The sequence below is a fragment of the Colletotrichum chrysophilum genome (genome assembly GCF_026319265.1).
Source record: "Colletotrichum chrysophilum strain AFK26 chromosome Unknown scaffold_51, whole genome shotgun sequence".
Classification (NCBI taxonomy): Eukaryota; Fungi; Ascomycota; class Sordariomycetes; order Glomerellales; family Glomerellaceae; genus Colletotrichum; species Colletotrichum chrysophilum.
Genome location: NW_026517338.1, coordinates 1 through 271,911, shown reverse-complemented (window position 1 = coordinate 271,911; position 271,911 = coordinate 1). Strand labels below are relative to the sequence as shown.

The 271,911-nt window shown below is 53.9% G+C and overlaps 67 protein-coding genes and 1 non-coding gene across 68 annotated transcripts in view; 36 read left to right on the top strand and 32 right to left on the bottom strand.

Moving 5' to 3' along the window:
- The window catches only part of COL26b_006773 (uncharacterized protein), a gene marked incomplete at both ends in the record, with an annotated part of 1,873 nt that extends 1,341 nt beyond the window's left edge, over positions 1 to 532 (bottom strand). Inside the window, one exon of the mRNA XM_053179584.1 lies at positions 1 to 532. This exon is cut by the window's left edge and continues 20 nt beyond it. Within this exon, the coding sequence (XP_053036529.1) occupies positions 1 to 532 (532 nt within the window).
- A 1,736-nt stretch (positions 533 to 2,268) lies between these two features.
- COL26b_006772 (uncharacterized protein) lies at positions 2,269 to 3,335 on the top strand (the record flags this gene model as incomplete). Its single annotated transcript, XM_053179583.1, has 3 exons — positions 2,269 to 2,364; positions 2,430 to 2,908; positions 2,966 to 3,335. The coding sequence occupies 3 exons, from the start codon at positions 2,269 to 2,271 to the stop codon at positions 3,333 to 3,335; spliced, it is 945 nt and encodes a 314-aa protein (XP_053036528.1).
- A 947-nt stretch (positions 3,336 to 4,282) lies between these two features.
- Positions 4,283 to 5,245, bottom strand: COL26b_006771 (uncharacterized protein; the record flags this gene model as incomplete). The annotated part of the gene is made up of 2 exons (XM_053179582.1): positions 4,283 to 4,889; positions 4,941 to 5,245. The coding sequence occupies 2 exons, from the start codon at positions 5,243 to 5,245 to the stop codon at positions 4,283 to 4,285; spliced, it is 912 nt and encodes a 303-aa protein (XP_053036527.1).
- An 8,307-nt stretch (positions 5,246 to 13,552) lies between these two features.
- COL26b_006770 (uncharacterized protein) lies at positions 13,553 to 14,527 on the top strand (the record flags this gene model as incomplete). Its single annotated transcript, XM_053179581.1, has 1 exon — positions 13,553 to 14,527. One exon carries the CDS (start codon positions 13,553 to 13,555, stop codon positions 14,525 to 14,527), a length of 975 nt encoding a protein of 324 aa, XP_053036526.1.
- An 873-nt stretch (positions 14,528 to 15,400) lies between these two features.
- On the top strand, positions 15,401 to 15,781 carry COL26b_006769 (uncharacterized protein; the record flags this gene model as incomplete). The annotated part of the gene is made up of 1 exon (XM_053179580.1): positions 15,401 to 15,781. The coding sequence occupies one exon, from the start codon at positions 15,401 to 15,403 to the stop codon at positions 15,779 to 15,781; it is 381 nt and encodes a 126-aa protein (XP_053036525.1).
- Positions 15,782 to 16,041: 260 nt separating this feature from the next.
- Positions 16,042 to 20,236, bottom strand: COL26b_006768 (uncharacterized protein; the record flags this gene model as incomplete). The annotated part of the gene is made up of 5 exons (XM_053179579.1): positions 16,042 to 16,923; positions 16,977 to 17,479; positions 17,530 to 17,845; positions 17,898 to 20,026; positions 20,185 to 20,236. 5 exons carry the CDS (start codon positions 20,234 to 20,236, stop codon positions 16,042 to 16,044), a joined length of 3,882 nt encoding a protein of 1,293 aa, XP_053036524.1.
- Positions 20,237 to 20,712: 476 nt separating this feature from the next.
- On the top strand, positions 20,713 to 22,577 carry COL26b_006767 (uncharacterized protein; the record flags this gene model as incomplete). Its single annotated transcript, XM_053179578.1, has 8 exons — positions 20,713 to 20,847; positions 20,902 to 20,936; positions 21,013 to 21,192; positions 21,249 to 21,398; positions 21,449 to 21,769; positions 21,826 to 22,103; positions 22,165 to 22,208; positions 22,260 to 22,577. 8 exons carry the CDS (start codon positions 20,713 to 20,715, stop codon positions 22,575 to 22,577), a joined length of 1,461 nt encoding a protein of 486 aa, XP_053036523.1.
- A 397-nt stretch (positions 22,578 to 22,974) lies between these two features.
- On the top strand, positions 22,975 to 25,236 carry COL26b_006766 (uncharacterized protein; the record flags this gene model as incomplete). Its single annotated transcript, XM_053179577.1, has 5 exons — positions 22,975 to 22,987; positions 23,138 to 23,168; positions 23,195 to 23,876; positions 23,930 to 24,451; positions 24,508 to 25,236. 5 exons carry the CDS (start codon positions 22,975 to 22,977, stop codon positions 25,234 to 25,236), a joined length of 1,977 nt encoding a protein of 658 aa, XP_053036522.1.
- An 84-nt stretch (positions 25,237 to 25,320) lies between these two features.
- Positions 25,321 to 25,939, bottom strand: COL26b_006765 (uncharacterized protein; the record flags this gene model as incomplete). Its single annotated transcript, XM_053179576.1, has 2 exons — positions 25,321 to 25,782; positions 25,841 to 25,939. 2 exons carry the CDS (start codon positions 25,937 to 25,939, stop codon positions 25,321 to 25,323), a joined length of 561 nt encoding a protein of 186 aa, XP_053036521.1.
- Positions 25,940 to 26,832: 893 nt separating this feature from the next.
- Positions 26,833 to 27,475, top strand: COL26b_006764 (uncharacterized protein; the record flags this gene model as incomplete). Its single annotated transcript, XM_053179575.1, has 2 exons — positions 26,833 to 27,386; positions 27,469 to 27,475. 2 exons carry the CDS (start codon positions 26,833 to 26,835, stop codon positions 27,473 to 27,475), a joined length of 561 nt encoding a protein of 186 aa, XP_053036520.1.
- A 7,078-nt stretch (positions 27,476 to 34,553) lies between these two features.
- COL26b_006763 (uncharacterized protein) lies at positions 34,554 to 36,057 on the top strand (the record flags this gene model as incomplete). The annotated part of the gene is made up of 3 exons (XM_053179574.1): positions 34,554 to 34,738; positions 34,799 to 34,946; positions 35,002 to 36,057. The coding sequence occupies 3 exons, from the start codon at positions 34,554 to 34,556 to the stop codon at positions 36,055 to 36,057; spliced, it is 1,389 nt and encodes a 462-aa protein (XP_053036519.1).
- A 311-nt stretch (positions 36,058 to 36,368) lies between these two features.
- Positions 36,369 to 39,746, bottom strand: COL26b_006762 (uncharacterized protein; the record flags this gene model as incomplete). The annotated part of the gene is made up of 7 exons (XM_053179573.1): positions 36,369 to 38,105; positions 38,164 to 38,257; positions 38,309 to 38,593; positions 38,655 to 38,758; positions 38,826 to 38,908; positions 38,970 to 39,104; positions 39,170 to 39,746. The coding sequence occupies 7 exons, from the start codon at positions 39,744 to 39,746 to the stop codon at positions 36,369 to 36,371; spliced, it is 3,015 nt and encodes a 1,004-aa protein (XP_053036518.1).
- Positions 39,747 to 43,663: 3,917 nt separating this feature from the next.
- Positions 43,664 to 44,450, top strand: COL26b_006761 (uncharacterized protein; the record flags this gene model as incomplete). Its single annotated transcript, XM_053179572.1, has 3 exons — positions 43,664 to 43,712; positions 43,884 to 43,949; positions 44,152 to 44,450. The coding sequence occupies 3 exons, from the start codon at positions 43,664 to 43,666 to the stop codon at positions 44,448 to 44,450; spliced, it is 414 nt and encodes a 137-aa protein (XP_053036517.1).
- Positions 44,451 to 45,359: 909 nt separating this feature from the next.
- Positions 45,360 to 45,451, bottom strand: COL26b_006760. Its single transcript has one exon. It is a non-coding gene; the product is annotated as a tRNA-His (tRNA).
- A 3,845-nt stretch (positions 45,452 to 49,296) lies between these two features.
- On the bottom strand, positions 49,297 to 51,577 carry SDA1 (Severe Depolymerization of Actin; the record flags this gene model as incomplete). Its single annotated transcript, XM_053179571.1, has 2 exons — positions 49,297 to 51,484; positions 51,531 to 51,577. The coding sequence occupies 2 exons, from the start codon at positions 51,575 to 51,577 to the stop codon at positions 49,297 to 49,299; spliced, it is 2,235 nt and encodes a 744-aa protein (XP_053036516.1).
- A 506-nt stretch (positions 51,578 to 52,083) lies between these two features.
- COL26b_006758 (uncharacterized protein) lies at positions 52,084 to 52,515 on the bottom strand (the record flags this gene model as incomplete). Its single annotated transcript, XM_053179570.1, is given in 2 exon segments — positions 52,084 to 52,436; positions 52,452 to 52,515. The coding sequence occupies 2 exon segments, from the start codon at positions 52,513 to 52,515 to the stop codon at positions 52,084 to 52,086; spliced, it is 417 nt and encodes a 138-aa protein (XP_053036515.1).
- Positions 52,516 to 53,721: 1,206 nt separating this feature from the next.
- COL26b_006757 (uncharacterized protein) lies at positions 53,722 to 54,214 on the top strand (the record flags this gene model as incomplete). The annotated part of the gene is made up of 2 exons (XM_053179569.1): positions 53,722 to 54,051; positions 54,146 to 54,214. The coding sequence occupies 2 exons, from the start codon at positions 53,722 to 53,724 to the stop codon at positions 54,212 to 54,214; spliced, it is 399 nt and encodes a 132-aa protein (XP_053036514.1).
- Positions 54,215 to 54,730: 516 nt separating this feature from the next.
- Positions 54,731 to 55,788, bottom strand: COL26b_006756 (uncharacterized protein; the record flags this gene model as incomplete). The annotated part of the gene is made up of 2 exons (XM_053179568.1): positions 54,731 to 54,744; positions 54,861 to 55,788. 2 exons carry the CDS (start codon positions 55,786 to 55,788, stop codon positions 54,731 to 54,733), a joined length of 942 nt encoding a protein of 313 aa, XP_053036513.1.
- Positions 55,789 to 57,064: 1,276 nt separating this feature from the next.
- COL26b_006755 (uncharacterized protein) lies at positions 57,065 to 57,597 on the bottom strand (the record flags this gene model as incomplete). The annotated part of the gene is made up of 3 exons (XM_053179567.1): positions 57,065 to 57,072; positions 57,129 to 57,352; positions 57,413 to 57,597. 3 exons carry the CDS (start codon positions 57,595 to 57,597, stop codon positions 57,065 to 57,067), a joined length of 417 nt encoding a protein of 138 aa, XP_053036512.1.
- Positions 57,598 to 63,364: 5,767 nt separating this feature from the next.
- On the bottom strand, positions 63,365 to 64,297 carry COL26b_006754 (uncharacterized protein; the record flags this gene model as incomplete). Its single annotated transcript, XM_053179566.1, has 1 exon — positions 63,365 to 64,297. The coding sequence occupies one exon, from the start codon at positions 64,295 to 64,297 to the stop codon at positions 63,365 to 63,367; it is 933 nt and encodes a 310-aa protein (XP_053036511.1).
- Positions 64,298 to 71,745: 7,448 nt separating this feature from the next.
- On the top strand, positions 71,746 to 73,889 carry COL26b_006753 (uncharacterized protein; the record flags this gene model as incomplete). The annotated part of the gene is made up of 4 exons (XM_053179565.1): positions 71,746 to 71,757; positions 71,924 to 72,811; positions 72,863 to 72,973; positions 73,020 to 73,889. The coding sequence occupies 4 exons, from the start codon at positions 71,746 to 71,748 to the stop codon at positions 73,887 to 73,889; spliced, it is 1,881 nt and encodes a 626-aa protein (XP_053036510.1).
- Positions 73,890 to 77,471: 3,582 nt separating this feature from the next.
- On the top strand, positions 77,472 to 80,637 carry COL26b_006752 (uncharacterized protein; the record flags this gene model as incomplete). Its single annotated transcript, XM_053179564.1, has 2 exons — positions 77,472 to 77,572; positions 77,724 to 80,637. The coding sequence occupies 2 exons, from the start codon at positions 77,472 to 77,474 to the stop codon at positions 80,635 to 80,637; spliced, it is 3,015 nt and encodes a 1,004-aa protein (XP_053036509.1).
- A 5,854-nt stretch (positions 80,638 to 86,491) lies between these two features.
- On the top strand, positions 86,492 to 87,746 carry MIR1 (mitochondrial phosphate carrier protein; the record flags this gene model as incomplete). Its single annotated transcript, XM_053179563.1, has 3 exons — positions 86,492 to 86,640; positions 86,838 to 87,257; positions 87,356 to 87,746. The coding sequence occupies 3 exons, from the start codon at positions 86,492 to 86,494 to the stop codon at positions 87,744 to 87,746; spliced, it is 960 nt and encodes a 319-aa protein (XP_053036508.1).
- Positions 87,747 to 89,435: 1,689 nt separating this feature from the next.
- On the top strand, positions 89,436 to 93,068 carry COL26b_006750 (uncharacterized protein; the record flags this gene model as incomplete). The annotated part of the gene is made up of 1 exon (XM_053179562.1): positions 89,436 to 93,068. The coding sequence occupies one exon, from the start codon at positions 89,436 to 89,438 to the stop codon at positions 93,066 to 93,068; it is 3,633 nt and encodes a 1,210-aa protein (XP_053036507.1).
- A 6,903-nt stretch (positions 93,069 to 99,971) lies between these two features.
- COL26b_006749 (uncharacterized protein) lies at positions 99,972 to 100,553 on the top strand (the record flags this gene model as incomplete). Its single annotated transcript, XM_053179561.1, has 2 exons — positions 99,972 to 100,041; positions 100,117 to 100,553. 2 exons carry the CDS (start codon positions 99,972 to 99,974, stop codon positions 100,551 to 100,553), a joined length of 507 nt encoding a protein of 168 aa, XP_053036506.1.
- Positions 100,554 to 102,585: 2,032 nt separating this feature from the next.
- On the bottom strand, positions 102,586 to 103,146 carry COL26b_006748 (uncharacterized protein; the record flags this gene model as incomplete). The annotated part of the gene is made up of 1 exon (XM_053179560.1): positions 102,586 to 103,146. The coding sequence occupies one exon, from the start codon at positions 103,144 to 103,146 to the stop codon at positions 102,586 to 102,588; it is 561 nt and encodes a 186-aa protein (XP_053036505.1).
- An 8,958-nt stretch (positions 103,147 to 112,104) lies between these two features.
- Positions 112,105 to 116,460, top strand: COL26b_006747 (uncharacterized protein; the record flags this gene model as incomplete). Its single annotated transcript, XM_053179559.1, has 2 exons — positions 112,105 to 114,389; positions 114,441 to 116,460. 2 exons carry the CDS (start codon positions 112,105 to 112,107, stop codon positions 116,458 to 116,460), a joined length of 4,305 nt encoding a protein of 1,434 aa, XP_053036504.1.
- Positions 116,461 to 119,778: 3,318 nt separating this feature from the next.
- COL26b_006746 (uncharacterized protein) lies at positions 119,779 to 121,107 on the top strand (the record flags this gene model as incomplete). Its single annotated transcript, XM_053179558.1, has 1 exon — positions 119,779 to 121,107. The coding sequence occupies one exon, from the start codon at positions 119,779 to 119,781 to the stop codon at positions 121,105 to 121,107; it is 1,329 nt and encodes a 442-aa protein (XP_053036503.1).
- A 283-nt stretch (positions 121,108 to 121,390) lies between these two features.
- COL26b_006745 (uncharacterized protein) lies at positions 121,391 to 122,614 on the bottom strand (the record flags this gene model as incomplete). The annotated part of the gene is made up of 1 exon (XM_053179557.1): positions 121,391 to 122,614. The coding sequence occupies one exon, from the start codon at positions 122,612 to 122,614 to the stop codon at positions 121,391 to 121,393; it is 1,224 nt and encodes a 407-aa protein (XP_053036502.1).
- Positions 122,615 to 124,783: 2,169 nt separating this feature from the next.
- Positions 124,784 to 125,966, top strand: COL26b_006744 (uncharacterized protein; the record flags this gene model as incomplete). The annotated part of the gene is made up of 4 exons (XM_053179556.1): positions 124,784 to 125,015; positions 125,070 to 125,484; positions 125,653 to 125,800; positions 125,937 to 125,966. The coding sequence occupies 4 exons, from the start codon at positions 124,784 to 124,786 to the stop codon at positions 125,964 to 125,966; spliced, it is 825 nt and encodes a 274-aa protein (XP_053036501.1).
- A 602-nt stretch (positions 125,967 to 126,568) lies between these two features.
- COL26b_006743 (uncharacterized protein) lies at positions 126,569 to 131,106 on the top strand (the record flags this gene model as incomplete). Its single annotated transcript, XM_053179555.1, has 7 exons — positions 126,569 to 127,217; positions 127,264 to 127,424; positions 127,960 to 128,211; positions 128,267 to 128,386; positions 128,444 to 129,325; positions 129,372 to 129,707; positions 129,757 to 131,106. The coding sequence occupies 7 exons, from the start codon at positions 126,569 to 126,571 to the stop codon at positions 131,104 to 131,106; spliced, it is 3,750 nt and encodes a 1,249-aa protein (XP_053036500.1).
- Positions 131,107 to 132,391: 1,285 nt separating this feature from the next.
- Positions 132,392 to 136,315, bottom strand: COL26b_006742 (uncharacterized protein; the record flags this gene model as incomplete). Its single annotated transcript, XM_053179554.1, has 2 exons — positions 132,392 to 135,959; positions 136,140 to 136,315. 2 exons carry the CDS (start codon positions 136,313 to 136,315, stop codon positions 132,392 to 132,394), a joined length of 3,744 nt encoding a protein of 1,247 aa, XP_053036499.1.
- Positions 136,316 to 149,501: 13,186 nt separating this feature from the next.
- Positions 149,502 to 150,846, bottom strand: COL26b_006741 (uncharacterized protein; the record flags this gene model as incomplete). The annotated part of the gene is made up of 3 exons (XM_053179553.1): positions 149,502 to 149,723; positions 149,797 to 149,892; positions 150,001 to 150,846. 3 exons carry the CDS (start codon positions 150,844 to 150,846, stop codon positions 149,502 to 149,504), a joined length of 1,164 nt encoding a protein of 387 aa, XP_053036498.1.
- A 438-nt stretch (positions 150,847 to 151,284) lies between these two features.
- ARO2 (bifunctional chorismate synthase/riboflavin reductase [NAD(P)H] aro2) lies at positions 151,285 to 152,577 on the top strand (the record flags this gene model as incomplete). The annotated part of the gene is made up of 2 exons (XM_053179552.1): positions 151,285 to 151,319; positions 151,386 to 152,577. The coding sequence occupies 2 exons, from the start codon at positions 151,285 to 151,287 to the stop codon at positions 152,575 to 152,577; spliced, it is 1,227 nt and encodes a 408-aa protein (XP_053036497.1).
- A 114-nt stretch (positions 152,578 to 152,691) lies between these two features.
- On the bottom strand, positions 152,692 to 154,139 carry COL26b_006739 (uncharacterized protein; the record flags this gene model as incomplete). The annotated part of the gene is made up of 3 exons (XM_053179551.1): positions 152,692 to 152,939; positions 152,986 to 153,898; positions 153,951 to 154,139. The coding sequence occupies 3 exons, from the start codon at positions 154,137 to 154,139 to the stop codon at positions 152,692 to 152,694; spliced, it is 1,350 nt and encodes a 449-aa protein (XP_053036496.1).
- Positions 154,140 to 155,271: 1,132 nt separating this feature from the next.
- On the bottom strand, positions 155,272 to 156,868 carry COL26b_006738 (uncharacterized protein; the record flags this gene model as incomplete). The annotated part of the gene is made up of 3 exons (XM_053179550.1): positions 155,272 to 156,022; positions 156,076 to 156,719; positions 156,788 to 156,868. 3 exons carry the CDS (start codon positions 156,866 to 156,868, stop codon positions 155,272 to 155,274), a joined length of 1,476 nt encoding a protein of 491 aa, XP_053036495.1.
- Positions 156,869 to 162,251: 5,383 nt separating this feature from the next.
- Positions 162,252 to 170,515, bottom strand: COL26b_006737 (Type I Iterative PKS; the record flags this gene model as incomplete). Its single annotated transcript, XM_053179549.1, has 3 exons — positions 162,252 to 169,652; positions 169,757 to 170,055; positions 170,197 to 170,515. 3 exons carry the CDS (start codon positions 170,513 to 170,515, stop codon positions 162,252 to 162,254), a joined length of 8,019 nt encoding a protein of 2,672 aa, XP_053036494.1.
- An 811-nt stretch (positions 170,516 to 171,326) lies between these two features.
- COL26b_006736 (uncharacterized protein) lies at positions 171,327 to 172,958 on the top strand (the record flags this gene model as incomplete). Its single annotated transcript, XM_053179548.1, has 1 exon — positions 171,327 to 172,958. One exon carries the CDS (start codon positions 171,327 to 171,329, stop codon positions 172,956 to 172,958), a length of 1,632 nt encoding a protein of 543 aa, XP_053036493.1.
- Positions 172,959 to 174,275: 1,317 nt separating this feature from the next.
- COL26b_006735 (uncharacterized protein) lies at positions 174,276 to 175,064 on the top strand (the record flags this gene model as incomplete). Its single annotated transcript, XM_053179547.1, has 3 exons — positions 174,276 to 174,367; positions 174,472 to 174,736; positions 174,813 to 175,064. The coding sequence occupies 3 exons, from the start codon at positions 174,276 to 174,278 to the stop codon at positions 175,062 to 175,064; spliced, it is 609 nt and encodes a 202-aa protein (XP_053036492.1).
- Positions 175,065 to 175,193: 129 nt separating this feature from the next.
- Positions 175,194 to 176,744, bottom strand: COL26b_006734 (uncharacterized protein; the record flags this gene model as incomplete). The annotated part of the gene is made up of 1 exon (XM_053179546.1): positions 175,194 to 176,744. The coding sequence occupies one exon, from the start codon at positions 176,742 to 176,744 to the stop codon at positions 175,194 to 175,196; it is 1,551 nt and encodes a 516-aa protein (XP_053036491.1).
- Positions 176,745 to 184,912: 8,168 nt separating this feature from the next.
- COL26b_006733 (uncharacterized protein) lies at positions 184,913 to 185,305 on the top strand (the record flags this gene model as incomplete). Its single annotated transcript, XM_053179545.1, has 3 exons — positions 184,913 to 184,981; positions 185,034 to 185,195; positions 185,252 to 185,305. 3 exons carry the CDS (start codon positions 184,913 to 184,915, stop codon positions 185,303 to 185,305), a joined length of 285 nt encoding a protein of 94 aa, XP_053036490.1.
- A 928-nt stretch (positions 185,306 to 186,233) lies between these two features.
- On the top strand, positions 186,234 to 186,996 carry COL26b_006732 (uncharacterized protein; the record flags this gene model as incomplete). Its single annotated transcript, XM_053179544.1, has 2 exons — positions 186,234 to 186,561; positions 186,665 to 186,996. The coding sequence occupies 2 exons, from the start codon at positions 186,234 to 186,236 to the stop codon at positions 186,994 to 186,996; spliced, it is 660 nt and encodes a 219-aa protein (XP_053036489.1).
- A 1,354-nt stretch (positions 186,997 to 188,350) lies between these two features.
- On the top strand, positions 188,351 to 189,576 carry COL26b_006731 (uncharacterized protein; the record flags this gene model as incomplete). Its single annotated transcript, XM_053179543.1, has 4 exons — positions 188,351 to 188,481; positions 188,566 to 189,100; positions 189,151 to 189,363; positions 189,418 to 189,576. 4 exons carry the CDS (start codon positions 188,351 to 188,353, stop codon positions 189,574 to 189,576), a joined length of 1,038 nt encoding a protein of 345 aa, XP_053036488.1.
- Positions 189,577 to 191,433: 1,857 nt separating this feature from the next.
- COL26b_006730 (uncharacterized protein) lies at positions 191,434 to 192,285 on the bottom strand (the record flags this gene model as incomplete). Its single annotated transcript, XM_053179542.1, has 1 exon — positions 191,434 to 192,285. One exon carries the CDS (start codon positions 192,283 to 192,285, stop codon positions 191,434 to 191,436), a length of 852 nt encoding a protein of 283 aa, XP_053036487.1.
- A 537-nt stretch (positions 192,286 to 192,822) lies between these two features.
- On the bottom strand, positions 192,823 to 194,291 carry ALG2 (Alpha-1,3-mannosyltransferase-like protein; the record flags this gene model as incomplete). The annotated part of the gene is made up of 2 exons (XM_053179541.1): positions 192,823 to 194,045; positions 194,114 to 194,291. The coding sequence occupies 2 exons, from the start codon at positions 194,289 to 194,291 to the stop codon at positions 192,823 to 192,825; spliced, it is 1,401 nt and encodes a 466-aa protein (XP_053036486.1).
- A 748-nt stretch (positions 194,292 to 195,039) lies between these two features.
- COL26b_006728 (uncharacterized protein) lies at positions 195,040 to 195,867 on the top strand (the record flags this gene model as incomplete). Its single annotated transcript, XM_053179540.1, has 1 exon — positions 195,040 to 195,867. The coding sequence occupies one exon, from the start codon at positions 195,040 to 195,042 to the stop codon at positions 195,865 to 195,867; it is 828 nt and encodes a 275-aa protein (XP_053036485.1).
- A 210-nt stretch (positions 195,868 to 196,077) lies between these two features.
- Positions 196,078 to 199,302, bottom strand: COL26b_006727 (uncharacterized protein; the record flags this gene model as incomplete). The annotated part of the gene is made up of 1 exon (XM_053179539.1): positions 196,078 to 199,302. One exon carries the CDS (start codon positions 199,300 to 199,302, stop codon positions 196,078 to 196,080), a length of 3,225 nt encoding a protein of 1,074 aa, XP_053036484.1.
- Positions 199,303 to 202,106: 2,804 nt separating this feature from the next.
- On the bottom strand, positions 202,107 to 207,764 carry COL26b_006726 (uncharacterized protein; the record flags this gene model as incomplete). The annotated part of the gene is made up of 2 exons (XM_053179538.1): positions 202,107 to 207,401; positions 207,615 to 207,764. The coding sequence occupies 2 exons, from the start codon at positions 207,762 to 207,764 to the stop codon at positions 202,107 to 202,109; spliced, it is 5,445 nt and encodes a 1,814-aa protein (XP_053036483.1).
- A 958-nt stretch (positions 207,765 to 208,722) lies between these two features.
- On the top strand, positions 208,723 to 211,812 carry COL26b_006725 (uncharacterized protein; the record flags this gene model as incomplete). Its single annotated transcript, XM_053179537.1, has 2 exons — positions 208,723 to 209,154; positions 209,245 to 211,812. The coding sequence occupies 2 exons, from the start codon at positions 208,723 to 208,725 to the stop codon at positions 211,810 to 211,812; spliced, it is 3,000 nt and encodes a 999-aa protein (XP_053036482.1).
- A 2,387-nt stretch (positions 211,813 to 214,199) lies between these two features.
- Positions 214,200 to 215,142, bottom strand: COL26b_006724 (uncharacterized protein; the record flags this gene model as incomplete). Its single annotated transcript, XM_053179536.1, has 3 exons — positions 214,200 to 214,424; positions 214,497 to 214,906; positions 215,013 to 215,142. The coding sequence occupies 3 exons, from the start codon at positions 215,140 to 215,142 to the stop codon at positions 214,200 to 214,202; spliced, it is 765 nt and encodes a 254-aa protein (XP_053036481.1).
- A 1,452-nt stretch (positions 215,143 to 216,594) lies between these two features.
- Positions 216,595 to 217,911, bottom strand: COL26b_006723 (uncharacterized protein; the record flags this gene model as incomplete). Its single annotated transcript, XM_053179535.1, has 1 exon — positions 216,595 to 217,911. The coding sequence occupies one exon, from the start codon at positions 217,909 to 217,911 to the stop codon at positions 216,595 to 216,597; it is 1,317 nt and encodes a 438-aa protein (XP_053036480.1).
- Positions 217,912 to 219,008: 1,097 nt separating this feature from the next.
- COL26b_006722 (uncharacterized protein) lies at positions 219,009 to 220,664 on the bottom strand (the record flags this gene model as incomplete). Its single annotated transcript, XM_053179534.1, has 6 exons — positions 219,009 to 219,163; positions 219,230 to 219,451; positions 219,507 to 219,616; positions 219,671 to 219,814; positions 219,875 to 220,155; positions 220,209 to 220,664. 6 exons carry the CDS (start codon positions 220,662 to 220,664, stop codon positions 219,009 to 219,011), a joined length of 1,368 nt encoding a protein of 455 aa, XP_053036479.1.
- A 1,146-nt stretch (positions 220,665 to 221,810) lies between these two features.
- COL26b_006721 (uncharacterized protein) lies at positions 221,811 to 223,763 on the top strand (the record flags this gene model as incomplete). Its single annotated transcript, XM_053179533.1, has 4 exons — positions 221,811 to 222,032; positions 222,101 to 223,277; positions 223,352 to 223,612; positions 223,669 to 223,763. 4 exons carry the CDS (start codon positions 221,811 to 221,813, stop codon positions 223,761 to 223,763), a joined length of 1,755 nt encoding a protein of 584 aa, XP_053036478.1.
- Positions 223,764 to 225,841: 2,078 nt separating this feature from the next.
- COL26b_006720 (uncharacterized protein) lies at positions 225,842 to 226,162 on the top strand (the record flags this gene model as incomplete). Its single annotated transcript, XM_053179532.1, has 2 exons — positions 225,842 to 225,983; positions 226,035 to 226,162. The coding sequence occupies 2 exons, from the start codon at positions 225,842 to 225,844 to the stop codon at positions 226,160 to 226,162; spliced, it is 270 nt and encodes an 89-aa protein (XP_053036477.1).
- A 3,571-nt stretch (positions 226,163 to 229,733) lies between these two features.
- On the top strand, positions 229,734 to 230,300 carry COL26b_006719 (uncharacterized protein; the record flags this gene model as incomplete). The annotated part of the gene is made up of 3 exons (XM_053179531.1): positions 229,734 to 229,756; positions 229,811 to 229,878; positions 229,933 to 230,300. The coding sequence occupies 3 exons, from the start codon at positions 229,734 to 229,736 to the stop codon at positions 230,298 to 230,300; spliced, it is 459 nt and encodes a 152-aa protein (XP_053036476.1).
- Positions 230,301 to 230,452: 152 nt separating this feature from the next.
- COL26b_006718 (uncharacterized protein) lies at positions 230,453 to 231,217 on the bottom strand (the record flags this gene model as incomplete). Its single annotated transcript, XM_053179530.1, has 1 exon — positions 230,453 to 231,217. The coding sequence occupies one exon, from the start codon at positions 231,215 to 231,217 to the stop codon at positions 230,453 to 230,455; it is 765 nt and encodes a 254-aa protein (XP_053036475.1).
- A 1,841-nt stretch (positions 231,218 to 233,058) lies between these two features.
- On the top strand, positions 233,059 to 234,242 carry COL26b_006717 (uncharacterized protein; the record flags this gene model as incomplete). Its single annotated transcript, XM_053179529.1, has 4 exons — positions 233,059 to 233,202; positions 233,265 to 233,526; positions 233,580 to 233,771; positions 233,824 to 234,242. 4 exons carry the CDS (start codon positions 233,059 to 233,061, stop codon positions 234,240 to 234,242), a joined length of 1,017 nt encoding a protein of 338 aa, XP_053036474.1.
- Positions 234,243 to 236,485: 2,243 nt separating this feature from the next.
- On the top strand, positions 236,486 to 237,520 carry COL26b_006716 (uncharacterized protein; the record flags this gene model as incomplete). Its single annotated transcript, XM_053179528.1, has 1 exon — positions 236,486 to 237,520. The coding sequence occupies one exon, from the start codon at positions 236,486 to 236,488 to the stop codon at positions 237,518 to 237,520; it is 1,035 nt and encodes a 344-aa protein (XP_053036473.1).
- A 1,195-nt stretch (positions 237,521 to 238,715) lies between these two features.
- COL26b_006715 (uncharacterized protein) lies at positions 238,716 to 239,706 on the top strand (the record flags this gene model as incomplete). Its single annotated transcript, XM_053179527.1, has 3 exons — positions 238,716 to 238,794; positions 238,864 to 238,964; positions 239,032 to 239,706. The coding sequence occupies 3 exons, from the start codon at positions 238,716 to 238,718 to the stop codon at positions 239,704 to 239,706; spliced, it is 855 nt and encodes a 284-aa protein (XP_053036472.1).
- Positions 239,707 to 241,849: 2,143 nt separating this feature from the next.
- COL26b_006714 (uncharacterized protein) lies at positions 241,850 to 243,152 on the top strand (the record flags this gene model as incomplete). Its single annotated transcript, XM_053179526.1, has 3 exons — positions 241,850 to 241,976; positions 242,040 to 243,055; positions 243,132 to 243,152. The coding sequence occupies 3 exons, from the start codon at positions 241,850 to 241,852 to the stop codon at positions 243,150 to 243,152; spliced, it is 1,164 nt and encodes a 387-aa protein (XP_053036471.1).
- Positions 243,153 to 245,024: 1,872 nt separating this feature from the next.
- COL26b_006713 (uncharacterized protein) lies at positions 245,025 to 246,297 on the top strand (the record flags this gene model as incomplete). The annotated part of the gene is made up of 4 exons (XM_053179525.1): positions 245,025 to 245,132; positions 245,190 to 245,597; positions 245,732 to 245,852; positions 245,903 to 246,297. 4 exons carry the CDS (start codon positions 245,025 to 245,027, stop codon positions 246,295 to 246,297), a joined length of 1,032 nt encoding a protein of 343 aa, XP_053036470.1.
- A 1,183-nt stretch (positions 246,298 to 247,480) lies between these two features.
- Positions 247,481 to 248,928, bottom strand: COL26b_006712 (uncharacterized protein; the record flags this gene model as incomplete). Its single annotated transcript, XM_053179524.1, has 2 exons — positions 247,481 to 248,477; positions 248,534 to 248,928. The coding sequence occupies 2 exons, from the start codon at positions 248,926 to 248,928 to the stop codon at positions 247,481 to 247,483; spliced, it is 1,392 nt and encodes a 463-aa protein (XP_053036469.1).
- Positions 248,929 to 253,132: 4,204 nt separating this feature from the next.
- Positions 253,133 to 255,822, bottom strand: COL26b_006711 (uncharacterized protein; the record flags this gene model as incomplete). Its single annotated transcript, XM_053179523.1, has 4 exons — positions 253,133 to 253,720; positions 253,773 to 254,010; positions 254,753 to 255,271; positions 255,344 to 255,822. The coding sequence occupies 4 exons, from the start codon at positions 255,820 to 255,822 to the stop codon at positions 253,133 to 253,135; spliced, it is 1,824 nt and encodes a 607-aa protein (XP_053036468.1).
- A 1,138-nt stretch (positions 255,823 to 256,960) lies between these two features.
- Positions 256,961 to 257,791, top strand: COL26b_006710 (uncharacterized protein; the record flags this gene model as incomplete). The annotated part of the gene is made up of 2 exons (XM_053179522.1): positions 256,961 to 257,250; positions 257,305 to 257,791. The coding sequence occupies 2 exons, from the start codon at positions 256,961 to 256,963 to the stop codon at positions 257,789 to 257,791; spliced, it is 777 nt and encodes a 258-aa protein (XP_053036467.1).
- Positions 257,792 to 258,392: 601 nt separating this feature from the next.
- On the top strand, positions 258,393 to 259,320 carry COL26b_006709 (uncharacterized protein; the record flags this gene model as incomplete). The annotated part of the gene is made up of 2 exons (XM_053179521.1): positions 258,393 to 258,641; positions 258,700 to 259,320. 2 exons carry the CDS (start codon positions 258,393 to 258,395, stop codon positions 259,318 to 259,320), a joined length of 870 nt encoding a protein of 289 aa, XP_053036466.1.
- A 659-nt stretch (positions 259,321 to 259,979) lies between these two features.
- On the bottom strand, positions 259,980 to 261,272 carry COL26b_006708 (uncharacterized protein; the record flags this gene model as incomplete). Its single annotated transcript, XM_053179520.1, has 1 exon — positions 259,980 to 261,272. The coding sequence occupies one exon, from the start codon at positions 261,270 to 261,272 to the stop codon at positions 259,980 to 259,982; it is 1,293 nt and encodes a 430-aa protein (XP_053036465.1).
- Positions 261,273 to 262,855: 1,583 nt separating this feature from the next.
- COL26b_006707 (uncharacterized protein) lies at positions 262,856 to 264,555 on the bottom strand (the record flags this gene model as incomplete). Its single annotated transcript, XM_053179519.1, has 7 exons — positions 262,856 to 263,163; positions 263,405 to 263,445; positions 263,532 to 263,583; positions 263,651 to 263,912; positions 263,970 to 264,092; positions 264,141 to 264,192; positions 264,251 to 264,555. 7 exons carry the CDS (start codon positions 264,553 to 264,555, stop codon positions 262,856 to 262,858), a joined length of 1,143 nt encoding a protein of 380 aa, XP_053036464.1.
- A 2,181-nt stretch (positions 264,556 to 266,736) lies between these two features.
- On the bottom strand, positions 266,737 to 268,515 carry COL26b_006706 (uncharacterized protein; the record flags this gene model as incomplete). Its single annotated transcript, XM_053179518.1, has 5 exons — positions 266,737 to 267,698; positions 267,818 to 268,078; positions 268,130 to 268,181; positions 268,234 to 268,286; positions 268,341 to 268,515. 5 exons carry the CDS (start codon positions 268,513 to 268,515, stop codon positions 266,737 to 266,739), a joined length of 1,503 nt encoding a protein of 500 aa, XP_053036463.1.
- Between the last annotated feature and the right edge of the window lie 3,396 nt (positions 268,516 to 271,911).

Here is a 271,911-nt window from a genome sequence, read left to right as displayed (position 1 = left end):
TCGTCCGAACATGGAACACCGCGCCGGCAGCCTTTGCCAGACGAATGACTAGAGCATCTTCATCGGCCACGTTGTCGGCCCATGCGACATAGCCAGAGTGGACTCTACGGCCTTTCAGGCTCATGTGCTCCTTGGCGGATATCGGTACACCGTGCAAAGGCCCAACGAGGTTCCCGGTTTTCTTGAAGTGCGCATCCAGCTCCTCGGCAGCAGCCAGTGCATCTTCAACCATGAACTCGGTAGCAAAGTTCACAAGTTGATGCGCAATGTGACCTCTTTTCAAGAAAGCCGTGACAGTCTCGACCGCAGTGAGCTTGCCTTCGGCCATCTGACTCGTCAGCTCGGCCGCGGTGCTCGCCGTGATCTGCAGCTCGCGCGGCGTCAACTGTCCGCAAGACTCAACAAAGTTAGATACATTGAGCTGGCTGGCGAGTGGTAGCCGGTCTGGAGGAAGAAGCCATTCGGGTTTCAGTGACTTCTGCAGGATTTGCCGGCAAGCCTCGGCCTTCATCTCCCATTGTGCTGGAGACATTGTGTCGTGACTGATTAGGAGGGTTTGGCCGCGACGGGTGAAAACAGTATGAATGGACTGCGTGCTTCAATTATCCTAGTGGTCTTTGCGCGACAGATATAATTGAACTGAGCTGCTAGAGCTCCCCCAGCAACAATGAGTCCGGATACGACCCCGCTGGCGAACACTATCAGTGCCGCGTTCCTGTTCCGTGATTATCAAATGACATGCTTCCGTCATCCAATCAATCACTGATGATATGCCGAGATGACGAAAAACTTCAACACTGATGCAAGGATTGCATGGTGATCACATGGGATGTACGACAAACAAGAAGCATTCTCAACACCCCGCGTCGGCTGTATTTTCCCCCTCCCCAGGTGATCATGGTTTATGGCAAGAAACCCCCGACCCATCGCAATTATCAGTGATTGGATACAGGCGATCCATTATCAATGATTAGCCTGCAGCTGCACTCGCAATTATGCGTGATTGGTCAATCATACCTCCAAGCTCCCCATTTTAGATTATGCCCGAAGGTTAATGTTGCATTTCAGTATCCACCAACTGCCAAACCCCTGAGCACATACCATCATGGCAGAGACCCTTATCCAGACGCCTGGGACTCATGTCAAGACTGGCTGAGCCCCGTTCTCTCCATGTCACCGAGACGCTATCGTTCGCAATTGGAAAACATTGGCCAGATGGCGTTCGTCAACTTATCATGATCAGATGCATCCTTCTTGTATCTCGCCATCTGACTATCTCGTGGACAGAGGCTGATTGACGTCCGCTGCTAAGTTTCAACCCGTTCATCTGCACTGGTTGATAAAGCGTCTGTGCCTCAACATCGTGCATGACAACTCAGCTGCAAACCAGCGAGTCCTTTCCATCGTCTTTCCTCTCTGAGTATACGAACTGTCTCGTCCGATCATTCGACCTTCCTTTCTTTCGGATTCGAACACTGTCACTGAGCCAGGCCTACTGTCGGCAATATTGTAGCCGTCATGGGTTCCCCCAATGAGCCGTCGGCGCCGCCGTCGGGCTTTGTTCCCGGCACCGTTCATCTCGTTGATCTCGAGGGAACAATGGCATCTCGTCATGCCGCTGTGGGTGCTCAGGATGTTGTGTTGATTCCGACGCCTTCGAACGATCCCGATGACCCTCTCAACTGGTCGCCTCGAAGGAAGACGCTGCTTCTGAGCTGCCTCTGTGTGTAAGTGCTCGGTCCGGTATTAACTTTAGACCCCCGCTGATGCATGGTGTTCCAACCGGTAGATATTGCCTTTCCATCGGCATCGCGTCGGCGGCTATCTATTCGATCCTTGTGCCCATCTCCGCCGCAACCAACCTAACCCTGGGCGATCTCAATGCCGGCACTGGATACATGTTCCTGACATTAGGATGGGGTTGTTTGGTCTGGCAACCACTGGCTCAAAAATACGGCAAGCGACCAGTCTATCTGCTAAGCTTGCTAGCAACCTTGGTAAGCCATCCCATCTCCAAAGCTGATGAATTGGGAAGCTAAAGTCTTGCCACCGCAGTTGATCATGGTGTGGGCTCCTTATGCAACGACAGGTAGCCAATGGACAGCCAACAAAGTTCTTGAAGGCTTTTTTGGAGCACCAATAGAGTCCCTTTGCGAGATATCGATCGCGGATGTGGTATGTTACTAGAAGTTCCAACTGCCTCTTTCGGGGATCCAACTTAGTACTAACAAGTACGTGTAGTGGTTTACACACGAGAGAGGTACTTACATGGGCTTTTACGCGCTCTTTCTTTTCGGCAGCAACTTCCTCGCCCCTGTCATTGCCGGGTTCATCAATGATGGTCAAGGATGGGAATGGGTCTTGGTACGTCGTCGAATCACATCTTGGTGCTGTGTTTGGTTGTTCGATGTTAACATCTAAATGCCTAGCACTGGTGCGCTATCTTCTGTGGTATTGGCTTTCTTATTTGCTTCTTCTTTATGGAAGAGACCAATTATCAGCGCGTGACGGTGCTGAATGCCGAGATCTTTGCTGGTGACGGAACGGAGTCGTCAGCTGAAAAGGGAGCCAAGACTCAATCCGATACCGACAATGTTGCCCCAATCCAGCCAGATGCCGATGAAACTTCAAAGACACCGTCTCCAAAGACATTCATGGACAAGATCAAGATGTTCCGCAAGCAGGATATGAATCTCCAGTTGTCACTTAAGACGATGGCAATTCGCCCATTCCTCTTCTTTTCTTTTCCGGTCATCGTGTTCTCTGGATTTTTGTACGGAGCTATCCTCTGTTACTTCAACGTCCTCAACGGCACTGCGTCTCTCATCTTGTCCAGCCCACCCTACAACTTCCGAGCCAGCATTGTGGGTCTTTCGTATATCTCCTGCCTGATAGGAGTTGCAATTGGGTAAGTCTGATAAGGTCGCCTTGGGCTCGCAGACAGAATCGCTGACTCGAATTGCAGAACGTTGTATTCAGGTCATCTTGGCGATGCATTCATCCTTTGGAAAGCCCGACATAACAAGGGTGTCATGGAGCCTGAGTTCCGCCTCTGGCTCTTCTGCGCACTGATGGTGGTCATCCCCGGCTCCCTGCTCCTGTGGGGAGTTGGTGCGGCCCACAAGGTGCACTGGTTCGGCTTGGTGTTTGCAATGGGGGCCTTGAGCGGAGGTGTAACCGCCGGGAGTCAACTTGCCATCACATACTGCATCGATAGCTACAAGGAACTCGGTGCCGATGCAATCGTTACAGTTATTCTTATCAGGAACACCATGAGCTTCGCGGTGTCGTACGGGTACGTAACTAATAACCTCGGTATCGCCTTGGCGACCTGAATTCGTCATCTACATGGCATGCGCTAATCATCAGGTAGTATCACGCCATGGGTCACGAATATGGGTTGGCAGAATGCATTTCTGGTTGCAGCGTTTGCTGCACTAGCTCAGATTTCACTTTTCTTCTTGATGATCAAGAAGGGTCGGGGGTTCCGCCAGAAGAGCGTTGCCAGTTATTGGAGATATCGAGAGCACGAATGAAACTTGTCGTCACCAAGACATGTGCCATGGGCCACTAGTGCCAGGCCAAGGATGATATAGAGTTTTGCTTTTAGTAGTGCGGTAGCATCTAATGTGGATAATTGGAAAGTCGGCGAGACATTACGCTAGTTCTGCCCCTGAATGGGAAGCCCAAAGGGCATGAATTGATACTCCTTGATTAACTAGTCTCACAACGTGAGCTTCCATTGCGGCTTTTATTGGCAGACAAAGGGTTTCCAACGAAGAGTACGCAGAAGTCACGATGTGGGCCAGAAATGCTTTGCAAGTGACAAAGGATGTATAGTCCCATTATGCTGTGGTATCGAGGACCAGAAACAGTGAGGTTTAGACAAATCAACGCTCCAAGACAAATCATTATACACTCTATATGCAAGGAAATCAAGAATGGATACGATAAACAGGCAGTGAGTGTGACAAGAGAATCCTTCCAGAGAAAGCAATACCCTTCCCCACGAGCATTGATGGCAGCATCTTCTAAGTGCAGTCTCCATGTCCTACACAGTCAGACCTGTACACTAGTCCCTCTCATTGACAGACATCTCCCACGCTCTAGCACCTTTCCTCGATCGGGTTCGTCCAAGGCGGAATCTCTCGGTTCGTGAAGTGCAGTCCTAAGAAAGGCCTCGTAGTCAGTCTCCTGACCGTTTTCGTCTCGTGTAAAAAATGCGCTTTTTTCGCTCGAAAATTCCACAAAACCAGATACAGGAGCCAACGAACACCGGGGCTCAGACCAAGCCAAGCTTCGCCCGGGCGACGTTTTCCCTGTTCCAGTCCCGGGACAAAGGAACGTCGTCTCTCACAGATTCGTTGTTGTTGCTGCTGCCGCCTTCGGCATCGAGCGGAGACAGCTCCATCTGGACGGCCTTGGGCATATCGGCGGACATACCGAGCCAACCACCGGCGATCATGGCAATAGTAGTGCACAGCTCGGTGCCAAAGAGAAGGATGAGCTTGGTGGCGAAAGAACCCATGACGGGGTCGAGGCTGGAAACTCGGTTGAAGGCGTAGGTGGTCGTGTAAGTCAGGTGAACCACGTGGAAGGGCATGCCAACAACGGCGGCACGAAGCATGAGCATTGCAGGGCGGCAGTTCGGGGAGTTGGCCGCACGAATGCGCTTGAAGGTGGGCCACATCCAAACGCAGACTCCGATCAGAACACCGAGTTCAAGACAGTTGCCGATCTTGTTCAGCATCGCGTTCATGACTCCCTTCTTTGGGTCCGGTGATCCTCCGTAGGTCGCGATGGCGATACCGCCAGTGTTCACAAGATGGGTAACGCCCAAGATGATCTTCTCAGTCCAGCGCTTCGGAGGGGCAGGTAGAATGATGTTGCTAATTTTCTTGTCAATTCAAACTCTCCCATTAATCTTAAAATCATCTTACGCCTCATAGACAATGCCAATCAGTGTCAGCGTCAAGCAAGCAATGCTGGCGGCGTTGGTCATGATGTTGACCTGGTTCGGTAGCAAAGGCTCGTGTCGTTTCACGATTTGCCAGATGTCGGCGATGAATCTCGCAGCAAAATGCGACAGGAAGATCGGCCAGCAGACCATGCCCTTCTTGCCGTGCTTCCAAGTGATCCATACTGCTGGCGGAAACATAATGGCGTAAAGGGCCAGTTCTGCGATGGCCAGGTTGACGACATTACTCGACACCGGGGGGAAGTTTGCGGTCGAATGGTCAGACATTTTGATATTTGTTGGATCGTTCGGCTTCGAATAAGTCGGACTGTGGTAGCTGTCGCTGTCGAGAATATCGAATTGGTCCGGGGTATGCAAACAGATAAAGCACTCTGGGGTATCCTGCTTGATAAGGTTGAGGACGCTAAAGCTTGCCAAGAGCTGACGAGATGGTGATGAGGTCGAACAGAATTCTGACCAGCGGTAGCTAATGACTATTAAAGAAATAGCAAGACTTCAGATCGAGTCATTCTCCATGACGACGTTTGAGTCTAAAACAAGTTCAGACTGTACAACAACAGAAGATCACTGACGCGATAACAAAATCTTCGTGTCTGGAATACTACACAGCCTGGAAATGGGACTCTGGACAATCTGGTGCTCCCCACCCGCGAGAGCGAGAGCGAGACCGACTCGCGCGCGACCCCATGGTAATTCAACGTCCTTGCGTCGCTATGTGCGATGCACGGGTAGCGCCGAGTGGAGCATCCGGGCTTTGACACGGCAGAAGATCCAATCAACACCCGCCGGTAGGTCCCATCCGGGCCGTCGTGCCAGGGCTGCCCCGGCTCGACTACTTAGGATCTGCCATCCGGTGAGAGATTGTGATCGCAACGAGGCGTTTCACGCAGCTTTTGGTGAAGCCAGCCACATCTGTCAGTTCCTGCAAGGACGGTTCGGTAGTTAATCGCACTAGAAAAGTCCACCCTGTCCAGTCTGCCTTGCCCGTGCCTTGCGATGATCTGCCCTACGGTGGGCTAGCGGAGAATTTTATCTGGAGCCAAGCCACCCATCTCAATCAACGTGAACCGGTCTATCTACTTGATCCCACGCAGTCCGGCATTGTGTGGGGGAACCTTCACGATTCCAGATCGACGCTAGGATTGCAAATACCGACGTGGACGAATCAAGAAGCCCATTGAGGGGGGCAGTAGTTGGCAAAGTTCGAATCCAAACAGCCTGGCCGCTCGGTTTCGATAAATCGACGAATCCGGTATCGTTATTTGGCTCTCCTGAGATGTCGACAATGCTTCGCCTTCCTTCAGATGAGGCGCAACTGAAGGGTGACAGGAAACTCTGCAATAGCGCGCCCCAGTCTTCATGTAAGCCTTCGTATGTGAAAGTGGTGTTGGCCATACACCTACTTTATTGATATTAATTCCAGTAAGCACCGGCATCGATCGTGCCGAACACATGGATTCGTCAACCACTTACCACTCATCCAATAATGGGATTGAGTTTGCGGTTTTTTGCCAGGCGCAAACACGCACACTGGATGACTCTGCCGCGATCCGAACAACCACTCACTCAGAGGATCTCGTCAACGCCGAAGCCTTATGTGGCTCTTGCGTCTGCCACCTGCCGCAATCAGGGTTCCGGCTTCGCTTTCGCCGTTACTTCAAGTTTTTCTGAAGTTCGAAGCAGCACAGGCCAGTCGTCCCGTCTTTTGTGGCTGGCCTAGAACTACGCGGCTGGACGTTGGGCACGCCCGCAGCGAAGCGCGCCGTTACCTTTCACTTCGCTTTCGCTGTTGTGGGGAGAGCCAGGGTATCTCCGGCACGTCAGCGCTTCGGCCACTTGGGTTCGGTGATTTCACGTTGTATCCGTCGATGGTAAGTTTCTGATTTTCAGCTGCAGGTTTGACAAATAACCTTTTCTGTTATTCCCTGCCAATGTGACCGTTTATCCCATCTTTTTCAGACTACGTATGCAACATCGACGGTGCTGGGCATCGACGCATCAGTCATCACAGCGACTGCGAAATCAACGTCGGCAAGTTGTAACGCATAACGGAGGTCCTGAAGAGGAATGTCGTCGTGGAAGAACCCTGATTCCTTCCGCCTTGGCGTTGATTTTGTGTCTTCGCCAAGTCCTGGGGTTACTGTCGCTACCTGTGTTGCAGGTCCTACTGTTTCGTGCATTATCATACAAGTGTACCTGCCAATCCAGGCATGGCTTTCCTTAACTCCGCAGCGAGAAATTCCGACAACATCTCCGGCAGGACTAAGTGTTACCTCTGGGCCATGCCAGCCACTCGTCAAACCGGTGATCTTCCTTGAAGTGGCTGTTTATATCTGCCAAGAGTTGACTTGACCATCCGCGGAAGAACCAATAGTCCTTGTCCAAAACTGCGATGAACACATTCAAGTAAGCTAGCAACACCAATGCATGTGGCTCGGTCCGCCGGAGATCATCAATGACTGACTCCGGGATGGAGTATGTCCATAGGAGGCAGGCGCTGACTTCAACCTGCAAGCCCACGTTGGCCAAACCGATGCAACTCCTCTCAAGAGACGATATCATTGCGTCGTAGTCCGCGCGGTTCGGAATCGGGTGTTGCTGAGAGCGGTAAAGAGACCGGAGGTGTGCCAGGGCATCAAACGTGTCTCGTGGTAAACGGGTTCCTTCGAGGCTTGGACGGGTATTGCTGCAACACAAGGTGAGCACAACATCAACATGTGATCCCGACAAACAGCTTCTTGCAGTGCCCAAAGTTGCTTACGCTTCAAGTGCCCCAATCATGGGTATGCCGTGTGTCATTGCAGCCAGATCGCTTTCCCTAATCCTTACCGCCCAACCCTCGAGGATGGCGCGCACGCCTCTCATGATTGACAGGAGGTTGACCACATCCGATATCGACGTATTCGCATTTGAACTGTTTCCTGGACACGTGGCTGGCGTGCAGGCCCGAGTATTGACTACAGCTGAGAAGCAAAACATGGCTTTCCAGTTGTCTTCGGTGACATTTGATAACAGGCTGCGAAACGTCTCTTGTCCTTTGTCGTAGTGGTATGCACTCCGGGCAAGGTACACGTGTCGTTCACCTGCGGGCAACAGGGAAGCTTTGTGGAGAGCTGCTATAGCGAGAAGGCCATGCATCACAAAGCCATGTCGACGTCCCTCTCTCGGAAACACTTCACGCCATACGTGCCTGACGGTGTCTCGATAGCCCATGGTATCGCATGTTAGGACACAGTAATGGTGCATCAAGTCGATGTCGGTAGTCCAAGAGTCGTCGGAGATAGTCGAGGAGACTAGAGAGGCTAATCTTGGATATTTCGGAACAAGATCAAGAAAGTCGGTACTGCCATCGCTAGGAAGGCATCTCTTCCTTCCACTTCCTGGAGATTCGGGTCGCTGATTTGACGCGGGTCTCTGGGGAAGGCTGGGAGCTTCCGATGTTGGTGTGTCCAATCCCGTTGGCTCGAAGGGCCTAAGATACAGAAGTTAGGTACTTGAACGTACTCCGGCGAGGGCAACGTGGGGCTTCACCTTAAACAGGCATGACAAGTCGAAAGATTGTCCTGGGTCGTTGAGCTTCCATCACTGACAAAGCTGCAAACAATTCTGTATCTTGTGCAATTGAAACATGCCGGATGACGCTCGTCGCACTTTATGAAGACCGTGTTAGCGGGTATCCATCTTGCCAGGGGCCACAATCCATTGCTAGAACCTCGCATTCGATAGGAGGAGGTAATCAGGAACGCGCATTCTTAACGCTGAAAGCCTCCACTATCTGTGCGCTTCGGCGGGTTCCAGCAGCACAGAGGGACTTGCCGCAGTGTCCTACCTTGACTTTGCGCTGCTTGCATTGGCGACAGCCGAACCGAGACTTTGTATGTGTCCGCCGAGTTGACATGATGGAGTGTAGGTGACGAGGCATGAGATGGGAAAACGAATGGGGGGTGCGCTTGAAGTAATACGAATGATCTCGGGTTCTCGTGCGTGGATCATCCCGAATCCGAATACTCGTATCGACTGCGCCCGAGTCAAATCACCGGAGCCAAGACCGCGTAGTGGACAATGCGAACCCGAGATATTTCGTGCAGACCAGGCCTATGAAAATCCACAGTCGGTGAACCGAAACTTTGTGCTGTCTGATCCAATAGGCTTCATCGACGGTACTCTTCTCTGACAAGCCAAGCATTTCTTAATGAACTACGACAGTCTCATCACAAAAGAAGTAATCAAAGTTGTAGGCAACCTGTAGTCTTAATATTTAATCCATAGGTCGAGATAAATCCTGAACACTTGTGCTGCCAACATTTGCTGTCCTAGGTATGTCACCAATCTTTCTCGAAGTCATCCTTCAGTATCTGCGCATTTGCTCCAACTCCCGCAGCGGAACCAGCACCCATAGCGACAGACACCTGCTTCACCTGTGTGGCACAGTCGCCAGCCGCAAACACGCCGCTTCTACTTGTCTCTTGCATGTAGCCCGAAATCGAGATATCTCCCGTTTGCGTAGTTTCCAAACCAAGTTGCTCTGCAAAATTACCGTTGGGGACCGTCTCGGGTTTGTGGAAAAGAAAGCCAAACGACGACGTTGTTTCATCCTCAAATTCAACAACTATTGAAGCATCGCTATTGTAGCCCAAGGTCTGAATTCTCCGAATCTTCCGGTCGTCCACTTTGAGGCCATGGATTTCGCCGGCTTCTTGCACATCGCTGAGGGTCAGGGATCCCGTACCATTGGTCAACAGGCATATGTTTGTCGAAAATTGCCGTGCAAGTTGACCGCATGAGATTGCGTTGGATAGCTTGATACTGCTGGTTGAAGTGAGAAGAACAGCTGCGTTGACGGCACCGAACTTCTCAAATCCTGAACGATGCATGCAGTTGAATCTGTCCATCTGTAAGTAATAAGAACGAGCTGTAGCCTTTGGGAGCACTCACATTCCCTTCCCCCAACATTCTTTGTATCCCGCGATATCTGGCAGCACATCACGAGTGCCCGTCGCCAAAATCACCTTTCTACTTTTCCAATACCGTCCGTTCTCATCTTCTACCTCGAAGACGGGGCCAGTCTCACGAATGGCCCTGGCTCCTGTCTTGGCAAACATGATTGTCTTGTACTTTCGTTGCAGCTCCGCCTTCAGTCCATTCCGGATCAAAGATGGATTATCTTGTTCATGAGCTCCGCCGATACGGGAGACGCTGTGCGCCCTCCAGTCTCCAGAGTCAAACACGACGGCGCTTCGAAGAACCCTTCCGAGATAGTGCCGCAGATAGACCCGCGGGACCGGCTCCAATAATGCAGACATCGAGAACGTTTCTGAGAACGTGTGGCGCCATCGTGGAGTCTGAGGCCATGGCTGCAGTGATAGGAAAGCCGAGTTTTAGAATATGCCGGTATGGTCGGGGAGAATGAGAAAAGGTCGGCGATGGTCAGGTAGATATTTGCAAGCGCTTTACTGGTTTGTACTGGGGTTGTCTCACGTCAGACGATCGATGAACCACGTTGTGAAGTAGATTAGGGGAGGATTGGACGTTCAGAACTTGTGGCGCTCTTCCTCAATATACTAGTCGGAGACTTATCTCAGTCTTGGCTGGTCACGTAGAGGGGCAACTACAAAACGTTCCGAACCGTTGGCTTATTGGACAATATGCTAACTACAAACAGAACACGACAAATCCTACCGATAACCGCTCTGGCTTTATTCGCTGCTAGGGATGACGTTGGATTTGAATGCGAACACGCTAATCATATTACTCCATCTAAGGTCCCGAAATGGTATGTGTTAGCCGTAGCTCCCATCATTTTCAGCAACCAAATGAGAATCCTCATAATCAAGTTCCTTCTGCTAGCGATTGAAGATATGGTGATGCCACGTGCTTCCTGTATTGAACATGGATAGATACGTGGAGACAAGATAGATATTAACATTCCAAAAGCTCATGACTGCATCATGGGATCGATATGTGCACTGTCCTGAAGCTTCAAAATGCCAATGAGCCTCCTCACTTCGTCTATGATGCGAATGCATGGTGGACGATCAGCACCGCTCGCGTATTGAGCATAATCTTGGCTTCGAGGATTGCTGTGCCAGCCCCTCTGGCGCTCTTCCAAGACCTCCAGTAAACCCATGAAAGAGCTCTTGCTTGCTCCATCCAAACCATAAATCTCCGTCTTGACAGCTTTGTTAGCTAAAATCATCCATTCTAGCGGATGCATCTGTATGCTGAACCCCGGTGCGCCAGATGGCGCATCTGGCGGTGAAACGACTCCGTCCGACCCCAAGCCCTGGAATTCAATGGCTTTAGTCTGGTTGAGGCGAGTGGCTGTTGTTGCCTCGGATTCGATGGCCTCAAGCACAGAGCCGTACTGTCTTGCTATAGACATCATGAGGCCGCCTAAGAGTGACATATTCTGTGTGGCGGAGAGAAATCTCGTCGGACAAATCGGACAATGGATGATGTCTCTTGCCTTTACCATCATCCCTCTCAAGAAATGGAGACCTGAAGGGAACGTCATCTCCTCGTTCGCCTGCATCTGATCTAGCATAAGGTACAAGCTCGCGAGACAGGCGCACGAAGACTGATTGGAAGGAGCCGCAGTCGACCCAAGCGGAGTATTGTCGGGACTTGGAGCTGTTGTAATCAAGACTCCACCATCTTCAGATAAGGCGTCCAGTCCAGCTTCCGCCTGTTCTTCACAAAGGGTAGTGGTGCTTGAGATCGAATTGTTAGTCGCCCAGTTGTTTTGATCGGGAATTGAGTCCCCTGTATATGCGGACGAAGTTGGAGCCGATGTCGCTGTGGTGGACGTATGATCGGAACTGGGCCCGATTGCCGAGAGTTGCGTCCAACTAGACGGCTCCGATGTACCCGCCTGCCGGTCATCCATCGGGGTGGGCACGCCGCATGCGCAGATCTTCCGCCGCGGAGGCCGGCCAATTGGTTTTTGGATGGAATAAAAACACTCTGCTCCAAATCTTGCACATCTGCCGCACTTCGGTCCTTTCCCATCACACCTCACTTTCTTCTCTCCTATCGGGTCGAGGATCAGTTCATGTTTAGCGCCGTTTTTAACGAGGCGAGATCCACTTACTGCACCGGTCGCAAGATGCACGCTTGGTCGCGGGAACTTGTTCAACTGGTGTCGACTTCATTATGAATTCGCTTGAGTATGTTCAACGGCGTTCATTCTGTAGCCCGGAATGAAATTCAAAGGAGGAAGGATAGCTACAACCTCGAATTTGGCAACCAGATGACAGTCGCGGAGACTTAAGTGTGGTTTCATTCGACACTGGCTGCTGTGGAGTGAGTTTGAGCAAGTTGTGACCAATGATAGCGACGGAAAGTGTCCGAGGTCATCTGGCGCAGGGATGACTCGCGTTCAAGGTTTGGCATCTGAGAGCTTCGAGCACTGACGGCAGCTTACAGGAAAGGAGGCTGAAATGGCAATATCGCCATGCCATGCAAGCAAAGTATGTAAGGCTGTGGTTAGGACTCAGAGTGCTTATCACATCAAGTTCATGTTATTTCAATCAAGAGTTGCTGAAACTGACCCGCCAAAATTCTAGCAACGAGTTGACGTTGAATAGAACTTCCTAGTGCATTTGCGTTGGCTCAGGACGTGAAAGATCTCGTGAATGCTGACACGGATCCCTTTCATTTTTAACGGAGCTACTCGTTTGAGACTTTGACCACAGAAGAAGCACCATATTTACTACCTACTGTTGCTTTTCTGTATTTGCTATCATCAGTACCTTGTCTGCCGGCTTTAGGACTGAGTACCACTCAGAGTGGTCGGGCAACTCAACTTCAAATGCCTCGGCTGCTCCGCTGTGACAACCCAAATGAATTACCCAGTTGAAAAATCTTCTCAGTCGTATTATTTGCAGAGGTCGCCGCTTGTAGATACATTTTTCTATTCGAAAATGCATTTACCGTCAGGCATCTTTACCAGGGCTTTCAGCGATGACATGGATGGTTCCACCGGGCAACGTTAGCGACGAGTCTGCCAGGTCGTTTAACGACACTTGCACTTTTTTTCGATGATTGCATCCACTTTCAGAACCCCAAGAACGAAATCGTTTGGCGACAAGGAAAAAAAGCAGCGCGTCCCCATATGTGATGAGATCAATAGTCTCGTACGATGTCTCATGTGCCCACACTGTTGGGGGTTTGAAGCCTGCCTGGGCACACCGAATTGTCTTAGCCACCCCATGGACGGGGCTGAGAATGGTGAAAGCTGACTGGAATCGTCATCTGAAAAGAAAGGGTGTGTCTCGCTAACCCTTGGGGTCTCAATTGTAGAGCAAGGTTGCATCCCTATCACCATCTTCAGCTGGACCCCACCCACCAATAGGGCCCCAACACTACATCACAGCCTCCTTAGTCCGACTTGGCCGCCCACTTGCTGCAAAATGCAAGTGTTGTCTAAGCTAGGAGATATCTCGCGATCGCTAGACAGCCTTGAAGATTTTAGACCAAAGATTTGATATAAAAAGCATGCTTGACATCCGCAATTTTCCAGCTTTGAGAAGCGCATACGCAACAACAACATTGTTCCTTCCTCAACACATCAACATGTCTCTTTCAACTCTTCACTATGACCCCGAATTTGCAGCAGTTCTCTCGGGTGTAAACATTCCTCCTCCCCCCGCAACCTTCAAGGACGTATTTGAATTACGGGAATGGGGAGACAGTCTGCTAGAGGGCCTCGGCTTCGGAATGCCCATTCCAGAAAACGTTCTTCAAACCATTATCCCCTTTGAGAGCCACGACGGGACGGTTCTCAACATCACACACTTTTCCAACTCCAACAAGCCCAAAAATTCCACGCAACAACCTGCAGTATTCTACGTCCATGGCGGAGGCATGGTGGCAGGGAGCGTCGAGCTGTATGCTCCCAACATTGCCAATGCTGTTGACTCTTACGGGCTGGACTTTTTCGCTGTGGACTATCGTCTCGCGCCAGAGCAGCCAGGTCCCAAGCTTACCGAGGACGTCTACTATGGCCTCAAATACCTCTCTGACCACGCCAAGGAGTACCACGTTGACAACAAGCGCATCGCTATCATGGGTGACTCCGCAGGCGGCGGACTTGCGGCTGGTGCCGCCCTACTAGCCCGAGACCGCGCCCTAAGCCCTCCCATCGCGAAGCAGGTCCTGATCTACCCCATGCTAGACGACAGAACACGGCTACCTGAGAACTCTGCTTATACCCAATTCCTACTGTGGACTGAAAACGCCAACCAGCTAGGTTGGAGCTCCGTTTTGGGCGAAGGAGTAGCCGGGAACCCGAAAGCCAATGCCTCGATTTATGCCGCGCCGGGGAGAGCCAAAAACCTGAGAGGTCTACCACCTACCTACATTGACGTAGGACAACTGGATCTCTTCATGTTTGAAGACATTGCCTATGCCAACAAGCTAGCTGAAGCAGAGGTTGAGGTTGAGCTCCATATTCTGCCTGGACTGCCCCACGCATTCGAGTTTGCATCCAATGCTACTTTGGTGAAGCAAGCACTTCAGTCCCGCAAAAGAGCTTTGATGCAGGTGTAGGCTCGGTGTCAAATTGACTGACCCCCAGGAACATCACATAAGAGCAAAGATCATGTTACTTAAGGACCGATGCCGGCGAACTCACAGGGATAGCAAAGTCTCACTCGTCTTCATTCAATTGTAGGAATGATTAGTACTATTATAAACAACCGAGATATCTGTCTAGCCACATTCTCTTTTCATGATAAAAGACCAGATAATGCATATAATTATCACGACGCTCTTCCGTCTCGAATTTGTGTTCTGCCATACGTGCGTTGAAAAACCGAGCCATTTATTCTCAAAGAAGCCCCATGTGGTAAGTAAGAAAATGGCCGCGGACAATGCTCCATTCGCACCGCGCCCAGACTGTGTAGGCCGGGTTTTGGTTTCTCACCTAGCGCGGGTGTACACTCAATTACCTACATAGGTTTAAGTCATCCATAGTTAATTCCAACGTAGATCACTGTTCTGCGGAGTTTTCGTATCGCTCTCTGCGGAGTTGATCGTGTTCGCGACTGGCGGAGTTGGGTGCGGAGTAGCGGGGTATCGTCGCTGTGCTACCCACTAGAGGCCAATCAGTACCAGTTGAGGCCGTCTGGTGTCAGCTTACTTCGGGCTTTGATGTTTCAGGCAACGGAAGGAAGAGGCTTGATGGATCAAAGTGAAGGCGCTGGAACATACAGGAATACTCCCTAGATCTGTGTTATGGGAACCGAATACGGCGTTGGACTATAAATACACTTACAGCAACCTGTAAGTTCGGCAATAAATCCCATCATTCACTTGGATCCCAACGTTCATCACAACTCAAATCATTCAAAAAGCAAGTCTTCGAAATAATATTCAAGATCCTCAATCTTCTATTACATCCTCGCTTAAAGTCCTATCAACATGGTTTTCACCAGCATGGTTCTCGCTTGCCGGAAAGACGGTATCTCGCACGACGAGTTTGAGAGACGATACGAGCAACACTTAGTTCTGGTGGAGGAATTGTGTGGCAACGCGATGCCCCTGAAGCACACCAGATACTACCCCCAACACGGCGGAGCAGATGACAAGCCCATTGTCCTTTTCGGAAACAACAAGGAGATGAAATACGACGTCATCGTGACAATCGAGTTCGAAGACGAGGCTGCGTGGCAGAAATTTGGCGCCATACTGTCCGAGCCGGAGGCTGCCGCAAAGATCGCGGCTGATGAGGATGGGTTCTGGGATAGAAACCAGATGCACGTGTTCAACGTGGGAGGCGTCAAGGTTTGGGAGAGGAAATGATTGCCCGGCTAGTTCTGCTGCGACGCTCACGTTCGCGGGAGTCATGTCAAGGAAGATTTTACCGCCCCTGAAGTTGCAAACTTGCGCCTTGTGTATCTTGGAAGGACTTCTGTCATCACCGTTTTGCACGCCAGTCAATCAACCCCTGGTTGTAGGGATTCATAATTGAGAAAGCTTCATCTCACTGACTTGCGGCTGTCTATATGTGTGATTATTGTGTCTGACTCTTTGTATGATTGATTTATCGTTGAGCTACGTCTTCAGTTAGATGCCGCGGCGGACTCTCTGTTGGCCACACTGCCGCTCGCCCGTGAAATGTGGGAAAACCCATTGACCCCATTGGTCTTCATACCTTCCACCTTTCCCTCATCTTCAGGGATGAACTCTTCCACCACTTCCTCACTGGGTCCATAACCTCCACCGCCTGGTGTCTGCACGATAATGCGATCACCAGGGTTCATCATCACCGTCGCCTTTCCACCCAAGCTGATTGTTCTCACGGTGTTGTCGGTATCATCCTTCCGAATCCAAAGGTTGACTCCCCGTTGACCCTCCTCGCCACCAGCCATACCATATGGCGCGATGACACGTCGCTCTGACAGAATGCTTACTTGCATTGGCCTGCGGAACTCGATATCACGAACACAGCCATCGCCACCTCGTCTTCGGCCGAGACCACCACTTCCCTTGCGGATAGAGAACTCATGCAACAACACGGGGTAACGCTTTTCCAGTACCTCTGGGTCGGTAATGCGCGTGTTCGTGACGTTCGTGTGTACTCCTGATTGGCCTTCCCAGTGGGGACCTGCACCAGCACCGCCAGCAATCGTCTCGTAGTATCCGAAGCCCTTGGTGACTTGCCCATCCTTATTCGTGCCGCCGTAGCCAAATGTCAAGTTATTGCAGGTACCTTGGCTGGCAGCTGCAGCACGGAATGCTTTGAAGATGAGGTCGACGATGCGTTGAGAGGTTTCGACGTTGGATCCAACGGTTGCAGCCTTGAGACTAGGTGACAAGAGGGTGTTTGGTGGACAGTAGATCTCGATGGGTGCCAAACATCCTTGGTTCAGGGGGATATCTGAAGAGATCATACAGCGCATACAGTAGATGATGCCAGAGTACATGACAGCTGAGGGTGTGTTCTGCGAAATCAGGTCAGCCTTTGCCGCCATAAATCCTTACAGAGCAGACTCACCAGGTTGTTCAACGCCTCCGGTCCGGTTCCCGTGAAGTCGAATTTGGCGGATCCGTCCTCTCCATTGATGGTCACCAGCAGAGCCAGCGCCGTTCCATCATCCAGGTAGTCAATAGCTTTCAGGGGATGTCCGCGGAACCGGCGGCTGAAGGTCTTCAGCAAGGCCCGGACGCTCTCCTCGGCATTCTTCTGAATCGCTTCCATGTAGAATTCAACCACCGGCCACGAGTATTGTCGGACGAGATCTTGGATTAGGTAGATACCCCGATTGTTAGCAGCAACTGAGGCCTTCAGGTCGGCGATGTTGTCTCGCAATGTCCTCGTTCCACTGCAGCCAGGATACTGCGCAGGCTTTACGTAGAGCTCCTCTACCAAGCCCTCCTCATTGAAGACTCCTCTATCGACCATCTTGAAAGACTCAATAGCAGCACCTTCTTGCCAAAGCTCTGTGGAGTTGGGTGGCATTGAACCGGCAAGGATGCCTCCAATGTCAGCGTGGTGACCTATCAAGAGTTAGCAATTGGCTTATACGAACGAAGCCCATAGATCAAACCTCTGTTTGCCACAAAGAACATAATTCTCGTCGGGTTGTCATTGTCGTCAAAGACTGGCGTGATGACAGTAAGATCTGGCAGATGAGTTCCTCCGGCACAGGGGTGGTTAGAGAGAATGACATCTCCGGGCTTCAGGCCATCTTTGCCGTATTTCTCCGCCTGATACCTGATCGCCGTGCTCATTGAGCCAAGATGACCGGGAATGTGGGGTGCGTTAGCAACAAGTCCGCCGGATGCTGAAAAGATTGCACAAGAGTAGTCCAGTCGCTCCTTGATGTTTGTGGAGATTGAGGTCTTTTGAAGAGTTCGCCCCATCTGCATTGTGTTAGAATTGGCCTTGCAATTACTGTCAGTGGCGGTGACGTACCTGCTCTGCGATTGACATAAGACGGTGACCAAAAACAGACAACTTGATCGGGTCGACCTCATCTGTTGACGTTGTTTTCTCTTCTCGGCTGACCAGGTCAATGACCAGATGTGAGTCCAGCACGACGGCATGGCTGTCTTGATCCAAGATAATCGTCTGAGTCGCGTCAAAAATCACTGCAGGGCCCTGGACTTTGCTCAACTTAGCCAAGTTGTCAATGTGGAAAACAGGCGCATTCGTCCAGCCCAACTTCTCGAAGTATATCCTCTGAGTCTTCGCATTGGTTGCATCGGCGTGAGGGAACTGTTCTGAGCCTGCCATCTGTTCAAAAGGGTTCGATAACGGAAGCTCCATAGCCTTTCCGACACTACGGACTCGGACGTCGTCAACCAGGGTATCCCTCTCCTGGCTGAAACCAAACTCCCTATGATGACGGGTGACAAAGGCTGCGGCGAAATCTCCATCCTCTGGTTCGGGGATCATAAGGGCTGTATCGCTGCCCCGGTACCTCATGTTGAGGAACTTCTCGTGAGACACTCGATGAGCCGGAATTCCCTGAAGCTCAAGGTCCTTCGTTCCTTGCGAAGAGACGGACGCAAAACGCTGAGTCAATCGCTCCTGAGCTTCCGGTCCATACGTCACGGCTTCCGGCTCTTGGCGCTCAGCGACAATATCAGCAAGTGCCATACCAAACGCTGACAGAATACTGGAAAGTCGGTGGATCAGCACGCGATGAATGCCGAGATCTCGGGCAATGGCAACGGCGTGCTGGCCTCCTGCGCCACCGAAGCAAGCAAGATTGTGCGCCGACGCCTCGAAGCCTCTGCTTTCGCTCAAAGTACGGATTGGTCTCGCCATTGTGGCGTTGGCAACCTGAATGAAGCCCATCGCAACTTCCTCCGGCGTGAGCTTGTCGCTGCCATGCTTGTCCCGGTTGACCTGGTCCGTGAGCGCGAGGAACTTCTCTCGGACGGTGTCGACATGAAGTTTGCGGGGGAAGTACTCGGGCAGAATTCTACCAAGGAAGCAGTTGGCGTCCGAGATCGTCAATGGGCCCCCGTTTCCGTAACACGCTGGGCCCGGATATGCGCCGGCAGAGTCAGGGCCGACTTTGAAGAGACCACCGTTCCACTCTAAGATAGACCCACCACCGGCAGCAACAGTGTTGACATCCAGCTGGGGACATTGGATAGGGACTTCGGCAACGGTGCTTTCAAAGACGTGCTCAAGCGTTCCTCCATAACGGGAGACGTCAGTGCTGGTTCCTCCCATGTCAAACCCAAGAACCGGGGTTCCCTCCTTTGCATCATAGCAAGTCTTCGCATATCCAATGACACCGCCAGCGGGGCCGGAAAGAATGGCGCGAAGACCGGTGAAGTCACTGAACTTGACCAGACCGCCATGCGATTGAGAAAGCAAAAGCTTGTTTCCGTCCTCATTCATCAGCTCGCCCTTGAAGCCCTTTCGGAAGCTGTCCAGATAGTTCTCCGTGATGGGTGATAAGTAGGCGTCGGCGGTGGCGGATTGAGCACGAGGAACGATGTTGATCATGGCCTGAAGTTGAGAAGACAATGAGACCTTGAAGCCCATCTCTCTAGCGATTTCGCCAATCTGTAGTTCATGGTCTGGAAAGTTGTAAGAGTGCATCAGCGCGATGGCCAAACTGCGATAGCCCTCATCCCAGACGGCTTGCAAGTCTTTCTTGACGGCGTCTGCGTCCGGCTTCTTGATGCACCTTAGCACCTCACCATTGACGCCGGTGAAGAGACTTGTGTCTGAGGCTGTGTCGATCACGGGGGAGTCCGGATCTTCTGAAGAGCCTTCGACGGTGATTCTCTCATCGACTTCCACGACCTTCTCATAAAGGCGATCCAGTTTCTTCACAGCTAAATCGAACAATCGTGGTCGGGCCTGGTTTCCGATAATGAGAAGGTCTCCGAATCCTTTCGTAATCAGCAAGGCAACTCTCTCGCCCTTGCGCTCGAGTAATGCGTTCGTGGCGACAGTTGTTCCCATGCGTATGCTCTCAACCGGTGCCAAGTCTAGTTGGGTTCCCTTGGGGATTGACGATCCTGTGGCAGTTTCCAAGATGCGCCTGATGCCCTCGGTAGGAGCATCGTCATATTCATCTGGACATACAGACAGAAGCTTGAAGACGAGGTCTTCTTTATGACCAGGAATTCTTGCCCAGCTAAAACGAGTTGCGTGTTAGTTGATCGCGCCTCCCAAGCTACAGAGGTGATGTTGGCTGCTTGCTAGGGATGAACTCACAAATCGCAAAACGTACCGCCTCTGTCTATCGCAATACGAACTCCCTCTTGGGAGATTGCTGATGGCATCTTCAAAGTTGTTCAATAGTGTTGAGCTTGATAGCATCTGCTCAAAACAGCATCCTGCACTCAATTCTCCATGCCTTGTCCTATATTCGATATAAGTCAACTTCAACTCGGCTTCAGCATCATTGTGCCGAGACTCGATCGGCAATGCTTGCCGGCTTATCGAAGCTAAGTCGGTTTGTCAAATGAAGTGCCGATCGAATCTGATAACAGCTGATAAGGATCGGATGAGCTACCCCGGCGACCCTGCGCCAAGTGAGCCTTATCATCTGCGCCACCCTAGCGTGTAGGGCGATAAACAGGCATCAACAGATATGAGGATTGCCGTGGCGCGCCCGCCAACTAGGGGGGATAATAGTTCTCCAGACCTGCTGTTGAGTTGTGCATAGAGATATATCTACAGTAAATGCCGACTTCGGCTTCTTGACGATGCGACGCCAGTTTCCATCTTTGGTCGGCTGCAGGACTGGATTACCACAATGAGTGCAGACAAGCAACTCGACATCAAGACCGGCAGCAGCCAGGATGGCCAGGGTAACGATGTTAGCGAGGGCCATGAGGTTTCTGCCTATATCGACCCGGTCAAGGAGGCTAAGATGATGCGAAAATTCGACGTAAGGAGATTCGTGTCTCGTTACGTGTGTCCATGCTGACCTATTTACCTGTAGATCTGGGCGATCGGTGGCCTCGGAATCCTGTACATGTTGGCCAACCTTGACAGGCTAGTCGGCCATTAACTACTACATCTGGATTCGCAATAGCTAACAGATTGACAACAGGAGCAACATTGGAAACGCGCAGATCGCCGGCCTCCCAGCAGACCTTGGTTTGACTGGCAACCAATATGGCACTGCTGTCACCCTTCTCTACGCTACATATGTGCCATTCGAGGGGCCCGTTGCTATTCTACTCAAGATCATTGGCCCCAAACACTTGCTCACCTTCTGTTGTCTCGCTTGGTAGGTTGCATCCACATGCATTCTAGAAACACGCGAATAACAAGAGCGATCTTCAGGGGTATCGTTTGCTTAGGCACCGGCTTCGTCCATAACTGGCAAGGACTCTACGCTTGTCGTATGCTTATTGGCTTCTTTGAAGCTGGCCTCATTCCTTGCATCAATGTTTACATTGGGATGGTGTACAAGAAGTCTGAAAGGGGCAAGAGGTTGGTTGCACCGAACTTGCTGATGTTCATTTGGCTCATCATCGCTCTAGATCGTCTATCATCTTTGCCTTCAGTGCAATTGCCAGCGCCTTCGGTGGCATTTTCGCATATGCGTTGACTCAAATCCGAACCGGAACATACTTCTCGACATGGAGAGCCCTCTTCATCGTCGAAGGATGCATGACGATTGTCATCGCTCCGCTCTTCTGGCTGTTCTTCCCTGCCACATCAAAGGACGCCTGGTTCCTGACGCCCGAGGAGAAGGAAATGATGAAACTTCGCTACGACTTGGAGCCATCTTTTGGTATTGATGAAGAGTTCAGTTGGAAGGCTGTCATTGATGGCTTGATCGATCCCAAGTTCCATCTCCAGTACGTCTACGATGTAACTTGAAGCTTCTCGTTCACAAAGCTAACAAGTTCAATAGCTGGATCTTCCAGTTCGCTGTCGACATCTCCCTATACGGTTTCACAACATTCCTCCCAGCCATTGTCAATGGCTTGGGTTACACTTCGGTTACCGCGAACCTGATGACTGTTCCCATCTACGTCTGGGGCCTTATCACTTTCCTCTTCACAGCCTACATGTCCGACAAGACTGGAAATCGCGGATACTGGATCGGTGGTCCTCTTGTCTGCCTCATCATCGGATACGCGTTGCTAATTTCCGTTGATAACTTGGGTGTCAGATATTTTGCCTGCTTCGGTGTGTTCCTCCGTGCCAAAAACTTCTCAATGCATCGAACCTTGCTAATTTAAATGAACAGTTGCTGTGATGGGAATTTACCCTACAACAGGAATGAGTCTGATGGTGAGTGGAAATCCTGCGTTGACCATCAACAGATGCTAATCAGTTCAACAGTGGCTCAGCGACAACGCCGCACAACACTTCAAGAGAGCCACCATGGTTGGTGGTGCCCTGACCCTTGGCAACACTGCTGGAGTTGCAGTGGGTCAAATCTTCGTCAGCTCGGACAAGCCCCGATATATCCGGGGATTGTCTATCGCTATGGGTCTCGCGGCAGTCGCATTGGCGTGTGTTGCCGCTCTCATGATAGGAATGCATATTGTAAACAAGAGGCGCGCAGAGAGAATCAGGAAGGCGGAGGAAGAGGGGTCTCCTCTGCCGAGCATCCCCGAGAAGGGAGACTTCGATGTGTACTACAAGTACACTCTGTAATCATAAGCTGTTGTCTGTCGAGCCTCATTTTCGTTTAAACACTTTCAAATAATTAGCAATGACTTTAATGCGAAAGTTTTCAAAAGAAACTCCAACAGAGTATTGCTTTCAAGCTGTCATCTTCAGGAAAGAAACAAAGCCCGAAGATTGGGTTGCATGGACTAACGATAAACAGCCCATGGCGCGCGTTAGCGATGATAGGGGTAGATACAGGGGAGATAGGCCCGGCACTTTCTTCCAATAGCAGCTGTCGTTCCTTATCATGGTTCGTTCCCCCGCAACAACTGGGGTAAGGATGCGGATCTAAATACCAGATCCACTCCAACAGTAGTCTCCACGCCGGATTCTCTCCATTTCGCTGTTCAATGTTGTCGAAAAGCTATGGTAGGTCGGAGTCATGGCATCGCCTAGTGAGTCCTCGGGATTGCGTGCTTCGAAGCGGCTGAAACGCAGCGTCGTAGCTTGCCAACGATGCCACGCTCAGAAGATCAAGTGTACCGGAGGCACTCCGTGCAGGGCCTGTGACAGGTCCAATGATATCGCTGCTTGTCTTTATCCAGTCCGCGAGAGAAAGATCTCAGTCTTGGAAAGGTAAGCTTTGCCAAGACATTTTGAAGATTTAAGCTCATTATTTGCAGCTACATAAAACAACTTCAAGACGAGAATGAGGAGCTTAAGCGGAAGACATCTCTCCCATCTCAGGCTAGTCCGTCAGCAAGCCAGGTGTCGGACCAGATCGTGGTCAACACAGAAGCTCACGAAGAAAAGGAGGAGGAGGAAGAAGAGATCTCCACCGCTGAAGTGGTCCATCCCGTCATTGAACAGCGGATATGTGATCCTGCAGCGCCACGGCCAGTTTATGTCGGCGCTGCCGCGTTTACTGCCTTCGCCAACATCTTATGGCACGATGGCCCTACACCACCACGGAACGTCAAAGTGTTCAAACATCCAACCCTTCAACGCGCCATCAAGACCGACTACAAACTCCCGAACTACACATACGCCAACCTTCTTGTCCAAGTTGTCTTGAGATTTATCGGAAGTGATTACCACTTGCTGAAGAAGAAGTCTTTCTCTCAGAGAGTGGATCGGCTCTACGGCCCCGCAACGGAGCAAACTCCGGACACCATGTTCCTCTGTCGGCTGTTCGCAGTCTTTGCCCTCGGTGAGCTGTATCTCAAAAAGTCGACAAGTCAGCGAGAAGTGCCAGGTGCGAAATTCTTCTTGCAATCAGTGTCGCTATTTGAGGAGTTGTACGAGGAACCCAACATAGAGTACATCGAGACTCTGCTCCTGATGGTGAGTCGCTGATTGAAATGGCCCTGATTCCAAGTGATCTAACATGGGCGCAGTGCTTTTACTCGCATGCCTTGAACAGACAGAACACGGCATACACATATGCGGGCATTGCGTTACGACTGAGTGTCACTATGGGTCTTCACAGGAACATCACGTATGACCCAAAAACGCCCCCAGTTGAGATCGAAAATCGGCGGCGCGTCTGGTGGACCGTATACACCTTCGATCGTCTATGCAGTGCAAAGCTGGGCCATCCGGTGATGATCAAAGATGAAGATATCGATGCCCCATTTCCCTCATCCGACGGCCTTTCTGCCGAGGAGCAGGAGGAGTTCGTGGACGCGGGTCAACTCATCGCCAACATCAGATTGGCCCGCATCACTGGTCTACTTCTAGATCACACTTACAAAATTCACTCGCCCCACGAAAAGACCTTCGTCAGCAACGTCCACAGAATTCTCACGAGTCTGAAGGAATGGGATGCGACACTGCCTCCTGAATTGGCTCTCGACCACAGCAGAACCCCCTCGTACAGCACAAGGGCAGTCGCTTCTTTGCGACTTCACTTCAACCAGGTATGTTACGATTGAAGTCGAGAATAATACTAAATACTGACGACTTTACTTTTTAGTGCGTGGTATTGACAACGAGGCCTATCCTCCTCTTTCTTTTCAAATACTACATGCGCCAATCTCAAACTCCGTCATCGCCATCATCAGAGTCTACGAAGGTGCTGCCGCCAATGACAATTGCCTTGGGAGAGGCCTGTATATATGCTGCTAGAGCATCCAATCGACTCCTGAAGCAGCTCTGGGTGGATGGGGCCATCGCAACCTTCGGATACTTCGATGCTCACTTCATCTTCTCATCCACTATCATACTCATTCTCTCAAACATTCTGAACCCAAACGATGGCGACCGTAACTCCGTCGACTTAGCGTGCACGCTGCTGCAGTCCATGGCCGACGACGGTAATCTCCCAGCCGCCGAACTTCGCGACCGACTAGCAACACTCAAGGAGGACCTCGAGAGCAAGTATGCCACTAGCAGCTGCCAGGTTACAGGTCCAAAACAAGGGTACATGACAGCTGCTGGTACCTTCGCCGCGCACGTTGCCCCGACCTCGAGTCGGCGAAAGGGCGACCCCAATAGATCGCAGACTGGCCAGACACCCTCGACAACAACAAGCCCCGCAGCTGAGGTCTCCTCGGTCGGTAGAGCTCCCTTCGATGATCCCTTTATTCAAGACTTCCTGGGCCAGCCATACTCAGAGTGGAGTCCGAGTGCTTTTGACATTACGAATGATGAAATTGGCGTTTCTTCTTTGGCTTGGGATATCAGAACGACGAATGACATCTAATACGTACGCGGTCTTTGGAGTTGAGGAGCTCTCATGATGTTTCAACTCAGGAAACTACGTTCCATCTCTATATTTATATCGTATTCAGACTTTATTTACCGCAGTCACCTTGGTCTTGTCGCCGAAGAACCACTCTTCAAGGTTCGTGAGCGTGATTTTGTCAAAGTTGTTCCAACTCGTTCCGGAGCAAACACCAATGTGGGGCAAGAGTGTCGTGTCGTAGTTCTCCTTTAGCTTTGGGTTCAACGTGGGCTCGGCCGCATGAACATCAAGACCCAAGCCAACCACGCGCCCTGATTTCATCGCATCCAGTAATGCGTCCTCGTCAATAAGGCCGCCACGTGCAATGTTCACGATACGAACCCCTTCTGACTTCATGATGCCGAATCGACTTGTAGACAGCATGTGCTTTGTTTCCGGTGTTAGTGGACATGCTAGGCAGATGCAGTCTGAGACTCTCAAGAGTGACTCAAGAGATTCATGGTAGACAGCCTCGGCACCAATTCTTTGGAGATCTTCCCGTGGTTTACGATTGTGATAGTGAATCTAGCGAGGCGTTAGCCATTGGTCTTCACGGCAATGCTTCCTATTAACTTGTGTTTACCTTCATGTCCAATGCTAATGCGGCTTTACGGGCAATGGCAATACCAATGTCACCCATGCCGACGATGCCCAGAATCTTGCCCGCAGGATCTACTGCCATAGTGCCTATGCGCCGACTCTCAAGCCATCGATCATTCCGCGCAAGATGTTCTGCGAGAGTGAAGTACCGGAATGAGTTCAGGATAAGGTGCAGAGCCGTGTTAGCCACAGCCTCTGTACATGTATCCGGGCAATTGGCGTAGGTGATCCCCCTTGCCGTGAGGGCAGGGATATCGGCGGCATCATAGCCATGGCCGCTGCAGCAGATGAGCTTGAGCGATGAAGGATATTTTGCGATAGCGGGTCCTCTGAAGAGTTGATGGGTTGCGAATTGCCCAGCTTTTAACCATCCTACCCGGACAATCGCATCGATGGCTGAGTAAGGTCCACCCGGGGCCAGCCGAGAGCAGAATTCTTCCTCGTCTTGACAGTCGTACTTGATGATGTTAAAGCTTGAGCGTATGCAGCTCCACTGTTCTGTTTCGGCACCTCGGACGCTCGATTCGACGAGTAGAATGTTAGGCTTGCTTGCCTTTTGGGATGTTATGCTCCCCATAGTTGCAGGGTTTGTGAGATGGTAAGGTGTGCTGTGCTCGTACCTCCCAAGCAACTCGGATTAGCTCCCGGCCTTATGTCACGAGCCGGAATGTCAGCGCTGGGGGGAATTACCATATGCCTATCGCTGTTAGTGGTGCTGCAATCTGGTCAGGTGCCGATAGCTAGGATGGCGGCTTTGGACACTCGGCACACACGCCGAGATCGGCAATCGGTATCGCTGCCGGTGCGGGGACTGCTGCTGGGCCCATTTCCGGGCCGCGAACGGCAACCAGCGCCGGTAGGATGAAGCAACAAAAGCATCATCACGTTTAAGACAGCTTATTGACGTCTAAGGAGCTGCGAAAGTCTGCAATTTGCTGTCCAATTTCATCAACACGGGCAACTCTCATATCCAAGATGACGAGCTCAAAGGAGCTTCCTCCGGTCGTGGAGTTACTGTCACAACTTATATCAGTCGAAAGCACCAGCGATGAAGAGCTTGAAGTTGGCATATTTCTGGAAGACTACATGAAAGGGCTCGGGTATACGGTCGAGAGAATTGCCATTGAACCGGGCTCAACACGACACAATGTCTACGCATATTTGGGCGCCGAACGGGAGGCGCGCATCCTGCTAACCTGCCACATGGACACCGTGCCGCCCCACATTCCGCTATCGATCGACTTAGACGCGGGAATAGTGAGAGGCCGTGGAGCTTGTGATGACAAGGGCCCTCTGGCCGCTCAAGTCATGGCAATCGAGGAGCTTCGAAAGGAAGGCAAGATCAAAGATGGAGACATCAGTTTTCTTTTCGTCGTGGGCGAAGAGAAGGGAGGCCCGGGGATGATCGCTGCCAACGACATGGGCTTAACCTGGGAGGCTGGCATCTTCGGAGAGCCTACTGAGGGAAAGTTAGGGAAAGGTCACAAGGGCCATGTTGTGTTCGAGTTGACGGCGACTGGAAAGGCTTGGTAAGTTAGGTTTCGTGGGAGTTTCAACGACTGGACGCGAGCTCTAACACGCTACGCAGTCACTCAGGCTACCCCCATCTAGGGAGTAACGCCATATCGTTGTTGATCAAAGCAATGAGCAAATTGGAAACGACGGATTGGCCCTTTTCAGATCTACTAGGTCCCTCGACCTTCAATATGGGCAAGGTTGAAGGAGGAGCCGGGTACAACGTCGTGGCTGCGGAGGCAAAGGCCTTGTGTGCGGTTCGTGTAGCTGCCGATCTACCCCAGATCAAGAAACAGATTGCGAGTGTTGTGCAAGAGTTTCCGGGAGTTGAAGTTGACTTCAAATTTGAATACCCCGAAACTCTATTAGACTTCGACATTGAAGGGTTCGAGTCCGCCCCAGTCAGTTACGGAACAGATGTTCCAAGACTCAAAGGGTCGCATAAGAAGGTGCTGTATGGACCGGGTACAATTTTGGTTGCTCATGGGAATGACGAACATGTCATCATCGACGAATTGTTGGAAAGCGTCGATGGATACAAAAAGCTTACACTACATTTTTTGCAATGACCAAACTATTTCCAATACCATCTTCTATCCAGGAAAGGCAATGGCTAGCCATCATAGCAAGCGTACCAGTTGACCCAGGTGACTGGTAATGCTTCCTATTTGTTAAGACCGAAGAGGGGTGTCTGCAATTCTTGTACTTGGGTGATTTTCAGTAGCATTTGAACAATATTTTGCCGTGGAAACATCACAGCTTCTTGTGACTGCCTGCGGTGACTGATTCAGATATCGTTCTCCAACTCAACTCCCAATGCCTTGCTGACTGATGCCTGCAACGAAGTAGGCATGGACTTTCTTACATCCCTAAATAGCGTTACTCTATCGTCCTCTGGAATCGCGTGGAAAAAGTCGTTGACAGCGACGACCATGTCTTGAGCGTTGGCCTCCATGACAGTATTCCACCCGCCAGCGTATCCGAGCCTCTTGATCAAACTGACCAGATTCCTCCCCGTTCAACTGCGGTGACTTAACCTCCTATAGTAGTCCTCATCATACTTCAAGCGAGTGAGGAGTACGACCAACGGCGAGCATGCAATGGTACTATGGTCGTCAATTGCCAGTTTTGCACCTTTCTCAATGAGTAATTCAATTAGGCGAAAGTCATCTTGAACGTCTTCAGAGCTAGTTGAGCTGATCAAAAAGACCAACGCCAGGGTTCCGACGGGGCATTGCGATAGAAACTCGACACCCTTGTCGCCAGGATGCAGCCATTGCGACGGGGCATCGGGGATACTCTTCGCGACGAGCTGGACCAACTGCGGGACATTCTCCCTCGGCAAAGGGCTGTCAATCTCAAATTTTTTGATATCAAAGAATTTCCTCAGATGTATCCCTTGATTCAGTTTGACGCCATTGGTGACGCATATAATGATGAAGGACGCCTGCATTTCAGCAAGAAAATGACGTTCCCATCCAGCTCCCACGAGGGAGGCTGCTTTCTCCGTGAGGTAAACGAATTCGTCTAGGATCACGAATGGAGTTTTCGTGATGGATGTGATCGAATATCTCATGTAATTTATCAAGTTTGCGTTGCCCGTTCTCGCGTAACTTCTCAAGGTGTAAACACTTTCTTCGTGCCTTGGCTCGAAGGCAAATGCTGCGAGTGAAAGCTTCAGGCTCGATTCATAGCGCACATGCCCGTCGTCGTCAACAGTTTCGATCCACATTATGTCTTTTACTTCTTTCATGGTGGCAGAGCAGCAGTCAGCGTCAAAAGCGAGGGCGAAGTCGAGGGCGTTGTAGTGTGACACGACGGCATCGTTGTCCACACGGAGTTGCCATGGCTTGGTCGCATCAGCCCCGTGAGACAGCAATTACACGACCATGGACTTGTTCTTCGCCGCAATGGCATGGTGTAGCGGTGTCGCGAGATTGTCATCTAGTCTGTCGATGTCCACACCCCATTCTCTCGTCAGGTATTTGACTAGAGACCTGTTGCCGAATGCCGCTGCAACGTGAATTGGGTGTATGTCCTGGACGAAGGCTTTCCGGGCTGGATCATGAAACCAGGCGAAAGGTTTATGCTGGTCACCATGTTCGGTTGCTTCGCTATCTTGTAACTCTGTGAACTCCTTTGGGTACGAGGCGGACCCAACCGGTACCATCAGATTGCGATTGGCCCCAGCTATGAGTAGAAGCTTGGCAACTGAAGTATGTCCACCGTAAATTGCGTGGTGTAGAGGTGTCCAAGCAGGGTGATCGGACATTGGGTGGCGATGGTCTGCGACCGGCCTGGGTACTGGTACACGACTCCCCACAGGCCTGCAGTCGCAGATAAGTCTGCCAGCGGCGTTGATATCTACCCCCTGCGCAACAAGCCATTTAACAACATGGCAATGGCCCTTATGCGCTGCCAGATGAAGAGGTGTGGCCCAGCAAGCCTGGGGTGGGAGATGTTCCCGGAGTGCGGACGCCCATCTGTGTTCCACTTCTTCTGTTGGGTCTGCGAGATAGAAATCCTGGAGTCTTGCACCATACTTGGCTGCGACCTGCAGAGTTTCCAGATTGCCCTAGGCAGCGGCGAAAATAGTGATCTCAGAGGCCCAATGTTTGACAGCAGCACGGTAAAGCTCGGCTTGGAAGATGCTATGAAGGTAGCGATTGACCCGTGCAAGGGCTGCCGTCCTGGTCTTTGATCTGCTGCGAAAGTGTCGGGCTATCTCGAGCCATAGCTCCGGAACAAGTAGGGAAGCTTCCACCATGACTGTTCTGGCGATGACGCGTTGCCGTCGTGGTGAAAGGGGTCGGTGTGAACTGAGTTGCCGTGAGTGCACATGGGCTAGGGTTATTGTCAGCAAGTTCTGCACGAATCTCATATGACGGTCGTACAGTTGGAAATCTACCCTCGAAGAAGTAGAATATTGGCGGATCTAGGTGAATGTGGCCACCGTACGCAAGGGTGGTCAATTGGAACCTGGCCCAAGATGTTGATCGTTCACGTCGTCAGTAGAGAATGTGAACTTATTAGGGGCAGGCACGGATAAATGGCGGATCAGTGGGGCCTCTTGCGTGATCCAATTGGATTGCTCTTTTGGTGGCTTGGGACCTAAGCAGTGCTAGCGGCCCTTCAACAAGGACGTGTGTTTCTTGTACAACAAGCCTGTGGATTCTTGTAGTTCAATTTGAAGTCGAGGCGACTGCAAGCTCTACCCTATATCAGTGACGATAGCATGAAACATAATTGTATATTGCTTTTTGAACCGTCGGGTCGAAGCCTTCGTCGTACCCATGCAGCAGTTTACCGCCTGCTGGGATCCCTTTTCGGACTGTTTAGCGTTGATGGTAGCGAAGGCTTAGACACATGCAGAGTTGAGATCACGACCACGGATGGAATTAAAGGCTTTGGTAATCCAGTTTGTCACTTAGATTATATTCATGGATCAAGACATATCAAGAGTAAAGTAGTTGGAACTATCGATTGATGGCAAACGTCTCACTTCTTTACTCGGAGCCCGAGTTTACCGCATGCCGCCAGCATTGACCGGGTTCCCCGCAATTTTTAGCACCGAATGTCGCCTATGAGCTCCCTAAAATCAGTGCATTGAAAAGAAAAGATATGCCACTCTACTTTCACGTTTCCAATCACAAGCGTCAAGTAGCTCGTCTTGAGAGCACCCACCATGGCCAGTATGTCATCATTAAACTCTGGGCTTGTGTCCGAAGTCACCACTCCCGGTTCCAGATCTCGAAGAGGGTAAGACATCTCATCCAACTGCTTGAGCAGCACCGAGGCTCCGCCCTGCAAAGTGCCTTGGCACATCACAAAGGTGGATACGGCTGCGGTTCCCCTTTCCCGCCTATCTTTCTGACCCCTAGTTGATGGGATAAAGCTCTCGAGAACTGATGTGCTCCAGGTGTTGGACGTGTAAGAGGCGCCGTAAAAAATGCGACGAGATCAAGCCGAGCTGCAACCGATGCGCACATGCAAACATTGCATGCGAAGGTTATGAGACTCGATTGACCTGGGGCTCATCGAGCGGAACGACTTCCAAAGCCGGCATCATCCTCAAGCCAGTTCGCCCGCAGAGCTTGAGTAGAAGGGTCGCACAACAGCGAAAACAGTGGGTAGAAAGCGTGCAGACTATATCTGACAGTGGTAGTTCGGACACTACATCACACGAGGATCGTCAAAGCTCTTCTATGACAGCCTCAGACAAGTCGAGAAGTCCGTCTGACAAGGGTTTGCTTCCAGCAGTTGATGGCACGATAACAGAATTGCTGGTCGATCAATGTATGCTAGTGCCATTTAATGGAACTTTCTACGGGCGGCTGACTTCGATAGTCTGCGAAAGCGGATATCTGACTTTGACCGGAAGGTCTGGCGACGGAGGACTCATGAAGTCAGACATTCTACCCATGAGAAAGACTTCGACCTCGCTCTGCAATACCTTCGCAGCATATCAGGCGAGCCTGACCAACGAATACAGGCATCTGATGCCGGTTTATCTACAGCTTGGTATATCGGGTTACATCAATGACCTTCAATCCCCAGACAACCTTCATCGAGACGAAATTCTTGCCACGGGAGTCCTCTTATGTAGTGTTAGCGTAAGTTTCGATGAATTATCCTCTACTTGTGATAGAGTCTAACGATTGCATGGTCAGATAAATGGGCTATACAAGTGGACTACCTTACTCAAAGGACTTCATACCGTGTTACAGCAGCGAAAGCTTTTAGAGACAACCACTCAATCGCCCCTCGTCGGTCATCTGATCGAAGTCATCGCACTTCTTGATGTTCCACATTTTACGTTAAACCGGAGCACGGAGTCGCTAAAGATATGGCCCGCATACTTTGCTCAGCGTCATTTGACGGGAGTCCAAGAAACCTCTGGCCTGCCGTACTCTCTTCTAGACCTCATCTGCAATATGGACTCTCCCGACGCTGAACAGAGACTTCGCAACTGGCCTGGAGAGCTGTGCCGTGAACTTGTCCAAATTCACTTGTGGGAAGCCTTCCGCACTGCGGCAATACTCCATTGTAGCGCCTTACGGCCTGCGACAGAGAATGAGGAGAATAGTGCAGCGGCGGGGTTTGGCGACGAGCTTCTTGAGATGAAGGCATTGGCTGCCTGCCAAGCTGTCATCGACTCGAAGGGTGACTCGTTCCCTGGTGTGCCACACCTAGCTGCTGCACTTATGTACCCCCTCTTCATAGTGTGCCTGTCCACTAAGCAGGACACTGTTGCTCGGTCTCTTTCGCGAGATCTCTTCTCGGACATGGTCAGGAGATGGGGAGATCACGAAATTAGCCTTGCTTGGGACATTGTCGTCGAGGTTTGGCAGAGGTCTACAATGCAACCAGGGGTTTGTCGGCTGAAGTTGGCGGAAGACTTTGTCGCAGAGCTGGACATTGAGATGTATTTGTACTGAAGGTTTTCTGTTGTTTCTCAGAACTTCACGGTCTACGATATGTTACAGTCGTTGGATACATGTACTCAGCGCAGGATTTGTTAACAGGTTACGCCAGCTTCAAACTTTCAATACGTAGCATGGCACAAGATCAGTTCCAATCGCTGTCGATTATCCGAGTCTAAGGTAACGGTCTCGACCACAAACTCTGTGTCAAGTGATTTCTAAAGGATGCAGGCGATTTTCGTCCTCTACCATAGGTATGCGAACGTTCGGATCATGTTTGAACAACGTTCGACTATCACGTCAGGAGCTATCCGCGCCACACCTTAGGTATTATCTCGAAAATCTGACAGCTTCGGGTAGGAATGCTGCTTGAGCCTCAATGGTCTCAGCAACCAGCCAAATCATCGCCGTGCATGGCGTTTTTGCCCGATTTGCTGTGTTGTACTTTGCGGGCCCAATCGAATCCTGGTCATGAATGCAGCAATCTTACTTGAATCGCTCTCTCTGGGCAAGAAGACTTCCTCCTTCGGTAAGCTTACCATCCCAGACGTCTGCCACCTACAACTCCTTCCCGTGCGTAAGCTTATCATACGTAGTCAACGACACGAACAAGCTCATTTGTCCGTGAAACGCCCAGGCTGAAGCTTCCGCACTTCGGGATTGGCTTGAACTACGTGTCGGTCTGCCGGATGCTGTCGCGGAACACACACTCCGGCGGTATCGACGAATTCGATCAATAACCCCGAGCTTTATCAAAATTCTCAGCGTGCAACATCCGTATTGGTGCTCTGTTTGTCGCGATAATCATCGCAGATTGCGGCGCAGCCACAGGGTTCCGTCCTTCCTTACGGGCGTACTGGGGGCGGCCGTCACGTACGTTGGTCCGGCCGTGGTGCTGAATGGGTTTGTTGGCGCCACATGCAACGTTCTGTTGGTGCTTCACGCGGCCCCAATGTAGCATTCGAGGGCGAGTTTGCGGCGACAAACAGTCTTTGCCGCTGCCGTCGGCGTTTTCGGCTCGCCCCGTTAAATGTCTTTATTTTTAAAACTTAGTGTTGCAATGTGCGTCCGCCGTTGGTTGCTTCGCTGGAACATGGGGGTCTGCGGCTGTGGCTCGACTGGGGGCGGCGGGCTGCAAACTGCATGTCGACAATCTGTTGGTGTTGGTGAAATGTGAGGATCGAGCCGCCCGCCCCCATTCATCACAGATAACAATGCGACGCCTCCCGTGTCTTCGACGGCAGCGGATTTGGTATATTTGCCTGGTGTAGACACCTGACTTGAACGTTTCTTGTGCCACGCTTGTCTTCAGCCTACAACATCCAAAGCACTCTTTGCTTCTTCTGGTTGTGTAGTCATTCAATCAAAGTCTTCCTCTTGTCTGTTTCGTTCCAACATGGAGACTGAACGGAAGCCCACGCCAGACCCTGTCGATGACACCGAACGCGCGAGCACCCATGTTGGCAGTGTGGCACCTGAAGCCAAAGACGTGGAAAGCGTCACTTCAGAGAGCAATCATCCCAGAGAAGGTTGGCCAGCGTGGCGATGGCCGTGTATTCAGGGTGCATTCTGTCTGGTTGGACTGCTTCTTGGTCAGCATTATTTCCATTAATGGCCAGAAGGTTTCGTACAAGACTAACACAAATCACTCGACGGATAGGCTACGATGTCAGTAACACGGCGAACATACAGCCCCCGATCTACGAGGCATTCGGCCAGGTCCATCTCCTGTCATGGGTTGCCATAGCTTACACAGCCATGAACGTCGCAACGGTCCCTCTCGCCCGCAAGATTGTCGTCCTTGGGAACCTGAGGTACCAGGTTCTCGGATATTCTCTCATCTTTTTCATCGGCTCTACAGTGTCGGGCGCAGCTCCAAACATCAACACGGTGATCATCGGTCGTGCAATTCAGGGAATCGGAGGAGCCGGGCTATACCAATTGTGCGTTTTAAGTCAACCACTCCAGAACCCTACCGTTTGATGCTGAGACTGTTTCAACAGGAGTATCATCATCAACATGACTTTGACTACACCTACGGAGCTCCCACGGACACAAGGCCTCTTAGCCGTGTCCTGGGCCATTGGCCTCACGCTGGGTCCCGTTATCGGCGGTGCCTTTGCCGAAAATCACAAGGCTACATGGAGATGGGTGAGTATTTCTTCACACGGAGAATGACCGTAAAAGATCTGATACGTTCACATAGGCCATGTACATCAACCTCCCCATGCTAGCCATCATCATGGTCTGCAACCTCCTAGCCCTGCCGAACATGCACGCACCCGGCGCGTTGCCCGTTATCGAGGGCTTGCGCGTTGTTGACTGGACGGGCGTAGTCCTCCACGTAGCGTCTTTCATCTTGCTCTGCTCGGCCCTCATCTTCAGCGGGTCCAAATGGGAATGGTCATCGCACTCAGCCATTATCGCCTGGGTGTTCGTCGGTGTCATCTACCTCGCCTACGCCTTGCAGCAGAAGTTCTGCTTGCTCACCGACAAGACACATCGCAACATCTCCGCCGACCTCCTGAAGAACCGAGCCGTCATCCTCGTCTGCCTCGCCACCTACGCCGTCGGAGGCAGCTACGGGATCGCCCTGTACTACACCCCCCTGTTCTTCGCCTTCACCAAGGGCTTCGACCCCGTCGATGCAGCTGTCAGGCTTCTCCCGTTCATCTTCACCTTCATCTTCTTCACCATTGTCATGGCGGGCATGATCCCCGTCGTCGGCAGATATGCGCCTTTCTATGTCATTGGCGGTGCCCTGACCATCATCGGAGGCGCCCTCCAAGCCCAGATTACAGCCACGACCTCAGAGAGCCGCGTGATGGGCGTGAGCAGTCTCATTGGGGCAGGAGTCGGTTGCATGTGGCAGACGGGAGTATCAGTCATGGCGCAAAGCGTGCCCGCACACAGACGACTGGATGCTACTGCACTCTTCATCATGTTCCAGCTTGCGGGTGTCTCGGTGACTTTAGCTCTTGCCGGCTGCATCTTCCAGAACATCGGTTTTGATAAGCTGAAAGACTCGCTCGACGGGCTGGGTTTCAGCGACCACGACATCCGAGAGGCGCTGGCTGGACTCGACTCCAAGATCTGGAGTGATGCTGACCCGCGGGTTGTAGGAGCAGCTGTGAGTGACGTCGCAGATGTGATCGCCAATAACCAGTATCTCATTGTGGCCTGCGGGATCGTTGCCCTGGTCAGCGGTTGTCTCATGAGTTGGGAAAAGTTGGACTTTGGTAAGACCAAGATAGCCAAGTGATGTGGTTCAGTGCTGTTTGGTGTTGCATACCGGGCTCAGCAAAGTTTGTCAGGCAGCCCTCTCAATTGTTCAAAATCGGGAGGTGAAGCGGGAAGTTGGCAAGGATTTAGATAGGCTATGTTTCCAAAAAGAGAACAGACTGTGAATTCGAGAACTAGATGCATAGGCCGTGACACGTGGACTAGTGAAACGAAAGGCTAAGATTAAACCCCCAGAACTCCGGACTCCATACTAATGAAATTAATTGCAACCAATCCCTCCTCTTATCGCTTTTCACTAGACACATAGCTTCCACCCCAATCCAAACTCACTCAAGAGTCCCAAATGGCACCGTAGGCAGGAACACCTCGGGTCTCGAGACCATAGACCACCTTCTTGGTGATCTTCTCGTTCGCAATGATGATGACAGCCTCCGCATCAAAGCTCTTCGCCAGGTTGTATCCCATCTTGACCAGGTCAGGACGGCCAGACACCTTGGTGTCGTGGATGACCGCGTTGGGGATCTTCTCCTTGATGTTATCGAGCAGCTCCTTTCCGAAAGTCTGCTCGGGCTTCGGCGTGGACCAGATGAGCTGAGTCGCACAGCTCTGCTCCTGGATATGGCCGAGAAGAGGACCAATGCCGGAGCCGGTAGCGATGACGACGATGCGGTTGAAGCAGGTGGCAATGCGCATGACACCACAGGTCGGGACACCGCGCACCCAGATGTGCGTGGGGGGCTTCTGGATGGCGTTCTTGGTCCAGTCGCCTGCGTTAGAGACGACCAGAGAGAATCCCTTGGGGCGTCCTCCCACAGGCCTGGGAGCTGGGATGGTTGCGAAAGAGTGCCACTCGAGGAGAGGTCTCATGGAGAGGCGGGCGAAGCTGCCGTTGACGGGGACGGTGTAGTCAAAGTGAAGTCTGGCGGCGTGGTTGGAGAGGACCTCGGCGTCGACGGGAACCTTGCGGAGGAAGAACCAGGATGACGCGATGCTGAGGGTTGCCAAGGCGAGCATCCAGAAGCCAGGGGTGCGGACGCAGGCTTCGCCGAGAGACATGGATGAGACCTTGCCGTCGTTGGCAGCGAGCACGATCTGAGCCCAGAAGAGGCCGAGCATAGTCCATCCTACAAAGCGATGGGTCTTCTCGAACATGTCGTGGTGCTTCTTCCTGAATCCGGGCCAGGCCAGGGCGATGGTGATGGTGAACAGCCCGGTCAGCAACCAAGAGATGACCTTGGAGGCGATGGATTGGTGGCCCCAGTTCGGACACTCAGTCAGTTGGCAAACCTCAGAGCTGATGTTTGACGCGAGCAGCCAAGCACCCGCAGAGACAGCCGCGCCCGAGTGAACGCCACCAAAGTGGAAGATCTTTGCGCATCGCTTCCTGATGCTGAGGGGCCAGGACTTGGGGACGTTGCAGGTGATGGTGTACATGGCGTTGATGACAAAGTCTTGACGTGCCAAGACGGCGACGAGGAGGTTGATGGCCGTGAGGGTACCGAGCCAGTCTCTGGTGAAGCCGGCAAAGATGAGGGCGATGACGGCGCCAATGTTGAAGAGCCCGACGATCGTAAACAGGCGGCGGTAGACGATGGCGATGCGGTGGACGAAGCCGCGGTAGGGGCGATCCAAGGTCTTTCCGGGAATTTCGCGGTCGAGGTCGAGCTTCTCGTCGATCTCGGTGAAGCTGGACGAGGAAGACTGGGACTTCTCGTCGGCGGTGGTGGACTGGCTGTCCACGGAGAGGGACTCCTTGGAGCTGGTCTCTCTGACGGTGACGTTGGGCTCCTTCTTGTCGATGGTGTCCTCGGTGACCATGTCCTTCAGAGCCCGCTTATCCACCTTGCCGTTTGAAGTAAGGGGCAAGGCATCGAGGAAGTGGAATTTTGTTGGGACGGCGTAGTAGGGCTGACGGGCGCGGACGTGGACCTGGATGGTGTCGAGGTCGCAGTCCTTGGGGGCGACGAAGCCGTGGATCTCGTTGTCGATCAGGAGGGCAGTTGCCCTTGAGACGACGGGGCATGAGTTGATTGAAGAGGTGACTCCATCGAGTTCGACTCGGAAACCCTGTACAGGTGCTGTTAGCGAGGATGTAAGACGGGAATATGACACAAGTCTTGCGCACCTTGATCTTGATCTGGTCATCGACTCTTCCGAGGATGTCGATCGACCCGTCTTGCCTCCATCGTCCAAGATCTCCGGTGTTGTACATCATGGATCTGTTTCGAATGGTCAGCAATGTACCCAGCGCTAGCAACAAAACTACTTACCCGTCATTGGCGAAAGGATCAAGTTTGTATCTCTCAGCCGTTTTTTCGGGGAGGGAGACGTATCCCCGAGAGATGCCATGTCCACCGGCCCACATAACGCCGGGCTCACCAACCCCGAGAGAGTTTCCTTCATCATCGAGAACATAGACGGTGTTATTGGGGGTTGGCTTGCCAATGGTCAAGGTCTGTCCTGGTTGGTGGAGGTGCATGGTGTTGACAATCGTTGTCTCGGTAGGACCACAGCAGTTGTAGTACTTTGCGTGAGCTCCCCAAAGATCGGCAAGTCTAAAGCAAAACCAAATCAGCGAATTATCAATAAGGTAGAATTTCGTGGCGTTTGACTTACCTCTGGGAACTAGGTTCGCCGGCGGTCGCAGCAACCCGGATGTTGGAATATTCCCGGGGATCGTACTTGGCCAAGATGCTGGGTGTGCAGATCAGAACTTGGATCTGGGGATAAGCTCGAGTTAGTTGCGCTGATCTTTGTGAGAGAAATCTGTGGCGTTTTTCTTCGTACCTCTCGGATGCAGGGTTCCCATTTTGAGCCTCGAAGAACCAGGGTTCCGCCGTTGCAGAGGCAACCTAGCATCTCCCACGCCGCTTTCAAACTAATCAGCAAAGTTGTTTTTTGTGAGACGGGCTTTTCTTTTTGGCAACTTACCCATGTCGAAACTGATATTCAGTACCTGGCCCACTCTGGTACCGGCCGAGATACCCAGATTCCCGGGCGACAGGCACACCAGGTTAGTCACGTTCTTGTGGGTGACATCCACCCCTTTCGGAGTACCCGTAGTTCCTGTAAAGACAATTCGTCAGTAATCGTACCATGGTGTCTAATTGGCAGCTGGCCAGATCGCGTACCTGAAGTGTAGATCACATAGCAGCCGTGGTGTGTCTCAGCTAAGTCCTGATAGGGCAGGATTTGCGCATGCTCGGGATCCTTCTCCCGCTCTTCGTCAATCACCAAGGTCTCACAAGGCACCCCGAGGGTCTCGAAGCGATGTTTTGTCGAGTTGAGGCAGAGGACGTGCTTGCCTCCGGCCTGCTCGAGGACGAAGCGGAGCGTAGAGTCGGGAACCACACCACCATCGAGGGGCACATACTGCGCTCCACAAGACAGGATCGCAACAATGCCAACCAACATGTCAATGCCTCGCTTTACGACAAGCGGGACACGATCTCCGGGTCTGACGCCAAGCTTTGTCAGTTTCCTGGAGAGCTGGTTGGCTCGACGAGCGAGCTCGCCGTATGTGATCTCTCGAATCTGGGGTGCCGACAGGTCGCGGCCTGCAGTGACATCAGGCTGAGTCTCTGCATTATGATAGAAGGCGGCGGTGACGGTGGGATAGTTTGCTGTGATTCGTGGTCCTTGGGTGAAGGAGAGGGGAGGCGGCCCAACCGGAGTTGATGCCGAGTCTTTGGCCACTTGGTTCTGCATGTCTGCTGGCTGCGTGGCTACTAAAATAGCAACAAAAGAGCAACGGGGCAGGGATAAATTCCAAATGAATTCCAAATGATGATGTCGACTATTCCAAATCCTCACTGATTCGAGGGAGTAAATGCTCCTGTGGTCCGGGTAGAGTCATCCAACGTCGGCGGTCCCTCACGACTTTAAATATCTTGACAGACCTCCTTGGGCCACCGTTGCCCAACCTTCCCTCCTTGAGACAATTTCTCGCCCTTCCCTCGTCGACACATCGCCGGTAACCTTCCGAATGCGTCAGGGACGAATGCATCGAGACCGGATGCAAGAGACGTGAAAATCTCTCAACGTACAGCCGTCTTGAGTTGCATCAACCACCAGGGTTCGCCGCGCGAATCCTCCCATCACGACCGGCCCTCCAGATCCACACGCCTACACCGCAGGCCGTTGATTGACACATGAAAACGCCTCCTTCCCCGTTGAGAAGGTCATGCAGGCGGCGCCGTGAGAAAGCCATGTCCTTGTCCGACCACGGGTTGAACCTGGCCGTTGACCTCTCAAACAGGAAACTTGGACAGCGCCTTGCACATCAACCAGCCTCGACCACAAGCTACAACGTTCCGCCCCCTCACACCCGCGATGGCTCCGTCGTCAAATCTGCAAGTCTGGACGGGATATCATGCAGTCCTGGTTCCCCCCTGCGCCCTCTCCGCCCCGGAAAAACGTGGAACCTAGTTGTGTGCTTCATGCAGGCACTTTCACAAACCTTCTTTGCGACCTTGAAGGGTCTGCCCGTCTGTCGTCACAGCAAGTCCACAAATGACATCGACACAACGCACTCTGCCATCAACGGCCCCGGCCAGCGGAGTGGATACCCTCACTGCCGGTGGGCGGAGACCAGACGAGCCCGTTGGTGGTTGTCGCAATTAACCACCTTCTCGGCCGAGCCTGGACCGTCTGCCCGCCGGAATACGAGCCCGCAAAAAATGAGACGCAGCGTGCCATCGCTTGCTGGCTACCGGCATACGACAGTAGAGAATCCCACTGTGATCGGCCAGTTCAGAAGATCGTGCGGACGAAAACTGGGACCTCGTTTGGAGTTTCTCTATCAACCTGCTTGCTCTGCTCTTTGGCGCGACGAGGCGGGACGCGGCCCACGACGGGCAGCTCGGGATCGACTCGGAGGATCGTCAGAGAGCCATTTTCAGGGCAGCTTCCTTGGAACGAAACCACCTTCGCGTCTGCAGGTTCCCTTGACTCTGGTCCTATGACCGACGAGCTCGCCGTTTACGAAGAGCTTACTGAAGCTACCCAAGGCACCAATCCTACGCCATGTGGAGGATCCCCCCGAAGGTCCAGATCGAGATGGGGGGGCTGCAACGCAATCTAATCAATCTGCATGGGGTGGGCTCGAGTGGTGTGATTTTCTGCCCCCGCGATCCGCGCCTGGTCAAGCTTGTTTGGAAGCTCCCCTTGTGCAATTTTTTTGTTTACCTCGAGAGTACCTCGAGAGAGGGAGTGAGAGCAGCAGTACTCATCGTTCCTGATACCGGACGCAGACCCGGTCGGTGTAACCCATGGGGCCGACCGTCCGTGGGGGGAAACGATTTAGACGCGGACATCTCGATTCCGTTTACGCTACAACATCCCGGGGTCGAAGGGCCATTCCCAGTCCGGAACTTCTTTGCTGCCGCTGCAACCTCACGTCACTCAGCCGAAGCGAAGCTCCCCCAACGACAACAAGGCGGCCGTTTCTAGAGGCCCAGGACAAGAGACCAGACTTGCCGGCGCGGCACAGAAGAGGAAAGGGAAGCACACCATCCTGCCACCGAAAGACGCGGATCTGTCGCGCCTAAATTCGACAAACGTCACATGCAAGGAATAGCCAACGTCTCGGCTTGCATTTGGCAGCATCTTTGCCAAGATGATGAAGATGACAGATGCTGATGTAAAGAGAAGAATCAAAAATATTGAAGGGACAACCAGAACAACCGTTTGCCAGCATCTAGGCATGTAACCGACATATGCGCGCGCGGCGCGCGGGCTGCGATCTCATTCTCCTCCAACCGGTTTTCGCAAAGACGTTTCAACGATTTTTTTTTCCTTCTTTCCGCCAGTCATCACCACATCTCCAGACTCCAGAGGGGTTGCATCCAGACGAAAAGAACGCAATGCGGACGATCACCTCGCAGTTGCCGCAACGAGCCATCTCCTCCGAGCCGTTTGCGCCGTCCATTCTGCATCGAAGTCCCGACCGCGGTGGAGTCCCACGGAGCTGGTGTGGGGTGGCCTCGCTGCGGGTTGTGTTTCCTCGCAGCTCCTGTCTTCTCTCAAGGTTCCTCCTGGGTTGTCAAGGTAGCTGCAAGGTGTATGTGTGTGGTCTGGAATGCTGCGCTTGGGACTGCATCTCGAACAGAGTTGCATCTCATCTGCAGCTTTCTTCTTGGTAGGTAACTTGGTCAACTTCGCGCCAGCTTTGTTTGTTTTTCTTTTCTTCTTTTTTTTTCTGCGGATCTCGTCGACAGACGATTTGCTTTCTTGTTCCGAGTCATTTTCGAACTTGCGCAAAAGGTCCCCTTTGTGACGTCGCTTTTCTTTTCTCATCCCACCCCCTGGTCTCCTGCGACCGCCAACCGATGTCGGAATAACAACAGAGGTGGCTGGGAGCAACTTCCTGTTCCACGTCCACGCGCGCATGCAGGAAATATTGAGGTGTTGAAGGATGCAAGGCATCTTTGCAGTCTCCATTCCTGCATTCACATGACAAGACGATATCACCTGGCTTTTGAGGAGGCGTGGCGGAAACCGATGATATCTCCGTTCGGGAGAGGATCATCTTGCCGTGATTCCATCTCTCTTCTTGGCAGAATGTCTTGGCAAAATAACAGACAACACGACATTCCCATCATTAACGAAAGGCGTTTGAGATTCTCATGGCGTCCTTGATGATGATGGCTGTCGAGTTTCCTGCGGTAGGTCCTATTCACAGTTTCTGTCTTCTTAGTGTAGAACGTGTAAGCTCTGTGAGGCCCAGTTTAAGAGTGAAGAAAGGTACTCCCTCCCACATTCCGGACTTGATTTTTGGGAGCAATTTCAATGTGCCGTGGAAAGCTACAGTAGTCCAATCCTCAACAGCCTGCAGAACGATTATCATGACTTTTCTGGATTTCCTCCATGAGCTCACAATTGTGATAAGTAAATCTTCTGTAATAAATCAAAACTCTGAGTGATGCTAATGATTCAAGATTTGACATCTGAAAACATGGGAAAGGTATGCCCTTGACGTATTTGCCTAAAGGTGTGTATCTCTTCAATCATTTTGTTCTACGAGTTACCATGATATGAAATAAATTGCTCGAGAGTGGACTTTTCGCGAGTGCTTGCATATTACATGGAATTAGATTCCTCAGAAATAGAACCCATCGAATTCAATAGTTTAAAAATACTTCAAAGGCTTCGAATGATCAAAAGTCGACGATGAAGAAAGGAGACCTTTTCAGAGTTTCTATTTCCCGCTTTGGAAGCTGAGTGAATGTCAGCGCCTTTGTTCATTCTTCAAAGATAACACTGGCTCCTTCCAGTCTTGTCTAGCAGCTTTGCTCAAATTGCGGAACAATGGAATACTGCGAATACGCTTCTGCGATCTGAGCTTTGATCAAAACAAGCCTCATTCAGGCAGCGACCTCTCCACCAGGACAATATGCTGATTTTTCCCACCTCCAAAAGCATCAATGTAGACTTGCGACCACAGTCCAATAGCTACGCCAGCCATCTGACAGATGGACCATCGCCGACGGCGTCGTGGCAAAATGAAACCTCGTCCATCAAACTCTGGCAGTGGTGCCATTCCTCCACCTAATCCGTCTCTGCAGCAGCCGCAGCAGCAGCCGAATCTCAATCCATCCGCAAGATCCTTCACTCCTGTCGCGATTATGCCACCGGTGGCACCTTCCGCTTACTCGCCTCCCGTTCAGCACCAAGGTACGTCGTCAAAACACGGAACGCCGCTCCCCCACGATATCGCCATCCACCCACACCAACACAGAGACACACGCGCGCATATCCCCCACCACTCCCCACTCACATCGGGATCTCCCCCTGAGATCCCACCTTCTCACAGCGGCAGGAGATCGCTAACATCCGAATCTGCAGTCGAGCTGGTCTACCACCAGGCCAAAGCCGCCGAGGCTGCAAAGTTGATGGCCGCACGCGCCCACGGTATGATCTCCAGTCCCCTTTGCAGTCCGCACACCACTCCGGCGTTGCCCATCCACCCACTTCATCTCACATCTGCCGCCCGCGTCTCATCGCGGTCGCGTTCCTGCCCGTTCCGGTTGAGCCTCATCGACCTCCTGCGGCCCCCTTCGAATCCCTCCTTCTCATCATGGCCTGGTCCTCCGTTCTGACAGTGAAGATCCAGCCCACACGCCTCCCACGAGCGGCTCCGACCAGTTGCATGTGCTCAAGAAGCGTCGCATCTCAAACGCCCTCAGCGGCCCGTTCGACAAGCCACCTTCCCGCTCCGCGTCTGCGCCTAACGCAGCTGGCGTCGCTGTTGATCATCACGGCATCCCGAAGACCCCGCCGAACCGCAGCGTCCAGCCTCAGACTACGACCCCCACGCCGCCCGCCTACACATTTGACGACGACGACATTTTCTTCCCGAATGCCGACAAGCCTCTTGTGAAGAGCGGTCGTGGCAAGAAGAAGGCCCCGTGAGGCCGAAAGTAAGATGCGAGACGTCGAGGGACTTCTGTACGCCCGGAAGAGGAAGCTGTTTGCTCTTGCAGAGGATCACCCTGACAGAGGGGCCATCTTTGGCGGCGGATTGCTTTGTTACAGATTTACTTGCAGCAGGACGATAAGCTGAACCAAACTACAGCTTGCCGGGAAGGTTGGAGAATCTGGATGCTACTCGGATGGCCGGCGTTTTGGGCTTCTTCACATGCTGAAGGACTTTGACAGCTGTCTCCTCCGCATTGCTACTTGCATTTGCCGTTACCCGTTGTGTATGGTTGCATCGAACAGCATCAACTAGCTTCTGTCTTCCGTGCTTGGAAGGTGGTACCAGGCCAAGACTATGATGCAATCTGGATCAATCTGGATCAATCATGGCGGGGATTGGAAATCATGGAAGAACTCAGACTGAGTGTTAGAAAGTCGAGCTTTGAATTGAAGCATGGCGTCCCAAACCTGCAGATTTCGTCAACTTTGCACCGTAACTGCCGCTATTGTGCCAACTGCGACTAGGTTGGCGTGCGCTTCCATTTGATGGAGGCCAAGGTGCCGGTAGGCAGCAGGACTTGCCACGCTGGCTTTGGATTTGGAATCCTCGTAGTTCTCATGTATGAGAGAGCTCGCCGTCAGAAACAGTACAAGATGAGGTTCGTTGTCATTAAAGTTCCGGCATATCGGCCGCTTGCCGTGATCCGGTCCAGGGCCCTTCTGGCGCCGCCCGGGATGACGATCCCGGGCGCCCCACATAGGAAACCTTGGCATTTTCTCGCTGTTTTCTGCGAGCAACGGTCTCAACGTCGACACCACATGTGAATTTCTGCCGTTGAAAGTTGCGCAGGTCAAACAAAAGTAGACTAGATTACGTAAATACCCAAAATGCAAAAGATTTTGTGCCCAGAGGCGGATTCGAACCGCCGTCAACACGGTATCGCTGAGTGATGGAGACCACAACGTATCATCCTAACCAACTAGACGATCTGGGCTACTATGGCTGAGAACCATTGCTTGACGTCCACCGCCCCGCAACACACCATGAAGGGACTCATCCGGCAAGCGTCAACTTCCATCACGCTTGGTAGGTAATAAATTTGCTCATGCCATTGGCAGTACTTTTTCATATTCGTCGAAGATATTTTTGAATCACCTTTTTCTTGAATTAAAGGTAAAATCACTGTTTTTCTCCATAATCAACAAGCTCCAAGTCCCAGGCTGCTAAACGAATTGCATTCTTATTACGACTCAGAATATTAGATCTATCAACCTCTACTAGCATTTTGCAATATAATCAAGAAGGCGTTCCTTGCTGTAGAATACCCCAAACGGCTCTGCCAAGTATCTTGTGCGCCTATTGACCCCATAGTTCTTACACCCTCGATCATTGCAAAAGCCCATGGACCTGCTCGTTGAGTTTCCACGATATGTGAGCGGGTCCAGATGAGGGATTAGGAGTGACATTGAATGTTTGAAAAACGTCTTCTTGACCCGGCACTGTGCGACCGTCCGAGTAGTCTCCCTTGGGTAGTCTTCAAATTGCGCAATCCGCGTGTGCCTTGACAGGTAAATATTGCGACCTTCTGTGGTCCATATGTAGCAGCTGAGGCATGTTTTGCAGAGCGCGACATGGCGTTTGGAGTCTGAAGTGACCGACATGAAACGGCCGACGTTCTCGGCTGCATCCTTGGCCGCGGCACACTGCTTCGTCTTGCTCTGTTCTTTTCGACATCCAGGGTCAAAAGACTCATTATCACCTGGCGTGTATAATGCGCTCAGTCGCCTGAAGCACACACAGTCTTCGTGGTAGAAAGGCTCCAGAAGAGCCTCCATGTCGGATGTGATGTGGCGGCATAAGATTTCCATGTCCACAAATCTTCGAAGGCTTTCTCGAAGCAGGTCTTTGGTGACAAGGTGTCCTCTCTCAACGGTGCAGACTCTGACTCTGAACCCTGTCTCCAGATAGTATTCTCCTCTTCCCGAGAAGAGCCCCGCAAACCGGCGAAAAAGCTTTGGAGGCTCTTCTCCGGGTTCCAACTTTAGTTCTGTGGTGCATCTCGTGCACTGGGCAATGATAACATCCCTCCGTACGTCCACAGGTGCCCGAGCCAAGGGCTTCAACAATGACACTGAGACATGGCGACACAGTCTCAGCTTTCCCTCCCAGCCGATGCACTTGCGGGGTCGTCGAAAGCCGCCAGTGGAGAAACATGGTCCGTAATGCGGTTCTTTGCACTTAAGGCAGTACGCGTGAAGGCACTCCGTACCATCCCATGCTTTCTCGGTGGACTTTGCTCTGCGAATCCGACATTTTTGACACTCATGTCTATCTCTCTCGGTGCGTTTAAAAACTGTTCTTCTCGTTTTCTCCCAACATAAATCCTCTATGGGAATATTTGAAATGAGTGACCGGAACAGAGGGGAGGTTTGTCGCAGGACACCGAGGTCGGCCAGATCTAAACAACTGACGATGATGAGAAGCACATCGCGAGGAAGTCGGTACAGGATGCATCTCTTCATGTTATCTCGGCGTTTGGCGTTGTGTGACAGTGAATAGCCCGTGTAAAGTTGTGATTCATTCAAGTCCGCGTCGTCACGGCATTTCTCTATGAGATCGTTCGGAATCGTAGGCATTGCGAGCGGGGGGATCTCTGGAGGGATGAGATTCGTCGTGGATGAAATCGAACTGTCTGATTGATAGCAAGCTTTCCGCCTGCGAAAAAGACGACGTAGCAATTCTCGAAACATTTGAGATCCTGATATCGCTGTGGCTAGCAGAGAAAGGGCGCTGCTTGTGCGAAGCGTGGACGATGGAACTTGGAGGAAAGGACGTTACTTTCACATTCGCGGGCGGCCCAAACAATTATAGCATCGAGGATGGGCGCCGGCCAGAACCTTCACCCATTATGAAGAGGATCGAGACTTTCGCGGCTCATGAGTGTTGATTCACTGATCCTTCGAAACCCAAAATCCTTTCCGCGGTCGTAGGAATTTTGGATCGCCGAACCCCGCCGGTACTATGTTGAAGCTCGTGGACAATGTTCGAAGGAATGTCCAATCACAGTCCGAGACAATTTCTATTCACAGAACCACAGAATCATATCAAAAGTAATAATCCGGGTCCTTTTGCATGCTCAGTCCCCGTGCTCAAAGCCCGGGTAGATGCCCAGGTTCAACAGCCAAAACAACAAAGTCGCTCGACACAATGCGGGCTCTTACATCGTTTGTTGTCTGGGGTCTTCTTGAGGACAACGTGATTGTTCTATGAGGGTCCTGGGTAGATGGAATGAATCAACCTGATAGGCATCGCCTACATATAGTCTCTCATTGCAGTCTGCCTTGAAGATGCTCACTTACTAAACATTCACAACATCATCAGACTATATCAGCATTGCGCTCTCAGCTTCAGGTAAGCTCTAACATCACGCAGGTCCGCCATTTACTACACGATCTCGCCGTCAATCTCTCCCAAAGCTCTCCAAGTCCAAGATTACAGTCAATCATGTACCGCCCTCAGTATGTCCCCGTCAGAATATGCCCTCAATGTAGAACGACACCCCTAGGCCTCTACGGTATGGGTCCCAACGGCCAACCCATTGAGACTATCTGCGAAAACTGCCGCCGGCAAAACATACGCAACGCCGAAATCGCTGCCCGAGCCCACCAGCAGGCGAACAATAGTCGGCGAACCCCAGGACCCCTTTGTGCGCGCTGCGGACGATCACGTCCATCCTCTGGCTGCACCTTCTGTCCAGAGTGCATCGCCGCAGACGCAGCCTTCAGCACGCCGAGCATCCACTTCGAAGGAAATCTCTTTCCACCGAGACCTGATAACCGCCTCTTCTGCTCACAATGTAACCGAAATAGGGCAGCTTACAGCCGCAGCCGTTGCCACCAGTGTATCTCCGCCGAGCAGGCCTCTGTTCCGAACATTCGCGAGGAGCGCCGCCAGTCACACTACGGCAGGCCCAACGTCCCCGGCGTCAACATGGACGAGCCGGTAACCATCTATCCGCAACAGAGAATCTGCTCCATCTGCGATCGCGCCCGGGCAGAACCAGGTAAGACACACTGCGGGAACTGCGCTTACCGTGACTTGTATAGCGGAGGACGTGACCAGGACGGATATGAGGCCATCGCCTGCGCCAACTGCGGCCAGGGATGTCGTCCCTCGCCCAACCGGCTTTGCGGGACTTGTGATAGAGATGGAGACACCCAGGCTCGTCGGCAGAGCCGGGCTCGATCGCCGCCCTCCCGGCGGCACTCAATATATGACGCTTCGCCTCCACGACGTCGTCGTTCGCCGTCTAGAAATCCCACACCGCCTCCCCGACGGCGGTCGATCTTCGACGCTTTGCTTCCCCGTCGTAGACGGCGTAGTTCGCCGCCTAGAAGCCAGTCACCGCCTGCCAGACGTCAACGGCGGAATTCTAGGCCGCCTAGAAGCCCGACACCACCCGATAGCCCGGAACACCCTGTGTTTGGGAGCCAGATGTGTGGATGCGGCAAAGAACCCGTCCGCGCGCCGGGAGCTGGCATGTGTATCGGTTGCTTCTATGCATTCCAACGCGTGGGAAAGGCGGGCTGGCACGATGAGAAACGCAGGCGAGGCTGGGATGGACACCGTCAACGGAGACAGTTTTAGGGTACTCTTCTGGCTATGGGCGAATCCAATACGAGCGGTAAGTGTGTTTGAGAGGTGTTCGAGCAGCAGATGTAGGACTCAGTATCAAAATGCGCTTTGATCGATGTGAATTTTGTACGCTGATCTAATCTTTGTATTAAATGTGCCGTTGTCCCAACAGACAAGAACAAACCCCAAAACCGAGCAGCCCGTCTACATGCCGTTACGCCGTCTGCCACCAGCCTTACTCCTCGTGATATGTCCCTGAAGCACCTTGCGCGTCTGCACCAAACTGCGCTTGTTCTTGTGCTTCGCCTTGCTCAGCGTCATCAAGAAATTCTTCTGGCGCGCCTTCTCCTTGTTCGTCGTACTCTTGCCCTCGGCGTCCTTCTTCGACTTGCGGATGGCCTTCGTGGACTTGTGCTCTTCGCGGTCCGGCTTGCCCTCCCTCGCCATGGCCACTCTCTCCTCCTTTGTCGTCTTGCGCAGCTTCGCGGGTGCCTCGATCTGCTCGGCCGTAAGACCGTCGTCCAGGTGCCGCGCGAGGGCCTTCTCAATCTCCTTCGATCTCTTTGACGTGCGGTTGCCCAGCGTCTTGTTCAGGCCGGCCTCCAGGCGGAGCTCTTGGAGCTTTGCCAAGTCGGCGGGGGTGAGGATGGTGGTGGTCGCGAGCTTCTGTATCCTCTCGATCTCGGCGGCATCGTCCTCCTCATCAGCCTCATCCTCGTCGTCAGAGCCCTCCTCGCCCGTCTTGCGCTTCTTCGGCACCGGCTCCTCCTCTTCGTCAGAAGAGTGATCGACGGCGATCCAGCCACCAGAGTCATCGCTGTCAACCGAGTCGACCTCCCAGTCGTCAGAGTTGAAGCCATCGTCCTCCTCGTCGTCCTTGTCGCTGCCGTCCGCCGGGAGACCCTTCGCCTCGCGTCTGAGTTTGCGCTGCTCTTCCTTCCACTTCGCCAACAGCTCGATGCCCTCGATGCCTCCGACCTCCTCCTCTCCGAACTTCCTTTGCTTCATCTCGCCGCTCCTCAGGCCCATGGTCGCGTCCTTGCCTCTGTCCTTCTTCATTAACAGCTCCGCGCCTACTTCTCTGTACAGAGACAAAAGACCCTTGGCAGCCATCATCACACCTTTGTCTTTGCTCTTGCGGTACTGTACAAGATCTTGAAGCAACGTGTCGCTCATCGCCAGAGGTTGTCTGACACAGATTTCACGGATAGCGTTCAAACCAGCAGCCGCAACCTCGGAAGCAGAAGCTTCCGACACAAACTCGTTGGCGATCTTCTGGATGAGGGGCTCGACGGCATCGGGAGGCACCAGGTTGTGTGTGCCTTGGGCCAGGCAGGCGAGGTACGAAGTGACGGATTCTTGACGAGGGGTGAGGAACTTGATGAACCACGAGTACAAGCTGATGATGGTCAGCTTGTGCAGACCAACCAATCTTGTGACGAGCTGCAGGACGAGGATCCGGTTCTCTTGCGAGAACTTGACCTTGGTGTTCTGCAGGTGCTTCTGGAAGACGTTCTCGGCGAAGCCCTGCGGGTCGTGCAGGAGGTGGAAGGCGGAGAAGTTGAGCGGGTGAGGCTTGCTCTTGCTGCGCTCCTGCTTGTGGAGTTTGGAGACAGCCTTTTTGTACGCATTCTGTTGCTTCTTGGACTTCTTGTTGATGCCGATCTGGTGCTTCATCTTTTGCAAGTCAATCTGCTCCTCGTCGCTGTCCTCGTCCTCCATCTCTTCGCGCTCCTTGTCGCCACCCAGGAAGAACCTTGTGGCGCCAACGACAACCTTCTCGTTGTCCGACAGGCACGCCTCCTTCATCACGTCCACAGTCTTCGCATCGGTCCAGATCTGGCGCTTCCACAGCTCCCTCGTCAACTTGACAGCCCACAAGGCCTTGGGCGACGTGCGGTCGGCGGTGATGAGGTTGTAGAGGACGGTTTGGATGGTGCGGTTGAGCGGGTGGTTCGTGCCCTTGGAGTTGGCATTGCGCATCTCGGAGAGGATCTTCTGGAAGAGGAGCGTGCGCAGGGTCTTGCTTGGCGAGGAGACGAGGATCGGGAACAGCGACGTGAGGAGGCTTGTCGAGTCGATGACTTCCTTCTTACGCAGGAGCGCCAGGCTGCCGACGATCTTCTCGCGCAGCTCGGGGTGCAGCACTTCATGGTGCTGGAGCAGGATCGCCTTCAGGTCGTCGGGGAAAGCGGCAGCGTGCTTCGGGTAGAGGTCGGCCGTGTGGGCGATCAGGTCGACGAGATTATGGAAGGACTCGGTGTACTCTCTCGTCGCGGTCGTCGGGGAGGTCAGGAAGACCTCGCGCTGACTCTCGTACTGGCCCCATTGCTGAAGGAAGTTTTCCTCGTAGGACCGGGGATCGCGACGGATCTTGTACTGCAGACTCGCGCTGGAGAAGTCAGCATTTGAATTCTGGTGGTAATAATTGAACTTACAAGTCGACATCGACCTTCTCGAGGGCGGTGACCTTGCGCTTTCCCATGGTTGCTGTCTGCAGTCGAGTCGGCGATGCGATGGGTAAAATGGATGGACAATTGGCGGGGACCTGAAATGCCCGTCCAAGCAAAAAGAACTTTTTTGCGTCGAGGTAGCTTATCGGCGCCTTATCTCAGTATCTTATCTCAAAAGCTGCGCACGGATCTCTTAAGGTCCACTATGGCGGCTTCACCGAGCATACCGACACCACCGAACTGACAGACCGACTCTCACCGAAATTGACCTCAATTTCAAAGCATCGAGTTTGCGCAGCTATATCTTCTGCGTACTTAATTTCTCCTACAAAAGACGATAGTAGAAGTCTTAGTTTTAATAGCGACGATGATGACAGTGAGCTGCAGGAAAAGTAGTTACTCTAGCACAGAATGAATAATTGGTGATCTCTTGGAGAATACCTGATGTACAATCCAGTTCCTATTCTCTGCACCACTGAATCTATGAACATAGCCAAAGTTGCATCATTCAAGTCAGTTACTCAACTCTTCAAGCACATCAAGCCTCCCAGCAAAGGTACTGAAGTGCCATGTTCCTATCCACCTTGTCAAATGCACTGATAGCGTCTTTGAGAAGTGGTTGGTGTCGCAAATTCTTCCTCACTGATCTACCCTTGTTTCGGCTTTCGTCCACCGTCTTCAGAACCGGTTCCACCATCTTACTGCCCAGAACAACCGTATCCTCTGGGCTCACCTTCAAGTTCTCGTAGAGTATAGTTCCGAAGGTATCGAGAACTTTAGTGCACACATTGAAAATGTCGAAATAGTTGATGTTGGCGACTGGGTTGCATGGCTCGAAGTCCTTCTTCGCCATCCTTTCAGCCTTGTCCAGGTATATTTCCATATCCATACCTTTGCGTAGCGAACGCAGTCTTGCTTCGGTAGCCTCGTTGAAGGGCAGCTTTGCGTTTATGTCGAATAACTTTGCCATAGTCTCATGGTCGATGATGTGTTCAGAGGGATGCTGAGCGAGGTACATCGACTCATGAAGATATGGGCGCCGAACCAGATGATCGCCGAATTCAACGGCCTTTTTCCAGTCGTAGTAGAGAGAGCATCGCGAATGGGTCAAGAAATTGGCCTTTGGACGTTTTCCGTTAAAGGCAGCGTTTTTGAAGAACTCGCATAACTCTTCAAGAACTTTGATTTTGGGGAGTCCGACGTCGGACATGCATAGAACGTTGTAGAGATGCAGCACCGCTGGAATGACAGGAATGGCATCATACAGCGCTTGTCCAAGTACCACAGCACCAACAAGCAGCTCATTCAGATGGCAGCCTGCGATCCATGGGGCCTGATGGTAGAGGTCCCAGCGCACTCAGGGAACTACATATTTCGCAAGCCCACATTGGGAGGCTATTATGGATGAGATTTCAGATCTGAAAAATCAATTCAGGCGCACAGATGAAAGACAGACCTCGATTGAGCCCACTAAATCGCCCTTCAGAACGGCATACAACACCCCGCTGTTGCTGTACGGATCTATGCAACCAGCGTCAAAAGAGGAATTGGTGTCGGCCTTGCCAGAACGAAGTGCAGCAGACCGTCTCACATTTCAGTACTTCAATGAAGTTTCTATTCTACCCGGTTGGTCTCCCAAAAAATGACACATGATCTGGTCTGAGACCTCATACTCAAGCAGCACGGGTGATACACCCACCTCAATTTCTTAAGGAGGTCCGTCGTCCATCGTCGCCATTCACACTGCACTTCCATGACTGACCGAATGCTTGTACAGTACGAAGACTTTTGGTCCAATCCATCAGCAGTCTCCTTGTCATGGTTGGGTCTCTTGTACGGAGTACTGAGTCTTTCCCACTTTTTCTCCTCGGAGCCTGATCATAGAGAATCTCAACGACAGCCAAAGTATTTAGAGTGTTTGGTTCAATGCCTTATTGCTGCAGACTATGTCCGCGGAGGTCCCTACATCCTCGAATGCCTGATCCACTACTACCTAGTCGAGTTCTACTTAAACCCCGTGACAGAGGTTGGCAACTGGATGGTGGCCGGCATGATGGCTCAGCTAGCTTTCCGCATGGGATATCACCGGGACCCATCTCATTTCCCGCGCATCAGCGCTTTTGAAGGCGAAATGCGTCGCAGGGTCTGGGCCACCATACACATTTTGGACGGCACGATGGCTATGCTCATCGGCGCGCCGAGGATTATCTCAGATGGGACGTGGAACACGAGACCACCCCGCAACATTTATGACGCCGACCTCGACCAAGACTGCGTCCAACTGCCAGAGTCCCGCGCCGGCACTGAAGTTACTGAAGTCTCGTTTCTGCTAGCGAGATACAAGATGAGCCTCGCCATGGGGAGGTTAGTTGATCTGAGCCTGATGAACAAGCTGGAATCACCAGAAAATGTGAACAGCGCCGAAGCTCGTCTCAAGGAAGCCTACGACTCGACACCCGAAAAGTTCAAGTTGACCTCACTCGTCCATTGCTTGTCAGATAAGCCGGTCAGTGTGGCACATCGGGTCATTATTACATGTCTTTACAACAAATCTCGCATCATTCTATATCAACGCCAACTACGGAAGGTCGCTAGCACAGGTTCATCAGGACCTGGTTCAAGTGAAGAGAACGAGAACTGGACGTCAGCGGCCCGACGCAAATGCATAGAAGCAGCCCTTGAGATCATGAAGCATTTACTGTTCCTAGACGCGGAAACACAACCAGGCGGCACCTTGACTATGATGAGGAGCAAAGTGTCTGCCTTGGTGGTCCATGAATGTCTCGTCGCAACCGCAGCCTTGAGCACATATCTGTACCGCTGGTCGGACGCACCGGCAGTTGACGAGAGCGAGGGCGCAGTCAGCAAGTCAGAGATTGAGGCTATACTGAGGCAAAGTTACCAAACATGGTCTCATTGGAGCAATTGGTCCGCTGAAGCGAGACGGGCGGTAGAGCTGTTGGATTTGCTATTCAAGAAGTTGGGAGGCAACAGCCTTGACATTGAAATCGACGAAGAAGCACTTCCAATGGACGAAATGGAGCTCGGTCTTGACTGGGACGCGGACACATTAGGAATATTCTTCCCGCTGCTAAATGAACCATCTGTATAGCTTCCGGGCTATCCCACATCAATCTCAATCTGTTTATGGATGATTCGACCTGCCCTTCCACGCCCAGTAATACTCAGTATGCGTATTCTGGATGAGATGGATGCCCCTTTCCCACAATTGCATCTTTTTCGTGATAGAAAAGGCAGCGTTTGGTGCTGTAAAAAGTCAGTGATCCATTCTACAATATTTAGACATATACTCACCCTCCAGACAGCCGTGGAAAGCATTCTCTAGATCAAAGGCCTCTATACTTTGCCCATCTTTACCCTTATCCTCACGCTCCTTTCTCACCCTCTCAACAAAAGTCAACTGCTCATGAACAGTGATGTCAATCGCAGCCACCACAAGCAGCATCCTCTGAGGCAATGTCTCCTCACTTGCAAGGTAGGGGCTCATCCTCGGGTTATCCCAGTTCGCTGCTTTGGCGGGTGCCGCATAGGAATCATACAGAGGCAACATGAAGGCTAGCGGATCTGTCGACGGGAAATTCGCTGGACGAGGCTTCTCCTCCGGCTTCGGGCGTAGGTCGATTGGCGCATAGAACGTGACCGCCGCCCTGATCGCAAACTCCTCAGAGGGGATGTTCTGGCTGGCTGCCAGAACGAGGTTCCCGCCCGCAGACGCCCCTGAGACCGTCATGAGTCTCGGGTCAGCACCTAGCTCCTCCTCAGCATGCTCCCGCAGCCACGCAAGCGCGGCGTCAACGTCGTCGATAGCGGCCGGAAAGGGATGGACCGGCGCGAGACGATAGCTCAGACTCACGACGACAGCACCAGTCTCCTTCGCAACCAGGGAGCAGAAAGGCGCGTCAGCCTCCGGGATGCCGCCCACGAAGCCGCCGGGGTGGCAGTCCACGTGAAGTGGGCGAAGACCATTGCGACCCGACCCGGTCCCGGGCTCTTTGAAGACGAGGACGCGAAGGGATCGATCACTCTTGATAGGGATGTAGCGGATCTTGTAGGGACGTCGAAATAGGTAGGGCGCTAGCGCGAGGGAGTGTGTTAGGAAGATAATGGGTTGCAAGGCTAGGAGGCGCCAGCGCAGGGACCAAGGGAGGTGTCGGCCGAAGAAGAGGGCGTCTAGGGCGGGCCTGAAGTGGGCGACGGCGATGTCTTTGATTGCGCGGAACATTGTTCGTCATGGAATCGCGAGTTCACGGTGAAACCGCGGAATGATGTGAGATCCATTTGCTCGGGATGTGGGAATACGGAGAGTAATGAGGGAAGTTTGTCTAGCGCAAGGACAATGTCATCATATCGAAGTCGCACAAAACATCTTTTCCTGATAGCTGAGTGGATTCGAAGAGAGAGTAAGGCGGCGTAATCTGAGACCGAACATTTGAGAGGGATGACCCAGGCTGACAGGCTGATCGCCCTGCGGAGTGCCACGCGACAGCGATGATGCACAGCGATCCGTAGCCTGCATCGAAACATCTTCTGGGGAATACCGGGAAGATGGGGGGTTTGGGGAGTGTTCATTTAGGTGATGGGGAACCGGTGGGTAACAGTGAAAACAGAGTTCGATTGAAAGAGAAAGATCGACATCGACGGGGCCCAGTGTGATGGGACGGCCGGCCGGTCGGTACGACATCCGGGATGGGGACGGGATCACGCAATCCGCAAATTGTTCGACGTCTTGAGGCTCATTCGACTTGGCCCAAATTCATGGAACAAACAATCGTTTCCAAGAATCAAGGAAACACACATTGAGTCAAGATTGGCATTATTAGCTTAGGGATGCCACGCGTGTTAGACACTTGAGGAATTTGGGGATGACACCAGGCTGGCTGGATAAGCAAATAGCGCTGCCCGTGAGACACAACATCAACGCCTGACGAATGCCTCAGCCTCGATGTCTCGTCTCAGATCGCGAGCCCACACGCATCATTTATCTTGAAGATCTGACATCAGAGACATGCCTGCCCGAGGCTGTCGACTTTGCGACTCTGAGATTGATTGAATCTGGGTCCCAATAGCCTCATGAAGGCAGCTTCCTAGGCGAAATGAGACAAACAGGCAGCTCCAGTGATGCCAGAGTGAATTACACTTAATTATTACATGAATGCGAATATCGTAACAGTGGAAGCCTAAACGAAGCCAAAGGAACCAAGTCTGGCTTTCCATCAAGTCATGAACATTTTCTTCTTCGTAAAGACGCTCAACCAAAATCTTGTCAAGTGGATTGCGTGAATGGTCAAGTCCGTTTGAATTCGTGATCGAGGGGGTTCTCATGCAGTACACACGTAATGACCCAAGGGTGATGGGGACGGCGGTCCTCCAACACAAGCCCATCCAGACTTTGTCGCCGCCTCATAGCCCCTTCCCATCTCTAGCAGCGGGCCTCGAAGAGAAAACGAATGGTCCTTCTCATCCTGTCAAACCTAAACCATCCTTTTCGAGCGAGATGTTTACAAGTCTGCACAATGTCAGCATACCGTCCCCTCGGAACTCATGACGGGTACTGGGACTCACCCTCGCAGTAGTCGGCGGTGGTGGTGACGGTGATGGTGGGGCGGGGAGCAGTGCTGGTGACGGCGGTGATGCCCCAGCAAGAGCAGGCGGAGGAGTACTCGGCAGCGTCGTCGCAAGAGGAGGCGTAGGCGGGAATGACGGTAGGGTAGGCGGTAACCTGGCGGTTGACGATCTCACCGTTGCGGCGGAGGCGGGCAGGGGCAGTGACGGTGACGGTGACGGTGCTGTTAGCTCCGTGTCAGTCTTCGCAACAACTCCGGTCTGAGGGATGTCATAGAACATACGTAGGGGAGGGGGTGACGGTGGCCTGCATGAAGGAAGAGCAGTCGGCCTTGCGGGAGGTGATGGGGAGGAGACCGTCGCGGGTGCCGGTGACCTGGCGGTTGCAGTTGTTGCCGGAGCACTCGCGCTTCTCAATGGCCGAGCCGAAGGCAAGGGCGGCGAGGGAGAGGATGACGGCGGCCTTCATTTTGACGGTGGGTTCAGACGATCGACTGAGGTCCTAAGAGATTTGTGGATGGGGTGATTGGATGGAAATCTGGTAGGAAGTCGGTGATGGAGAGGAAGGGGGAAAGGGAGGGACAGAAATGGGTTACATGGAGGCGAAGGCACCGTGATATATACCATCAGCCCCCAGTCCTCTCAAGATGGGGGTGGGCTGGGGCCGAGGGGGTGGATGTTGGTGGCCATGCTGTGCCTTGGACTGCCTACACTACGTGCGGATAGATAGACATGCAGACTAAGGTGAAGGTGAGTGAACCAGAAGCAAGCACCTACGGTACGGTATGCAGCAGTCAATACGAACCGCAGCAACCAGACGGAAGAAGAGTGGAAGCGGAGCCCATCCGCCCATCTGGGCGGAAGCGATGGGAAAGGCGGGTCATTGACCGGGCCTCTGGACAAACGGACAAGGGGGGGTGGTGGATGGCAGGCGAGAAACAACATCGTGGGTGAGGATAAAGGATAAACACATATTGACGAAGCTAGGCTCCCCGGTGCGGTAACACCCTGTACCTGAGCGTGGGCAAGGGTGCCAGGGGTTGAAGAGGGGAAGAGCAGCGAGGGACGACGAACGCCTTGGTTCCAACCCGTTCAGCTCATCTTTTGCGTGGTGTGGCATTTCCCACCTATCAGCGGGCGCAGCATCCGCATGAGGCAGGTTGGGAGAGCATGTGGGCGACGGCGGCGAACCGCAGGAACAAGTTGACGCAGCTCAGCGCAAGCGTATCCGAAGGATGACTTTGGGGTTGGGTTTGGTCCGAGACAGAGAGATGGGGAGGAGAAGGTACCGTTTGGCTGCCTGGCGCGGCCGGGGGTGACATTGTCTTCCCTGGTCTTCTCTGCCCTGACATTCCAACGTGCGTCCCTTCTCTGGTTCTCAACCCTGGGCTGTCGAGGGAAGGCCAAGGATTGGTTTTCCATGCTAGCCAACGCTATCACGGCGGGGGAGGTCGTCCAATACGGCCTAGCCTTGAATCGGAAGTCGGGGTTTCACAAATGGCCTTACCCGGGGTCACCGTTGTTTGCTGGTTGTAATAAGAGACATTCTGGTTCAGCAGTGGAAGAAGCTGGATGCAAGGGAGGCACGGAGAGCAAACATTGGCAACGGTGCCTTCATGGCTACCATATTAATCACTATTGAAATCTGCGTAACGCGCCGCTTGACTGGTGGCTTCTTTCCGTGTTACACATGGAAAAAGCAATTGAAGAGTCTTTGGCGTCATTGAGTTCCGCGTGTTGTCATGGACTCTGTCTTTCGTGTCTTCGATTCGGGTAACGGAGCTGTCAGGTGCGAAGGCGATTGGCAGAGAGACGCCAAGGCGCAACGGCACGGAAAGGCCATCCGTTGGAGGCGCGAGCTTTACTATGGACTGGATAAACAAAGAGAACCACGGGCAAGGATGACATTGAGGCTAGGCTGGCTGCCAGCATGGATGAAGATGGGAGGATAAGAACGGTGAGGGGGACTTGATAGCCCGGATATCTGGGTCTGTGGAAGAAACTCGGCTCCAAGCACACTCATGCTGTGATGTGTAGATCCGAGATGCCCTCGCCTTCCGAACCAGCTCGAATTCTCCGTAGGATCTGAAGAGAAGTCTCGGCTGAACATCCAAATAGCTGCCGGCGACTTGCCGCACATTACCTTCTCCTCAGTCGATCGGGCGGACTGTCATGGTCGCGATATTTCCACCGACGGACGCCAGCGTCACATCGCGAGAGCCGCGGGGGAGCCTGGCCTGCGTAAGGAAATGAGGAGAAGCGAAATTCAGACAGGCGGGCTTGCTGCGGGCAGGGACATGGGAGAAGCAGCAGCTCGCCGGTCGGTGATGAAAAGGCACAAAAGGTTCGAAATCGAAGAGGCGAAGAAGAAAAGCCTGAATGAGAATAGGAATCATTAGTGTGAGGGACACCGCCAATGGGGTTGCGTCGCCTAAAGGCCCGCGCCGCCGACCTGCATTGGCCATGATGCTGTCGGCGATGATCCGATGAGCGCTGTGCTGGGCCGTCATAATGCTTTGATTTCATTTTCAGGGGATATACTCATCAATTGAACAGAGACATGTAGGAACCGTCGGTGTTTGCCAGTCAAAGCGTGTGTTTCTCACTCAACTCATCTCATGACGCTGTAATCTCTTTCTATCTTTCAACATCAAAGATGAAAGCAAACACAAGGCCCCTGGTCCCTATCAACGCACAGGACAAACTCTGACAGGACTGGAGCCCGCCGGAGATCGCTCTCGTCAAGCTAAGCGACCAGCCTAGATCTCCTCCTGATCCGCCCTGCGACAATCAGTCCACTCACAGCTGGGGCCCTTTATGAACCTAAGCTTTTATGCTTATGAATTCTCGCTGCACTGCGACCCCAAACCTGCTCTCGGGCGGGCCAACTCGGCGAGTCGGCGCTGTGGGATTTCAGCTATTGAAAGCAACAGCGTTGCAAGCCGGGGCGCCCATGACACGAACACCCACCACCAAAGCTCCGCCGAATGTTTGCGCTCTCCAGGCTGTCGGGGGCCGCCTGGGATATTTGACACGAGGTGCCAGGCTGCCAATTGCAACCCTCAGCGTGCTGTCGCCCGTCAGCGCAAATTGCGTCCCTCCGGCGTTGGCTTGTTATTGGAAAGGTTTGGATTGTGGTGCACTATGATGAGCCAGTCTGTGCCCATCGCGCCCGTCTCCGGCTCAAATCTCTTCGCTATCAAGACCGATCTTTTGCCAACGGTCAACGCCACCCGCGATCCCATCGGCGGTCGCCGTTGAGGAAGGTCCTTGGGCAAAACTCTCTAGAAAATCGATAGAGGAAGAGAAAGACTGGCGGCGGGGACGGAAGGCTAACCAGTCAAGTCTAGGCCTCGGATGCGCCACGGCCATGCCAGGAGCCGCTTCGCCGAAAGAGGCAGCTCGAGAGTGGCATAGCGCCCGATGACTGGTAGTCGTCTGTGGCCGAACCTTTCTTGGACTAAGATCAAGTCAGTCAATCTTCGATAATGACATCAAATCTCGCCAGGGGAACCATTGTTTGGGAGAAGCTTCTGCTTTTTGTTCTGCACGTGGCCGCTCAGCTTTAGAACTCTCACCAAGCTCATAGACTCTTAATATCAAGCTGTCAATCCCGTCTGTTCGAATTCGCCATGTTCCAAAATGACCCTTATCCCCCGAGCTATGCCCACTCTCCCGACCCTGCCGAGTGCCCACTCCAGTCCACGTTTTTCTCAGGCCCTGGACCATATCCCCCCATCATTAAGGCTAGCGTCCCGTCGGAGCACCCACCCCGTTTAAGCCTAAGAGCAGAGCTGAGAGCCCACTGTCGAGTCTTTAATTCCGGGCGGGCGCTGGCAGACCATCGGCGGAATCAATAAACAGCTCGGGTTCCAGGGATTCAAAAGCCCTGGAAGGACATGTTTGAACGAAGCTTACCCCCGCCGTTGATCAGACCGGGAGCACGTGTAGCTCTGGAGACGGACGTTTGTCCTGGGTCTTTCGGTGAAGGCGTTGGGAAAGAAGTCCACCACTTGGCGAGCAAGAGCACGTTGTCGTTGGGAAGAAGCTCACTGATGGGTTGACCGTTGATCCACGTTCGTCACTCCCTTCAGGCTTGAGGATAACCGTTGGTACCTTCAGCGTCCGTGGCTCACACAAGAGTGCGGTCATACCCGTGCTCTTTGAGCTTCAGAACAAACATTGAGATCTTGTAGAATTCATATGCTCAATTTCCAAAGGTCACCAGGCATGAGTCTAGAAAGCTGCCAGTTTTACTTCCATTAGCGCACCTTGCCCAAGTCACGGTCAAATGGTTCGTACCGGCCATCGTACTATCCTAGCTCAACAGAATACTCTCCATCATGACCAAGAATACTTTCGTCACAGTCGAGCTCTCGCTCGCCCCAGAAACCCAATTTACCCGGAAATTCCTCAGTCCCAGCCTCTCAATCATCAAGATCTCCCCAACTCACATCTTCCCCTCGCGAAAGATGAGCCGGGGTACAAATCTCCGCGAAGCATTTCCGCCCAATTATCCCATCCCTTTACCGCTCTCCCCAGCCTCAAGACAGCGCATGTTCTGCGCCTCCCCCGCAGCGACTTACACACGCACATCCACGCTATCCTCTGTCAAGAACACACGCGTAGTCCATGCTCAGAGACGATTCGAGCCGGACTAAACCACGGAGCAGCATTTCCCGAGATCCTCCAATGAGACTTGCTTGCGTTCCCTTCCCGAGCAGCCGGCACTGCGAGCCTACGGAATAACTCCCATCCCCCCATTGCAGGAAGGGGGGTTTTTCCTCATGATTTACCGATGAGCATGCTCTTGCGGATCTTCCTCCCGTCAAGGTCTGCGTTCCCTAGAGACTCAGGAACAACCGGTGTCGAGAGGTATCCCGCAATGAAACCGTCCCCCCGAGCCGCATTTCCCGTCCATCGCTAAGACATGCAGAGGAACCTCCTACCGGCCTGGATCGTGACATTTGGCCCCCCCCCCCAGCCTGCGGAACCAAGCGAGGTGTGGGGTTGTGTCTCGTTTCCCGTGCAGCTGTTTTTCTCCATGATCTCCACGAAGCGAAAACCCACTCTCGCGAGGATATCCCCCGAGGGTGAGGGACGTCGATCAAGGGCGAGGTGCGCGGAGAAGGCCAAGGTCTCCACAACCTTACACCCGACAGAATCTGGATGCCCCTCGGAGTTGTGAATGACGTGCGTGCGGTGAAGCCTTCTACAGGCGCTTCGCTGTATCTTAAAAAGCCCGTGGAATCTGCCAGGCTCGTTCAAGGATTCCCCTCGATCCTGTCTCATCAGCATTACTCTTGCAGAACCCAGGTCGGACTCTCGCATATCTACGCAGAGGCCTCCCAGTCGTGAGACGGAACCTGCCATATCAAATTTCAAATTCAGGAGTTCAACCTAATGTGAGATCATCGGCCTCGCAAATCAGTCTCTATATTCAAGCCAGGTTTCTCATTTATATAGCATCACGCCTATCTAAGCTTGCCGGTAAGCCAAACAATGCATTCGAGAAAAATTGTGATTGAACGGTTGCATGAGTGTCCCCACCAGAGCTGTTGCTCGCACCCTTTGTCAGAGAGTATCACTTAGGGCGATGATGCCGTGAGAGTGTCTCCTCCACTGGGTATTTAGATGGAATAATTTCCAAAAAAAGGGTGTGTGATATTGATGATGAGTCGTGGAGCGTAGTCGAAAGGCTTCTCTTGCCCGTGGTTAGACGGACGACTCAAGCTGTAGTTGTTAACCCTAAGTTTTCTCGGGGCGTCTTGCGTTGACGTTGAGTATTGCATCCAACGGCCGAGAACCTCAAATGAGCATCACAATCCTTAACACTAGATGCGCAGATTATACGTATTGCTAAACAGGTATCAATATATTGTAGCCGGCCTAAAGAAAAGACCTGAACGCCTATCAACCAGAAAAGCACCTTCGCCTTTTGGCGGTAAGGGTCGGTGAGCCTCATGGCATCCAAAGAGACCTGACGCCGTTGCGCCCTCGAGGTGTATCCGAGGCCCGCGCAAGCCTCCCAGATGATATACCCAGTGCCCTCCACTGTTCCGGTTTCCTTCCCGTGTATCCTTCCATCTACCGGCATAAAATGTGCCTGCGCGGCACGACTCGTCGCCTAACCTCTCCGCCCAAATTTTGGACACATGAAGAAACCAACTCCAAGTTCGTTAATACAAGTTGGCCGAGAAGATGTAGCCATACTAGAGAGCAGATGGCTGCCAACATCACCTTCCAGAGTCCGTCTGGCCTGTCCCGCGATCAGAAGGCCCGTAGTGCCCAATGACCTCGGTATCCTCGCTCACGACGCCCAGCCCGCCGCCGGCCGCTGCGCTGTCACTCCTGCTCCTTGCACCGCTGCCGCCGCCCTCGCTACTCCGCCGACGCTGGTGTACGGCCGGAGGCCGACTCATCCCCGAAAGGCCGCTGGATGATCGCCTACGACCGTCCGGTACTGGTGTGGCCGCCAGTTCAGGGACGTAAGGCGTCGCGTCAAGCTCCTGCATGCCGTCGCTGCTCGCCTCGCTCGCGTTACTATAATGGCGGAGATGAGCGTATGTGCCCTGCGAATCCGTGCTTTGGCGGTGCACGCCGATCCAGGCACTCGATCCCTGGCTGACGCGCTGACTACGATCCGGCGCCATGTCGAAGTAGCCCCCGTTGTACGTGGAGTCGTAACTTGCGTGCCGGTCTGATCCCGAGCCCTGGGGGACGGCTTGATAGTCGCCGATCGTGCTAGGCGTGCCTCGGTAGGGCGGTGTAAAATCCGGGCTTCCAAGACCATGAGTGTGGGCCGTCGTGTCGGAATCGTGTCTGCGGTGGGATGGCCGCGGGGACATCATAAGGGGGTCGACGCTCATGTCATCCACCTCGGATGGCGTCGGCTTGAACTGGTACATCGATGGTCGTGACTTGGTTCCTGTCGATGTGCCCCTGTTGCTGGTCTCGACTGCTTTGACGACCTTGTTGAGATGGCGAATGATGATCCAGGCAGCCACGAGAACGATGATGAGCAAGCCAACGCCTCCCGCCACGATGCCGGCGATTTGGCCCGTAGTCAGACCGTCACTGCCACCATCGTCGCTGCTTATCGGCTGTTCCTTCGGGACGGAGCTCGGGTAGTACTTGATGACTATCTGGTCTGGGTCGTCGCCCTTCATCGTCGCCTCGGCAGTCGGGGCTGTGGTTGGCCTTGAGGGCGTAATTACTGTAGTTGCAGTGACGGTTGTCGTCAATACTTGAGTCGCATCGTTTGTGGTCGTCATCGTCGTCGTTTGTGTGTATGTTGAGGGATCTGTTGAGTAACAGGCGCTCACGGCGCAGCCCATGCCGTTCCTGCAGCAGCCATAGCTGAGACTTGCGGGACACAGATAGTAGCTGGCGGGACACGACTGAGAGTATGACACCCCGGCCGCCGCAACGCAGTTGCTTCCTCTTTCACATCGGTATCCTTCGGGACAGCAGCCACCTGGGCGACATTGTTAGTCCTCTCAAACCACGACACAAACCCGAGTGAAATCGACTTACCTCCCATGACTGGGTCGCAGGCGAAGTATCCGACCTGACCCGCGCAGGTCCGGGGAGCGCTTGTCGTCGCATAACATGAGTCCGTCGCGCACTCGTATCCCGACTGGCAGCAACCTCCGCCCAAGCTGGCCGGGCAAGCCGCATAGCCCGTCGAACACACCGTGGCTCTCCGCCCCAACTCGGCAACAGCCGTAACATGGGCCTTTTCTAACCTGTGTACCCCATCGCGTCGCTTGAACTCTGCCGCCGATACTCTCGCGCCGAATAGATCAAGCCCCAAACCAAGCGCACAGAGTGAGCAAGAAAAGCCTTTCATTTTGGCGAATAACCAATGAATAAGCACGAGTGTCGCGCGGGAACCCGGGGCCCGCCGATCATTCAAAGATGGTGGGATCAGCAAGAACGCAGTCGTCGAGTAATCGTACACGGGGAGCGCAGAAATTCGCAGGAATTCACAGAAAGGTATGATATACTCTGCGTGATCGGCACCGTAGGGGTTGGGAAAAGCTTTGAAAGGTCGATTTCAAGACAAAGGTACTGTTGGCGGGGTCGGCCGGGTTATGAAGTTGGCAAGTTGCGCTGGTGCCTTCGGTTGGGAGGAGGATCGAGATAGCCCAACTGCATGTGTGTCTGGGGGCTGAGCCGTGGTACAGCGCAGCACCGCAGCACCGCAGTCACACCCCACGAGGTCGTAATCGGCGATGGGGGGCACAGCAATAGGGCTGAAGAGTTGGCAACAAGACTCGATGATGGAATAAGTCTCGTATTTGCCAGTTTGCCGTGCAACTTGGACCAACACGCGAAGCCTGGCTCTCTTGTCGTGTTTCTTCGATTCTTTCGTTTCTTCCCGTCACGTATGATCGACCCGACAGCGGGTGGTTGCAGCTGAAGATGGGAGAGGGGGAGGGGCGATCATGGACTGTTTGGGAGGGCGCCGAAGAGATTGTAAAGGTAGAGAGCGTACATATGTGACGGGAGGGCCATGCCTCGCAGCAGACCCTGGCGGGGCATGGGTGCAATCTTTGGGACTACAGGACTATGGGATTTTGGGAGGTGGCTTGTCTTGTCAGACCGTCAGCTTTCACCATGCCTGGCTTGCCCTCTTTGGGAAGTGAGCGAGAAGCGGCTCTGCTTGCGAGACCAATAAGGTGAGGTTTAGCAAGGGCACCAGCCTCTCAGAAGCCACGACAGCGGCGGTGGATGGGCGCCAGCTGGGGGGATTTTTGAAAAATCCATTCGATTTCGATGGTCTCGATTGCCGTGGCTGCTGGGTGCGCTGGACATGTCTGGTGTGAGGCCGAGATAGCGAATCAACGGATGGCAGCTGACGAGTCGGACAGACGATGGCTGCGGTGATGCGGCACGACGAAGGTTGTCTTACCCGTAGATGTGGGCAACATATGGGAGTAGAGCAGAGGGCCACCAATGGGACGGAGGGGTGAGCTGCAAGTCGGCGACAAGGGCCAACAGGAGCGGCAGCTCGTAGGAAGGGCTGGGCAGGCAGCTGCATAACAGCGGCGTGTGGGTGGAGGAGACGGGGATGACAAAATGCGAGAGGGAATCGCATTTGGAGATGAGCAGATTTGGACACCAGAGCGCACCGCACCGTCGTGTTGGGGGCTTTGCCTGCGGTCGGTCGAATGCGACACAGAGTGGCTTCAGCGCGTCGAGAACCAACATGATCGCACGAGGCATCCGCTTGGGTGTCTCTGGATTTGGGGTCCACGTATTTCGCTCCGAGCAAAACCTGTATGATGGATAATGTCGCGCTGGCGGAAGTGAAGATAGAAGGACAAAGCAGGCAAGGCTAGAGGCGTTGTCGTGAGATGGATGTCCGACGGGGCCGGGTGCGGTCGGGGTCAGCCGGTCCCGCCACGGCATCGATGTCGGGCGACACGCATAGTCTGGCTGGGCTGTGGATAGGGCGCCCGATATTCACAGCCAACTCGCCATGCGACACCGCCGGCGAGAAGTTGATCCAGTGTCCATGCTGCACTCGCAGCATTGAATCAAGACAGGGGGCCTTTTGCTCTCCGCGCTGACCAGTCAATGAGCCGGAGAAGAGGCGACGGGGAGGGTGAGCGGTGGAGGACAGACGCAGACGCAGAGGCGTGCAACATCAGGTTGTATTGAAGCAGGCTGGATAGAATCGGAGATCTGTTGGCTCGCAGAAGGAAAAGCATTTGGTGTTTCAGAGTGTGATAGGCGGGCAGGCAGCTGAGATGAACACTTTTCTGCGCGTGGGCTACCGAAGAGGTAGTACAAAGTGCAAGTCTGACGCGGTGCTGTTCGTGGGACTTTGGAGAGATGAGATAAGATCAGGCGAGGTGCGATGTACGGTCTCGGATTTGGCTGAGCCCACGTTAGTCAGACTCAGAACTGGACCAGGCAATCGGAAAAAGATAGCCTGCGGACGCGGGCATGACGGGAGCCCCCAGCTTGTGAACGGTTGAACCCACGCGCGGGAGACCGAGCGCGCGCGGGGAAGCAGAGCGTGGGGGAAAACAGGTGTGTATTCTTTCTTCTCTGTCTATTCATCGTGAGCGCAGGAAGGGCACCAGAAGGAGTCTTCCAGATTACTTACCGATCGATGCTATACTGCACAAGCACAAGGCGGCCAGTGAGTATGAGGGCGGGTGATAGGTATGGAAGGATTTACCCTTTGCAGAAGCGACACCGCAGCAGAATACTGATGCAAGTGGAGGGTCCTTGGCTGCAGACCGTGCAGACAGTCAAAGGCGGCGGAACCTCGAGCATCCATGAGCAGGGAAGATATTAATAAACTGGGATCATCAGGTCGAAGGCAGACACTGGTGGACACAGCAAACCTGGGAGCACTGGACGGGACAGGAAGGAAAGATCGTCTCAGTCGCGCTTTCCTGCCGTTGCATTTTCTGTTGGTTGGGCCCCGTTGGTGCAAGACCTACCTGCCCACTGCCTTGCTGCCGTACCTACCTTCCAACCAACGAAATACTACTCTAGGAAGTAGCAACGACCGACTCAATCGCACCTGCCTCTCATCTTCCTTCAACCACCCAAACCGAGTCTCTCTTGCCTGCCCTGTCCTATCCTATCCTGCCTCGCCTTGCCCCCAGTCTCCTGCTCCAGCCTCAGGCAGGAACACATGATCAGGCACAGCCTTCAAGACGGGCAGTGATGGACAGGCACCCGAACCAGACATCGACGGGGACGCAACTTCCATGGATTGAATTCAGTGTCCTCAGTGGGGTCTGGTCCCTTGACGTTCCCTCATGAAGGACGCTCCCGTCTGCCCGAATCCACGCCTCCCCAGGACATCACCGCTAGACGGCTTGGAACTCCGCTGATCAACCACCAGCCGACTCGATTGGGAGAACTTCCCCGGATTCCTTCCTTTCTTTTCTGCTTCTCCAAGACGCCAAACGCCAACACCCAAACTCTGACCATTGCTCGAGCGCCTGTCCCTGACAGGGTCTCCAATACGAAAACCCAACTCCATTCGTGGCATTGCCGGCATCGCATTGCCGCACTGCCAACCAGACATTGCCTTTTGTCTCGACATTTGCCACTTGCGCGATCCTCCCTCCCCAAAAGATCAGGTACCAGGAGATACCAACAACGACAACGAGAACGAACATACACACAACTGTGCCAGAAACTACGCATTTGGCAGGGAACAGCTGGCAGCCATCATCTTGTACCACCACAGAGCACCACCACGAAGGACTCCCTATGCGTAATCCCCGTTACGTCCGCTCCAGTGTGCCATCGCTTCGATACACCAGAGGATCGCCCTGACCGCTCCCCTCACCAACCGATGCGGTCCGCTGGCCTGCCGCTAGTGGGAGTTGCAACCCGCACACCAAACTCGATGCTCCCTCCTTCATCATTCACTCAGCTTGCCTGCCTGTGCTGTGGCATGTGGTAGCATCGGAGACTCGACGCCCATTAGGCTTGGAAGTGTGCCTGCCAGAGGTCTAGACGCCAGGCCCAACCACGCGTGTATTTGCAGGCACGCTACCGCCGACAAGAGTGCGGGGAAGACATCTTTCCCTCATGGCGGCGTGGCATCTAGGATCATGGGTGTGGTCGACTGGCTGAAGACTGGCTGGCTGCTCGAGTCGTGTCGTCGATTTCGGACTCAATCTTCAAAAGCCAGCAGAAACAAGATGAGGGCATAGAAACCCTCTCATGGACTCTGTCGACCATTCATTTGCGCTAATTGCCGTCATGCACTCGATGGTCAAAAATGACAACCGGTCGTCGAGCCCCTTGTCGCGCAGACCGTCCGATGGGCAGGACAGGCCCGCTCTGGACGAGGTGACAGAAGAAGAAGCAGTCCGCACCCACTCCAACGGGGGACATCTCGGCTCCCGCTGGCACCCTGTCTAGCACAGCACGGCTCGCAGCTTAACAGCTCGGCTCGGTTGGTGCAGACCAGCAGAGTCAAGTGACTCGACTCATTCCCCATTTCAAATTAATCAAAGCAGATGGTGCCCCAGCCTTGGACTTTGCGGCTGGGCGGAGGCAATCAAATCTCCATTTACGGTGCCCTCTGAGGCGGAGCTTGCGTCCGGCACTGTGAGAGTTCCAAACCGTCCGAACGGCTACACCATTTAAACTTTCCTCCGGCGCTGCAGGGTCCATTTCGCAACCAGAGGTGAGGAACGAAGGTGGTCACAGTACCTTGGTAATGGTGTTGGGCTAACGTGCCCTCGACTCGCTGGAAGAAAACAAAACCAGACGGGATGGCCACTCGGATGCGGACAGTAGCCACCTAGAGAGCAGCCATGACGTCTCTGGCTGCCGGCGGAACGAACACGGCAGAGGCCTGCAGAGCCGTTAGCCTGGAGCCAGCAGTAAATTCCGCGCCTTCAGCCACTACCGGAAGCTTAGGACGCCCTAGAAGCAGCAGACGGGCGCCCAGAAAAGGGATACGAAGTGCGCTATGCCACGCCACCTCCTCATTCTGAACGGCTCGCTGCCCCATTCGGGCCCTGTGGTGATTGAAGTTGGCGCGTTCTTGCATCTGCTGTCGGGCCTGTTGCTGTTGTGATTGGGTTCCTGGAGAGTCCGGGGTCGGTGTGCACACGGCACACACATGGCCTTGGGCTAGGCGGCCAGGTTTACGGGTGTTGACAGACACTTGACGAAGGCTGGCTCTTCCTCAAACGCAAGGACAATTAGACGGCATCATCCTCGAGCCCATAACATGAGCACGGCGGCTCTATGCATTCATTGCAGCATTACACGCCGACAACAAGGAAGAACATGGCCATCTCGGGACCATCTTCCAGAGGCATCCCAGTGCCGATGACATTTCTCTACGTACACATTAACAAATAATTAGCTACAAGCATCTACCTGGCCCAACCACCCTTACTCCAACTCGTCCCCATACCTACAGTGCGGTCCGGTGTCTCTGGTAGGCGTCCGCTCACACCTTACTCCTCACTCTCACACCTGGAGGCGGACGCCCAAACACCGACAAAGACGACCGCCGATGCAACTGCCACCACTCAGAACGGGCTAAATCAACAGCTGGAGACAGTCCACCGAGATTGTGACACCCATCTCCGCACCAGATTCGCCGCTGTAACCCCGCAAGTTTCTCCACCTTTCTGCTTCTAGCACAAGTTAGCCCCCAGGATCTCTTGGTCACGATGTGCGTGATGCCCAGCGGCCTTGTCAGCATTGGGAAGGACGCCGTCGCTGGCAGCTAGCCTTGGGCTCGGGCTTGGGGCAGAGGCACTTTTTCTCGCTCTAAGCAATGACTGGGTCCCAGGTCGTACCTGGCGTGTCCCGGGGAGGAGCCAAGGTCAACGCAAGGTCAAGGGCAAGCCATGTTGGTCCTGGATTTGGAGCAGTTGGAGAAATGGCCATCGTTTGGGCCTTTGGCTTTACCTTTCTCGCCGTCTCAATTCTGCTCCATTTTCCCCTTCGTCACTATTTGAAAGGGTCGTTATCCGAGAACTGTATTGACTCGCACGAGACGCTTTTCTGATCCTCTTCTTGTTCCTCCTCTTCCTCCTCATCACCCCCTCCGCCCCGATTCCCCATACAAGATCTCGCCATTCTCCAGAGGCACCACCTCCAGTCTCCAGTCTCCATCCCCCACGCCCCCCTAGTGGACGGACCAACAATACGAATTGGTCTTCACCTCAGCGCATCAACCCCCTGCCCCGGTCCATACCAAGCTCGCGGCCCCGTCGAAAAAAGGCGAGAACAACATCTCGTGGTCCAGAAGAAGGGAGGAGAGGGTTTTCTTTCGCCTCTTCTGAGAAACCTTCGTCTACCCTCGGCATATATCCGATAAGCCGGCTACCGAACTGGCGAGAGACAAGGGCAAGAACAGAGGTCAAAGGATATCCACATCATACGCTGTTCTCGACAGACTCCACGATCTTTCTCTTCACCGCGCCATAGAGAAATCAGCAACCCGGCCTGGCTTATCCACCTCGTCACATCCCTCCCCATTTCCCGCAAACGGGTCCCCCCTCCTTCGCAACCTAACCTTACATTACTTTACTTTTGCCCGCCAACCCGACCAGACACCAGGCCTGACGAGACTCGACCCAGTCACTGCGGGACTCCCCGACATCGTGAAAGCCCGCCTTTACTCACCTTCTAGGCACAGGTAGCCTCGGTCCACACACTCCTGGCCGCCGACTTTCTCCCTTCTTTCCGTGCGGGATGTAGAGAGGGCAAATTCTCTGTCTCGATATACCAGCGCCCTCCACGAGAAAGCTGCTTTCTCTCCCTCGACGACATCCAAAGAAACATTATGTCCATACCTGCTGCTGCAGGCACCGGCTCGTGAGCATCATGTTGCTATATACTAAACTCGCCCCGCCAAAGGCTCCCAAAAGGCGGTCCAGATCTGGTGAGTCTGCGGCCAATCCCTCTCCCCTCATGCCTCCGCCATGTGCTTTTTTCCTGTTGGGTCGTCATTCTTGCGCCGCTATTGCCGCCCGAATAGCTTCGTCGCATTCCCCCAAGCCTCGCTACCTTTTAACCCGTCGTGTCGTGGCGACAGCCATGACTGGTCGTACTGTCGTACTTTGCATTGATTTCTGACGTGAACATATTTCATTCATGCAGGATGTACATATTGGTAAGTGAGCCCCGTCGGACCCCAATGAGAGTTGATTGTCGCAATTCTAACTTTATCGATAGCAAAGAAAAGGTTCGCCCATTTCCACACGATCTCGTTCGATTCCCTTGAACTGGCCCCTGCGTACTTTGTGAAAAGCACTTCTGACATTTTTTTTCACCTACAGAAGAAGAAATGCGATGAAACACGCCCCCAATGCTCTCGCTGCGCCGAGCGCGGGCAAGAATGCGCCTACGAAGCGGTCAAGCCTCGACAACGCAAGAAGCGCGATTCCATCGCCGGCCTAGGCTCCGATACAGCATCCCAAACAAGCGGTAGTGCCATCATCCGCCGATATTCTGCGCCTGATGTCACTCTCCGACGGTGGAAAGAGGAGGCCTTCGACGACGATGAAGAGGGACTCGAGGAGGCTATCATCGAAGAGCCCGAAGATACCGCCGACTCGCTCGGCCCCGCATTTGACATCAAGAAGATGTTTGGCATCCGCAACCCTGATGTCAAGGTGGATGCTCCGCTGATCTCGCCCATCGATGCCGTTTCATTCAACCTGTCCCTCGAGGACGCGGACGAGGAAGTGGTTCGAAGAGACTCTATTCTAACGGACTCGGGGACGGCGCCGCCACACCTCGCCGTAACGCGGGCTCAGCGCCATTCGGATCTTTCCTTGGTTGCACCCGTCTCGGTGGCGTCGCCACGGCTTGAATTCCTCTTTCCAACTTTTTCCGAGTTCTCGGACCGTCCCAATCGTCGCGCGCTGGTCGACCATTTCACCAACGTCATGTCCCACTTGATCGTACTCAGGGAGACCGAAGCTGGAAACCCATTTCAGCAACTCGTGCTGCCACTCTGTCATAGCAGCTCTACTGTAACGAATGCGATATACGCGCTCGCAAGTGCCCATCTGGAGAACAGAGGCTGCGGCTATACAGAAGAGAAGGCGGTGTACTTCCATAATCAGGCGATTCAAGGCTTGGCGCGGCTGATTGAACTCGGAGGGGACGCGAATAAAAATGAGCTCCTGGCGACAATCATGTTGCTTGTTTACTACGAAGTTGTGAGTGCGATACGGAGGAGTTTTTGACACATGCAGCTAACCCGATGACAGCTCGTGCAACAAGGCCGTTCCAACATCGTGGATGGCCATCTCAAAGGTGCCATCGCCATCATGAACGGTAACAATGCTGATCCTAATCCTACCAGCGCTTTCCTCGAACGAGTATGTCCACTGAAGTCATCTTGTGTTCAAACACTAACTTTTTAAGGCTTTCCGTTTCTACGACGTTATCGCCGCTCTCTCTTTCGGTACAGCGCCGCTGTCCACCGCGCCCGCTACAGGCTGCCTTGTTCCGTTTCCGCCCCTCGATGCGCCTTCGACATCGCCCCTCAGCTCCGTGGACACCCTCCTTGGAATGTCCACCACACTGTGGCCCATTATTCATCGCCTCTCTAATCTCCTTGCTCTCAAAACCGAACTCCAGACTGCCATTACCAATGGCCAGCTTACAAAGGTGGCCGTCCTCCGCACCGAGTTCGAAACAACATCCGATGCGATCGAGCACGCCCTCAAGCAATGGCAACCTAGCTACCCACCCGGCTTCTCTCCTGATTCCGTTGACGACATCATGTCAGAGGAGGAGCCTGAGCTGGCTGCTGAGCGTGCGCGCATGCACTCGCTCTTGAACAACGCTCTCGCCTACCGTCACTCGGCGTTTGTCTACCTCTACCGTACCATTTACGGATACACTCGTCGACACCACCTCGTTCAGCATCATACCCATGCGGCGTTGAGCCATTGTGCCGCAACAGTCTCCCACGCTGGCCCCATGGCAGCGCTCCTTTGGCCGCTGTTCGTGGCAGCTTGCGAGGCAGTGAATCCCGCAGACCGGGAAATCGCACGGCAAGCCTTTGTCGCAGTGGAGAGGCGGCAGGGCATGACCAACATCCAGCGTGCTTGGACCATCGCCCAAGAGGTCTGGCGACGGGCGGATATGATTGACGATCATGCGACGTATGACGGATATGACGACCACAGCTCCATGCTCTGCTCAACTCCCAGCAACAGGCTGGGAAAGGGAGGTGACTTGTGGAGGAGAGTCAGCGAAGACATGGGCGTCACGATTGTCTTTGGATGATGATAATGCCACAATGCCCAAGGCTTCTTCTGGCGATCCACCGGCGTTGAATGTTTTGAAGCCGTACATAACTGGAGTCATTTTGGTAACGGGACAACACACATTTTAATGAGTAAAGGGCATTATTTCGGAACAGGGGATGGGGATTGTGGTTTACACAAAAAAGCAAGAATATCCTAGCGGCGACGAATCGGTTTATTTCCATGGAAGGGGGTTCACATGGGATGAAGATAAGCATGAGGAGGGGTCCGGTGTGGCGCAATGGACGTATTGTTTCGAGGAAGATATCATGTAGGCAATGGCCGCAATGGAGCCAGATGTCAGTTCGTTCTTGGGGGATTAGGAGTATGTGAATTCGAGACACTGATATCAATTTGAATTCGGGATTTCAAACGACTCTGTGCTGCTGATTGGTTGCACGTTTAATTATGCACTTTGGCATGCCATGTCAATCCCCAGCCTGCCGTTTCTCGGCCTGAAAACGATGTCGAACATCTCCCCGAGCCATTCTCGACGAATATTTATCGATATCATAGACGTTCCGCTGTCATTTCTCAGTCCACATGGGGACCAGGAGACATACGTCACAGGTGATGGCACTGGATCAGCGGCTTCCCGGTAGCCCTGGTGGGCTGACACGTTTCTTTGGGAATCTGGGGAAAATGCGGGGGGCCCGTTGATGACCGTCTTTGTCACGGGTGGAACGCCTTCAAGCGGGCATGCTTCCCATTGGGAACAACATCAGGCTGGCACTGGCCTCTGGTACTTGTGTCGATTGACTTTGATTGATCGGGCGTCGATGGTTAAGGTTGACGTGGGTGGATGGGATGGCAGGAGTCAGATCGGATGCGGAGTGCATGAAGGTCTTTGCTGATGACAGCGAGCGTGTCTCTGGGGTGACCAATTGTAAGGGCTTGGATTCCACCCGGGACCATGCAGCAGTGAGGTAGGTAATGCATGGTAGGAGAGAGAAGAAGAAGGAAAGGAGATGGGAAATCCGGGGAAGGCAGCTGGCTTCGCTGGGGTGGCCGTATGAGTTATTGGTCCGGGGGGTTCGGAGTATAAGGCTATGTGTAACCATGCAATGTCCGGCGGTGTTGCCATTGTATGTCAGCACGAGGGAGAGAGGAGAGTAATTATGATATCGGTGCGAAGAAGCGTTCATGCGGTGATGGCACTATGAAAAGTGGAAGACATGAAATCTTGGTCTTCGTTTTTTTGGTGGTATATTCATCTCATGGCTCACCGGGAATCGGTGTAGACTAGACGGTGGGAGGCCGAGGTCACCCTTTCCTGACCGAGAAAGTGAAACCACGCGGGTCAGCCTGTCAGATATCGCCGGCAGTGACTCTGATGCAAATGAACCCGAGAGACTGGCTGGGAGATGGGCGTGATTGGCCGGGTTAAATGCGCGGGATCAGCAGCAGCAGGATGGTGGTGGCCGTTTGGGAGGGAGGACGCGTGTGTGTTTTCTTTTCTTCTCTCTTCCCCTCTGGACAGGGCTGTCTTGGAGTCTATTTGATGATTCGGTCAGTGACAGCGAGGAGTATCGTATGTCTTTGGGGTCCTCTCATCTCATCTCATGAATGTTGACGATCCCCCTCCGTCACTTACAGTATTCATCCGTAAATTGAATGGGCCTTGCTCCGTAAAAGATAGGCCCCGGTTTTCCGCGCCGTGCCCGCGGAAGTGGACACTTGCCTCGGGCTGCACAGTGGGCATTTTAGCGTCCTTCTTAGCGGCACCGGTGGCATTGATGGGTTCCATGATGGGTTGTTGATGGGATTCTCGGGATGCTTCCTCCATGTTTTTGGTGGCCAGTGGTCCCCAACCCCCATGTCGCACTTGGGCCTGTTCCTTTCCCACCCCGAATTCCCCCCAATCGCCCAAGGCCCTTCGCTCCCGTTCTGCCGTCCGTCTCCCCCCTCCCGTCCCCATCTTTAAGTAAAATCCCCTAAAAAAAACACAGACGAACCGGGCCACTCCCCCCGATTCCTGCTCCCCCCTCCCACCTACCTCGATGGCAATCTAAGACAAGACGAGACAAGTCAGGACGGGAACGACGAGACAGACAGCACAGCGAGACAGAAACAAGACAAGACAGGGACGGCACAGGAAGAAGAAGAACAGACAGGAGAAAGGAAGACACACGAAACGAAACCCAACGTCTATTACGCCTAGCCGACGCCCACCTTGACGCCAAAGCCAACGCCAACGTCAACGGCCGGCGTGCCATCGTCTGCGCCTTTCCCGTTCGTCAGTCCAGTCCGTTCCGTCACCTCCCTCGGCCTCCTCCTCGCCCACCTATCCTATCGACGGGACTCTCGTCATCCATCTCTCGCAGCTCCTCACTTCTGGGCTGCTTTTTTGCGCCTCCCCCTCTCTCGCCTACCCAAGCCAGTCCAGCTCGGCTCGCAGATCTTCCCGGTCCTCTCGCCTCGCCTCGCCTTCGCCTTTGCCTTCGCCTCCTCTTTGTACCATCGCATCCCCCTCCTCTCGACCGTTGGGCCGTTCTGTTCCATCCTTTTCTCATACACACCTACTTCGCACACACACACTCTTCTGGATTATTCCTCCCGGCACGGAAATGCCCTGGTTTCATGCCGCAATGTGTCCCACCTTTACCAACTGTCAACCTCACAATTGACCCATCTTACACACTCCATCCATCCATCCATCCGTCAGTCAGCTCCTTGCCTCGACTCAGACTCACCTAGACTCAGCTTGCTGCAAACCGACTGCACTACTCTGCACTCTGCATACGCACAACTACCGCATTGCGCTGCACCTGCTCTTGAGCCCTACCGCTGGACTGGAGCTACAGCAGCCCGGTCTCCACTGAACCCTTCTTTTCCCGCCCGCAGCTGTGAGTGTGCTGCATCCCAAGCTTTCCCCAAGTGGAAGCCAAAAAATAAAATCGAGCCGGAAGCTCTGCTGGTCTCCATCGACTGGGAGCTACACCCCAGCCAAACCACCACCACCACCACCAGCATTACTACCACTACCACCGTCAGCAGCCAGCAGCTCAACCTGCCTGCCGCGAGGTCCCTGGCCGACTGGACCACATCCCCGACCAAGGGCCATCTCAATCAGAGTCAGGACAAGTGCTCTGCTGCGGTGTACGGGTACCAATCTAGTGCAGGGCTGGACAGTGCCTAACTGGAGTCCCGGATACCCAAAGTGCCATTCCCGGTGTGGGTAAACCAGGAACCACCTGCCATCTCCACCAGACCAGACCACACCAGGACCAGACCAGCCCCGGACCTGACCGGGAACCTGAACCGACCCGGAAAGACTCGAGAAAGTTTGGAGAGATTGGAGAAGACCAGCAGGACAGCAGAAAAAAACACTGGAGAAAAGCTGGAGACTGGTCTGAGGTCTGACCCTTTTTCTGGCTTTTGGCTTTTTGCCTGTGGCCTGTTGTTGCTGCTGCTGCTGCCGTTGTTGCTGTTGTTGCTCCCGGCTGCTGGAAGCTCGGCCAAGCAACACACGTCCCGCCGCCGCCAGTCGCCCGCCCTTGACCTCCTCCCGCAGCGCAGCATCATGCTGCGTCGCTGTTGAGGTTCCGTCACCTCACGCGCCATGACCTCCATCGTCAACGGAGCTCCCCCCGCCCCCAAGCAGATTCGTTTCGTCCACAACCAAGGCCAGCCGCCCTCAAAGAGACGAAGGATCAACGCCGCGTGAGTCATGTCGAGCCCTCTCCCGTTCCCTTTTTCCCCTTCAAGCGCCTCTGCCGCTGCTTGGAGCTATGCCGTCCGTCTTGCGCTGCCAAGGCGTCGCCAGAGCTATAGCTTCCCCCTCTGCGCGTTCTAGCTAACTCCCGCTTCCCAGATGCTTGACCTGTCGCAAGCGAAAGACGAGGTGCGCCGGCGAGCGCCCCGTCTGCTCGACCTGCACCAAGAACGGCCACACGTGCTTGGGCTACAATGAAGTGATTGAGAAGAAGACAGCCGGTGGCGCCATCGCCACCAAGGATCCCCACCAAGACGATGACGACGACGACGAAGACCAAGACGACCACCACCACCGCGACGAGGAGGAACATGTCGAAGAGAAGCACAATTGGAAGACGCCGGACAGCGGCCGACGTCCTTCGGTGACGCACAATCCCGCCGGCGATGCTGCCTCGCGGACGAGCTCAGAAGCGGCGACGGGGCAATCGCCTATCTTTGTGAGGCGATCGTCGGAGAATAGCACACGAGACCACGACCGCCGACGGCCGTCCAACCCGCGAACAACCTCCTTCTCCGACGATGCCCGGAGCACGCAGAGCCGGTCGCCTACGTTGCACCATACCGAACGTCATCGAGTCCCATACTTTCGCTATTTCGGGCCGACGGCCATTGTCCCTGGTTACAAGCAGATGGTGGTCTCTGTCCGGGATCGGAGGAGAAGCACGGGAGGCTCTGCCACATCGCCCAGCTCCGGGTCCAGTATGGTCCAATCGCTGGGGATGGCCATGTCTGGAATGGCGCAGCACGACGAGGAAGTCGCCATTGACGAGGAACTGCCGTTCTACGACCCCAACGATGTTGCGCCCGTCCACCCCCTAATTTTGCACTTGGTCAAGGTCTTCTTCCTCCACCTGGGCTGCAACTATCCGTTCTTGAAAGAGGATAGGTTCACGCAAATGGTCAAGGAAAAGCGCGTAGAGCCTATTCTGGTCGACGCCGTGTGCGCTCTGGCCGCCCGTTTTTCCGATTCACCGCAGCTGGCTCACGGCAAGGACGAGGAAGCATCACATGCTGAGCAAGGCCAGTACTATGCTCAGAGGGCCAAAGCTGCCACAGTCGACACCTTTCCTTGCCCCTCAGTCGGCGCCGTCCAGGCCTTGCTGATGATGGCATACGAAGGCTTCGGCGCCGACCAGGACAGCGCCTTATGGATGTACCTTGGCCTGGCCATCCGCATGGCCGTCGACCTCGGTCTGCAGAAGAGAGTCGGCGTGCAATACCAAGGGGAGAAAGACCCTTGGTACACCCGGCAGTGGGGCAGCGATGTGGGAGATGACGAAGAAGTTCAACCCGACGACAACGGCCTCACCCATGAGGAGCAAGCCGAGGTCGAACAAGAGCGCACCGATACGTTCTGGGCGGTCTTCATTCTTGACCGACTCATCTCTTCTGGAACCGGCCGACCAGTGACATTTCGTGACGATGACTTTGAGCTGGCTTTACCTGTCCCGACTCTTGACCCTACATCAGGCTGGCCGGCCCCCTTGCCAATCGTTATCCAAATCGTCCACCTGTACGGCCGCGCATCTGACGTCCTCAACACCCTCCGCAACTCTAGAGACTTGACCCAAGAAAAATGGGCGAACCTTTCGAAGATAGAGCACGAGTTGACCAGGCTTTACCAAAAGCAGGATCCCAGACTGCACTTCAGCGTTGCCAACTTCAAGACCTACCTCAAAGCCGGCCAGGGGACAAATTTCATCCTTCTCCATTTCTGGTTCCATGCGCTCATCATCATTCTCCACCAGCCTACTCTCTTGAGCCCATTTGGCTCCCTGAACCGTAACCACCAGCTCCTCCCCAACAGCCGTGAACTGTCCATGTCCAGTGCAAAGACGATCGCCGACATACTGGCGTTTGCGGAGCTCATCGACCCCAAGAGCTTCGTCGGGAATCCCTTCACATCACAACCGATGTACATTGCCGCATGTGCCTTTCTCATGGAGTCCATTGCCAATGCGTCGAATCCTACGTCGCGAGAAACGTCTCCGCCACCTGATACGAAGACGGAGGGCCACAGGCCGAGGGCTGAGCAGAAGCCGACGACGAAGCACTCTCTGCTTGCATCCGCGGCTAATCAGAACTACTCGCGATGCTATAAATCACTGCAGCAGCTGCACAAATACTGGGGCGGCATCAAATACATCCTGACAGCACTCGACCAAAAGTCCAAGGGCATCTGGGACTGCGAGACGTATACCAACGAGGAATACGAAAGCACCAAGATCCCACGGCGCGGATCCATCAGCGGCCGCTTCCCGACCTCCCCGAATATGCCACCGATTGCGTGGTCACTGACGGGCACAACCAATTCTCCCCCTAGCCTTACGCTCATGTACCAAAACATGCAGGGCGCGTCTGGTCACCAAACTTTTACGCAGTCCCATTCCAACATGCCAAACTCTGCTCCCACGCCGCCCGGGAACATGATTTACGACCCCATCCGCCAAAGTCTTCCCGAACCTCCACCACACTCCATCTTCGCAACGGTGCTGCCGCAAGCCGCAACATCGGCCATGCGCCACACTTCAAGACCCAATAGATCACAACGCCTGTCGAACTCTTCGATGGGCAGCCCACATAGACCGCATATACGTTTCGACAACATGGGCAGAGACATGCCATCGTCACCAGCAACGGCGGGCATGCTCGCAGCGACTTCCGCGCCACAACAAACCTCATACACGCCCACGTCGCAGAATTCGTCAAATTACGAACAGAATGTGATACCCTCCGTCTCGCCGGGCGGTATGCAGCACGACGGCATGCCTTCGCAGCACCACCACATGTCGCAACAGGCCATGTACGATTCAGCGTTTCCCAACGGGACGTATTCGTACTTTGGGCAGGATATGAGACCCATCACGGAGATTGTCACGTTTGACCAGCCGATTGACATTGGGTCGCTGGGCTTGCCGGACGAGATGATGCCGCAGTCGTGGCTGGAGTACTTGCCGGGCGATGTTTTGAGCAGCTTCTTTGAGAATAACGACGTGGACCCGGGGAGCTGAGGGTGATTTACACGGGGATATATACCAAACTCTTATAGGGGCTTTTACATCGTATCGTGTCGCACAGTTCCAGGACATTTATGATACCATTATTCTGGATTTTGTACAGGAAGGGGGTAACTGGTGTTTGGTCGGGTGAGGAAGGTGTTTGGTTGGATGGGGAAAAGGGTAGCTAGTTTGTTTGTTAGTGTGTTATAATTTCACGGCCTATTCATGATGTCAACTTGGAATAAGGTGATGTGTGACGATCTTCCTCGTAATGAAAGTGAAATGGTGAAAGAGGTCGATTTAGGACGTAACACAACGTGTACAGGCCGTAGAGGTTCAAACGGTACGGAATTGACACTGTGAATCTATTGAAACCGAGCTACTTCTCAAACGCAAAGCCTGATCTCGGTGGACTATACGAAACTGGCGAAATCAGGTGAACTACCCTTTCCGGAGTTGCCAAATTCATCTAGTCGGCCAGAACAGTCACATCAGTTTCTGCCGTTCTACAACAGATTTGTGTTGCGAGAGACGATTATCTGTCCTCGAGTTCGCTGTCGTCCGCCGAACGATGGCCCCGCCGAGAAGACCTTATCAATCTGACGGCGTCAAGGAGTTGAGTTCTTGATCGGATAGACCAGGTCGTGGAGAGCATTGAAAATCCGCTCATCATCGGGTCCTTTGACATATCGCCTCCCACAAGCTTGCTCAGCTTCGTGCGTATGGTGGGCACACAGATCGAGCGTGGCCTTAGGTTTGTTTTCCAATGTAACCCATCCCTGAGTGCAAGGCGGATCCTCTCCTTGAGAAACACAGACGAAGATGGTGTCAAATATCTGGAGACAAGTTGGTCTATTGCTTGGACGTGACACGAGCTTGAAGCCGTGGTCTGACGATGCCACCGCAATGCTCCAGTCGCCTGAGATGATGACTCTTTTGAACTCATCGTATGCTTTTCTCCGGTCTCGCTTTGTGACTCCCGGGATGGCAATACAAATGGCTTTCCATCTCAAGTCATGCCGGAGGGACCGGCAGGTACCGATTTCATTCAACAGATCGTAGTCAGACTGACAATCCTCCTTTTCTGCGGCCATTGCAACTTTCGCTTCTTGTGAATAGAATTCAACTGAATTCATGTTGCGATTGCGAAGGGCTCTTTGTAGTTTGCTGCGCCAGCCATCGATTGTATACTCGTGACCACCCACGCAGCTCTCGTGTAGACCAGAGACCCAACGTGCAAACTTGAATGACGATGATCCGCCGATCTCCAGGATGGTGTCGATAATGTCCATGCCATACATAGTATGAACTTCATGAATGCATAGTCTGTCTGAATTGGACCGCGTCTCGTGAGTATCGGATGTTTCTTTTCTTAGCTTAAGGACAGCCATTTTGGCGAAAAGCCGCAACCAAGTTCGATGAGTCGCGGAGTAGCCCGATCCAGAGAGTAATGTTATTAAGTCCTCATATAAAATCTTCTCTGTGTGAGTTATGTTCCACTGGGGTTGCCAGACCTGCCACTCTAGATCTGGTCTTGGTGGCCACATCGGTCCCCCCCACGCAGCGAATTCACTGACGAGGCTCACCAGATCTTCGTGCGGGTTCTCTTCCTGGGTATATCCTTCGTGCTCTATAATAAATCGATGGCAATGTCTAGTTGGAAGAAGTTGCTCTAGGATTTCGGGTCTCAGCTCATGGCCACCGTCTTTCATGGTTGATTTCCGCAGAACGCTTGGTCAACGCTCTCTGAAAATCGCCGAAGTTGAGATAAGTCAAGCAAACTTCTCCCACTTGGTGGTCCCAAGCCTTAAGATCGACGTGAAATGCTGCCAATTCTGATGTCTCTTCTTTAAGCTTCGTACCCAGTAAATGAGTCTTGATCGAGTGGTGGAAAAAGCGGACAGTCTCATCCCCTGCTTCAATATGAACGAGGTTTTCGCACCAACTCGGGAGTCTCTCTGTTCCGTTTATGGTCTGATCCTTGACAGAGGACTCCTGGAGAATTTTCACCCCCAAAGCTTCTCCCAGCTCCCAGCGGGTCACCGGGCGTCGGACGGCTGCCACCCATTTGAAGGTTCTTTGAACGAGATCAACTACTGAAGTCGATTGGGATGAGATAATGCGCCCAAGAGCCCGGTTGAAAGTGTCCGATAACAATCTTGGCAGGATTTCTAGGGCCTTTCGAATGTCGCGATCGGTAGGGCAGCAACAAATGTCCTCTATTGTGAGGAAAACCCATAAGAACCTGCGGGAATTTAATGAAGCCTTCCGGCAAAATAGGGTTCGAGACAACTCGAACTCACATGCCCTCGCCACCAGTCTGGAGTTGATCCACGATTTGATCCATGATACTCTCGTCTCCGAGAACTAGCTGTCCTCTGTCTCGCTTTTGAGTCAGTATCTCCGCAGCATACCGTGCCAGATCAGCATTAGTATCGGCAAGACCTGTTCGCAGGTGGTTGGTGGGCGACAAGGCTCTATCGACTTCTTTTGCCGTGCTCTCTCTGCCTGAGATCAAAATCTTGATACGCCCGCGACCATTGGACATATGCATAAGCTGAGAAAAGCTTTGAAATAAAATGTACTGTTCTTGTGGCGAGCACTGGTCAAGACCATCGATGACCAGGAAGCTCTTGTCGAGCAATGAGATGCTGTGACCAAGCAATAACAGCAGAGAGTTTCGATCAAAACCTGTGGATTCCGACTTTTCTAACATGCTCTTTAAGCTGTCCTGCACTTCACGGCCAGTCAGCGATTGGTATATCAGGCATCGCAGGATCGTATCAGCCAACCGGCTGTTGTCGTCATCGAATCGAATGAAAAGGTATGAAACAGAGGAAGCTGGCTGGGCTTTCTGCAAGAGATGACTGATAACGTTTGCCCTAGTATAGCAAGTCAGATTTTGCCCATATCCCCCGGGGTTTTGTTTTGGTGGCCCTCACGTAAGTAATGTTTTGCCAGAACCAACTAAGATAATGAAGTTTAGCAAAGATTCATCCAGACTGCGGTTTGGGGGTGGCCAACTTTTCCCCGAGATATTGAGGACTCGAGAGTCTATACTCTCGTACCAGTCCTGAAATTCGCTCGTGCTGAAAATCCACTCTGCGGTTTCTCGATGAATTTTGCCACGGGCATGACTGAACGCTAATTCGTAGTCATACGAGGAGAGCTTGAGTAATAACGAGCTCCATTTTCGTTCTAAAGCAATTTTGTCAGTCATACGAGATGCAAGTGCAATCTCAGTATGTGCTTGCCTTTCTCTTGACGCTGAAGCCTGCGGCTATCATCTTGGGCTTTGGCGAGGGCTGCTTGACCCTTGACGAGCTCTGCCCTCTTGCGGATCTCAGCAATACTCGGTCCAATTTCTGACTCGAAAGATCTTGTGATGGCAGCCAACGCTTATTGTGGCCCTAAGGAAGAATCTTAGTATACCTGATACTGGGCCGGGAGGTTTGTCAATTGCTCACACGTGCGTCGTGTTGATGATATGACTTGAGTACAGCAAGAAATAATAGCCGTATGAAAATCATAGATTGAGTCTCTCAGGGAAAGAGAGTCTGGAAACAATATCTGGTACTCCTTGAACTGAGGAGTCAATGCGTCAAACCCATCCAGGAGATCCGAGAACGTCTGGAAGAACGAAGTGAAGTTCGCGAGCACCTGCTGGGTCAGCTACGTCGGAAGTTTCAGTCTACCAGGAAGAGAACAAACAGTAAATGCGAGTCTCACGGACCCCCAGACTAGAGCAGCGATTTCTGGATTTGATGACACGTAGGTGTCCACAACCTGAGAGAACTGCTGTACTGTCTGTAAAATCGAATGCAACCTGGTGGCAATGCTTTTCCCCCTGCGATTTGGATCCATAAGGTCGAGCCCGGCAGTAAAAGCGATGACTTGGCTAGGGTCGCGAGAAATGTTCATCTCTACTTTCAATTTTTCGCATTCGTCAGCGGTCAGAACATCGCGGAAGGCATTCAGGGCATTTTCCAGCCTTGTCGGTCTATCGGAGCGAGCCGACAGGGCGTTTGACAGAGGCGCAAGGCTAAGCTCGCCTTCGTTTCGAGGCGACTGCGTGCGATTGCTTGTAGCCATTCTGGAGGCAGCGAGCGTTACGCACCAACTGGCTTCGTGATGAATCTTGAACTGGTGAATGAAAAGATGTCCTCAAGGCATGAGCGCTACTGCGCAGGAGCTGTAGCATTATGTGAAATATTTCTAGCTGGCGACCCTACACGGCGTTCAATGTTTCAATTGGCTTGTGCGAGTGAAACATTCTATCTACTCCAGCATGTTAGCGCTTACAAGGCCCAGTCCATCGCCAGTGGCCACCTCAGGATGAAGGGCCCAATGCAGCCACCCAGGCGTTTCTTACAGTGACGCCTCTAGACCCTTCAGCCCTTGCCCCTGGTGGTTACAGCCACTTGCTACGCATGCAGACGGAGGGTTTTCTTGCCCGCCACAAAGGCCAGTGTTACATTATTTTCTTGACCCAGGTACCTTACATTACACATGCTGAGGCTCTCGTCGTCCTCGCTTTGACTTTATCCTGCACTTGGTTTAAAGTCTGTATAAGTTTTATCATAAAGAGGAGATGACCTGAACCTTTGTGAATACGCTCCAAGGTCGAGCACACCAAAATCCAGGCGGCTGCTGGTGCAGAGCTTGGGAAGACAAGCCGGAGCATCCAAAAGCCGAGAATTGGTGTTAGTAAAATACCCCTCGTGGCTTCTGACAAAAAGGAAAAACTGTGGTGGCACTCCTTTTTCAAAATGAAGTAAAAAACCGCGAGGACTACACTGAAAAACGACGTTAATACGTGGTCAGTGCCTCATCCCTGGAGGACTTCCGTTGGAGTAAAAAATGGCTTAATTAGTCTAATAAGATAGCAAACAAACAATGATTCCGTTGCTCTGATGCCAAGGAAGATCTCAAAATGCCTCGATCAACTCGAATGAAGTCCGTTTCGGAGCCGGATCAATTTCATCCGTTTGCGATAGCCACTGTCAAGGTTCCTCGTCGAAGGGAAGCACCCGATGGCGATTTCGAGTCATGATGGAGGGCAGCTCTGACGCGATTGCCGAGTTGGCCTCTGTTGCGAAAGACGGCAAGTTTGTTTCAGGGACGTAAGATATTGCAAGTCAAGTCCTTCAACTTTGCAACGAAAGGCCAGCGACTACCGGATGAATGATCAAGTTGAACAACAGCAACTTGGCGTATGTAGAGGATTAGGTAATTAGCAAAAAGTGAATTGGTTTTTAGACTCTAAAGTGGCCATCCCATGTCCCGGTGACGACACTGGAGGACAAACACATGGGCGAATGGAGCCCGCTAAGTGGACAGTGGGTCCGGTCGATTGAGGTTTTGTGTGTGAAAAACTTGGACCTTGACTGGACTGCGCGGAAAGCCCGCGCGGGTGAACCTTGGCCGACCAATAATCAGCCACGCAGAGATTTTTCCGAGAGGCCGAACGCCCAGAGCTCCCCCCTGTATTTTCTTAGCAGAGAGACAGCCTTGGGGGAAGACAGCACAGAGCAGCCAACCAGAGGATGGCTCGTGCGCCGCTGGTCCTTGCGCAATCGCAATCGCGGGTACCCGAGTAATCCCGAGCCAATCTTTTCCGCTCCAAAGGACAAGTTCCCAGTTTGGCGGGCGGTTGTTCCAGCCGCGGCGCCGCTACCTCTAAAAAAAGGCCTCACAAAAATTTCCCCGTTCCTCCCAGACAACAACACAAAAGTTCTTCTCTTTCCCACCCCTCCAAAAAAAACACCACCTCACGATCCCGTTGCGCGGCACTTCGTGATCTCTTCTCCCCACTCAATCCTTTTGTCCATTTCTCTTTGGTCCAATTCCTCACCACACATTCACAATGGCTTCCGCTAAGGTTGACGCTGTCGTCGAGAAGGCCAAGGCCAACGCCCCCGGCCAGCTTTCCGGCGTTGCCCTCTACTCCAGATTCGCCCTTGCCGGCGCTGTCTGCTGCTCCGTCACCCACGGTGCCCTCACCCCCGTCGATGTGTAGGTTCAATCCTTCTTCCCAGTCCGCCATATCGAATCCCGTCCGGCGGTCTGCGAGGTTTCACAAGGCAATCCGACGCAAGAAAATTTCGCACGCCATTGCCGAGGGAGCTCCGTCGACACCGCGCCAATGGATACGGACATGGGCAACCACGGCTCTATGCCAATTGGCACGCAGAGGCTGACATTTGGAACAGCGTCAAGACCAGAATCCAGCTTGACCCCGCCACCTACAACCGCGGTCTGATCGGTGGCTTCCGCCAGGTTATCCAGCAGGAGGGTGCCGGCGCCCTGCTTACCGGTGTCGGCCCGACCTTCGCTGGTTACTTCCTCCAGGGTGCTCTGAAGTTCGGTGGATACGAGTTCTTCAAGCAGCAGTCCATCAACCTCATCGGCTACGAGAACGCCTCCAACTACCGTACCGGTGTTTACCTGGCTTCCTCCGCCGCCGCCGAGTTCTTCGCTGATATCGCCCTCTGCCCCCTCGAGGCCACCCGTATCCGTCTCGTCTCTGAGCCCACCTATGCTTCCGGTCTCGTCTCCGGCTTCAGCAAGATGCTCTCCAACGAGGGTGTCGGTGCCTTCTACGCTGGATTCGGCCCCATTCTGTTCAAGCAGTAAGTTCTTCCTTCCCATGTCCGAGCAGCCAGAGGCAAGCTCCGACTATGCTATATATAGTGTAGGCGACAGAAGAGCTGACATGTGAACCCCGCAGGATCCCTTACACTATGTCCAAGTTCGTCGTCTACGAGAAGGTCGCCGAGGCCATCTACAGCGCGTACCCCAAGAAGGACATGTCCGACGGTGCCCAGACCTTTGTCAACCTTGGCTCTGGTCTAATTGCCGGTTTCGCCGCCGCCATCGTCTCCCAGCCCGCCGACACCATGCTTTCCAAGATCAACAAGACCAAGGGTGAGCCCGGTGAGGGCACCACCTCCCGTCTCATCAAGATCGGAAAGGAGCTCGGTATCCGCGGCTCCTACGCCGGTATCGGTGCCCGTCTCTTCATGGTCGGTACCCTCACTGCCTTCCAGTTCGGTATCTACGGTGACCTGAAGAAGGCCCTCGGTGCCACCGGCGGTGTCGAGATCTCTGCCGCCAAATAAATTGGTCGAGCTCGATAACGTGGGGGGAAGACTGGGGTAGGGTTGTGTGTCGGGGAAGAGTAGAGAAACAGAGAAAGAAGGGCGCTGGTTTTCTGGATGAGGACTAATGATTGTTTCCTCCTCCCCATGAACCCTGGGAAAAGTTTGGGTTTTTTCTTTTGTCCAGGGCCACGGTAATGGCGGGAAAGACGATGCAACATGATATCCTCGGCCCGAACACACCACCAGCACACAACATCAACAACTCGCGCAATAGACTCCATTGGGGGCCGATCCGAAGCGCGCAACATCGCATTGGCCCGCAAAACCTCTTGTTTTATCCGTCAACAAGAACTCCTTTGGGTGGGAAATGGGAAATCTTTTCAAAACACACCGACACCAATTGCCTATCATAGAAAGCATAGAGCATGATACATGAAAAGATGGGCTGAGGCCCCGCCAAAGGGTTGTATAATAGTCGCTTTGTAGCTTGCAATCATAGACCGGGAGTTTGGACCTCTCATGATGTGTTCGTATTGCAGTGACGTGATGTTTCTCGGGACAGAGCCATGAAAGTCTAGGCCAGTACGAATCCATCAACAGCCCAGCTTGAGAAGAACACGGCACTATCGAATGGTCTACGGATATGAGGGGTCCGCAATTGACTTCGCCGTCAAAGCGGCCCGGCAACGGCTCATGCAGCATGGACGTTGAAGCGCCCCTCCATATTCCTTATCGGACGAGGGGCGGTCACCGACATTTGACCCCCTGGAGACAGCGTCCGGGCGAGCAGACGGCGGGAGCCCGGGATGACGTCAAACGACGCCATCATCGAGGGTTGAGATCAAGTGTCAAGACCCTGAGAATACCAGAAAACTGTTTTCACGAGGGAAAATTGAGAAAATATTCTATTCAAAGAACATCTCAATGATACTTTTTGTGAATAGAAAAACCAAAAGGAACACTGGGGTCGTCTGCATGCCTGCAAGTCGTCGTGGTCATTTTTCGTTACCCCAGAAGTTGCCCAATTGGGCGCCAACCAGAAACAGGCGTGGTTGGTTGGGCGGGGACGCTTGCAGCTCCACCGGCCGCTTCACCCGGGCAACGCGGTGTAAACAAAAGAGCTCCGACCAGCCACTCCCGCAGCTGCCAATGCTGCAGGAACTCCAATCCAACCGTTTCCTGTGCAGTTAGCCCACCTGGCAGAGGCGAGAGAAGAGCTTGACCAACCACCGCGGGACAGCGCAGCACATATATGCAACCCCCGAAGGATTAAGTCAACAAAGGACACACATACCACACGCACCACGCACCAGACTCATATCACTCACTCGCATATACACTACCTCCACATACGCATACCATTGCCCAGAGGCAGGCAAGCTCCTTGTTCTGTTTCTCTTCTCTGGCATTTTGTGATATTCTCAGCGCTGGCTACGAACGATTTACGAAAAAAAAACCCTGAAGATCCTCTCCCATTAGCGAGACAGGACACCGGTTGCTCCCTCGACCCCACGCTGCCCGTCCCGAGCCGGCATAAACAGACAAGACTCTTGACCGCTCTTCACACTCGCACAAAACAAGAGACACACACCTCCCACCCGACTGCGTTCTTCCCGGCAACCCTTGAGGGAACGCAGAAAACCCGCTTTTAATCTTTCCGCATTTCTCGCTCCTCGTGTGTCGTGCAGCATCTAGCATAGCAGTTAGATGCCACGACCCGGGCCAAAACCCGAAGATTTGGAGTTTGAGATCCATGTTGATCCGTCTTACTTGAGCGAACATCCGATGGCCGCCGACGACGAGGTCCCCACCAAGGTCGAGGAAGAGAAGAAGGCCGACGAGGTCAAGACGGAAGATACCGAGGTGAAGGAGGATACACCAGCTGCTGAGGCCACGAAGGAGGCTGAAGAGAAGGAGGAGACGGCTGCTGAGGCTGCTACGGAGAAGCCGTCAGAAGCTCCCGTCGAGGAGCCCAAGAAAGAGACCGTCAAGGCAGAGACACAAGCAGAGCCTGCTGCTGAAGAGACTCCTACCTCCAGCGAAGATACGACAACGGAAGACGACAAGCCTGAGGCTGAGGAGAGCGTCGAGGCTACTGCGCAAGACGAGCCCGAGCAACCAGACGCCAAATCGGAGGAAGATCTCGCGGAAGAAGTTGCCGCGGAGCTAGCGGCGTCGGAAGGGGCCCAACCGGAGGAGTCTGAGCCCACGCCTGAGCCTCAAGCCGAGGAGGAGAAGCCCGCTCAAGAAGAATCCGAAGCCGAGCCGGTAGCAGCGGCTGAAGCTGACAAGGCGGCTACCCCTGAGCCTGAAATCACGTCCGACGAGCTGGCAAAGGAAGTGGAGGAGGAATTGGCGGCTGCGGCGGCTGAATCCACCCCGGCTGTCGTTGTCGAAGAGGTCGAGGACGACAACACGGAGCCTGCTGCGGTACGCGAAGCAAGCCGCTCTTCGTCTTCGATGCGCCGTGCTTCCGGCCAGACTGAAGCTCTCATTCAAGCGGCCGCAAAGGAGGTTCTCGAAAGACTGGAGGCCCAGACCATGGAGACCATTCGCAACCGGTCACACTCTCCCCGCGATTCCATGGGATCGACAAATAACGGCACTGAAATCCACTACGACACAAGATCTGACACAACCCGGGGTGAATCACACGACAGAAGGTCAGACGTCACCCATCGTGATTCTTGGGCTTCCCGGTCTCAAGCCAGCTATCACGATAGTCCCCGTGAAAGCCGCCGTGAATCCCGCCAGAGCCGGCGGGGAAGACACAGCCGACGCGACAGCGACGTCCGGCCTGCGCCGATGCACGTCGAGGACGGCGGCGATAGCTCCTCCCAGCACGGTGGTGACTCTGATGTGTTCAGTGATCGCAGCGCTCGCAGCTCGATGGGTTCGTTCGACGGTGGTCACATGGATCACCACCACAAGGACATGGAATGGCGCTCGTCGAAGCGGTCTTCGGCCATGTCCGATATCTCCATGTCTGACATCTCCCACTACGACCGTGAGGAGTTCGTGCCCACCATCCGCGGCTCTCAGAGGATGCCCTTCCGCACGCCTTCTGATGTGAAGGCCATGCAGTACTCTTCACCAGCCCCCTCCATCGTTGGATCACCCCGCTCGGCCAAGCGTGGCCAGCTGCCGACTATTTCTCGGCTTGGAAGCCCGACGGTGTCCGCTCAGTATTCTCCAAAGGGCCGCACGACGCCGACACGCCTCAAGGTCAAGAAGGAGCCTGCTCCCCTTGTCTTGCTGCATGTGACTCTTCTCCCTCTCCGCTGGCAGTGGGCTGAGATTCTCGAAAATACACCTTCCGACAACCTTACGGCAGAAGCCAAGAACCTACGTGAGGCCTGGCACCACCTCCATGACCGTGTTGCCGAGACAGTCTGCGAGCGTGGTATCCTGCTGTCCCATCCCCAAGATGACTATGAAATCCTCGAGGAGAGGCTGCTGGAAGCTCTCGACCTCCCCCTCCGCCGCAGGGCACGCGTCCTCGAATGCGGCCACTACATCGGACCCTCCAACGAGTCAACTATGACCGAGGAGATCGACAGCGACGAAGAGGAGTACGACGAGGAGATCCGGAGGCGGAACGCCCTGGCCAAGACCCACTGGTGCCCTACCTGCCGCCACGATATCCGCTACGAGTCCCTCGGCCCCGGCAAGATCTTCCGCATCAAGGTGTACGCCAGCAACGGCCTTATGAGGACCGGCGCCTGGGCCGCCTGCTGGAAGGAGATGGAGCGCGTCGACGTCGAGATCGAGCCCATCGTGACATCCGGCGTTCTTGACGAGCTCGAGCGTCTGGTTATCGCCCAGTCGCAGCAGATGGTCAAGCATGAGAACCCCACGATCATCGAGTCGACCGAGACCGACCACGACGACATGTCCGCGTTTGAGCACGACATGGACGACCACCACCTCGACCGCAGCATGCCCGCGTTGGAGGAGCCGCCCCAGGAGCCCTCCATCATTGGGGAGTCCAACATGATCGAGCCCAACTATGAGGATGAGTCGCATATCCCTGCGTCGTCACCTGCCCCGGCCATGGAGGAGCACCGATCGCCTTCTCCTGAGCCGATGCACCGCCACCATGAGAGTGAAGAGCGCCGTCTTCGTGACGAGGCTCGCATGCGTGAAATCTACGGAGACAGCGCTCCCCCGTCCGCTGAGCCAGAGCACGAGCCCGTTCCAGAGCCGGAGCCGCAAGCTGAGGAGTACAGCCAGAAAGACTACACCCAGACGCCGCCGCCTCAGCAGTCCCGCGAACAACCCCACGAGCACTACCACCAAGAGCAAGAACAACAACACCACCAGTCCCCGCCGCCTCCGTCCAGCCACGGCTTCGACCAGCAACAGAGCCAGCAACGCACCTTCCAGAACGCCGGCTTCGGCGAGCTGCTCCTCGAGGCTGCGCGTGTGTTCATGCAGGACAAGAAGAACCTCGCTATCGTGGTTATGGGCTTGCTGATGCTGTTCATGGTGGTGAAGCCGGCGCCGCGGGAGGTCAAGGAGTGGGACGGCAAGTTTGTCGAGCAGATTAGGCCCGAGGTCCGTATGGATGAGGGGTCGAAGGCTGCTGGTGAGCCGCCCATTATGGAGACGGTTCAGTCCGTGGTTGAGTCGGTTACTGAGTCGATTGTTTCTGCCGAGACGCCTGTTGACATTGTCGTGGAGCCTAGTCAGGCTGTTACTGAGGTTGACGAGAAAGCCGAGGCCGCTGAGCCTAGCCAGGATATGCCCGTTTCCGAGCCAACTGCTACGGTAGAGGAGGATACCTCTGAGACCTCTTCTGCGTCCTCTGACGAGCCCTCTCCTTCTGTAGTTGAGGGTTTAGAGGAGTCTGAGCAGGAGGTCGAGGAGGGTGCTGAGGAGCCGACGCCCTCGCCTGAGCCTACTCCTTCGCCGCTTGACGAGTCTGAAAGCCAGTCGCACGTCGCCGTGCACCAGACCATCACCACCAGGGAGGTTGTCCGGATCATGGAGACCGTCACCGAGACTATCAAGGCGTTTGTCACTGAGACGGAGGTTGTCAAGACGGAGCCTACGGCCAGTGTTGCGCCTGAGGCCGAGAGCGAGGAGGGAGATGAGGCTCAGGTTGAGGAGGAGGAAGAGGAGCCTGTTGAGGGCGCCGCTGCCGAGGAGACTATCGTTGAGGACGAGATGTCTGCACAGGCTACCAAGACCGAAGAGGAGCAGGCCGCTGAGACCGTTGCCCCTACCGAAGAGCTTGTTGACGAGGCGGTTGTCGAGGAAGAGCCTGCTTCTGAGGAGGCCGAACAGGATGTTGAGCAAGAACAGGAGTCTGAGACGGCGGAGCACGATGAGCTCTGATTTCATACTCTCATGGGCAACAACGAGAATGACGAAGGGCAAGTGGTACATGTGAATGAACAGGAAAGAGATCAATAACTACTGTAAGAGATATGAAGGATGGCTTTTACGAGGAACAGACGTCCCGGCAAACACGTTTTCGAGGGAGACCTTTCTGTTGTCTTTTTTTTGATGATGCAGCACCATAGCGCAGCACAGCACAGCACAGCGAACCTGCGAAAAGAAGACTTGCTTTTTAATGTTGCTTTGGTTTTAGTGTTGGAAATGTAGATAGATGGTTACATGTTACAGATGGGCCGGCTTTTGGGTTGTGTCTATGATGAATTGAATGTTATTAATTAATGTGCTTAACTTCCGTTCCTTGTGTGTTTGTCATGCCGTTTCCCTCTGTATTGATAAACTAGGCTTTTCCCCATTCAGCACCGGGGCTTTCCATCCTTCTCCCAGTCGCAATAAGAGATCCAGACCTGGACAGCCGCAAGTGCCGTTGCTAATGTTCCAGATATGGCGGCTACCATGAGAGCAGCGACGGCACATTTGTATATGTTTGCCTCAGATAGGTTGCGTTTGACATGTGTACCCCACCAGTTCACAGGCGTCGGGTCTCTGACCTCCTCTAACAGCTGAGAGAGCTGCGGGGCCCAGTACGGGTACCGCTGATATAGCTCACGGATTCGTTTCGGAGGGTCATCGTATCCCAGTGTAGACCATTGCCGGGAAGGTTTGAGGAGGCTCTTTCTGTGTTCTTCTGGCGCATGGCGATGAACCCAGCGTTTCGAAAACCTGTGAGACCTGGGATCGTTCACTGACGGAAACAGCAAGTTCAAGGTTGCCAATGTCTCCATGATGAGTAGTGGTGGTAGGTAGCCGCTAATTGTGTCAGTTGATTATTGCTTACGCTCGTATGAAAACTTACCGGCTCAAGGCTTCAGTTGGGGAATGAGTAGGGGTCTGGTTCGAGACAGAGAGGCCGCTGAGACTGTCCTCAAGAAAGCCCCGATCTGAAAATAGATACAATATTTTGAACCTTTTTCCGATGTGAAGGTACAGATGGTCCGACAGGATATTGGTAGACCGAATCTTGATGCTTGCACGCTTCCTCAATACCTTGGCTCGGACGTTGTTGATGTCGATAGGTTGAACAGAACCGGACTCGGGCGACGGCTTGTAAACGCGCTCGACAAACTCCGCAAGCGTTTCTTGGTTGCGCCATTGGAATGGAATGCAGCTTTCGACCTCTTCGGGGAGTTCACATCCTATCCTGAGCTTCTTGTATACAGCCGAATCAAGAGCCTCCAATGTTGTTATGTCATGATGCTGGTGGATTACTTCCTCTCTTCGAGAAGTCGGCTGGGCCTTTAGTATATTGAAGGCTACTCGCTCTTCCTCTGACCAGAGTGTTGAAAACTTTTCGTCCATGATGACACCGTTGATGTCTTGATCACCGTTTACGTGGAGCTGATTGTCGCACGAGATGTTACTCTGTCCCATCACCGAGCGTTGGAAAAACGAAGATGTAAAATGCATAATAAGTGAGCAATGGACAATTTCTTCCGTCAATAAGGCAGGGGCAAAAGAGCTTGAACTTTGAAACGGCAGCCCGACACCGTAAGGCTTTTCCCAGCCACCACGCCCGCAAGGCTCCCCTCAGTGATGGGGGGCTGGCTACATTTGCAGGCGAAGAATCATTCCAACGCACTTCAATTGGAACTGGTCTGACGCGTCAGCATGTGCCACCCAGTCCGAAGACTTAGCAGCTGAACCTCCCTTACATAGCATACCCACGATCTTTTTGCCAATCAGCGCCCAACATCACCACAGTCTAGGTGCAAATTTCGTCATTCGTCTATGAGACGTTTCACGACATAGCCCCTTTTATCCTACGAAATTCTCCTAATAGGAATAAGGAATTTGAGCCATCTGAATGATAATAAGGTAAGTAGCAACCCATCGGATTTGGTGTGGGCCCTGATGAACGACAAGACGAAGACTTGGTCGCCAATGCTCGAAGCTCAAGAGCTTCTTCTCGTTGCTCATATGTTACACTTCGTTATCAGCGTCATGAATTTGGTTATTATTTGTTTCATAATCATAGTCGTGAAAAAGGTGGCCTCTGGTCATGAGCATGTCCCAAATGGCAATGAACTGCCTGACGGAGAGGCCCCGGGCGACACTCCTCCGCAAAGCGGTGGCTGGGGAGGGGATGTGGCGACGTCTGCGGCCTCCGACAATACTCGCAGACATGAGGAGCAAGCTGATTTCCCACAGAGGGTAAATGAAAGCAGCAGCAATACCGACACCAATCTTGCAGTCGCAGCCTTGGAACAGGTCTCTGAACCTAGCAACAGTCTCCCAGACCAAGGACATTCCAGGTATGAATTATCAACGAGAGTCGCTGGGGTAGCGAGCTGACATCTTGTTCACAGTGGGCTTGGTCCACTTGAGACAAATCGAATAAGACAAAGAGTTATCAATGTCGAGGCTCCGCGAGCTGGCAGGCAGCCGCTAGTAGACATTCTCTGGACGCCCGATTTAGTGGACGTGAATCTGGACTGTTTCTTCAGCGATGAAGAAAAGCAATCTCGAGACACCTTCACAAAGCTGATCCGAAAATATCAACACGACATTCTGACCAGTCGTACGGGCAAATTACCCCATATCACGGTGAAATTGGCCCACATACAATCTAGGGCAAAAGCCTTGGAGGGTTTGGATGTACACGGAGAAGTCCGCATCCTCATAGTCGGGCTGCGAACGAAGAAAAGTAGACGACAGTTCCATACGTTCTGGATGCGGCCAGAGAACAAGCATTATGTCCCTTTCAAACTCTGCTATGCTCCGGAGACAGGGGCTATATTCCCAGCGGCAGTAGCGACATGCGCCCTTAAGGAGATCAGAGACACAACTCTGTGTGGTAGATTGATCGTCATCAGAAGCTCGAATTTGGGTCCCCGGACGTCGACAGTTGGAGGTCTTTTGAAGATAGAGGACCAATTCTTCGCCCTTACCACCAGCCACATGCCTGAGGACAGCGACCAGATGCTTGAGAATGACAACAAGAGGATGACTGAGAAGCACAGTGGCACGGTACTAGTGTTTGACGACGAGGCTTTCGAGCGCGATTGGAACGACCTAGACGAGGCGCTGCTCAGTAACTCTGACGACGAGGTAGATGATTCAGACACACAAGCGGGTGATCCCCACGTTTTGGACGACGATGGTGACGAACGAGAGGAAGTCGGTCGAGATTCGAGTCATGACATGACCATAGATGGAGACTACGTCATGTTTCAAGTCAGCGAGGAACGAATGCGAGCCGGAGAAGATTGGCAGCTGGTCCCCGTGGACCTTGAGTATCTTCTCCCCAACAAAATACCTGAGAGGGGCCATATGGGACCATCCTGGGAAAATCCCTATATAGAAGACTTCTGCAATGAGCTAAGTGGCCTATTCAAGAATAATCTACCCAGGAAGGTCTGGGTCATATCGGGAATGGGCGACTTCAGGAGTTGTTGGATGTGCCCAAACTCTTCTCAGATGATTTCGCCCGACGGGACCGAACGTGAGGTTTGGACACTTGAATTCGATCAACAAGGTATGGAAACCTATATATCGTCATATTTAGATTCATGCGAAGCTAACATGGAATCTCAGATCTCAAGGCAGGTGACTCTGGTTCTTGGGTTGTCGACCACACTCATAGACAACTTCTTGGCATCGTCGTCGCACGTTCACTCGGTGTCGGTTACATTGTTTCATTCGCAAGTGTGCGACAGGATATCGAGAAAAGAATGCGCTTGAAAGTGAAAGCGGTGGAATTGCCGGACAGATTTGAGTCACGAATCCGTCTCAATCCATCTAACACCAACACAGGGAGGGGTTCAAGACGTTCTGTTCAGGTCGATGTTCCCAGAGAAAGGTATAATGTCGAGAACTTGAACGTGGCCAACGCCAGAGTTCATTCTGGACAGTATCTCCACTACGTCATTCCGATAGCTGTGTGCTACATGGCCTTTGTTCTTTCGATGAATTTCGGCCGAGAATATAGTCCGCGCAGCCAACTTTTTGGGCAGGTGCTAGCCTTGCCAATTTTGGAATCGGGGCTCTGGGTCATTTCCGAGGTTTACTTCTACTCCAGAACAATGACTCCTGAGCGCCAGAATATTCGAGAACACTTCCGCCAGGCTTTCTACGATTCTTTCCTAGTCGTTGTCATCGCAGCTTGTCTTGGTGCTTCCGGCGCGCACCTTGCTCGGAGCTATTTCCCATCAGTCATTTTACGTATCCCCGAGACGCCGGACATCACGCGAGTGCTTCGAGCAGTCCGGAAGATGATACACGACATCATTAAGGCTATGAAAACGATCGACACGTTGACGAAGGAAATCGACCGGGCTGTCAAGAATGCGAAGAGCATCCTGCCATCTGGGTACGACATCCATGACTGGTACCAAAGACTCCTACACAGAATCGAGGAAGTTTTATATGGAATCCGTCAGAGAATTTACCGGTATTTGAATATTTTCAACATTGTTTGAGCAGTGAACAACATTGGCAATGCCATAACCTGGCTGGGAATTAACGTTGGTTTCTTCAACACCCGACGGAATAGTGCACGTGTACATGGACCAATTAATATGGAGTATTGCTATATTGAGTTTAACAGTTGACTTTTCGTTAAAAACGTTTAGTAATGTTCATGCATACTACCCGCCCGGATAGCAAAACTCATGTGGATTGTGATTATTGCTAGGCCTATCTGCCTGTGTGGACCATTGAGAGAACTTGAAGATGCTTACTGACGGACGCTTTGTAAACCGGTCTGAATCTAATACAAGCAAGGAAGCCAAAGTTTATCAAGCGCCATTTTCATAGAACCTCACTATTACACCGCCTGAATGCCCTGGCCTCGCGGTAGAAAAGTAGTCTTTCTGTTCTGAGGTACTCTCTCAAGATACACATACACACAAGCTGGCGTTCGTCCTATGCTAATCATACGTGTAACACAGATGGCCACCTGACGTGCTCAGGTAGTCTTCGACTTTTCCATCGCTGACGAGACCACCCATTGGAAGGACATCTTTGGAATGAGACTCCATATTCTGATGATGCTCCCCAAGAAAGTTTTCCGAAGGTCCGAAATACTCTCTTAAGCGGCCCTTGGGGTCGTGGTCCTGCCACAACCACCATAGTCGGTCAGCCTGTGCATGGTGCAAAAAGAATACCGGGTCTATTAACATCATGTTAGATAACAACGACGATTGTCGAGGACTTTCGCAATGAGCCATTGATTACAAGAAACAGACGTACCATTGGTCGCTGTGAAGTTGAGCCATTCGCCCCTGATGAACATTGGGATAGCGTTGTGGGCGCCAGCCTCAAACTTTTTGAAGAAAGAGCTGTAATCAGCTGCGTTCAAGGTCTCATTCACATACTCAGGCGAGATACGATCGTAGATCTTGAGAAATAAAACCTCGTCCTCGGCATCTTCCAAAGAATGGCGATCTCTGAACCACCGAGATAGGCAGTGCGGCTCCATTTCCGCAATTCCCTTTTCAGGAAGGTGTCTCCAGGCATATCTTCTACCTGCAAATGGTCCCTTTTCAACGCAGTGATCTCCCTCAGAGCCACCATCCAGTCCAAAGCCGAGTTCAGAATCCCATACAGGAGACTGGCTTAGGTCTCTTGAGTCCAACACCCAATTCCAGTAAGGTTGAGCACCTCCATATTGGCACTTCTGGCGCAACGTTTGCTCGTAGGTATGCACGAACATTCTATGCCACGGTAAGAAGGCGGCTGCGTAGTGCGATGAACCACCTGCCGTAATGTGGGCGTATGTGAAGTCGTCAAAATGCGATGTTTGGCTGTCAAAGATGGATGGCAGGTCCATAAGACACTTCACCGCCAAGATGTAAGATTTCTTGTCGGCAGCGCTGAGAGTCCTCCACTCTCGGCGGACGGATGGCGTTAGACAACGAGTTTCGGAATGCCCCAAAAACTCGAATCCCATCCAACAACTCAGCGCGATGAAAAGAGACAGGATGATCAGCGTCAATAGAGACTTGACGTAGACCTTCTCAAGCAGCGTGCCGCGCAAGCTCCACCGGGTGTTTCGTCTACACTCAGTCAGCCAGATATTCACAGCACTAGACGCACCGCACAACGTGAATCAAGTTCATCTTTGGAATCTGACCTCATGGACTGAAGTAATCTGGCCTCTTCATTGTCGCCTTCTTGCACCTGTTGTGGCACCGGGTGATACCACGGTCCAGCGATCTGCAATCGATCACGAATGTGTGTTAACTTCAACAACACCATTGATGCTGATGTGGGAAAAAGACAATCAGGGAATGGTAATGGCTCTCATTCGTGATCCAAAAGACACAGAGAAAAGGGCATCGGATCGAACTTGCGAGCTAGGCTATTTGGTGCTCATCCTTCTATCCGAGCGAGACGTGATTTCGATGCCGTATGCCTTATGCAATAATCCTTGTCTGTACGGATACTTCGGTCAACTATGCCAAGAAAGTCCGCATCTCTGCGTCTATCATACCTTCCTCTTGAGTTGCTAATACCACGTTGAGTTGTCAATTTGACTGATTTACCGGTCATAAACAATGCTCGTGACCTCCGAAACCGAGACCGACGCTGCGGAGATTGACACTAGCTATCTGCAAAGAGTTGGAGTTGCCATTGGCATCAGTCACCATGGTTTGATCGTGAATCTATGATTTATGGCTTCTTGAATGTGACTTTGATCGGAATTGCCAAAAAGTCCCGCGATGCTCGTTTGTGAAGCTACCTGTTGACTTAAAAGGCTCTCTCATTTCTTCTGTTTTGTTTCACCTAAGTCTCCACAACCATCCACCATTCCAGTCATTTGAAGTTTTGTTCTTGTCCAAAATGACACCCCTTAGCCCTAAAGCCCTTTGCCTTGGTCTGTTGCTGGCCCTTCCAGTCTTCGCAATTCCGGGTGAGTTCTTTTACTCCTAGTTGTCACGAGGCAATCTCCGAGGATCACCTGCCGCTGACCATGTGACGGTGATAGTTCAGCAGAGTGACTTGGGAGTTGCAGAAGCTGCAAAGACCAAGAGGCTTCTGGGATACACCTATCAAGCCCTAGATGGCGACGCTACTGAGAAAGATGCCGCGGCCAACGACAAGATTAAGCGGCTTCTAGGATACACTTACCAAGCTCTGGATGGGGAAGATACCCAGACCGATGAAGCAACCAGTGAAAAGGCTAAGCGGCTTCTGGGGTACACTTACCAGGCCCTTGATGGAGAAGAGTCTCAGGCGGATGCAGCAACCAAAGAGAACGTTAAGCGTCTTTTAGGGTACACCTACCACGCTCTTGATGGCGAAGACACTGAGAAAGAGACCGCAACCAAGAACGAGGCTAAACGGCTTCTGGGATATACTTACCAGGCGCTGGATGGCGACGCAAACGAGGCCGACTCGGCGAAGAAGGTCGAGACCGACTGAGACGCGTGAGGAACACAGTTGATTATGCGTCAGTGATAAAGCACTCGGAAGTACTCGCCGGCAAGAAGGTGGTAAATGTTAGCCAGCTTAGACGAGAATTGATAGCCTTTACCTATCCAATCTGCCCCGCCACCGCCAGTCTTTATAATTCTAACGTGCTTGGTAACAGGAGTGTGTTGATACAAGCTTGATTGATTTACGCGACGCCAGTATTTCTTGAAACAGCGTAAATAAGCGAGGAGGTAGGCAAGGCATACGTTGGGTGAGTCGAGTTTGTATTTCGTGGCAGGAGTTTCAGTCACTATTGCATTCTGAATGGGTTACTGCTTGCCACCCATTGCGAATCACTTATCTTGTGAGAGTGCTGTCCAAAGAGTGATGGAGTCGGGCGATTCACAGGTATCCTAGGTCGGAGGATGAATTCCGCCAGCAGCAAAACATCTGCCATTACGGCAGGAAGTGAAAGACGGATGAGTCCGGAAACACAAGAGGGGAAGCAGTCTAAGAAAATAAAGTTAGTTAGGTTCGCTTTCGGTTTTACGGGGGTTAAAAACTGCATAAACCCGTTCAGTCTATCCTTAATTGGCTCTCAGACCCGTTATTTAAGCACAAGACTTGCAACTTGGCAGCATCTCAGTTCCACAATTATCAGTCCTCTTTTGCGGGTAGCTCCTGCGGGATTACACCTTACAAAGCCAAGCATTCAGTAAGCAAAGCGAGAATCATCGATATGAGGCGCAAATGTTTGACGTGGATAGTTGCGCCTTTCACGAGAGACGAGGAGTTGTGCACGATAAGAGCTACGATATCTACATGTAGATCACACCCCCGCATGATCAACCAATGAGACTAAGTGCTGCCGGGTGGTTGATCAAATCTTGGAACTCTCCTTTCCGAGGCGAACTGACGAATCTTCTCAAAGTCCCGACACGTATGCTGCGTCATGAAGTCAGGCTCCGGGAGTGTGCTTGGGTCGTTCGGATCCGGAATAACATGATCATTGCCAGGCCTGATGTTGCCCGTCAAGGGCGTCACATCCGCCCTGCACATGATGGACAACCTGAAAGATTCTATGCAGTGATCTATCCCGGCGTGAGCTTCTGAGGAAGACCGAAACGCAAGTTGTGGTTTATCAAGGCTTACCTATGTGCTCCCGGTAGTAAACATGCCTCCATGCAGCATCATCCTCGTGACCAGGAGGGGCGAGTTCGTAATGATCAGGCCAAGTGTACTTTCGAAAGATGTTCTATGTTTATCGTGTGATGTCAATCTAGAGTTCAGATCAGAATGAATAGGATTGTATTTCTTACCAAACAGTGAAGTTGATGGAAAACCTCGAATATGTATTTGACACCGTTTGGATCCTGGTCGTAACTGTAGCCCCAGGCTGTGTCCATAACTTCAGACTTGTTGATCCGACGAAGGTCTTCTCGGTCCATTCGCATCAAGTATAAGTCCTGGTCGGAAATCAGATCCCAAGCGTCGTCTAGCTCTTGGCTTGGAGGCGCACGGTAGGGAGACGGCGCTCTGAAGTCGGAGGGAAACATGGTCCGGTAGTAATTGACGGCTTCTAAGCCAGGTGCTACCGGGCTGTTTAGCAAACATTGCCCTGGTTCTCATCATATGCAGTTGAAGCACACAAATCAGGAGAAATTACACTTACACCATGGAGAAAGGCGCTTTCCACAGTCCTCCAAACTCATGGAAGCTCGCCCAACAAAGAAGGCCGCAACTCCAACCAACAGAAAAGACAAAAGCGTCAACACAAGCATTCCTCGGCGCTGAAAACCTTCCGCCAATTGGCGAAAAGTCGATTGTGACTCTATAGGCAAACGGCCGCCGAGCAAGCCTGCATTTTCCTCGAGAGATCCAGCATCTGACGTGAGTGGGGTGTAATCACAATCTTTGTGCTTTTCCATCGTTTCGAATATATCGCAAGCTGCACACACAAAAATGATCAAGAGAGGCTGCTGGATGTAGGAAGGGATGAAGAACAGTTTTACAAAATGACAGGATGACAGATTCGTCCCAGCTACACAAAAGTGAGAGGCGCAACCGTTTCTGCATCTCCATCCATGTAGAAGACCTCTTCCCTGGTAGAGTCGAAGCCACCGTTGAAGATGATCGTTGGTCTTGACGTGTCGCTTTTGTCCGGTTGCATGATCGTTGTCGGCAGTGTCGTTCCTTCATACGGTATCTTGACCTTCTCCGTCCGGTATGGCATGAGTTCTGTAGCGGAGTAAAATGCCTCGGCACTCAATTTCATGAGCTCTTTGGACAACTTGTCCTCAAATACATTGTCTCGTCGGTAGAACTCTGCCGTTCTGTAATAGTTCGAAGCGCGTAGAAACGCAGACTGTGCACCGCGTCGGTTGTCCTTGGCCAGGCTCGTCTTTGCAGTCTCAACAGCGCGGTCGCCGGCTAGCTTCCATTCTCGCAGCCAGCTGTCTTCGTCTTTTGATGGAATGCGAGAGCAAATGGAAATAACTTCAGCCAGCTCTGCGCCACCGCAGTAGGCATAGCTGGCAGCTCGAAGAGCTTCATAGGCGAAGGACTCGTTGTCAGGGAAGAAGTATTTGTGTAGAGGTGCCATGATAAAAAATGATAAAATTCGCTCAGTGTGAAGAGTATTCCTTGATTTAATTCATCAGCCACTCACACATTTTGCCCTTTTTATGGTGTTTGGTGCGAACTTACAAGAAGCTGCTCTTGGGACTGGCAGGGGGTGATGTCCGCTCCATCTCCGTCCCCATTCCCGCCCTTACCTCCGTCTCCGTCTCCGCTTTAGCGCCCTCTCTTGCCGGCCGTCGCATCCGAACAACGATCTGCGTCAAGGATTGCATACCTGAACATGGCTTAGTAATTCTACGTCGTGACTGGCGCGGAAATATGCCCCGGAGCAACGGAAAACTGCGCGAATGCTCGTCATAATTAATTCAAGGAAATCGAAACCCGACAACTTCGCGATTGAGTCATATTGTGCCCCAAACCATGCAAACAATGCAACTGAGATGAGTCGAATTAACACTTTTTGCGAATTCTAAACACAGTTACTGTACTAGATGTTTCAACAGCGTTACTTCACCAAGTCACATAAGCCAATATGTCACCAGAAGAAGGCCACTTTCTGGTCGATTGGGACGACGGCGATAACGACCCATTATGTCCAAGAAGTTACGGCAAGCTAAGAAAATGGTTGATCACCGTGGTAGTTTCGGTTATGGGGCTTTGCGTGTAAGATCTACAATGAGCGTGTCCCATGGCTCTGCGTCGCTGCTGACATTGAAAAGCACTTGTGCGAGTTCTATATACACTTCAACATACGCCAACTTGGAAGCCGAGTTTCACAACTCTAGAATCGTATCGACTTTAGGCTTGTCAACGTTCGTCCTCGGCCTTGCGTTAGGGCCGATGATGTTCAGTCCCCTGAGCGAGTTCTACGGGCGAAGGCCAATCTATCTCGTCTCGTCGACGTGCCACCTTCTCTTCCTGATCCCTCAAGCTACAGCGAAAGACATCATCACACTGGTCGTTCTCCGCTTCTTGGACGGTTTTTCGGGGAGTGCGTTCCAGGCCGTGTCTGCTGGGACGGTCCGCGATTTGTTTTCAGACGATGAACTGCAGGCGCCTATGCTTTTGTTTTCGATCTGTCCGTTCATCGGACCCAGCCTGGGGCCGTTGGTCGGCGGGTTCGTCAACTACTACACTGGGTGGCGCTGGACGTTTTACGTGCTGATAATCTGGTCCTTCGTGCTAGAGTTGGGCATCGTGTTTCTGGTTCCAGAGACGTACCGTAAGATTGACTTTCGCTCTTGAAAGCGGCCCAACTGACATATGCGCGATAGATCCCATTCTCTTGAGAAACAAGGCTCGCAAGCTTCGTAAAGAAACCGGGGATGGCCGCTGGAGAGCAGCTTCAGAGACGCATTCCAAATCCGTGCTTCGGGCAGTCGGACTCTCACTCTTGCGACCCATTCAGCTTCTGGTATTTGAGCCAATGTGTCTGTCTCTGTGCCTCTTCTCGGCATTGCTCCTTGGCATACTCTACCTCTTCTTCGGGGCTTTCCCCCTCGTATTTAGGGAGACATACGGCTTCAATCTGTACCAGATAGGGCTCAGCTTTTTGGGTATCCTGGTTGGTATGTTGCTTGGCCTTTCCACTGATCCGGTGTGGTCTAGAGTCAGGGTACGACTCATCTTGAAGAACAAGGGCCAAAGTGAAAATGCGGACAGCAGCGAGCCCGAGTTCCGACTTCCTCCCGCAATGTTTGGCTCTGTCCTAGTGCCTGCGGGTATTTTCATGTTTGGTTGGTCGATGTATCCTTGGGTGCACTGGATTGTTCCGATCATTGGGACAGCACTGTTTGGAGCGGGGTGAGTACATCGTCGCATGTGTGTGCATCCTAATGAGTAGTCTGGCCTAATGAGTTGCTCTGTGATAGGAACATTCTTCTCTTCACTGGAATCTGGACCTTCCTCGTGAGTAGCACAACATAAGAGGAGCCACAACATGAACAAAAGCGATTAACCGCTTCTAATAGGTGGAGGCATATCCTAGGTATGCTGCCAGCGCGCTCGCTGCCAATTCTTTCGTCCGCTGCACTGCGGCTGGTACGTCTCCCCTCAAAAGGTTCAAAGCTTGGAAATACGGCGAACTGAGATCTTGATAGCTGCATTCCCGCTCTTTGGAAACCAAATGTATGTGGCCCTCGGGTTCCAATGGGCATCATCACTCCTTGGCTTCTTGGCTACGGGAATGATGGTGTTTCCTTATTTGTTCTTCAGATATGGAAAGGCGATCAGGAGAAGGAGCAAGTTCGCTGATGCCTCAAGCCCATTTTGAAGCATTTCCATGCATCATCGCGGTATGAAGATCAAGTCGCAAGCAAGATTAGACGGACGGGTTACACATATGACTCATATGAGAACAACCTATACATGTGGAGAGGCGGATGAGGTCATGAGACTTTGAGAAGGCATTGCAAGGGGCAGCTTATGTCTCAGGATTTAAAGATAGAGAGACCAAAGGGCCGGAGTCGATTTCACTAGAACTCGTCAGGACGTAATAGAGATAATTTTGACTATTCCTGGAACGTCTATAAATACAGCCCTCTCTTTGCATTCGCCATCGATTACCGGGAACTCCAGCCCAAACTGGGCTGGGCTTCCGCTTGGTTTCTCTGCATGCTGGGTACTTGGATCGCAAACTGACATGCGTCATCAGTTAATAAAAGAATCCCGAAGGCCGATGCATGGTTTCAGACGTGATTCTATTCCCCCGACTATCAGAGCCAGAATACCGTAAGAATGACAGAAACAGCCTCCAACAATTTAGCTTCGCTATCGACAGATGGCCTACGAAACCGAAATCATCTCGAGTTTCAACCTGGCCACGACAGGCTGCGTAGCAAAGTTCAAAGCGTGAAGAGTGATTGGCTTGCTACATCAGAGACGCCTCTGATGGCACCAATATATGTTTATCTCTGCACGATAAAAGATTAAAGAACCTAAACCAGAGTGATCTTTGATGCCTCGACTATCCTACACGTCCAAGGCCTAACTTCCGAAACCAATGTTGAGTGGTTCTGTGGCACGGCACCTCTCCCGCGGGGCATTTAATCCACTTTGCGCGAGCAGTGCAGTCACTTCAGCGACGATTTCGAAGCCTCCGGGTCGTCATTCTGCAATCTCAGGTTTTAGAAGACAGGGTTTTGTGTCAAGCCGACTCTGGAACGCAGTGTGGATGGTGTACATCACCTACCGGTCTTCCACTACCTTGAGAAATCATGCTGTCTCCCTTCCGTGCCGTTAGCAGAGTATTCAATTCAAATACCAGGAAACGAGACGCAATCATCGAGCGAAACATGACTTCGGGCTCATCGAACTACGCAGGAGTTGAACACTTTACGGCTGTTGATGTCCATCCAGCTAGGTTCCGACAAACCGAAGACATAATCAAACCCGCTGATCTTTGCTGCAAGATTACGGGAAGGTCGAAACTTGTTCCTTATATACAGGAAGACCTTGGTAAATCTGTTTCTCCACGGTTCTGAACATCATTGTAGACATTGACGAAACCAGCCTAAAGGCTCACGCCGGCTCAACGGATATAGATTAGAAAACCTCGGGCTCCCATGACAGTTCAGGCGAAGAGAATCTCTGGTCGTATCCACACCGTTGATATTGTCACGCGCCATCAAGGTCTTCCTAGCCCATCCGCCGTGCTCAGAAGCAAGACGACAAGTGGCAAAAGCTCCATCAACGGACAGCAACATAGCTTGTTAGCACCTGCCAGCTGAGACTTCGAGGTGGTTTACAATTGCAATCTACAAACATGCCCCATGGCCTAGCACAAAGACATCAACGTGGTGACCCGGACGTGACCCGACTGGCCCGTCTTGGGATCACACACGTGGCGCGACAATGAGCCCAGATGCCTGCCGCCGAGACCGAAAATCGTAAAACATAATTGCTTTTTGTCTCGGTCACAGTCCAGGACCAGGTCCTCCCGAGGGTTCCTCAACCTTGAGCAATGCCTGCGATGAATGTTTAGAGGCCCCCGGGATTGGGAGTAGCTATATCAAAAGAGACCAAATCTAATTCAAGTTACATGGCATTCGAGATGTCACCGACCCAGCTCGCCTAGGTTCAAGGATCCCGCGCCCGGCGAGCTGGTTCCTGGGAATGAGACGTACAGAATGGAAAACGAGGCGGCGGTGTGGGCTCCGAAGCGCGACCACATGGCGGATCCCCGGCTTCTCCTTGGATGATCCAAAGAGGTCAATGCAGCCCTGTGCGGCCCCTCCGAGTCGAGTGATCGTCCTGTGTGGAACGGGGCAAGGGGAAAAGGAGGCAAGTCGAGTCTTCGGTTGCCGGCACATGTGATCGTATAATTGGGATGGAGAGTTCCACGACATGACGCCTTCGTCACCGAGAGCATGGATTCGGCAAAGGCTCAATTTGACGTTCTTGCGGTGAGTGCAAGGTGTGCCCCCAGGTTTCAGAACGATCGCCAGGGGCAGTGAAATTCAGGAACGGTGGCGGCATTGAATCAGCTCCGCCATGCCGGCAGTCCGGGGAAGGAGACACGGTTTCCGGCAGAGCCTCCAAGCTAGTAGACTAGGTTTTGTTTCCCAACTCGTGAGCCCTGTTGAATATTGCGAATGTCTATCCAGGAACGAATGAGGCCTGCACGATGCAGGGGTTGAGCAAGCTCGGAACACATGGGTTTGAACCTACGGGAGAAAAGCAATGCAGCCTTTGAAATGTGATTAGCTGTCAGTAAAACAAAAAGAAAGAGTCCACGACACGGGGAGACTCGAGGTAAAAGTCGATAAGAGGGATATGAACCGGCCCGGGCGATGCTGTGACGCCCTGGGGTGGCTTTCGCGGCTCAGCTTGTCAAGACGCCAGAAGCACGCCATATTGTCAAGAATCAAGGGCGAGTCGGCGGGTGGTAGATTTAGAGACGATACATCGGACTGAGTGAGCCGTCGTTGTGGATAGTCTGCGGAGGGATCTTGTGCCCGGGCCATTCGACCGATGACACAGATTCGCGCGGGTCCCAGAGATGTAGCACACTGCATCGCATGCAGACGCATCCAACAAGTCTTGGTCAGTGACTTTCGCAGCCCACGGGCAGAAGAAGCAACAGCCATGAGGGGCCGCTGGGGTTGACTGAGTTGCTGCTGGCCTTGGATTGAAGATAAGATCAAGTCAGATGTGGCCGAGTGGGATGTCGTCTGTGGATTGGGCCGCTCTGAGGCGCTCTGGGGAGCACGTTGTTGGATGATTGGCGACGGCGGGCCCGTGGAAGTTCTGATGAACGGATTGAGCCAGGGGCTTGGCGCAAGCTTGTTGCTGCCAGGTATTGCAGCGGACGGGCAGACGGGACCTGGAGCCTCTCGGAGTCTGCAATGATTAGCATATGGGATAGACAATTTTTGAGACGTGTCAGAAAAGCGACTTGCGTCTGGCTTAGACCGTGGATAGACGCTCCGTCCCGTCTCGACTGCCTTTGGCGGGGAAACTATTCCGCAGACCGACGAAACAGGGAGGGAGGGTGTTGATTCGAGGCGAGCGACGGGGGGTTTGGGATGTGGATGTGAACCTTGCTGATTTGACCCAGGATTGATAGATTAGAAGAGAAGACCAATGGCGCCGACGGGGCTGGTAGCGGCCTCATTTTCAGCGTTGAGCCGTTGACCGGTTCTGACGACGACGTCTGTGTCACTGTGCGATCTGATGCCGTGGAACAATGGCGACAGTCGTGGGTTCGACAGTTCGTTATCGAGACGACAGCTGTATGGCCAGCAAAAAGGGGCGACGTGGTGATGAGGTGGTCATGCGAGCTTGCAGCTGTCTGTCTAACCGAGCCAACTTGTCTATTGTTTGATCGTGACAGTTGGCGTTGCGTGGTAGTTTGGTTGCTCGTTTGCCGGCTTGCTCGACATGGCTCGAAGATGGCACCATCTGTCATCTGGAGAGAACGAATGGATGGAACGGTCTGGCGAGTGGGTGTGTTGCACCGGCACGCTTCTCGGAGGTGCACCGTTGGCATATCTGGGAGCCCACCCGCCAGAGAGTGGGCGTAGGGTTGGGCCGCTCCGAGGAGTTGCACCGGTGTATTTCTTGGGAGACATCAGGGGGTTCGGCAAGAAGAACGGTCAAGGACGCGCTCGAAGAGCGACCATTCCGAGGCCTCCTTTGCAGGAGAGACGGGCGAATGAGAGGCGACTTGGATGACCGGCCGAACAGGCCGACATTCGCGGTGGCCGTCCAAGGTCGTTTTCGGTTCGCCCAGTGGCATTTTGCCAATGGAATTCCCATCTGATAGATGGCAATCCAATGGTCAAGACATGGGGGTCTTTGGTATTTGGGACGAGCCTGTAAAATGGACAGAAGGAACAACGTGCCGGGGCAAGAGTTTCGGAATCAACGGGCGGACGCTTTGTCGCGTCGGCTCAGAGACATTGCTGGAATGGAATGGAGTGTCTGTCTGGGTGAGTCCGTTTCTCGGGGTGCACGTATTTTGCGGTCTGAGTCGGGGGTCGAGCTAGAGAGCTAGATACCGGGGAAGGGGACGGCGAGCATCCGCAGCAGCGCCATGACGATGCTTACATCATGGCGGAAAGTATGGGTAACTCGAGTGCCGTCGCGATGCGGTGCAAGCTTGGAGCCAAGGGGCGTGGTGATGATCTGGGGCCGGGAATTAGGTAATGCGGTGCCTCGTGACCTGCGGGTTGGCTGTACGCACCCAACAAACGAAGAGGCTACGTACGTCGGACAGGCAAGATGCAGGCAAGCAGAGGTCAGCCGGATAAGATTCCCAATGGCTGAGGGATGGGTTCTGGGTTCTCCAACGGTTTGGTGCGGGCGAGGGGTTGGAGGGGTCGAGCCAAGGCCCAAGACCCAAGACGCAAGGCGCGACAACCTTGAGGGAAGCCGGAAAGAGACTGCAGGCTAGGAGTGCCCTGACATTGGCGAATGAATCCAGGGCAAATGGGGCGAGTTGGAGCAAATTTGGGGCGATATCGAAGCTCCGGGAGCCAAGTTAGCAGTCCCGTGGCCGGCGTGAGACGGTACCAGCGGGGTTTGGACGAAAGGGCTGCCGGGATGGTAGCACGCCGTGGTTTTTGGTGGTGGGAGGAGCTGGGATTGCGCAGGGGCGTCCGCAGCGATGGGAGCCCGGGAAACGGGGGCGGTCCATGTTTCGACGTCCAGTGCCTTCTTTGCAGGTGCTGCTAAACGTCTGTTGCTGTATCGTCGAGGATAGGATCGGCTGTCGCTCTCGAGCGTGTGCGCGCGCTTATTCGTATTGGTGGTGGCCGGGCAGTGCCTGGACGAAGGCGCCTAGGTTGGTGGTGGAAGCAATCAGTCCATAACGTGCGGTTGAATGTGAAAGTGGTTGAGAATTGATGGTATCGATGGTTGGAGTAGTGCCCATGAGGGTTGTAGTAGGTACCTTACCCTTACCTGTGTAGGTAACTGCCATGAATCAGAAATTGGGTTGGTAGCCGGTGCCGGCGAGGGTGGACCGGAATCTTACCTTCCATTGGGTGCTCAACTCAACGTAAACTTGCCTAGCAGCTACCTTAGGCGACTGACGGTGAGGAGGAAGATTCAATGAGACAGGAAACGTAATTGCACAGACGGTGAGGGCGAATGGCGCTGACTGCAGCAATGGAAGCGACCGGGCAGAGCGGGTGAAGTGTTGTTTTCCATCTATCTACCTGATCCAGTGTGCGCCTTCCTGATGATTCCAATGTCATTGTTTCCTCCCCGCAGGTCTCCAGATGCCACTGCTTCCTACACGTGGGAGGGGGCCAAAGAGGTATGGTCATAGGGCGCACAAAGTATCTCTCGCGCAGATGGAGCTGGAGAGGTACTTTGAGCCGGTGTGTCGGCGATTGCAACTGACCCCTCAAGCAGGTGCAGCGGTATCTCTTGCCTGGGCATGGTCATATGCCCACCCCACCCCACTTCAATATCTTGTGGTGAGGAAAGGAAAGCACGAAGCAGCAACTTAGCGCGCCCTCTGCCTTCCAGATGTGGCCCCAAAAGATTCCACCCGTTTTCGATGATAAGTGCACCTGCAACACCTGAGATAAAGTCAAAGGTACTCCCACATAGAAATTTGGCAGTGAGGCTACTTGTCAGCTGAAATTGGCTCCCTTGCTGCACACAGATCTGCCCCTCTATCGCGCTTGCTCAGTCGCACATTTCTCGACTCAAGATTAGCACTGCGGATCCATCATCGACAGCAAGATCCATCATCCAGCAGCACCTCTGTGCTTTTCTGCGGTCATTACCGCAACCCGGCACCAGCATCAGCACCAGCACCTGCGCTGCACTGCACCTGCACTGCATCTGTACCTGTTGGTGGTCTTCTATCCATACACGCCTCCCGTCCCCTTCATCCTCCTCCTCCTCCGCCGTCTCCAAGGAACTCTACGCAGTACAGATCACAGATACAGAGTAACTCACAGTCAGTCCTTGTCCTGTCCCCGTTCGTGGTGGTTCCCCCCGTTCCCCGTCCGTCGCACCGCACACCTCCCGCAGTGCAGTGTGAGGCACACCAACACTCGAACCGAGCCTAACCTAATCCCAGGGCAGACAGACCAGGGTACGGCGTACTGCGTACCCCGTCCCGCCCGTGCTGCTTGCCCGCTACCTAGGTACCTACCGTACCCGGTGGAGTGGAGGCCCCCTATCGCTTCCCTCTTTCTTTCCTCGCCTTCTGTCGCCTTACCTCACCCAACTCGCTTTTCCCACCTACCTTCTCACCACCTTCGTCTACCTTACCTAGGTATTCCGCCTACGGATAGTATTCGCCTGCTTGTCACTCACTCCCATTACCACCACCCACTGGCGGGAACTGTGACGTTTCTTTCTCTCATTCTCGCACCTTGCTCTCGCCTCCCACACTTTCTTCCCCCCCTCCTCTACCTCCCGCACGCCGCTCTCTATCCCTACGATTCCCCTTTCACGCCCCAAATCAACCGGCGACCAATCCTCCATCACGAATCGACTACTGCCAGATGTTTTCCTCATGTCCAGCCCGCCTCGCAACCCCGAAAATGCCGCACCCGCGACCCTGGTGAGCCCCGCGCATTCGTCTTCATCTCCCGTGCCCGCCACAGAGCCCGACGCCGCCCTCGACGTCCTGAACACCAAGACACCCGCCGCGACTCCCAGTCAACCCCCCAGTCTTAATCTACCCCAGTCTGGCCCTGTCCCCGATCCTGCTCATGCTCATGCTCCTCCTCTGCCTCCTGCTCCCGCTCCCGCTGCCGCCGCAGATCCTGAAGCCCAGCTTGTCACCGCCGCCGCTGCTGGTGTTGTAGCAGCCCAACAAGAAGCACAACAACAACATCAAGCCCCGGCTCAAGCCCTTCCTCTTCTTCAAGACACACCCCCAGCCCAGCCTGCAGATCCACCCCCTGCCACGGCCGCTGTCACCCAGCACTCGCAGGATGTCTCGAGCCATGTCGACCCGAATATTAAAAAGCCCCGAGGCCCTGCCGCCCTCCCGAGGCAGTCCGGTCCGTCCTTGCTAACCCAAGCCCTTGCCTCAGCCCGTGGCATTCCTTCGAGAACCCATTCCCATAACGACCAGCCCTCGTCTCAACTCTCGACTCGCTCCCTTCCCTCTCCCACCGCCGACTCTGCTCCTCCTTCCAACCCAGCTTCATCATCTGCTGGCCTGGATCCCCTCGCCCTCGACAACCGCCATGTTCTCTCCCACAACGGCCAGGGCGCTTCTGTAGCTCCGAGAAGTGCTCCCCAGCCCGGCTTCGTCGCCCCTGTCGCCGCCGCCGCCCCTGCTCCCATCACCACCGACTCTACCCCCGCCGCCGCCGACATGGAGATCATGACATCCCCCACCTACGACATGGCTAGCTTCCAGGGCATCAGAGCTATGCTCTTGGACCACCGCGACTTTCTGAGGAGCACGCGATCGCGGGGCCGAGGGACGTCTTTGGAAAGGGTTGACAGGGACTCCAGGGTACACCAAGGACTGCGAAAAAATCGGGCACACTCGCACTCCACTAGCCCGGAAGGCTCGCTCACAACATCCGTTGCCCAGCTGGATCAGAGATTGCACGAAAACTCCGACACCGACACCCGACCCAAGAAGCTAGAGCAGCGCTTCTCCATGGGCCCCGAAAAGATATGGTCCATTGGTTCGAGCGAGGCTATCGACGGCCAGGAGGATGGCCAGGTGGAGAAGTCGGTCCACGAGGCCATGATTGGCGCCGAACCCAATGCTCGCAGTCGCAAGGCGAGTTATAGCTTGCGTTTTTTTAGAGAGGGGCTGCCGAAGGAGGAGAAGACGCGTAGGAAAGACACGCGCCAGGCCCCACCGCGAGACAAGATATCCCCGAGCCAGGAGGCTCAACCGCTCTCAGCCGACATTGCTGTTGAAGACTTTGCTGCCAAGTCGGTCAGCACGAACCCTACACCTTCGCCCAGGATCCTCGAGAAGAAGGATTGGCTCCCCAAGCAGTTGGAACGGGTCAAAACCTTCCCTCTACAGTCGCCTCAAGCGGGCGAAACTCCTATCCTGACCGACTCGCCCACACAGGATTACTTTGGTCTGCGAAAGGTCAACGGCGACATCTTCCACAAGGTAGACTCGGACGGTTCTCTTCAGGTGACACTGGAGGAAAGCAACTTGCATGAGGAATTGTCCCCCACAGATGTTCCAGAGCCGCGTCAGACCGAAGATCGTCGTCCATCCGACAGTAGCGAACACGGAGAAAGTCACGAGGAGGGTGATGAGTCCAGTGAGGAGAAGATCTCTTCTGCTGTCTTTGTGCCCCATCCAGGCCTCGAGGAAGCTGCGGAGCGCGAGAGGGACATCTCCAAGCCCAAGACACCAGGGAACCGTACCGCCTCCAGGGCAGAGGACTTCCACCCATGGCTGGTGAAGGCCGACGAGCCTGAACCGGAAGAGGAATCATCCCCCGACCAACCTCCCGACACTCCGACCCACAAGCCCAAGCCCAAGCGCTTGCCCGGAGCGCCAAACGTCGCCCTTCGCGAGGTACAGCCCGGAAACGTCGAAGACATCGCAGTTGACGACGAGCCGGAGCCTCCCACTCCGAAGCAACTACCCACGAACTTTGAGGACCATGCCCATCACCATCAGGAGGAGGACAAGGAGCCTCTCGAGGCGATTGAACTTATTCCCTACAAACACCAAGTCGGCGGCCACACAACGCTCTGGCGCTTCTCCAAGAGAGCCGTGTGCAAGCAGCTCAACAACAGGGAGAACGAGTTTTACGAAAAGGTTGAGCAGCACCACCGTGACTTGCTGACCTTCCTGCCTCGGTATGATTTGGTGCCCAAATTTATAACCCCAAGCCGCTAACAAGTCCACAGATACATCGGTGTATTGAATGTTACGTTCCACAAGCAGCCCAGGCGCAAATCCACACACAAGCGCGAGGACATTGGTTTGCTACAGCGCAAGCCTACGGGCCTCAGCGAGAGCAGCGCAGTTGTTGCTACCGAGCAGTCCAAGTCCAATGGCTCCAGCGGTGCCGCCTCTGCAACTGCGAACGGCACTGCGCAAAGCAACCCCGAGCACCGCCGTATCATCAGTCAATCACTGGCCTCTGCACCAGTGCCCATCCCGACAGTCACGTTCGATGACAATTGGCACATCTTACCGCGGAATCTCTTCCAGCCTACGCCGCCTCCGACGACTATGCCGGCGCGCGGTCGTAGCACGTCATCTTCTGGCCTCCCGGACAACTATGAGCAGAGCACAATGGCTTCCCCGACGAGACCTAGTTTGGACGACCGCCACGCCAACAGCTGGGGAGCTACCACTGTTAACAAGCGTCTGCGGAACGAGGTGTTCAACGACGCATTTCTGAAACAGCCAATCCCAATTCACAAGCACCGCCGTCCCCATCAAAAGTCAATGGCTTTCCGGAAGCAACCCACCCTGAGGCCTACCAACTCTGTTCCTGATCTGGTTCGGAGACAGGAACCCATGGCCTCAGAGGGCCACGCACCTCACAACTCTAGCCCGCTACGCCCCAGTAGCTCCTCGCCCCCGAGTTCAAGCATTGCAATCGAGCACCCCGCCCATTTGGAGCCTACGGAGGCCGAGGACAGCGACGTGAAGGACGTGACTGGCACGAGTGCGCCGGAGCCGGAGACGCTGGCGGACAAGGTCATTGCTCAGAAGAAAAAGCGTCGTTACTCTGGAACTGGGCTTCGCCGGAAACCACGGACTGTCACGGAATCTAGAGGAAACCTGAAATACTGGGAAGAGGCAGATGACGCTGGCTACAGAGGCGAAGACGAAGGACAATCTGGATCCGTCACCAATTCCCAAGTGAATTCGCCGATGATTGAACCTCCGACGCCGAATGGTGCGAACTCGGTTGATCCTGCCAAGGAAATGAGTCTTCCCGCAGCCGCGGAAAGACCCCAGTCCGAGGTTCCGATCGAGGCGGAGCATTCGACGTACGCATCGACCGTACCGTCAGAAGTGCCGAGTCCGACGCAAGAGTTCCGCAAGATTCCGCGGCCCGTGAACCCCAAAGAAGCACAGACCCAGCGAAACTCTCGTGTTGAATACTTCCTCCTATTGGAGGACCTCACTGCGGGCATGAAACGGCCCTGCATCATGGATCTCAAGATGGGCACCCGGCAGTACGGTGTCGAGGCCACGCCCAAGAAGAAGAAATCACAGCAGGGCAAATGTGCCAGGACCACCTCGCGTGAACTTGGAGTGCGCGTGTGTGGCCTCCAGGTCTGGGATGTCAAGAGCCAGAGCTATGTCTTCAAAGACAAGTACTTTGGGCGCGACCTCAAGGCCGGACAGGAGTTCCAAGACGCACTGACGCGGTTCCTGTACGACGGCGTGGATTACTCTAGCATTCTCCGGCACATCCCCACAATCCTGCACAAGCTCGACAAGCTCGAGTCTATTGTGCGGAACCTGGACGGCTATCGTTTCTACGCCGCCAGTCTCCTCATGTTCTACGACGGGGACACAACAGAAGGAAACGAATACGATACGGTGGTTGACGATTCTACCACCGACTTTGCGACTGATACGGAGGAGACATCGGCCATGCGCGAGAAGCGCAAGCGCAAGAACAAGCGCGAGATCGACTTCAAGATTGCCGACTTTGCCAACAGCCTGACCAAGGGCGACCTGGCAGAAGGCAAGCCGTGTCCGCCGCAGCACCCCAACGAGCCCGACCGCGGCTTCCTCCGGGGTTTGCGTACGTTGAAGAAGTACTTCCTCAAAATCCAGCGAGACATCCGGGCCGACATGGGCCTGGATCACATGGGACGGAACAACAGAATGGATGTCGACATGGATATCGACATGGACCTCGACCACATCTCTGACGAGGAGGGGTCTGTCAGCGAGTAAATGAATGAACAGTGCGTGTCTTCTTTCATGTTGATAGCTATGGGTTTTTGTGTGGACGATGGGCTCATGTTTTGCGCGGAGGAACGGCACGGCACGATGGAGTAAGGAATGGCATTTCGACAACATACCCGGCATAGGTTTGGCGTCACGTTACAGACTTCAAGGCAACTGATGTGTTTTCTTCGCTTCTCTTTCGCTCCTTGAGGCATTGATGGGCTGTTGCATGTGCTCTTGAATGATGATGAAATGGGCCTGCGAGGTGCCTGGTCGTTCAGTTTTTATGCTGCTGCTTCAGATGGGGTGTCATTTAGATGTTAGACAAAATGGAAGATGAGTTGTTCTAGAAAGCCTGCCCTCTACCGTGGATAAACTTTATTGGGGATGCGTTTGGATCCCCTCTGGCGTGCCGGAACCCGAAAGACGCGCCACGTTATGTAAGCCTGCACGGGGAATTTGAAGTATATCTCGGTAGCACACCCACGACGACCCCCCTTGCTTTCCCCAGATCGTGTCACAGCTTTCCTTTTTCATCTCATGTTTATTTGACGAACTTGATCAGTGCTTCTTCGCCCTTCATCCACAACGCCAAGACATTTTGTTTGCGGGGATAGTCAGGTATAATTGGCGACATATCACAGAAAGCGAGAAGCGAGAAACTACGACAATGGGCACCGTCCTCTCGGCCCTGCGGTCCGTCGCAAAAGGCGCCACCGCCGTGGTGAAGCTCCTCGCGGACCTGAACAGACAGTACCAAGCGCTCCTTACGCGCGTCAACGCGCCGCCGGGGTTGCCGTACGAGAAGCCCAGCGCGCCGTACTGGCTGGACGATCCGCCGTTTCCGGAGCTTGTGGATGTGCGGAGCGAGGTGATGCCTGGCGAGGCGGACGTGGTGGTCATTGGCAGCGGGATCACGGCTGCGGCTGTCGTGTGGGGGCTGCTTTTTGGCGGCGGCAAGGAGGAGGAGGGGAAGAAGGTGCCGAGGGTTGTGGTGTTGGAGGCGCGGGAGCTGTGCGCCGGCGCGACGGGGCGGAATGGCGGACATGTGAAGGCGAGCCCGCACGAGCTGTTCCCGCGGCTGGCAAGGGTGTTTGGGAAGGAGAGGGCGCGGGAGTTGGTTAGGTTCACGTTGCGGACGGCGGGGCTTGTGGGGGAGGTTGGCACGGGAAGGGAGGTGGCGGAGTATAGAGACGTCGAGACGGTGGATTTCTTCCTGGACGAGGCGTCGTTTGAGGGCGCGAAGAAGGAGGTTGTTGAGTTGAAGGTGGCGGTTCCGGAGTTTGCGATACGGGTTGTGGAGAGGGAGGATGCGAGGACGGAGTTTGGGGTGGAAGGGGGCCATGTGTTTGGGGCGCTGGTGTATGAGGCGGGCGCGCTGTGGCCGTACCGGATGGTAGCGAGCTGTTGGCGGGAGATGCTTGATACGGCCGGGGGGAGGGTGAGCATCGAGACGCGGACGGCGGTGGAGGGGATCGAGATGGAGGGCGGCACGGAGAGGAGGCCGTATGTGGTCCGGACGGGGCGCGGGGATGTGCGGGCGCGGCATGTGGTGCACGCGACGAACGCGCACGCGTCGCAGTTCCTGCCCGGGCTGAGGGGGAAGATGGCGGGCGTGAAGGCGCACATGTCGGCGCAGAAGCCCGGGGGCAGGTTCGCGTGGCGGGACGGGAGGAGGTCGTGGAGCGTGTTATATGGAAGTGGCATGTTTGACTACGTCACGCAGCGGCCGAACGGGGACGTGATGCTGGGCGGGGGATTTGCGCGCAGTCTGGGGCAGGGGGTGGATATGGTGGGCGTGTACGAGGACGGGAGCACGGAGGGGCTGACGGTTGCGCATGTCGGGGGCGTGATGGGGGCTGTGTTTGGGGATGCGTGGGATGGGAGGGTGGAGAGGGTCTGGAGCGGGATTATTGGGGTGACGGGGGATATGGCGCCGTTTGTTGGGCGGGTGCCGGAGGGGATCTCGGGGAGGAAGAAGAGGGGGAAGGGGATGATGGCGAAGAAGCCCGTGAAGGAGGTTGAGGAGGAGGACGGGGGCTGGATGGGAGCGGAGGCCGGGGAGTGGGTGAGCGCCGGGTATAGCGGCGACGGCATGGTGTGGGCCTGGGGGTGCGGCACGGCGCTCGGGGTGATGATCTCGGGGCGGGAGGGGGAGAGTCTCGAGAAGGGACCTGGGTTTGCTGGAGGTCGGCTGGAGGAGTGGTTCCCGAGGGATTTGGTCATTACCGAGGCGAGGGTCCGCAAGGCTGATTTGAGCAACTTATTAGATGAGTTGATGTGAAGAGTTGTATATGAATAAAATATGAAGGCTTGAAGTTAGTAGTCTGGAGATTGTGCAGACTAGATTGCGGGCAAGATGCAAGAGTTGCTGAAGACTATCAATATCGTCTATGACACAGAACGTTCTATCAAATGAAATTTCCAACAACCCTCTCCTGCCATCGCAACTCAGCCTTGATTTCCTGACGTTATGAACGACATTGCCTTCGTCGAAACTGCACCAGACTAAATGACATCCCGCCTCTCCATCTGCTGCATAAATGCACCTATCAACATGCTCAATCTGCCGCGTCGAAACACGTGCCGAATTCCCCTTACCCACGCAACCGCGCAAAAAAAACAAAACCAAAAAAGATCGTCGTACCCGCTGCAAGCATCCCACACAGGGGTCTTCCAACAGGGGTTCGTCAGCGGAAGTATCTTTGTACCCCTCCTCCCATCGTGGAGCTCCTCCCTTCCGCTTCCCACTGAGCTGAAAGGCGCCCGCTGCGGGGTAGCTAAACGCGATGACGTCCCAGTAAGCTTTCCCTCTTTCTGTTTCTTCACAGCACCTACCAAGCAACCCACTTCCGTGTAAGAGTTTCTATCGGCGACCGACCCGAGCTCTTTTTTTTTTTACTTAGGTAGCTACGGATACTGCGCATGCCCACCGGCGTTTGAATCACCTCACACACCTTGTCCTTCTTGAGCTCCATTGCGGGTCGATACGTCCAACTAATCACTCACACTTCTTCAGCCGCAGTTTTTTCAAATCCCTAGTGCCCGCGGGAAACTCCTCTTGGCGATACCCTTGATAAACGGTCTCATTGTCTCCTCTTATCGTGTCACCAGCGCCCTTTCCCCACGCCTTAAAACCCGAAGCAAGCCGCCGCCGCCCATCACGCCATCATCGTGAACCCGTGATAATTATACCCAAACCCAACATCCGTCCGTCCCGTCCCCTGAATCCAGGAACAACGACTAGACTAGCTCCAACCCATCCCCCAAACCACCACAAATCTCGATACTAGTCGCATCCCCCCATTAACCACCACAACCACAATGCCTCAAATCCGCCTCGCGACCTCCTCCCCCGCCACCGCCCCCACGACCCCGCTCACCCTCGCCCTCATCGACCGCCTCGCCCGCCGCGCCTCCTCCCACGGCGCCGACCTCCTCCTCCTCCCCGAGGCCTTCATCGGCGGCTACCCCCGCGGCGCAGACTTCGGCTGCAAAATCGGCTCCCGCCTGCCCTCCGGCCGCGACGCCTTCCTCGACTACTTCGCCAACGCCGCCGACCTCGGCGACACCGTCGGCGACAGCGGCGCCGGCGCCGGCACCGCCTGGCTCAACAAGACCCTCCCCGCGCAGTTCCCCGACCCCGAAAGCAAGGGCTACACCCGCGGCGACGGCTCGCGCGAGGAGCTCGAGCGCATCGCCGCCCAGACGGGCGTCTTCCTCGTCGTCGGCCTGATCGAGAAGGCCGGCGGCAGCCTCTACTGCGCCGTCGTCTACGTCTGCCCGCGCAGCGGCATGCTCGGCAAGCGGCGCAAGGTGATGCCCACCGCGACGGAGCGCCTCATCTGGTCGCAGGGCTCGCCCGCCACGCTCAAGGCCGTCTCGACCGTCATCAAGGGCGTGCGCCTCAACCTCGCCGCCGCCATCTGCTGGGAGAGCTACATGCCGCTGCTGCGCCAGGCGCTCTACGCGCAGAACGTCAACCTCTACCTCGCGCCGACCGCCGACGGCCGCGACACGTGGCTGCCGCTGATGCGCACCGTCGCGTGCGAGGGGCGGTGCTTCGTCGTGTCGTCGAATATGGCCGTGCGGCCCCCGCCCGCTTCGTCGACGGAAGCTGCGGTGGAGGATGCCGAGGTGAGGGATGCGGAGGTGTACCCCGCGCGCGCGAGGCGGAACTCGTGCCTGACGGAGGACGGCAACGAGATCGCCCTGCCTGCTGATGGCACGACCGCCGCGAAGAGCACCACCTCGACGGCCACGAGCCCCTCCCGCCGGCGGAGGAAGAGCGTCATCGTCGAGGACGGCAACGAGATCGTGCTCAGCTGCGACGCCGAGGACAACAACGCCAACGCCACCAACGGCGCCGGCACGACGACGACCAACGGCACGACGGCCAAGAAGCAGCAGCAGCAGGCGGCGCTGAAGAGCGAGGATTGGATCTCGCGCGGCGGATCGTGCATCGTAGGGCCGTTCGGCGACGTGCTCGCGGGCCCGCAGTGGGAGGACGACGAGGGCATCATCTACTCCGACGTCGACTTTGAGGACTGCATCCGCGGGCGGCTGGATATCGACACCGCGGGCAGCTACTCGCGCAATGATTCCTTCAAGTTTTCCGTCGAGGGGCTGGATCTCGATCCTTTGCCATACTAAGAAAAACACAAATCAGGCAGGTGTTCCCCCTTTCGGATACGACTTGTGAGCGACATGAGCAAAGTAGTCAAAAGTATGAACTGTTTCACTCGTAATGCATGTATTCTTGATGCGCAGGTCCACGGCTAGACTGCGTGTGAGCCCCCGTGGTAGTGATATATCCATGATCCCGTCCATAAACCGATGCCTCCGTTCCACCCAATGATGGCTGCCGCCCAGATATCCCCGGTCCAATTTCATTAGTGCAAAATTTGTTCGTCAAGAGTGCCTCGATCGTGTCGCCTCACCGATCCTCGCCTGCCTTTGGCCGGCTCGTTCCCTCTTCTCTGTCGTCTGTGTCGCCGATCTCGGAGGCTTCCCGCGGGCTCGTCAAGGGGCTGGCCACGCCGCCAATGCTCCCACTGATGCTGTCCGACCTGCCGTGGCCCAACAGGCCGCTCCGCACGCTCGCTCCGTCGCCGGCGCCGCTCTGCTTCGCATAAAAACTGTTGCGCTCGCCGGGCAAGGCGGGGGCAATGCCCGTGGCCGAGTAGATGCTGGTGCGCTCGGCGTTAGCGATACGTGAGCTGCTCTGGTGGATGCCTGGGGTGGTCGGCATGCCCGCACCCTCCCCGATGTTGGCGCTGAGGATGCTCAAAGGCAAGCTTTCGCGGCTGCCGCCCCATAATGACGAAGGCGCCAGGGCGCGGACGGAGGCATCAGTATCGAGCGAACGACGGCGACGGCGCTTCGACGACGAGGCCAAGGTGATGATGGATGCATTATCGGTAAGGAGGTTGTTGGCCGTGGCTGTGGTGTACGTCGCTGGGTGGCCCGGACCCTGGTTTGATGGCGCCAAGTGGGCTGGAATGGCGGAAGCGGGCGATGCAGTCGGGAAGGGCTGGTTGAAGTGTATCGAATGGGTATGGCCCTGGTGAGAGGTGTGGTTGGTGTTGGTGGTCGGGTTTGTAGGCACGTGGGTGCCGCCGTTTGCTGGCATGGATTGTATGGTGGTGAGAGTGGTCGTCAGGGATCGCACTGACGGAGCCGGTGACGAGAAGGTGCTGTCGCCTCCCCTGCGTGACTCTACGCCCCCAACCGTCCGACTTGTTCCCGCAACCGAGGGGGCGTGGTGAGATGGGGCGACGACAGAATGCGCGCCATCGTAGTCTGTCGAAATCGTGGGGGCCATGGATCGGCCGCCAGCGGTGGGCGGGGCGCCGCTGTTATCGGATGATACGCGCGACTCTCGCTCGACTGATGTTGCGCTGCCGCTGAGGGCTGTGGAAAAGGAGTAGGAGCTGGTCTCGACATCGACATCGGCATGGCTGGTCGAGGCTACGCGGCCTGACTGGGGGTATGGATTGTTGTTCTTGGGGGCGCGGCGGAACTTTGCCTGTTGGCGCTTGGAGCTGGGTAGACGAACACCACCGCCATCGCTTGACGAAGAGCTCTTGAAGTTGGTGAGTTTCTTGACCCAGGTGGAAAAGGGACGGCGGCGACCCGCACGATCGGCACGATCTAGCATGGTGTCAGTTTCTGGATAGCCAGAGCGATTGGCGATGCGGCGCAAGTGAGAAAGTCGGCGAGGCATTGGACCGTGGGCAAATGGTTGCGGCGGCGAGAAGCGTAGGGAAAGGTGCTTAGTTACCGTGGGGTGGCAGCACAGCCTCAGTCGTAGCCATTCGGAAGCGTGTGACTTTTTTTCTTGGTGTTGTCGAGCCGGTGGTTGTGAAAAGAGTGGTTTGCAAGAAAAGCACTATCAGCGGTGACTCGCTCGTATCGCAGTCGTCGCAGGAGGGGGAAATGGCGAGGCGAAGCGTGAAAGTTCGGATGTCGTCGAGAGAAAGGAGTCGAGCGAATGTCGAGAGCGAAGGCGGCAACGATGGTCGGTGAAGAGTCGGGTTCGGAGATGAAGAAGCGACCGTGGTGGAGGACGGGGAATGGTGTGTAGGAGAGGAATGTGGTCGTCGGGCTAGATTTCGCGGGCAATGTGGACAACGGAAATGGAGCAGGAGCAAAGAATGGGAATGGGGAAGGAGGAGGACAGAAATGGGATGGGAAAGGCGAAAAAGGCTTGGCAGAATTGTTGGAAGGCAAAGGCGAGCGGAGCGGTCGATTGCCTGGGTTGGAAGCGAATTGGGACGACTGCACGCTGGACACCGTGGAAGGGCTGGGCTGGACGGGGCGGGGACACTGCCCTGGAGCGTGGCCGCGGTGCAGCGCCCTGTCCCCAGCAGTCTCCACTACGATCCACGGCGGCCCCGGCCAGTGCCCGTTCGACAGTCATGGACTGCCCGAGGTGGTGTTGCTGCCCGTCCAACCAGGCGTCTACCACTGTTAGGTACCTCCTGCCTTAGGTAAGCCCAAGGCATCTTGGGCATGGAATGGAAGCCAGCCCAGTGTGTTTTATTTCAGGCACCCTTAGCTGCAACAGAAGCCGGGAAGCGCCCAACTGACCTCTGAAACTGGTGTGCGCCGGTCGGGTGTGGTGCCTACTTTACGTGTGGTGGTCCAGTGCGAGCGTCTCCCTCCACTGTCAGTGGGCTGGCATCACTCCACTGCAAGGTCCCCCAGGACGTGGACCCCTACTGCCAGCACTCCATCCACCTGTGCGAACCGTCACTGGCTGTGCTGCGCGAGGTCAATATCCAGCGCAATCAGGCTGCATTATGTCATCACTGCTTGCTGCTGCCGTGCTCTCATCCGAAGTGTGATGTCACCGTCCTCAAACGATTCAATCCTACCTGCCCGGGGTAGGTAGGTTTGTCCTTCCCAGCATCGTTGACTGTGCGATATCCTGGTGCAGCCATGACAGCTGCGTATCCGGACGCACACAGCGGAATACGAGATGGTGTAAGAGATAAGATAGACAGTCATTCGTGCGAATACGTACTGAATCCCCTAACCCATCCAATGCACAACGGATACGGATACAGGCATCACATGTAAGACATTGGATGGCCATGTCAGCCACAGTACTCAACATCAGACGGCAGGTTGAGGCACCAACAGCGGATTACAACCTCTCGTCGTCTTTCTTCGTGTCGTTACCACCAAGGCACCCTACCCAAACCTTACTGGCCTTAAGTTGTCCTGCCTCAAATAGGTTTCCAGCCTTCCGAGACTGCTAGACTCCAACTGGTACGCTACAATCTGCTAGCTTCACCTTGCCCTCCAGTTTACCTGCTGGCGCGATCGAATGGTCAAAGCTCTCAGCTCAGTTCTCAGACACCTGCAACACCTAGTTACCACTTTCGAACTCTCAGACTCGCATGGCGTTGATTTGAGCGACTAGCTGAACTGTAAGAAAGTAGGTACGGAGGCAGAGTGGCAGTGGCATGTCGCCCGCTTACCTGAGCATCTGGTAGGCCTTTCAGATTGACTGACTGTGCTGCCTGGCCAGCAGAAGTTGCTGCCCTGTGAGTGGCTCATTCTCGTTCAGCCCAGCCACACCTGAAGTGCCGTGGCTGGGCCATTGGGCAGCTGGCACCCGCTCTTATCGTTATCGCCTTCCGTCGAATTGTGACGTCTCACTTACAATCTCGCCCAGCAGCGACATCCACCGGCCCTTTTTGGATGAAGGAGCAAACCAACACTTCCAAACGTACCCAACAACCAACTCCCACGTGCATCGCGGTGAGCTTGCTCGATCCAAGGCACTTCGTCATGGCGCCTCGAGCCCACAGCCGCCATCATGTCCATTAAGCCGCTGCCTGAGGACGTCATCCGCCGCATCAGTTCCTCAGCAACCATCACCTCTCTCGACGCTGTTGTCTGCGGCCTTATCAAGAACTCATTCGATGCAGGCGCAACCAGGATCAACATCACCGTCGACTACTCTCGGGGCAACTGCACAGTCGAAGATGATGGGCTTGGAATCCTGCCAATCGAATTTCGGGAGGCTGGCGGACTAGGCAAACTGTACCGTAAGTCTTGCCGCACTGACGCTCCCGTTCAATCTTCGTTTGACGCATTTTTAGACACATCTAGACACTCCCCTGAGAGCGAGGCCCACGGCGCCAGCGGCAACTTCCTCGCCTCGCTTGCCGCCTTGTCTCTGCTTTCCATCACCTCTCATCACCATTTGCACAACTCGCAAAACTCTCTGACGCTTCATAACGCCAAAGTCTTGGCACGCAACGTCCCTGCCTTACCGGAACAGCGCCTCCTTGCCTTTGCCCATGGAACTCAAGTCATCGTTAGGGACCTTTTCGGTTCTATGGCCGTCAGAGTCAAGCAGAGAGCCGTGGCCGCTGAGAAAGCTGCCGTCGACAAGAAATGGTCCCGCCTGGTTCACGACCTCGCCGCTCTCCTGCTGGCATGGCCGTCGCCTGTTGCCCTCTATGCCCGAGACACACTCCACAATAATGAGATACGCTTCAAGCCCACCTCAACGTCAATTAAAACGGCAAAATTCAATCTCCTTGGCCACTCATCATTGATTTTGGCCCAGTCAGGCCTTTCCGGTGGCTTGGATCATGTCTCATGGATCCCAATCGGGGCCACAAGAGGGAAGCTAACCATTGATGGGTGTATCTCGTTGAGTCCAGTGGCAACTCGCAGAGCCCAGTTTATCAGCTTTGGTGTTCACCCCGTGGCTAACGAACACGGCACCAATGTCTTGTATACCGAAGTCAATCGCGTCTTTGTCAACTCCGGTTTTGCGATTGAAGAAGACGTAGACATGTCACTGGACCAGGACGAACTACTGGTGAGCCTCAAAGGTCTCGCTGACAGGAACGTTCGACCGAAGAGGGGCTTGGATCGTTGGCCCATGTTCCACTTCCGAATCTCTTCGTCATCGGGAGTGCGGCCTCTTTTGACTTCCTCTTTCGAAGACCTCCTAGAGGAACGCAACCGGACACTATCAGACATGATTGGCTTGCTCAAGCTGGTTTGTCACGAGTTCCTGAAGAAATATCACTTCCGCCCTCATAAGTTCAATGATTCTTTGCGACGACCGGGTTATGAAGGAAAGGACGAAGTTGCTCAATCATCTGGCAGGCCCGGTAAACGGTCGAGGCCTGTGTCAATGGCATCAATCCGCTCAAATTCCGCCACTCCTACCTCAAGACCAGACTCACCGTTTGATCTCTGGCAACGAGTCAAAGCAGGGCAAGCATCGGCGGCCACTTCCAAGTCCGGGCGATCCACACCGATATCGTCTACAGCAAGTCCACTAGCGACAGCAGTGTCGTCCGTAAACGAGGAAGAGGAGCAAGACTTACAACCAAGCTTGCGCTTTCTCGATGATTCAGGCAACGTTTTGCGCAGACCTTTCGAAGATGTGCCTTTTCTCGCTTCACCAAAAAAGGCCGCGCTTCCGGACTTTAAAGGGGTGCTGTCAAAATGGGAGAACCCTGTCTTCGAGCCGGTTCAATCTGCCGTCCCTCGCGTTGATGATAAATCTCTGGGCGGACGCGATGAAGATGTTGGGTCGACACAGGCGACTGATGCTGGATGCTGCCACCACACATCCATGTCCAACATCAAACTGACTGGACGCATCTCCAAGGCTGCCCTAGTTCGGGCTGAGGTTTTGTCGCAGGTTGACGCAAAGTTTATCCTTGTAAAACTACACCGAGAACAGGTATCTGGTAGAGCACGGCCGGAACTTCAACAGAACTCAGTTCTGGTACTTGTTGATCAGCATGCCGCAGATGAGAGATGTCGACTCGAGGCACTGATGCAAAACTACTTTGAGAAGGCGGATGGGTCCGACGAGGTGGTTGCACGGACGCAGGCTCTTGAGAAGCCCCTTCAGTTAGAGTTTTCCAACAAGGAGCATCTTTTGCTGCGAAGATATGCTCATCATCTGCGTCGATGGGGCATCTTCTACATGCTGGGGGATCAAGAAACAAATGAGTGGCGGCACAAGAGCAGGCAATTACCCAAGTTTGAGGTGCTGAGTCTCCCACCAAGCATCTATGAGAGATGCAAGACGGATCCGAAGCTGCTTGCGGAGGTCTTGCGGAATGAGATATGGAAGCTCGAGGAGGAGGGCAGACCGACTACTCGGCCCTTTACTGCTGCCAAGGGTATCGCTGGTGGTGACATCGACTGGGTATCCAATTTCCACGGTTGTCCTCAAGGAATCCTCGACTTGTTACACTCGAGGTCTTGTCGAAGTGAGTATTCCATGATGAGTCCTTCGAGCATATTCTGACTTGGCAGGCGCCATCATGTTTAACGACGTTCTGTCAAAAGATGAGTGCAAAGATCTTGTGCGACGGCTGGGTCAGTGCGCATTTCCGTTCCAATGCGCCCACGGAAGACCCTCGATGGTCCCCTTGGTTGACATGAGAAACTTGAATATTCACAATGAGACCTCTCCAGTAAGTTTTGGTGCTGAACTCAGGAGGTCAGGGTTCATGAAATAGGATAGTACGAAGCTCTTATGGCGTTGTTGCACTTGGAATTTTATGATACCCAGTACTAGACACCCTCGTGGGAGGAGTAAATCTATGGATAAAGTTCAAATTGATTTGTCTCGTCAAACGTAAGCATCCTCCAAACACAAGTCATGTCAGTGACATGCTGGGGTAAATATGTGGCTGGTGCTTGTTGTTGCGCCTTATGTGGCTGAGTGCATGCAGACGTCTGAGACCCACATTCGTTGGACTGCAGCACTCCCGTGCTGTAGCACCAGCGAGAGCAACAGCTCCGAAGCTCCCCACAGCGGCGTCATTGGAGCGCGAGGCACCGACATCGACCGACACCCAGCGTCGCCCACAACACAACTCCCACCGCCGCCCCTCCGACGAGCCTTTGACGCCGAGAGATGTAGCCATGGCCTTTCAGGTAAATGCGCGATCCCAGGTACTGCCCTGCCCCATGTCCGACACCGACTGACAGACTCCAACGGTGCAGTGGAAGGCATTCGACTTCTTCGACGTCAACCAGGTCCGACTCGCCGACGACGAGACCCGCGCCTTCTTCGAGAGCAACGAGATCGCTAGTGTGTGCTCCGGCTCCGACAGCCTCTTCCTCGGGAGCTACGATGGATTCGTGCGGATCGTCGGCTCGAGCTGGAAGATCGTCAAGAGCTTCCAGGCTCACGATGTCGGGACGATCACACACATGCGCCAGATCGAGGGGACCAGCTTGCTGGTGACGGTCGCTGTAGGTGGACCTTTGAATGACAAACGAAAGGGTAATCTTGGCTGAAATATCGCAGGAGGACCTGAGCAGCGAGCCGGTGCTGAAGATCTGGGCTTTGGACAAGTTGGTCAAGAAGACCAACATGCCGACTTGCCTGAGCACCCTGAACATTACGAACAACAAGAAGCAGTTTCCGGTAGGTGTTGAGCATGACGAAATTCTGTCCATCAATCGCTGACATTCGCGCCCGCAGATATCGGCCATCGACCTCCTCGACAACTTGACGCAAGTAGCGGTCGGCTTCGCCAATGGTGCCGTGACGCTGATCCGAGGCGATCTCATCAACGACCTGGGCGCCAAACAGCGGACCGTACACGAGTCGGAGGAGCCCGTCACGGGCATCGAGCTGATGACTGATGTCCAGGGTGTGACAACTCTCTTCATCTCCACAACAGCTCGCATCCTGAAGCTGGCCATCTCTCGACGAGGCCACAGCTCACCGCCCAAGACGGTGGAGGACCTGGGCTGCAACGTGGATTGCATGACCGTCGACAAGAAAACGGGCGACGTTGTCGTGGCTAGGGAGGATGCCATCTACACGTACACGCTGGAGGGCAGGGGAGCGCCGCGGGCGTACGAGTCGCCCAAGCGGTTGGTGTCCATCTACCAAGACTACGTCGCGTTGATCTGCCCCCCGTCATCTCCGACCACCGATAAGCCCTCGGACACCATGCGGCGGCGCTTTGGCGGCGGAGCTGCCGATGCCCTCTTCAATGCGTCGACTTTTGTCCTCTTGGAACCGGACCTGAGGGTGATTGGACACACGCAGTCCCTGATCTCGCCGTTCAAGGCCATCTTCCAGATCTGGGGCGACCTCTTTGTCCTTACCCAGGACGGCAAAGTGAACCGCTTCCATGAAAGGACTCTGCAGCAGCGCTTGGAGATGCTCTATCAGCGCAACATGTTCCCCTTGGCCATCGAGCTGGCGCAGAAGTCGAAGATGGACGCAACGCAGCAGAGTGGCATTTTCCGAAGGTTCGGCGACCATCTGTACCAGAAGGCCGACTATGACGGCGCGATGGTCCAGTACATCAAGGCTATTGACACGACGGAACCGTCACAGGTCATCAGAAAAGTAAGTCGGCTACAATTCTCCTAGAGACAGGTACTAATGCATGCAGTTCCTTGACACTCAAAGGATACACAACCTTATCCAGTACCTCGAGCAACTACACGAGCATCGCAAAGCGACGGCAGACCACACAACGCTGTTGCTCAATTGCTATGCCAAGCTCAAAGACATTGACAAGCTCGAAGCCTTTATCAAATCTCCGGGTGATCTGAAGTTTGATCTCGAGACCGCCATATCGATGTGCAGGCAAGGAGGCTACTATGAACAAGCGGCGTACCTTGCTAAGAAACACGGTGAAACCGACCTGGTCGTGGACATCCTCATTGAGGATTCGAAGAAATACGCAGACGCGCTGGACTTTATCTGGCGCCAGGATCCGGAGGTGGTAAGTGGTGTACTTGCCCTGTCAAAGCCGATGTCTGACACCTTTATAGGCATATCCCTGTCTCAAGAAATACGCTCGGGTCCTCATAGAGAACTGCCCGAAAGACGCAACTACTCTCTTCATCGACTACTACACAGGCAAATACCGTCCCAGGATACACATCATCCCCATTGAAGACAATGAAGAGAGTGTAGCAGCTGGAGGCTATGTTGCAGGCGCCGCGAATGCCGTCCAGAACCTTTCCAACTTCCTTCCTTTGCCGTACATGAACACATCCTCCATCGCCAGTCCTTCAACACCAGGAAACCAGACGAAGCCGATCAATGGCGACGCCTCTCTCATCATGAATCCCGAAGATATTCCAGCACCAAAGTACTCGCCACCGCGGCCACGAACGGCCTTCTCATCATTCATCGACCACCCCGATGAGTTCATCGTTTTCCTGGAAGCCTGCCTCAAGGAGCCAGCTCTGGAGGAGAACGACCGAACAGATTTATACACGACATTATTCGAGATGTACCTCCACAAGTCCAACGAGAAGAAGGGGGATCAGCACAAGGAAGAATGGGAGAATAAAGCCAAGACGCTCATCGAGGGCCAAGACATACCGATGGAGAGCTCGAATGTCCTTCTTCTCTCCCACCTCTCAGACTTCAAAGACGGCACAACGCTCGTCAAGGAGCAATCAGGCCTCCTCTTTGACATCTTCCGCTCCTACACGTCAGCAAAGGACACCCGCGGCGCCATCAAAGCCCTCCGCAAGTACGGCCCAGAGGAACCCCAGCTCTACCCAGCAGCCCTGGCCTACCTGACCTCGGACCCCCGCATCCTCGAAGAGGCCGGCCCCGTCGAGCTCTCCAACGTGCTCGGCAAGATCGACCGGGACGGCCTCATGGCCCCGCTGCAGGTCATCCAAACGCTCGTCGGTCAAAACGGGTCCTCGGCAGGAGGCGGCGTCGCGACGATGGGCATGATCAAGCCCTACCTGCACGAGACGATCGACCGCGAGCGCAAGGAGATCGCTGCCAACCGCCGTCGCATCACGGCCTTCCGCAGCGAGACGGAGCATAAGCGCGCCGAGCTCGCCGAGCTCGGCTCTAAGCCCGCCGTCTTCCAGTCCTCCCGCTGCTCCGTCTGCACCGCGCAGCTCGACCTGCCGGCGGTCCACTTCCTCTGCAAGCACAGCTTCCATCAGCGCTGCCTGCGCGTCGAGGGCGAGTGCCCGCAGTGCGCCACCGACAACGCCACCATCCGCGCCCTACGCAAGACGCAGATCGAGACGGCCGGCAAGCACGAGCTGTTCAAGGCCGAGCTGGAGAGGAGCGAGGACCGCTTCGGCACCGTCGCCGAGTGGTTCGGCCGCGGGGTCATGGGGGCGCCTAATGCTGATACCACGTAGTTCCATTGAGGATGGTGGGAGGGATAAGCCGCACAAATGTACGGATTTTGTTGTTGGCCCAGTAGGGTTTTTGGGTGAAGGGTGTGGTGGCGTAGCGTGAGGTGGCAGTTTTTCATCGCGTAATGTAGAGCGGAGGGAAGAATGACAGAGTTCAATACCATGTTGTTTCCACCCGATGAAGACGTACTTTCCCCAGTGGTGGGTGTTGGGGAGACAGGAATGCAGTAGTTTCTCCAGGCGATGACCAACTAGTTTCCATCTGCAAACATTGTTGAATTGCTGTCGCCACCATTCCTCTTCTACTTAGCCTTCCAGAGTTCGGAACCACAGTTACGTCACAGATTCACGAAAATTTGATGCAATGGAGAGAGGTCATAGGTGATAGTGGACAAAAGGGAAATATGTCCCAAGTCTTATTTGCTCAAATTTGTGATAGAAGTAGAAAGAAGAAGAAGAAGTAGAGGGGTTATTGTGGGTGTTTACATGCCGACATCATCCAACCATTACAGCGGGAGAAAAACTAGAAAAAACAGTTGTTCCTCCCGGAAAACCTGAACGCTCTTGAAAATGCTTTGCATGCATGCTGTCAAGGAAAAAGGACCTAGACGACGTCTGGGGATAGAAATAAAAACCAGTGGCTGAGGCCACAAACCGAGACCGCCTCCCCTCCATTACACTCCCTTTCCCAGGAGACAAAAGAAAGCAAAAAGTGTGTGTGTGTGTGTGTGTGTGTGTGTGTGTGTGTGTGTGAATGTTGAAGATTGTTGATGGGTAAAAACAGAAGTCTATTGGCAGGACGCCCCTCGCCTGGCTCCTTTGTGCACCCGAGCATATTCATCCCATCCTCCGAGTCCTCCTCCCCTTCGTCGTCCCGTCACTTTTCTCGTGTCCACGTTTAATCGTCACAGTCTGCTCTGAGATACCTCCACCCGTCCCATACAGCGCCGCCAGAGAACTATGTGTGCAAGAAGAAAGTTGGAGTGAACAGCAGTCAGCTCCGTCCCAGTCGACCAGATGCAGCCCTCCTCTATATGATGGTGAAGCACATCCAGTCCTGGAATCCGCCAACGTTCTGTTGGGGCCGAGGCAATGACGCCAGAGAAAGAAAAATGTGCAATCTGATTGCATGCTGTTCTTCGAGTATGCTGTAAATAGGAAATGGTGCCAACGCCCAACTTATGGATTTTGCTGGTGAAATTCAAAAATCCGCCAGCCGCATATCGATGCTTGGCTAGGATGTGCCTGGAGACAGTGTACAGATAGTTTGGTGCTAATGGTGGCTTCTTCAGTCCCAAGAAGTATGGACCTCGTCGCCATGCACGATGACCTTCTTGGCTGTCTCGGTGCTGGCGATGCTGATGTTGGTGTCTCTCCGTCTCGCGCCGTAGTGAACCCGCTCATTGGTGCTAGCTGTGGGGGTCGGATTCATAGACTTCTTCTTCTTGGTTTTGGCCATCGTAAGTCCCTCATCGCTGTCGCTGTCATCGTCCTCGTCGTCCTGGGGTCGCAGCTCAGGTGTGTACTGAGGCGGGGCCAAGCTCCGGTTGACAGGGCTTGGGTTTACTCGCAGAATGTCCAGCCCGGAGTGCTCTCCGAATGAAGGATGCTCAAAATGCTCTAGAGGGAAGCCCGCAATCGGTTCCTTCATAAACGCTGGAGGAGTAAGGGAATCAGTCGTCTCCAAGAGCGCCGGCCTGGGGTGAATCACTCCGGGTTCGGCCAGTGGCTCTACATCCAAGTCCGCAGAAACAGAGCTAGAGCCGCTCAGTAACGCCGGTAGGGACGGGTCAGACTGGAAGGCAAGCATTTCCTCCTTTGACGGGTGATTGGTTGATGAGACGGGGCTCGTGATTTCACTCGGGCTCGTCAAGGGAGAAGCTAGGCCCGCATTTGATGTTGAACGGGATGACTGCCGGGTCTCCATGGTATCCTCCCTCGATGGTGGAGGCGGCGTGCCAAAGAGCTCATCGTCAGGGGATATCGGACAAGGCATCTCGGTGGGGTCAACATTAAATGTAGTGCCATCGGCGTCATTTTGCAGCTGCGCAAGCCTTTGCTGATAGTCTTCAATGTACTTCCGGTGTTGTTCATCTTGGGCGCGTGCAAAAGACTCGGGGGTTGAGGTGTTGTACTTTCGAGGCGGCGGTGTCCTGGCCTCTGGTAGGTTGCGAACAGTTTCGACCCTGTGGGCCGTCTGTGGTCGCTCCTCTAGATCCGCGTTCGCCCGTTGGTTTTCGTAAATGTTGGAGTCTGATTGAGGCTGGCCGTGCTGGTAACCAGTGACAGATCGGGACGAGAAGAACAAAGGCGACGCTAGGCCGCTGCTGCCTTGCTTTGCCTTGCCAAGATCGACTGATCGGACTGGGCGTGGACGGCTCGGCATTCGGTGCAGAGTGCCGGGAGCGACAGCGGTGCTGACACCAACATGTGCAGGGGCGCGCTTGTCGTTGCTAGCAAAAAGACCGCGATCTACAGACCGAGATCGTAAAGCTTCCTCGGTGAGTGCCTCTATGCCTCGAGCCTTGCGGAATTCCTTCATTGGGTCGTCGGTGGTGCCATCATATGGAGTAGGTGGCAGTGTCTTGACCTCAGGAACTCCGGCGGTCAAAGTGAGGTAGCTATTGCCGTTGGAAGGGCTCTGAGAGTACTGGTGGTAAGGTCTGTAAGTCGATGCAGTACCTGCCATTGTAGATTGGTCCGAGGGCGAGGCTGTCCCGCTATTTGTCCGAGAGTTGTTGTGACTATTGTGAAAGGTGTTTTGAAGAACGTGGAGAAGGGCGGCTCCCTGGCCGATCGCAGGCTGGGCGATGGCAGTTGCGAGAGGGTCATAGGGTGACTCGTACGGCGTGGCTGCTTGGCTGTGAACTAAAGGATGCTCGCTGCCTACGGCGAAGTCTTTGACGTTAGAAAAGTAGTCCTCACTTTTGAGGCTTTTGCGACGCGAATCTCGCGAGTGAGGGGTTGGCGGTACGTTGTACATGCTATCCCCAGCCGAGCTGGCAGCGCTACTGGCGGCTCTCCGGCGAGACTTGCTATCGCTTCGATCCCCTAAAGGGTGCATCAACTTTCCAACGGTCTTCTTGATCGTAGACCGCGCACGCTCCAGGAAGGCAATGGGCACGACGGCGTGCGCAGTCTCCTTGTCGTTGACCTGGACACGTCTTCCCTGAGATGGCCGTGCAGGATCGGTGTCATCAATCCAAGTAATGGGGTTCGGGATGCCCTGGACGACCCACGGGTGCCTCTTGATATCTCTCAGGCGGATCCGCTTCTCGGGATTTTTCGTAAACATCTGTCGTAGGAGGTCGTACAGAAGGTTGTCGATATCTTCGTAGGCGAGCTCATTGTCATCTCTGTATGGCGGTACATTGTGTCGCTTGAAAAGGGATTCAGAGTTGGGAGGCGTGGATGGATCGACAGGCTTAAGGCGTTTGCGAGGGATGAAGACATCTTCGGTCGCGATCTTCTTGAACATTTGCCATTCGTCCTCAGCCTGGAAAGGAATTCTCGCGTAGATGAGGCAGTACAGCGTGACACCAAGGGACCAGATGTCGATCATCTCGGAGATTTTGGGCTGTTCCATACGATCCAGATCTGTGTAGCACAGTTCGGGTGCAAAGAACGCAGGCGTGCCGACCGTCTTGGCCAGCTCGAGATCGTCGTCAAAATCTTGTGCTTCAGATTCCGAGACAGTCTCATCGTCGGGCTCTCCATCTCGAATGGGACGACCAAAGTAGGAAACGCCAAAATCGGAAATCTTGACGCGATGGTCCCTGGTCCACAATAGGTTGGCGGGCTTGATATCCCTGTGCACGACGCCCTGGTAGTGCAGGTATTCCAGTCCCAAGACAGTGTCTCGGAAGGTCGACCTGGCTTGTTCAAGCGTAAAACAAGGAACGTAGGAAAAGTCTTCAGCAAAGGGATCGTGCATCCGAGAATTCCAGTCCACCGAGGACATGTGAGAGATGATGGAGTCAGCCATGCTTGGTGAGCGACCCCGCAGAGCAGCCTCCTCAATGTAGGGCCCATACATTGTTCCGTCAAGAGCCGTGGCAGAGCCTGGGTTGCTAGATCGAAGGGGGCCCGGTGTTTCCATATCGTCCTCGATAGCGAAGGACTCTTGGTCAAATGCGGGATTGTTCTTCATGGAGTTGACCGACTGCGATCGTGACGGGGCTCTTGAAGTAGTACGAGACGCCTGTAGGGAGTTTGGCAGAGAACCATCGGCCCCGATTCTTTCCAGCGTCGTGAAATCGTCTTTGGATGCAACACGAGACCGGGAGCTGTAACTCGCATCATCGGAAATCCCGTGTTCAATGCTCCAGAAATCATGGACACCCATATTGGCCTGTGTCATCTTGGCTCGCTTCAACTCCTTGAGGGCGAAGCGTCTTTCCATCAAGAGATCGTACTGTTCTTCCTCCGGCGTGGCTGGTTCGCCGCGGGCTTCTCGTTCGATTCGACGTCGCTCGTAGAGGCAGATGTGAGGCAAACCCTTCTTTCTCCAGACAACTTCGCCCAACTCGACATGCTCCAAAATCAGGTAGATCTTCTTAAGTTCTGGGTCGTCGATAATCTCAAGCAATGATACGACGTTGGGGTGTCTCATCTTCTTGAGGATGGCGATCTCTCGCATCGTCTTTTCCTGTGGGGACATGGCCATGACCTTGCCAAGACGGCGTTTCTTCGAGTATCGTGGAATGATTTTGATGGCCACGTTGTCGCCAGTTTCGAGATTCCGCGCCAGCTTGACCTTGCCGTGCATCCCCCTACCGATCTCTTCGATAACTTCATACTGATTGATGAGTTTTCGGCCGGTAATGCTGTCGGAGTCGATCAAAGCTTTGTGCGTCCTGAGGTTTCACAAGATTAGCTCATCATATTATCCTCCCTGATCGCGGGGTTCCGCGATAGTCCCCGCCAGTGTAGGCTGACGACTTGACTGAGGCGTTGCGCCTCGACCAGCCATAAGTCTCAATACCAGGAGCGATCGCGCGGGGACATAGCTATTCTACAGGAAGACCAAGACATACTCTCTGACTTTGTGATGTTGCAGCGGATGTAGGTATGGGCTGCTCGTCTCGGCGTTCGGGGTGTTGGAATCGGAGGAGGACTGGGTCGGGTAGCTCGACTTCGGATGCGGGTTCGAAGGGCTGAAGAGGCCCGGAGAGGTCATGGGCGTGCTAGCGGCAGACCTGAAGGGCAGCATGTTGGATGCAGGTGGAATGAGGGCCTGCAGTTGAGGATGATGAGAGTTCCTCGAGTGGGGAGGGTGCTGTGGTTCCATGTTGTGCGTGGGAGTAGTGAAATTGAACTGGTCGGGGAAGTATCAATCGGCGACTCGACATAATGAGGGGCGTAGGAGTACGTGCAACGAGGCTCGCACGGCGGCCGAAGAAGAGAAACGCTGCGACGGTCGGGCTTCAGTTGGCCATGATCGTTCCGGTCGGGGCGATCGTGGGTTGCAGTTCAAAGTTGCAGTCGTGGGTTTGGTGTCGAGCGAGAAAAGAGGCGCAAAGACGACGTAAGAGTCGGAGTGAAGGTTCCGGCGAGAGCGAGATGCGGTCGTTCAGAGGAGTGTGCTGGGTCACTTGCTGGCTCGATATGGTCGTCGGCGATAGCGTCCTGGAAAGGAAGAAAGAATCCTAAAGGGTTGACAGGATACAAGAGGCAGATAGCGGTTTGCGAGGCGAGTTGAGAGTTGAAGTCAAAAAAGGACGGCAAGGTGGGAGACGGGACGCAGTAGGTTGAAGGTTGGTTGGGTTGGCGAAAAGGTACGTTCCGGGGAGGACGGGACTCAAAGACGAGGGGGGAACAAGACCAGGGTCCTTGGTCCTTTTTTTTCTTCCTCTCCCCGTTTGGGTGTCTGGTGTCGGGTGCAGGAGGGAGGCCAAGCAAGGCGAGCCCAGGCAAAAGGTAATAGTGCGCAGTGTGTCGGTACCTAGCGCGGGCAGCCACAGAGGCAGAGCGATGGGCGAGTGGTGAGTGCAGTGCGTGCGTGAGAAAAAAGAGAGATTTGGGCGGGAGAGTGTGAGTGAGAGAGCGGACAGCCAGACAGCAGAGTCCGGGGTCGGGGGTCGGGTCGGGGGGTGTTGACGAAAGTGTGAGTGTTCCTGCTTGCTGCTGGGTGTGGATGATGGAGGGTAGCGGTGGTCGGTGGTGGTGGTGGTGGTGTGTGAGTGAATTGGGGATTTTGGATGGGGCCTGGTTCAGCTTTTTTTGGGAGTGGGCAACAAAATGGTGGTGGTGGTGGTGGTGGGCAAGGAGAGTGGACATCATTCACACATTCATCAGTCTTGGAGTGGAGGCTCGAGGAGGGAAGCAGGCCAAGACACTGGACGAGGATGATGGATGCACCTCAGATGGGGACTCTTATTTCTTTCTCCGCTGCGCTTCCGTCAGAACCAAGAGGGAAAAGACCACAGAGCGATGGGCACACAGACGCAGAGAGAAGGAGGGGGGAGGCCAGGATGAGGCACGAGGGAAAAAAGACTTCCCAACCTGAAGAGCACCTCACTCTCTCTCTCTGTCTCTCTCTTTCCCTTTCTCAGAGTCCAGTTCAACACCCGGCACTGGCAGCAGCAGTGACGATGAGGGAGGGAAACTGGAGGAGAGGGGGGCAAATCGACAGGGCAGGCGCGGCGCCCGCTGTGGGACCCCAGCCAGCCCGCCAGCCAGCCCAGCCCACCCCACCCCACTCACTCCCAGCTGTGGGCCAGTGCCGATACCGTGTGAAGTCCGGACTTTCCCATCGACTGATTGGCAGCGATGGAGGTGGAGATCGGAAAGATGGATCGAGAGTGGGTCGACGCTGTGTCGGTGTGAGGCGAGTGGATATCCGCACAGGTCAAGCCACCAGATAAGCCTATTCCCAGCGCTGTCGACGAAGATAAGAGGGATCCGCACCGGGTCGGGTACGCTAGACAGATAAACGCACAGCCCAAGGCACGCACAGTGTGGATTTCTGCAGCAGGAGCGCCGCGCCGCACTTTCCGGTACGTACCTGACCTCATCAGCACCAGCACCAGCACCAGCACCTTGCCCGCAGTTTCGCTGCTGACGGCACCCTCCGCAGCAACATCAAGCTGCAGGCGCCATGCAGCAATGTCTCTATCCCGTCAAGTCTGTGTCTCTCGCAACGCCGCCGTCGACTCCTTTTCGACCTTGTCGATGCCATCCAATCCACTGCCTATTGCTGTTGGCCTCTCTCATCAACCACTGTATCACGGGCAATTAATTCGGCTGCTTCTCTGTCACCTCTCACCCGGTCTGGGCTCCCAGGTGCGGCCACCCCGTTCCATTGACCTCAATCAGAAAGAGGCATTTTTAGGTCGTCTTTACCTGACGTCGGCCTGCTAACCACTCTCATCTCCCATGGTACGATTGCCAGGCGGCTCGCCAGAAATCGACATCCAATCCTCCCGTCCCTTTCGCCCAGCTCGACTCGGACACGGACAAGCCATGTCCCGGGCTAAGCGACAGCGGACAGCGTGCGGTGTCGTGCGCATAGCAAGAGAAGCCCATGCCTCGCCAATCTCGAGTGACAGGCAAGTATCGACGGTCTTCTACCTACATGCGTGAGCAAACTGTCAGGCACATGCTCGTGTGCTCCATGTCAATTTACGACATCAATGTTCCTTACGAAATACGACACCAGAATTAAACCTTCAACGCACACGAGCTAATTACAAAGTACATGCTGGAATACGGATCCTACGCGTGTTTTCAGATTCCAACGAGACAACACAACTCGGACTGCAGAACAGGTTGTGAGTCTACGCCAAGCCCAGCAAGAAGCAGAGCAGTGGGCTTGGTGGAGCAAGTCCTACGTCTTGGTCGTGTCTTTTCTGGCGGCGCAGGGGTGGAAGACACTTGACAAGGGTGGCTGCTGTTGGGTCAATGCTGCTGCGGCTGCTGGGGGAAGCTGGCCCCCGCTAGGGATCCCCTTCCCAATGCTTGCCAAAGCCTGACTTCTTACAGCTCAAAGTGTGAGGCACCTCAGCGGCAGCGGCTGCGGCAGCAAGCACGGCAAGGACCAGGGCGAAGGCGAGGGCGCCGGCCAAGCCAAGACAACGAGAGACTTCCGCTCAGGTACCTTGCCTTATCGCGCCATGATCTGCACCTCGTCATTGGCTCGATGGAGCCTCTCACCTTTTTCGTTACATACGGCTACTACGGACCAGGTATCTTTCGCTCTTTTTTGGCCAAAGTATCGCCTCATGCTATGTCCAGCGCCGAGTACCTCGAACGCACTTTTGAGCTCTCGCTGTTGGGCGGACTCTTGTCTCCGCCGACCAAAGACATCACCCATCACAGAAGCAGTTCAGTTCACAGAACATGTCTACAGCTGAGGTCTGACTGAGGGCGGCAAGACACACTGACGTTCGAGACACGGGTTCTCTTGACTCTCTCTCTGACCGATGTTACCGGCGACGTCGACAGCTCTGACAGCCATACGAACAAAGAAGAGCCCTTCTCAGCTCGTCTCTCTCACCTTGACGCGTGCCTCGTCATTTGTCTCGCGCGCGTCTTTCTGGGTGTTTCCCTTCAAACTCCCAGAAAAGAAAGACCCTCCAATTCCATTATTGGGGCAACGGAAGCACGCCCGAGGGTACGGGCCAACAGATACTGGACGACCACTTGTTCAACACTTTCCATCCAGCCATTGCAAACACGTCAGGCCAACGGCCCAACCTAGAAAATTTCCGAGCCGAAATCGGGTGGTATGGGATGGAAGATGAGTGTAATCGTGCCGTGGCAACTCTGTCATCCAGACTCCGGATCTCTCGCTTTGGTTTCCGGCACGGCTGGCCTGGTACTTTGCCCTGACGTTACTTGGCTCGCACGTCCGAGTCTACTTTCGACTGTCGACTCGATGTCAGTAATCCATGCCCACAAGTACACCACACTGCATCGCCACGCTTGGGAGCGCTTCCAGCAAATCTGAACCTGTATCACCTCTACTTTCTCCGCATTAAACCTAGCTGCGGCATACTCGAAAAAGATGGCGGGCGGTGGGCGGCGTCGGCGGCGATGACAAACCATTCACCGAATGCGAGTGCCTACGTAGCGATGACGAGAAGCAGCCGCTAAGGACGACATGGTTTTCACGTACCTTAATCCTCCTACTGTGGATGTGGATGGCGCGGGGGACTCTGCCTACCTACGGATCCAGGTCCAGATCTCTTGACTTTCTGCCGGGGCTGGTTGCTTTGTCTGCCGGCCCAACGCCAACGCCATCACGTCGCGACGCACAAAGAACATGCACATGGAGGGGGCTCGTCCCGTCTTTGGCACCAAACGACACCGACGGGCGGAAAGGGAAGTCTATTGGACAGCCCAACGCCTCGGACTGAGAACAGGCGAACAGACCACAACAATCGCTCTGTGCAGAGGCTCTCACCCGTACGCTGCGCTGCATGGTAGTGGCACGTCTGCAGCCCAGGTATCCGAATAATTAACGTGTCCAGGACGGCAGTCGCCTAGCTCCCAAGCCAAGGCACCATCCACGGATAACCGTCAACCAACTGCAATTGCATCTTCGGTCTACGCAGCACGACCGTCGATACACATGCAATCGCCCGCACCCTCACTCATTCAGCGGGATGGTCATTGGCGCATGCGAATAGCTCCCTGCAACGCCCATTGGACGCCCGGCCTCGGAGCTGCATCTCTCCTGTCTCTGCATTCTTCCTTTTTGGCCCAAATTTGACGCCACGGTCGAGACCCTAATGCACCAACCCCAGCAGCTTTGAATTGGGTTGAGGAAAAGCAAAGATGCGCAATCAGCAGCACGTCGGATGCGTCTTCCTGCCGCGTGTCTCTGGATTCCCATTCTCACAAACTTGCAAATCTCACATGCAACCTGTACATCATGTCTTGAGTCTGCGGCAGGGTACAGTGCTTCGACCCAAGGCTCTGACGCCCCATTCATACAAGCCAAGGATTCGAGATATGTCCAGGCGCGATACAAACTGCAGACGAGTTACTGCCACTAGCAAGGTCCATAGCGATGCACCATTAACCACCCATGGCAGCATGGCCCAGACTTGGCACTGGCCTGACAAGATGTGCCGATGTTCTTGAGTGGCCTGATACCGTACACCGTATACACAATTGGTGTTGTGCCCCTTTGGTCCATGTTTAATCAGCTTCCCTTGGAGAAGCCTCTTGAAAAACATCAGGACCGGCGCCGGGATCTTACACACCGGCTAGCTAAGCCGGTCTTCTCGCTTGATTCCGGACAACTGCCTGACATTCTCTCCTCGTCCTCAGCCCCGGGCTACGACACTGGTTTCGTTCGCATTCTCGGCATTCAATGATCAGACAGTGGATCTTCCGCGGGATAACTCTGCGGCCGCGATGATCGCAAGCTCGGCGGACACGGACGCAGGATAGACTTTTGCAGGCCAGACGAGCCAACCAGTCAGAAGCAGAAACGCAATCAATCCGTTTAGCGGCGGCGTTGACAAGGACGAAGTGATTCATAGCAGACCCTTGCTGCCTCGTACAAGCGCAGAACACTTGTGGCACGTAGAAGACAAGTGCCTGATGTTTCTCGTTCATCCACTACAGTATCTTGGCGAACAACTCGCAAGATATTTGTGCCTAAAATGGGGAATCGGTTGACGGTTATGTCACCAATTCCTCAATTGCTCAGATTATCGAAGTGTCGCTCGCTTCGTTCAGCAACTTGCCGGCGTCTCCGCTGGCGTTGAAACGACCGAAGAGACACATCACAGGTTTAATGTAATTGACTTCGCGAATCCCCTCTCTTGTAGCCCAAGCCTCAATCGTGCCCCTGGTTGACGCCAGATCAGAGATGATCGTCGTTCACCGGCCACCCCCAACCGCCCCCATTCATGCGACTGGGTCGCCAAACCATGATCCCCTCATCCTTGGACGGAACGGCAGGCACAGTGGAGTTGAACTGGAGCCGCCGTCAATGTCGATGGCTTCGAGTGGGAACACGGCGCGAGAGACGCTGCAGGTTTCTTGCTTGGCCCCTTCCTCTGTGGCTCCGACTGTCTTTTCGAAGCCCAAATGGCTCCACTCTTGTTGCAGCTTGCATCAGCCGGAGGGGGGGGCTAGAGCCGTGGATTATGAGCACACTGAGGACGACTTTCGGGACCTCAAGATGCCACGGACACGCATGGCAATGTGTTCCTGAGCTGCCCTGCTCGACATTTCTGTCCGAAGTCGATCTCTGCTTCAGATTTTTTTAGCCGCAAGCCGTTCGCCAGGCAGCCCCTCCCTCGCCAGTTTGCTTCAACATTTTATCATCTCTACGATATGAGCTGCGTCTGTCATACATTGCCAGGCCAAGTCGTAAGCTCAGAACTGCTCTCAGTCGTACTTTTCATCGGCCCGGGCCATCATCGAAAAGTAACGAAAGGAAACACGGGGCCCAGGGCGTTGACGGCAGCAACCTTCCCGGGCGGTGCCCATGCTATGCAACTATTGGACAACATGGTGACATCCAACTAAACTCGCCGAGCGAGCTTTGGAAGGAGGAGAAGTGATCGGACTTGAGAGCTTTTGTTCTGTTAGACTACCCGATCCAGGTTAGCAGCTACCCCCGACCTATTATGCTGGCCTCGGGAAGAGACGGTAACATGGAAACTACGGAGTACGCGCCGTCGGCCGCTCTCAGCACTCTGACTTGGGCAGCTTCAGCACCCCCGACAGCACCATGCAATGGCGTCTCGGCACAACCCATATTTCACGATGGGATCGAGAGCGTTTCGGGCCAGAGGCTCCCATCAGTCGCTCCGATGCCCACCGCATGCCGCTGTCACGTCGGAAACATTACGAAGCGACGACGGCAATGGCCAGTGCGGACCTAGCTAGCACACAAACGGGAGTGCGGCGGCGGCAGCCCGGCCGCCGGTGTACCTCAGTACATGGAATGGACCTCACTGGAAGAGTGGGATTTGAGGCCCATCGTGAACAGGTCCCATTTGTCCGGGTCCTTTTTTCCATCGTCTAGCAGCACTAGGGTCGGTTTTCTCTCCCTTACCAGCACGGATTATCGACGATCACTGCAGACGATGTGGGCTCAATCCTCCAGAGTACCAACGGGTCCACTGGCTGTTGAGAAATTCCAGCAGTATCACTCTCTGTCGATTTGGTGGTCTGTTCAGGTCTCAACTTTGCATGAGATCAGGTACGCATGTGCCTGTACCTCTGCGATACTTCGCCTCCTTGGCACCCCTAGCGGGCGGCTACTGTCATTCGAGAGTCAGGTTGACCACGGACCAACGCTTAATGATGTTCATCAGTACGCCGAGATCTCATCTTTTGCTGAGATCTACACAATCTCAGTGATGAGGTTCTCGTCACATCATCCAACAACATCCATCACCCCAGTACACAATAAAACACCTCCGACTCGAATATTACAACTCACCTGGCTTGCATTACGTCTTAGCCGTCAGCACCGTTGCACGTTTGGCCACAAAAATTTGCGTCCGACGCCACACTGCTGAAAGCGGCCAAAGGCAGCCCCGGGCAGCTGGATCCACGTTGAATTGAGAATGGCTCGTTGCCGGTAATGATGGACTGAACGGGCGGGACGGTTCATTCCTACCGGTGCGGAACAATATAAGGCGCAAAGATCCAGAACGATCCAGGCCACGATGACCTCGTTTCGGCAGAGGGGGTGGAGGATCAAATTTGTACGCCTCCATAGAAGGCTTTGAGACCCACCGCTCGTCTGCCCTCCTCAAGTCAAGCAGACTACATACGGTGATAGTTATTTTCCCCGTCTACGGAGACGGCTAGTGCCCTTCTGCGCCGTCCCTGCGTCGAACCGAAAAGAAGCGAGCGACGTGGCAGCTAGGGGTGGTTGCCGAACGAAACATGTCAGAAAACAATCTCACGATGGCTTCGCTTTTGCATTCCCTTCCCAGGCAGAGTCTTGACCACGGGGCCTCTTCTGCCCCCAAATGGCCGGGTCCAGACTGCCACACCGGCCTCAGATTGCGGAGAAAGAGCCCAGGGTCTTCCATCGTCGACGGCGCTCCCGCACCAGAATCCCCCAATCGCTGACTCTCCCCGAGTTGGGACGATGTCCAGCTCTGCTGTCAACCCCGGCCCAAGGCTGTTTGCGGTGTAGCGCACGATAAAGGACGACAACGCACCCACATCCCTTGGGCGAGGGGGGAAAAAAGTGAGGACATCGTGAACCTGACAGATCCGGACACAATTTACGGGCCGGAGACCCCTAAGGAGAAAGGGGGCTCGGTGATGCAGGCGGGCTGCGCGGTGCTCAGCGCGTCGGATATGGGGTCAACACCCAATGCCGAAATTTGCGGTGGCCGGACGGGCAGGCCCAAATCAGCTGCCCGCGCACGAGGTTATCGTCGATGGCTGCCACACCGTTCCGTACATGCGCGCGACTGAGTCGTGGCTCAACTTGTCTGCCCACGCACCAACGTCGCCTCTTGAGTATCCCGCTCCAAGCGACGCCGGTCTATGGCCGCACAACAGAAAAGAGCGCACCCAGCGACTGGGACGACGCAATAGACGAGCACCATGCATCATCCTGTCTGCAAGGCAACGGGAACTAGAGCAAGCTCGAACGACAAATTTACCTTTTCCAGTTTTGTTGTGCTATGTTTTCGCGCGACGCAAATAGAAAACCTCATCCGTTCAATCCCGTCTACGCAAAACTCCGGCACTGGGTTCTTGAAGCATGGCAAGCATGGTTCACCGTTGAGCGGCGCATGTCGATCGACCCGAACTCTCTGCTTCTTCTCAAAGATAAACCTCGCTCTCTAGTCTCCGGAGGCGACGCTCCTTTCTCTTCTAGGCCTCAACTTCAAACTTGAAAATCAACCCCAAACTACAGCTGATTTCAAGCTTGCGCGATTAGAATTGGGCACACGTGTGGAAACGCAATGCGAGCCCCGAAAGGAACTCTCTCCCTTCATCTGGTGGTCGTCGGGTCGATCGCACCCCTGCTGACACCTTACCCCAGCTTTTTGCGCTCCCTCACGGACACACTCTCTTTGCAGGGTCTCCGGAATGTGACTGCTCACATCGCAGCTTCAGTCTCGACCTCCGTCGTTTCAGCGAACACCGGCTGGCATTTACGTTTCTTGTATGGCGTTGCACTTAATTCCGCCCCCTATCCCCTTTTGCTTTTGTCCCCCGTCACTGTTTTTTTTTTTTTTTCCTTCCCCTAACTGGTCTGACATGTGCTCATCACGTTTACGAAATGTCTCTGTTGGCTACTACCCTCGCGAGCCGTTGGCGTCGACGTTCGCGCCCGTCCGGTAGCCCCCATGGTTCTATCCGGGGTGGCGGGGTTTGCGGCTTGCGCGCCTCTTGGTGTTTTTTCACCCCTCCTCCTCCGACCTTGAACGTTGCCTGTACACCACACACTCTCTTTACTTTCCCACGGATCTGCGCCTAGCAAAGTGTCAAGAATATCAGACGTCTGGGGGAGGCGGGAAAGCCGTTGGACCTTGGTTGGAAGCAGCCGTGAAACCGGCTGCCCTAAAGCATGGGGAAGATGAACATCTTTACTCATCATGGCATCATTGCTCCTTGCACAGCATTGTCTGGATAACCCCCCAGTACACGCACACACCATGTCCTGCACATCAAACACGTACTGTTCAGCCCTCCCGCTTTTCCCCAGACTGTAAGCTGCAGAGCGGGAAAAAAAAAGAAAGGCTCGCTATTCCATGCCACGGCGAGCTGATCGCTGGCGGATGACTGCTCAGGTCGCTCAGCTAGAGCATGGCTTGACTCGCGATGTGATTTCTTGCGCAGGTAAACCCCCGTTGACGACGCCGACGTTGACTGTCTCTCAGCAAGCAAGCAACCCCCCGGCCCGGTCGAGATGCGCGCCCTCGGAAAAAGCAAAAAAAGAGATACGCATTCATCCGGGGTATTATGGAGACGAAAGGGGGCTCGAGAAATGCGGAGGAGGGGGAAAGGGGAGGGGCGGCCGAGATTATTCGCTCGCCGAGGGGGGCAGGGCAGGAGCTGGTTTGCTCCGAAGCGGGCGAGGAATCGCACCGATTTGGCCGGGCGTCTGCCTCCCTTCGTGAACGGCTGCATGTGTTTGCGGTTTTACGCCGGGCCTTCTCTTCCTGTTCCCAAGCATGGCTATGGCTCACTATTCGATGTAGCCGCCACTATCACATCTCAGCTTTTTTCGAGGGGCTGATTGGTCTGACACACCGGGAGACGGAGCGAGCATACACAACGCTGGTGGTGTGTGTAACCATGGAGCTATCCCGCCTCCTCCGCATTTCTCACTCTGGGCTCAAAACACCCGACGCAACCCGCCCCTCTCTCGGCTCTCCAATGTCTCGGGGTTTTGAGAGGGGATTGGTCGAGCAGAACGAGTTGGTCATCTATCACGGATGAGCTCGCAAAAGAAAAGAAAAAAGGATGTGTGTGATGGGGAAGCGAGCGGCGACTAGAAGGGGAAAAGGTGAGGGCGCCGGCGGGGATCCCGGTGTGACACGCGCCTGCCTGGGCGGGCCGGGGGTGACGTTCATTGCTGACCGTGAGATCCAAGGTGAACGAAAAAGCCCCGGCGATGCGTGGTTGCGGCGCAGCTGGGTGTTGGTTTGCTTGGGTCTGACCAACGAGTTTGCATGACTTGCTCTGCTCCTTGGCCTATGTGAAAGTGATGTGTCTCTTTTCTTAGCGTGCTTGCTATTAAGTAACAGTTCCGCGGGGAAATCTGGTTAAGAAGCTGTGAGGTGGGAAGCTTCGGCTCGTGGAGGGGGTTTTTAGTGGGCAAACCCCGGACGGAAACTTGCTGGGTCGTCAGCACAAGCACAGCGCGCCGCTTGGTGTTGGTGTTGGTGTTGGTGTTGTTGGTTTGGTGGTTGGGGTCTGGACTGGACAATAGGTGTTCTGTGCTGCTGCACGTCATCCCAAATTTTGGGGGCGGGGTGCTTGGGGCTGTGTCTGGCTGCCAATCCTCTCCTAAGAACGACTTTTGGGCGGGGGATGGATGGACGATCACATCCCTGCATGTTCGCTAGCTAGTGAATGGTGATCTTCGGTTTCTTCCTGGTGCTGGAGAAATCCTGTGAGGGGTAGGGAGTGTCTGTTCAAGAAGGCGACAACGGCGTCGGGGGAGGAGCAGAGGGATGGATGCGTGTGACGATGGGGGATGAATATCATATCGTAATACGAAAGCCGCACCACACTCACTCACGCTGTCTTTTACGGGCTTGTCGGCTTTGCGCCTCGTCACGTTGTGGTGCTCGTCTTGTTATCCTGACGGCATGTCTCGGTTAAGGGCAAGGCACCTCATCCATCCGCGCGGGAAGAGATGATGGACAGTAACTAATCACTGTGTTCTCGTGTGTAAGTCATCCCACGCGCACCCGGTGGTTTGGGCTTCCCGGTCTGTCACATAAGGGCCTCTAGCACGCGTCACTCTTGATTGCGCCTATCTCGTAGCACGGGAGGCTAGGATGGGAGCTAAGAGATGGATGGTCTACCGATGACGACGGAGGGGATTTAGAAGTTGGAGACGAGGGAAGAAGATGATGATGATGGTGATGCTACGGGTGTGCAGTATGCAGCCACACCTTTTTTCTTCTTCCTTTTCCTCTTCCGCCTTTCTGGTTTACGTTGATGTTCTGGTTTCCGGGCTGGGGGTGACCAGTGACTGGTGCGACGGCCTTCCTTGGTGCAACGTTCGTTCTTTGGGGGAGGGGGGATGTGAATGGCGTGTGGCATGGTATGGTGACCGACCGTTTTGTCTAGGTAGCACGCTGCCTGGGGCTTGATAGAGAATTAGACGGAGCTTGTGGCGAGGCAGAAACAGACCGGTATCTTTCTTCCTTGCTGATGGTCTTTCTTTGCGTCGCTCGTCGTCTGCTGCTCGAAGACAGGAGGGGGAGAGACGATCTGCCTGATTGGAGATGTTTCACGCAGCACACCCGGTCCGGTCCACCTTCCTTTCCACTTCTTCCCTTATCATGGGCCGCGCCATCTCTCGTGATGGGAAAGTTGCGAGAATGGGATGTGTTTTTTGTGAGTGGGTGCGAAGAGGAATGCTACCTCGGAGTGAATGTTGGTGAGTGAGTTCCCGGAGATCGCTTCGGCAGTGGAGCGGAGGAAAAGCAGGGAGGAGATATGTATGTCTTGGAGAATTGTTACCATACTCGGACCTGTTGTCTTTTAACGGCCAGCATTTCGCTGGGTTTGTGTAACCCGTGTCTGGGAAAGGTGGAATTCTTTGATGGGTGTGTAGTGTCTGGATTATCAAATCTGGACTAGTTGTCGCAGTTTCTCTCGAGGTGGTGAGTGAGCGAAAGAAAATGTCTTGGATGTCGGGATGGGAGCAATGCTGTGACACCGACTTCCCGCGCGTGATGTGAGAGTCTCTCTGGAACGTAGAATCGGCGGTTATCGGGGGTGCCATTTAGAAACAGATGAAGATATGTGCCCGATTTGGGGATGCTGAACGGTGGAAGGGGGGGAGGGTGAAGGGAAAGAAGTGGCTTTGGGAAAGTGTTGAGCTGAGTGAGTGTGATGTCTCGGATTGGAACTGGTGATGATACTTACGGGGAAGGTGGTCAGGAAGGGTCCTGTTGCTTGATGTTCCTCTTTCCTCTAGGGGTACGCTTTTGCCTCTTTCTCCGTGAGACAGAGGATTCACATGGTCGGGGTGATTCGAATTCTTTTTTGGAATTGTGATATTGGCGTTGGCTTGTGATGACGATGTTGGTTGGGGGTTTGAGAAACACATGTGTGAATTTGCGTGCGAAGTTGAGGATGAAAAGCGCAGTCGTCTGGAACTGCGTGTCTAGAAGTGCTTAGAAATAACGAAACTCAAATGGCTGACCGTTGGTTCTCTTCAACGTAGCTCATGAAGTAACAGAGGAGCTCATATCGTGATGAATGCCGTTCGCCAACGAGACCGAAGAACTGCGACGAACTTGAGAGACATGTCCGAGCCCGGATAGCCTACCCAATAGAATCAAAATATAACACCCGAGAGTGCTTAATATGTTTAGGAATTGTATTATATGGTATATCGCCAGATCTTACACGTCTATGGGATGATGTCCAGGGATTATCAAATCCACCTAGTTCACGACACACAGTCTAACCGCCCCCGGCTTCTCCGCAAGCTTTATCAGAGATACTGAATGAAGCCTCGACGCAAATTGTATCTGTGTTCTTGTTGAGTTGGACTTGGAGCAACTTCATCTCCGTCGACCCTCACAAGCATTCGGGATCTTTGACCGATCACTGATCTTCCGGGCATCCGCCTCGTCAACTAGGTAGCTAAGTTGGCAGATACGCGTACGGTCGGCAACGAACAGGCCTAAATCTCGGCATGTGTAATGTGAGGCTTGTCGCCTCGCAAGTTCCAGGTGCTCAGCAGGCCTCGAAGCCCGTTGTTCCTACACCTTTCTCTTGCCGAGCAGAGAGTTCAGCCATGGTCCAACGGTTGAAGAATCACCTGCATCTAGGCCGCCATCACGCAGTCGCCGCGTCCAGTCGTCTATTTCCCAGATCTGGGAGTTGATCATGGACTCGGAGAGAGCCTGGGGCTGAGCAGACGAGAGCCCTTCTAGGGCGAACTGTTGAATCAGGCCGTGGCGAGATTCGAATGAGAGTTTGAACTAAATGCTTTCGTTAGCCCCATGAGAGTGATCAACGCCTGTGATGTTGTGAGAGGCGAGGCATATTCCTTACCTTGCCGGGTAGCTCGGGGCGTTCCCTGTCATCTTCTTCTGATGGATGCGTTGAGAAGGTGAAAAGTGGTGTCTGACCGTAGATCCATTCTCGCGACTGCAATGTGAATGCCGTTAGCTGAGGGTTTCGCCGCGATCAAAGCAACATGATGTTGAATTGTCATGATATTCAACTTGCCTCGAGCTCCTTGATCCCCTTTTTCACGCTTTCAACTTGTCCCGCCTCTTCCCCTAGCCGTGCCTCCACGTCGAACGCACCGTACATCTTTCCAAACTCCTCAACCACCGCTTCCTCAAACTTCCTCGTATCATCGACGCCAACATTGCGAATACGCGAGCGTACGCTTTCAACACCGCGAGCCTTGATGAACGGCTCCGCCGGCGAGCGGAGAAAGCTGCCGATGCGTGGCAAGTTCGGGGAGGAAAGGAGACAGGTTCCGTGGTGGAGGGAGCGTAAACGGGTGAGTTTGTACGCCGATCCGGAAATCTTGTACGTATTTTCTGCGTTCGCGAGGGGTTTGCCCGTGCAAGACGACAAGGGGATGGGGGTTGCCGAGGGCGTGGTCATGACGATGTCGTGTCGACAGTTGACGGCCACGTCTGGCACGCCCAGCTTGTGAAGCGCACGGCACACCATCTCGGCGTGTTTGTCGCGGTCGAAGTTGGCGGGAGGGCAGATGACGGAGTAGTTCACGTTTCCCTCGTCGTGGAAGACGGTGCCGCCTCCGCTGCGGCGGCGGACGAGGTCGATGGCATCCCGGCTGCGGTCTAGAGACTGCAGGAGCGGGAGGTTGACTTCGAGCCACGGGTTCTGGTTACGTCCTATGACGATGCTCGGGCGGTTGGTGTAGAGGAAGAGGACGTTGGAGTCGGATGGTGTTGTCTGAAGGAGGTGGTGCTCTATAGAGAGGTTGATGTACGGCGAGCGGGAGTTGGAGATGTAGACTTGGGTTTTTGAGGAGGGGTTTGCGGCGAGGGCTGAGAAGGGGCGGAGGTTTTGTTGGTGTTTGATGTGGCTCAAGGTCCTGAAGACCGGGCGAGCGGCGAACATGGTGACGGTGGTAGGGGATGAGTCCGATGCTTATGACAATGACATTGTGTTTCGGGGCGTGCTGAGCGTTCGGTGAGGGTTGACCGAGGTGGATCGTCTTTGTGGCACAAGCAATTGGATTTTAGCCTGTAACATTCATTAGAATTCCACGGAAATTATGGAGTTGAATGAGTCACTTACCGTGATCTGTGATGAGTCGTCAACACGAGGACGAGTGAGTGTTGAGATGAGGTTGAGGGTTGCATCTATCAGAATTTCTCCCTCATCAACGATATGATCCCTGTAAAGCCAAGCCCCACCTCATTACCGGGGCCATGCGTATAAAGCAAACGAACCCCTCCACCCCGCATCGGACGACTCGAATTCTTTTTGGATTTTTGGCTTGACTCACCGAACATCGGCCCAGATTTTCCCAATCTTCACCACCAAACCTCCAAAATGTCGACGTTCGGCAACTACTTCAAGGTCACGACGTGCGTCGCGTCCGATACAAACCTTTCAATGGCCAATGGACTAACTTAAACCTTTTCGCCAAACAGCTACGGCGAGTCCCACGGCAAGTCCGTCGGCGTCATCGTCGACGGCGTGCCGCCCGGCTTGACCCTCACCGAGTCCGATGTTCAGCCCCAGCTGAACCGCCGCCGCCCCGGCCAGAGCGCCCTCACCACCCCGCGAAACGAGAAGGACCGCGTTGTCATCCAGAGCGGCACCGAGTTCGGCGTCACTTTGGGCACCCCGCTCGGCATGATCGTCCAGAACGAGGACCAGCGTCCCAAAGACTACGGCAACTCCACCATGGACATGTACCCCCGCCCGTCCCATGCCGACTGGACCTACCTCGAGAAGTACGGTGTCAAGGCCAGCTCCGGTGGTGGCCGCTCCTCCGCCCGCGAGACCATCGCCCGCGTCGCCGCCGGCGCCGTCGCCGAGAAGTACCTCCGCGAGGCCTACGGCACAACAATCACCGCCTTTACCACCAGCGTCGGCAACGTCCACCTCTTCCCCCCGACCCCCGAGCACCCGACCCCGTCCACGAACCCCGCCTTCCTCTCCCTCCTCAACACCATCGACCGCAAGACCGTCGACGAGTTCCTCCCCGTCCGCTGCCCCCACGAGGAGACAAACGAGAAGATGATTGACTGCATCAGCGACTTCAAGAAGCGCGAGGACAGCATCGGCGGCACCGTCACCTGCGTCATCCGCAACCCGCCCATCGGCCTCGGCGAGCCCTGCTTCGACAAGCTCGAGGCCGAGCTGGCCCACGCCATGATGAGCATCCCCGCCACCAAGGGCTTCGAGATCGGTTCCGGCTTCGGCGGCTGCGAGATCCCCGGCTCCACGCACAACGACGCCTTCGTCAAGACCCCCGAGAGCGAGATCCAGGCCGAGGGCCAGCGCATGGGCATCCCGCGCTCCAAGCTGACAACCAAGACTAACTACTCCGGCGGCATCCAGGGCGGCATCTCGAACGGCGCGCCCATTTACTTCCGCATCGCCTTCAAGCCCCCCGCCACCATTGGCCAGGACCAGACGACGGCGACCTACGACGGTGAGAGCGAGGGCGTCCTGGCCGCCAAGGGCCGTCACGACCCCTGTGTTGTGCCCCGCGCTATCCCTATCGTCGAGGGTATGGCGGCCATTGTGCTGATGGACGCGCTCATGGCGCAGCACGCGAGACAGCTGACGAGGAGCCTGTTGCCGCCTGTCAAGAAGGAGAACGGAAAGGCGTAAAAGGGATGGGAGCGGAATTCGTTGTAAATACGGGCACTAAAAAAGCAATCATGATAGATTCCCCTTTTGGTCATTGGACCTTTTGAAATACGTCCATTTGTTATGTGACTCGGTTTACAATTCTTCAATCGCTTCCTGCTTCTTGGCTGTTCTCACCAGGTGGAACTCCTCCTGCCGCCCGTATACCCACTGCCAGCCCTTTTCCTCGCCAGCGAAGTAGACGTCCTCTTCCAGAGCGAACCAGAGTGTCTGGTTTCGTTCAGGGACGTAGTGCTCCACGAGCAGCTCGACGCTGAACCACATATTCCTGACTGCAGCCAGCTCGCCGGATGCCGACACATAGTCCTGCATGTTCGTCATGCCTGGCGAGGGTTAGTCAATGCTAGTCAAGTTGAGGCGGCGACTTACCGATTAATGGACCAGCAGAATGGCCCCAGTCTCCAATGGGGTGAGTGTAGACACGTCCCTGGATTCCCTCCTTATGCATTTGATTGAGAGACGTCTTCAGCATCTCATTTCCCGTCTGACCGACTGTGATGGTCTCCCTCACAATATCCTGAAGTCTGTTTCCTTTCTTCAAACCCTCCTTGAGCGATTCTGGGACATCCGTCTCATCCGGCCGCAGCACGTATCCCAGATGTTGCGTATCGGTATTCAACCCCATCGCAGACAGCCCGAAATCGACATGCAACATATCCCCATACTCAATAATCCTCCCACCCGCTCCCTCGCCCACGCCGCGTTCTATCTCCATCGCCCACGGCAGCGCCTCGTCGACAACACTAACACTCGGCTGAAACCACGTCGAGAAGTTGTGCGCCAGGATCTCCTCCCGCAACCACCACTCCACGTCCCCCGTCGTCGTCTTCCCCGGCACGACGACCTCCGCGCTGAAGGCCGTCGCGATCATGGCCCACGCCGTCTCCATGATCTCGCGGTACTGCGGCAGCTTCGACGAGGGCTGGGCCGCGATGAACTCGACCGCGATCTCGGGCTTGACCACCATCCTGCTCGTCCAAGCCCCGCCGAGGCCGTTCGCCATGGCCTGGTACTCGCCCGCGTGCAGGCCGCTCGCAAAGGCGATCTCGGGGTGCGCGTTTATGGCGATGGTCGCGGGGTTGGCTGCTTCGAGCTGCTCTTTGAGGATCTCCCAGACATCGGTGGTCCAGCCTACGATGCAGCCCGGCTCTTTGGGCAGGGAGGAGGCGAGGGCGAGGGGCTCGGCGAGGAAGAGGCATGTGGTGCGGCGGCGGGCGGAGAAGGTTGTTGCTGGTTTGAGGGACCAGAAGACTGTCTCCTCGGCGTATTCGCGCTGGCTTATCTGCGGATGCGTTAGATGGCTGGTGAGGGGGATGGATGAGACGTTGACATACCAGCCAGGCATCGACTCCATGCTTCTTGAGCAAGGCTGGAATCGTGGCTTTACGCTCCTCGGTCCAGGCATCTTGCACCCGGGTTTGTTCGCGGAGCGGAGGGAGAGGATTGTACTTTGGCTTGGGGTCGCTGACGACGGGATCCCCGAGGAAGGCCGCCGCTGCGATGAGCGGAGTGAGCCAGTGCATCTTGTCACTACGGTCAATGGCAGATATAAGATGGTTTCACGATCAATTGAGTGAGAGATCGACGTTGAGGAGGGGTCTAGAGCTTGACGATGAGATGAGAGAAGCGAGATCGGATGACGTCCAAGCCCCGTTTGAGGCATGGACCGCATGTTCTTTTCGTGGAGGTCGGCATCTTATCTAGTCCCGGAAAGGCAGCTGGATTGCCGGAACCTTGAATCCTACGCTGCATGGATGCTGATCCCCGTCTCGGTGAGCGGCTCTCACCGAGGCTGAACAAAGCCTCAGGGGGTGCTGAAATTGCAGTGTACAGCGCCAAGCTCGTGAATTTACACGAGCTGTACGTAGTCATTCTTATGGCACAATATTGTACTCAAGGGCTCAGAACTTGCTTTTCCTCAGAACACAGCAGGCCCGCCTATAAAGCCAGGATTCAAAATCCTATGTCATGAATATCCTACTAACATTGACGGCACTTCCCTAGAACATTTACAAACCTCATACTCAGTAATGAAGGCCGTATGCCAACCGACCATGATGAGATGTCTGTGTCTTCCATGCATTGAGGTATAGACATATGTTACGTGGAATGTTGATATACTTTCCAGCCTTCGGAGCAGGTGCATTCTCTGTAGACGTGAACATATTCAGAAGACGGGAAAGTGAGAAGTTGTGAACGAAGAGGTAATTGCGATGCCCAAAGACTGGGGCTTCATGATAGTTGGAGCCGAAGAGGCTTCGAAGACTACGATATTATCATCTGCTCAAAAGATGATCTCGTTCTTGTCGGGCATTTGATGATCATGTCAGATTAGTGCATCTAATCCTGATTTTAAATGTGTTGCAAGGCATTGCCAAGAATCGAAGTTATATGTCTAAATAAGAATTTTTACATGATGAGGCAATCTCTCCCTGGAGACTATATGTTGTTAACTGCCATACGAGTCCTTGATATCTGAGAGTCAAAAGTCATTCCCAAGTCCACGCTCAAATCCAATTCGCCACCGGGTATCTATCTCTTACAGGGGTATCATGCAAAGCGCCCGCCAAAACTTCTAATCTTCTTAGTTCTCGTCGTCATCCTTGGACAACTTCATTTTGTCCTCATAAACGTCATCTTTTGTTCATCCTTCAATCACACAGCGCCGGCAACAATCAAGCTCACAAGGGCTACAACCATATACACAAGACCACGACTTTGACTCAGAGACATGGCAGCAGAGTCATCATCACTGGAGGCAGTGCTCTTGGGGCCATCGCCAGTCTGCGTCGGCGTCGGGTTGGGATCGTCAACATGCAGCGCCTCGGTGCTTCCAACCCAGGCGTTCCAATTAGTCAGACCGTCAGGGCAATCCGTCAGGATCTTCTTGCCCTCGATCTTGGCAATCTCAATGCCGTACTTGGCCATGGTGACGACGACGTCGCCTCCCTCGGTGAAGGGCACACTGCCATGGTAGACACCCTTGCCGCCGTCTGGGACGGATGTCCAGTTGCCCTTCTGCGTCTTGCCGTTGACGGAGACGGTGACCTCGGCGGTGGAGTTGAGAAGGGCGGAGAAGAAGATCCTGTCCTGGACGACCTGGGACACGGCCATGGTTTTCTGCGCCTGGGTGATGGAGTTGCCGACGGTTCCGCCGTCGGCGCAGGCGAGGGCGGGCGAGCCGCGGTACCATGCCATGAAGCCCTCCTCGGTGATGGAGGCGGGGATGGCACGCTTGTAGGTGTCGATGAGGTAGGGGAGGAAGTGGCGCCAGCCATCGTGGGGATGGTCGAGGGCGTAGTTGAAGGGGGCCTCGCCGACGGAGAAGGCCTCGAGAGCGTTGGAGCGGACGGGGCCGATGTGGTGGGACTCTCCGTAGTCGTTCCATGAGATGATTTGGACGAAGCTATTGTGTGTTAGTGTCGTGGTCGTGAAATCACTGGAAAGGGGGTTTAATACTCAGGCTGCATGTCCAAGACCTGCTTCCAGCGGTCATACCAGAGATCATCACCACGCCAAACCCAGTTCTTCTTGTACCCAGGAAGGTTGGTGTAGAACCATGGGGAGACAGGCATCATGTAAGGCTTCCCCTGAAGAGCCCAGATATAGGCAGCGTCACCCTTGGTGTCCATATTGGTGCTTCCAATGGGCCAGGCGTTCCAGCTGAACAGACCATCGGCGATGCCACCCGCAAGACCGAGGGCCTCTTCGGGAGAAACAGACGACCAGTCAGGGATGAAAAAGGCGCCTGTCTTGTTCTTGATCTCAATCCAGTCCTCGGCGTTCTCGGTGCCCTCAAATGTTGAAGCCACGGGCTTGCCGCCGTACTTGAGGTACTCCTCGCGCTGGAAGTACGTGTCTCCCATCTCGAGGATGGTCTCCACGGGCCACGGCGCACCGCCGTGCTCACCGCCCATGTAGTCGAAGGAGAAGAGCAGGTGGAAACCGACCTTGGCGGCGGCAGTGAAGGCGACGTCGAGGGCTTCGGCGGTGTGCGGGTCCGTCATGCCCATGTTGAGCGCGAAGGCATCGATGTGAGCCTCCTTGGCGAGCTTGAAGTCATCCTCAAAGTCGCTCATGGTGTAGTTCTTGGTGTTGATGAGCTGCGAGGGATTGTTAGGGCGATCGTGATCATCAAACGGAGACGGGGAAGGGTGGTGATCGGCAGTACCATAAAGTGGGCGATGACGGCCGCGGCCTGTATTTGGGTCACGGCGGCCAAGAGGCCCGCAAGGCAGGTGATGAACTTCATCGTCGAGGTGTGGCGTAAGCCGTCTGGTCAACGGGGGCGCGAGGAAGGCTTGAGCTGTCAAGAGCACGTTTGATCGGCGTGGGCAAACGGAATATGCAAACGGGTGAGAAGGGCCCAACAAAGGAGACTGAACAGCGAACCATGCGGCATTATGTATCGTGCGTTCTGCCTCACATCCGCCGCCCTCACTCGAGGACCACCCAGATCGGGTTACATGCCTTACAGCTTCTGCCTTGAGACTGACAGGCTATCTGGCGTTTGCCGCGGCGGCCCCCACGGGTACGGTACGCCGCGATTGCGCCTGAGCATACACACCCCGGTATGGCGACTGGCCTGACTCCATCGTGAGGACGCCCGGGTAAGTAGGCTTAGAGAGCCAAGAACAGGTGGCGCATGCCCTCCATGGTTCCTAGACTCAGACTCTGACCGTCAGAGGAGAGGAAGAGAAGGGAACCCTCGGTTCCTGCAGGGTTGGCTGTGGGCGCTTGCCCGATATGGCAACTTCTGAGGGACAGGGGGGTGCGGCCGTTGCGAACCGCCGTTGGTTGTCTTTTGGGAACATGCTTGATGGGCTGAGTGGATCGTGCTTTTGCAGTGTTAGCTTGGGTGAGTTGTGTGTCTGTCTGCGGTGAGCTTCGTGCCTGCTGTGCCGCCAGGCTGCGGCGCGAAAGACGCTGCGGCAGGCCAAGAGACATTACTTTAGTTAGAAGCCGCTCTTGCCGTGCATGGGAAATTACTTCGCCCGACTTTAGGCTTCAACTAATTGTTATTGACGAAGATGAAGAAGCTCGGCGGCGGACTATAGCGATGAGGCTTGGTAATGTTTCCTGGAAGAAAGACGAAGGCATCTTGATATCCCGCTATGCTGGAGACCGGCGGGCCAACGTCTCGTTACTGATCTGAACTCAGGACAAGAAGGGATCAGCAGCGTCGACGACAAGGAAGTCTCCTGTCGGAGATCTGCCCAGCGGTTCGAGGTCTGGACCGTCCTGTCCAAACGCTCTCTCTCGCGGAGGTAGCATGTGGCATCTGCCTAAGCCCTGTCGCCCTGTCATCAGGCTCTCGCCCGACATCTTAAGCTTGTTGGAGCGGACAAGGATTGCCCAATGCTTGGCCTCTGGGAGAATTGCGGACGACATGCCGAATCCTTCGCTAGCGGCCTCTCGCGCACCACCATTCCCACTCACAATCCCTGTCTGCTCGACTGCCTACACGTGCGGAATCGGCCGAGCTGACAGCCACCATCACCAAAAAGACAGCTCGCTTGTGACTGCACCGGCAGCAAGGTACCCGTTTGCCAGCCTGCGATCAGAGATGAGAAATAAGCAATAATACCCTTTCTGGTCCTTCCTAGGCGACTCAGTGAGAAACAGCCGTGCGCCCTCGGAGCAGAGCAAGGGCTTTTGCTATCAACAGGGGTTGTAATGGGTTTCTTCTGCCCACTGTTTTCAGGCAGCATACAGCACGATGGGGCAAGTCCCCGGCGAAAGGACTTGCTTGTCGCTTGTTGCCTTTGATCCTGAAGACTTGGCTCTCTTCTTACCCTTGAGTCGATTTGCCGTTTTCGCCGCGCGCTCGTAGAGCGGACCAACCAGACCGGCGAAGGGCTGACTGAGAGAATCGTGCAGACTCGAAGACCGCAGCGCAGCACCAGCCTTGTAGACCACTAGATCCTGAGCCCCCCGCCCCCTCCTCGGATCGTAAAAGATAAGAGGGAGACACGAGAGACAAGCGGCGGAGCGCACGTCATCGCTGTGGGCTAAGTGTTGGAATACCGTCGAAAGGCATATACGGAAACCTAGTTACTGGCTGTTGTCGAATCCTTCTGTTTATTTTCAGTTTACGAAACGGCGAGCGGTGGGGGAGCACACGATTGGGGCTCCGACGATGAGAATTGAGACGGCGACGGTTGGCGGAAGCCCCTCAGAGATGTGGGCGTCGCGCTGCGTTTCCGGTTGGAAAATGTGCGTTATCGTCGGCCAATCGTCCGGACACCCGCCAAGGCCATCGCGACAGGGGTGTCGAAGGCCTCATCGGACGAGGTGAGAGTCAGAAAATCACCGCAACATCCCTGTACTCATGTCAGCTACATAATCAACTCTTCCGATTCTCAACTTCCTCCGGAGCATCGCGGAGTGAAAAGAAAAGATGAGTTAGGCAGTCGGGAGGAACCTAGCGAAAAAACAGAAGAAGCAGCAGAGTGACGAGGGTAAAATTGAATGAGAAAAGGACCCTGCAGCCTGCACCAACAGGCTGTTCAGCAGAGATGCAAGCTGCCAAAGTCCCCTGCCACCCCATGTTCGCTCCACCGCTCTAGGCTCCTTGGAGTCGAGTCGCAGTGAGCCCAGAGCCACCGATTCGGCCCGCATGTCACCGTCTCTAAACCAAAGAGCGGAAGTCATTCGCCAGTTGGTGCGGCCAACCGCGCTTCCCTCACTCGCCTGAAGGTCGATGTGGCGGGTACTCGGCCTGGTGTTCCGTGTTTCCTCGACCGCTGGGTTCAGCCCTGGAGATGTTTCTGACGACATTTATCCACCCCAGCGGCTCATGAAGCACCAACTAACAAGCAGCACAACAACGTATGCAAGCTGCTCTTCGGATCTTTCATTTTTCCATCGGGGTCGTCCGGCTGAGTCTCGGATTTGTGTGTTACTCTGACAGACCTCATCGTCTTGACTTGAGACTGAGCTCGTCGTCTTCATGGCTTTCATCATGACCGTTCATATTGCTAAACCCCGGTGAACCATGGCAAGGGTTTATGCAATTTTAGCGTGTCGTATTGTCGTCATTGATAAACTTTCGCAGCAAACAGACTCGCGAGAATAAGATGAGCGTCTGGTGTTGGGCCCATACGAGATGCAATGTCATTAGTGTTGCATACTCGAAGGCCCGAAAGGAACGCTGAAGGAACGATGAGTTTCGAGAGTTCCTTCATCAAAGTTATTACGGATGCCCTGTTACATACCTAAGCTGTGATCTTGCGTAGGGCGTTGCAGCCACTGTTTGACTAGGTCGTGGCGCATTTTGGTACGTACAGACGGGCTGCAGCCTAGAATCCTTGGCGATCGACATACTGACGACTTCCCCCTTTGTGTCGACACTTTGGCATGAAGAATCACTTTCTTTTAACATCCTCCAGCAATACAACAATTACACGACGTCAACATGGTGCATTTTCCCGACGAAGTTTGGACGCTCATCTTCGGTCAGCTCGAGTTTGACATTCGGGGACCTGATTATACAGATGACAACGAACCAGGATCAGAGGGCCTTGCAGCACTGTCACGGCTATGCCGCACCTCATCTCGATTTCTGCGGCTTGCTCGACCATGTTTGTATCGCAGTCTGCCCTTATGCAATTGGAGGCTTCATGAACGTCTCTTGCGCACACTTCATGAAAACCCACACCTCGCGCGGAGCGTAGAGAACGTCACCCTAGGCGAGGGCGTCTTCAGCCGCGACGACATCACGCCACTCCTTTTGCCGTATTACTCGGAGGCATCCGCGCAGTCCGATGCGAGGTCTGCCGCTATTGATGCGGCGCTCAGAGTTGTGGCCCATGGCGAGGAGTGGCAGGATGGCGTGCCTGATCTTTGGTTCGCCCACTGTGCCACCATTCTGCCCAACTTGAAGTCGATAGAATACGCGACTCGAAGCTTCGACACGCTATTCCCGGAGATAATCTCACGAGCAGCTAATCAAGGGGTCAATGGACCCGTTGTGGAAGGCCAAGGTCCAGATACAATAGGTCAGGAAACTCCGTCGGCATCACAGACTCAGCAAGATACGACTTCAGCTACAACGTCGCAGTCGTCTCTACCCCTGACAAAACTTGAAGAGTTCCGCATCAGAAATCAAGACACTGAGTTAGCCGTCCGTTTGGTAAACTACCAAGACTTGTTCCTCCTGCCACAGCTTCAAACGTTTCGCGGCTGGGCCGTGGAACTCAATACCAGGCTTGCAGCAAGTGCCCAGACACCACGAAGACTGAGCTCTCTGAGGTACGCACACTTCATAGATTCTCTCGCCGACGCCGACGGTATCTGCGACCTCCTACGCACATGCCCCTCGCTACAGACGTTGGAAATCACCTGGGGATCATCCACAGTTGGAGACAGCACGCTCGACTTTGATCATATCGGCAGGGTTCTCCGCGAACACGGCACAGGCCTGGTAGAATTGGATTTGGACTGCTTGGAATGCTTCTCGTTCGAGGAGGCAGAATGGAGCGGCAAGATTGGTGACATACGGGGCTTACAGCACCTGAAGCACCTGTCGGTTCCTCAACCTATCATGCTCGGAAAAGAGCATGATCTTCTTCCCAGTCTGTCTAACGTCGGTGACAGTGATGAGGAAGAAGAGACTGCGGACGAAAACCCGATTTCGGAGGATAGTCTGGAAAGCCTTCTGCCGGACTCTGTAGAGACCTTGCGTTTCTATAGCGTGTATGATGAGAATGACTGGGTGCAGAAAAGTGTCCAAGGTGTTCTTTCTAGCCAACGACTGAAGCAGCTTGAGGAGGTGCAGTTGGATGATTGCTGGCGATTCAACGTGAAGTGGGACAAGACTGGTTGGCGAAGCAAGAAGAATTCGGGTAAATTGACTTTTTGTAAGTGACAAAGAAACTAATGAAACCGCTATAGTGGGTGGGCTAGAAACCTCTTGAACATAGATAGTAAGGGAAGAAAGTCGAGGTGACACTAGCAACCTCAGCATTTCGCAATTTAATCAACAGTCAAAACTTGTTAATAGAAATTCATACGCGAAAGCAAGCCCAAGATCTGATGCGTGTCCATCAGATTCGCTAGAGACAGAGTCTTTAACGTTAAAATGTCCTCCTATACGCCGTGGCCTTAATTAAGCTACATTTCATCAAGTCTTGAAGCAAAAGCCAGTCGTTAAGAGGTCATGAATAAAGTTATTAGAAGCTTGCCATGCCGGCTCTCCGTTGTTTCAGTCAACACGATGAGCCTGGCCCTCTGAAAAGCTCAAACCCAAGTGCTCAATTTTTCTGCATCTCTTTTGTGTTCTCCCCTTGGTAAGGGCTGAAATGGTCGTAGGCCAGGCGGCCGAGAGCTATGCATCACAGCAGCGCCTACGCGCCCGATCCCAGAAGAAAAAAGAAAAGACGCTTCAAGTACTTTGTAGACCTAAACTAAAAAGAACGGCACAAAAGCTCGCAAAATCGCTATAAAAAAAAGAGTGAATTAATTGATCTATACCCCTCGAATGTGTGAGGCGCGATGACAATGTCTGAGCTAACTTCTCGCCCTTGAGGGGACCTAGTAATCCAGCCTTTAAACGCCGAAAACGCCGAAAAATCCAGTGGGCCCACTAAACCCCGTTCCAGGACGACAAGACACGGATGACTTGTTGCTAAATACTAAACGTCACTTTTGACATACTTGCTTCCTTTGGCTATTTCGCCACTCAAAACCTCCATGCTCTTGTTGCCCATGATCTCCAAGACGGAAACCGAAGACCCGCACTCGCTGGCAAGGTAGTTACGAATCTCCATGGCCACCAGCGAGTCCACGCCGTAGACGTGAACCGGCTTGCCAACGTCAATATCAGGCTCTGGGATCCGCATCGTGCGGCTGATCCTCTTGACCAGCGCGTCGCAGATGATTTCCGCTGCCTCCTCCGGGCCTTGGGCAGACTTGAGAGCAAGCGTCACCGACACTGCCCCGTCCTGATCCGATGCGCCGCTCGCTGTGGCCCCCGACTCGCCGCTCGCCGACCGCAGCTGTCGGAACAGTGGCGACTTGATGAACGTCGGCTCTGGCAGCCCGCGCTCCTTGAATACCGACAGCGGCGCTAGGCCCACGCCGATCTGGGGCTCGGCCTTGCACCCCGCCCGGTCTGCGTCGAGGTGGAACTCAACCAGACTGAGGAATTCGTCCTCGCGGATCCCGTCGTGCGCATAGAAGAAGAGCGGGTTCTTGTTCAGCGTCTCCTGGTTCTCGGCGACGAAGCCTACGCTCATGACGTTGCACAGATCGATGCAAGTCGCCGCCAACCCCTTGGAGCGCCGGTATATCGCAAGCGCATCCTGGAACGTGTTGCCCGCCGCGTAGTTGGACTGCCCGCGGTTGCCAACAAGCCCTGCCACGCTGCCCAGCATGACGAAGAAGTCCATGTCCGCGGGCAGATGCTTGTGAAGGTTCCACGTGCCTTGCACCTTGGGACCCAAGCACTCTTCCCACTGCGCGTGCGACATGAACTCGAACGCCGAGTCGCGGAGCTGCATCGCCCCCTGGATCACGCCGGCGACGCGGGGGAAGCCCAGCCGTGTCAGCTCCGCCAGCGCCGCAACCAGCTGTGCTTCATCGGCCACGTTGCACTTGAGCGCCGTCGCACGCACGCCCATGTCAGCCAGCTCGGCGAGCAGCTGGCGCGTCGTCGCGGCCTCGGCGCCGCCGCGCGAGAGGAACACCAGGTTCTTGGCCCCCTGCGCCGGCGCCGCCATCCACTTGGCGATGGATCGCCCCAGCCCGCCCGCGCCGCCGGGCAGCAGGTAGGTTGCGTCGGGCCTCAGGCGCGTCGGCGCAGGCGGCTTGGGGACGACCTTGACGAGGTCCTCGGGATGCGCGGCGAGGATGACCTTGCCCATATGCTTGCCCTGCTGCAGGATACGGAACGCCTCTTCGATCCTGCCAAAGCTGTACACGTTGAGCGGTCTGCAGGCATGGAGCTTGCCGGCGGCGTGCAGGTCGACGACGGAGCGCATTATGCGCGAGGTCAGCGGCCGCGCCAAGGTGGCTATCTGGGAGAGGTCGACCGCCGTGAAGGTGGCACATCGGCTGAAGGGGAGCATATCGATCTTGCTGTTGGCCATGATGTCCCGTTTACCAATCTCGATGAACCGCCCGAACATGGCGATACAGCCAAAGGAGGCACGCAGCGCCTCGCCCGAGAGGGAGTTGACAATCACGTCAACGCCCTTACCATCCGTCATTCGCATAATGCCGCTCGCAAAGGACAAGTCACGGCTGCTGAAGATGTGGTCCTCGGCGAGCCCGTACTCATCCATCAGCAGCTGCATCTTCTCGCGCGACGATACGGTCGCATAGACCTCGGCGCCCAAATGCTTGGCCAGCTGGATCACGGCCTGGCCAGTGCCGCCCGCTGCGGCGTGAACGAGGATGGTCTCGCCCGCTTTGAGACGCGCCACCTCGTAAAGACAAAAGTAGGCCGTCACAAAGACGACGGGGATGCTGGCGGCCTCTTCGAACGACATGCTGTCGGGGATTTTGGCCACCAAGTCCCGGGGCGCCCTCGTACGCGTCTGGAGGCAGTTGTTGTCGCCGTTCCAGACGACCATGACACGGTCGCCGACCTTGATATCCGTCACTTCGGCGCCGACATGCGTGACGACGCCGGCACCCTCGTAGCCGAGGATGTTGTTCGCCAGCTCGCCCATGGCCACCATGACGTCGCGGAAATTCACGCCCGCTGCCTTGATATCTACCTGGACCTCGCTGCCACCGAGAGGCTTCTCCGCGCCCGGCCAGTCGATGAAATGCAGCTTGTCCAGGTTTCCCGGCCCAGACGTGTGAAGCTTCAGGCTTCGACTCGGATCGGCACCAAACGCCTCCAGCCTCGGCTGGAGCACAGTCGTCCTCTGTGCGATGAAGTCGTTAACGGGGGGAGCGGCGATGATGCGGGCCGTCTGAACAAAGCCACCATGGTCATGACCACAGCCGACTGGGTTGACAAGGTAGTCGGCATGGCGATCCGGTGACATGAAAGGTCCGCCGAAATGATGTTTGAAGACCTTGACTACATTGGAGGCAACGAGCGAGGCCTCGGAAGAGGGTAGGTGCAGAAGCAACAGGTCCGAGCCGTCCAGGTCTCTCTCCCAGCGCACCGTACGAAGAAGGCCTGGTATCATGGCCATGTGCGGGTTCTCGTGTGGGTTGAGAGTGAGCCACAGCAGCCCTCCGGCCTTGGTCAGTAAGTCGCGCAGCAGCGCGAATTCGGCCTCGCTGAAAGACGACGAGAGGAAGGGCGCGGTGGCCTCCACCGTCACGATGCAGCATGTGTTGGCCAGTTCGTGCTGGGCCAGGTCGGCGAAACGAACGACGCTCACGTCGAGCTTGGTCACCTGTGACACGGCCGAGGCCACAGACGTAGCCAGGGACACGTCCTCGGGCGCCGCGTGCGCAATCACAAACACGCGGCGGAGAACGTCATCCTCGTCGAGCTGTTGCTTGCTGGTGGCCTCATCGTCCGGGGGACGCGTCGCCACAACCATGCTCTGTACATGGAGCTCATCCTTCTCCGAGTCCTTGAGCTCCAAGATGGTCTCGGAAAAGCCAGCATCGCGCAGCACCCGCTCCCACCCCTTTCCGTCCAACAGCGGACCCCAGGGGCGGAAGTCCTCCTTGGCAGCCCACCAGCCTGCGAGCATGCCGAACACCAGAGGAGACTCGAGACACTGCAGCTCGGTCGTTTCCTGGAGGAAGAGTTTGCCCTTCGGTTTCAAAAGGCTATTGACGCGGGCCATGGTCTTTGTGATGTCCGAGGTCGCATGGAGACAGTTGGCCGCGATGATCAGGTCGTAAGAGGCCAGATCGAAACCCTGCTCCTCGACGTCTCTGTCAATGTCCAACGTCTTGAACTCGATGACGCCGCCAGCCTTCCACTTGCTGAACTTGGCTGCGGCACTCTCGAAGAAGCTCGGGCTGATATCTGTATACGTGTATTTGAACAGCCGGGAGTCTCCGATGATGCGGGTGCCCGTCGGGCAGATGGCCTCGAGGATGCTGGTCGTCGTCCCGCCGGTGCCGGCACCGATTTCAAGCACCTTGAGATCTGCGCCGCGCTTGTGGCTCAGCGTCCTGGCATACTCTCCCATCAGAGCGTGGATCTTCTGAGTTCCTATCGCGACCCGGTAAACGCGCTCGAGCAGATCGTCCATGCCGAACAAAAGATGCAGTCCGTCCACCTCGCCGCGGAGAATGGGTGCAATGTTGCGCCCCATTCGACAAATCATGGACGCCTCGGGATGGCCTGATGCCTCATACTCGGCAAGGAACTTGTTGCGTGCCGCGGCGTCTTCCACAATAGCCGGCCACGAGGCCACCTGGCGGAGTACCTTGTTGTTCTTGTAATCATCAGCGATTAGGCGCAGCCAGCCTAGATATTTCTTCAAGTGTTCAGGCAGCGCCTTTTCGTCCGCGAGCGGCCGCGCCTCGAGGTCCCTGACGGCCTCGGTGATGCAGATGGCGCACGCCAGCTGTACGTCTCCGAGCTGTTTGACCGCGCTCTCCTCGAGCGCCGACGTCTCCAAAGGCTGCAAAACTTTGCGTATGCATGCCTCGGCCTCGCCGTTTGCCTCCAGAATGTCAATGTCCGGCTTCCAGTCTAGGTTGAAGCAGATTTCACGCCTGTTGCTGGCCGCGTCCCCCGCCGTCGTGCTGTGCTGCAAAGGCACGGCCTCGATGCCGCGCATCACAACCCTGACCGGCCTCTCGGCGTCGAGGTCGGTGCTCCAAGCCGTGATGTCGGCCTCGGCCTTCTTGTGGCCGACGCGGCTGGCCGCGGCGTGTACAATGAGCTCGGCGCCGGTCCGGGACTCGATGTCGGCGCTGACCCACACGCTGCGCATCGCGACCGGCACCATGGGCTCCGTCAGCCGTTCCGCCGAGGCTTGGAGGGCGAAGATGAAGGAATGCAGGATGCTGTCGAAAACGGGCGGGTGGATCACCGAAGCGGCGAGCGCGTGGCTCGGCATTGCCGCTGCAATGTCCGGGATGCGGACGGTGGCAAGCGACTGGCCGCTCGTCTTGTTGTCGTTGTTGGAGTTGGAGTGCATGCTGGCAACGTTGCGGAACAGGGACCCGAACCCGAGACCGATGCGCTCGAGCTCGGCGTACCGGCTCGGGAGAAGTTCCGTCTGCGACACGGCGCAGGCCTGCGTCACGGTAGACAGCAGCTCGCCGTAGTGGCGTTGGCGTTCCCTTGCCTCACGGCCGCCGTCAACCTCGCCCGTGGCGGTCTCGGCGACGGTCTCGGCGGCGATCTGCCCGCGGCTGTGCTCCAGCCAAGTGTCATCGTGGGCGCTGAAGGACGTGACCTTCCACTCCCACCATAAGCTGCTGTCTGACTGGCGCGATTCGGAGACGCGCTTCATGGAGAACATGGTCTCGGTGTGCTCGTCCTCGCTGACCTGCAGCGCCCTGGAGATGCTCACGTCGCGCAGGTTGAAGCCGAGCGGCACCTCGCCCTTGTCGCTGTACAGCTGGCGCACGGCTTCGATCGCCATCACCAGGTACGTCACGCCGGCGATGATGATGCTGTCAGTGACCTTGTGATCCCGGAGCCACGGGACCTCCGACACGCGGAGGTGGTTGCGCCACCTCGGGGCGTCCGGGTCCCAATCCCGAACGGGAGCCCCGAGGATATCGTGCCGGGCATGCTTGCGGAACCGCCACGCGCGGCTGGTACGTGATTCCAACCAAGAATACGTCTCCTTTGAGTGAAGGAAAGGGTAAGGGGGAAGATCCACGAGCATGGCCTCGCTTCCGCCGCCGTTGTTGTTGACCTTGGCCAGGTCGATCGGGAGGCCTGCCGCGGCCAGCGTGCCAACTGCGTGCAGCGTAGTGGCGCACGCGTGCTTTCCGCGGGTCAAGATGGACACATATCGCAGGGCCTTGTGGTTCGGGTCGTTGAGGACGGCGTCGCGGGCAGCCGCCTGCAGCGCGCCGTGAGGGCCGATCTCGACGAGATGCGACACAGGAAGCTCGGCGCCGCCGCCGACCTTGAGCTGCTTTTTGGCGACGTTGGAAGTACACAAGGCCACAAGCGCCTGCGAGAACCGCACCGGAGATACGAGGTTCTGCACCCAGTAGTCGGCGTTGGTCATCTCGCTCGCCGCTATCAGACCTCCTGTGACTGAGGACACGACCTGCACGCCGGACGACGACGGCATCCGGCCAACCGCAGGAGCAGGAGCAGCCCGGAGCGTGCCCATCAGCGACCGGTACTCGTCGGACACGGGAACCATGTGGCGCGAGTGGTACGCCTTGGCCACGCGCAGCTTGCGCGCGAATAGCTTCATGCCGCTCGCGGCTTCCACCAGGGCGTCCACCTTGGCCTCGTCTCCGGAGATAGTGAGGCTACGGGGCGAGTTGTAGCAGGCGATGACCAGCTCCCCGTCGGCGCCGAGTTTCTCATTGACCTGAGCGATGAGAGGGGCCACCTCTTCGGCGGTGCATCCGACGGCCATCATCGCGCCGCGCGTGTTGTCGGCCGCGGGCCTGGCGCTGACGACACCACGGTAGTAGGCGACCTTCCATGCCGACTCGCGATCCAGAGCACCCGCGGCGTACGCGGCCCCGATCTCGCCGCTCGAGTGCCCAACCACACGCTTGGGCGCCAGGTTCCAACTGCCCAGCAGATCAACCAAGGCGACCTGTAGCACGGTGCATAGCGTCTGCGAGTACAAGGGCTGGTCGATCTTGGTCGTCTCGGCGCTGCGCTGCGTGAGCTCCTCCAGCACGCTGAATCCGCTGCCGAGCGTGCCTGTGATGAACCTGTCGGCCTCGGCGACGCTCGCCCTGAAGACGTCGAAGACGAGAAGCTCGCGGCCCATGGCAAACCACTGTGCGCCTTGGCCGGTGAAGATGAAGGCCGCGGCAGGCGTGCTGGCTTTGCCGGGACGGACAGCGTTGGTGGTGATGATGGTAGGATCGGTGAGCGCGGCAAGGAGGGACGTGGCCGAGTCGGCGGTGACGGCGAGGCGCCAGGCCAGGCGTGAGCGCCGCTCCGAAAGGGTCATGGCGAGCCTGGAGAGGTATGCGTCGTCCATCTGGCATGTTCCGTTGTCTCCGTCTCCAGCCTGCTTCTTCTGCAAGTGCTCCGCGAGGCCGGCGACAACCCGCGAGATGCCTTCTTGATCGTTGGCGGAGAAGAAAAAGACCTTGTGGCCGCCTTCTAACGCGGCCTGCTGCGACGAGGTCTTGTCCTTGCTGGGGCTTTCGAGTGCCGCCAATGTTCCCGATTTTGTTGCATGTAAGTCGCGCCGCTTACCCAGACCCAACCTGTCTAGATAGCTCTTCGCATCGTCCAGCACCACGTGAGCGTTGGTGCCGCCAAAGCCAAAACTGTTGATACTCGCCCTCCGGACCCCCGAGGGCCCTGCCTCGAACGGTGTCGGAACCAGGGGCAGCTTGAGGCCCCATCTGTCGATGGGTATCCTGGGGTTGATCTTTTCAAAGTTGGTGTTGGGCGGTATCATCCCGTTTTCCAACGCCAAGACCGTCTTGATGACTTGGGCCATGCCGGACGCCGCCTCGACGTGGCCAATGTTCGCCTTGACAGCACCCACGTACAGCGACGGCCTCTCGGCCGCCCTCGGTCCGGGTCCGGCACGCCGGAAGACGGCGGCGATGGCGCTGGCCTCGATCGGGTCGCCGGCCGGTGTGCCAGTGAAGTGGCCCTCGAGGAAGCCGGTGTGGTCTGGGTCGAGGTTGTTGCGGGCGTAAACGTCCCGTATGAGGCACTCCTGAGCCGCTTTATTGGGCAGCGTGATGCCGCCGGTGCCGCGGCCGTCCGAGTTGACACCCGTGCCGCGCAGCACGGCGCGGATCACGTTGCCGTCGCGGATGGCCGCCGACACGGGCTTGAGGATCAGCGTGCCCACCCCCTCGCCGCGGCCGTAGCCGTTGGCGCGCGCGTCGAGCGAATAGCACTTGCCATCGGGCGACACCATGCCGAGGCCGCTGGCGCGGAACATAAACTCGGGGGACTCGATTATGTTGACTCCGGTGATTATAGACTGTTTGGGGTTGGTACAACATCAGTTTGATGTGCTTGGGCGGATTGCATGGTTGACCGCCGCCATGTCTGCTCCAATGGAAGGATCCTGGGGACATTACATACCATATCGCTGAGCCCGGCGCGCAGGTCCTGGGCCCCTGTGTGCAACGCCACGATGCTGCCTGAACAGGCCGTGTCCAGAGTGAAGCTGCTGCCTCTCAGGTCGTAGAACCAGCTTACCCGTGCCGCGAGGATGGCCGCACTGGTGCCGATTGGCTTATACTTGACAGACAAGTCTGGGTCTTCTTGCAGGATGGAACGCACGTCGTCGGTGAAGACGGCCGCGAACACGCTGGTTTTGCTTCCTTTCACGTCTTCGAGTCGGAGGCCCGCGCTCTCCATTGCCTCGTAAACATTTTCCACTAGAGAGAGGTTTTGGGTGGTAAGCCTTGTGATGATGTTTACAGTCTTATTCTTTCTTTTGTCTTTTCTTCCTCCAAGAGGTTTGTTTGCAGGCAAACTCCCCCCGAACTCATGCACTTGGGTTTACACAAATCACATACTGACTATCCGCTGCTGGAGATCCATTGTTTCTGTCTCTCTGCGGGTGATGTTGAAGAAGGCGGCGTCGAACTGCTTGCCGTTCTGCTCGCCGTCGCGCAGGAAATGCCCGCCCTTTACCGTGTTGCTCCCCGCGCGCTCCTGCGACGGATGGTAGTGTGCGTCCTGGTTCCATCTCGATGCCGGGACTTCAGACCAGGCCGACTTGCCGTCCATCAGCAGATCCCATAGTTTCGAGGGACTCGTGGCGTCGCCCGGGAAGCGGCAGGCCATGCCGATGATGGCGATGTCCTCGTCGAGGCCCTGAATCGTTGACCCCATTGTGTCGTCTTGTTGATGTGGGAATATAGTTTATACAGGAGGGTGAACAACCAAGGTAGCTGGCTGGGTACGGAAGGGTATGAATAACTTGTATCCAGCAGTCGAAACCTGGGACATCGTACTTCTATGAAATTAGACGGAAATCGGGTGTTAGACGTGATTCCCTTCACGTTGAATCGACCAACCATCCGGCATGTAGTGATCCCTTGTCTGTAATGGGCCGCGTTAGCCCAAATGCCCCTCATTCAAACAACCCCCCGCATTGGAACGACGTTGAATTTCCTCATCTTCAAAGCAGTGTAGCCAAAACTCCACAGCTTCAACGGTCTAATGAAAGATAAACCGGTCTCGGGCCTTCTCCCACACATGACCTCAAAGGTCCGGGTTCAACTGACCAATAAGATCACTTACAACTAAACCCCCCTTCAAATGCAACGCATCCTGAATCGCCAAGCCCCACGGGCACTAGCGGATAACCGATAAAATGCGGTCCTTCAAGGCACCCTGGGCCGACTACTTCTCGAATGTGGGCAGCACTCCGCACCATATTATCACGGCACTGAGTGCTCCATGCAGGTGGGGGGCTGTCACGGCTGAAGGAGGCGTAGGAGCATTCAAGACCGCGCATGTGGGCTGCTGTAGTGCATCAGAAGAGGGGAGAATGGAGGGGGGGTTGTTTATCAAACAACTATTTGTATCTGTTACATAGCGCCTTCATGCTCTGTCAAGGCCTTCATATCCCGTTCTTGCCCTTGCCGGTTATTTGGGTGTTCTGCTAGGCTTTCGACGATCAAGTCGGACTCACGCCACAATGCTGTCCGCAGAATGGTTCATGCCGCCGCAGGCACTGGTGCCGGCGGTGGTCCTGATCGTATACCTAGTCTACAACTACTTGATCTTTCCAACCCCTCGTTCAATCGCCAAATTGAGATTCCTCAACGTCGAGCCCGGTACATGGGCGCCGTATTATCGGGCACTCTACCGCAACACCTTGGACTTGAAAAAGACGCTTCGCCTGCACCACACACAACACAAGAATGAGACGGTCCGCGTCCCCATCCTGGGCCCGGGCCAAAACAAGCTGATCCTGCTGCCCTCTGCCGAAAGAAAATGGCTCGTGGATCAGCCCGACTCCATCGTGAGCATGCACGACCAGACCATCAACCACTTCCAATGGGATCTTGGCACCATTTATCCCACTCGGGATCACAACCAGGTGACCATCCACATCATAGCCACCAAGCTCACCCGGGAGATCGGCAACCTGATTCCAGCCCTCTCGGACGAGCTTGACCTCGCCCTGGCGAAGCACTGGGGCGACGAAGACGACGGCGAGTGGAAGGAGGTGGGCGTTTACGACACGCTGAGACCCATCATCAGCCAGGCAATCAACCGCATCTTCATCGGGAAGAGACATTGCCGAAACGAAGAGGTGCTCGAAACCGGCTTCTCGTACGCAAAGGTCATTCCTCTCGAGGCGAACCTGCTCTGGCTGCTTCCGACCCCGCTGCGTCGTCTCCTGGCGCCTCTGCTTACCTTGCCATCCCGCTGGTGCGAGAGGAAATGGTTCAGGCTCACAATCGACGAGGTTCGCAGACGGTTGGAGGCCAGAGGCCATCCGCAACAACACGGCACGGGATCCGCGACTGCTGGCTGGCAAGACGATGAAGAAGCAGACGAACCCGACCTGCTGAGCTGGTACATTGCGTACGGAGAATCCCAGGGCGACCCGTACCTCCTGGACCCGGAAGTCCTCTCGGCGCGCATCTTACTCCTCAACGCCTTCGCGCTGCACACCAACGTCTTCGCCATCGTGCACATGATCCTCGACATTGTCGGTTCCGGCGCCGAACAGGGTCCAAAGATTGTGGCCCAGCTCCGTCAGGAAATCAACGAGGTCCGCGCCGCCGACGGCGGGCAGCAGCAAGGGTGGGACAAACGATCGCTGGCCCGGCTCGAGCGGATGGACAGCAGCTTCCGGGAAAGCCAGCGCGTCAACACCATCTTGAGCCTGGGCCCGCTGCGCATCGTGGGCAAGGACGGCGTCACGACCCCTTCCGGCGTCCAGATCCCGCGCGGCTACCAAGTCGGAATCCCGGCGTACTCGATCCACTTTGATACTGACATCTACGGGCCGGACGCGGAGGCTTTCAACCCGTTTCGCTTCTACGATAAGCGAAAGGATGCGCGAGGGGCCGGTGACAACATCAAAGGAGCGAGGCAGGCATGGGCCACCACGTCAGCCGACTACTTGTCCTTTGGGGCCGGGCTGAACAGCTGTCCCGGACGTTTCTTTGCCTCTGGGATGTTAAAGGTGCTGATGGCCAATATCCTGCTCAAATATGACTTTGAGTTCCAAGAAAAGAGAGCAGAGAATCTATGGTTTGGAACAAACCACATACCGCCGCTCAAGGCAAAGATTAGAATCAGGAGGAGACAGTGAATTTGCAAGACCAGACTAGCAAAGTCTATTTTCCGCAATACTACATAGTACATCCTACGCGTACACGCCCGACCCAACCAGGACCTTAGACGCAGTTCCACAAGTCCATCTCCTTCCAGTTTCACCCACTGAAATTTAAATGACAGCGGTCTATGGAAACATTCAGGCATGGACGATGGATACCATTATCTTGACGTCTTCCAAGACGTACGAAGTACACATGGATTGCTAGGCAGGGGTAGGCCTGCCAAGTCTCCCGGACTCCCCAGAGTCCAGATTAATCCATGCAGCTTGATTCCCCATTTTCCTGCTTGGGAAACTCCAAATTCCCTCCCCACGGGCAACATCTCCCGACGGGATAAGCCATGAATCATGTCATCCTCCGCTCTGCTGTACTTGTCCTGTCACACGTGGTCTTGCGATGTGGGCTTTCTGACTCTCTAATCCACCGTATGGAGCGGCAAATGCGTTTGCGGTCAAACAGCCGCTTATTTCGCTGTTTTTCTTCATCCGGTTTTTCGGCAGTCTCGTATGTAACCTGTATCCTTGTAGTTTGCTATCACGAATGAGACCATGGTGGATCACAGGGTAAGGGCTGAATGCTGGGGGCATTCTGGCAATCGAACACCCCCTGCAGACTCGAGTCAAGTCCGTTCCTCAGTGCAAGGCGAGAGAATACATGGGTACTGGGTAATAGGTCTTATGTCCTAGGGTCGCCATTCCCTGCCGTAAGGTTTTATTTGCCATCGCGGCACAGGCAAACAAGCTGATTCAAGTGTAGTACTCTAACTTGTCGTGTATGAGTTATAAGCTTAAAACCTTGATACCTTTGGATTGCTTGGCAATTACCATCCTCAAAAGCAACAAAGTCTTCTCCAAATATTGGTCTTGCCAGTGTCTAAAGATGCCTATACGAATTTTATGTCTGCACGGCAGGGGTTCCAACACCGAGGTGAGCGATTTTCATTTGTTTGGCAGCGCAGAAACTACACCACCATGAATGACTAATGCTTCGTCGTCCTTGTAGATTTTCCGGATGCAGACGGCTGGCATACGAAGCTTGCTGGAGCCAGAATACGAGTTTGAATTTGTAGAGGGCCGATGGCCCCATTTGGAGGGGAACTGGTCTCTGCACACAGTCGACTTTTCAAAGTCAAATGTAAGCATTCGGGGCTCAATCTGATTGAGGCGCTGGGCCTGAAAGTCTTGCCAATTTTTCTGCTTGCCAAAATGCCTACCTTAATCTGGCCTCAGAAAAGAAGAGATTGCTAACAACTACCGTGATAACTTGCGCTTTAGCTGTATGGATTTTACAACATGCTGGACATCGATGACATTCTGGCCACTGAGAGCGAGCTGCGTCAAGTGATAGAGGACCACGGTCCTTTCGATGGTTTGCTGGGATACTCGTAAGTCGGCGGAAACTCTCTATTTATCGAAAGAGATGGATCGGAATGATGAAACCATCACAATTGGTGCTTTCGCCCATGGGAAAAAGTCTAACTTGAACCAGCCAGGGTGGATCGATGGCTGCTCAAATCGCCATCCGACTTCTAATGGAGAACCCATACGCCACTCCACAGGAGTTACCGATCAAGTTCCTGGTGCTCATCAACAGCGCCGTGCCGCCTTTCATCATGCCGTTGGATGAGCAAAAGGTCACGGACCTGCCGATTGAAGAGGCGCCAAAGCTGCGGATGCTGTTCGATGTCTTCAAAGCAGATCCCGCCGAACACCTGGACAAATTGCGGCCAGCGAAGCTCGCCAATGGTAGACAGGTATGCATATGAAGACTGGTCGACTTTGATTGAAATGCACGGTGCCGGCTGACGATATGAAAATCGACCTCTCCAGGCTCTCGTGAATAAAACGCACTACATGACCTTTTTTGACAACACTTGGGATGGCCACCCACTCTACATGCCATCGCTGCACATCACCGGCCTGGGCGATGCCCCCGAATACGGCCAGCAGCTGTTTGACATTGCCGAACCCAGTGAAGCGGAGCAAATTAAGCATGTGTTTGGGCACGACTTTCCAAGAGGGCTGGATATGAACAAGACGATTGCTAGGGCGATAAGGGCGATGGCAGAGAAAGCTCTATAAGAGGATTGAAATGAGAACTTTCGCAGCATCATTCCATACACGTTACTAGAGTATATCCAGTATAAATCCAATACCACTCCACCTATACGCCTAGGCAACAACTTCTACCCATACCTAATCGTGAACTATTCATTCACTCGCAGAGTCATCTGCAGCCAGGAGCCCAAACTCGGCAACCGTTGCCCCGGCACCATCGTTAGTCCAGCAGCCTGTAACCTCGAGTTTCGCAAATGCGCCACTCCAAACGGGGTCGGTGAGCGGGATGGTGGTAATGTTTCCTACATATCTCACCACCGGCGAGTCCGGGACCCACGGCTTCGTGATGCTGATATCTTGATCCGCTAGTACCATCTCGGACTCGAAATCCGAGCTATTCGAGACCGAAACCTTGACGTGCTTTGGCGGCCGCATGGCAAAATCCAGTCGGATAGCCTCCAGAAGCCGCGGCGCCTGGGAAACTCCCAGGTCCACTACAACAGCGGCCGTGGCATCGCATGTACCGGGCTGCCAAAAGGTGCCTCCGTATCCGTCAGTGGCTGCAAACGCTAGCTCGCCATGCGACGAGGTTGCGCCGTGACATTGCAAGATGTTGCCCGGGACAGAAATTGCGGCATCATACAGCCTGTTCTGTATTACAACCGTGTCATTGACGCGCAATAATACCGTCCGCGCGTTGGGATCGTCCACGTCTCGGCCGACGGTGATGGGCATGTCCTCCTTTCCGTACTGGTCCGGCACCAAACCGTCGAAATCAGACGCGTCGCGCCGCGTAATAACAGTATGCGTGCGATTCATGCGAAAGCTAACGACGGCGCCATTGTAATACTGGATGGGTGGCTTGAAGTTCTGGAGCTGCGGAGGGAGGGACGGGTTTATCACCAAATTTCGCTGCGTAACGCGTAAGCCGAGGAATCCCGCCGTGAATGTCTGCAGGAGGCCGCCGTGGCCGGTCAGGAACGGAAAAGCCGGGTTAATGGGGTTCCCGGTCAGAGGATCCAGGACTCCGGGCTCGTCGTCTTGCTGTTCGGAATACTGGTACCAAGGGCCGCGGATATAAGGCTGGAACGATTTGACTAGATATGTCCAGAACGCGCATCCAGAAGTGGCCAGGGAGTTGGCCGTGATGGCATACATGCTCCATGTCATGGCCGGGCCGTGGGGATCCGTGCGGACTGCGTAAAAGTCCATCGCAGCTCGGTATTTGGCGAGCGAGAAATTCCGTCTGTAGTCGTAGGGATAATGGGACAAGATAACGTCTGCCTGCTTGGGGAAGACATCGTTGGTCATGCCCTGGAATTCAAGCACAACGTCGTCATCCGAAGTGGGTATTGACATGTGCTCGAGCTGGTCAAGCCAGTCGGTCTCGGGCGGGATGCCCCGTTCATGACGAGCCTCGGAGGCGAGTTGTAGGAGAGTGCTGACTGCAGTACTAGTAAATGAACCGTCTGCAATCCACATGTAGTATTCGTCGGCATCGGCCATCACGTCGATGCCCCAGACACCCGTATCCTCTCGTCGTGTTAGTATATCGCTTAGGCCCACGGCTACACCGTCGATGACGTCCACAGCCCCGTGCTTTTCAAACCAATTCTTATCGCCGCTTGTGTTCCGGCCCATGGTCATGCTCAAAGCGATATCAGCATTGAGGTGGTACTGGTACATGATGCAGGGTGCAGACATGTTGTAGCATTGCCCATATCGACCGCTTGTCCATGCATAGAGCATGCTGCCAGCTTTTAGATTATGCCTCTTTGTGTTTTTTCGAGACTGATCTGCCCGATTAATGCGATACAGCGCAAACTGTCTCGCCAACTTGGGGTGCACTCCTTGGATGGCGGGCGCCACGAAAAGATCAGCGTCCCAGAAAATCTTGCCTCCGTACGTCTGGGAAACCAGGCCGCCGACGGAAAGAGAGTTGCACGCAATGCAAGTGCTTGGGCTCTCGTCACGCGTCGGGCTCCATGGGATCAGGCTCGTGTAAAGATAGTAAGCAGAGGAGATGGCTGTGATCTGCAAGGCTTTTACCACGTCGCCGCCGCTGTCAAATGGAAGCGATCCCGTCACTGGATCTCTAAAGTCAGCCACAAAGTCTGCATTCATGAGCTTGCCCACTTCTGCGCTATGCTCCTCGCGTAAGACATGATATCCGCGCTTTATGGCAGATGACAAAACGTCTGAGACCACTGTCTCTGTGTCCGACCCATAGTGCTCTGTTGAGGCAATAGCTGCGTATTTGTAAATCGTTGCGGACTGTAAACCGGGTTGTACCCGATACCGCTGCGTTGAGGAAACGTTTTCGGAGTCTGTGTAGGATGAGTTGGCTGAACCCGATGTTGCTGCGTTATCGAAGGCGGAAAAAAAGTCGCTGGAGTATTCGTCCTTGCTCTCAAGGCACAACAACTCGTTTCCAAGCGTCGACGACAGCACATGCGCCACGACATGGTCGACTGTGTCTGGTGAAACAGCAGAAAAGACCTGACTGCTGGCTTGGTTCACACCTTTCTTGGCCGTTCTCGTACGCAAAGCTGACTTGTGGTCTAGTGAATCGAGAATGTACACGCCGTCGAGGCCCTGCTCGCTGGATATGACCAGTTTCACAGCTGCCAGACGTCTTTCTGCTAGCGAGGCCAAAGATTCATAGGATACCCGAAATTTCCGGTCGTCTGCGCAGGTTGGAGGGCTCCAGACATACGACCATGTGAGTATTCCCGTCTTACTGGTAGCAGAGTATATCAAATTAGTGCCCATACTCTTCTGCTTCGTGGAACAGCCTGTGCGCCCACGCTCACTTACAAAGACAGCGTCGACTCGAACTCGGTGATCTCGGATACGTCTACATCTCCATTGAGGGCACTTCCACATGCTTCAACGAGCAGATCGGTAAAGTGAGGCACGCCGGAGATGAAACTCTCGCCCAGCTCCCCCGGCTCAAGTGTACTAGGCTTGCTGCCCCAAAAGCCCGTGACAGTGGCGAAAGTTGTTCGAGGCTTGCTGTAAGACGGCCATCCTTCAGAATCATTTCGACGGCTACGCTCATAGAATGGCCCCAGAGAACCTTGGGCGAGGCCAAAATAGCTATTCAAGACATTGCATGTACTTATCAGCTCCCGTACACAGCACAACAGGAGCGAACTGCGCCGTCGACACCCATGATGTTGAAAGATTATAGTTTACATACCCGTTTGACTGTGGCAACCATGCAGTGAATACCCCTGGCAGTGGCTTGGTAGATTTCAGAGTCCATGCAGCATCATCCCAAGACACCCAATCCGCGTTGATGTCAAAGCTTGCACTCGAGGTTGGTGCTCCTCTAGCTACGCGCAAGGTGGACACACATACTAAGAGTAAGGCTGGGAGGTTCATGGCGGGCATTCGAGGTCTGACGAGCCCAGCATTGCAAGTCAAAGGTTGTGTGGATCCTGCCTATCTCTGATGAGTCGACCAGGTGAAAGTAGCGCCGAGGTGATGCATGAGAATCGGACGTCGATGGAGCTGACGGCTGGGAGAATATAATAAGCGCGTTACTATTGTAGTGCCTATCCCATTCTATGTAATCCACCTCAACCCACTTCTCCTGTCACATCGGCCCATGGGGCATATGCTTCCCCCTCACCCCCTACGCCACGCGCGGGTTGCGAACGCCCCAATCCCAAGGCAAAGATATCACACGAGCGAAGACAGATTTAAAGTTCGGGGGTTATGGGGCATGTGGGGAGTAGATGTGGTTCCTAGACCGACATTCTGAGGGACGTACTATGTACACGTACATGTTATTTGCGTACGCATACGAGTCAAGACAGTGCGCTAAGCTTGAAACTATGTTTCACGCAGAATGGGGCTCTGATTGTGGGAATATGCATCTAAGTGTTGTGAGTGTAAAGAGTATTGCTTGCAGGCGGGCCTAAAACTACCTATAGGAATGTAGCATTTCACATAATTTTCTGAGGACTGATGATTTCATATTTGTCACGAAGAAGAGGCCTAACGTGTGATGTGTGTTCAATAAGTTCGCTGAACTTCATGGCGTCTCCTCTAGTTGAAGGTGGCCTTGTTTGAAATGTGTCGTTTTGACGTCTTTCCAGCTCAACCAGCTCCTACGCATTGAGTCGCTAGCCTTTTGCGTACGGAATCGCTTCTCTAAGTATTAAATACGTGGTCAAAACTACGATGTTCATTCTTAAACACCGGAAAATAAGTGGAAGCGGAAGGAAGAAACTTATTTTATCGGTGTTCCCGAATCATTCAATTCCTCGCATAGTTACGAGCCAGCCACTTTTTGCATCTCGCGATATGAGAGGCTTAGCTGGAAACCCAGAATTGACACACCTGCATAGAAGCAACATCTGCAGACAGACAGCTCCCCTTCGTCGCCGCATTCACAATTATCGCGGGCGGTTGTCCGAGTGGCGCTGCATGTGTGGTTTGGTTTGAACTTGACACTGGGGACTTCATTGTGCCAGAGTACTATAATGAGTCAATCTTGGCGTCATTCCGGTGGCGGCGACTCCGCCAGCTTTCGTGATCATATTAATCCCAGTGAAGGTTGTGCAGGTCAAAAGATTATTTTGCTGCAACATGCGGTCCCAAGCTGGAGGGCAGTCTGAAGCCTAAGATAAGGTTCTTGTGCTGACTGTCGTCAGACGTGGAGTCGGAACTCTACCTTAGTCTAATACTATGTATAATTGTCATAGAATCCGGCACCTTGGGTATATTGCTCATTATTCAAGTCTAGAATCTCCTTAGACTCAATCAGGAATCTCCCAGTTGAGCTACAACCCGGCAGATCGCCTCAGGTGAGCACGTCCATAGGATGTCTTCAATATAATGAAACATACCCTGATAACAAGAAGAACACATCACTACGCAATACACCTATTTGCAGTAATCCCAGAAATCGACGAGTTCGTTTTCAAAATTGTCACAAAACATGACGCACGCAAACTCTTCAAGAAACCTTCAATTCAATTGGCCCGAGGATGACACTTCTGTCGGGTCAGCGACTCCCTTGGAATCTGTCGACCAAGCAAGCTCATCACGATGCCAAATGCCAATCCGCGAGAAGTCGAAGAAATGTCTCATATCCCGTCCCCAGGTGATAGTCAATGTTTTCGACAACGGGGGCCCTAGTTCGGGTGGCTCCTGCGCAAGCGGTTCAGGAAAAGATAGCTCGGGAACGGACGATGCAGCCTCCATTCAACCTGGAAACAGCGGGAACGACGAGAACATCATAAGTAGGTTAACAAGTCAACTGGCCGCTTTGTCGAAGAAAGTTGAGCAACTTTCCTTACAAACGTCAGAGCGGACAGTTGTGGTTGAAAGGGGTTCTTGGAACAATATCAACCGTCAACATGACCTGGCCGGCAAGCTAATGGTACTGGGGACTAGAGAGTCAGAGCGTGAAGGAAACGTTCAAGTCGATTCCGTTGGTAACAGTAAGCTTGCGTTCTTTGGATGCGTCGAGATGCGGAAAGTACAAAATACAACTGCTAGCAAGGGAGGCTGACGTGACGGGCTTCACTGTTGTCGCGTCCGTCTGGGCGGAATCGGGGCCATTGTTTTGCGGTGTCTCGTGGATAGCGATTGGAGACTGACTTTAAGGGGATAGATATTTGCTGAATATCCTCGAAGCGGCATCACTTTGGACCTGATGTTTGAACGCAGTTTTTATTAGCGATCCACTAGTAGCTGCTGTTCTCAGCTTCCGTCATCATACTCCAGATACACTCAAGTCATGCGAGGCTTTCCATATTCAGTCGAGATGGTCTCGAAGAAGTTTCATTACAATGGTAGAAGTAGACAAACATGGCTTGGTTTGACAGGGAGCTCGAACGACCGGGCTAGAACCCAAATCATATCAAGACTCTGCACCAGGATTACAGAATAAACGTAGAAAAGAAAGAGCTGATTGAGACCGAACCTTGGTTTAGATATTCTAGACCCAAATTATATGCCTGGTAGTCTACTAACAAACTTCATCCGTATTTTCCGTAGTCTCAGGCGATCTGCATCAGACGGGCGGTTTAAATCTACCATCCTAGTTGTCTATACATGTAATCTTCCATCACTCAGGCTCGGGGCGAACTCACAAGTGAAGATAGATATTAGAGTGATGATGTCCAGAAGCTGCAAGAGGGCATATATGTCGAAACGGCACCTTCGACCTTCTCGTACTCTACGGGCCTGACCTCACCTATACTTGAACCAGATTTGTGATGCATCTACCGAAAGCCCGGATGCTAATAACGCTTGACAGGCGAGTCACGACAGTGACAGGAGGTTGCACTTATTTCAACCCAAAGGATACTACAACGGCCCGGAGGGACTAGAGACCTTTCAAGCACCTCAAATCCTATCAACCAGGTGGTTGGGTTACTGCGAAAGAGAGCGTTTGAGCCAAAATAACACCACAGAGCCGGTGCAGCATAACTGATACAAGTTTCTATTGCTGTCTGCTCAATCGCCCCTATTCCATCGCCGTAGAAGATACTCAGCAATTTCAATCTGATCGGGGTCCTGTACGGACTCCGACGATGTTAGAAGCTCGTCCAGGGTTGCACTTGCCAAGTTCCCCACGTATCGCATTCCCTGTCGAGAAGATGGGGAAGAGCCGACATTAGCAACACCAATGAATTTCGCCTTGCTGCTCGTCCATAAACCTTCTTCTTCACAGACGATGCAAGCAATTAGACGATTCATTGCTAATCTAACAGTCTGAGCAGTCTCGGCAGGTAGCGCTGTAGCTGTCGTGTTTCATCTCCAGCTATGCGCGACTCATGAGATCACTTTTATAATAGACATACTTAGTTTTCGTTCCGTACCTTAGGTAGCAGTCCTTGATCTATCATAAAAAAGAGCTACCATTGACATTTTTGGGGCTTGGTTGAAAGTATGGCTACCTATGTGGAGCCGAGATCCTCGACTATCCGGGGAGCTACGGATACCAAGCCCCAAAGCATTCCACGATTAGGCCGGGGCAAATACCCACTCCCCCGGCCAAGACATGTTGCAGAAAATCGATTACGTACTCGGCAGTTCGGTTAAGCATACCCTGCGCCTTGCTAACGAATTATGTGGCAAGTTCAGTTCAGCTTTTCTGGATGCCGTACACACTGGGACTTTCGCACACTCTCTCGTCAGCAACAACGTTGCATTCGCATCACTTAGAGAAACGGCAACATTGGAACCCCGACTGACTTAAGGAAGCAAGACAGACACAGCGGCTTGCATGCAACGCCTGCCATTACTTTGATAAAGCCCGGGAAGGTTGATTGAAACGGTGGCTTTGGCAAGGCCAACCCAGTGCCTGCGCTCTGTGGGAATTCCTCTTTGAAGAGCATCGTCCGTTTCGCAGATCCCTTCCGTTTTCATTTCCGTCATACTGAGTTGCGATGTCGTTCTCATTGCCATCCATACCCTACCCGCCTTCTGGGGATGGCGTTTGGAATCCTGTGACGGCAACCATAAACTGGTGTGAGGAAGTAAGCTTTCGCTATCATCTGTTGCTTTTCTTGGAGATGCATCTCCGGGCGGTGATGTATCCGGTGAAGCTGATCAGTGTTCTCAGGACTACTACGTCTCACCATACGTGGCTGAGGTTGTAAATACTTTCACAAATGCCATTTTCGTCTACTTGGCATTGGTTGGAATTTCCAGCTGTGTCAGAAACAAGCACCCTGGTGTGTTTCTCGTTGCATACATCGGCTACATGATAATCGGTGTGGCCAGCATCTTCTACCACACTACCTTGAAGTGTTCGTTGCGCCCGGGGACTCTGACTACGACAAGACTGACAAATGGCAGACTGGATGCAACTGTTCGACGAGCTGTCTATGATATACACCACATGCATCCTTTTCTTTGCAGTGTTTTCCCATGGCAAATCTACCCCAGGTCAGGCTCTGCTCGGCTTCTTCGTCACCAGCTTAGCGGTCTTCATCACCGGTTACTACCACTATCTCGGCGACCCGGTGTTCCACCAAGTCATGTTCGGCATTCTCACTGCCACGGTGGTGTTTCGAAGCCTCTATATCATGGAGAAGATCCTGCGGCCCAGATCCAAACCTCAAAGCAAGTCTGAGCACCTTGATGTAGACCTTCTCAAGACGATGTGGACCCTGATTACATGTGGTCTAAGCGCCATAGCAATCGGCTTCCTGGCATGGAATCTTGACAATATCTTTTGCTCACAGCTGCGTGCCTGGCGTCGCGAACTTGGTTTGCCTTGGGGCGTGCTTCTTGAAGGTCATGGATGGTGGTAAGTTTTGCAACCCAGTTGTCTCGAAACTGACAAGACGCTGACAAAAGGAAAGGCATTTGTTCACCGGCATCGCTTGCTACATCAATGTAACGTATGGGCTCTGGCTACGTTACTGTCGCGATGGCAAGAAGCGAGAGGTTGTACTAGTCTGGCCCTCAATGTTTTGTTCCGTCCCTACTGTAGAACGTATTCGACCGACAGGCAAGGGTTCGGCGAAGTTCAATGGGAAAACGGAATGATCTACAGCTGCAAATATTAGAAGGCACGCCTGCATCACGGAGACACAGGCTATGGCTATAGGAACTTTCTTACTAGATCTCAAGCCGGCAGAATTTGCCACGAACAGCTACACTCATGCTTCACATCCCGAGTGATGAGATGTCGATATGCTTAAGTAGCAAGTGCCGCACTGTCTGTTAGCAGCATGGGCCTTGGCGACTTCATAAGAAAGGACTTGCAGCAGATTTATTCAGGTGGTTGGCGTCTATTGCTTGGAGGTCAATTGACCAAAGAAGGACTGTCTCCTGGCCAGTAGTAGGGTTTTACCATGATTCTTTGTACGAGTTTTCTCGGCAACCTGTTTATTTTGGCCCTTCGGACCCGTCAGCATCAGCAGATTTTGTTGTCTCAGCCCTCGTTCGCTCCGAATCCAGATGGCCCACCACAGCACATGCCACCTTTGTTTGGGCCTGCCGCCAAGTAAAAAAGGTCGGCCTGTCGCTGAAACTACGGCATTGTATTAAGGGGCCTGTATGCCAAGACATACAGCAGGGTAGTCTATCAGGATATGTCGTCTTTAAGGTTTAACTACCCGTTCCAGATCTTTTTACAGAACGTAGTAACCAACCAAGCGTGGAAGATGGCACTAAATATCTTGTCAAAGCACGTGTGATCGTGCATCACAGCCACAGAACCCACCTCCCGTGTCGTAAGGCCAAGACTAGGCGCGAAAATATCAGCTTCGTACGCCTTACTCTATGTAAAGACCGAGGCCATCGGCCTTTGGGTCCGAAAGAGCCCACCAGAACACATAATCGCACTGCGAGCGAAGATATGATCGACGGGCCACTCTTCTCCTGAGAATTCATGCAGAAAGGTGCAGTCTTCTATTGATAGACCAAGTCAATTCCTGTGCCAGCCATATTCCGGCCAACCCGTGTTTGAGACCCTCCCATAGCACTGCCGAGCAGAATTGTCAGCTTTAGGGGCACACTTGACTTGTCATTTGTGTCCACAGCCAGAGCAGAATGTCTACTTGCCTCCATACAACCCCTAAGGGGTATTTTCAGCTCGTCGTGTCATCTTACGTCTTCTACGGATGGGCAATATTCAGGAGTTGGTGCCAAGATCCGACTGACTCGAAAGGCTGGCCTTCGTGGCTCAATTAGGCAATTAGTCTTGTGACCTCTAGATGTTCTTGAACGAACGTCGGACTGTCGAACATCATAAAAGGTGACGGCGATCGCTCCCTCGTAGTCTTTCTCTTGATCATACTTCACTCATTCGATACTCAAAGACTCAAGCTTCTTAACATTCCTTGTCTATCATCACAACGACGAAAAGTCACCAAAATTTCTACGTATCTTTCAAAATGCAGTTTTCCGTTGCTATCAGCGCCATCCTTTCGGCCATGGCCGTCCAAACCGCTCTTGCTGCTACCGTATGTATCACAGGATCTCCCAAATTGGTATATCATAACTCACGAATGATAGTGCGACGTCAGCGGGAAGAAAGAGAACTGCTGCTGGGGCAAGGACAACGAATCCTGCCAGAAACAAAACCCCAACAATGAGATCTGGTGTCTTAATGACAAGGCGAACTACTGCAGCAGAGTCATGAAGCAGGGCACTAACACGCCTGTTTCCGCGACTTGCGTAAGCACATTTACGGCTCTCTTTTATTGGCAATATCACTTACTCGTTTCCATCAGGACGCTGATTGCTGCGATACTGTCACCGGCTGGGGAACTGGATGCCCCAAATAGATGTGGGGAGTCCAAACATTCATATCTTTTCAGGCCATCACGGAGTTTGTTTGTAAGGCATCTAGCCCTCTCATTCAGCGTCGACATTAGAATATCCATCATTCATTGGGCCAGGGGAGTCTTGATGCATTTTGTGTACTCTGCTTTCAACTCAATGTACACGCGCATTAGCCCAACTTTGCTACATGCTTCGGCAACACTTGAGAAAGAGGCCACTTTTGACGGCCTGCAAATTCGTTCCCCAAGGAATACGGGTGAAGACGGGGGCTTCATCCTTGACATGAGCTGATCGAAAACTACCAACATCATTGGGGTTGTCGAGAAAACAAGTCTGCAACGTCGGCTTAGCCTTGCGGTTCTACTTCAAGCGCGGCACGCTGTACTTGAGCATGATGAGAGGATCCAGTGTCCACCTACCGTCGTCAAAAGACTTAACGCTGTTTCTTTACCCCATGTAAGCACAGCAAAATCTTGACGTCTGCCAAGATTCGGAGCTTATTGCCGAGATGGATGCTAGGCACATCGAAGCACCAACAGGCATTAGCGTAGCAAGGCGGATTCACCGGCGAACTTCTGCCTTTCCTGCCTGAGAATTGCAAAAACATAGACCCAATTTTTTCGTCATTCACATGGTGCTTTTTGCAATGGAAATACAGCACAGCGATAGACAGCTCAAGCGCCTTCTGCAGTGCCCGCGGCCGTCGGATCGCTGCCCAGTCTGGTTCCTTTTCCACTTCACACTGGAAAGCCCCAGCTAAATAAGTGACGCAGTAGAGCGGCACAGGAGGCCGCCCATCACAGGCTCCAACATGAGCCTTTATTTAGATATATGAGTGCACGCTCAACCCGATCTAAATTGCTTCACATCACAACTAATTCCAACCAAATCCAACCATAATCTCTCGCTTGCCTACGCCGACGCAGCACGATGAACGTCTCCCCCAGCCGAGACAGCTCCGGGCCCATCGTCCGACTTAGTGTGTCTAATGATTGGCCCGAATTCGAGGTCAAGAATGAGTTCAGCGATACCACGGAAACGTGCTTCGTGCGTCTCGCTGCTCAATTCGCCGCGGGCGAGCTCGATCTTCCTGGATACATGGATGGGGTGCTGTCGCACCTGCAGAAGAACGGCCCGAGACACAAGTGGGATGTGCCCGTCAAGAACGGAATAGCCAATTTCATGGAGCTGGACTTGTTTGCTGGGGCGGTGAAGAGATGGTTCCTGGAGCCGAGCTTTGTTCCGCTGGAAAAGGAAGGTGAATTATGTTCCCATCGGCTTTGATGGCCTCTAGTAGAACCATCATGCGTCGAGATCGAGCTGACGCTATTCTTGGTGTAAAGACATATCTAGCTTTAAAGACCTGGCCATCCTCGCGTGGACGGTCAACGACCCTGCAGGATTCGTTCGCCGCTGCCAGCAAACTGGTCTTGATCCGAAATCTCTCACGCCAGAGCTGGCCGACCTGCTCCTTGTGCTCTGCTACTGCAGGCGTCACATAGCCCTCTTTGCCCACCTCATAAGAACCTGCCCGGATCCTCCTCCGCAGACCACGTTCGACGCCGTGGAGCGCCACGTGCTGCACAACACCCGCGTCGACCCCTACAAGACTCTCTTCCAGCACTCGCCAAAAGCCATCACTAACTCGTCAGATGAGGTCACCCTGTGGACCGAGATCCTCAAATCGCGCTGACTGCATGATCCGATCGACGGAGAGAAGAGCCAGTTCCTGGCTATACAGGTTGGCGCCATGGGCATATATACTAAGGAGACAGACGGAAGTGCGGCCATGGGCACACCGAAAGCGAAGGCTTATCTTATCGCGTTGGCTCAGAGGGGTGTGTATTATGACCTGCCATCGGCCGGGAGGTTCCTCGCGTCGTGTAAGTCGGTTACGCAGGCACGCGAGTTCCTGGCCATATTCCCACCGGAAAAGATGAAGCACGGCCCCGAACCGTCAGCATATGAATCTGGGTCCGTGATTGTAGATATCGCGAACTCGCGGGAGGCGGACGACGAGGTGAGGTTGGCCATTATGGAATTCGCGCTGGATGAGATTGGAGGGATGAATGTGAATGCCACAGTGCCGTCTAATCCATGGGAGTATGATATGCCGGGCTGTCCAAGGTCGCCGCATTTCAATGGTCTACATGTGGCGGCGTCTCGGGGGGATAGGGCCTTTGTTGAGTTGCTTATTCGGCATGGGGCAAGGGTGGAGGAGAAGGAGAGGGTGACGGGCTTTACTGCGGCTGGTTTTGCGATGAAGGAGAGACATACGGAGTTGGCGAGGTGGCTTGAGGGACTGAATGAGTCTTCATGATCTGCTGTAGTATGGTTCGGGAGTTCATCAACTTGTTTGGACGGAATGGCACATCAGACTTGAGACAACCTTACCATGGTTGCTTTACTTCTTGTAGTCCTGAACCGTATCTAATCTGGCAATACTGGTAGCGGATCAGAACGAAGAAGCATTCTCGGACTATGTTATCATATGTAGACTACATACTTGTACATCGACGCCCGCTAATGAGCTCGTGAGGCTTAAACGTGCGTTTCGGTTAGTTAATTTGATCAAAGAGCCAGACTCTCAGGCTGCTTTTGCTTCCAGTTCTTTCTCGCAGATGAACTAGACTTGACAACGTCACCTTGGGGCATGCCAACCCCGTTCAATAAACATTGCTAGGGTATGATTGGTCCGGCTCTGATTTCTTTGGGCGACCGAGCTTCTGGATTTGGCAAGCAGCATCGTCAACCCCACAATCTCCGCACCAGCATCTGTGGGGTTGACGGTTGATCATGCGATCAAGAATGGAGAGAGTTCCCGTGAAGGTCCTAGAGGCTTGGCATGGGTACGGTGCATTCGTCGTGGGGTTTGGCCTCAAGCGCGGATTGGTGCGGCACAGGCCGACGGGAATCCGGAGAAGTTAGCAGCGAGCTTCCGACTTATAATAAATAAAGGCCTCTCCATAGGAACCCAGAGGCCATGCTGGATCTCGCGTGAGAGTTGGACTGCATCGCATACATCCTAAGGGCCAAAGACCGCCAACATGTTGATCACCCGGGGATCAACTCTCCTGGCCGCCGTCATCTCGGCTGGCTTCACCACGGCCTTTGAGAACCCAGTGAGAGAGCCTGCTCCTGATCCGTCACTCGTATTTGCAGGCGGCAACTACCACCTGTGAGTACCTTATCAAGCGTGAATAATCTCAGTTCAGGAGCCTCGGCCGACCTTCAATCACAGCACGTTCACTTCGTACAATAGGATCACCATCGTCCGCTCCGACAAGCTGAGCGACCTCCCCAATGGCGAGCAAAAGACCATCTGGACCGACACAAACACCACCCGCAGCGCCAACATGTGGGCACCCGAGCTTCACCAGATTGACGGCGTCTGGTACATGTTCTACTCCAGCTGCGACGCCAGCCTCTCGTGCTGCGACAGCTGCTCCACGCGCGTTCTGCAAGGCTGCGACGCTGCTGGCCCTTACGATTGCGAGTTCCAGCACCTCGCCGACTTGATCCCACCCGAGGGCTCAAGGGGAGGTCTCGACAACAACTTCGCATTCAGCATCGACGGCACGTTTCTCGAGGTCCCGGGCTTCGGCAGATACCACGTTCTTAGCATCAGAGACAACGAATTTAACCAGGCTCTGGCCATCACTCAGCTTGACACGGACAGCTGGACAGTCGGCGCCTGGCATGTCATTTCTATTCCGGACCAGCCTTGGGAGAGGAACATCACTGGGGCCAACCCGCCGCCTTCAGACGATTTGATCGGCGTCAATGAAGCACCCCACGTAAGTCTCATCTTACGGGACAGTTCTTGAGCGCGTACTGACAGTCGTAGCCCTTGTATCATGGCGATGACATCTGGTTGTGCTACTCCGCTTCCAACTGCGCCACGCCGAACTACTCCTTAGGTCTTCTCCACTGGAACGGCGGCGATCCCCTCCTGAAGAGCTCCTGGGACAAGACAGGACAGGTCTTCTCCCAAGCCAATGGGCTCTATGGCACCGGCCACAACTCCTTCTTTACCTCTCCAGACGGAACCGAGATTTGGGTGAGTCGTACAAACAGAATCGATCATGAATCATCATACTAACGTGCTCGGCAGAACGCTTTCCACGCGACAAGGAACTCGGCAGGATCATGCGGTGGAGATAGATTCACCTCTGCTCAGATCGTCACGTTTGATGACAACGACAACCCCAACTTTGGGGTTCCACAGCCGTTGGGGGAGATCTTGACACCTCCGAGCGGAGAGGCGAACTGAAGAATTGGAGAGTCTCTCAAGACCTAAGTAGAGAGATATTGAGACCGATATTCTACCACTAATACAAAGCAGACGAGTATCCAGAAAGGTCCTTGACAATAACGGCGCTATCTCATTATCGAGCCCACATACATCACACCTCTATCTATGATCATCGCTGCAAATTGTGTAAATATGTTTGGCGTCCCAGCCTCATGCAACATTCTCGCCATCTTTCTCTTGTCTTTATCCCTTCTGGCCATACCCATCATTCAGATGGAACAGCCAGGCCACAGCGGAGGAAACGTACTTCGGGCGTGCGAGCGCGCCGCGATTCTGGACCCCGTTCGCGCTGTCGTGGCATAGAAACTGGCTTCGATGGAAAATGGTGAACGTTGGCATGATTCTCAGATTCAGGTGTGTTGCAGTTCGCTGTCACTTGCGTCTGGCTGTCATGCCTACGCTGTGAACCGCGAAGTAAATGGGATGCTGCCCGTTATAAAAGGAATGTTCCCGATGATTCAAATATCTCTGCACAATTACGTTGTTTCGGTCAATAATGGCATTTGTCACATGGCCAGGATTGTCGCCATGTCATGTTATTAGCTTTGCGCCATTGCCTGACTTCGCCGTCACGATGTGGCGTAGATGCAGGTTGCTCCCTGCTCGGCTTCGTCTACAATCTCTACCTATAGCCATGTATTCCTGTTGAAATGAATCCGGATAAATCCTTAGATCTCTGCTGCGGCTCTCCAGACGCTCGGGAGTATCCCAAGAAGAGCTCCAGAGTACATGTGGTTGGTAGTGACGTCAACGGAGGCGCATCCTACCACACCTGACCAGAGATCTATCGATTGTCAAATTTTGACCTCTAGAAACAGTTTAACTGAATCTCCGTCGTGTAAGCACGTACGGTCTCTAGCGGGATGTCTTGACCGAGCTAATGACATTCCATGTCAGCCAAAGAGGTAGGTATTTAATGGTGAAACGGACTCAGAAAGTTCAGCAGCAATGAGCTCTGAGGTTCTGCAAAACGGATGCAAATGCACTAGTTTCTGCCCGACGCGATTGCTCTCCTGTCATTGCATCTAATTGTTGGTGGGAACATGCTCGACACCATCGCGTCCCGTTGATGGTGGCGTCTTTCATCTGCTGTCATGTATTAGCTGTAGATGCACCGTGAACACTCCCCCAGATGTCGCAACAAGCTACCAGTCTCTGATTAAAGCGTTGATTCTCTCCGGGAGACCTTTCCTCTCCATGTATTTTTTTTTTAGAAAGGATATTCTCCTACTTTCACGGCCCAGAGAACAGACTTCATTGCTGAAAGTATGGTATAGAGAAAGAACCATTAGCTTTATGGCTTTGCTCGTCAGCATGCCATCTGGACGAGTCATCCGCCCGCTTAACGTTCGCATCTCTGTCTGCCCGAATAGGGCTGTATAAGCCTACCTTGGGATGGATTTTGCTCATGTTTTGGAGCATAGTACAAGACAACGGCTACAAAGAGCTCTGCGACGCACCAAACCCCAAGAACACCAGCCACAATTGTATAAGTGCAACCATACACTGGAAACAGAGCTGATGGTCCAGCCGCAGACGCGAGTAATCCTTACGCTCCTCTCAGCCATCCGATGTGAAGTGACGTAGAACCTAGAAGCGGTCACTTCTGTCCATCATCAGTCTGGTATTCGCAAGAACACATTCAGGATGAAGTTTCGTCTCGCTATCTTAATCTCGCTAGTCACACAAGCAAGATCACCCACACAAAGGCGGGCCCTCATAGTCCTTGAACAATCACCAGATCATCATGATCTGGGCAGATTTGCCTTCTATCTATTAACTAGGTCTAAACCCCTCTTTATATACCACTCGCCCTCACTCACGATACAACCCCTCCTCCAAAACCCACCCCCTAACCCTCTCGCCAAGCAACCCCTTCAACCACTGCTCATCCCCCCGTCCCGCCATCTCCCTCACCCGCGAACTACTCACAACCTCTCCCTCCGTCCCGTTCACCAACTCAACCCTCTCCGCCCACTCCCTCTTCCCCCCCACCTCCTCCAACCCGCCCTCCCTCAAACCCTCCAAATACGCACGCTGCTCCCCCTCCCCGCCCCACTCATCGCCAACCCTCAAACTAATCCTCAGTTTCCCCCGTTCCAGAAACGGGCCCAGCGCAGCCTTCATACCCCCCTCCGCCTCGGGGTAATACTTCGGATTAAAGATCCGGATGAGCGTATCATACCCCGCCAGATACACCTGCTCAACCCCTTCCTCGCCATAAAACCCACCACCCTCCACAGCGCGCGCCTTGTCATGGAAAAAAGGCATCGTCGTCACGCCCACATCAACATCCATCCCCTCCTTCGCCCCCTGCGCCAGAAGGTCCTCCGCAAAGGCGCACATCAGCCCCAGCCGCAACGCAAAGGCGACCGGCTTCGGGGCCTTGTCGGCGTTGTTCACGGCCAGGAGGAGCAGCAGCCGCGCGCCGGCGCCGGCTTGGAGCGCGGAAGTGGCCATGCGCAGGTGCGCCAGCGTGGGCGGGTTGAAGCTCGAGTCCAGCACGACGAGGCGCTTCACGGGCTGCTGCGGCCGGCGCGGGGACGGGGACGGGGCGGCATTTTCGCGGTGGTGCGGGAGGGTGCAGAGGACCCTGAAGGCGTCTTGGGACGATTGAAACGACGATAGGGAGCGGGAGAGAAACTCGACAAGCGCTTTGCGAGACATTTTGGTGAGAGTGGGATGGGATGGGTGGTGGTGGTTGATGAAGTGAGCACGACGCGTGCATGTCACTGCATGGGCGGAATTTACCCCGCTACGTGGGGGTCGGGTGTGGGTGGGGTGCATCGCGCCAGGGGTTCGCAAGGTAGAAGAAGTAGCATAAGTGTAGGTTATATGATCCGTGGAACGTGTTGATATCAACATTGACAGGTATCGTACACGAACAAGTTTACATCCATTTTGTGAAGAATTCTTTTGTGAATACTTATATAACCAGGGATATATAAGAGGTGCCCCTTACTCCAACCACCCCTTATATGTCCAACTACCCTTATTAAAGTAAACCGGTTGAACTATCCAAAGCAAGAGAGCCTGTTAGCGGAACTCAAGGCAGCACTGTAGCTCGATAGGGCAGTAGTTGATGAGGGTGGTTTACTAGATAAATAGGGGGTGGTTAGAGTAAGGGGGACCTCTCATGTATCCCTAGTCATATAAGTATTCACAAAAGAATTCTTCACAAAATGAACCAAACATTTACCACCTTCAATCCCTCTTTTGCGACTTAGCAAGCATGCTCGAGGTGGCCAGTCCAAACGCGAAGAAAATACCAATGCCGAGGAAGTTGAGCACGGCATTGATCCATGGCGGGACCCTCTGCCTGTCCGCCAAGTCATCGAGAATTTTGTCGATCCTCTCGGCCATCTTCTCCTGCCCGAAGCCGACGCGCACCCTCTGCACGCCGTCCGCGCCCATCTTTTCCAGCTCCTTCTTGCTCATCTTGTTCAGCACCGTGTCCATGACCTTGGTCCACTCCTCCACCTGGTCCGGCTCCCGCAGCCAGCCGGTAGTGCCATCCATGACCGTCTCCGTCGGGCCGCCCGTGTTCGCCGCCAGCACCGGGACGCCGGCCAACATTGCCTCGAGGGGCACGATGCCAAAGTGCTCGTTGGAGGGCGTGTATACCAGCAGCTTGGCCGACTTGAGCAGACTGTCCTTCAAGCTCGAGGGGATCGACAGCAGGAACAAAACGGGGATGTCCGCGGGCGCGGAGAGCGCCGTGATGATGTTCTTGGCCGTGAACGACTCGAGCCCCAGGTCCTTGGCCAGCGTCTCCAGCTCCTTGTGGTAGTAGAAGTTCTCGGCGCTGCGCAGATCGTACCCGCCAGCGACGACCAGCCGCGTGCCCTTCCTCTTCTCCTTGGGCAGCGCCGCGAACGCCTTGACGGCCAACGCAATGTCCTTCTTGCGCTCGAAGCGGTTGATGCTCAGGATGATGTTCCTGTCGGTCCAAACGGGCTCTTCTGTCGAAACGGTCTCGCTCTTCTTGGGGTCGATGTCGACGCAGGGGTAGACGACCTTGAAGTTCTTCTTCTTGGCGAGGGCGGGCCAGGCGCGGGTGGCGACGCCCTTGGTGAAGCCCGAGTTGACGGCGATCTCGTCGGCGAAGCCCATGCTCCACTGCTCGACCCAGTCGAAGGGGACGCGATAGAGGCGCTTCCACCAGCGCTCGCGGCCGAGGGCGAGGTACATGTCGGGGAAGTGGCAGTAGAAGAGGATGGGCGCCTTGGGGACGAGGTATTGCAGGAGGGGCAGGCCGGCAGAAAGCTGGTCGACGAAGAAGAAGTCCGGGTCCAGGGACTGGAGCTCGCGGGAGAAGTAGATGTGGAGGAGGAGGGTTATCTGGCGGGCGATGGCGCAGAGGATGGTGAGGCGGCCGAGGATCGATTGGGGGAGCCAGTCGCCGTGGACGCGGACGTCAAGGGTTCCTGCGAGGCGAGAGTGTCAGCTGAGGCTTCTTCGTAGCGGCGGCATTGTGAACGAGGGAGTGCGGTACCATCTCGAGCTTCCTCAAAGCAGTGGCCCTTGTCGCAGTGGCTCGTAAAGATGACGACCTTGCAGCCGCGGTTCTGGAGTCCAACAGCTGCATCGACGACGAGGCGCTCTGCACCACCGATGCCCAGGTCGGGATGGAAAAAGACCACCGTCTTTTTGCCGTCGTCTTTCTCCGCCATGGTTGCGGTCGCTGTGTGCGTTGTGGTGGTGGTGTGGTGTGCAGACAGACAGCTGATCTGCCTCCTTCCGAGAGGACAGAAATGCGACTTGAGACGAGTCGCAAGCAAGTGGGACGAATTGACCTGGTCGGAAGGAGCTCCCCTCTGGGTCGTCTGTGATTGGTTGCTGCGAGTGGAATAGCTCCTTACATAAGAAACGCCCAGGTCCGGGGTCGAGTCGAGGCGGCATCTGGGGTGCGTCAGAAGCGCTGCAGACTGGCGGCTAGTCTTGATTCTCAGGCCTTCACATGTGAAAGCCCATCTCCAGACTGATCCCGCGTGAGCAGGCCAGAAAGCCAAAAAATAATGGCAGCCACCTTCATTGGAGGATTAGCGCCTGTGCGTGTGAACCAGACACCTTTAAGGTCGGTGTGTCAGCCAGACTGCCGCCGTGCATTGCGCCGTGATTAGTCGATACCTCCTTTCCCTTTCGCATTCCGTTTCCCGAACCGAGGTCACCGTCGCTTACAAGTAAGACTGACTGACCATCCTCATTCAGCCGCCTTGGTGACCTACTACCTATCTACAGATCCATCTTTCAAGCTTCATCTTGGATATCTCATCTCAAACAGCTGTATCCTTGAGCTGTCATCTGAACTATCCAGACATCTCAACTCAATTCGAAGCTCCCAGCCTATCCGTCTCATCACTCTCCTCAACTCTCATCCTTGCCAAAAGACACCATCATCACCAAAACACCACCGCCAAAATGTCATCACCAACCCCCCTCTTCACAATCCCCATCCCCAAACTCGACTCCCACCCCGGCGGCACCATAACCTGCACCACCCCCTCCCCGCTCGTCTACCTCCTCACCTGGTCCTCCCCTCCCGACAACCGCCTCACGACCCCCTTCTGCCGCGCCTTCCTCGCCGCCCTCGACATCATCGAGTTCTCCCACCCGCCCGGCGTCCTCCTCACCACCTCCGCCATCCCAAAGTTCTACTCCAACGGCCTCGACCTCGAACACGCCTTCGCCACGCCGGGCTTCTTCCCCGACCCCCTCTACAAGATGTGGAAGCGCCTGCTCACCTACCCCATGCCCACCGTCGCCCTGCTCCCCGGCCACGGCTTCGCCGGCGGCTTCATGACCGCCATGCACCACGACTACCGCGTCATGAACCCGAACAAGGGCTTCCTCTGCATGAACGAGCTCGAGTTCGGCGCCCCGCTGAAGCCCCCTATGAGCGGCATCTTCCGCATCAAGTGCTCGCCGCGGGTCTACCAGGAGATCGTCCTCGAGGCGAAGCGCTTCGGCGGGCCCGCGGCGCTCGAGGCCGGGCTGGTCGACGTGCTCGGCGGGATGGACGAGGCGCTGAAGCTCATCGCCGACAAGAAGCTGACCGAGAAGGCCAAGTCCGGGGTCTATGGCGTCTTGAAGGCGGAAATGTGGCGGGAGAGCGCGTTTTATCTGAGTAAAGAGGAGTACGATGGCGAGGAGGCGCGGTGGGATGCGAGGGAGGCGCTTGAGAAGAAGAGAATCGAGGAGGGCAAGAAGTTTGCCGCGGACTGGAAGGCCGGCAAGGCCAAGCTGTGAGCTACCTTTATGATGATTTTAGACGACTTCACGCAAGCAATAGACAGGACAAATGGTTCAAAAAGCAACGCTACAAGGATCGTGTATTGTATGTATGTAAAAGACGCTGTTTTGACTGCCTTCCCAATCGGTCAGGGGGGTATCATGGACGTCCATAAAACACCAAAAAAATGCAACGCGGCCTCTCCTGCGAACTGCTCCCTCCCGCCTCTACTGCGCTTCCTCAGCCGGCGCATCGCCCGTGGCTGCCGCTTCTCCTTCTGCTCCTTCTACGCTGACAACAGCCTCTCCATTGCCGTCGCCGATATCCTCCGCGTTTCCGTTTCCGTTGGCCCTGTTGGCCCTTTTTGCCCTCTTAAGCTCGTTCGCTTCTTCTCTCTGCCTGGAAAGCCTCAGCTCAGCCTGGATCGCCTTCTCCCTCCGAGCCTCCACATCCTCGCGCTTGACCAGTTTCCTAAGACCGTCCGACGCCTTGATCATGTTATCGATACTGATAGCGTGGTTCGTCATCTGCCCGTTAATGTATGAGTACACAGCCACCGACGTCTCGCACTGTAGAAGCTGCGACTCGTTAAGCTTGAAGAGCGCCAACGCGACTTGGAACAGAAACGTGCTACCGTCGTTCATGCAGAGCACCACGTCCCACACGCGAAACAAAGCCTCGGCGGAAAGGCATCTCGTAAACACACTGAGGAACCATCCTAAGGTCAAGGCCTCGAGCTCGATGCTCAGCTCATCGAAGTGCTGGGAGAGCTTTGGAAGCACCTCGGCGACATACTCCCGCAGAACAAGCTGGTCAGCACGAGAAGATCGAAGGCTGTGGTCATAGTAGCCAGCTGGCAGGATCTTCTCGATAATGCTCGACAGAATCCAAAAGGCGTCTTCTGCCGAAGGCATGATCAGCAGCAGGTTGGCCGCAATGGCATTCATGCCCTGGCAGTAGCCAACTTCAGGATTGCGGCGAGCGTACGCCAACAGGACTTCGTTCAGCTTTGTGACACCTGGCCCCTTGCGGAAGAAGATATTGTCGGTCAGCGTTCGATTGATGTCCGCCTGGATCTGCGAGACCACTATAGGATCGTCCGCTTCGTCGAGGCGGGCAATGGTGTCCTGGTAATAACCTGGGATCCGGAGTGTTGTGGCACCCGAGCATTCAGACCACACCTTTGCACGCAGATTGACGGGGATGCCGCCGAGCACCAGGTTCCTGAGCTCCGTACGCTTGGCGCGGCCGACTTTGCCCTTGATTCCGAGGCCGGTAATACCAATCAGTTCGCCGTCAGCCAGAGCTGCCTCGGGCAGGTTAACGGCAGGTCGCTCATACCGAGCCTCAGCTGCGGCCGCTGCAGCGGCTGCCGCCGCCTCGCCATCCCGCCGCCGCTCGGCCCTAACCTTGCGCAGGAACTCATTCCAGCGGGCTGCCTTGTCTCGCTGCAAAGAATCATGCAACTCCCCCATGTGCTGGAGAAGCAGCTTCACCGGCTCGGTGTCGTCTCTAACAACAGTCCCCGCAGCTGCATCGTTCTCAGCGGGCAGCGTTGCCTCGCTCTCGGTGACTGAAATTGTAGCGCTAGCGATGGGAACGAAGCCGCGCTCGTCAGCCGTAATGAGACCGGGAGACTTCATGCCAAGCTCCCCTCCCTCGAGCACCTCCAGAGACGGCGCGCTGAGTGCGGGGGTGTGAGACAACAGCTCCGTCGGGAATGTCGCTAACTTGAGGTAATCTTGCCACTTCTTGGGCTTGCCTTCGCTCGAGCGTTCCTCGGCGGAAGAAGGGCTGTCGGGTCGCTCCTCGCTGCCTCCGGGACTCGGAACTTGCTCTTCTTCAATCATCGACGGGGACAAATCCGAGCGTCCATTAGACAGCATCTCGGCTCGCCCTCCTAACTTATAACGGCGAGCCATCTGCGCCGCTTCACGCTGTCTCTTCTTCCTGCGCTGGTCGTAGATAAACCCGAAACGGTCGGTAAGATACTCGCTACCGACATAGTTGTTGTAAATGTGTGTCAAGGTTGGAGGTTGCGTCTCGGGCGGGAGAATCGCATCCATTTCGACGGGACCATAGCTCTCCTGCCTGGGCGTGGCGCTCGTAGGGCTGCCCGTCATGGTGTCCCATCTCTCCTGAGGCTGCGTCCGCGCTGTAGTTGCCCCGGGAGGAGGATTGTTCACAGGTCCTGTTCGGCGCATGGCCATGAGTGCCTTGGGACCGCCCTGGGTAGAGACCACCCTGCTCGACTGAGTCGTCTTTGCACTAGATGTAGACGATGCTCGAATGGTCGACTGCGGCTGAGTAGCACTATTAGATCTGCCGCGGTTGGGGCCAACCTCGCGCGTATTGATGGCGCCTCCAGCGACCAGTCTCATAAGGCTGGCGGCGACTGAGGTGGACGCCTTACGAGACCCAGGTGGGCCGGACTGGATGCTAGACGCCCGACTCGGGGTTCTGGGCGGAACATTCTCGGGCGCAACGCTCTCCGGCGGCGGGCTGAACAGGTCATCCTGCAGGCCTGGCCGCCTGTCACCGTACGACTGTGCTCTGAGAACCGCGGCGGGTTTTGTGTCGTCTCCGTTGACGCTGTTGGGTCCGCTGTTCTTCCTGCTCGTGCCGCCCCAGAGAAAGTCCTTCCAGCCCCTCGTCGTACCTCGGCCATCAGTGTTGGAGGGGATAGAGAGGTTGCTGGCGCGGACGGTTGCTTCGTTGTCGGTCTGGCCAAATACGTTGTAAATGACGGTGTCCTGCATGGCGTCGCTCATCAGATCCGAGAGGCCGCTCTCGTTGCGACGGTTGCCCGGGCGGGAAGTCTTGACATCGCTCTCGATGGCCCGCAATCTCGTCTCGAGGTCCAGGTTGGACAGCCCACATTCCAGAATCATCTTCCGCAGGGCCCTCTCCCTCTCATCGGCTTTCCTCCTCAGCTGGGCGATCTGAGCGTCGCGCTGTGCCAGGTCGGTCGCGAACTGCCTGATGAGGGGCACGGCGCCGTCTCTGGCAATCAGTCGGTGTATGTGTTCGTCGTTGGCATGGTGCAGGGCGCCAGGTATCTTGTGCGTAGAGATGGGCGAGTCTTCGAACAGCGCATCGCGAGCAGCCTGTTCAGCAGCGGAGGTGCTCCCGGTGAGGTTGCCCAGCAGAGAGAAGGCGTTGGACCTGGCGTCAGAGATCTTGCGGACGGTCGCCGGGGGCTCGGGCTCTGGGTCGGGGGTGACGGGGTCGGGAGGGAAGGAGGTGTCTCCCCTTGGCGAGTCGGGCGAGAAGGAGGGGAAGCTCGTCAGAGACTTGTCTTCGGAGGCGGCAACAGAGCTGGCGGAGCTCGAGGGCTGGGAGTTGAGCTTCGATCGTTTGCCGCGGACGGTAGAGGAGCGGGCACTCCTCATGGACGTTGCGCTCTGCTGGGAGATGGAGCGCGCAAGGGGAACTGAAGGCTCTGAGTCCATGGCTGGTGTTGGTTTTGGCGGGTGATGACACCAAACGTCATGGTTTCAAGAACAGTCGAGGGTTGGCTGTGCGAGCCAGCTGGAGCAACGGCGAGAGATGCTCAGAGTTGTTTCGTGGGAGGATGTTATGCCATGCGGTGAAGGATGCGGTAGTTGTGTTTGTGAGTAAAGCAGCTGCTGGTGTGTTCGTGGGTGGTGCAGAGCAGGACAGGTGGAATAAGGGGAAGTTGACGTCGAGGAATGACAGACGCTAGAGGTCGAGGTAATAATGATAGCAACACAAGAAACGGGATGGGTTGGTTGGATGGCGCACAAAATGGCAGGCGGGACAAACACTTGGACACACACCCGTGGACTGGACACCCAGGTGCCAGAGCAGAGCGCGATGACGGTTTATGCAGTCAGGGATCCGGGACATGCCTGCCCGACACCTCACCTTGTCCTCAGTCCTCCTCAGTCAATGACCACCAGTCGCTGCAGTCAGTGGCTGCCCAGTGGAGGTGACTTTTTGGTGGAGGTGCACTGGTGAGGGGGACCTTTACGGGTCTCTCTCTGATCATTCTCTGGGGTGCCATCCATTGCTTTTGTTGTGCTGTGCAGCGCGTCTTGTGCGGGCAGGTCGAGGGGTGCGACAGGCCTGGCAGCTTCCATTTGGATTCCACGGCGTCCCAAGTACAGGTACTTGATCTAGCTAAACATGCACCAGTTTTTGGCTGTGTTTCGGCCCATGTCCATGTACCGCAACAATCCCCTCTGATGCGCGATCACGATTACCTCAGGCGCCTCAGCTGCAGCCCAGTGCCCACTACCGCGTAGGACAATCCACTCCCACCTCAGCCCGGCCGACGATTCCACTAGGGACCCTCTCCATCAATGCCTTATTACGGGCCGAAGCAGGAGGCAAATGTTGTGCATGCGCCCAAAATCCCGACTTTGAGCTTCTGCTCCTTTTCTTCTGGTTTCGATGGCTGAGATGGATACATATCATGGTAAGTAAACTCCGGACGGTACACCAATGCATGTAAACACCTGCTTCATCCATCTATTACTCACCATCGTGAACACGTCAAGCATAACAAATAAAGGAAATAAGGAGGGTCTAGTGCCACATCACTAGCAGTTGGAAAAAGCTTCGGCCGGGCTGCTACCTACCTATTGCTAACAAGCCCACAACACAAGCAACGCGCAACCTGGGAATACAAGGGACACACTCCCTCTGACACGGTACCTTACCCTTCGGGATGCAAATCAGGGCTCTTAAATAACGTGCCAACCCGCCCTCTAACCCCTTCCTCCATCTCGGCCGGGTCCCCCGTCCTCGACAATCACCGCCAGCGCAGCCCTGCCATGCCTCTGCGTACCCAACAACCCCCCGGCCTCCAAGGGAATTCCCTGAGTCTCATCGTCCCCGACTCCCAGTCTCACGCTCAGACGAGCACCAAAACGCAAAGAACGAAGCCCTAGGATGGCCACGAGAAATCGAAGACGCGTCGTCTCGTCCCCCCCTCTCCTAATAATACAGCCTCAATATCGAGAGCCCTACCAACTTTGGACTCACACACCAAAAAAACCTCTCACCTCTAAACCTCTACCTTCCCTGTCTGGGTTGCCTCCAAGACCAATGACAAACAAGCTATCCCCCTCCCTCCACAGACAAAGACAATCCTGGGCTGGAATTTCTGCCCTCGTCCTCATCCCAACTCTTCCATTGCCCACGAGACCACTCCCCAAGGGAGGGCAGAAAAAAACCACTAGAGACCACTGAAAAATCTAAGGGTCCTCCTCCATCGTGACCTCCGCGTCCAAACGAACCGTCTGTCTGTCCCTTGTGCGTGTCGTGTCAGGCACCGACTGGCACGCTCAATGACAAAAAAGACAGACACTCGGGCACCCAGCCTATTCCCGATTATCCCATCTCGGGCTCTCAGTAATATTACCACCTCATTTCAGGGGTCCTAGTGCCTATTTTAATCGCCCCCCCCCCCCCCCCCTCGCCGTCCCATCCCCCCCGCGATCAACTTTCCCGGCTGCGCGGTCGCCGGCCGGCGTGCCTGGTAGGTACGTCTGTCGTATGTGCCTGGCTGTTGTGTGTGTGGGCGACCTGCTCGATTCGCCGGACGATAATCTCCCTTGAAACCGAAAGAATTTTCCGGGACATGAGCGATTCAGGACACCTCGACACACACACACAACCATCGTGCGACGCCCAGACCCAGTGTGCGCGCGCCAGAATGTCCATCTACTACAGACTTGTTTGCCCTCGCAAGGAAAAAAAAAATCAAGAAACCTCGTATCGCGAGCGCGAGCACGAGCCCGCGATGACGAGGTCGCTGGGGCGCAGATAGCAAGATAGATCGCCTCCGGGGTCGCCGACTCGGCAATGCACCGTAACCTCGGCGCAGGTGGGTCCCGGCTGCACGGAAGGCTGCCGGCTGCCGTCCCGTCGTTGCTTTTCTACCTTCTGTTACATTTTACTGAATGGCAATGTCCGTGGAGTTGCGATCAAGTCATGCACCCATGTCAAAAGCTTCACATCAATCGTCGCTCAGCCCAATCGTCATTGTACTTCAGATGCAAAGTCTGTGTTCCCCGAACCTCTTGAATCAATGCTTTCTACCATCCCTATTCGTACAATACTTCCGTTTCGTCATTAAGCCCTGCTCCTTTTGAATGATTACCCAGACGCCTTTCCCGACCGTTGAAAGATTATCAATATGAACATGAATAAAAGCACACTCTTCCTGGCTGTGCTAGAAACGCCCCCCTCTTTTTTGCCATCATCATATAATACAATGTTCTGTGCCTCAAGCGAAGCTGTCCTCTGCGTTCCAGCGACTGCTGACCACGCTCTTAGGGGCGGGTGACTGGCTCGGCTCGTTGGCCGGAGCGGTGACCCGAATGGTGGGGGAAGACCTGGTGGGAGCCTCGGCCGGAGCTTTGAAGGAAGACCGCGACGGCGGAGGCTTCGTCGAGCTCTTGGCTGGAGTCTTGGCTGCAGGTGAAGCTGGGACGCCGGCGCCATCACTGGGCAAGAGACCCTCTTGGACCAACGCCTGAAAAGCTGGGTCGCGTGCAAGCATAAGCTGCCGCTTGACGGGCAAGCCGTCAAGGAGCTTCAACCTCTTGCAGCAACCGACGAAAATGACCTGGTACAACCGACGACGGAGACGGGTTGCCTCGTCGAGACGTTTGGAAAACACCTCGTCTCTCTGCGTATCGGCTTCCGGCAGGACGAATGGATCGGTAAAATTGCCCCGGTCTGCGGGGACCATAACCTGCACTGGCGGATAGAAGCCCTGAGTAATTGGATTGTCCCGCAGATCCAACTGCGTCAGGTGCGGGAAGTCCGTCAGGAGTTCCGTGACTGATGTCGAGTCCGCCAGGCGGTTGCCAGCAGCAAGAAGCTTCTTCAGCCGGGGAACGAATCGAATGGGTGAAAGATCGGCAACGGCGTTGAAGTTGAGATTCAACGATCGCAGATTTGGCATCAACAGCCCGAGGCCCTCTGGCAGACGGTGTAGCCCACAGTTGGCGAGCTCGAGTAGTTGAAGATTGAGGAAATCGACCTTGGGCTCGAAAGCGCCAATGTAGTTCCCGGAGAGGAAGAGCTTCCGAACTTCGTACGCCGAAGAAAGGAAGGACAGGTCCAGCTGGCCATCGCCACGCTGCTCTCTCAAAGATAAGCTGTCCAAGTGGCGAGCTTTGGTGAAACCAGTAATGTTCGTGATCCGATTCCTATCGACATGGAGTAGCCGCACTGCAGGTAGACGGCCGATATCAAGCTCGGCGATCTCGTTGTCGCTGAGGTCCAGGTAGCGCAAACCGTCGAGGCCTTGCGCATCCTCTGCGGTGAATGCAAGAAGCTTGTTGCGGGGTAGTTTGAGGGTCTCGAGTGAAGAGAGCTGCCCGACATTCAGTAGCTCTTTGACCTTGTTTCCAGAAAGATCCAGTTCTGTAAGCCTGTGTAGCTTGGTGCCATCGAAGTCTGCGACTTCAATCAAGTTATTGCGTGCCCGCAACGACAGTAGACCATCGTGCTGGTTTAGGCCGTCAAGGGATGTCAGCTTGTTGTTGTCGGCCTTAAGGCTACGAAGGTGAACGAGGTTCTTCAGAGCTGACAGGCTTGTCAGATCGTTATTGGAGAGGTCGACGTATTGGAGGTTGGTGAGATGATCCCATGACGTCAACTCAGTAATCATGTTGTTGGTGATCTTGAGCTGTCTGACTGATGCCGGTACTCCATCGAGATGACCAATGGAATTATCGGATGCGTCAAGGCTCACCAAGCGACCACAGAACTCGTCCAACATGTGCAGGCTCGAGAGCCGCCTCTCGCTGACGTCAAGTTCTGTAAAGTCCTCCCAGTAGGGCTCAAAAGGCTCAATCTCGGTCAAACGGTCGACAAGATCGCGAACTGTCATGGACATGACCTTCTTGGAGCCGTCTCCGGTGACGAGTCGCTGATCGTCTACAATGTAGCTGACTTCGAAGCCAAATGACTTCTCGTTGTGGTTCAAAGTAAACTCGGACATGGGACTGAGAGACAGATTGCCGACGTGGTGGCTGATGAAAGCTCCTGCGTCAGGGTAAAGACCGCCGTTCCTAGTCTTGCCGGGCGTCTTGATGAGAAAACTAAGACTTCTTTCTTGGTTTTCGTGCGAGACGTGGCTAAGGGCGCTGTTATCAGCGATGATGCTGACTTGCCTCTCCTCGGCATTGTCGACAACGCTGTCTTCGTCTCGTTCGTCAATACGAGAAACGGGGCGCGGAACAAAGGACTGGCCGCGCAGAGAGAACTGCCTGGAAGGGCCGCGTGCCGGGGCGGTACAAGGCCGGGGTTGCAACAAGTTTCGACGGGCGGCTTTTGTCAAGCTCTGGTACTTGCTGCGCTTGGATTCCTCCAAGACGAACTGAGAATCAATAAAGCTGCCTTCGTCGTCCTCGAGGCTATCAATGTCTTCTGCCGCGACATCCTGAATAATGGAGGCAATTGGCGAAGAGAAAGAAATCGTCATCCGTCTGCGAGACGGCGAGGAGTCGGTAATGCGATCCTCATCGAGTTGGATCTCGTGCTCGACCTCTCCAACAGGTAGCTTGCTTCCGAGTTTCGTGAACTCGGTTCGAGCTTGCGCCGCAATATCCTTCGGTAAGGTCCCATCTGGTGATAGAGTGACGAAACCTTTGCCTGACGGGTTCCGAGGAGTGCCAAAGGAGCCAGCAGAGCCAGGTGGTGACAGCGACCAATCCGCCTCGTTTGCTTCGGCCTCCTTCTGAGCTGTCACAATCCGCAAGTGCTGCATCTCCTTAGTCAAATCAACAGACAGGTCCGGAATGCTCGCGAAAGGATCGTCCTCGCTGTCTTCCGAAGGAAGCACGTGAGAGTGTAAGTGCGCACTTCTAGGACGAACACTTTCCCCCTTCCGCTTGATCCAGATGTTTTGCTGGCGGTCCAGGTACATGCTACCCACTTGGTCCGGGATCAAATGGGACACGCTCTGAGGCATGATGGTTTTTCGTGACTCGGAATTGCGGGAGGAGCCTGTGTGGATGGTTCGGGTGGTGGATGCTCCAGATGAGTGGGTCGGGTAGTCGTCTGCATCAATCGAGTCCATCGGCCTATTTGGGTTGGCGCTGATGCGGATGTTTGGGGGGTCGCTGATAGTCTCATCGCCTCCAAGGTATTGCAGCTCTTCAGTGTTAGCTCTTTCACGGCTTCGCTCCTCGATTTGCCGTTCAACTTCCTGTGCCACACGAATGGCGTCTTGTGCCTCGTCCATAGATCTGAGGGATGAGGAGATGACGTCTCCCATGTCACTGAGTTCCTGGTACTTCTTCAAGTAGTCGAGGATGTCGGGGTTCTCCTGTCGCTGCGGTGCCCTCTGTACGGGTTTCCCCTCGCGGCTAGGAGGCCGTGAGAGCGGCTCTCTTGTTGACTCCTCGTATGAGTCCTCATCAAAGACCGGACTGGGCTCGCCAAACTCCGCATCAGATTCCTCAACACTCGTGAGACCACTCGGGGCCTTGGCTCCATTCCTGATCATCGCCATGATCTTGCCAGCCTCGTCCAAAAAGTCTTGGGTCCTGATGGATGGCTTTCGGTCCGTATCGAGAGTGCCATTGCGATCGTTGCCGCTCGTCGTGAGCTGTGAAGCGCGGGTGGGAGAGCGACGCGTCGGTGGCTCCTCGAGCAGGTAATCCTCCGGAAAGTAGTCATCTCTCTGCATTGACGACCTTGAGCTCGGCGTTGGAGTTCGAGGGCGGAGAATATGGCGATTAGCCAGCACGCTAGGATGAGCTCTTTGCTGCATGCTCCCCGGACGGGCGTCCTTTCGCTTCTTGCCCATCATGCTCTGCATCAGGGCGTGAGACTCATGAACAGGCTCCAGCGCTTGAAAGCGCTCTTCACGTCCGTAAGCAATATCAGACTTGTGCAGCGTCCTCCTTCGCTTCGGAGTCGGGTCTTTTGATGGCGAGGTCATTGGCCTCTTTCCCTCTGAACCAGTGTCGCGTCTGTGTGGAGTTCCCAGCAAGAGGGAGTCGTCCAATGGGAACCGAACATTTCCTCTCTGAACACTGCCCTCACTGCCGAATGAGGCTTCCCGAGTGTGTTTTGACGATGAATCCGTCGTTGTCGCAGACTTTGCACGCTTCCTGGGGATAAACATTGACTCCTCTTGGCCTGGAGAGCCTGTGACATTCGCAAATCGCAAAACAGACTCTTCAAAGCCAGAAAGTCCATCGAAGTCGCCCTCGTCGTAAAATTGTGACTCCTCATCATCGCGTCGAATGGAAATTTCTTGATCGAACTGATAACCTTCCAAATCGCCTGCGCCGAACTGACTGACGGATCGTGAACTTGCAGCAGTCTGCTGAGCTGGCACGGAGAGGTAGCCCACGGGAGCAGTATGAGGTCTAGGCTTCTCAGTCAGTCTGGAAGCATCCCCAGAATACGCTCCGCTCAGTGATTGTCGCGATGAGCCTGACATCTGGTCCTCAAACTGGCTAATGCGACGGAGAAGCGTTTGGTTGGTGAAGGTGTCGTAGGGCCCAAACAGCTTCAGCGGGCTCGTGCTGTTGGTCCCGGCTGTTGCTCGCTTGTCAGGACTCGGATGAGGTGCTCTTGGAGGTGGGGGACTTTGAGAGCCATATCGCATCGTTCCCTGCCCCGGCGAGTAGGTCCTGACGCTGGGGAACTGCTTGGGGGTGCTTGCTTGCAGAGATTCTTCGGGGAACATCTCAGATGTATCGACACGCATGCCGGGACTCAGACCCCGGTATCTGAATGACCCATCACCAGACCTGCCACCACGCTGCAAGTTGAGAAAGCCTCCCTTGCGCGCATAGTCTTCGGTTGTGTCCACCTTGTCGTTCTCGGGCTCATCCTGCGTTTCGTCTGCGTCAAACTGAAGCTCGCCTTGAGAGTCGAGAAGCATCTGGTCAATGCGAAGCTTCTCAAGACGATTTTGAAGCTGGTCGATGGGCAGTTCGGTAGGCGCAAAGGGCTCTGCGTCGCCCTCCTCGCCTTTTGGGCGCATGAGTGTAAGCACAATCGGGCTGAAATCCTCGTTTCGGATGACACTATGTCCGCTCGTCTTTCTCGACGCGTCGTTCGGGGGTGCGAGGCCGGTGACTGAGGTGTCTGCAGTAGGGACACTTTCTTTCACGGTGGGTTCGGTCGGCTCTTGAGGATGGCTGTCTTGAGGCGCACTGAACTCGCTAAGCTTGCTTTGGTCGAGCGAATCGTCCGCCAACTTGTACGTGACTTGAGGCGGTCGTATCCTAGGACTTGGGCTTGGACTTGGATCCATCTGGCTTCTGCCGTCAGACTCCTCCTCCTCCTCCTCCTCCTCGCCTGTGGTCACGTCTGCGCGGCGGAAAAACGGGGGGCTCGAAGGTAACGTCGACTCGTGGCGGGGGCTCTGGTCTGCCAGGCTGGTGTCCTGGGGCGTTGGCGGCTTGAACATATTCTCAAGACCTGCAGCAGCAGAGCAGAACAGATCTCTTTGTTCGCCATACGCAACGTCCCCATACACGAGCCTTCGCTTCCATTCCGGTGTGCTGCCTACGTTCTTCAGTGGGGACGATTTTATCGACTTGTGCTGCACTGTGTTATGAATAACAGAGCCATTTGTTGAGGCCGAGAGTGCGCGACTGGGTTGGCGAGATAGTTCGGAGGGCTTGAATTCTCGAGAACGCTTCGGGGTAGGTCTTCGTTGGGAAGAGAGTGGCAGGTTGATGTCGTTTGTGCTTCGTTCGCTGAGGACTCCGACGCTTTTTTCAGTGCCGGCACTCGACGGTCGTATCCTACTGACAGGGAGTGGTATGCGACTGCCGGCTCCCTTGCCGTTGGGTGTCTTGTTGTTTTCGCTTGGTTTCAAAGGCGGCAGGGCGGACGGCGACGCCTCAGATCCAGCCTGGGAAGGCCAATCCTCGGAGAGGGAGTCAAGCCAAGCGGGAGCCATGATGTAAGGGCTCGTGCAATCGGAATAGTGGGATGTTGGTGGTTATAAACTGTCCATCGGGGGATGTAAATGGCTGCAAGAGGCGTCGCGGTTTGCGGGGTGTGTTGTTGCGATGGATGCGATTTGTTTACGCGGGCAGTTGCAATGGGAAGGTCGCCAAAGTGAAAATGCACGTGGAAAAGATGCAGAATGGCAAGCTGAACAGAATGGCAAAAGGACTGGCAGCACAAGCACCGTGGCAGCCTCCGCTGGGGTGCGGTGAGGTCCCGTCGTGATGGTTTGTTGTATTGTGAAGTTGTAAAACGTATTGTATTGTTACTCGTGGGGAACGCGGTCGAGCCTTCGCGTCAGTGTGTTCCGCTGTTTGGTAGCGGCCGTGGAGTGTGTGTGGTGCACTGGTGCAGGTTTGGGGCGGCGTTATGTCAATCGCTCCAAGGGTCGGATCCCAGAATAAACAATTGGATAAAGACCATTTTTAGCGTGCTTTTCGCAGCGCAATGTTATGCTCAGAGTGGCGGGTGCGCGTTGCTGTGTCAACCGCCACGACACCAAATTCCCCGATCCCCCGATGGCGCTATCGCTGTATCGAAGTCGTGGGGGGCGCATGCTTCTAATCGCATCTCTTATGTAATCTCGCGCCTCAGTGCGATGGCTGGAGAGTCTCGCCTTCCAAACGCCAGAATAAAGAACAGTGGAGACCACTTAACACGATGGCCCGTGCACAGGCGCGTCTGTCGCGTCGCCGGGTGAACATGAAGACCCGCCCGACCCATCGCCTCTTTGTCCAATTTGGCAGCCCATGTTTGTCTGCGCGGGAGGCGACGACCGACCTCTCTTTTCAACGACATCCCGCACTCCGGACCACCGCCCGGCGCCGATGCGACCGCCCAGCGTACCGAACCACTTAATCTCTCCCGACACCGATCAAAGTTCATGAACAACCTAACCCCTCCTCGCCATGAGTTTCGCCAAAGACTGGCGAGTCCAGTTCTTGGACGACGAGCCATTCTGCGACCCAGCTCGCGATGATGCCGAAGTCCTTTGCGAAGGATCCGACGACGAATATTACGACAGCCCAGAAGAGAGAAGACGCCGGATTGAGGATGCCGCCCACCGATATTTAAGCGGCCAAGCCCCCGTGCTGTTGACGTCGGTGCTACGAGGCCCGTTTGAAGGACCAGATGCGAAAGGCTGGGTCAACCCATGGCGGTCGAAGAGAAGCAGAAACCCACCAGTCGCCGTCGTGGAGACTGTCGCGGAGCTTGAGGTTGCCGAGAGTGAGCTATCAGACGCCGATGACACGGGATCTTGTCATCTACCCAGCCCCCGGAGCCTGGACCAGGTCGGGGTCACGGCCAACCCGCATATGACAGCAGAGGATCTCGAGAGGGTACATGCTTGGAGGAGTGCGACGGAATCAGCAATACAACCAGACGACGAGCCAACTTGGTCATTCGCAAGCGATATTTCTCTATCGCAGTCTCAATCTCACAGGAAACGCCGTTCTATGGGATCAGACTGGCTCAAGCGGAAGGACAACAAACGTCGGAAAGCAGAAGAGGAAGATGTCGAAGGTGCATCCATTGTCGCCTTGCCTAACACGCAGCACCCTGGTCAAAGCCGAGATCTTTCTCAGGATATGTATAGGACACTACCTATGATTATGGACGAGACTGCGCAAAGCCTGCCGGGTACCCAAAGTCAATCAAGGTCGTCCAGAAGGGCATTGCAAAGGTCCAACAAATCTTCATCACAACAACTCCCGCCTCAAACACCAGCCAAACCCACTGCCAGCCCCGAGGAAGAGAACCCCGCCCCGCTGAGCACACCCATTCAAACACCTCCATCTGCGAAGATGTCAAAAACGACTCCACAAACAAACGCGAGAGAAGAGGCGCCCGCAGAGGTCGATGTGGAGATGCAAGCGAAGGATACCGACGACAGCATTGAAGTTAAAATAGAATTCGAGACTCAAGAGGACGAAAGCTTTTTGTTTCGCGCACGGCCCAGAAGCCGTGGTACTGCTGCCAATGCCAGTGTTGCGATCAACGAACATCATTCCTCTTCCCCCGCCCCCGCGACGCCAGACACCGAGTCGGAGTCGCAGTCAGATTCAGAACCAGCCGATGAAGCTATGGACCTTGACGGGGAAACCTGCTTTCCTGACGACACCAAAGCGACTTCGCCTGAGTCTAGTAGAGCCGGTGAGAATCCGAAGGAGGACGTTGCAGACAACCGCCAGCCTGATGCGGGAACCAAGGGGACATTACTTCAACTGGCCGCAGATTTGGCCTCGGGTATTGCTATGAGGAGAACGGTCATCTCTGAGACTATAGATATGGCAGAGACAGTTCATTGTGCAGTTGCTACGAAGCAAAAGGAAACTAATGCTCAGGACGAGCCAGTATCGGCCAGTCAGGAACAGACGATAGTCGCGCAACCTGAGTCGCCACAGAAGCAGAAGCATACTGAAACCGGTAACGAAGAGGTGCCGGCCGAGCAGGAACGGACAGCAGCGGTACCACTCGATTTGCCGGAGAAGCAGAGGGCATCGACACCCAAGCAAGTCCCTCCCCAACCAACCCCAGCCGTCGTACTAGACCAACAAACTGCCGCCGCCGTTTCTCCGGGCATGCAGGATCTTTCCGTCAGCAGCGCGGTCCAGGAGATTTCGCAACAAAGCCCCTGGTCGAAAACCGAAATGCCTCGCCCGAGTAGTCCTTGTCCTCCTGCTCCATCGGCGGAACATCAGGATCACAGCTATACGACGGAGACACCCATGGGTGGACAAAAGTACACCAATCCAGAGACGCCCATGGTTCAAGACGACGAGTTCGAACCTACACCAATGAATCCCAAGCACATGCCCCATTCTGAGTCCATGAATGGGATCGTCCGGACAGATATTCAACGGTCTGAAGACTATGCATCATCTAGCATTCAACCCGACGACGTCACCCCCGCGCGTGAGAGCCCAGCTCTCCCAGCATCTCAGCAAAGTCCTTGGAAGGCGGACGTACCTGCCGTTGCCCCAGTGCGCCAGCTTCAATCGATTCGGGAGAACAGCCAGCACAGCTTCCTAGATCCCAGCTACCAGAGCCCCTGGGCCTCGAGCCCGGTCAAGATGCGTCAGGCTGCTGCAGAAGCTTTGGCCTTCAATTCTTTCAATAGCCCCATGCCCGCCTCACCCTCGCCGCTTGCCTCGTCAACTTCAGCATATGTGCCCACGCCCTTGGCCGAGCCCGTCATCGAACAGGAGTCAGTACCTCCCATGGAGACTGTGAGAGCTTCGACGCCTGAACCGATCCTTGAGATCAAGCGTTTTGCCAACTTCATGTCACCTTCTCCTGAAAGGCCTCGGCGCCAGCCTAAGAGGGCGCGCGTGAGTGGGGGCCATCTGCCAAGCACGCAAAACCTGTTGGCAGCCACAGTCGACAACCCTTGGGACGCGACTCCCAGACCAACCAAGCGTGTCAGATGGGCTCCGGAGGTTGAGGGTGGTGAATCCCCTGACGGCAGTGATCCTGCCACCCCCTTGGTGAACAGGACAGCCTCTCCGCCGCCAGAGTTGGCAGTAGCAGATCTTCCCACCGGTGAAGATGACCAGTTCCAGAAGCACTTTCAGGCGGTCTCGCGCAGGACCAAGATCACCCACAGGCTCCTCCCGTCCGCATCACAGCAGGCTCTTGAAAGCCCCGGGCCAATGGCCATGGCCGAAGCCTTTGTCACAGCAGACGCCCTTGGAGCAAAAGCAGCGGCGCCCGAGGCACACATGGTGGCGCACGATGTACCGAGAGCCTCGCAGCAGCCACTTCAGCTGGTGTCTCAGGAGGTCGATGACGTGGACGCTGTGCTCGAGAATCTTAATGAGTTCATCGATATGTGCGATGTCCAGGCCGATCTCGAGCGCACCAAGGAAGAAGAACGACAAGAACGGGAGAAGCGGGAGCGCGAGAAGCAGAATCAGCAGAAGAATGGCATCACGAGTAGTCAACTCTTTGGGAGGTTTTCCAGTGGGGGATTCCTAGATGCGGGCGTGTGGGACTGAATTAGTCATCGAAGGAGTATCGCTGATATGTTAACATGAGGGAGGGGCAAGGTGTTCAAGCGCTTATCATACCATGTAATTTTGCTTTTCAAGCGTGGTGTTTAGGGTCATTACGATACATAGCATGGGTCAGAGGGGTCGCATGACGAGCAAAAGGCTGCGTAGATGCTTTGTTTAAAGGCGTGCTTGCTGTGTTGCCTAGCATAGATACCCAACCCAGATGGATCGAAAGAGAATATTGAAGCTCAGTCAAGAACATCTCATAGCTTGCGTGTGTCCTTCGGTATCCTGTGTCAAATACTTCCCTGGTTACGAGGGAAGCCGTGCTGTGTGAGGTGGCTTGAGTGCGGGTCAAGCGAGGTGAACAACCTACCTTTGGTGCCTGCCTTAGCATGACCGGCACGTTGCCTCCATCTCAAAGGCCGCGTAGAAAACATACCAGAAGCCTTACATTTCGTCGTGCTGCACAGTTCTCAGAGAACCAGTGTCGCTGATATATATACCGCTGAGAACGACACCAGACGTTATCAGCTTGGTAGATCTGCATTAAAAGGTTCGTGCTTAAGATCAGACATTTTAAATACAGGGTAGATGCAGCTTGATCGTTTCAAACGACAAATTGTACGCAGCAATCTCTGCAGAGTCAAGATGTGACAGGCTGAGTGTCATTTCGTCGTCCTTCGCTACAAGCATGATTCTACTTCTGTTATGAAACGTGACACACTCACATCGGCGAGTATTTTGGTTTGTGTCGGTGGGAATACACCTCCACGGACAGATATCGTGGACAGAGCCGGGCAAGGGACAGTCGACGTTCACGTCACATCGCGGGGCTGACGCCAGCTAACAGCACAGAGCTCATGAATTGACAACACGTCAAGCACGATCTAGCAGCCCAGAATTGGCGCCAAATCCGGCGATCATTGTCTTGTGGAGTTTCAAGGTCGTACAGACCACGCCCTCTTATACTGGGACCGGCTTTCTTTGGCTCTCAGGAAAGATAGCGTGGTCAGCAAATCCAAAGACAACTTTGAGGCATCTTACATGCGTGCCATCGACCGCCTTGAACATAGCGCATAATCAGCATACCGGCAAGCATGTCTTATGAAACACTGCGACCGCGCGGACACGAACATAATACCAGCAGGGCCCAGGGCGCTGTATCGAAGGCAATATGCAGCATTTGCATGCCTATAAATGTGGCATGTCAGCAAGTTACACTGAAGAGATTCTTCAAAGATTATTGTCTCACGAAAAGATTGCTGATGGGGCAGTAGGACATGTTACCGTTAAGATTGTTGCCGTGAACGCAGTGCGTCCACGTTAGACCATGAGATGCTGATATGGAACACTCCTAAGACTACCTGTCTCCAAATCCGATTTGAATACACGGCCAAAGACAGAGTATAGGAACAGAGTCAAGCAAAACGATAAATGCTGATCTCATGCCAGTCAGCAATTGAGCAATCAAGTGACATCTTATGCTCAAGCCTCAGCGGTGTTGGCTAGATAGCCGGTGAAGATAAACTGCCACTTGTATTTTGCCGCCTCTGGAAAATCATCAAGATGACGAAAAATGAATGTTTTTATACAAAAAAGAGGCCCTGTGCTGCTAAAGCCATGGCTGATCTTCACCACATCGCTGATGCGGGTAGGATCAGAGATTATAACCCCCCTGACCAGCCAACTGTAGAAGACCGCTGAGACATGCCCTTAGTCATTCATATCCTGCTGTCCCTAGAGTGCAGGATATATATTTGAGGCATCAATATGAGCGGCAAGCAAATATGGCCAATGTTTGAAAAGTTCAGTGCAAATCTGCGAAAGTGATGCTATTGACCGGCGTTCACATATGCCTGCCAAGCAAGAATCACGTTGATGATCTAAAGCAAGAATGAGAACGCCTCCCCGAATAAATGGCAAAAGATGAGGAATAACAATACCCATAAGCGCTGCAAGAGAGATTAAATCCACCCTCTGATCCCAGCTTGTCTGTTACACATGTTCAGACTATGACCATGCCATAGTAGCAGAACTAGAAGGTTTGGGACAAACAAAATCGATTGCAGAAACAATCAAAGGCTCAGAACAGTAGGTTCTTATAAAAGTACGCTGGCTGGCTGGTAGTTCACGCCTCAGTAATAGCCGATAGAGTCCGGTCTGGAGAAAGCCAGAAATCAGTCACAACGGGACCTCGGTGCCGTAATCATAACTGCACGAGCGGCCTCTTACTACGCAAAACAGAGGACAGTGTCGCGATGCTGGAACCGACTTCGAAACAGAGATATCTCCCCGTGCAGGATTGGGTTGTCGAACCCCGAAATTTGTGGATGGAAATGCAACATAAAAAAACAACCTAACCTGCAGTGTCGTAATCATGAAGGCTGTTATCGCGGAGAATACCACTTTTCTCCAGCCTTCTCTTCGCGCTCAAAAATCCAGTCCAATTCTTCGAATCTTACTACCCTCTCAAACCACGCTTCATAGATATCACCTACACTCAGCTTCATGCATCCATCGTAGTTGACCGGGTCCTCAACGCCACGGAAGCGTTTCGCGGCGCGCGAGTCTATGAGCCAGACGTAGGAATTCTCATACAGCACATTCCGGGCCTATCAATCGTGTCAAAGTAGGCCTTACTTACAAAGTAATAGGAGACCTACCATTCTTTCGGCACGACTCACTGGCTCCAAGTGTGGCGTCTCCTTGGGGAGTGCAGCGAGCGAGCGGAGAGAACCCTCGTCGATGACCAGAAAATCGCAGAACCGGGGGCTATAACGGCTGTTGGTCTCCATGTCGACATTGCCGAGAGTGTTACCACGCCAGGTCTCGAAAATCTCGACGAGCGACTTGATGTCTTGCTGGCTCGCGCCCGTAAGGTTGGGATAGTGCCTCACCGCTTTTGAATATCCGCCTTGGTCCTCAACGACGTCCACGGCGAAACGTCGCGCCATTTCTTTAGTGACTGAGGCGTCGGACTTATTACTCCTCAGATAGTCAACATAGACTAGATACTGGGTTACCCATATCTTCATTTTTTCAAAGACTTCTTGCCATAAGGCGCTGGATTCCTCCGAATACGCGGTGCGCAATACTGAAGGGGATGTATCAGTTGGGTGGAAATCTGGTGAATGTTGAGGTATGAGGGTCACTTGTGTAGCCCCACGACCCCTGAGCATACGTAACACCTAGATTCGCACACCGGTGGTAGCAATCATAGAGCTGGTACATGTTAATCATGGCGTTCTTGTCTTTGTCGCTATTGGATGGATGCATGTAGAGCTTGAAGAACTCGCCGGCTGGCGGAGGGAACGTCTCTGGGCTTGGCATTGTGAACGCGTCTTTTCGTGTTGGGGTTCCTGATACGTGCTGGGTTTGTAGGCGGGAAAGATGCCGGGAACAGAAGGCGCGTCATTGGCACACGGAGCTCGCAAACCAACAACTGCGATGCGAAGCGAGAATATCAACCTCGATTAGGCAGACGAAAGAGCGGAGGAAGGACGCCAAGGCAATCTCACCCGCATGGATTCCGACACTGTGATACTGCGGAAGACTCTGATGCCTTTGGAACAGACGATCATGCTGACGGGAAAGCAAATTACGAGAATTCACATTGCGGGAAGAAAAGACCAGCCTCACGACGCTTGCTCCCCTTTTCAACTGACGAGGCCATCCGAATCGCAGCTGTGAATATCCCCAGCAGCACCCAAGAAGGCATCAAGTACAGCAGCTGTCGCCCCATTGCATCCAGCAGCATCAACCCACGCACTCTCCCACCCAAATCCTAAGTTGCAAGAGTGAAATTTTCCTTCTGCCTGGATGCCTCAAAAGATTCAACCCAGCGCGCTGCCCAAACCCGCTCTTTCCACCCATTTCACCACGATGCAGACTTTTCAGGCAGCACCAAGTACGTACCCACCGCACCCACCCACCAACCCCCGAATTCTCATTGGCCAAAAAATTTACTGATCGCGGCGCACCTCCGCCCCACACCCCTCCCCTCTGCTCTTCTATATAAACCTCTCTTCCCTCCCGCTCACTTAGGATTTTCTTTCTTCTTTTTCCTTCATGTCGACAATACTTCAGAGAATCATTTCTATAGTATTCGACCTATTCTTGGTTCCCTACAGGAGCCACAGATCCCACCCTGGTTGATGAGTGATATCCTCGGCACCCTAGAGTGAAGAACTCTGGTTGCTCTCGACCTGTCCGCAAGGATGGCGGTCGGCGATTCGTTCGCAGGCTGTATAGAGAGTGGTGATGATCTCGTCCCCGTCTGCGGTCTTGCCCTTGTGGCGCGCGGGCGGGGTGGGTGTCGATGGACGTCTGACAGGCTTTTTTCTCTTTTTCATTGCGTGCTGGGGTGCTGTCCCTGGTCGTGAGGAAGAAGATTTCCATGAACTTTTGCTGCTTGTGTTAGGCCCACGGGGGAGCTCACGCGATCGTACGGCAGCATCGCGACAATACCAATTTTGTCCGGCGAAATGCCAAAATTCCATCAGGACCGCCCGCAATTGTCATGACTTGGCAAATTCATGCCAGGAGCAAGGTCAATCGCGGGTGATCCGCGTGGGAAGGAACCATTGTGCGCTGTTTCGTGAACTCGGAAACATTTTCAACCAGGGAATGGCTTGGGACAGCAAGCTTCTATTTTTATCTAGCGCCAATCTTAGCTTCCACATTCCCATGAAAAACCATCCAACGTCAATGAAACCAGAGAATGCCGTAACTCTGAGATATGCTTCTTTCTTGTTTTTTTCTCGTGATGTCATCTGTGAATTTCTAGTATGACCTTCCCGCGACGTAGCTCTGTGGCCTTGCGTTCTCGTGGTACCCCCACGGCCGCGGGATCTCCTCGACGCCGCCCTCCTCGCTGCGCGGCGTGAACTGGTCAAACGACCCGGACGATCGCGGTGGCCGCGGCATGGCCACGAACTCCTCGCGGTCGCCCTCGACGAAGCCCTCACCCGCGAACCAGCCATTGGCCTGCGCGGCGGCGGCGCTGAGGTTGAGGTTGCCCTCGCTGACGGAGCGGATCTGCTGGCCAGCCCAGGCGACAGCGTTCTGCGGCGTGAGGGCAGAAGTTCCCGCGGGCCTCAGCACGCCTTGTGTAGTAGGAACAGGTCCGCTGGGGACTCTGTGGATGGGGCGGCCCTTGGGGGCGGCGTCGATGTCGAAGAAGGCGGCGTGGACGCAGACGAGGGCGGCGACCTTGACGATGGTGAGGACGACGCTGAAGATGGAGGAGAAGGCCCAGAGGGCAACGAAGGCAGCGGCAGCGGCGAAGCCGGTCATCAGCTGCTGGGACGAGGCGTATTTGCGGACGCCGAGGTCGCGGGCAATGTCGCGGCCGTTGTAGGACTGGAGGAAGAGGCCGCCCTTGACGACGCCGAAGAGGGCGGCGAGGACGAGCCAGTGGGAGGTGAGGAGGGTGCCGACGAGGAGGATCACGTAGGCGTTGCCGTGGCGGGGGAGGTTTGTGGACAGGCGGGCATGGAGGACGTCCTGGGAGTTGGGGAAGCGGAGGTTGGAGGGGTTGAGGAGGTTCGTGACGGGCGTGTCGGGGAGGGCGAGCTCGAAGGAGGAGGTGGTCATGGGGGTGCCATTGGGCGTTGTGGGAGCAGCAGAACCGCCGCCGGTGAGGTTTGAGAGGTTCGGGAGGGCCTGGAAGACGCTGTATGCAGACGAGAGGTTGCTCAAGAGACCGGCCGGGGAGACACCAAAGGTGCTGCCGCTGCTGGTGTTTTTGGTACTGGCGATCTCGGTGCTCGTGCTCGTGGCCGCGGCGGCGGTGGTGGTGGAGGTCTCACCGCCGGTTGACTTGCGTTTGCGAGGCATGTCGCGGGGGTCTTTGGGGGTTTTGGAGGGCTTGGAGACGACCTCGGGGGCCTTTGAGGATCGGGAAGACTTGGAGGATTTTGAGGATTTGTGCGTCTTGGTCGAGCGTGTCCCGGAGCGTGATCTCGAGCGGGGTCTGGAGGAGGACGAAGAAGAGTCCTGGCCGCGGGCGGAGGGTCTGAGAGAGTCCTCGCTATCATCCCATTTCGAGTCCCGGCGGGAAGATGATGATGGGTAGCCGTAGGGGTCTTCTCTACCCATTTTCGGCGATTTGGGGCGTGTGGGCGTGTGCGTTCTTCTTTATCTTTTGTGTCGGGTGTCTGAGTGTGCGTCCGTGTGTCGAAGCTGTCCAGAAGAAGCTTCTGAGGAATGCTGTCTGCCGAGGAATGAGTGAACGAAAGTGAGGGGCAGACTGTCTCTTTCTCTAAAGATTGAGTTTTGCAGAGTTTCGGTGAGGTGGTCCGCTTCGGGTGTTTTTTTCAGTCTTACCTAAGGGACTTCCCCAAGATAACGTACGGCAGGTATCTGGGAAAGACGGAAAGAAGAATAGAGATTCGTGCCCGAGGTGGCTCCAGGCCTCGCTGCAGACTGCAACAGTGCCTTGGTGAGTCGACGCTGCAGCTTGAGAGACAGCTCACTGAACTGGACTCAGCTAGCTGCAGCTTAGAAGGCCTGAGAAGAACCCCGCCCTGGCTAGAGCGATTGGCGGGGGAGGTACTGGAGGTACTGCACTGACAAGTGTCCAGTGCCGCCAGTGGTGAAGCTCAGCAGCTGCATGGCGTGGTGGAGCCGCATCCGGATAGCCGCAGCCACGATGCATGGCGCTGCTTGGCGCCCGCCTGCCGCCTGAGGTGCTGCCTGCCTTCCGCCGCCGTTTGCGCTGCGCTGAGCTGACCGCCTTTCCAACTTCTTCCCCTCCCCCTCCCCTTCCCCCTCCACGCCTCCCTGACGGCCGATGATTCCGACACCGCGGGGTACCTATCTTGGATAAGGAATGGATACGCTCTGATCTGTGATTGCCGGTGCCGTGTTTCGCCCGATAGCGGCAGAAAAGTCTGTACGAGGTGCCATACTGAGGTAAGTTTGAGGCCCTGGCAATGTTTCTTTGGGCCAACCCACTGCACCAGGAATCTGATCTGCATTTCTGGAAGACCTCTATCTGTTCCTGTACTCTGAATTGACTCCTATATAGCATGTTACTATTACTTGAACCAGACGGGCGGGACGGCCAGAAGTTTGACAGACGAAAAGCCTCCCAGGTGGTCCCAGGCCTCGTGGTATCCAAGGAAATCGTCTAATGCACCACACCGCTCGGCAAGAACCTTAACCTTGCGACATCATTATGTCCACGCTTGCATTCAGACCGATTCTGACGGATAAACACCCTTTCCGGGCGCCTTCTGGAAGAACGACGCCGGGAGCTCGAACGACGCGTCTACCTTTTGTACCTTCTGGACACTGTCTCGGATGATGTCGTATCCAAAATTGTATGCAAAGAACTCCTCGGGGTTTTCTGCAATATGAGTCAGAATGGTTTGGTCCGTTGCTCCAACTAGCAGAGGCTTGTGGCTCAACTTACTCGGCACCCTGTCCGCTGGGATAAACTTGGACGCTTCCTCCCGGATGAGCTCCGGCTCCTCCTGGCCAGCGTTGCTGAAAATCTGCATCACGCTGGCGCGGTTTCTGCGAATGTCCTCGTACACCCGCAGTCTGGTCTCGACGTCTTTGGCTTCCGCAGAGGCAAGTGCGATGCCGAGGGCCACTCCGTCCTCGATGCCCTGGGCTCCTCCTTGGCCCTGGTCTGTTGCTGTCCGTCAGTCTCTATTTCATGCATCCTCAGTAGGGTCGCTACTTACGCGGCAACATGGGATGGGCAGCGTCGCCAGCCAAAGCCATCTTTCCTTTCGTCCATGAAGGAATGGGGGCTCGGTACAGCAAAGCCCACTGCTTCACCTCGGTGGCCTTGCTATGAGGATGTCAGTTTCTAAGACCCTGGTACAGAGTCAGAGGGATCGCTTACTCCAAGATGGCAAGCACACTCGGGTGGAAGTCAGAATATCTCTCGAGAAGCTTCTCCTTGCCCACAGACGCATGCCAGTCTTCCTTCTTGGTGGACTCGATGTCATCGTTGTGGAAGATGGCCACAAAGTTGTGCTCCTCGTTGCTGCGCAAAGTCAGCGCTCCATTCCCTCCTTTTGCCTTCATCTCAGAATATCCCACTCACTTTCTGCAAGGGTAGGAAACGAGACGCTTCTTGTCTCCCACCAGGAACTTCATCCGTCCATCATCGCCTTCAGTCCAGAACTTGGTCACCGGATCCGCCTCGATATCCACGGCCGGAATGAGGAAGCGGAAGCAAAAGTTGTAATGGCCTTGCGGCACCGCCGGGTTGGAGTGGCCGAGGACAGATTCCACGCCAATCGTGTGTACGCCGTCAGCGGCAATGACAACATCTCCAGTGACGACCTCGCCGGAGGCCAACGTTATTGACGCTCCCTCGGGGTCCTGCGGGTCATGTTAATCTTGTCTTCCCAAAGGCGAGCGCAAGGAGGACTCACATATTTCACTACCTCACTTTGCAAGTGCACATTGGCAGGCATCCCAAACCCGCCCTTCGCGTGCCCATTCACGCCGTTCGTCCCGTTCCCCGACTCAACAACCTCCGTCGCCAGCCTCTTCAACTCCTCATGCAAATCAACTCGATGCGCAAAGTACCATGGCGCGCCGTACCTCTCCTCAATATAGTCCTCAGTCCCGACGTGGAACTTCTCCAGCGTGTCGCCCTTGGCCCGGAAGCTGCACCGCACCAGCACGAACTTGGCCTTCACGGGGTCCAGGCCCCAGGCGAGCAGCGCGCGCGCTGCGTTGGGGCACACGTGGATTGCGGCGCCGATCTCGTTGTTGAGCGCAGAGCGCTCGTAGACGTGCACCTCGTGCCCTGCGCGGCGGAGGCCCACGGCGGCGGAGAGGCCTGCGATGCCGCCACCGGCGATGAGGATCTTGAGGGGAGCCATTGTGGCGCGGGGGAAGCGAGTGGGATGGGATGAAAATTAGAGTCGTTGATCGACACAACTTTCCAAGGGGAGGTTGATCCGAGGTCTGGCGTTGTATACAGCACAGACGATGGGTGCGAGGTGGCTAGTCCAGCGCGACGTGGAAATAGTTTGGCCGACGGGGAGAGCTAAGCTGCGCTTGGGGCCAAAGACCTGATTTGGTGTCACTATCGCCGAAGCGGGTCGATATGGCTCTCAACCCATCTTTGCATGTCGGAGGGGTTCCCGGAGAGCGACACGGCCATGGACCGGACTTCTCTCAGCCCCCCATCGGCCCACGATGCCCTTTGCAGCCAAGAATGCACCCGTCAACGGGTGGCGCGTCCCAGCCTGTGTGCGATTGGGAGAGGAGGGGTTCACCCTCACAAAGATGACAAGGTCCGGAGACCGTGAAGCAGCAGAAGGGGTCCTTATTGGGGCAGCCATTCTGCGCGGAACAGGGACCAGTCGGCCGGGGGCCAGCGAACCCAGTCGTCCGGGCCCCAGTGAACAAGCATTCGATCCAGTCTGTGCCGCATACGGCGGGGACTTTGGTGTTGCATCGCATCGGACGGTTGGTGGGATGCCCGTACGTAAGCCCTTACGGATGCAAATTGCTGCCCTGGGAGTGTTGCAGTATTGCCCTCCGGTAGAAGCTTGTTGGTTGAAACTGGTGGAGGGACAGCAAGACATACCGTGGTACATACTTGAAGAAGGGGTTCCTGAGTGGAATTGTGCAGAGAAGATAGGGTGGTTGCTGCGCCGTTGAAGATATATGACCGGGATCATGGGTTATGGACCCGTTTCTGGGGTCCTGGACACCACCCATTAGTTGGAAGAAGGGTTCGCATCCCTGTCGAGCACTTCGTCCAACCTCCGACGCACGAGAATACAACGGGCGATGAGGTGAGCGAAAAGCCTGAGTTTGGCAATTGCCAAATGCGCGTGTTGTTGAAGCCCTGTTGTCAAAGTCTCATCGGGGTTGGAAAGGGGACGAACGATATTGGTCAAAGTCTCTTGATCGACAACCACATCTCGGTGAACTCTTCAACTTTCTCTTGATTCTTCGTCCTTCACAACTTTCATTCTCACCACCAACTCTGATTCAGTCGTTAACAAACATCCAAAATGTCATCCCCGAAGGAAGTTGTCTCGGACAACGTCCAGGAGACTTCCTCCGCCGACCAAACACCAAACCCAGTTGCGCCCTCCAGCCGCGATGAGCCAAAGGAGAGCATCGAGGACGTCAGCGAGCCCGTCCCTCACCTCCACGCAAAGACTTTCTTGACCGTCTTCGCCGTCTGTGTCATCTACTTTGCCCAGCTTATCAATGTCGTCGGCGCAGGAGCAGTACGTGTCCAACGTCGTCTCCCAAACTAAATCTCGAGATCGAAAAACTAACACTTCCAACCCTCAAGCAAACCCAAAACCTCGCCGCCGTCCTGGGCGACAGCTCAAACAGCGTCTGGCTGACCTCCACAATAGCCATCATGACCGTCGTCCTCTCCCCCATCGTCTCCCAGGCCGCAGACTACTGGGGCCGCCGCTGGTTCCTCATCGGCCTCACGGCCTGCGGCATCGTCGGCTCCGTCGTCGTCGCCCGCGCCACCTCCATGGCCATGGCCATCGCAGGCTTCACCATCACCGGCTGCTCCTATGGCGCCCAGCCCCTCCTGCACGCCGTCGCCTCCGAGGTCCTCCCGCGCCGCTACCGCCCCTGGGCCCAGGCCGCTGACAACCTCTCCGCCGCCCTCGGCGGCTTCGTCGCGCTGCTCGCCGGCGGCGCCTTCACCCACAACGGCAACGCCGCCGCCGGTGTCCGCAACTACTGGTACATGGCCACCGCCGTCTACGCCGCCGCCACTCTCCTCGTCCTCGCGCTGTACAACCCGCCCAAGACGGCCAAGCAGACGCAGTTTACCTTCTCGCAGAAGCTCGCCAAGCTCGACTGGGTCGGCTACGCGCTCCTCTCCTCTGGGCTCGTCCTCTTCTGCATGGGCCTCTCGTGGTCGCAGAACCCGTACCCGTGGACCGACGCGCACACCATCGCCCCCTTCGTCGTCGGCTGCGCGCTATGCGCCGCCCTCGCGCTCTACGAGACGCGCTTCAAGACGGACGGCATGTTCCATCACGGCCTCTTCCGCCGCGGGCGCAACTTCCCCATCGCGCTGGTCTGCGTTTTTGTCGAGGGCCTCGTCTTCTTCGCGGCGAACAACTACTTCGCCTTCCAGGTCGGCGTGCTCTACGAGACGGACGCGCTGCGCACGGGGCTGCGGTACGGCGTGACGATGATTGTGTACGGCGTCGCGGCTGTTCTGGCTGGACTGTGGTGCTCCAAGACGAGAAACGTGCGCTGGCCCACTGTTGTCGCGTTCGTGTCCATGATTGTCTTCTTTGTGTGCATGGCGACGACGACGCCGACGACCTCGGAGCCTGTTTGGGGGTACCCTGTGTTCCTGGGCATCGGTCTCGGAATCTGTTTGTGTACACTGGTCACAGTAGCACAGCTTTCTACACCCCCTGAGCTGATTGCCATCACGAGCGGTCTGATGATCGGTGTCAGGTCGCTGGGCGGCTCTGTTGGTCTTGCAGTTTGTAAGGTTCCCCCAATACGTCCGCGAGACGCAACTACTTGAAGTTGAAGGGATTGCTAACATGCACTGTTCCAGACAACGCGATCTTCACGGACCAAATGTCACACATGGGAACCAACATCGCCGCCGCCGTCCTCCCGCTCGGCCTACCCCAGTCATCTCTGCCGCAGTTCATCGGCCTCCTGGCCGCGCAAGACACCGCCGGGCTGGCGCAGGTAGAGGGCGTCACGGTCGACATCATCCAGGCCGGAGCGGGTGCTCTGCTGAAGACGTACAGCCTCGGTTTCCGCTTCGTTTGGATCGCGGCTGGGTCCATCACCGTTGCCGCTGCCATTGGTAAGTTGTACTTTTACTTGAATACTAGTTCAGGCGCGCTAACGGCAATCATGTAGGTGCTTTCTTCTTGGTGGAGCTCGAAAACGAGTTCAACATGCACATTGACGCGCCGGCGGAGAAGGACGATGAGTTGTATTCCAACAAGTCGTGAGGGCGTTTCCCATGGTTATTACACCACAAGACTTTAATCCGAGCCGCGCTTGGAACCATGGCCACGGGCTATTAATCATTAATTAAATTGTCACGAGACTTAGATACGACGGTTGAGATAGTTACGAGAATGATGAAGCGTAGTTTGCACCATTCGAGGCGCCGTAACTTGCACAACTGGACCACTAACTCGTCTGAGGAAATCCAGTTCGTCCACGCAAGAAAATGACAGCCAAACGCAAAAAAGATTTTGTCTTCTTCGCCCCAAAACCCGTCGAACCCATGCCAATATCGCGTAGCAAATTCTGCAACTCGGTGACCAACACCAAGTCGCATTTCCAAGTTCCCAGTCCTGCAGACATCGTACGAGGTTGCATATACCAATGTCGGGGCAGGGTGGAACCGTATCCGTACTTTTGTCGCTGTTGGTGCCAGGTTGAGCAAGAAGCCAGCGAAGAAGAAGCAAGGGCAGGGGCCGGGATGCATGTCGCGAGAGATGTGGATATTTCTGAGATCGGAAAGTGGCCCCTCCTTTTCTGCCCTGGTCCCGCGTCCTCGTAGGGATGCCGCCATCACCCACCACAAGCAATGTGCCTCTGGGAGCATTCAACTTGAGAATGGACGGTATTTGTGTTTATCACACCTGTACGCTTGTACGGTCGTCGTTGGGATGGCGTCCTGCCACAGGTGCAACTGTGAAAGTTCATACAAGCATATTGCCCGCTGCGATCAGTGGACTGCCGAGAGCAGGGGATCCTCACTAGCCTGATTTCCATGTTCCGGGGAAGCGCGAAACTCTATCTCTTGGGAATTTTCTCCCCGGCAATTGCTGTTCTAGAACTGTCATGTTGCGATGATCACGCAGCCACAACTTACGTCGTCTCATCTTGCAAGGTGGAAGAAGGAGAATGATTTCCTTTCGGGGGAGGATTGGAAATGTTGGCTGGGGGTTTTCAGAGTTGGATTTGGGGCTGGTTCGGTGGGGGTTCGGCTATTCTATCGGCTCCATCTGTGACCTTTTGGTCGGCAAGGGAGTCTGTCAACGACTGGTTCACAGGATCTCGTATGTTGACGACCCGCCGAGGAGGATGTTCCGATGCAGGGGCCGGAGAGTGTCCTTGGTTTTACAAGAACCGTTCCTGGATTTACTCGGATGGAATATTCGCCGCACAGGGCCGATGGAGGCCAGAGGCAAGCCTCATGGCTCGGGTTCTCGTACTTCGCATTCATGTGAAGTAGTCATCATGAACTGGCCGATGACCTAAGGAAGAACTCCGGCAGGCGACAGCTGGGTGAAACGTCTCTGCAGGGCATCATCGCGTTGACGGATGGTTTCCCTGCCCTTCGGGCAAACTTGGACCCCGAGATTTCAGAAAGCACCTTGCAGCTGAGTGTACACAGCCACAGGGACGTAACAGTGCATACGTAGATGAGACGCAGTAGATGTCCTGGAGTGCTGGTCGACCAGCGCCGGCAGACTCCCGTTAGAATCCCTCCTAGAGCAGCGTAGAAAATGTGTTATGAAACACGCCAACCGAGAGCATTGTACAATTCTCTCCTCAATTGTGCAATGATACTCAAAAACGGCCCTTCATGGAATCGATCGCAATACCGAGATCATTGAAATCATCATTGACAAGTGTCTCGGCTTTTGGCGGGGCACTAATCCCGTTCCTGAACTTTTGGAGATGAAAGAAGACGCATCAGGATGCACGTGCTTTTGACCTCGAATATGGGACGGACATTCCTGCATGCGGCGGTTTCTCCGACTACGTCTGAATTAGCGTATGGCCTTAGTTCTGTGCAGCTCTTAGACAGTCCCGAGAGGATTGTGGTTGTGAATCCGATCTGATGATGTCATCATTCTCTGAGCGATCAAGGCGTCATCACCACATACAGACGGATAGTACGTCAAAGATGACGCGCATCAGAAGCAGATGCTCTCTTGTAGGATACAGGAAATCTGTTTATATGATCTTGGAGCGTCCCTGGAGATGGTGACATTAACTCACCCGCTTAATATTACGCTTCACTCAAACTGAACCTCAACTCAATATTGAACTCTTCATAAACTTCAAAATGGCCTCCAACAACCCCATTCACAACGCTGCATCCGCCGCTGGCGAGAAGAAGGACACAAACCCCTCCAACCCTAGTATCATCTCATCTGAGGGCGCCATTGGCAAGCAATTCAATCCCGATGGTAACATCGGCCAGATTGGTAAGAAAGCAGCATCACTTACCACGAGCATAATGACTGATAGGAATACAGGTGAGAAGATTGGTGGTCCCTTCTCCAAGGACGGTGCCATTGGAAGCCAGTTCAACGCCAGCAAGGGCGGTATTGCGGGCACTGTCGAGAAGGCTGTGGATGGACCCAGGAACCCGGCGAAGAAATAGAGGATTGACAATGAAGTATTGTACACAGAAATGAGAGCTGCATGGAGTAGCGAGGATTATAATACAAAGATCTCGGGTCAAACACACAACCACATATCCCTAAAATTGATGCCGTTGATTGAACCATTCGTGATTTTGTCTCTCGAATTACGAAATTCATTGTGTCATATGCCTCTGCCTTCAAAGGTCGAAAATGTTAGCAGTTCCTCTAACCTATGGCGTGAATGTAAGACGTTTATTCTGAATTCCTATTTCGTCACACTCTGAAGATGGATTGTCATATGAGTCTACAGCTTCACTCAAACTTTAGTTTCGGATAAACTGCCCACATATAGCCTGCGGTATTTTCAACTTGCTGTGACGAAGAGCCAGCACAGTTCTCAATTTGTCTTTGGCCCAAATGTTCACTCTTTACTAGTCACCAGCACGCATAGTATGCAGATCTTGTTTGCGAGGAGCTGAGGGTATCTGGTTCTACAAATCGTACTCACACGCAGTTACAGCTACTCACGAGTAATGATTGCAGAGACGTGAGCCCCCTGATCTCGCGCTGTCGGTACCAGCCGCCTTGGCTTCGACTTGCCCCAGAGTATGTGGAAGGGCGCTGACTCGTGCCCAACATACTCTCTTTGACTAAAGAGCTTAATTTGGACAACAGCTTTTAAGAGTGTTATTGTATCTTCATGTCAATCTCAACGAAAAGTTGTTTCTCTATAAGCGTGAGTTGCCGTTTTTCGATTTCGATCTTTCTTAGTAATTATCACCAGCGACTTCGTTCTCGCACCCCAGATCAGAAGAATATTTGGTAGAATACTCAGAGCATCCTGTTAACCGGCCCACTCTACACCGAACAGTCATCTGGTGATATCGGATTCCTTAATGACCGCCTAGCAATGACTGATAAGTTCCTGACGTGGAGCAACTTTGTCAGCTCACTCTCCATAAGTAACGGAAACTACCAAAGCACCACAACGACTGCGATCTGAAAAGTATCTCATCCGATATCGATGTAATAAGCCTCGGACATTGACAGCAGATGATGTTTTTTGCTCGTACTCCAGAAGTGGACGCAGGGGGATCCTCATGGCCATGCCGCGGAGACCTTTATGCATCACGGTAAGAAAATGCTTAATATCGAAATCAGCTGATACTACACGATGCGCTTAGGCGGCGCGAAGCCCTGCACTGAGTGCTTCGGCGCAAACATTTGAGCTCTACGCGGACTTTTTCAAGGATTCTATTCCTTTGGGACCCCATCCCTGCGTGTGCCTAATGTCAGCGTTCGCAAGGTTGACCTTTGAAGAGTGGCTGGAAAGCGCGATCATGGTGATGAGTGCCACGTAACTGGGCTGGTAGAGTAGCATTCGGTGATATCGCAGGCGAGACTGGTTGGGGGCGCTTTCTTGCACAGACGGACACAGCTCCGTGCCGACTTCCTTGTATTCCCAGATTTTCTTTTTGCGGAGTCAGGGGTCAAGATTGGGTATGGCCAAAACCAAGGTGGTCGCAGTTGGCACAATACTGGATGGCGGCCCACGCCGATGGTACAGGCACTCCATCAATCCTTCAATTGCTATAGCGGACTATAGCGTCTTTCTCATATCATATGCCGAAGCCTTATGCCTCATTGCCATGATTGATATCCTTTGGAATACCCCGACGTAGCAGGTGGTAGGTCTTCCACTTTATACCAAGGCAGCGTTCAGGGCGAGGTCTGGCAATCGCAAGGAGGGGATGGAGCCAAAGTCAGAACTGGCTAAAAGGGGTCGCCTAAGCCTTATGATGGACCAAAAGAGGCGAAGGTGTGGTTGGTGCGGAGCAAACCGAACCAACTACTCTGCTCATGATTCAGACAAACGCCCAAACTTCTTGATTTTGGCAGGAGCAGAAAGTTTCACAAATAAGAGCCGTTTGCACAAGAACCATGGTTCACTCACCTGTCAAAGTCCACGACCCTTCCGCCGGTCCCATACCAGTCTACTCAGGGAGGTCCACTTCCAAGGCGCATTTACAAATCTGAGAAGTGGATAGCGTACTAGGGCCCCCAAGCTCAGATCACAACATCCTCGAGCTGGTGTGATCATCTCCAGAGGAGTTTGGAGATTGCTGGGCATCTGGGCTACGATCCAAGCTAGGAAGTATCCCAAAGCAATCTGTAAAGCCCGACCGGAATTCAAAAGCTTCGAGAAGTCCCAAGAACACGGAGTTAGAAACAAGATCCTGCGATCGTTCGTTATGTGTCGCACCATCAAACGCATTGCTGCATCGAACCTACTTCCTGGGAGGCGGTTGGCCAACTTCCTCAGCGCCAAGGTTGGATTTGCAACCTGGTTGGGAGACGAAGCCCTCCTCGCGCAGGAAAACTCCCTTGTTCATATGGGGTCAGTACCCCTGTTTTTGGTGTTGACCCCGGAACAAGCTCACCCTGGCTTCGACCGGCGGGTGATCCGGTTCCACATCCCGGGCAACCTAGCCAGGCACAGGGACCCTGCCGACAATTTGAGACTGGGACCCCTTGATGCGGGCGATGCGAACAAGGAAAGCCCTCATCCGAATCTTCAGCATGCGGGTGTGCGACTGCATGCAGCAGCAGATGCGCTTGGCTAAAGAATTTCAATATGATGCTGGTCGAACGCCCCTCGCATGCATATTTCCTCGAGATCCCGCAGTCGACTCCATGATCATTGCGGAAAGTTTGCTTCTTCCCTCGCTTCTTCCATTCGAGTCTCTCGTTCCTTGCCCCTGATTACGCCAAGCGTCTTGTAAAAAGCTTCTCAAGATGGTCGCCGGACCGGCCGTCTCGGCTTTTGTGACAAGCATCGTTTTTACAAGTCTCTCTTTCATAGTTGTTGCGTTGAGGTTATACACCAGAATCATTGTTGTAGGAAATGTTGGAGTAGACGATTACTTGATTCCTGCAGCTTTGGTAAGTCGGCCTTCTAAGACGTTGCACGATGGATGGCCTTTGCTCACACTACTGAAACAGGCCGCATCTATTGGATTCTCAGTGGTTGTTATGCATCGTAAGCTGCCTCCCCTTCGACTAGAAAACGCAAAGCAACATGGAAGACACGTGCTTACCTACAGCACGACAGAGATCAAGTTTGGTTTAGGCATGCCGATGGCAACAATTACGCCAGACAATCTTGTGAGATTTCTTCAGGTAATACTCTTTCAGTCTTCCGCAGTTAGACACATCCAAGCATCTGACCATTGATATCAGTGTCTTTGGGCAACAATTCCCACGTACAACTTGGCGCTTCTGTTCTGCAAGCTTTCCATCATCTTCTCGTACCTAAGAGTCTTCAAGGTCGCGACGACACAGAAGATCTGCAAGGCAATGCTTGTCGTCCTCGCAGTTTACGGAGCATGGACTGTCTTTGGATCCATCTTCATGTGCGTTCCTGTACAGGCTTTCTGGGGTGATGGCACTGGCAGGTGCATGGATCGTTTGGCCTTCTGGTTCTCAAACGCGGCATTGAATATCGCAACGGATGTAATCATTGTCGTTATCCCGATCCCCTTGATCAGAACTTTGCAGATTTCAAGGAAGCAGAAGATTGCGCTCATCATGGTCTTCGCCGTTGGTGGCTTGTAAGTACCGGCGACTCACGGCTTCATAACGAAGCACAGCTGACGTTGGCTTAGTGTCTGCATTACCTCCATCATCCGCCTTCGATCTTTGTATGAGATCTCTATCTCTCCAGACACTTCAAGTAAGAAGCTCCCGATTATTGCTCATCCCCTCGCCTGTTAACAGTTAAAACCAGGGGACGGAGTCCACATCGCCACATGGTCTGGAATCGAGATCAATGTCGCCATCATCTGTGCTTCTGCTCCGGCACTCAAGCCACTCATCGCCAAGGCATTCCCCAAATTATTGGCCAGTACACAACGCAGCAACATGCGATCTGGCCAGCTCTACGGAAGGACCGCTGGCGAGTCCCATCACATGCAGTCCATGAAAAGCCGCACGGGCAAGAAGCCTAGCCATAACATCGCGATTGAGACGAAGATTGAAGTGATGAGCCACAACGGGAGTCAGATGGACCTGGTCAGGACAGGTGGGAATACCACAGTCGCAGAGTGCTACTCAACCGAGGAGCGTCCCCCAGCACAGGGCCGAAGCATGGTTTAGACTATCATAGCGTGCCAAGTCAAAGCCAAAACGATCCAAAATACAGTTCGTAGAGCTTGAAAGATTTAGAATTAATAAAGCAATGTGTCACATAAAGATGTCATTGGTCTCTTTTTGGGTATCTACCATATCCCCTACTTGCTCTCGCACGTCTAGAAGGTCTCTTGCGCCGGTCTCATGTCCAACTCATGCGTCCAGAGAGAACTTGGCTGCTGCGACAGCCATAGGTACAGTTCACCAACATCTTCCGCCTTCATTCTCTTGCCGGTGTTCGTGTCTTCGTTGACTTCATCAATGATCCCGCCATTGGCGATAGCATGGATACAGTGAACACCAAACTTGCTGTGCTCCTTTGCAATAGCCTGTGCCACCATCCTCGCCGCCGCACGAGAAGCACCGTAAGCAGCGTATTGCTGATTCGTGCGCATGGCCCCGAGGGTGCCCGTGAAGATGATGGTTCCCTTCTTTTCGCCATTTGTTTCGGCAAGCAACGTCTGGCCGCCGTTCTGGGCGTACATAAGCTTCATCGCCTCCTGAGCGAAGACAACGACGCCTGTAGTGTAGGTACTCATGCTGTCGTTGAATGCTTCAGCCGTCTCTTCCAGAAATGGCTTCCGGCTCGAGTTTTTCACATGGTAAATGGCAAGCTTCAGCTTGAGATCCTTGAAGTCCGGGTGATCGGCGATTTGCTGAAATGCACGCTTGAGATTGTCCGGCTGAGTGTCCGTCGGGAAAGGGTGTAGAATGCCGTTCGACGATTTTCTCAGATCAGAGGCAAGGTTCTGGAGGTTGTCCGCATTACGAGCTAGCAGTGCAACTGCGAGGTTGCCATGTTGTGGGCTGGCAAGTACACGGGCAATACCCGCGCCTGAAGTCGGCCCAGCGCCAATCAAGATTGCAAGACCTTTGGGTGCCATTGTGCTGAATGAGGATATTGTGAGATTTTAGAACTTGAGCTTTGCATAGAATTGAGTACACATGCCAATGCAGAATTCAAAGTATTCGAACGAACCTTTTATGTGACCTGTTCAGTATAAAACGTTCGGCTGGCCTGAAGAATGTCATCGATCATCCGATCGGTGCTACCGTGGCGCTCCATATTTGCCGGTGGGAGAGATCAGCACCATTCGGGGATAAGACATCATCCTGACGTTGAACAGCCTATGCCCGAAAGAGTCTCTGCAACCTGCTGACAGAGCGGAGGCGCTCGCAGCTAACCCGTCAAGGTCACATGGTTTTGTTCTTAGGAATGGAACGATTTGAAATTGTCTCCGGATAAGCACGCCTTCTGGGACTTTGGAACACCTTGAGCAATGATCCATGTTTCTTTGAGTGGTTTCTGCGTGAGGCAACGGAGCCCAGGAGTGGTCTCCGGGACAACCGGCTTTAAAACTACCGTCAGTACTCTCACAACGCCTGAAGGCTTTCCAGGCACCCGCGCGGTGCCAATTCGGCTTGAAATTCGAATCGTGGAGAACCGCCCGGATCCGGGCCCGGTGATTTTGTGGGACTCTGTGCGGTATTCCGGATCTCGAATTGGTAAACCGGGCGCCGCACTCACGGGGCCCGCACCAGGATATCGGATGACAAAACATGCTCAAACCCGTCGCAAGAACATTCTTACTCGCTACAGTTGGGGTCTTTCCATTTATCATTTATCTAAGATTATGTCTAACCGTGGGCGGAATGCGCTTCAATTCAGGACATTCACAGATCACACCATCACCAAATTGATGTTTGCTTTTTGTTTTTTCCGATTTAAGACTTTATTTGAGCCCAAATGCTGACTGTGCGAGTTCAGGTGGCATAAATATCTGCATGAAGGTACTTGTGTCATAAGAATAACGGTACCCATGGATGTCTGGCGGACCTTGCAGACAGACCCATGCGCTCATGCAGATTCTTCCCACACACGATTTAGCCCCAAATTGGTGATTCTTTGACAAAATAAAAACGCGCAAAATATCTCAGAGATAGAAAGGATAGATTCTCAAGGGCATAGGCATATCGCAGGGAAATCAATTGGATCTCAGGAAGGAGAATCGGCCCTTTGACACCTTGTGAGCATGGGACTCCACTCAGGCCGAGGTCGGCGACACTTGCTGTTCAGGTTGGGTAATGTTAATGATACTGGCGGGCCCTGGGTGTCACCCTTATTTATAATTCATCAAAAGGTCCGCTGTTTCCTCACAGTTGGTTGGATTAGGAATGTCTTGTCGAGAGCCTTTTTTGAATGAGGAAGTCCTCGACGACTCACAATTGAGGAACGTGCGCACTGTTCCACTTCCCCGGACCACGGTGGGTTCGATTGTCCGTTGCGATGCCGCTTTGCGGGGGACAGCTAGATAAGAGTTTTCGTGTTGTCAGCTATCCAAGATTGGAAGAAGAGTCATTGAAATAGACGGTCTGCAGATGCAAAATATGGGGGGGACTGGAATGGTTTCTCATAATCACAAAAGCCCATCACTCTATTCATAGAGCTGTTATCCTGAACAACAACCAGGTCTCCGGGATATGAGCTTACTTGACGACTCGCGGCGTTCCTCGTGAGACCAACTTAGTGCGGCAAGTCCGGGGTTGTGTCAGGAACTATCCCCGCAAAACCACGCGGGAAATCACCCAGACCAGTGGCAAAGCTGTCCGCGTCGCTATCAGGGGCGCTCGTAGATAAATAACAGCCATTTTGACACCCGGCTTGGCTTCGGCTGCCTGAAAGTCTCCCTTTACGACTTCCTTTTCCTCTTCCTCAAATATTACCATGGCAAAATCATCGAAATCAGCCAATGGCTCGCATGAGATGGCTCCCGTGCCATCTCATGTCGGACAGGTCCTCGAAGACCACTCGGTGACGCACGATGCTGTCTTTGGCGAGATCACAGCAGATGGACCCAATTATCGCAACGTCAGTACTCCTCTGAGTTGCGATTATCATTTTGAGAGATAGGTCATGCTGACAGCTTCTAGGTCGGGTGGCTAGGGACATCGGTCTTGATGATGAAGACACAAATCGGTCTCGGCGTTCTTTCGATGCCTTCCATCTTCGACGTTCTTGGAATCGTCCCGGGCGTCATCATTCTCTGCACCATTGCAGGAATCACTACGTGGTCAGATTACATGGTTGGAGTCTTCAAGCTTCGCCATCCACAAGTATACGGAATGGACGATGTAGGAGAGCTGTTGTTCGGTCGTATCGGACGCGAAGTCTTTGGTGCATTCTTCGTACTTTGTAAGTTGTCGTCGTCAGAACTAAACTTTCGAGAATCCTTCTGACAGCACAAGTCTTCACCTTTACTGCTAGTTCTGCCATGATTGGTGTTTCTACTGCCTTGAATGCCGTCTCCCATCATGGAGCTTGCACTGCCATATTTGTTGCTGTGGCCGCAATTGCTAGTTTCTCGTTAGCCAGCATAAGAACTCTGGGCCGCATTACATGGCTCGCATGGGTGGGAGTCACCAGTATTATGGTTGCGGGTAGGTTGCGACCCTTTCAGACCATACACGAAGAAATCTAACGTCCACAAAGTCTTCACCGTGACTATCGCTGTTGGCCTCCAGGACCGCCCTGCCGCAGCGCCTACCGACGGCGCATTCGTGTCTGACTTCAAAATAATCAACAACCCTACCTTTACAAAGGCCATCTCGGCCATCTCATCAATCGTCTTTTCCTACGCTGGAACTGGTGCCTTCTTCCCGATTGCGGCAGAGATGAGGGATCCTCGATACTACACCCGTGCTTTGCTCCTTTGCCAGGTCGTGGTGACTTCTGTTTATGTGGCTGTGGGGGTCGTCGTGTACTACTTCTGCGGCTCTTATGTCTCTTCGCCTGCCCTTGGCTCTGCTGGACCCTTGGTTAAGAAGGTCGCGTATGGTCTTGGTCTTGCTGGGCTGTTGGTCTCGTCAACCCTCGTAACTCACGTAAGAAACATATGTTCAAGTCCTTGATGTCTTACTGACATTTTCATAGTTGGCTAGCAAGCATGTTTTCGTCCGCATCCTCCGTGGATCGAGGCATCTCACTGCTAATACCGCTGTTCATTGGCTCACCTGGCTTGGGTCTACCTTTGGAGTCACTCTCGTAGCATATCTTGTTGCTAGTGGCATTCCCGTCTTCAACAGTCTTATCTCTCTCGTCGGTGCACTCTTGGGCACTTTCATGTCATTCCAGCCGATGGGTTGCATGTGGCTTTACGACAACTGGAGCAAGGGGAACGTCGAACCAACGTTGCGGTGGAGACTGATGGTGGTTTGGAGTGTATTTGTCATCGCATCCGGAACCTTCCTAATGGTTGCCGGAACTTACAGCACAATTCTTGGTATTGTGGACGACTACAAACAGACAGGTGGTTCTTCAGTGTGGTCTTGTGCCGACAATTCAGGTACAGTCTAGTGTCCAGGGATCAAGACGACAGAGACAATTAGCCGAAAAATTCCGTTCAACCTCGTTGAAACATACAGCTATTCACTCGAATGATATTTGACAAGGTTGTCCAGAATCGGTCTGATGGCTGACAGTAGGCTATGACATTAGGTCCTTATCGTGAAGGGATAGCAAGGGGCTGGGCTAACGCGTGGTCAACCAAGTTAGGGGGCTTGATGATAGCTCGGAAGATAACAAACGTCAAAACATGACATGCCCGATACGATAGATTGTGCAAATGCCTGTCTTCCCCGTACCTACCCCAGAAAATGTTACGCTCCACCTTGCTGTACCTGCTTCATCAGGTTTTCCGATTAGTTCTGGCGTGTCCCCAGACACTAACTCACAGAATCTCCACCTCGTCGCGGACACATTCCTCTTCGAACTATGCTGTCTCCTAATCCGTTCTTCAGAGACAAGGTGAGCACGCCTGCCTGCCCACATAATGAGACAGTGCAATACGCCAATTACGCCGGATACGCCGCGTCACGATGTCAATGGCTTTCATGAATTTGATTTCTCAAGTTTTGAAATGCCTATCTGATAAGATTAAGAAAGCATGAACGAAGTAACAAAGGCTCCGAAGAAGGCTATGCTAAGTATAAATGATGAAGTTTATTCTCTTCTCTGAGACCGTTCATTCACTATTCGTGATCACTCCAGCCTAAGTTGCGTTTGCTCGGATTGGTGTTGCGCTTTTTCATCAGGCCGACTGCTTGAACCCGACATTCTTGACCGAGGCTCGCCGACGGCCCTGGCACATTGGAACATGGAATCTTCCATGCGGCAAAATAACCCCGAGGACACGGAAATCCCGAACGGATTTCACAAAAGCTAGTATCTCAGATGTATGAACCATAGCGCAAATACACCTATGGTGCCGGAGGCGAGGGCCCTATCTGTCCCATACCGCAACCCATTCCAATTGGGAGGGCACTCGATGCTAGAGCATGGCCGAAGGCAAAAGACGATTTTGAGTGTCATTTCCATCCACTTCGATAATGCGTTCGATACTTATAATGAGTCTTGCCATCCGGGTGGAGACTTCTAGCTAATCGGGCGGATCACTACCTATATTAGGTCTAATAGTTGATTTTATCTTACTCTACTTTTACTATTATTGTCGCTTTTCCTATCCCTCTCTCTATCCTTGTCGTTATCGTCGCTATCATCGTTATCTTCGTCGTCGTTGTTATCGTTGATTATCTCTTAAACATCTACTACCCGCCCAGTTAGCCAGAATTATCCGCCCGGATAGCAAAACTCCTTATGTCTCCTCTATCTCCATCTCCGACCGGCTGCCTTGGCCTTCGGCAACAGTCCGGGTTCTCCGTGATGCCCTGAGAACCATGTCTAATGTAATAGCTCCGTCATCGTATTAAGGAATGGCGTGATTGGATTTGCTTACAGAATGTACCCGAGAAAGTGCATAAATCACCTCGCATCCCGAATACTGCTTCTTGTGGTAGGCTTACCATGAATGCATAAATGCATATGCATGGGATAATGCAGACGGCAAATTCGCCATTCGTATACGCGTAGCTTTCAAGCTCGCGATTGCTTTAGAAAGGATGGCTTGACATCACTCGGACAAGGACGAGCAATTGCGACATGGCGGGGTTAATGATGACAGCACAGGCAGCTCCAAGCTATGTTCTCGAAAATTTTCCGTGGTCTGATAAACGTGAGATTGCTTTCCCCATGATCAACACCAGGAGTCTGGCCGCGCTGCTGTCATAAAATGAGTACTGCAGATGTCACCTCAAGGATGCTCAGCTGGGCGATTTCAACGCTGAAGATTTCTATCGTCGCACTTCTGTCACTTTTGATTCCATATCTGATCCAAAATGAGTTTGCACGCTTCCGAAGCCGAATCAAAGGTCTCCCGGGACCTCCGGGCTGGCCTGTAGTCGGGAATCTATTTCAAGTATCTGCGAAGCTCCTCCCGAAAACAGTGCTAAATTGGGTTCTAACTTCATACCAGAACTCCAAAGAGGCTCCTGCTGAGACATATCGGAAGTGGGCAGGGATATACGGACCCGTCTTCCAAATCCAACTTGGCAACACCACCGGCGTGGTCGTTAACACGGCCGAGTCTGCAAAGCAACTCTTTCTAGGCCAGCGCCATGCGATGAACTCCAGACCAACATTTTACATCTTCCACAAGAAAGTCAGCAAAGCTGTGACAAGTATCGGTACAAGCCCTTGGGACGAATCTTGCAAGCGTCGTCGGAAGGCTGCTGCTGGTGCACTGAACCGTCCGCGTGTAGAGAGCTATGCACCGATTCTTAACCTAGACGCAAGAGAGTTCCTCAGAGATATCTACTCGGAAAGTAGAGATGGCTCAATAGCGATCGATTTTCGCCCAGCTGTCCGCAGATTCGCGCTCAACCTTAGTTTGACCCTCAACTACGGCACCCGCGTGTCCAACGTGACATCTCTCAAAGATGATCCCTTGCTGGCCGAAATCATTTACGTAGAGTCAGAGATATCTAAGTTCCGAGACACCGGGAAGAACTATGCCAACTACATCCCTCTTCTTCGGTATTGGGAACCAGTCGCCAACGCTTTTGGTCTCAATTCCAGCCCTAAGGACCATGCTACTAATATTGGACGTCGAAGGCTAGAGTACAATGATGTTCTACTGGACAAGCTGAGAGGAGAGGTCGAACGAGGAGACGACAAGCCTTGCATCCAAGGGGCTGTGCTGAGAGACCCGGAGTCTGCAACACTTACTCGGCAGGAGTTGATCAGCGTTAGCTTGAGTATGATGGCAGTAAGTAATCTTGAAGCAATGGGTTAGGCTAGGCTCGGTTTCCACCTGGCGTTCTTGATGTTCAAAAACTAAGATCTCGTAGGGTGCCGATTCCAGTCAACCGACCCTGGCTTGGGCCATTCTCCTCCTGGCTCATCGTCCCGACATCCAGAGCAAGGCATACGAAGCAATTAAAGACTCGGGACTCTTGCAGAAGCCGTCCAATTCTTATGCGTCTACCAAAATTGATTACATAGATGCTCTGACGAAAGAGATCGGTCGCTATTTCGTTGTCCTGAAGCTCGCCTTGCCGAAGGCAACATACACCGACGTCACTTGGGGCTCCGCAACAATTCCTGCTGACACCCTCGTGTTTCTGAATAGCTGGGCTTGCAATAGAGGTGAGCTTCATTACGATACAGATGTGGTGGCGTTCATCTAATGTGGTCTTAGATTCAGATTTGTTTGCCGAGCCCGATGTCTTCGCCCCTGAGCGCTGGCTCCCCGACGCACCTGACCAGTACGCTCATCAATTTGCTTTCGGCATCGGCGGGCGCATGTGCGTTGCATCTCATCTAGCGCACAACTCCCTGTACACAGCGTTTCTTCATCTGATTGCACACTTTGAGATCTATCCCGCCGATGGGCAATCTTCCGATGAGATAGATCCAATCAAGGGCTTGAAAGGACTGGCGTTTGTGGCGACGCCTAAGGGCTCTCGGGCCCGGTTCGTGCCAAGAAGGGACATGGAGTTGGAAAGTCTGCTCAACAGCCGCGAAGATGGCACAGGTTAATGACCAGTGGCTCAGCTAGCGGTTGTGGGCACCATATCAAGCACAATTCAGTGGTAGAAGAGGGTATAACTCGTTGTCCCCGTATCAAGTTCTTGAGATGTCGCATATTATCCCGCTGGTTGATTTACCGATGTCCAAGCGCCCAAAAAACGCCTCAGTGGTAAACCGTCCAGTGAGATGGGGAACATCCCAACTTCGGAGGTAGCCTGCAGATAAGGTGCATGAGCCCCGAATACTGCAGCAATTCGTAAGCACACTTTGCGACGGTCGGGCGAGATAGAAGCCGGATGTCGCCATAGTTTGTGCGGGCCGTCTTTTGCCCCACATAACGATCATCATTAAAAGCTGAGGTCATCGACCTACGAGGCAGTCTTTATTCAGTAACTACACCACCACATGTCATTCACCACTTAGTCTCTAGAGAAGAATCGCATGAAAAATATCGAAAAATGGCCTCAGCATCTCTGCAAGCTGCTGACTTGTTCAGCGTCAAGGACCTCATTGTCGTGGTTACAGGCGGTGGAACAGGTATGCCATCGTCGTTCATATTTACGTCATCACGGGACCCTGAAGCTCACCTCTGAACCACCAATACAGGCATCGGACTCATGATTGCACAGGGTCTTGAAGCCAATGGAGCCATTGTGTATATCATCGGAAGAAGACAGGAGGCCCTGGATAAAGCCGCCAGCACCGCTGTATGTACTCGCACCTCTCTCTCAACCACTGCATGTGACCGCGTCTGACGTGCTATCCATGGCACAGAAGCATGGAAACATTCGCACCATTCAGGGGGATGTTACCTCCAAGTCAGATCTTGAGAAGGCTGTTTCGCAGATCAAGTCGGCACACGGCTACGTTAATGTCGTCATCGCAAACTCAGGTATTGGTGGCCCAGCGCTGAAGGGCATGCCGGCAAACCCCTCCATCTCTCAGTGGCGCGACTTCGTCTGGAACTGGGATCCCGAAGAGTTCACCAAGACTTTCGCAGTAAACGCTACTGGTGTCTTCTTCACTGTGGCGGCGTTTCTCGAACTGTTGGACGAGGGAAACAAACGCAGTAACTTCAAGCAGCGAAGCCAGGTTATCGCAACCAGCAGCATTGGGGCGTTTAACCGGCAGCCCATGGGTTTCGCGTATGGGGCGTCCAAGTCGGCGGTGGTTCACATGATGAAGCAGCTCTCCACGGTCCTGGTCCCGTATAACATCAGGTCTAACGTCATCGCACCCGGCTTCTATCCGAGTGAGATGACGACAGCAACGGTCGAGCAGCACAAGGACGGATGGCCAAAGGCAACGATCCCTGAGGAGAGAGCTGGTGATGCAGAGGATATGGTCGGTGCGGTGCTGTACTTGGTCAGCAGGGCCGGCGCTTACACCAACGGCAACGTGCTCATTTCAGATGGTGGCAGACTCGCCGTCGTGCCATCCTCATACTGAGATGGACGTACATATAAGCATGATTTCATGTGCGAAAAGAGTTAGCCAGCTTGAAAACAGATGAAAATGCTAATCGACTTTTGATGTCAGACTCAATTTTCCCATGGGTGCCAGCTCGGTGTTTCGGAGAAGATGAGGTTGCATTTTAGGACACCTCTCCGTACTCCGATGAAGTGGAAATATACATTAGACATTTGCGAGAATTCCGAAAGCGAGTGTAATGCGACGGTGTCTGTTCTAAATTCCATGTGTCTTCCTGTTGGCGCTTAGAGACCCAAATGGGGCAGGCCCGATAAACTGTTCGTGTCCCAGAGTGGATTAGTGATATGGTGATGAGATACTCACATTGAGCATTGAAACCTGGAAATCAGTTACTGAGATCAGCTCGTAGTACTTTCGTCGAAGAAGCATCAACTTCTTGGTCTTGTCCACCAATTACGGCTCTTAATACAGTCCAAATCCAAAGTTGAGACTTGGAAGTGATGGAGGGATATTGACCGTACTCGGGTCTCGGGTTTCAAAGTGCGAGAAATCTGTAGGTTCAATACTAGACCCGCATTCATGGACTAGACTAAGTCCAGCAGGTGACGAGGGCGATTTTCTAGTACATTACTGCAAGTTCGAAGCCAATTGTTGACATTCTTACGCGTCTTCACTGAGAAATTAGCGTTACCGTCCGAGTACGAGAGTTTCTGTTGTCTCTCTTAATAGATAGGCACACATACATCCTTGCAAGGACCGAAACCGACAAGAAGGACTCCAACACACGATCTACGGAACAATTATCAATGTCGCAAACTAGCAATTTTGATTGATTGAAATCCGTCGTATTCGTGTTAGTCGGTTAGTCGGCCCAAGCCGAGGTTTGGAGTTGGTTGGAGCAGCTCACACCGGTCTGAAGGGCTACCCCACAGATCATCCTGTACTTGACGAAAGCTGAAGTGCATAGTGTCACCTCACTAGATTGTTGTTTGCTTTTTAGAGGAGCCCCTCAGCATCGTGCGAGTGCCAATGGAATGCTTGGCGGGAACCAAGGGTGTGGCTGCCATCCTTCCCGCGCTCAAGGTTCTGACAGAAATTCTTGGCTCGGTCCATCATGCGACCTGCCAGTGAAAGATGGTGTGTTCGACCCGGCTCAAAAAGACCGACCAATCCCAGAGGATGTTTTCTCAGAACGTCCTAGCCATGCGAATGGCAACCCCTCAGTCAAGCCGGTGTCCAAATTCCATGACGAGCTTTTTGTTTTAGCGTAGATCGTCTATCTGCATGTCACACTAGTGCGCCAACGAGAGTCGCTTCTAGCCAACCACGATCCTTAGGTTACGTTACCCAGATGGAGTGTCTTGCATCGCCATGTCTGATGGGGTCGTGTTTGGAGATGGTGGGCGGCTCGTCCATGCGCCAGCTGAAACGGAAGACTTTAACCCCGATGCAAATCAGGTGGATTGGTTTTTAAGTACGCGGCTACCCGCCACAGACTTCGCGTGCGAGCAGTTGTAGTTGTGCGTTTCTACATTTTGTTTGGGTTTAGTCTTCTATCATGTTCAACAATCTCCCTTCCATTGCGCTTCTAGCGCTTCCGGCTCTTCTACTCTACCTCTACTCGGCTGTTTACTACCGCCGCTTCAAGCAGTTTGCGAACTACCCGCAGGTGAAACCATCGTTAGTATGGGGCCATCTGAAGATTACCAATGAGTTCCATCAGCGACGCGACGAGAAAGGATGTCAAATCGGTACCAGCCCCTCGTTGCGACTGTGAACTATTCTGAAGCCGCAAAACATTTCATCTGATACAATTTGACCGCTAGATCACGCTCTTGGGGATATGTGTGAGACAATGGGAAACCCCCCAGTCATGCTCTACGACCTCCGCCCCATCAGCCGACCAATGCTTCTCATTCGTAGCCACTGTGTGGCCGAGCAGATCTCAAGACAGTCCAAAATGTGGCCGTATAGTACGCCGAAGTCTGATACTATGGCATACCTCTGGCCCCTAGTTGGAAAGAAGTCAATTGTGTTGACAAATGTGAGTTCGGATCTTGCCATTCAACTACTGTGATGAAATTTACCAATGATGATTCAGGGTCCAGGTTGGAAAGATATGAGAAAACACTTCAACCCCGGGTTTGCTCCACAGCACTTAATGAGCCTGATGCCCGTGATTCTGGAAAATACTCAGACGTTTGTTGCTAAGCTTGACAAGCTTGCAATGACAGGCGAAGTCTTTGAACTTGAGCCGCTTTGTACCAATCTCACATTTGATATTATAGGTAGGTTTGGTTTGGTTGCTGATCATGACATTCTCGATATGATGACTTACGATTTCCCCATAGGTGCCGTGACCATGGATGTTGAACTAGGCGCCCAGCTCCCCGAAGAGCAGCAAGGGGACTTTATCAAGAGCTACAAAGAGTTCCTTCTCTCTTACAGAGAGAAAGGCGGCATGCTCAAGTGGTGCGAGAACCTGTTCTCAGACAGACGGCGCAAGGCTCTCGCCGAGAAGGTGGACGGCTTCCTCACAAATGTCATTCGAGGCAAGTTTGATGACATGAAGAAAACCAAGGCAGTATCCAGTCGGAGCATCTTGGCATTGAGCCTCAGCGACACCGATGTTCTGACCCAGGAGATCATTGACGGCACAAAAGACCAGCTCAAGACCTTCATGTTCGCAGGCCATGACACCACCAGTATCCTTCTGCAATGGGCGATATATGAGCTGTCCCGGACCCCGCGAGCCATGAAGACGCTTCGTGCGGAGCTGCAAGGTCTCTTCGGTCCAGATCTCAGCCCCGAAGCTATCCGCAAGGCCTTGTCACTGAAAGGAGATGAGGTTACGCAGAGGATGACGTACACGTCTGCCGTCATCAAAGAGACCCTGCGTCTCTACCCTCCTGCTGGGTCAGCACGCTTATGCCCTCCAGGATCAAATTTCCACATCCAGCTTCGAGATGGCAGCAGCCTCTGTGCAGATGGAATGATACTGTACAACTGCGCAACCCTGATCCAGCGTGATGTTGAGGTCTACGGGTGCACCAAGGACGACTTCGTGCCGGAGAGGTGGCTCGGGAACACCGATACGTCCATGGCAACGAACGACGACGAGAAGGCTGGCATCGGAAAAGCCGGCGAGAGTGAGATTCCGGCGGCAGCCTGGCGGCCCTTTGAGAGGGGTCCGAGGAACTGCATTGGGCAAGAGTTAGCGAATATTGAGGCCAGAGTAATTCTGGCATGCGTTGTTGGCGGGTATGATTTTGAGAAGGTTGGGTTGGGTGAGGCGACGCTTGGTGTCGACGGGAAGCCAATCATCAATGAGAAGGGCCAGCACCGGTCCAACACACAGCTCTATAATGTGAGTCTTTGCCTGGCATGCAGGTTTTCACTAGTAAACAATGCTAACGAACTGGGGCAGACGCGACAGGTCACAGCTCGGCCAGTGGATTGCATGAAAGTAAGGGTGAAGAGTCGAGACCGTTCTTCATAGTTTGCGGGGTCTTGGCCACTGGTGGAGACAAAAACATGGACAAGTGTAATTGGAACCGCGTGGCAGGAGGAGCATGGGGATCGCGATGAGCTTGATTCTGTGTGGTCAGTAGAATGGTCGAAGCTTCGGCATCGAGGCCTTTCGCTTGAGCTGAAGTAAACATCCCAGCCAATCTAGCTAGCGCATTTTCTCTCTGGTCTCGACGTTTCAAGTTCCTTGACATACGAGGGAGGCTGGAGGCTTTCCTCCTTTGACGCCCGTTTCTCGCGTGTTCTCTTTGTCACTAGATCACGTCAAGGATGTAGCCTCGAACGGTTGATTCCCATGTTCTTTCCTTTGTTTGTTATTGTTCCAACGGACGTCGTTAAGCCACCAACGATCAGCTAGCCCAATTAGCGGCCAGCTGCAAAAAAGAAATAAAAAGAAATACCTCAATGCCAAGAATGGGCGCTGTCGAGCGGCCGAAGATGGCCAGATTCTCATCGCGGCCGACGCTGCAGGAATATTGTTCCCTGCATTCAAAATATTGTCTCTTCGGCGGTGTATCGCGCATGAAGCTGTTGAATTTCCGGCAGGGCTACCCCCTGACGGGAGCTAAAGAGTGCACGTCTCGGGCGTTAAAAAGATGCGACGGGACCGCGGTCAATGCGATATCGGATTTTAGCCAATGGGGGAAGATTTCGGTATTCCTCTCCCCAAAAACAACAATCTGATATGGCTACATTGGTGCTGCAGTCCAGCCGCACAAGCAAGGGTCGGGGCAAGAGGAGACGAATTGGGCGTGAAGTCTGTTCCCCGTGCCACACTAGCTCTGAAGATGGTTAAGACGTACACGAGTCGCCGGCCTGACCTGACATCTAGTCGCCAAAACCGCGAGACTATCGAAGGTAGCCTGCGGACCAGGAGTCGGCCCCCATTCTTTTTCTCCTAGCATAACGCATGGCTGGGCCTTTGTTGATATTGGAAATCCCGTCCACCCTCGCCTGAGCGCAGGGTCTACCAACCACGTGAGGACGACAGATTTAGGTATCATTAACCGTAAGGATCGCTAGCTGGCTGCCACACAGAATCTGGTCGCGGAAGAACGGCAGGCTGCCCGTCCCAGCAATGTGGAACGATCCCGAGAGCCAGGAACCTTCCAGACTAGCCGATGCTTGATGGGATTTGGCAGGCGGCAAACAAAGAACATCGGGAAAGATGTGGGCTCAGAACCCCGTTGATTTACGCTTGTTTTACGGTTATGTATCGTCGATCTCTGGTTCTGTCCGGCGAGAGCAAGGATGTCTCATCACCAAGTCCACATAACCATTTTGCATCTCCACGCAGAAAGTCGACATGCTATTTTGAGGCTCCCACGATGCATCGACAGTTGATGACGAGACTCCTTAAATTACGACGAGTGTACGGGAGAGGCTGGAATTTCTGTCCCAAATGGCATGATGCCCGGTAGACTGTGAGCTGAGAGTGCCTTGCCGGATGCACAGACAAGGGCGGTTAGTCGAAAGGGCGCCAACGTTCGCGCGGCGCGTCCGGTGGCTTATTGAGCTGAGCTACTCACCATTTAGGCCCTATCCCGAACTTGCACCGCCGGGACTCTGTTGACATGGAGACTCCAGTTGCAGCGAACACTGACGGACACAAGCGGCAAAACAAGAGCTGAATGCATTCATGCCCGCGCTGTTGGATTTGATATAAACCCTTGGAGGTTCCGGCCTTTTGCTCATCTGTCTCACTCTTCACCCTCACTCTCAACTTCCCTAGCACCTCCAGCTTTATCATCGGCATTTTCACTTCTGGGATTTTCATCACAGCTTCGAAACTCTTTGTCACCATCACAATGCGTTCCGCCGTCATCATCGCTGCCGTGGCTAGCATGGCCACGGCCAACCCCGTCGTTGTCCGCGAAGCTACTTTCCAGGACGGTATCGACCTGAGCGTCTTCGATGTGAGATACTCAGCCACATTTCAAAAATCTCCATACTTGAGCTGACCCATTACATAGGCTGCACCCGCGGTTACCAAGACCGGGCCGGCGGTTGGTGCTGTGAGCGAGACGCCGTCCTACAACAAAGCTGCCGCGTCGGCCGCCGCTGTTGCGGACGCGATCGAAAACCCGATCTCTTCCTCCGCCAACAACTCGACTCTCAAGGCCCGTTCCGCTGCCGGTGACGCGGCCATCGGCGACCCTAGCGGTTGCTCTACACTGGAGCCCGCTGGATCCGGCGGCGTACAAACCACCGACAGCTATAACGCATTTATGGTCAACCAGACGTTGAAAGACATTGGCAACAACGCCCCGGTTCCCCAGGGATACCAACTATCCTTCTCGGGGAAACAGGGCTCCACCAGCCAGAACGGTTACTTGGGGCTTTACACCTTGAAGTCCTTCGACACTATTCTCTGTCAACAGGTATGTTGGATTCTGAAACGCAATCCATGATTGGAGCTGACAGTACCAAGAAATGCGATGCTGCTACAGCTTGCACTGCCTTCAATCTCTACATCGAAAGAGATCCCAAGTACACTCCAACCTCTGCCTGTCAGAACCCCCCCAGCACCATCAACTACAAGTGCACGCTCTGGGGACTGGCGGTCACCTCAGATACTGCTACCAACAATGGCCAGTGGAGACAGCAATTCCACGTCGGTATCACGGCATCCAACGGTATGTTACCTTGCTTCCAAGCCCAGAACATCAATCTAACGAAACAATAGGCTACGTCAAGAACGTTAAGCCTGACGCGGCTCCCGGCTTTGACGGCCCTACTGCGTTTGGTGGTGCAATTAACGCCCCCGACAAATCTTTCATCGGCTCCAAGTACTTTCCCGGTCCTTACGACGCCAGTCAGTGCACCGCTGCTTGCCAGGGAACGACCCAATACGACCGTGATCACCCTAATGCTGACGGCACCTATGACGCCTGCAACTTCGTCAACTCCTACGTCCTTAGCGAGAACAACGCGCCTCAAGGAACTTACTGCGGCTTGTACACCAAGTCTTGGGACAAGAAATACAGCACCAACTACGGCCAGTACCGCGGCAACGACTACTACTCCGTCTCCTCCAGCTACGGCTGGACCCTCAACCCCCAGGACCCTGGTCACATCTAATGACATCGCCCTGAAAGTTGGATTGGCAGTGGCCTGTATTCTGGGCATTGATTGATATGCTTATGGTGCCTAGGGGATCATTTGATCACATTCTTTGAAAGATAGACGAGTTTTAGAATGCTTTTATTTCGAGCCCTATGTATTTGAGTCTAGATAATGATGATTTCCTTGTTACCTTTATACACCGTTCCTGCAACAACTATTATTTTCAATCCATGACGAAGAAAGTGTTTGGTCTTGAACAGGCTTGATTGCGACTTTGGGTTGTCAAGCGAAGCCCTTTCGCATCGTCAACTTCCATAGCATCATTCCAAAAAGCTCAGCATAGATAGACCTTCCACCAAGTCTTTCGCTGCTTTGTAGTCAACATGAACTGCGCCAAGTTCTCTCGTCGCTTAATGTCAGTCTCGAGCCAGTCGCGGTAATTGGATCCGCCGGGATATGCCTGGCATTTCTTGCAGAGAGAATCAGGCACAGTTGTTCGGAAATGCTTCGTACGGACCCAGCCGCAATCGTTGCCGGTCAGCTTTGCATTCTCACAGGGAAAATGGAACTCATCGGTTATGTAGTTGATTGCGTTAGGGTGGGAATTTGAAGGCTTTCGCTCCACCAGGACTGTCTGAGGTTCCTGGCAGGTCTCGCAAGTGGCTTTGGCAAGTTGGCACATGGCTTCTGTATGACGGGTCCTTAGGCTTCTGTTTCCGATAGACCTACTCGGGTGTCGACTGATGTTGAGATAGAATGTTGCTTAATGATGAAGATGATTGTGAATAGAAAGGTCCAGCAGGCCGGCGACAAGCCGCCTTTTGACCTATTTTGCCCTTGGGCTAGCAACAAAGCATTCACCAGATAATACATCTGTTTTGTTGTTCTCGAACTATGATTGAAACAGTTCTTTGTATCCTGGAGCAAAGCACGCGATAACAATGCGTCGAGTCCGAGGAGCAGTCATGTTTCAATAATTACATTAGCATTTGTGGCACGTCTACAAAGCTCAGACATTAGACAGAACAATGCCGATGTATATAATTCGACAACTAAGAACATCGGCCAGGTAAGATCATATTTCTTGTATCCAATCCATCAAGCTTGGTCCATACGAAAGGATTTGGGCACTCGAGAATGACGAGGAGAGGGACGATGCCGGGATGCATCCAGTCTGAACACCTAGTTTGAGAATCCCTCAGCTTTTCCCGTTGCTCGCAACAAAGGCCCATTCAACATCTTCCCAGCCAGGCCTTCGTCTAATTCTCACCATCATGGTGTCCTGAACAGCCTGCAATGGCTTGGGCACCGCTTCGGCTAGGTTATTTTTGATAGGCGGCACTTGAACTCGGCCGCCTTCGGGCGTCTCTATCTCAAATCCAAGGATCAAAGCAGCCAGTGCTCCCAGAATCTCCGCGTCGGCGAAGAAGCGACCGGGGCAGAGGTGCTTGCCACTGCCAAAGGGGTTGAAGGCACGACTTTGCGCGCGCTCTCGTTCTTTGTCTACAGCCAAGAACCGTCTGGCGTCAAACTCGTGTGCATTTGGTCCCCATATAGCCGGATCAAAGTTGGTGATGATGGAGGGAACCTGGACGTTGGCACCCTTCTTCAACAGATATGACTGTGTAGTCGCCGTTTCTCCAACTGCCGGAGTGGGTGTGTAAGTGATTACAGTATCCTCGACAACCCTGCGCGTGCCGGCGTTGCGGTTAGTCAAACGCATGACCTCTTTGTATGTTGACAATAGAAGGGGAGATGACGAATTGAGCTTCGCCACGGTGAAGGTACATTTGCGAGGCCAGTGAGGCTGTAAGCCATTCTGTCCCTCCGCGGCCATTTCGTCTTGGTTCTGGATGGCCGCGATGTCCAACAGCTCCCTTCGCAGTTCCTCAACAAGCTTCGGGTCGCGAAAGACGTAGCATGTCATCCAGAAAAGCGTGGGGATTGCGTTTGTGACACTAGCAAAAAGCATTCCGAATTCGTGATCGGCAACGTCATCGCTGGGCAAGCCCCATTTGCGATTGACCGCCACGCGCCGCTTGACAACCGCGCTGGCATTGGGGATTCGATCAAACTCCTCGCGAAAGTACTTCCTGAGGGCTTGCTGAACCCTGGAACGGCCACCATAGGCTTGGCGTGCCGTGACGGAAGGGAACGGCTGCATCAGAAGCTGAGACTGGCCTGCATCGTAGTCCCTATCGTATGGATATGTTAGGGCTTGTCCTTAACAGAAGGTGGATGTCATACTAACCAGAGATCTTGTATTAATGTCGGGCTGGCTGCCAGGGAGTTTTCGTCGCCGAAGAGAGAGCCCAAGGTCGCCTTGGTGAAAGCATCTCGTAACCACAAATACAGAGTTTTGTTTTCAAATTCCGGGCCAACGGAGTTGATGGTTCGTGAGATTCTTTTCAAGACGTAAGTATTCATCTCCAGTAGATCAGGCCCAGGAGATAGCGGTGCATAAGAACGATGCTGATCGTCAGTCCACGGAAGTGAACCGTCTGTAGGAGGATGATGAAACAAGTTCATGATATTGGGCCCAAAACCGACCATCTTTTCTGCGAACTCTGCCATAAAAGGAATCAGACTTAGAGCCTTGTTCCTCATAGCGACTTGGCTCAGTTGGGGATCTTTGATGATGTACATCTTCTGGGAACCACCCATTGAGATTGAAAAGACTGGCAGGTTGGGATTTTCATGACTGCAGCGATCACACACTCTCCGCGTCAGCTGTTGTGTTTCTGATGGCCGTGATTTAAACCCCAGGATATGGCTTTCAACGTACTCGAGTTGGCGATAGTAATACTGTCTCAGTCCTAGTAGACCAATAATGTGGCCGACAACTGGTATCTTCGGCTTCAACGCCGGCGGCTCCCTCGGATCTTGAGAATTACCTCGAAGCTGGGATCCGCCGGCGAGGAGAATAGCGACCAAGAGAAGAAGCAACCATGAATCATAGCCGTGGCTAACGAAAAAGGTCCCTGCCAGACTGATGGAAGCCATCTTGATGAGGCACAGCCAGGCTCACAGAACACAATGGGACGATTAGTCTGCACGTCCTTGAAGACGACGCGTTGTGCGATTCAGTGTGGTATGTTTACTATTAAAAGGAGGTGCATTGGTCAGTGCTTGCGGTGGAGCAACCGGAAATTTGTTGATTGTACTTGTCCAGGCCCGCATGCTATCAACATTGAAGTCACACTAGGCACATACTAGCCGAAGGCAAACCTTACAGTCACTGTAAACGCTGTACGAATCAAGGGGAGCGGCGTGGGTCGGCACGATGGCGTTTGCTGTATGTCCTCATTCTTGTCGGAGTTTCACACCGACAAGAAGTCTATGTTGAGGTTCACCTAGAGGTCGCCAGAGCAAAATCTGGTGGGATATTCGCCAATTTCTACTCCGGGGCCGAGTTCGGGACCGGGCTGGTGCATCATGAAGCCGGATCAGTGCAGATGATCGCACCAATTTGTCTTATGGCACAACGCTACTGCTGCCTGCTTAAAACACCCTATTCACAACAAGTACCATGCTGCTGTTTCGAGTTTTTCTTCCTTTATTTTCCCCCTTGGTTGTTTGGTCCTTTTCCCCCCTCCTCACCCTGAAAGAAGGCCCGCAAGATGATGTCGAAACTTTCAAAGCCAGCGTAGAAGCATATGACAAAGACGATCTTCAGGAAGACGAGATGCCCCGAATTCTGGTTATAGAGTCCGAGTCTTGGTTCCTCGATCCGTCACTTATTTACATTCGGATCCTCGGACTCTCTCTTGCACCCGGGAGGATTGCGCCCCGCGCATGACAGCGATAAATACGGCTGCTGTCTCAACCAAACCGACGGTGTTACTGATGTTTTGGAAGCAAAGCTTGAATTGTTAAGGAAGTTGACTGTGAAATGTGACTATCAGACTAAATTGATGCGACCCAGCGCCTGCTCTTCTTTGACAAGCAATTCTACAGCCTCTCCATTCATGATACCGGACACATATGTCTCACCCACAATTCTGTAGCCATTGTCCTTGCATCCACGGAGGATAAACGGCACTTGTGAACTGATCAAAATAGCAACATGATCACCCGGATGAGCGTTTGCAGGACCAATGCCCAGATATCCGCGCGTCGTGACAAAGAATCGACGTCCTAGAGCATACTTCTCCACAGGAACGTCTACTGTTTCCTGAGGAATGATTGATGGTGTCTTGGCAAAGGTTTTAAGAGCTTGTTTCCTCCTGCGTTTGGCGCTCTGTTCATCGGGACTGATGATGCCGTTAATCCATTTTTTGCAGCGCGATGCGGCGCTCAGCGCTCGCGCTCGTTTATCGTCTCGGACGCGACAAGTCCAGTAAGCATCCGGCACGACTGCTGGAAGCTTGAAGGGGCGGTGATAGAGATCGTATGGCTGCGATTGCCACAAGCTCCCCAGCTCCTGGAATCGCTCCATTTTTTGAAGCCGTTCTGCTTCTGTCCAATTCTGTGGGTCAAAAGACGTTTCAAATCCTACAGCCAGCCAGTCTTTATCCTCGCCAGCACCTCTCGTGCGCCGAGACTTTTTATTGAAGATTTCAGATATCTCAGCCAATTCCACTTGACCTGGCTTAGTTGATGTCAACGGTGGGTTCGCACTGTTCCATGCTGGCGGCAGGTGAGGAAGCCATTCGTCAGGGCTTGTGGATAAATCAACGGCTTGTCCAGCGAACAAAGCGTCCCAGAATGCGCTCTCTCTGGCATCCTCACTTCCGTATGGATTCAAGTCATGGTTTTGAATCGTTGCCATACTCTTACACTGAGCGACAGCGATCATGAAGTGAGTGGAAGCCTCCCAGTTTGAGTCTAAATCCTCAGGGAATGGTTCGTGTGTTGACTCGATGGTGTCCCAAAGAATTCCATCGACAGTCATGCTTCTGAGATCATGCGAAAATGTTGGCGTACTGCTGGTGGCTTGACTTATTCCTGCAGAGTATGGCGGTAGTTTCTCTTCTGTCTCGTCAAGCCAATCCCGGAGGAATGCTCGCTGGGTTATTCTCTCGTTGGATGTCATGATTCGATCGAAGATCTCAGACATGCTTGTTTCAGCTTCGGCATCGACGCGAGGCTCACTTGGCAAGCACGTCAGCACAACTTCCCCTCGCCGAATGAGGTCTTGTATGGTATTTTTGGCATCTGGTGGATCTGGTGGTAGTTCGCTCAATATGTCTGCTTGAGATAGGGCGACCGCTACACCTCTTGTGTCCTCTAGAGCCTCTTGTGCCATGTCTCTCGCTTTGCTGTGCGTGGTGGGGTAGCCAATGGTGTTGCCGTTCTGCTGCGGTACAGCCCACCAAGGGATTGCTTCCTTGACCTCGGATTCCCGGTTGGGCAGAGGTGTTTCTCGACGCTTGAGAGACCAGTCAGGAACCCAAGATGGTCTGCCACTGAAGTCGTCATCCAGTGACCCGGAACAGTGTTGCAGTATACCTAGCCCAGGGGCTCTGACCGCTGTGATAATGGCAAATCTGTGGTACAATTCCTCCGCATCGATGCCATAATCCACACGCAGCTGCGTCGTGTCCAGCCCGGGTCTGTTCCTCAACATTCCCTGCAGAGCGTAGATCTTGTCCCTCGGATCAGTTGCGTCAAAATGCCGATACTTGGAAACTAGTTGCAAGAAGTCGTTCTGGTCGAATCCCGTGGTGTTACCTTTCGTATAGATCTTCTCGCCACCCCAGCGGACCGACTCGAGATGCAGAACGCGTTCAACATGAGGAATCGACTGGTGAAGGCTGGTTTTATGGACTTTGATCCGCCCGCATGCGAGGACAAGGTCATGCCAGCTGATAGATTTGCTACCGCAGCGAACTGTAGCTGTCATCAGCCCCTCCCCGAGAGCGCCCCAGCAGACTTCTTGAACGATCCAGACCCTGGTCCACCAAGGCCTTTTGAGAAGAACCTCGATCGCAGCCGCAGTCTCCGGCGGAACAGAAGGCATTCTGCTGTAGACAGTTGTCCTTGAGAGTACCGCTAGCTTCTCCATCGCGACGTCACTATCGTCGGCTGCTGGTCCAAGCCATATAGTGACAGCGCGAGAAGCGATGTAGAGGACACTCATGACAGACACCTGTTGGTTCTTTTCGGCGACGTCATTCTGATTGATGCACACTGCATCAACCCAGATTGTAATCTCTGCAATTGGGTCTCGGCGCTGTCGAAGGAAGCTTGCTAGGTTTGGCGTGATATTCAAAAGGTACGCCTCGTTGACTAGCACAGGTTCGCATGGTGCTTCCCCTCCCCAAGTGTACGACAGCGTCTCAAAATGTGGACGAGTGCGACCACCTACAATCTCTAGTCGGCATGCAAGCGGCTCGGTGGAATCGTTCGCGGGTAGGAGGTGAAGTAGTCGAAACTCCAACTGATCGTGGTTCAGAGATTCGTACTGGTACGGCCTGGTGGCAATGTCGTGGGTTTGGTTCTCCATTCTTTCCAGCTCAAATGTTTGTAACCTTCAAGAAGGTCATATGCTTTTGTAAATTTGAAGTCGATTATATTGCAAATCAACAGATTGTCGGTAATCAAAGGTAAGAATCCTGATTGTGGGGTTTAGGCAACAACATAGGCGGCCTCCCGCGACTCACAGCCATGACCTGATCCACCCCAGACGTGAAGGTACTTTTGTACCAACAGCTGCTGTGAGTAGTAGAAGAATTATCACTTTCATTAAAAGGGTGAGGAGTCATCTCTGAATAGTGCATGATTGAGAGAGTAAGTGAAAGAATTGAGGCGATGCTCCAATTTATCATACATTTTCTCCGGCAGCAGAGTCAAGACGAAGTTTGAAGTTTACCTGGTTGTCTGTGATCTTCGACCAAAATAGGATACTTTATGTTGAAGTCGTAAGTCTTTCTCCTCTGACAAGCACTGCGATGCTGGAGCCCTCTCGAACCCGGAACTCTTCCTGTCCCCCAACCCGCAAGATGGCAGCTATGGCATAAGAGTGAACGGTCAATGACACAAATTGGCTGGGATCGGTGGAGAAGATCTCATCCAGAACTTGCTGCTTTCTTGCGACATGACTCTCCGTGGTCTCAAACTGGTCCGCCTTCCAGAGCTGGTCTTCCTCGGTGAAGCCAGGTTCGATGATGTACTTGGGATAGGCCCCTTCGATCCATGTCTTCGAACTCCTCTTGTCACAAGTATGATCAGTCATGCGCTCTCTCAGTCCTTCTTTGATAACAGGTCTGAACTCCTGGCCTCTGCCCTCGACTAGATCGCCAAAGACAAGCTTGCTGGTCTCGAGGCAACGCCGAAGGGGACTCGTGTAGAATGACTCTGGAAAGGGAACTCCTTCAGCAGCCGTAGCAGCCTTCCAGAAAGCACCCAGATCTCTGGCCTGAGTGATGCCTGTATCGACAAGCTCTGCATCGAGCCACGTGACGACCCCATCGCCGTCGAGTCGTGACCAATATCTCTATTACGTGTTAGAAAGGCCCTTGCCGCCGTCACCAGAAGAGGCTGCTCACATCCCACTCTGCCGTCCCAACCTTGGCCGCCTGGACATTGTGGTACCCGAGGCCGTGTCTGGTTAGGTAGAGCACTTTGTAATTAACCCCATCGGGACTTTCATCGTTGAGTCGGTTGATGTGTGCCGCGAAACGGTCCCACGGCTTAGGATCCCCGCTTTCTTGACGTTGTGCCGTGTCTCCAAAGGGTTTGTCAAGCAGACCTAGGCCGGCTTGCGTCGTCGCTTTGCCTCCGGGACTGTCATCGGCTGTTTGATAGTAGTCTATAAAATATTCCGGCAGAATCGTGAATTTGTACCGAGAGATGGGGTTCGCAGGTGCGTTCATTTTTGTCGCTGCACGGGGTGCGGGGAAGATGCCCTATGAAATTCAAACTTGAAGGGCGGATGCTGAGACATGGAAAGGACAAGTTGTATGGAAGATAAGCAACGAAGAAGGCTGACTTGGCACTGATTTATCTGGATGACTCAGTCATGTTCGTCATGGCATTTGCGGGAAATACTTAGTCTCATCGAGGCTGTGCTAGGCGCACATCCGGCTGGAGCTACAATGCTCGCTGTCGTGGCGCTTTTTATCTCACCCACACAGTGTCGCCATCTGCGCAAGGATCTAGTCTCAAACGGGATTTCCAAAGCCCGGTTTTTGTGGTTTGGTATATCGTCTGCTGACAGAATATGCTATTTTGTCCAGGTCTATTTCCGTCCTCCACGATCAGAAAAATGAAAGCTAGTCACAATGGATGAGAAGAATAACGATGCTCAATCGCTGGCTCCCCTCGCAGTGTACCCCGCACTTCCTTCCTTCCGCTGGGGATATTTACGAAGGCATCCAAGAAGGGAAGAAAGGTTGCTTCACAACTTCGATACCAATTGTGACGCGGCTTCCAGCTGCTCTTGTGCTAACTCCACTGCATGTGCTGCCATGCCCCTGTCTTGATGTCAGCCATGTTCACAGTTTCTTGCTGTTGGGGATCAACTCACCATGATGCCTGATATCCTGCACCAGAGGCACCGTAATTATGTATTACCAGACCATCCCCGCCCTTCTCGGCCTCAATTCTAGGGCCGCCCTTGCGATTTGGTCTTAAGCCCACACCATGCTTTATTACCTTTAGATCCTCAGGCCTGCCGAGCTCAGGAGCCAAAGCACAGCATCTTTCCATAATCCTTTTCGCCAACTCGGGATCCACGTTCTTGTCCCAGTTACCGTCCTCGCGGCAACCACCAAGAACGATGCCTCCAGCAAGAGGACGCTGGAAGACATACGTAGTGTCGTTGTCGACACGGCGAGGCGATCGAAAGTACATCCGCTCCAGTGGCTGAATGGGCTGTTCGACCAGGACCGTTTGCCCTCGAGTTGGGTACATAGCTTTGTCTTCAACTCCGCCAAGATGATATGATCCTAAGCCAGTGCAGTTGAAGACAGCGACGACGTCGGCAGAAATGCGAGCCTCTTTGATGTGGGTAATCTGACGCCGGAGCAGAGACACGCCTCCTTGCCTACATTGTTCCAAAAGCCTGGGCCGAGTTAATCACAGAAGTCAATCTGAGTTCGAGATGGGTAACACCAACCACTGAAGGTAAATCTGGGAATTGATCACAAAGGTGGAGGGCAAGTCTAGTCCAAACACAGCCCCCTTAGGCAGCTCATTCTCGTTCAGCGAGACTGCGCCACCGACCAAATCGTCATACCACAATTTGCCAGTTCCTTCGCTGAGTATCTCGGCATCCTCAATCTTCTGGTCAAAAATCATTCTAAGAGGTGAAGTCTTGATTCCTGCTTCGGGGGTGTGCTTGGCAATTTCCTTGAACCTCTCAAAGGTAACGCGGTCGAATGACTCGAGGAGCCCATTGTCGCTTGCTGAGGAACACCAGTTTGCGCCGGCCCACGGGGAACAATAGTCGATATGGTAGTCGCCGGGGAAGTATTCTGCTAGAATGGTGATGCGCGCTGATGGATATTTACTTCGGAGGGTAATCGCTGTTGAGAGGCCGATTACGCCGGCTCCAAGCACCACAAAGTGCCTATTGTCCGAAGACGTCGTGGCCATGATGCAGTTTCTCGGTGTTGAGGTAGCTAGACCAAACATGCGACGAGACAGGAAAGTTGAGATGCCACTGTCGTTCCGGAAAGACCGCGATATGGTCCGGTCATAGCTGTGGGGTCGCGTCAAGGACAAAGTCCGAGATCGGCGTTCTTCGACCGGAAGTTGACTCCGGTTGCGGCCGTCACCGGCCTTCTTGGGTCCACATTTCCGCGGATGAAAGCATCGGGCCCGTTGTGGCAATTCCATCATATGTCGGAAGAATGAACTCCGTAAGTTTAGTATCTCTCAATTAAACACGCTGTCAGATATCCTCGTGACCGCGGGCTCGAAAGAATGCAGCGTCGGGGAGCCCCCGACCCAGGTCGGCTTCATGCGACCTGCCAATCTTGGGATGCGCTATCGTCTTTTAAAGTCGGTATTTCGCATATCAGGACCCGCTGTTCGTCATTCTCACCGACGAATCCCAGCCCCGCGATAAAACGCCAGCTCCCCTTTATGAACATGGATTGGGCCTGGGAGGAGCACCATCAACTTAGAATCAACACCTCTCCACCTGCCTAACATGAGAATCACCAACTCTGAGCCGCACTCGTTCATTAATCTCCAAGGAGGATGGCCGACTCCCCGCTTGCACCCGGTGAAAGACCTTGAGGCTGCTTCTTCCTCCTTGTTCCGTCAAGAAGATGTTGCGAAAGAGCTTCTTAGATATGGAGCTGGACTTGGGAGGCCGTCTTTGCGAGATCTGATCGGAAAATGGCTGAATGACTTTTACCAGCCGGCTGCCGGCTCTATTTCAGGCGTTCGAATCGGCGAGACAAATGGTGCATCAAATGGCTTAGCGACAATTCTTCAAAAGTTCACAGACCCAGTCTACACCCGCGCGGTCTGGATGGTCGAGCCTACATATTTCCTCGCATGCCCCATCTTCAGAGATGCAGGTCTCGCAGGTCGCATCCGAGGCGCACCAGAAGGGCCAGACGGCGTGGATCTCGACTTTCTCGCAAGCGAGCTACAACACGTCGATGAGACCTGGCCGGACAAGACTTCAGGACCGAGCAAGTCGGCGAAGTTGGGATATCCCAAGGTGTATCGACATGTGGTCTATCTTATCCCAACTTTTTCGAACCCTAGTGGGAAAACCATGACTTTGGAAAACAGGAAGAGACTTGTGCAGTTGGCGAGAAAGCATGATGCTCTACTGATATCTGACGATGTCTACGACGTGCTCCGGTGGCCGGCGAAGGAGGGTGTCTCGGCTGAAGCTCTTCCAAAGCCTAGCCCACGCTTGGTAGATGTGGACAGAGAGCTAGAGGGCACATCAACGTTTGGGAATGCGGCCAGTAATGGCTCCTTCTCCAAAATCGTCGCGCCTGGCATGAGGCTTGGCTGGATTGAAGCAACTCCCGTTTTCTGCACCAACATTCGTACTGTGTAAGCGCTTCGCCCATGCTCTCACGCTTGACAAGAAGGCTGACTTGCTTGCAGCGGCGCTACGGCTTCAGGTGGCGGGCAAGCTCACTTTTCCTCTCTCTTCGTGGAAAACATGCTCGCAGAGGGAGCCCTGACTCGGCACATCAACGAAGTACTGATTCCTACCTACCAGAAGCGCTACTATGCCATGGTCAACACAATCAAACGTGTTCTCTATCCGCTGGGCGTGAGAATTGCTGCGGAGGAGGCCGCGCAAGAGAGCAGTGTCGCTGGTGGCTTCTTCCTCTACATAACCTTTGGCGATGGCGGCGCCGACTGTGCGTCGGAAATTTCGCGGGTTTCTTTTGAAGACTTCAACTTGAAGATTGGGCCAGGCCAGATATTCGGCGTGCCTGATGACCCTTACAGTGAGCAAAGGGGTAGGCAATCATACTACAGCGGCGCAAGACTTTGCTGGGCGTGGCATGAGGAGGAGGAAATTGTTGAAGGCATCGAGCGATTGGCGGTTGTGATCAAGGGCGTTCAAAAGGCGCTGAGATAGATCGTTGTCAAAGGCGAGTTGGACAGGATTGAAGTTTCAATCGTCCCCTCAAGAATCAAGAATCGAGAATCAGAATAATCAAATTCTGACAAAGACCACCTGTTTCGGTTCGGGGCTCCGGCCCGTTACTTCGCCCGATGCGCGAGTCGCCGCCTCGGACAACACCTCCGGACGCGTCCATGGGCTCGGCCCGAACTTTTCTGGTCTTAAGCTCGCGTCATTCGGGGTTGGCATGGTGAGCGAAGCGAAAGTGCCCCGTATGTATGGTGGAAATTCGTTCACCCTGCAGTCCACATTTAGGTAATGGAAATAACGTTGGAGGAGCTTCCCCGTGGGGCTCCACTCCAAGCGCCGTCTGCTCGAGACTAACCTGGGGTATTTAAGGCTCCTTTGCCAAATTCAATTTTAGAGGTAACATCTCCCGGCCGGTTTCTGAATTGTCCGGTGATTTTTCCGGATATCCGTGTTGTGTATGATGGAGAAAGCGACGATTCCAGGTCCGGGAAATGGGGCCGGTGAGTCAGTTGATGAGCCCCGAATGCCGCCCGCATCGGGTCCGAATACCGGTGGGGAACATGAGCGCCATCTTGACCCGAGAACCATGGAACAAGGCGTGACCACGATTCCTGAGACCGATGCGGCTGCCGACGGGTTTCCTGAAGGTGGACGAGAAGCTCTCACGGTGCTGTTTGGCAGCTGGTGCGTTCTCTTATGTACCTACGGTCTGGGCAACAGCATCGGCGTTTTCCAGACATACTACGTCAACGATGCGCTTCGAGAGTATTCTTCATCCACTGCATCATGGATCACCAGTTTCATGCAATGGACCATGAACTTCTTGCCCATCATTGTACGTCGCTACTTTGATTCACAATACCAATTGAATTTTCAGCTGACGTGAAGACTAGTGGGGATTTGTCTTCGACAAGTACGGGCCGCGATGGATTCTCTTCGGCGGTACCATCACATATGTGTTTGGCATGATGATGGAGTCTTTGGGCACCAAATACTATCATTTCTTCCTCGCTCAGGGCATCGTCTGTCCCATCGGCGCGAGCGCAGTGACCAGCGCCGCCATGTCTTGCCTCGTCACCTGGTTCCATCGTCGACGCGGGATGGCCTTTGGCATCATGATGTCTGGATCCTCCTGCGGTGGCATCATCTTGCCCATCATGATTCCCAAGTTGATTGATAGGGTCGGTTTCGGCTGGGCGATACGCTGCGTTGGTTTCATGTTCCTCTTCCTCCTCATCATCGCCAACTGCACAGTCAGATCTCGCCTTAAGCCAGAACAAAAGCCAGTAGACATGAAGGAGTACTTCCGGGGTATTCGAGAACCAACCATGATGTCGACAGTCTTCGGGCTCTTCTTGGTCTTTCTCGGTCTGTTTGTTCCGTACAACTTTGTGATTCTACAAGCTAGAGCTCAGGGCATGGACGAGGAATTGGTCATTTACCTGCTGCCTATCATGCACGCCGTTGGGTACGTCGCCAATCTCGGTCACTGGATAACTCTGATTACTAACTGAGTGGAAATAGAATCGTCGGGCGCATCGTCCCAGGCTTGTTGGCAGATAGAGTTGGCCGCTACAATATCATGATCACGATCGCGACTCTCACAGGAATTGCTTGTCTAGCACTCTGGATCCCAATCAAAACTGACGCCGGAATTCTTATCTTTACAGCAGCATTCGGCTTCTGTTCATCGGGGCTTACATCTATCGGACCTACTCTCATAGCTCAAATCTCGGATATCAGGGAGATTGGAGCTCGTACGGGCACAGCGTTTGCGTTTCAGTCTTTTGGTGCTCTTACAGGCAGTCCTATAGCTAGTGCGATTGTGGATGCTCGCGGGGGTGACTATCTCGGCTTGCAACTGTTTTGCGGGTTGGCCATATTTGCATCAGCAGGTGTTTTTGCATCGGCGCGGTATTTTCAGAGTGGTGGATTCAAGCTACAAAAGGTTTGAAGGTCAGGTCGATTCTTCAAGCAAGCTATGAATCCGTAAATGCATTGGTGGTCAATACTCTGGTTTCCTGTCGCTTGTCTCGCTTCCAATGACCTGTGACTGTGTTGAGCTTTGTCAACCCATCCTTGTCCTGTCCACTCCGGCCCAAGTGGAAGAGGCCCGTTCTCTCCGCTATGGTCTTCGTCGCTGTACTCGTCGCCATCGCTCCTAGACTCTTGATCAGGCTCCTCGTCGCTGTCGTCTCGCTTCGCGTCTGTCCCTGGTAAAGTTCTTCCCAGTGTCGGCAACAGTCTCCTTGCCAGTAGGCCAGTGCACCTTTTTGGAGACAATGCGTGAAGTACCCATCGCCTCTTTCTGACAGCTACTGCCTGGCGTGTAGATGGTTTGGTGGCCCCGGGACACGGTCGATGCGTTACTGAGGTGGGAGATGTATTGGCTTTGCTCGGTTTTGTTGGGTGTCCCGGCCACGATCCGAGGGGAGAGACGAGAACGGCTGCTAGAGCTGCAGAGTGTCGTTTGGCGGTCTGGCAGGAAAAGCTCTGACGTGGAGGTAGGCAGGCGTTCAACGCCGGTGCCGTAGATGTGGTGTTTCTGCGAGGGTCTGAAACGGTCGATACACTCCGCGTTGTCAAGTAATAGGTCGTCCCAGTCGGGCTGAGGTTCAATCTTCTTTGCGTGGTCTTGGAACTTTTCCAAGACATCCTCCAAGTCCTCGCCTGTATCTTTCAGGTGCCAAGAAACGACGCGAGCCAGTGGGTCAACAGTCTTCTCCCAATCATACCCCATCAAATGCTCAGCTGCTTCGACTTTTCTTCGGACATTCCGGCAACTTTCACTGCCAGCCTTGCAGTTGGCAGGATCAGACTCGTGAAAGTCAAGCAGTGCTAGCAGGCCCAAAATTTCGTGCCCGCGGTGAACCTTGTCTCGAAACCAAACTTCGATGGCGTTGGGGCTTTCATCTTGGTGAGCCCCTTGTGGCTTGACCATAGCATCACAGGCTTCCTCTTCACTGCTATCGTCATCTTCTTTCTTGATGAGCCGTCTCCGGGTAGCGTATGTGTCGTTTTCATGAACACACTGCTCATTTACTGTCGCAGCGGAAGCCAAAAAAGCATCGACCCCGGAGGTCATGGAAGCCTGATGGCTCTCTTCGTCTGATGTAGTATTCGAGGTGAGGTCAACGACGGGGTTGAAGGACGTGGTGCTGATCAAGTCGACGTCATCCTCTGTCTTCTCGGTCTTGCAATAGGCATCTGCTGCGATGTGAGGTGGAGAAACGGAGTTCTTGTTGTGATGGGAGGGTTCTTCTGAGGAGCGATGCGTCTTGTGGCGCTTCGTATCGATGACTGAATCATAGCCCTCTCTGCGCCGCTTCGTCGTGCTCGATAACATTTTCTCCAGCGTACCAACATCATCAACCGGTTTCTGTAGAACGTTTCTCAGCTTTCGCTCCTCGCTTGCGCCGATCCCTCCCCAGACTGTGTGGACACCACGTCGGATCTCTGATATCATTTCGGAGATGGTTTCTTGATCTTTGCTCCCCAGTCACTCTGGGGCTGGGGAAGAGGAGAGCTTGCTCTTCATTGCGGCTAAGTTTTCACTGTGGTCAGCGTCGATCAGTGCAATAAAGTATGCCGGTAAAAGACTTACTCGTGAATGGTATCTTCGTAGAACGGAAAGGTTGAGATTTCTGTTGGCCTTATCTGCTTATGATCTGGCTTGGTGACTGAAGGATCGCAGGGTTGTATTTGAGAGGTCTGAAAAGAAGAGCGAGTATTTTTTTTCTGTTTTTAAAAAAAAGAAACTGCAAGTAGAAGTTCCTCAGTGGACGCGGTCTTTCCTGATTGGAGTCGAATGGCCCTCCTTACAGCTGAAGCATTTTGGTAATTTCAGATACGGAAGGAGCAGACCGAGAGGTTACTTTCCTCATATACCCATTTATCTAGACATTTGCCTTGAAAAACTTTTGAAAGTTGCCAGCCTCAAGACCTTTCTTCTGAATAAGTTAGGTAACTCATGTACCCTCATGCGTTGCGTGACTGTTCCACGAAAGGGTAATGTGTGCAATTTTACTTTTTTTCTAAGAGTGGTCAAAAGTAGATTTCTATTCATTTGTCTGTGAATGCGTGTTTCTAAGACCCAAACCTCTCGCCTTAAAGTGTGCAGGCTAGATAATCACAAAGGTCATTCGCTGATTTCAGATGCAATATCGTGCTTCAAAGCAGTATTCGTATGTTACTCACATGAGCCAATTGAACAATAAGTGTTGTTTTTTTTCCCTCTCTCCGACTGTCTGGCCTGAGCCTTCCTCAATTAGCCTGGCGTTTCTCCAACCCTACAGCCAGTGCTTAGATACGTCTACAGCAGGCTGCGCTTAGTTTTCCATCGCCTAACAGTTGGCATGGATCTTGACTCATTCTGATCTCGTCGACGTATTGTCGAACTATCAAAAAGGGTTACAAGTCTGAGACCCTTACATTTAGCGGCTGCGTCACTCAAGTACCCTGACACCTGCTGCACATGCACTTCACGCCAATTTCTGAAAATATGAGTCAAAAGATCAAGTTTCATTGTGCTTTTGTCCATGAAGGGATTTGTATACGTCATGAGCAGTTGATCCCGGCGTGATTGAATGGGTCTGACTATCTTAAGGTTCTGTCGTCGTACCTGTCATCGTGCCTGTCGTCTTCCTCGCTATCATGTTTCTTATTGTCTTAGTCTCTATCATCGATTATATTGTTTACGCAATATTATCCTATTATGGTCTCTGCTGTTGTCGTCTTCGATTGAAATCATTGACACAGAGAATCTAGCTATGCACAGCAGGATGTTGTGGTCTCTACTCCAATTATACCGATGCTGTTTCAAGATGGTTTCAAAAGATTAAGAAAATTAGACGACAGATGAAGAAATTGATGCATCAAGCATAGTATTTACGTCCTCGACGGTAAAAAGTAAGATATGTACATGAATCTGTCGTCGGTCACTCGTGTGCCTTGACTCAACCCCCTTTCTTCCTCTCAACTACTTCAACTGAAACCAGGCGACTCCTCCAGAGCCTCATCCCGGCCAGAGACAATCCCATCACCCAAAGCTTAGATCTTTCCAAAGCCAGCGGTGTTGGGGACGTTCTTGGCGTCGTTGGCGGTGACAGTGGCGGCAACGTTCTTGCCAGAGAAGCTGGAGAGAATGCTGGTGTCGGAGCCAGAGAGCGAGCCAGAGCTGCCGTAGGCGTTGAGCTGGCAGGTGTGGCCCAGGTAGCTGGAGCACTGAGCGTTGGTGTTGGCATCGGGGCTGGAGAAGACCTTGCCGGCCAGACCAGACTGCATGGCAGCAACGACGTTCTGGAAGACGTTGCCCTCGAGGACAACCTTGGCACCAGCATCGGCCTCCATGGCGTGACCTGTAAAAGAATATTAGCCATCTGTAGTTTGTCTCCTGAATGAATCCACATGGGAAGGGGCACTGTCGCTGCCCGTCCGGTGGCACTCGGCTGGACTAGGTGGTCCGTGCACCAATTGACCCACTTCGCCGAGACGGGTCCGGCACGGGGCCCGGAGGTACAGAAATCAAGCGCAGACGTTGTAGAACGACCACAACATCATGAAATGCTTCAAAAGCTTGAGATATAGACTAATACATACCGGAGTTGGCGTAGAAATAATTGCCAGAGATGTGGACGAGGCTGTTTCGGGCAAAAAACGTTAGTTTAGACATCTTAGGGCACGATGATGACGCTGTGTCAAATCGGGATATCAAAGTTGGACGTACGAGTTGCCAGCGATCTTGGGGGAGCGGCCGGAGGTGTGGTGGATGTAGTTCTCTGCGGGAAATGACGTTAGTACTTGTATAATTTAGGCTGGTGGGTATTGTGGTGAGGAGTGTCTTACTGCTGAAGGTGACCATGTCGTTGCTGCCGGTCAGGTAGACACCCCAGTAGTGGTGGTTGTCGCAGGTGGCAGACCAGGAGGTGGAGCCGTCAATCTCGTTGTTGGAGATGGTGACACGGTTAGAAGCACCGTTGCCGAGAACGATGTGCTGACGACCGATCAGGGAGGTCTTGACGTGGTCGATCCAGACAAGGTCGGTGCCGTCCAGAGAGATAGCATCACCTCCCCAGACGTACTTGGGGTTCAGGTTCGTGATGTGGATCTAGTTTCATTAGCTGAGAGTTCCGAGAACTGAGTCCTAGTCACAGACTCAACATACGTTCTGGATAATGACGTTCTTCGCTGAGTTGGTGATGCGAAGACCCTTGCCCTTAATGACACCCTTAGATCCTTGGCCGATCAGAGACTTGTTGCTGCCGACAATGAGGGGGTTGAACGGGGCCTGGCTGTGTTAGAGAAGCTTAGAAACAATTCCTGTTCGATTTCCTACCTTGTCGTAGCTGACAGAGACCTTGGGGGCGTTGGGCTGGTAGTTGGTGCACCTGACAACCTCGATATCAGTGACAATGCAAGAAACAATGTTTCAGACTGTTTACGAACCAGTTGTCCTTGTTGATAGCAACCTGGCAGGCAGCAGCAGTGCCGTAGGGTGCACAGCCGGTCTCGGTGGTAGTTCCCTCGGTACCGGTGAAGTCAAAGGTCTTGGTCAGGACAATGACGCGAGCGGAAGAGTCCTTGAGGTAGGAGGCAAGCTCGGCAGTGGTGGAAGGGTAGACGGGAGTGGCGCTGCCACCGCCAGTGACGCCCTTGGCAAAGCCTTCAGCGGCGCCAGAAACGGCGTCCGCGGCCGAGGCCAGGGGAGCAAAGGCAGCCAGTGCCGCGGAGAGGATAGATGCAGATCTCATTGTGCTAAGCTTTCGGAACGAACAGAAGTAGTAGGTACAAAAGAATGAATGTGGAGTCGGTAGTCGAATAAAGAGAGAATGTTGAAGAGCGAAAGCTGCTGAAGAAAGGATCTTCCCAAGTCAAGAACAGCCGGCTGATGTCGACGATATATACATTCTGTTGGTTCATCGTCCCTCCCTCTGTTTCTCAGCTCCATCTTAGTCTCGTCTCGTCTTTCCTTCCGCCGTTCCTCTCCGCCCCCTGAGCTGCCCTGCACAAACCCCCGCCAACAGGGACGAAGACGACAGACAACCTCATCTTACTGACAAGCTGTCTAGGCTCTAGCCCTCCAAGGCCTCAAAATCTGTAATCGGCCGAGGGCGCAAAGCAAGAACCACCCACACTACTTTCCGAAAATCCCATGGCGTGGGTGCCGGAGCCGACTTGTTCGAGGGATAGAGTGGTGGAGCCTCTCCACTGATTCGTGGGGTTTTACTGCGCTCCGAAACCCCTTCATCTACCACGTACGTTGGCGCCGGGGTTGTTTGGTGATAGCACCGGCGGCACCAACCGAATCGAGCATCAACAACAAGCCTCGCAAACGCACCGCCAGCGACTTCCATCAATGAGATGTAAAAGGAGCGGATTGCACGTCTCCGCCGGTAGGGCACGTGTAGGGGCCAAAGCCGGGGCTAGAGACTGCCATCGATGGAGCCGAGGAGCCCAGGTGCCTGGGTGCGTTGTCACGCGGTACCATCAGCGGCAGTTCGCACGTAGCGCATGCAGAAGAGACACAATTGCCCCGTCTGCAATGTCTCTCCTCGTAGGTATTTCCGCCACTCAACATGGGGTAACGCAGGCGAAATGTTCCTCTGCTGCATCCGAGGTCATCGTAGCTGGTTCTTGGCATTCCCAAAAGTCGTACCGATGAAACGGTTCGAATTTCCCGCCACGGCGCATTTGTTGGGTGGTGTCTTCTCGCATCCTTCCGCGCAATTCGGCACCTGGCATGGGGGCGCCTTCGACGGTGAGTGGTGGGCATGGAAAACCCAAGCGAACGGGGATGTGGGAATAAGCTAAGAAGCTTCTAGGCTCGGTCGCTCTCCGTTGTCATTATGTCTTCTCGAAGATGGATATGATCTGTTAAGCATAAACCCGCGGTTGGCGCATCACACACATGTCAAGGGCTCCAGTTCATCACCCCTGGCCCAAGCTCAAGCTCTCCCTTGACTTTGGGCGTTGCTTTACGCGTCGCACGTGTGCTCAGCAGGCGTGAGCCATGTTTAAACGAAAGGACTGCCAAGGGCATGGGCTGCGGATAGGGGATGATGAAAGAAAAGTAAAAGAGATTGCAGACTTTTTTTCATGCTTATCCGCGCGAGTCTCCCCTGGCCTGTTTCGAGTCAGAGTGGCACGGAAAGGCTGACTTGCTGGATGGGGTTAAAGCGGTCTGTAGTCTGGTGAGGGAAGCGGCGTGATTGCATTTCGCATACGACGCCCTTTTCAAGCTTTCAGGGGTGTGCCATGCCGGGACGAATTGCCCGAGGTTCCCAAGCCAGGATATGCATGCCAAGGAATAGATTGAGCCTCAAAGCCCAGCCCACTGAGCGAGCCCGGTTGGGAGCCACATCTCGAGCAGTCCAAGGAGAATTATCAAGCCACAAGAAAATGATGTATCCCTGAAATTGTGGATGCCGTGGTGGCGACGTCCAAAATTCTTCAATTCTTCAAAGGATCGCGCGAGCCGGTGAGACGGAACCCGTGGGCACCTGTTGTGGGAACGCAAACCCATAAAATCCCATAAAATCCCATTAACGTCCCCAAAACCCAGTATTCCCGGGCTGTTCCCCTTTCTTCAAGGAATGAGATCTCGGCTCAGAGTGCCGACCGCAACAGTCACCAGCGGTCAGATGGACGGATAGAAGCGAGTGTCAGCTCCAGAAATCAAGGCCGGCCAGCTGCTGCTTGGCTTTTGCGATCAGCATGTAACATTCCGCTGACGGAAAGACAGTCCCATAAAATACGGCTTTGTCAGGACTGCGTCAATTGCACTCAAAGTTGCAGTTCATATATTTATATTGCCTATTTGGCCAGAACCCCTTCTTCCTCCGCCCTACCGCCCTTTTTGTGGGAAGAAAAAGCAATGTCCCCCACAGTCCGGACCATCTCGCAATTCCTGGGCTCATACGATTTTAATTCTTTTAGACTTCGCCGGGGACTCGATTCTCGACAAACTCTCTCTCGCGGTCCAGAATCTCGCGCTCTGCCTTGGTGCGGCCCTCCTTGGGGAGATACGAGAAAATGATCGGGATGAGCGCGGCCAAAATGGTTCCGAAGCCGGTGAAGGCACCGGTGGTCGCGAACCCCTTGACGAAGCGGGGCCCGTCCGAGGAAGGCCACAGTCGGCTTCCATAGACCGCCGAGAGATTGCCGACGGAGTTGACCAGGGCCACGACAACTGCGCGCTTTTCCGCAGGGAGGGCGATGGTTTCCGAGGTCCAGTTAAGCATCAGCGGCAGAGACGTGTACAGGCCTGCAATGTAGAAGCACAGCATGGCGTAGACCACCTTGGGGTTGGAGACTGTCACGCAGACAATGGTGCAGATGAAGCTTAGACCCATGCATCCTGTAATGTGCCAACGGCGGTCCCTGGTCTTATCCGCAGTGTATGAGAGGACGACCAAGAACACTGCGCCGACCATCCAGATAGGAATCGTCATGTACTGGGCCATGACCGAGGTGTATCCCATCTGCTTGACAATTGTGGGAATGAAGTAGGAGATGGTGCAAGAACCCAGGTCCATGGTGAACAGAACCATAAAGATGTACGTCCGGGGGTCCGCCAGAGCCGCCTTGAGCGACTGCCAGTGAGTGAGCTTTTGCCCATGTCTGGCCGCGGTGGTATTACGGTCGTGGATCATTCGGACCACGGCAAGTTGACGTTCCTCCAATGAGAACCGCTTCGTGGTCTCGGGGAAGTCGAGCAAGATGAACTTGAGGCCGATAGCGAATCCGATGGTGCAGACGCCTTCGATCAGGTAAAGCCATCTCCATCCACGCATACCCCGGACACCTTCCATATTTCCAGTGATTGCACCAGCCAGGAGGCCGCTCATGGCGCCCGAGCAAACGGAGGCGGTGTAAAAGATCGAGAACCGCTTTCCTAGATTGCAATTTCACGTTAGTACCAAAGATGACGTGGGCTGGGTTTGGTGGGTCTTGTTTGGAGCGTTTCCGCCGCGGCAGATTGCTCTTCCCGACGACACCGGTAAGAGTACTTACCAATTTCAGCCTTCTTGTACCAGCAAGTCATGACATATAAAACGCCGGGAAAGAACCCAGCCTCGATGCAACCAAGGAAGAACCGTAGAGCCAGCATTCCTTGGTAGTTCTTGACCACAGACATGACGGCGCAGATGGCGCCCCAGATAATCATGATGCCGGGAAGGTACCACGACGGTCGGGATCTTGTGAGAATCATGTTTGAGGGCACCTCGCAAACTAGGTAGCCAATGAAGAAGATGGATAGCAGCATGGCATACTCTGCGTGGCGTTAGGAGTCAGGCGTGGGTATGAAAGTCTCTAGACACTTACGGTCGTCACTGAGATTGAGATCGGTTCCCATGCCGGCAACTTTGGCATTTCCCTAAAGGTACTTGTCAGAAACATCCTTGTAGAGGTTGACAGGACGAACGTACGATATTCTGCCTGTCAATGTACGCTAGAATGTACATGAACCATAGCGTAGGGCCTATCATTCGTTAGAGTTAAGGTGCGGCCTGGGCTCCAGCTAATCACGCCTTACCCATGTACATGTCCAACTTCCTAACCAAGGCCTTCTCAGCCTCAGAATCTGGAACATAGTTCTGCAATGCCTGCTCCAATTCCAATTCGTGCTCGGAAAGGTTGACCTTGGCCGTGTACGCCTCCGCCATATCGGCGTTATCGTTAGCATCCTTCGCTGTCTTAATGTCGGCCATGGCGGGCAACGGATGGCTGTGGCCGGAAAACAGTTCGGGGAAGATGCACAACTCGACCAGTCACAGAGCCGGCTAAGCAATACAATCCAAGAAAAGAAGGAACGGGAGCATCCTTATGTTATATTCTCTTATCGATCCTAATTATGGGCGATCGTCTCGGCATTTCTTCTGCCACCGTGCACCTCTGAACATCTTGCCCGCAAGCCGTCGTAGTTGGCGTATCTGCAACCCCGCTCTGTTATCTTCGCGAATGCGACTCCTCCAAACTCAGAAAACCAGCGGCGCACAGGTGCCGGGATAACCCAAGACAAGCCGCGTTATCTTCAACCTCGGGGGGACCAACAGATGCCTTGGCTGGGCGACCGGCGAACGTTCAAACAACGTCCGTATCTCGAGTCCCACAGCTCATCAACCCCGCGTTTCCACATTCCAGAGATACGGTCGTGATCAGCGGTGGGTTTATCGGCGTGCCGGGCAGACATACTGCTGTTTCCGTGCTTTTTTTCCTTCGCGCGGCGAGTCACGATTCGTGCAATTCTGCCCGGATATCGACAACCAGCGACTCAAAGTGGGCCCGGGGCGGCATCCCGGCTGGTCTGTGCCCCGTGTCTTGACCGGCCCGGTTCGTGTGGGATGCCAAGAGCTGTCATCCAACCGGCGTTAACGGTTGTTGCGGTATGCATGCAAGATTGAATGCGAACTACTGCAAGTCTACGAACGCCTAGACTTTTCCGTAGAGACCGGTATGTTATCTCGACTTCATCCGGCTTGGGTTATCAAGACTGAAACGCCCGGACACACAAGTCATCGTTATCTTGGGTGCCCAGACTTCGTACGGCTCAAGAGAGCTCTGCAGTTCTTACTTTGATCTCGGAAAGTGTTGAAGCAAACAGACTTTGCCTTGACGGGGATTCAAATCATTTTTGAGCGAATTTTATTGTCATTCAAAAGGTGACCGCTACAGGTAATCATTTGTCCTTTGATCAAAAGACTAGGTCTAAGAAGTTTCCTGGGAATGATTACGTATACTATGTCAAATTCCTGAGCAATTGTTGATGTTCCATGGGGCAATCACTGCCTATATTGTATTGAATATTAGCTTAAGCCGTCCGAAATTTAAGGACAAATTTTCTGGCGGAGAGAAGGAAGAGGGTACTTCTCGGACGAGAGCCAGATGTCAAAAGTGAACGAAAGAAATATCAGACTCATGGAGTCAGAGAGATGCAATTGGCAAGGGAACCGATGTTCTCCACAAAGCATCAGCGGGAGTGTTACTTGGCTCATTGAGCTTCTAGGCTATGAAAACATTAGCAAGCTGGTCTTAGTATCTCGAAATCTTGTAACCAGGATCTGCAACATTCTCTTTCTTTCCTCTTGTTTTGTCTTTCCTTAGATGCTCGCCGCGATGAATCAGCCTATTCCTTAGAGGAATGAGAGAATCCGTGGAACAGATCGAATATCCGCTATTCAATAATGTCGGCCCAGCGATGATCGAGTTACAAGTTTGAAATGTTGGCTAATGACGTTTGTGCTCATTGATTAATTCACTATGTGTGCTTCAATGACAAAATTTCATCATCGGCACAGAAGAAGAGAATTAAACACCGAATAAGAAGCTTCCCAAAGATTAGAATCCCTGTGAAGGCGGCACTTCATGTCGCAGATGAGGACAGATTGGGCAGGCGCCGGCCTAGGAGGGCACCTCAAGATCGTTCCTTCCTTCCAATCTAAGGTAAGTAAGTTCTCACCCTCCGCCCCACTTGAAAAGTGAATTACCAACTTTCACCGTTTGCTTTCACTATCAAAAAACAAAATTCTGCCCGCAGGCTTCGTGTCTTATTTGCAGGCATACAACTACCCGACGGAAATATTCTACGAGACTGGTTCTACCCAAATCTTGCCATCCGCATTGATGAGCTTCCTGCCGATTACACGATAGTCGCCTCAGATCTGGACTGCCATTCCTCTTCGAAAGGAATGCCCATAATATGGAGCCATTTCCATCTCAGGCGTCCTCGCCGTCAGTACGTCATTACTATCGCTCCGTCCAATAGAGGTGTTCTTTTTTCTGACTTGAAGCAGTACAAATTGACGAAGAAGGATCGCAAGCGTTCATCCCGAAATCCCCATTCCGATGCGTTCCCGGCGATCATCTTGCTCGAGACGGATAAACCCGACTTTCTCGGCTTTCCTGGTGCCGATACTCTTAGCAGCAACGTCGCCGCTGGGGATGCCCGCGAAAGCTTTTCCTGGCGTTTCTCTCTCTCGGTCCCAAATTTCGATCATTCAGTCTTGCACCTCGACCTTTGCATGACAAAAGGCGGCTGTGGCGGGAAACGGGTGAACACCGTTTTGCTCAGCATCGACATCCCAGACACCGAAGTAGCTAGTATCCGTCACAGTTACCTGAGCACTGGCCAAATCACACCTATGTATCAAGAGTGTGACCAAAATACCGAGGCAACACTCAGCGCCAAGAATATCGAAGTCGAAGTCAAGCAGGTTTTCCTACGCTGCCGGCTGGGACGCTACGATATCCAGCTCTCAGCTCCTGCCAAATCCCTAGTGCAACAGATCAAAGAGCAAATATCGTGCGTCAAGAAGACGGACCAAACTGGCTTTACTATTCGGCTTTTGCTTCCCGTGCCCGAGACCGAAATCAGCCATCCAATCGAGGTATGGATAGCGCTCCTCTTGGAAGCTTATTCTCGCAACAAGCAAAAGGGTGGACCATTCAAGCTCTACAAACCCAAAAGTCGAGATCTTTTAAGATCCTCACGCCGACCACACATTGTTTCAACCAGGGCTACCCCTCGATTCTGGTCGAAGGAGCAGCAAATTATCTACCTCAGGTACGGCATCGCCACCAACTGGGAACGGAAAAGCGGTCGAGACGAGGCTGTTGGGCTCTCCATGTCCCCAAATGCTGTTACCATTCCTTCAAGGTTCCATGATACCTCAGGCGATCCCACCGAGTACATCCTGGTTGTTAAAACCGCCAATCTAGATCACGATTCGCGGCGTCGATTACCCTGACTTCGTTCGAAGGTTCGCATTCAAGCCACCGTCGAAGTTACACGCGGTGTTTTCCTCCGCGACGAGTACGGTTTCCGAAGTTCCGCTTCTTCGGAAGTTGTGGACTTGGATTTGAGTGAATGCGGACGTGATCTGCGACACGTGTGCACTTCTGCTGCTTCAGCAGTTGTTGGCCGTGATACAAGTCCCTCAAGAGGTAATCAGCTTAAAACCATGCAGCTGTCACGGGCTAGAGCCCGGATTGATATCTCCGGCTTCGCCGGAGCAGTTACCGAGATCCGGCTCCGTTGGACCCACTATTCTGCCGCAGTACGCCGCCTAACCCGGCCTGCTTCACCGCTGTTAGGTGCCTACCCTTGT